This window comes from Vipera berus (assembly GCF_964194415.1).
Source record: "Vipera berus genome assembly, chromosome: 4".
Lineage (NCBI taxonomy): Eukaryota > Metazoa > Chordata > Lepidosauria > Squamata > Viperidae > Vipera > Vipera berus.
The window spans coordinates 60,692,711-60,981,068 of record NC_138206.1 but is presented as its reverse complement, the minus strand read 5'-3'; the positions used below and the strand labels follow the sequence as shown (position 1 = coordinate 60,981,068).

Here is a 288,358-nt window from a genome sequence, read left to right as displayed (position 1 = left end):
AACCTTTATAACGTCTTATCTTGTGGCGATAAGGACGGCGAAGTCTAACTACTTTGCCGCCCTTGTCGCGTCCGCAGATAATCGCCCGGCCGCCCTGTTTAGGGTGACTCGCTCCCTCCTTAACCAGGAGGTGAGAGAGGATCCCTTGCGGGGACGAGCCGAGGAGTTTAGTCATCATCTGGCGGACAAAATCGCTCAGATCCGGACCGGTCTGGACTCTGACTGGGCAGAGTCTGATGTGGAGGAATCGGGCGGTCTTGAGCACGTTATCTGGACTGAGTTCGACCCTGTTTCCCCTGATGATGTGGACAGGATCATGGGGAGACTGAGCACCACCACCTGTTTGTTGGATCCGTGCCCCTCCTGGCTAGCTTATGCGGCTCGGGAGGGAACACGAGGCTGGTTCCATGCAGTAATAACTGCTTCTTTGAAGGAGGGTGTCTTCCCTGCCGCCTTGAAGGAGGCGGTGGTGAGACCCCTCCTCAAGAAGCCTGCTTTGGACCCGGTTGTTTTAAATAACTATCGTCCAGTCTCCAACCTTCACTTTTTGGCGAAGGTTGTTGAGAGTGTGGTGGCGCATCAGCTTCCTCTGTTCCTGGAGGAAACTGATTATCTGGACCCGTACCAATCGGGTTTCAGACCCGGACACAGCACGGAGACGGCATTGGTCGCGCTGGTGAATGATCTCTGGAGGGCAAGGGACAGGGGTTGCTCCTCTGTCCTGGTCCTATTAGATCTCTCAGCGGCTTTCGATACCATCGACCATGGTATCCTGCTGCGGCATCTCAGGGGGTTGGGAGTGGGAGGCACCGTTTTACGGTGGTTCTCCTCCTACCTCCAGGGCCGCTCGCAGTCGGTGTTGACGGGAGGGCAGAGATCCGCCCCGAGGCCTCTCATTTGTGGAGTCCCTCAGGGGTCGGTTCTCTCGCCTCTCCTGTTCAACATCTACATGAAGCCGCTGGGCGAGATCATTCGTGGTTTCGGGGTGGGGTATCATCAGTACGCTGATGATACCCAACTTTTTCTTTCCACCCTGAACCAACCCAGTGATGCCCTCGCCGTGATGTCCCGGTGCCTGGAGGCGGTTCAGGTCTGGATGGGGAGCAACAGGCTTCGTCTCAATCCCGCCAAGACTGAGTGGCTGTGCATATCGGTATCTCGGGCTAACCAGACTATTCCACCTCTAACGATGGGGGGTGAGGTGTTACCCCCCATTGATAGGGCTCGCAACTTGGGCGTCCTCCTGGATTCACGACTCAATTTTGAAGACCACATAGGAGCCATGACCAGGGGGGCTTTTGCACAGGTTCACCTGGTGCGCCAGTTGCGTCCCTATCTGGACCGAGACGCCCTACGCACAGTTACTCATGCGCTCGTGACCTCCCGTTTGGACTACTGTAACGCTCTCTACATGGGGCTGCCCTTGAAGACCACTCGGAGGCTTCAACTGGTGCAGAATGCGGCCGCGCGAGTTGTAATGGGGGTCTCCCGATACTCCCATGTAACACCTCTACTCCGCGAGCTGCATTGGCTTCCGGTTGCCCTCCGGGTGAAATTCAAGGTGCTGGTTATCACCTATAAAGCCCTACATGGCCTGGGTCCGGGGTATTTGAGGGAACACCTGCTGCCGGCATCAAATGCCCTTCGCCCAGTGCGCTCCCACAGGGAGGGTCTGCTCAGGGTCCCACCGGTAAGAGATTGCCGGCGGGTGACACCCAGGGATAGGGCCTTCTCAGTGGGTGCGCCTGCCCTCTGGAACCAGCTGCCAGTGGAGCTGAGGACTGCCCCCGACCTCCGGTCATTCCGCCGGGGCCTGAAGACCTGGCTCTTCGAGCTCTCGGGCCCAGGCTGAGGAGTAATTTATTTTAATCGGGGTTTTAATTGCACAGGGTTAGTTTAATCTTTTTTAAATTGGTTTTAACTTTTGTATTGCTGGTTTTTAACTCCCTGTAAACCGCCCTGAGTCCTCAGGGAAAGGGCGGTATATAAATGTAATAAAATAAATAAATAAATTAATAACAAACATGATTTGCTTAATAACTGCAGTCAAAATGTAAAATTGGGTGCAGTCATGTGATGACTCAGTTAACAATTGCACTGCTTAGTGTCCAAAATTTGTACCACTTGTCATGACAGAAAGGCAAATTTGGAGGGAGGCTCCTGTTCTATTCAGCCAAAATCTTCTGTTTGCTTGGGAAAGGAAAAGGAGAAAGGGCTCAGGCAGGACAACTCTGCAGAAGACAGGGCAGGGATGCACAAAATAGTGACCATGGTGTTTTTCGTAGCAGCTGAGCCATTTTCCTGGCTAAACATTGTTGGGTTGCAAGGAACACAGTTAGAAGAACTCTGATTAGGAAAATTTATATGCCAGTGACATAGTCCCCTCAATGAGACAGATTGTGGTAAAGTTAGGGACGGATCAGTTGAATAATTATCTTTTGGATTTTTCAAAGGGAGACTTTGCCTTAAGTATCTTACTATAGCAGAGGCCAGGAAATATTACAGTTTTCAAGATTCTGTAATATTCTGGAAATATTACAGTTTTCAAGATTCTTAGACTAGTATAAAATGTACCTTCCTGAAATATATGTCATTCTTGCATCTTTGCTCTTGCCAGCTACATATCACTCGACTTTTCCAAACTTTGCAACTAAATTGTCATTTTTAGTGTGGCAGGAGGACAAGGTTAAGTACATGAAGAGCAATGGTATCAATTGTATTTAATTAATATAATGTAATTGTTTTTCATGTCAGAGCATCAGAATTAAAATAAGGCATACTATATAATGTAAAAGGGACACGGTGGTTCAGTGGGTTAGGACACTGAGCTTGTCGATCAGAAGGTTGGCAGTCTGCGGGTCGAATCCCGAGTGCCGCGTAACAGAGTGAGCGCCTGTTACTCGTCCCAGCTTCTGCCAACCTAGCAGTTTAAAAGCACGTAAAAATGCAAGTAGAAAAATAGGGACCACTACGGTGGGAAGGTAACAGCGCTCCATGTGCCTTTGGCGTCTAGTCATGCCGGCCACATGACCACGGAGACATCCTCGGACAAGCGTTGGCTCTTCGGCTTTGAAACAAAGATGAGCACTGGCCCCTAGAGTCGGAAATGACTAGCACGCATGTGCGGGGGAACCTTTACCTTTATATAATGTAAAATTTAAAATTTAAAATGTAAGGTTAAAATATGTGCAAATTAAACAGATCTAATGTAATTTAAATACACACTTAATGAACTTTAGAGTTTTTGACTTAACCCTAATGGTTAAAGGAATGTGCCTTAGCATATCTCTTCAGGAATACAGTAAGTATGGGCCTGGATACCCCAAAGTTCCACATTTCTTGTTTAAAATTAATTTAACTTTGGCTGTAGTTTGCCCTAACCAACTATATGCAGAATTAGAATTAGGAAATGAAACAATACAATTTTTTTAAAAAAAAACTGCATTCCAATTTTGCAAAAATTCATACACTGCTTGCGAATTGAACATGTGCCTTGGGTCCTTTCTACAAAGTGATAAGCTATTGTTTCACTTTTTTCCTGAGTATTATTTACTATTTTTGTTTATGGTAGGAATATGCTGGATTCTGTTGGCAAATAGTTTACAAACATGTTAAATAACTAGCTATTTAACTGATAAGGAATATTTGGCAAAAATGATGTGCTAGCTAGTGGATGACCTAAGTTGCAGAGTTCCTAACTCTAATGATAGCTTGCTTCAAACAGTGTTGCAATGATTACTTGAAATATTGTTTTCTTCTCTGAATGATCATGTTTTGCCATATGCTCCTCTGTCACTGCCAACTTGTATTAATTTCTAAAACGTGAAACTAAATCTTGTCAAATATATTGAAGTAAGTTGGCAAAGCTAGCTGGAATCTCAGGAGGCAGTCACTTTAATAGAAGTGCTTAATTTTTGCTCAGGACTTTACAGGTAGGCTGGGGAAGGATATGTGTGGAGTGGTATGGCACAGAAGCTTTGATTAATTTGCTTTTGGCTTTCCAAATCTGTGATCAGGGACCCAGATTTTTTTATTTATTATTAATTACATTTATATGCCACCCATCTTACTTATCAAGCAACTCTGGGCAGGTTTTTTAGAAAAAGGAGAAGAACTGAGCATATCATTAACTGCTTGTTTACATTTTCCTATTTAATGAGCATATAATACAGGCATGTGCACCACATGCCATCACTATTTACCCTTTCCAAACTCTTAGAAGCGGTTTGAAGGCAACTCATGATTGTCTTCACTTCTGCTAGTCTGAAATGCTGAAAAAGGTAGGAAAACAAGTACCCTGCCAAGAAATGCTGCAAATCAATTAGCAACAAAAATTTCATTTTCCTATCGCGGTGTACTTGAAAGATGGCAGCTTTAAGATGTGTGGACTTTTACTCCCAGGATTCCCCAGCCAGCATGCTGAGAGTTGAAGCCTACACATCTTAAAAGTTGGCAAGCTTGAAAAAGATTGCCCTTTGGGAAAGGAATAGGGAAAATTCATTTGTCATGGAGAACATCTATCTGTGTGGTCATAAGAGTCAAAAACAACTTGATGGCATGTAATCAATCAATCATAGGAAAGGAAGGAAGGAAAGAAAGAAAGTTGGCTGGTACTTTCTTCAGCATTCTTGTATATTTTGTAGCTTAAAGTGAAAGATACAAAAACTCCCTGGCCACATAGGCAATAGGAGAGGATACTCTGTGAACTCGATAGTCATGGGCAGAAGCCAAATTATAGGAAGCAGGGTGTGTATCAGTATTGCACCCACAATTCTATCCTTCAACTGTTAGGAATGGATGAGGGCATTGGGGGGGAATAATTGAGGAACTATTGAATTGGCTACTCATCACCGCCTGTTCAGTTTCTGCTTTCTGAGTTGGCCAACTCATCTACCCAAAAGAGAACTTGCACCAGCTCCAAAGCCACTCCCCTTGCAATTTCTAGTTTGACAGAAGGAAACGATTACGAAATGCAGGGAGAGTAGACGTTTATTAAAACATTTTGATAAAGTTTAAATCAATAACCAAGTTATTTTTTTTAATGACTCTGCTGGCTGCCCTTGTCTTCAAATTCCAAAGGTGTTTTTTCGAAAGCAACTGGACTTTGTTTTTCCTTGAGGACATTTCACTTCTCATCCAAGGAAAAACAAAGTCCAGTTGCCTTTTGAAAAAGCACCTTTGGGACAACCATGACCTAGATCAGGGGTAGGCAACCTCGGCTCTTTTATGACTCATGGACTTCAACTCCCAGAATTCCTGAGTCAGCTATCCTGACTCAGCTGACTCAGGAATTCTGGGAGTTGAAGTCCATGAGTCATAAAAGAGCCGAGGTTGCCTACCCCTGACCTAGACGATCGAGAATCTCCATAAACACTGCTCTTCAAGTGCAATTCTAGCACTTTGTTTAAAATACCAAGTGTACTTATTGATCACCCCCAAGCTGGACATCTACAATGGCAGAGCAGGACCTGGGAGAGTTTATTTATTTATGTTTCCTATCTCTAAACCTATCTCTTACTTTCAGCTGCCAAAGACCATTTGCTATATTTTAGTTTTATTTTTAAAAAGGTAAAGGTAAAGGTTCCCCCGCACATGCGTGCTAGTCGTTTCCGACTCTAGGGGCCGGTGCTCATCTCCGTTTCAAAGCCGAAGAGCCAGCGCTTGTCTGAGGACATCTCCGTGGTCATGTGGCCGGCATGACTAGACGCCAAAGGCACACGGAACGCTGTTACCTTCCCACCGGAGTGGTCCCTATTTTTCTACTTGCATTTTTACGTGCTTTCGAACTGCTAGGTTGGCAGAAGCTGGGACGAGTAACAGGCGCTCACTCTGTTACGCGGCACTCGGGATTCGACCCGCCAAACTGCCGACCTTCCGATCGACAAGCTCAGCGTCCTAACCCACTGAGCCACCGCGTCCCACTAGTTTTATTTTTACCTTCTTATAAATTAACCTAATAACAATTACTTCCTTCACAACAATTAAAGTGAAGAAATGAAATTTAGTGAAATGCTACAGACGATTCAGCATTGGAAGGCACCTTACTCTTTTATCAGTGCTAAAAGATACTAACTTCCTCTCACTCTTTTTTTTTCTTTCTTTTTGCCAAAGACAAGTAATAAGAAAAAGGAGCGCTATATGAGAACAGTTGAAGCTCTTTTCTATGACTGTGATGCTTCCTCTTGTTCACCTGTTTTTCTTACCCTGTGAGAAGTGGTCAAAAGATATCCTGGAGAAGTTGGATTAGAAAATAAACTGTGGTATCCTTATGGAATGGTCTTTCTCATCCTTTCCCCTGGCTGTGCAGGTATGTATTGTCTGTTTTCTCTTTTTTTTAGCATTTTGATTTAAAGAAGGATTTATAAAAGAATCCCTATTTCTAATAATAAACCATAACTTTAAGGTTCCACATAAATTGTGGATGCAATCCAATTCTTACTGAAATTTATGAATGCTTTCCACTGATGCAAAGCCAACTAGAATGCATTTCCTATTTTCGAGCCATAGCAAAAGAACTTTTGATTCCACAGTCACCACTGTCATCCTCGTGGGCAAACAAGGGGGATTCTCATAAGGAAGAATGTGGCTTAGTGATAATGGAGGCCTCTGCAGCATAGTCTTTGGTTTAATTTTGCGACAAAAATAATAACCTCTGTATAGCATTGATTCAAACAGCGCAAGCATTGCTTATATACTTGGACCTCACAAAATATACTGCACAGATCAACTTGGTCTTATGCTGCCACCGATAGTCCAGTTCAGTCCTCACGGTCAAGATGTATCCGGGTGTCAGTTGCACTTCAGATTACAAATTGTTGGTGGCTAAGATCGGAATCAAATTATGCAACATCAAAAAGACAGCACCACTAAAGAGGTTTGACGATACCAAAATCCCCTCCACATATGCAGTTGAGATGAAAAAGAGGTTTGAGATGCTGGACACTGCTGAAAAGATAGCCAATGTACTATGGCAAGGAATTTGATCAACCATTACTGAAACAGCAGTTGGAGACAGTCCATACGAGAAGCAAGAGAAAAAGTGTAAGCGATTCTCACATGAGAATATCAGGGTAGCTAAGCAAGGAAAAGCAGCCAAAGCAGCAGGCAAGTGGGAGGAAGCTAGGAAATTGAATGCAGATTTCCAGAGAGTAGCAAAGAAAGACCATGACATTTATTGTGACCAGCTTTGCAAGCAGCTAGAAGAGGACTGAATGAAGGGCCACACCAGGAAGGTATTTGCCCGTCAAAAGGATTCAAATTCCATTTACTGCTCATAAAACCATCATAAAAAACAAGCTGACCAACAAGGTGTCAAGAACAGATGGCGAGAATATATACAGAATGGCTGTGTGCCAGCAACAGTGAGGCCCAGCCTTCTCAGAATGATGAGGAAAGGGAAGCAGAAATAAAACCAGCCATCCTTCAGAAAGAAGTCATGTGGCCAATGAACCAACTGCCAAATAACCCCAGTATTTATACCCTTCCCACAGAATTGCTGAGGTCTGTACCACCTACAACCATCACAGCTTTCTGCCAGAAAGTTTGGGGAATGAACACACAGCCACAGTACTGGAAACAATCCCTTTTCGTTCCATTGCCAGAAAAGGATGATTCCTAGGATTACTCCAATTACTGCACAAATACCCTCATCCTTCATACTAGCAAGATTCTCCTTAAGATCATACAACAATGTCTGGCACCAACCATCAAAAGGGAATTACCAGATGTTCAAGCTGGCTTCAGAAGGGGTCATGACACGCATTACCATATTATAAATCTATGCTGGAATCATGGAAAAATCTCAAGAATATCAAAAGAACATCTGGATCTGCTTTATTGACTACAAAAAAGCCTTTGATTGTGTCAATCATAATAAGCTGTGAAGAACCCTAGAAGACCTGGGGCTGCTAACACATGTGGTCAAGTTGCTGCAATCACAGTACACAAATAGGAAGCCACTGTGCAAACACCATATGCAGACACTAGTTCAAGATAGAGGAAGGAGTGCGGCAAAGTTGCATTCTTTCACTTTTCTTATTCAAGCTGTATGCTGAATCATGGGGAGTATGCTATTTGAAAAATCATAACTCCGAGTAAAGAACAGAGGAAAGAACATAAGCAATTTTCAAATATGTAACAACACAACTGTCCTCTCAAAACCAAAGAAGGCCTGAAATATGTTCACATTCACAATCAGTATGAATACAAGTGGATTAAAGAAGAAAATGAGAAATTTGGCCTCTTCCTAAATATGAAAAAGGTGAAGGTCATGATGACTAGAAGGAATGGAAATGTTTGAACAACAATTGATGGTGAAGAGATTGAATGCACACAAAAATTCACTTTCCTAGGATCACAGATTGATCAGAAGAGTGATTACAGTCTAGAAATAAAGTGTCAAATCACATTAGGTCACACAGTAATTATGAGTACGAATAGAGTATGGAAAAGCAAGGACATCAGCCTGGCAATTAATTGCAGATTAGTCCGCACTATCATGTTTTCCATAGTTACATACCCGTGAAAGTTGAACCAAGAGAAAAACTAAACAGAAAGAAGATAAACTTGTTCAAGTTGTAGGGTTGGAGAAGGTTCCTGCCATTTCTTGCATAGCAAAGGTGACAAACAAACAATTATTGGAGTGTATAAAATCAAACAAATGGTTGGAAGGCAAAATCACAAAATTCCACCTTATTGTTTCAGCCATATCATGTGATCAAACTCACTGGAAAAGGCAATTATGCTCAGAATGGTCAGCAGTAAAAGGAAATGAGGCCACCAAAAACTATGGTGGCTGGACACCATCAAAGCTGACACTAGCCAGCACATAAAACAATTGAAAGAAGCTGTGTAAGATTGAAAAAAATGGAAAGACCTGGTCCATAGAACTGCCAAGAAATGGACACAATTCAGTATTATCTTTGATGAGGCCAATTGCTGCCCTGGCAGAGGATCCACCAGGTACCAAACACAAGATTCCATTGTAAAATGCCACTACTTTTTGCCTAGGCCCTAGCATAACCCATTGCTTTTGGGGTTTTTTGATTAGCATAACTGAGATCAGAAACTTGCTTCCTTGTTTAATGCATATGATGACAAGGGAGACAATTGCCCCAAATAATTTCTGCCATTCTGTTCTTCTTATGCAAGATAAGTTCAGTAGCCAAAGTAAAATAAGATCTGCAAAATGGCTGACCCCACACCTCTGGGGCAAGAAAACAAGGAGCTTGTCAAAAGCAGGTACCGTATGTAATTAGACTCTTGTCTGGTAGATTGACACTTGCTCCGGGCAGCTTTTTTTTTCTTTTTGCAGAAAATGTTCTGTGTTTGCCATTATATTATATTTTCTTGTCTAAAGTTATAGATTTACCACTGATTCTTGAAAATGGATAAAAGTGTACACGGCTTCTACCAGACCCTTCACCCATTCTATTTTCAATGCAGTATGATAATTTTTAAAAAAAGATATATTGTATTATTGAATTCAGTGTGTACTTCAAAAAGCCTAAACCTTTAATGAACTATATTTTGATAGGCTATGTTCACAATCAGTATGGATTCAATACAATCCACAGGGAGCTTCAAAACATGGTATGGTGACAAAGTCAGCTAACCTTGATTCAAGGAATGTGGTATTATAGTAGCATGCAGAAATATTTGTACTATCTTTTCCCTCCTTACATACACACACTCTCTAGACAACATGATGTGCCCCCTCAGTTTCTCTTTTTGAATTGGTCAGTGCTCCCTTCTACTGTCCCCACTTCTATTTCACAGTGAAGAAAATAGTAAACAAACAAATAAGAAACCTCACAATCTTTGTGCAGGAAAACCAACTCTTAGACAGCTAGAGAACACTGCTCTTTAATCACTGTTAGTGAAATATGGATTATCTCCTATTTCTGAGTGGTGCAAGCCAGAACTTAAAACCAGATAATTATTGCTTTAATTTCTGGTTAATGCTGACTGGTATTAATTGTTTCCATTTTACAAGCAATTAACTGGAAATGAGAGGGAAAATCATGGGCTTTTTTTAATCTTTGAAGTAGTTGACCAATCAACTATTTCCAAAATAAAAAACCATAATTTGTGACAAAGCTTCCAACCATTGACACATGTCCTCTGTTCATAATGACTCTTGATATCTACTTTCTAAAAACTAGCCAAATTATATCCAGTGTGCACCCAACTTTTTTAAAATACCAAGTGTAGCTATTGATCTCCCCTAAACTGGAAATCTTCAATAGCAGACCAGGATCAGGATTGCATGTTCATTATAAAGTAGACTTCATTGATACTCTTGCAAAAAAAACAACAACCCAGAATATTGTTTATGATTGATAAAGTCCAATGCAATTTAGGCTAATTTTCTTTCAAAGACAGAATTTCCCCCTGTGAATCCACTGGGCATTAAGAACTTTGGAAGAGGACGGGATGGGGCAGGACAGGACAGGACAGGAAAGGACAGGACAGGACAGGACAGGATAGGATAGGATAGGATAACCTTTATTGTCAATTACCTGTATATACAACTGCACATGTTAAAATGAAATTCTGATTCCCCACTCAAAAGAAGGAATGCCACCCACCAATGTCACCATCCCAAGGATAACAATAACAATATAGCAGCAGCGCCACCAAAAATGTCAATTTATACAAAAATGAAACCAAAACCTATATTAATCACAGTCCATTTTGAATACATAGCAGAAAAAAGGGTTTTGAGAGCTAACAAGGTTGATACTATATGGAACAAAGCTGTTACTGAATCTAGTTGTACTGCTTCATATACCATGAAGCCTCCACCCAGAAGGCAACAATGAAAACCGGTTATGGAGAGGATGTGTAAAGTCTACGGACTCTGATTAAACAGCTCTTATATGCCATATCCTGGATAGAAGGAAATGAACTTCCAATAAACTTTTCTGCTGTTGTCACCACTATTTGCACAGCCTTCCTGCCCAAAACAGCAATGCTTCCAAACCAAACAGTAATGCAATATGACAGGATACTTTCAATCATTCCTCTATAGAATGTGGTAAGGTCAGGGGAAAGAAGATGTGCTCTTCTCAAATGACGCAGAAAATGCAGCTGTTGCTGTGCCCACTACTTCAGTGGTTCACCATTGAGTGACCAAGCTAACCTACTCTATAGCTGCACTCCCAGAAAATTAATACTACTAATCACTTCCACAGTAATCACATTAATACACAGAGGTGTATATCTGTGCCTGCCTTTCCCGAAATTGAGGATGATCTCTTTTGTTTCTTCAACATTTACAACTAAGCTGTTCTTTTTTTTGTAAATATTTTATTAGAATTTTTTAACATAACATAAATCATTATAAAACAGAATGTTGTCTGGGTAGCATTTATAAGACAGTCCTTAACAATTAATTTCTATAATCTATATTCCATATGTTAATTATTTGATTTCCCCTTTCCCCAACATATCTTTCTTTGCAAAACATTACATTAAGACAGTTTTATTTGCTTAACAACAGTTCAATATATAGTTTCAATAATCCTGTATATCATTTTAGTTGCCTTATCATAAATCCTGTCACCATGTTTATTTCAGCTTATTTCTCCCCTTTTTAAACACTTAACTATATTTACCTTGGTGGATTTCATTCTGTTTTTCCCATACCCTCTCATATTTTTATATTTCCCGATCAATAAGTAAAAAAAAAGAAAAAGAAAAAGAAATTAAAAAAGAAAGAGCAGCTTATTTCTCCCTCCAAATTCTAAATGTTCTTACAAATAACAATCAGTTCAACATTCAACTATATTTACATTAGTGGATTTAACTACTAAACTACAAAAAATAACATATGAAAATATGTATTTCTCCTAATTTAATATATATTTATTCCCTCAATTTCTCATTCTTTTTAACCATAGCTAAGAATGTATTTATTTAAACTTTGAACATTCCATTCAATAGTTCTAATCATCTAATCCTTTAAATCTCATTCAAAACACATTTTTTATATTTTTCTTATCATGACATTTAAGTAGCTAAAACATTTGCTTTTGTTTAAATCAATTCAACTCAGAAGAATAGAAAAAAACAAAAAACCCAACAAAACACAATTATATTGATTTGGAGGAAGAAAAAGAAGAAAAAATTTCCCTCTAAGAGTAGTATATTTCAAAATTTTCCCATTTCTTAGCCATATTCAAACAAATGTTCCTTTTTGAAGTATTCTTTCTGAAATAGTCCATCTTTTTCCTGATGTTTCATCATCATTTGTTTCCCTAAAGGGAATTTTTTCTCATTCTTTTCCTTATCTTCAAAGTTGTTTAGACGTATTAAAATATTTCCCAATTGAATTAAATCATAATTTTTTATTTTATATGATTCCATCTTCAAGTCTCTATTCTCAAAATTATATTTAATCATCTCTGCTATATTTTCCTGAGAGAGTTCTTGAAGTGAAATTAAGTTGAGAATAAGTTGATTCATGCTCTCAAAGTTCTTCTGCATTTCCTTGTAATTTAAGGTCATTGTCCTTTGAAATTTTTGCTGCTTATCATATACTTCCTTTTTTGAAATGTGCGTTTTATAAGGTTCCTTCTTTGAGTCTCTGTCTTCAGAATCTTGTTCAGTCATCTCTACTGTATTTTCCTGAGGAATTTCTTGGAGTGAAATTAAGCTGAAAATGAGTTGATTCATACTCTCAAAGTTATTTTGGATTTCTATGTAGTTTAAAGTCATTGTCCTTTGAAATTGTTGTCGCTCATCACATGTTTCCTTTTGTAAAGTATCCATTGCTTCAGCTGTGTTATCTTTGTTTAAACAGGTGCATTAAATCTTAAAAGTTCAAAGGGAAAAAAATCCTCATCCACCAGCAGGTGTCAGCATTTGCTCATTTTTCATGTCTTTCTAGTTGTGACTCATGGACTTCAACTCCCAGAATTCTTGTTTTCTTTCTCTAAAGGGTAAATGTCACCACCCAACTGAAAGGGAGGGAGCAAAGTCCCCCTCCCCCTTTCCTTCTTCGGAGCTCTCTTATTTTGGGGGTTTTCTTCTTCAGGAAAGTAGGTAGGATAAAGAAAATCAGTATTCTTACCCAGATTCAAGCATGCTGTTTATTATTTCGCTTAGTTTAATCGCTTATGACTCCTGTTGCTTCAGCTATGACTGGACATGGTGTTAGCCAGCCTTTTCTTCCGTTGGTTTCTGGGAGGCTTCTCCTGGACTGTTCAGAGAGACCGCCATCTCTCCTAAGTCCCTGGGATTTCCTTCATTCATTCCACCCCTTCAGGGTGGATTCTGGCCCCCTAGGGTCCCCAACAAAAAGAAATTTCCGCCGGAGGATCCAACATTTTGAATTCTCCAACTGCTCCGCTGAGAAACAGGAACCAGAAACCCAACTAAGCTGTTCTTATTACATCAGTCCATCAAACCTCTACCCTCTCCCTGTTAGCACCATCATTATCATTCTGAATGAGGCTCATTGCTGTTGTATCATCTGCATACTTCACAATATGGTTGGTAGCAAACCTATCACAACAGTCATGGATCCACAAGGTGAACAACAGTGGATGTAAGACACAGCCCTGAGGAGAACCTGCATTCAAGAAAATGTTGTTAGAAATATTAGTCCCAACTTGCACATACTGGGGCCTATCAGTAAGAAAATCAAGAATCCAGTTACACAAAGGAGTATTAAAGCGTAAAAGGCCCAGTTTGTCTACTCAATGCTGAGGAATGATTGAATTAATGCCAAACAAACAGCATTCGCAATGAATATTTCTTTCCTCTAAATGTGCCAAGCTCAGATGGAGAACAGAAGAAATAGCATCCTCTATAGAGCAATTTGGACGTTAGTAAGCAAAGTGAAGTGGGTCACAGGAGGGAGGCTGGATACAATAAAATCCTTTATCAGCCTTTCAAAACATTTTGTCATGATGGAACATGCAACATTATCAATGGATAAAGTTCCTAACAATGGAGACACAGAAAGAGAAGAGGTTGGTTGCTCTACCACACTTACCATTCTCATAGCTGGTGAAGTGTGTAACTCTTTGGAAGGTAGAGGTAAAAGGTGAAAAGTGTTATTGACAGGAGAGGTGTGATAAAGGAACTGCAAATGGCCAAAGCCACTAGTTGAAATCAACATGGAAAGGTAGTGACAAATATAAATGCCTTGAGTGCCATGTTTTCAGCCTCACAGTATTGAAAGAAGCAAAACCGTGCCATATGCCATCACATGAAGCTAAAATACATTGACTGAGAATTTGCTGACCAATAGAGCAATTTCTTTAAAGAAGGAATCAAAGGCTTGTTTAAGATCAACAAACTAGGCAAAAGGAGGTGATTTAGTAGCTCTGTGTAATTTTAATCATATGAGAAAGTATCATTCCCTGATCGATCATAGTTGTAGCCTTACTTAGAAGACTTCATGCTTGGTTTACTGCAGTTCATTGTACAAGTGAATGCCTTTGAAGATCACCCTGAAACTTCAGCTGGAACAATATGCAGCAGTCTGTGTAATTAGCTAACATTCATGGTATCATCCTATGAATGTTTGCTAATTGTTGTTATAGAAGTTGTTAAAGAAGTTGCATTGGTAACCAGTTTATTCCAGAAGGAAATTCCAGATACTAGTTGTCAGTTATAAACTTTTGCATATACATATGGCTCAGAGTGTCAGTATTTAGAGACTGCCTACCCCAAGTAAATTCTACCTCCACAGACTGGGTGAATAAATAGCACCTACTGAAGATCCTCTGCTCAGAAGGTATGATAACAGAGGGAATGGAAATGGGCGTTCTCAGTGTCTACTGTCTTTCTTTGGAAGAACTTATTCCTGAGGCAAGATGGGCCCCACGTATATGGCCTTCTGGAGTTAAAATGTAACTTTGAGCTTTGGAGATACCCAAGAGTAAGTTCTGTCAATGCCTAGAGTAGGTTCTGAGCCAAATATGGAGATATTATTTTCTTATTGTTTATAATATTGTTTAATTACACAGTGTAATTTTATATTATCTGATTTATTTTATATATCAACTACAGCTTTTGGAGTGTTTTATGTATCTTTAAAAATCAAATCAAATATACTTCCCACTGCTTTCAATGCCATTCAGTGATTCAGTGATCCAGTTCACCTGTTTCACAAACACAAGCAAGACTTTCTCCTTTAAAGACCACCAAGACATGTCTGCCATCAAAATCACTTTTTATCTGTTTTCACTTAGACTCCACCTTGACAAAGTGGGCAACTGCATCAACGTTTTGCAAGTTTATCTGGATTTTTATTTATCTTGAGTACTTGAGGATATAAAGAGGGTTTTTCCCAGCACAAACTCTACCATCTTTTTTTGACTCATGCCAAATCTGGCTTCTTTAGGGGGCTGTGCATTGGATCTGAGAGGTAATAAAAACTTCTTGGAGAAGAAAGGATTGTATCTTCTGCCCTGAAGGAGGCAGTGGTATAATCCCATTTGAAAAAGTCACTTCTTGGTTCAACCATGTGGGAAAAATTTTGCTCTGTGTTCAACCTTGTGGTGGTGGTGGGATTGTGTGAGTGAAATGTTTTGGACAATTGGGTCCAAACCGCAAAGAGTTTTGGATGAAGCAATTGTCTAGAGTCCAGGGGTAGGCAACCTCGGCTCTTTTATGACTCATGGACTTCAACTCCCAGAATTCCTGAGTCAGCATAGAGAGCCGAGGTTGCCTACCCCTGGTCTAGACCCCTTTTAGCTGGATTTCAGACCCCTAGCACAGGACTGAAATTCCTTTGGTCACTTATGTGGATGACTTCCATTAGGTTTAGGATGCAGGGAGTACAAACCTTTGATGCTATAATACCTCTGAGCTATGTGCAATACCATTGACCATGGTAACCTTCTGGACCTCCTGTGAGGAGTGAGGGAAGTGGATATTATTACCTGAATAAGCAATTCCAATTGGTGGCAGTGGAGATGCCCTCAGCCATTTCTGTATGCGGTGGTACAGGACTTACTCCCCCCAGCTTTTTTTTAATGTACAAAAAAATTACCTGGAGTTGTCCTTTGCCAGTCTGAGCTGAGATATCATCACCATGCTGATAAAATCCAACTACCAGTATATTTCTCCACCTCTGATCTGATGTCTGCTGGTAGTAAGGGTATTAGAGTTTGTACACCTATAGGTATAAAAGGAAATTAAATCTTAGCAGACAGACTTGCTGAATGTCCAGAAACCACTTCATTTGTTGCCTCCAAATGATCTCCCCACCGGAAGGAGCAGTCAATAAAAATGGTCTAAATACAATATAATCTCTCTTGCAGACAGATCCCTTTTGATACCCTAGGAAGTAAAGAAGTGATAGAGCTCTTTAAAAGCAAAGGTTTTAATTTAATTGATATGAATATATCCTTTTCCTTTCTGAGCCTTAGATTTCAGAAAGTTGCACATTTTTGAATCTTTTGGCTTCCAGACATATGTATGCAATACTCTTTGTTGAATACAATAATCTAGCCTGTACTTAATCTTTTATCTATATTTTCTCTCTTAATAAGATTAATCGGCTTAGGTAAGAAGATCTGACATAAAAGCACAAATCTGTGAAAGTCTTAATGTCCAGTATACATTTACTTTCATTTATTTTGCACTGTTAACATTAACACTCTTGTTTATTGACTCTCCACTTTTATCTTGTTGAATATACAAATTGATACACACACACACACACACTTTCCAACATCAGAATTGTAAAATTACACAGGTCCAAAGCATTATTTTGAAACTAACTGCGTCACTGCTTCCAACTTTCACTTCATACAGGAGAAAGAAGTTTTACAACCTGAGGAAATTTTGATCCTGAAGATGGAAAACATGTGCCCAACGTAATCATCGTTCTTTACATATTAATTTGCCTTAGATGATCTTTCAAAGCAGAATGCAAAACAAACAAACAAACAAATCTTAATAAATACGGCAAAAATAATGCTAGTGGGGAACAAAAATGATGTTCATTGTCCATATAACTTAAATCTCAACTACTACAACAACTCAGATGGGTCTGAGAAAGAGAGACTGAACTAAGGTTATTCAGTGAATTCTACAGTCAGCTAAAGATTTTAACATCTTAAGTATTATATTAAATTGATATACACACACACAAAATATGTGTGACAATGTGAGGAAAAGGGCCAGTTTTTGAACTATAGGATAAATAGAAACATAGGGAATATTTCTTATGCATTGCCATACTGAGAACTACTTTGTATGTGTGGCTTCCAAATTCCTCACAATTACTTCTATAAATTTACTGTGTCTGCTTGACAATGCAGAATCAAGAAGAAGCACATGATAATCCTTATGGATACGGGGTGTGTTGTGTGTGGCTAGCCACTGATAAGGGTGGCATCTGAGCTCTCAATTCTTCCCAGTGATTTTCTCTAATATAACCAGTTTACCTTATTATTTTATAAAATATAAGGTAATTTAAGCAAGATGTTAAGGAAGGAGACTGTGCAAGGGAAAGGGGATGGCTGTATCACTTGAGACTAATGACTAGCAGAAGCTGATGGCCTGGGACGCAGCGGGATTCTATGAGTTCTAGTCATTAATCAATTTAATCTATTACTACATATTCCTTCTTTTACTTTTTAAAACCCTACCTTTTCTTTTAAGGGGAAATAAACCATTTTCACAGACTGTTGCTTTTTAATAGCACCATTAAATATATACACAGAGAGAATAATTGCTGATTGGCATCTGATGCAGAATTTGAAATTCAGATAATTTTAGCTTTCATTTGTACTATCAGTAAAAATGAAAATGGATAATATTATATCCTTGATTGATCTAGCTTAGGTTTCCTTAAGATCATGCAAGCTTGCTTTGAGTAAGTGGCAAAAAACAGAAAAATTCCAGATTTGAATAGGCCTGCAACAACTAACAAAGTTAAATTTTTGCACCATTAATCAAATACTTTTTGCAAAATTTAATTATATTAATTACATTTCATGTTATATAAGGCCTTCAGGATGACAATTTGCATCTTCATAACATTGTATTCTAACATATTTATAGGAAACTACTTTGGGAAAGGCTGTGAGAATCTACTACTGAACTTCTTTCAACATGTAAAAAAAACAAGAAAAAAATTAAAGAAATGATTGTGGCAAGAAGGTGACAAGCAACAGGGAGAAAGCAGAACTATTTAACTCATTTTTTTTGCATCTGTCTTTACACAAAGGGAGAGAGAAAAAAAACAGTCCAACCTATCAAAAACAAAACAATAAAAATAGATTAGAAACACAAATTAAGATAGGCAAGAAAATGGCAAGTGAGCCCCTATCTAGCCTAGACAAGTTCAAATTTACCAGGACCAGATGGATTACACCACAAGGTTTTCAAGGAACTGGCAGATATGATCTCAGAACCACTGAACTATATTTTTCAAAGATCTTGGAGCACTGAGGAGCTACCAGAGAACTGGAAAAGAGTTGATGTAGTTCCCCATCTTAAAAAAAAGGAAGAAAGAGAAGAAAGGAAAAAAAATAGATTCAGGAAACTACAGACCTATCAGCCTGACCTCAGTACCTGGGAAGATTCTGGAAAAGATAATCAAACAACAAATCAGCAAACACCTAGAGGCAAACAAAGTCATTACTAAAAGCCAAGATGGGTTTGTCAAAAACAGATCATGCTAAATGAATCTTATTGCATTCTTTGACCAAATGACAAAATTAGTGGACCAGAGGAATGCTGTGGATATAATTTACTTGGACTTCAGTAAGGCATTTGATAAAGTTGGTATAGGGTTTCCTGCCCGAGCAGGGGGCCAGATTAGATGACCTCCAAGGTCCCCTCCAACCTCATCATTATTATTAAATGCAAGAGTGAAACTTTTCCAGCTGATGAACTTAAAACATTCCCTCCTGCTAACTTTTGGGCTGTTCTTAAGAGTACAGAGAGAGAAAGGGAGAAGAAAAACAAACAAACACATTTTTCTTCACTCTGTTTGTTGGCCAAACAGAGTCAGGGTATTTTCCTTTTGGTAGCTTATTTTAAGCAGAATTTCTAGCAGAATTTTGGAATTCTTTTCTCTTTGGATTAGAAACAATTAACAGTCACATTTACCTCACACACAAAGACTTTGACACAGATATACACACAAATACAAGAAAAAGAGAACAGAAAAGGAAACAGAAGTCTTAGTTTCACACATCCTAGTCCACAGGTCTGCAACCCGCGGCTCCGGAGCCGCTTGCGGCTCTTTCAGCCATCTCCTGCAGCTCCCAGTCCTCTGCCATGTGCAGTCCAAAAAAAAAAGTGGGACTAAAAAAGTTCAACCAATCAATTCAAATATGCAGGGTAGGTGCATATCTCGCCTTGGCTCCACTCTTCAGTCAAACCCTGTTCTGCACATGTGCACATGTACGCGCATGTGCACACATTTTTTGCGGCTCCCAGTTTTTCCTTTTGTGAGGGAACTGGTTCCAAGTGGCTCTTTCACTGTTTCAGGTTCCTGACCCCTGTCCTAGTCATTCCCACCATAAATCTCACTTAAATCAAATTAGTGAAGGCACAAATCTTAAAACATACCATGTGGTTGCAGAGAGAGAGAGAGAGAGAGAGAGAATCACTATTTCTTATTCTTTAATTTCCCTTTGAGTACCTTTATTTAGCCAAATTGGTTTCCCAGCAAAGCCCCAAGTGAAGCTCATTTCTTACATATTTCTCTTGCTCTTCATCTCAAGCAAATCTCCTAGGGGAGTCCTAATTGTCACCTTTGAACTGCCGCTTTCCATGTTCCCTCTCAGATGTGGGGCTCACTTTGGCTCAGTCAGGTACAAAAGGAAAAAAAGGTCCGGTTTTCGGACAAAATAAAGCGTCCGGGGAGACTTCGGTTCCCTGATGAAGTACGCACCCCCCCTTTCCTGGGAACTACGTGTCACGGTTTTTGGACTCTTCATTAGTCTGGGAGGACCTGTGCCTTTTTGAAAGGTGATGACTGCTGACCCCTCCTCTTCTGTCACGGTTTTCAGACCCCTTGTGTGTCTGGGAGGACCTGCGCTTGCCCAAGCGATGAGTACTGACCCCTCCCCTTCTGCTACTGGTTTTCAGACTCCTCGCGAGTCTGGGAGGACCTGCGCTTTTTGAAAAGCAATGAGTACGAGCACCTCCTTTTCTGCCCCCTACGCAGTGAATACTGGCATCTTCTGAACTAGGCTTTGCTTACAGGGCCTTACCAGCTGGTTGCCCAAATCCAATCTCTCATTCATTCATTCCATTCCATTTTCACACAGCCTCTCCCTTTTCCCTAACAAAAGGCCCTGCGCTCTGGCCAAACCCCCATGCTTTCCAGGGTCTGCAACTTGAACAGATCCTTTCTGCGGCTAGGAAAGGCCAGAGGGAGCAAAATCCAACTGTGATTGGGGGAAAAAGGTCTTCTCACTCACACACACAGAGACATACACACATTTCTTTCACACACACACACACACACACACACACACACACGGGCTTTAAAGTTAAAATTTAAAGGTACTCATCTGCTTTCCGGTAGCTGTTGAGCACAAGACTCAAAATTCCCTTTACTACCTGGTGCCTCCTGGGCAGGGTACGTGAATCCTCCCCCTCAGACGAAAGAGGTCTGTGCCAGCTGGGTTTATGATCTCCGGGCCCTGTCTGGTATCTGGGTTAGCTGGGTCCCATCTGGGTCGCCAATTGTCAGAAGAATTTCCCAGTTCGTTTCCAGCTGGGGAAAGCCAAGGATGAAGAAATTTTAGGACAGCAGCTACCGCAAAGCAGGTCTTTATTTCAGGAAGGCAAAAAAGTGACAGAGAAGTGACTTCAGCATTCCTGCCTTGCAAGGTGGTCTCCCAGTCCTGAGTTGTGATTTTTATATACTTTCTCTGCCCTAGGGCTGTGGGTTTGCTGGTTCCTTCTTTTGTGTTTTAATGGTTGTCCAATGTTCCCTTTCTTAAGTGATATTTCTTTTGTCCAGTTTCTATTTTGGGAGTTAATCCCATCAGGGGCAGGGCAAGGAGTTCTTGGTGGCTTTGCTATTTGATTTTCCCAATTGCTGGCTTGCCTTAGGAAAGCGGGGTGGGGTGGGTGGGTTTGCAACATTTTATGAGGTGTCACAGAAGTTCAGCAAAAGGCTTTTACAGAAAAAAGTGTGTCTGCATGTTTTTCTAATGGGGATGAGAATACAGGAGTTTTAACAGGGTAAATCTTCCAACACCTTGTAAGATGTTATGACAAGTATCTCAATTTGAATGGCGATTATGTCAAAAAGTAATGTAGTTTTCAAATGTGTATAATAAAAGTTCTGCATCTGCGAGTGTCTGTCATTCATAATCAAACAGAGGTTTATTTCCGAATTGCTCTCCTATAACTGGCTTCCCCATCACAGGTGTGCATCTCAGGGTGTCTCCCAACCTGCATCATGGGCAAAAATGAGGTGAGGCCAGTTTGCTCAACCCTGTGATTCTCCCCCTTCACATACTCACACTCCCCCCCCCTTGAGATTAGAGAAGGAGAGGGAGGGAGGGAGGGAGGGAGAGACTGGCCAAAGATCATCCAGGTGGTTTCGTGCCTCTGTCGGGACGAACTCCCTGTTTCTAGCCTGATGCTTTAAACGACTAGCCCAAATTGGCTTTCACTCATATTTCTTTGCAAATATGCCAAAGGCCGGTTAAAAAAATCCTTTCATATGCGTTATCGCTGTGTGCAAACGTGTCAAATATCAGCTCCCCTGTCTATCACTCGACCTTCTCTTTATTCTCCTCCGACCCTCCAGTCAATAAGAAGGCTGCAGCGGCTTCTCCTGATTATTGGCCAGTTTCTTTGTCAATTTGACTCAAAAGATATTCCGGCTCTCTCAGCCTGTCCTTCGCAACAATTTAAGTCTGGGAGAGAGCCCGATCCTCCAGGTTGGCAGCTGCCCTCGTCACTAGATTGCATTGGTCCTGCTTTTCCTTCCTACTCCCAGATCCTCGCAGGATCCTTGCAGTATTTCCTGTCGATACACACGAAGTTCACGGTCCGTCTTATCGGAATTTATTTGAGCTTTCCTTAAAGACTCCTCCCTTCTTTATAGCGACTGGCCAAGCGGCCAATCACTCGAGCTAAATTTCCTCCCTCCTCCGCGCGATAGCCTGAAATCGCTCCGATGGGCGGGTTTTCATCGCCCCCCCCCCATAGTGGCAACACAGACTTGCAGTTCGGAAAGTGGCCACGCCTTCTTTCCGCTTGCCTTCACGAGATGAGATTTGTGAGTGGTTGATAGTGAGGTCAATTACGACGGAAGGCGGGACATTCTGCATCCGGAGGCCGGATGCTCTCTCTCTCTCTCTTTCTCGGCCCTGACTGGAGCGGGGGTCGGGCTAGGAGTCAGGGTGATGGCGCCGCGGAGGGGAGCGCTGTGGGTCGCTTCGGTGCTTCTGGCAGGTAAGGTTCCAAGCTTGTTTTCCTCGGAACTGGAAAGGTGGAGGCGGCGGGCCCGCGAAGCTCAGCCCGCCCAAGTCGCCCTCCGGGCAAGGGGGAAAGCTAAAAGGCGGAAAGGTCAGCCGCTGGAGGTGGATGGAAACGGGGGAGGGCGAGTGTGGTCGGAGAGCCTCCAGTCCAGAGGTCTTCAAACTCGGCCCTTTTATGACTCATGGACTTCAACTCCCAGAATTCCTCAGCCAGGCACACAGGCTGAGGAATTCTGGGAGTTGAAGTCCATGAGTCATAAAAGGGCCGAGTTTGAAGACCCCTGCTCCAGTCAATCATGGGAACCGGTGAGAAGGCGAGGCCGGGCTGCAGCAGTTCGAAGCGTCGCAGAGGCCGGGAGCCGAAGGAGATCGAAGGAGCTGTTGCCATCTCGGTGGCTGGAGATGATGGGAGTTGTGGCCCCTGCTTGTAGGGCCAGGCTGAGGAAGGGGGCTGCAGCAGGAATGTTACGGCGTCAAGGGATGTTATATAATAGCGGGATTGCTTTGCAGTGGTAATTATTGGTGGTCTACGTTGTGCAGTTGTGGTGCAGATTTAGCGTTGAATTGTAATTATTGTCAGTAAACTGATCTGTATGTCACTCTGGTGACTTCATTAACTTGTTTTGTTTCAGATGAAAATCAGATTCTGCTGCTTTGCCCTTAGCTGCTGCTGCTTCATGCATTTCTTTGAAACCATAGACCAGGGGTCTTCAAACTTGGCCCTTTTATGACTTGTGGACTTCAACTCCCAGAATTCCTCAGCCAGGCAAGCCTGGCTGAGGAATTCTGGGAGTTGAAGTCCACAAGTCATAAAAGGGCCAAGTTTGAAGACCCCTGCTATAGACTCTGCGTCTCTCTCCCAGCTTCTGTGGGTACAACTTGAGGGGAAAATTCCTGTGTTAATAATACCCACCCATTGAGAGAGGGCTCTCATTTTTAAAAGCTATCAAACTGATTCTGGTATAGAATAGCACTCTGAAATTATAAATACTGACAAAGTTTTAAATTGTAACTTTCCCCAAAAATCAAGTTTTGAAAAATCTGAATTAAAGCAAATACAGCTGTTTCTCTGTGTTGGATCAAGTTTGCCGGATCAGTTGTGTTTATACTAAACTAGAGGACCACAGTGTTTTAAGTTTACAGATTAAATATGCATAACCCATGATTACCTTTTCTGAACACTTAAACTAGTTTAATAAGCCGAAGTTTTTTTTAAGAGGGTAAGATGGGACTGGAACTTATGGTCTCCCAGTTTCTAGCTTAGTGCCTTAATCATTATAGCATATTCTCTAATTTTTTATGGACACTCTGAAATGGATCCTTTGTCCTACATTGCAAATTCAAATGACATACTAGTTAGCTAATATTTACTGATACTGTCCTGTTGGTGTAAATTAGTATTATAGAATCCCATGTGTTTATTGTCAATGCCTGTTCTGCTTAGATACAGCCTTGGATGTAATTTTGACCTCCTTCAAGGTTAACATGGTCAAAATAACAAGAACTACTGGTAAATTATATCAACTGCAGGTTTGTGTGTGGAGTAAACATGAGGATCCATTTTACCTTCACAGCATGTTAACAGGAACAAGAAAACTCAGGTTTGGGCCAAATCTTGCCCACTAAAGTATGTAAATTAGCCTTTAAATTGCCAACATAGATGTAAACTTCTTCTTGAGCAAATATTACAAGATTATATTAGGTAAAGGTAAAGGTACCCCCACACATGCGTGCTAGTCATTTCCGACTCTAGGGGCCGGTGCTCATCTCCGTTTCAAAGCTGAAGAGCCAGCGCTTGTCCGAGGACGTCTCCGTGGTCATGTGGCCGGCATGACTAGACGCCAAAGGCGCACGGAGCGCTGTTACCTTCCCACCGTAGTGGTCCCTATTTTTTTACTTGCATTTTTACGTGCTTTCGAACTGCTAGGTTAGCAGAAGCTGGGATGAGTAACGCACTCACTCTGTTACGCAGCACTCGGGATTCGACCTGCCAAACTGCCAACCTGATCGACAAGCTCAGCGTCCTAACCCACTGAGCCACCGCGTCCCCCCATTCTCTATATTAAAAAAGGTAAAGGTTCCCCCGCACATGCGTGCTAGTCGTTTCCGACTCTAGGGGCCGGTGCTCATCTCCGTTTCAAAGCCGAAGAGCCAGCGCTTGTCCGAGGACGTCTCCGTGGTCATGTGGCCGGCATGACTGGACGCCAAAGGCGCACGGAACGCTGTTACCTTCCCACCGGAGTGGTCCCTATTTTTCTACTTGCATTTTTACGTGCTTTCGAACTGCTAGGTTGACAGAAGCTGGGACGAGTAACAGGCGGTCACTCTGTTACGTGGCACTCGGGATTCGACCCGCCAAACTGCCGACCTTCTGATCGACAAGCTCAGCGTCCTAACCCACTGAGCCACCGCGTCCCTTTATTCTCTATATTATGTCTATCCTAACCCATTTGTACTCTTTGCAGAGGATTAAAAGGGTTGTGGTCAATGACATTTTCTAATGTACTCAATGGAAATGCTTCAGAGTAAATCTGAGATAAATTATACTACTTAGCGATGGATGCTTTTCTGAAGTGCCTGATGTAGAAACCACTTGATAACTGGTCATTCAGTACATTTACATATATGCTTGCATTGTGTTACTTTAGTACAGGTTTCAGGAACATCTTGTGTGTAGATTATTTAAAATCATAACATGTTTACTATAACCAGAAATCTTGTCTTTTCCTGTATCAGAATGCTGTAGTAGCACTTTGGAATCCAGGTGGGAATAGCAATTGTCATTGTCCTCTCAAACAGTTTACATGTACTCAGATATAAAATAAATACAATTTTTCCAGTAGGCATTATTCTTTTAATGGCACTGTATTCAAGTGCTATCTACCCCTGTAGCCTGAGTTGAATGAACCTATGTACAGGTAGTCCTTTACTTATGATCACAACTGAGCGTAAAATTTCTGTTGCTAAGTCAGACAATTGAGTTTTGCTCCATTTTGTGACCTTTATTGCCACAGTTATTAAATGAATCACTGTACCGTAGTTGTTAAGTTAGTAACACTCTTGCAAAGTGTACCTTGCTTCCCCATTGACTTTGTTTGTCAGAAGGTTGTGGAAGGTGATCAGATGACCTCAGGACACTGCAACCTTCATAAATATGAACCAGTTGCCAAGCAGCCAAATTTTGATCATGTGACCAAGGGGATGCTGCAATAGTTGTTAAGTGTGAAAAACAGTCATAAATCACTTGCAACTTCAGATGGTCACTAAACGAATGTTTGTAAGTTGAGGACTACCCGTACTGCCTTATATATTTGTGGAAATGACTTTATCATATTGCATTCTTATTTCAGTTGTTTCTGCCAATGAATTCAGTGTATTAAGAGCGCCTGAATCTGTTATATTTCGAGAAGGGAATTGGCCAATTCCTGGAGAACGGATCCCAGATGTGGCAGCCTTATCCATGGGCTTCTCTATTGAGGAAGTATGTGACTCATTACTGTACATCTCTTCGGCCACAGTATTCTTTACCGTTTAAAAAAAAGTGTCGCAGATCTATGTTCCGTCCGGGGGAATTCAAAATCGGGCAATACATTTATTTATAATTATGTCCAAAATCATGAATTGATGAATACTACTGCATCTGTTCTTTTCATTTAAATAGTGTCATGAATTCATTAATACATTTTCTAATGCCTCATATTAAGTTATACAGAAATTCACATAAAACATTTTTACAAAATATAAAACCTTTTATAAAAGAAAAAAATGTATTGTTTACAGGATCTCTCTTGGCCTGGGTTAGCAGTAGGTGATCTTTTTCGGCGTCCGCGAGCTACTGTTCTTGTTACTGTAACGGGGATAGACAAGCTAACAATGCCTAAGAATGGAGTATCTTACCCAGTTGAAAATGTAAGTATATTATAGGTTCCAATGTCTGTGCTAGTGGCAAAACTTCCATATAGCAGAGCAGGGAAATGTGGCTTTGAGACTGCGTGCTTTTGTTATGAGTTGGTGTACAGATACAGAATGAAAATTTTAGTAGTCTCACATAGAAGATATTGACTTTTTTTTCTTGGAACATTTGCAGTGTTTGTGTTTCAGTAAATTTATACAGCAGTTGTTTCTAGAAGCTCTGTATGGAAATGATGTTGAGAACTTCCCTTTCTTTTTATATCATCAGCTGTAGCAGAAAGGAATTTTTTTCTTGAACTTAACAACAAATATTTTTGCTTTCTTTTTCTTCCCAATTGAATTAACTATTTGTGTCCTGGGAGGAATATAGGAGATGTATGCCGTTTATATACTGAAGTAAAAAAAATCAAACCAGCACATGGAAATATAATAAATTCAGGTTAGACAACCTAGGGCCCTCCAGATGCTTTGCAGTTTTCAGGAACCTCAGCAAACTTAATCAGTGGTGGGAGATAAGAACTGTAGTTGAGAACATTTGGAAAGTTTTCTATTGTCCAACACAGCAATAAATCAAAAGAAAAAAGCTAGACAGGAGATTCATACAAGCTAAGGCCAATTTAAATAATAGATTTTTATTTGAGTAAAGTTTCACTTTCTTCCTTTAAAATTGGTATTTTTAAATTACAGAATAATAATTGCCTCTTAAATGGAAAGATCCATTTACAGTTAGAGAGTAAAGCTTCATAAAAACACTGGCTTATGTCATGTGGGCCCAATTTTTCTATAATTTGTATCCACTTTAATCTGAATGTTAGTACACCTTAATTCTTTTACCTTATTTGAATATGCATTATTTCTCATTATTAGTTGTTCAAAAAAAAAAGTTGCTTGAAGATTCTGAAATTTTCATTATGCAAGAAATGTTTGGCTAATCTTAATAAAAAGATCCTAAGATAACCCTAATGAAAATATAACTAATATTTACTTTCCTTACTTCAGATAATTACAACTTTATGCATTCTAGTGTTTAATGTAACCCATTATATTTTAGAACTACACGTTTCTTTATTTTGCAGAAAGCTAGTGCTTACATGCAATTAAAAGTCTTCATAAATATATTTCAGGTCAATTTTTGTTTTCCTTGGGACAATACAGAAGCAATAATATATGCTGAAACTTGTTATCTTCTTTTTTATAGATTTCAATTTCAATTTACTAGTTTTCCTTTTATTTTAGGCAGTTCCCTTCAGTCTGGATGGGGTTGCAAATGCAATACATACTTTATTTTCTGAGGAAACGCCAGTAGTTGTCCAACTAGCTCCTAGTGAAGAAGTAAGTTCCCGCATTTTATTTTACAAAAGCATCAAAAATTAAATTGTCCTGGGCATGCTTCTAAGTAGAGATTTTTCTTAGAGGTTTCAATATTGGGAAAGAGTTGAAGACTCATAACAATACAATATTATAATGCATAATGATGGTTCTTTCAGAGAGTTTATATGGTGGGAAAAGCAAATTCTGTATTCGAAGATCTTTCTGTCACACTGCGGCAGCTTCGGAATAGACTTTTCCAGGATAATTCCATTCTTGCTTCCCTTCCTCTCAACTCACTAAGCAGAAACAATGAGGTAAGGCAAGACTCGTTCAAATTGTTTTGCTTGACAATTATTTTAAATTGATGTTATGTATGTTATGCAGTCCTGTTTTGTCAAATCTATATTCTAGGTAAGATCTGTTTCAGGAAATGAAGTATTTATTACCAGTAGTTTATTTCAGTTTTACATTATGTGATTCGTTTGTTAAGAGAATGTATGGGTAATGTATGGATGGCATGTGCCACCCAATGTCACAATTGATTTTGAGTATTATAAATTGAAATGCTTTTTCAATTCCCCTTTTTGTATTTGTGTTTGTTTTTATGCATACATGCTTATTTCATAGGTTGATCTCCTCTTCCTATCAGAATTGCAAGTTTTGCTCGACATCACAAGCTTGGTAAGCAAATTCTGCAAACAAAATTCTGCTATGTAGTTGACAACTGGTAGATCTATTGTCAGAACCTAGATGTAAAAATTCTTTTTTGTTCATGGCACAGTGCTAGGACCACCATGTTGTTTTTCTGACTATGTAATTCTTCAGCTGGTTTAGAACATCTTAAATTAGAATGAACAGAGAAGATAGTTTACTGGCTAAACTGGACTTCTTGATAAATTCCTGGAGAAGCGGAATATGGGATTAAAAGTATCAACGTGTGCCAGCACTTTCAATAAAATGGAATGTCATGCTACCATGATTCTAGCTCTGCCCCTTTTGTATATAAAGGTATTTTTGACTTATGATCATTCCCTAAATGATGGTCTGAATGACCACCTGAGAAAGGGTGTTTTATGTCCTGTAAAGCACTTCTGACATGCCAAATGTATCCACCTCTCCCCCACAGTGATGTGACCTGAGTCAGCTGACTCAGGAATTCTGGGAGTTGAAGTCCATGAGTCATAAAAGAGCCGAGGTTGCCTACCCCTGATCTAGGTGTTTAGTAACCTGTACTTATGACCGGTTGCCAAGTGACCGGTTGTGAACATGTGATTCCATTTGCAATCTTCTTTACTGTGTTTCCCAGAAAGTCAGTGGTGAAGCCAGCAGAGAATGTTGCAAACTGCTTCCACCTGCTAAGAGGTCTCTCTCTTGTCTCTGGAAGCCATACAAAAACATCACAGCTTATGTTGTACCAGTGCACCTGTCATTAATACCAACCATTAACATTAAATTCCACCCCATGTAAATGCATCTATAGATTCTAGAAAAAAATCCCTAAAATAGTTGAAAAGAAAATGTTGCTTTCTAAAATTGAAATGTCTACTTTTTACTTTGGCATCCTGTTAATGATTTTTCCCCCCTATCGCTTCCCAAGCTTGCTAGACACAAACATCTGGCCAAGGACCATTCACCAGATCTATATTCTCTAGAACTTTCTGGGTTGGAAGAAATAGGTAAAAGGTACGGGGAAGATTCACAGCAGTTCAAGGACGCTTCTCAGATTCTTGCAGACTCTCTGCAAAAGGTTAGTAGAACAAAAATGCTGGTAAATGATGTAGCTTTTTCTTAACTTAGAATATAGAAACAGGTCTGAATAGATTATGCAGTGCTTTATTGCTGATAAAGATATAGTCTTAATTCATTCTTTAGTCATATATACAGGTACAACAGGCCATTTGTCAGAATCCATTTATATCACATTCATAAATGTATGTTTAAAACATTATCCACCCCCATATGGATTCTGCCATCTCCTGAGGAAGGAGGAGCATATGTGGATTCAGCCTGCCTTAGGTTATTTCAAAGACCAAGGAAACCTTTTGAACTGGGGGGATCAAAAGGGAGGAAGGTATCTGGCTTGTGTTTTCTTTTAATTCTGGAGAGGAAGAAGGCAATAACCATAAAGATTCGAAGTTCCTTTCCCCCCCCCCCACGGAAGGGATGAGCGAAGTAGAAGGATGGGGGCTGACCAAATGGGGTTGAGGGAAGGGAGGTTGAACCAGGTACCCTTTATAAAATTTCAATTTATAAAACAATACTAAGTCCTGTCTTGTATTCCCACAACCAAGCATGTTCTAGTAAAGATTCCTTTTGGACTAGAACTGACTCCAAGAGTTTTTGTCTTCCTAAGACGTGGTTTGGGGTGGGTCCTGACACCATTTAACAAACACTGAAATTATGAGACCCCCTCCTCCCCCCCACCAAAAAAGGCTACATTTCAAAGTTACTGCAGCAGACTTACGGTCGTTCGCCCTTATGATCTACCACAAGGTTGCTACAGGGCCCTCCCACCTCTCCCCCTCCCCCCCATTCCACACTTACCTTCTGGAGCTCTCTGAACTTCATGTTGTGGAAGGAGAGCAGGCCATGCGTCCCTGGGCTGTGCAGCAGCAATCCAAATGCACGCCCATTTGTGACCTTCAAGATCCCTTCCAATTCTGAATTCTGAATTTTGGGCTCTTTCAGTTTGCAGATGAGATGTACAACATCTATAGCGGGAATGCAGTGGTAGAAGTGGTGACTGTGAAGACTTTTGACACTCCCTTTGTGAGAAAATCCAGATCTATTCTACAATCCTCAGAGGTTATACAAACTTTTGCATTTCCTTTGGTAGTTGGATAGTAAATCTTTATTTGAAAATTTCACGCATTTCAGTGGAATAACTAAACAGAAAAATGCAGAGTATTCATGATAGCCTGTTTATTTTGTGTTTTATTCTTTTTTTTAGCCCCTCACTATATATAAGTCTTGGAATAAAAAACAGTAGTTGTAATGCAGTCGAGTATAGCCACTTGAGTCTTAGAGTAAAATAATGCAAGAGTTGAATAATTATTCAATTTGTCATTTCTATTTGGTATATTATATACCATTTTTGTGACTTAATGATTTGACATAATAATCTACAGCATTTTTCTTTGAACCTCAGAAATTAGGAAAACATCCATTTGATTTACTGAAATTCTTTGTCGCTAGATTTCCAAATAACTTCTGTAAAGTTTAAAGCAAATTTAAAAATAATGGAAAAATCACAGATTACTGATGAACCTATAAAGTATACAACTGTATCTGTTATTTTCAAACTTTTTGTTGGAATTTTTCATTAGGTGAAACATTCCCTTAATTTCATGAATTGCCCTGGCATGTCAAGATTGTTACGGGGTTTTTTTATGTTGAAATTAGGCCTGAGCACTGGGCTAAATCCAACAGATTGGTGTTCCACAGTGGTAAAATAACTGTATAAAGCCTGAATCTGGGTAGGAAAAACAAATCAGATGCCTTGGAACATCGTCATTTAGCAGTGCATGTGAGAAAGAGCTAGGAGTCCTAGTGAGTGTGAATAAGCAATGTGCTGCAATTGCTAAAAGGCCAATGCAGTTTCGGGCTGCATGTACAGAAACATTGCACCCAGATCACAGGAGGAAATAACATTTCTGTGCTGTTTAGACCAGACATTGTTCTGGGTCTATTGAGGCAGGCAGCTTGTTTTTTAAAAGGGCCTGAAAAAATTGGAGCAGGTTTAGGGGATATTGAGGGGTCTGGAAACAAGGCCATGTGAAGAAGTGGGTGGATTACACTTTCAAAAGGTAAGATTAAATGGAGATATGATTCTGATATGGCTATGAAGCTGTCCATTATATGAGTGGCCGACTGTTCTCTCTTAAAGAGGCAGGACAATGACCAAAAGGTTGACATTAAAAGAAATTAGATTAAGGCTGAACATTAGAATGAATTCTATAAGGGTAAAAGCTACTGTCCACTAGGAACAATCTACCTCCTCCTCCTCCTTGGAAATTTTCACATGGGTGCTAGATAGCTACTGGTCAGGGATTATTTAGTAGATTCCTAATTTGGATTAAGATGAAGATTCTTCCAACTGATACTAACTTAATAGGAACAAATTTACACTGTATAAATTGCACGTTGTTTTACAATTAATCTAATAGAATATTCCTTGTGTATATTTACTCATTCTTTTGTTCTCTCCTTGTTATAGAGCAAGCCTGAAAACCCATATAACCTAGGATATGCATACAACTTTAACTATGCTGTTGTCTTCAATATAATTTTATGGATCATGCTTGGACTGGCCATAGCTGTGATTGTTATCTCCTACAATCTGTGGAATATGGATCCAGGCTATGACAGCATCATTTATAGAATGACCAACCAGAAAATTAGAATGGATTAATCTTTAGATGCAAATCTAAGAGGAGAAATGCTTCTTCAGTATTCTGACAGCATTCAATATGGACTCTTCATAGTATGAATATTTTTATGAAGTATACATTTGTGTTTTGTGAGGATATATTAAAAGATAATAGTGGGTGTGGCCAATGTGCAGAGTTAAAAATGAGCAGTACTACACAACCATGAGCTAATTCTAATTGAAATATATGTTTATTCTACCTTGTGTCTGTGCAGTGTGCATTTTGCTTTAGGGATGCTTCTTTATATTGCTTATGATTAATAGTCTTATCAGTTTTCTTACACTGGAAGTTTAGGATGTTTTCTTGAACTATGTTATAGATGAATAAAGTAATTCATGATGTAAATATTTCAAATGTTAGGATTTTAATCCTATTAAGCTTGATTATCCAATGTAAAAGTTTTTTTAAGCAGAGGTACCTTTTTAAAATACAACTTTGCTGTACATGTACGTATATTCACCCTAAATGTTTATTCAAAGTCACTATGTTTCTTAAAGTAATGCAATTATCTGAAAAAAAGAGAAATACATATTGGAGCAGCATCAGTATTAATAATTGTAGTAAGTCACTGGATTGAATCAGTAGTCTCAACTTTATGAGTAGTGAATTCTGATGAAAAATTATATACCGTGTTCTTTTGTCACGTGATCAGTTAACAAATGGTACATAGTGGCCGGTGTTCTATATTTGACATATGTATTTCAGTTCTTGACGTATGCGGAAAAAAACAAAAAGGCTGATGTTTGAGTGGAATGTTTTATTGGGCATCAAATGCTAGGTATAACCATAGCACTGAAGATGGTATAGGCCTTGACATCAAATAGAATCTGCTTGCAGTGCAAAATTAATATTAAAACAAATGTAATGGCTTGATATGTTTGAAAGACTGTTGTTACGATAAGACTGCAGAGATTCTTTTGCTATGAGGAACTGAATAGATGTTCTACTACAGAGAGTATATGGTAGTTAGCACAGAGGGTCAACAAACATTCCATTTGTAAATGTACTTAATTAAATGTTATACTAGTGAATACATTAATATTCTTTAATTTATGAGGTTTAATGCATTGGTATATTCAACTGCTATAATAGGAATGTCTGGCTTCTAAATCTTGTAGCTGACACTATGAATATGCTAGGTCTTCGTTATTTATATTGTTCTAGTTAAACTATGACAGTTGTATTTTCAGTGAATGTAAACACATAGGTAAAAAAAAAATCCCCATACACACGACTGAAAACACTTGAATTCTAGTTCCAGCAGGGACAATCTTTCCCACTGTAAAAAGAGATTTTTGTTTTGTTTTGTTTAGCTATATGTTCAGAATGCTGAGTGATAATTTCTTTCTAATGAAGCTGACCTCTTTTTAAAAAAAACAATTTTCTCACAATAGTTATTGGAAGCATGAGGGAGTTAGTCTGCAGATTTGAAATTAATCTGAAGCTTGAGAAAATAAATATTTAATCTTAAACAGATGTGTTTAAACAAGTTCCAATTGGAAAACTGGTTAGTAATGGATTGATGTAATAGTACTACTGGTTTCTCTGTAGAAGTGTCAGTTTATAAATTGTTCAATACCGATATGAATAAAAAGATTTGTTAGAGGTGATGTCTGTAGGTTCTAATAATTCATATAGAGTGACAATGTAAAATTTTGAATGAGACTTGAATTAAAAGAAGTATATGTTGAAGCCACATGTTAAACGAGTAATTTCATTACTAATAGAATTGATCAATAATTTAATATTGGCTTTGGATATGACAAAACATCTGCCTTAAAGCTCTGAGCACAAAAAACGATTTAGTTGTATTATTGGAACTGAGAGAAGATTAGTTTGCTTTAATACTGTTGGCACATCTGACACCAAAATATTATCAACTTGGGCTAAATTGTAAAGCAATGTTTGAAAGAACAAAATGTACTCATTAATATTCAAGAACTTTAGTTTTGCAGTTGAAGTTTGAAGAACTTAATCAAATATTGCTCCTCCAAATCTTAATCCTTTATTGTAATAGAATCTTTTGAAATGTTTGCTTCTGCTTGCAACTTTCGAATAATCATGCATGCATTGTGGGATGTTTAATTTCTGAATTATTATGTGATCTTTTATAGCACATCTATTGGTAGCATAATGAACAAGATCTTTTTTTAAAAAAATTATGCTGTTCTATGTTCATACCAGGCAATCATAAAGTAAAGTTATGTCATTTATTTTCTGCTTAATTATTCAATACTAAAATCCTTTTTCTCAATCCTTTGGGAAAAAGTGCTGCTTAGTTCAAGAGGGTTTGTTCCTATATAAGTGTGGAGAGAACTACAACACTTTACCTACTAGATACTACTTTTAGTTTCAATAGATCGTTCGGAAAACAAAGAGAAATGTATGCAATTACTGAGCCTATTGTCAACTTGTTTGTTTAAGTTTATTGGCTGTCCAACTGCAACGGGCCCTTGGTTTCTTTGGGTTCAGAATAAATACTCTTCAGTCGTTAAATAAAAAAGCTGTGTTCTCTATACAAACAGACTGCCATCCTCTATGTGCTGGAAAGCAGCCCATTCAAACTTTGAGGCTTCCAAGATGTAGTGCTAGGAGAATAATACATCTTTCATTTGTTCCATAATGTAGACCAGACATGTCAAACACAAGGCCCGGGGACCGGATCTGGCCCGTAAAGTGGTTTCATGTGGCCCGCGAAGCCATCCTGGAAATAGTGAGGGAACGGCCCCCACTGCCTTGGCCCTGGCCCAGAGACCCTCCTCCTGCCAGAGAGCCTCAGATCTGTCCCACTCCTGCCCGGGCCCCCATAGGCACCCTTGATGCGAACGATGTAGAGCTGGCCACACCCACCCAGTAGGCCATACACACTCTAGCCACACCCACCCAGTAGGCCACGCCCATCCTGGCCATACCCACCCGGCCCCCTGAGGGCAACCGCAATGCTGATGCGGCCCTCAATGAAATTGAGTTTGACACCCCTGATGTAGACTATAAAATGTATCCAAAATGATTTTTTTTTAAAAAAGGTTTGTTTTCCCCCCCTTTATAATCAAATAATAAACTGTTCCATGTTGCTATAGTTCAACCAAAAACAGAAAAAATGAACTTTTTTTTTCTTCACACCTTCATTATGAGAAATATTATTTCAATGTTTTCTGCAGCCATTTTGTTACGGATACCTTTAACGTCTTTGACAGGAATTGTTTTCTTTGGTTGTATAAGCTCAGAGAAAGGAGAATCTGAAGTATATCAAAAATGCAAACAATGCACCAACTTAAAAGATAAATCCTTGTGAGAAGACATCCGGGAAAAATGCTTTAGTCTACAAGCTCAAATTGAAAACTTCAGTAAAAAGCTTGATTAAAATTACCAAATTTTCAAATCAACTTAATGATGCAAACAACAGCAGCTAAGTTGTTGCTGGCAGATTTGAAGAAGTAATAGTTTGGCTGGAAAACTGAAGTCCTGTTGCAGAAGTCTGAAGGAGATCTGCATTTTACAGACAATCTTAAGATTGATGGAGATGGGAGAATGGACTTACTATACCCAACTGGAAAATAATTTGGACTGGACTTTCCTGGGAAGATGGATCGATTTGGGAAAATGGATTTATTATATCTAACCAGATAACAACTTACAAGGGATTTTGAATTTTGATTGCACAGAGACTGTCTTAACAATGGATGTGGTGGAGATATTTACAGCAGAGATCTAGGATTTTGGAAGAAAGTTTTATTATTAAGAACCAAGGAAGATATTTGATCCTGGATGGATCAGAGATCATGGCTGTGGTGATTTGTGGCAGATAAGCTGTTGTAAACTTTCTATGAGTTAAATACAATAACAGATTGTTAACAGAGGGGTTTGAAGTTTAATTTTGCTGTTGACTTACCTGTTAACTACCTTGTTTTCTCATATAGTAGAGGATAGGCCAAGTTGATTGTAAATAGACGTAGAAGTTTATAAATTGTTGGCCTTTGCAAGGGGGAGAAACCAATATTGTTGCAATATATTTATCAGTAATCAACCGTGGGCGATAATATATGTATATGTTTGTCTTTTGTCCTTTCTAATGCAAATTTTTAATGTTTTGTCTATAGTACTGTGCAAAAGCGTTAGGCAGTTGTGCAAAAATGCTGTAAATTAAGAATGCTTTCAGAAATAGAAGTGTTAATAGGTTATTTTTATCAATTAACAAAATGAAAGGAAATGAACAGAAATCCAGATCAAGTCAATATTTGGTGTCACCACTCTTTACCTTCAAAACAGCATAAACTCTTACACTTGCACAAAGTCAGGGATTTTTTAGGATTAGAGTCAGGTGTATGATTAACCAATTATACCAAGCAGCTGCTAATGACCATCAATTTCATATGTGGGCTGTGTAGGAGGCTTAAACTAGGCGAGGAACAGCCAAACTGCTACCAAGGAGAGGTTGTGGAAGAGAGTTTTGTGTCACAGCCATACAGCATGGCAAAACAGCACAGGATTAAGACAAAATCTGCATCAGCCAGATGTCTCCCAGGCAAAGATTTAAAAGCAGATGGGTTTCAAGCTCTTTTGAAGAAGCATGAACAAACAGGCAATGTTCAACACTGTAGATGTAGTGGTCGGCCAAGGAAACATAATGCAGGAGATGAAAGACACATCATACTTACTTCCCTTTGACACTGGAAGGTATCCAGCAGTGCCATTAGCGCAAAACTAGTGGAAGTCAGTGGACCAGGTACACCCATCTACTGTCCAGAGAGGTCTGGCCAGAAATGGTCTTCATGGAAGAATTGCAGCCAAAAAGACACCTCCAAACATGGAAACAAGGCTTAAGCGGCTCAACTATGTACAAAAACGTAGAAACTGGGATGCAGAAAAATGGCAGCAGGTGCTCTGGACTAATGAATCAAAATTTGAAATATTTGGCTGTAGCAGGAGGCAGTCCAGATATGCTAATCCCAAATTATATTGTGAATAATACTATATGCAAACTTAATTTACGGTTTTGTGTTTAGTGTATGTACTAGGCCAGACAAGTCAAACTCGTGATGTCACGTGACATTGCGCAATGTACCGGGACAGTTTTGCCATTGCCAGCAATGGGGTGGATGCGGCTTCCGGATGATGCGCCTGGCCCACGGGCCGGCAGTTTGACACCCCTGTACTAGGCCAATTTAACTTATTCTATAAATCAGTTTTAAAAGATTTAACGCAGTATAAGAACCTAATCACTAAGCAGGGATCTGAAATGCAGGAATCTGAAGAAATTGTAGAGATGACATGCAATGTAACTGGACTGGTGCTCTCCTGGAAAATGGAAAAGGGCTTGCACAGGAAAGCACAAGCTATGGAAACCATGGGCCAGCCAAAGACAAGCTTGCGGAAGGTTTTCTGTCTTGAGATGTTACTTCTAAAAATAGCAAAGCATTTAGGGAGTTGTTAAGTTGTAGCTGTAGCTCTTGCTTTCATTCATTCACTGACACAGCATTCCTAAAGAAGGACACTTGAAAATAAGAAATGTACATTTATTTAAACCAATTTCCTCTGCTTTTCATTCTTAAAAATAGTATCTTGCCCTCCCTTCATGCATTTAAGCAAAAAGCCACCTTAAAGTTTTGATTTAGTTGTACAAGGATACTTTCTTCTAAAACTTTATAAAATGGGACAAATGTTACACATTGTACTGAAATAAAAAAAACAGACTATTTAAAGTGTGCATACTTGATTCATTGTTTGTTCATCAATTCACTTCTTGGATGTCTTCAGCCAATTCTTTTTCGCCATTGAGTTCTTTTACCAGGTCTTCTAGGTTCTGCATTTCTGTTTGCAAATTACTTTGAAGTTCGTGGTTGTCCAGTAAGAAATCTCTTACTATCTGTACTCTATTTAAATCCTAAGAGGAAAAATAGTTATGAAATACATTTCAATTGGTATAAATGTCATTCATTTCTATTCTTTTCTCAAAAGTCATAGAGAAGCCTTAGCACTTCATCAGTAGCTTCTGGAGCAGATTGGAATGGTAGCCTAAGCACATCCAGATAATTTCACAAAAGAACAAGGAGCTGATCTCTCCAAACTCGACCCAGTAATCTTTATGGTCACTCTTTCCATTAGACCAAAACTTTATTCTTTTTATGTCCAACATGTCTTTAAGCTATATTCCCAAGTTCAGGGGATTTTCAGACAAGTGGAAAACTTTGCATTTTCTGGATTGTATTTATCTTCTGTATATTTTTGGAGTCTCACCTTTTAAAAAATTAGGCTTGTGGGAAGAAAATCAAACTCTGCCACCATTTTGTCTTTCTCTGCCCATACAGTTTTTTCCCCACCCATTTAGCAGGGCAATAGGTTAAAAATTACAATTGAGAATAAAAGGTGAAAAATTGCAATGAGGTCAGCACAAAGATTAAAATGTAGCAGGAGGCAGGCTTCCGGTTTGCCAACGCCACCGTTATGGACGTTTGGAGGACGGCTCTCATCTTCCACGTCCAGTTTCGCATTGCTGGGGGGTCCTAAAAGGGCCGAAGAGTCACTCTGGAGAGGCCACCAGCAAGAAGGGATTTTTGCAGAAACGCGGGGGGGGGGGGTGCAACTCCCCCATTAGTGCCTGCATTCCCTTCAAACTGGCGGATGAAAGACCGGCAATACAGCCGGTCACCTCCAGGGGTGTTTTAAAAAGAAACGTTGAAAAAAACGAATTGGACCTCAACTAGAACCTTATTCCTTTAAAAAAAATTGTGGACTAAAAGCTTTTGACTATTCCTTGCTTCCTATTCTTATTTGAAAATTTGGCTCGGCTCTTTTGATACAGAAGAAACAATTGAAAAGAGATTAACAGGCAGTTCCCTAAAAGAAAAGAAAATTTTCTAAGCACTTGGGGGACACCATGTGGCTAAATCTGAAGTTGCAATCTGACACCCTAAAAAAAAAAAGAGAGAGAGAGAGAGAGACTTGGCTGACACTTTAGAAAACAAGATAAGACTAACCTTGAATACCAGATGTGAGAGTCCACCATGGAAGAAATACAAAAACAAATTTATGCTATGATGAAAATAACCTGCCAAACTTATCACTTCCTTTCCACAGCTGGTGATGAAATAAGAGCTTTTGGGGAAAAACTAGAAAGCATCTTGGATAAGCAAACTCATATTGTGACTAACTAATAATTTATTGGGACAGAACATAACAGAAGAAATTGAACAATTAAATACCCTGACAGAAGATTTAACTACTCAACAAGCACAGATAAGAGAAAATTTGGAGAATATCCTGACAAAATGGATGGAAGGAAAAATTTGCTACATAAAGCAGAAGGAATGTGAAGATCAAAATGAGAAACAGATGGAAGAAAAAATGGACAGTCCAGGACAATTACGCCGAGGAGGAAATAATGAGAAGATTTGGTATTTCTATCAAACCCCTCAACCCTTCAAAAATGGAGATTGGAGGGTCATTTCAATATGATACTACAACACAAGAACTCTTTGATGACCCTGAAGCAAAGAAACAGAGAATAACATGGCAAAGGAAGAAAGCCAGAATAAGACTGAAGAAGAATGGACATATTTAAGAGGCCTGAAACAGAAAATATCTAAATAGACAGGATTGTACTTGGATTATGAGAGATTGTTTTCATGTGCAGATAAAAATACTGGCTAATTAAAAACTTAATATGTATGAATATCAACAGTTAAATTGAAATATTGAATAGTTTAAATGAAATTGACTAAGATGCATTTACTGTAGATACACACACACACACACACACACACAGGTGAACCTCTTCCTATGGTAATTAATTTACAAAAGGTTGTTTCCTCCATGGGAGTGCCCCCTCTACCTCCAATTAAATAAAGGGAAACCACTGACTGCAGGGTGCCCTGATCACACAGCACTCCCTTTTGGAAGCCCATCTAACTGCACTTTCTTAGAACTCCTTTCATGCTCTTTTGAGGAAAAAAGACTAGGTTTTCCTAGAAAAAGGGATTGCAGGGGAGAGTTCAGGATGGCCATTTTCTGATTAGCTGATTGTGTCTTATGCTCTCGAAATAAATTTCACCTCTGATTCAAGCAACTACCTGCATACTAACACCCATTAGCTTCAGATTTTATACTTTATATCCTTATTAGATTACAACTTACAACAACAATGTTGTCAAGGGGGAGCAATGGGGAGGCGAAGGCAACAAAATACTCTTCAGCCAACCTAGTTTCACATTTTGAATACAAGTGACTTAAGCACGTGAAGTTGTTTGATACTCTTTTTCAAGTTGCTTTGTTTGATCAAGTGCCTTGGTTATTTTGTCTTCCTTTACACTAAAGCTAGTTCCTAAGCAGCAATGGTATTGGTGGGTATTGAGGAAGTAAGAGAGTCAGTTTTATATCATAGGAAATTATGCCTTTTCTTCGTAGCAGAATAGCAATTAAATAGCTCTGTGGTAAACAATGCTTCCAATACTTAATTCTCTGTTTCCAAATGAAGATTCAGAGCTTATTCGTGGAAACGTGAGTTAAAAGTGATAATTATAATCATCTCACCTAACTCTTACTCATGCAAGATTCATCATAAAAGATGGAGCTATGCGTCTGTGACATAGGCCTGTCCAACTCTGCTTAAATGTGTTTAACAAAGGAGAAATTACTACCTCCCAAGGCTGTCTACTTTTAACACAAGTCCTTCGGTTTTCAGTGTGACCTCTGAAGCAACAGAGAACAAAGCTGCTGCATCCTCTGCACAAGAGCCCTTGAGATATTTAAAGATTGATAACGTGTCTTTCCATAATTGTCCACCTACCTTTCAGCAATTTCACACAAAAAGACTTGGGTTACAAACCCTTTACCATCTTGCAGCTCTTTCAGTCTTTTCCAGAAGCTAAAAGCAAAACCTTTTGGTCTTCCATTCTTGCACAGACTAGCAATGTTTTTTTCTTTTCCCACTAAAATAAAGAGGTCTTTTTAAAAAACAGAAGTGAAATACTCCAGTACTGGGGATACAGCTGTACCAAGCTAATAAATTATAAAAAAAGGAATTCCAGGTTTTTTGTCTATATAGCTCTAAACGTAGGTATTTAAAATTATCTGTTTACCATTAAAAGTATGCCTCTGAAGAAGAGCTTCATGGATAGCCAGGGATAGGAAGCAGAACAATTTCTAAATGTCAGCAATATTTAGATGCAAGTTAACTAATTAGGTGCTGTGTGTGCTCCAATAAGTAGCCCTGCTTTCTAGTAAAGAACTAAAGAACAATAATATTCAGATTTACTGAATATGGTTTCTTAAAGTATGAATAGTAAACTGAAATGCCTTTTTCCAATATACTCCTATAGCAAATCAATGATCAACTTCAAAATCTAAATATGTTTAATACTATGTTATTTTTATGTTTTCAGCAATTAGGTCACCTCTTCTGATGTCATTCCACGTTCTTTTGCAAGAAAACAGATTTCCTCAAGTCTCTCTTTCATCAGTTCTAATTCTGTTTCTCTGATTAGGCTTGGGCTCATTTCACCTTCCAGTCCATCAAGCTGATCTTCTCCTGCTATGTGAACATTCCAGTCAGATTCCAAGAGCTATTGGGATAGTTAAAAACAACACAATAAAAAAAACTAGTGAGAAAATCAAGGATAGAAGCAGACATTCACCATCTTATGAAATCCAAATCTATTTGTTTGCAATTCTCATCATGCCAAGACAATGACTAATAACTGAATATTAAGGATCACACAGACTGGGAAGAACTGTCCTAAGAAACCAAAAGAAAAAGACCAATTCCCCCTGGTTGATGTTAGCACATTATTTAGTAATATGCTCACCTTGCTGTTCTGATAGCTGCCTCAAAGTATGCCCCTAATGAAAGAACATCTTATGCTTAAATAGTATGCAAATACCAAGTAAGTTCAGCATTGTTTGTCACTGGGCCACAAGTACTCAGATTTCCTGCTATAATATAAGCTATTCTCTGAAATTCCTTTCAGCTTCCAAGAGTAGCCAGAGAACATTGCTATGTGAACAATATACTCCTGGCATCCTGGACAGTTGTTTGTGCAATCAGCCACATATAGCATCATTTCTCCACACTCAAGTATATCACACGGTTTCTAAAATAGTCTGAGAAAAATCCTTTTAAATGGCAACTGAAATTAATTGGATCCAGTGCTTTTTTTGTAAAAGAAAAAGGTGCCGGAACTCACACATGTCATACAACCCGCCTTGCCTACTCTACAAGGTTCCATCCAAAAAAGGTGCCGGAACTCCATTCTGAGCGTTCTATGAGAAAAAAAGCCCTGATTGGATCTATATTAAAATCTATTTTTAAAAAAATCTTACATATACACCCACTCTTTGCTTAGACGAGGGCTTTTCTAACTCTGCTCCACAGAATAGGTTCTACGACCGACTATTTATTCATTAAGTTTATATGCCATTGATCTCACCATCGAACAACTCCATGCAACTGAGAGTCAAACAAATCACTTGAATACAGCTAGGGCATCCAAAGCATTTGTTTTTAGAAACACTGAAAACAGCAGTTGCTATTTTGAGGATCAGAGGTTGTAGGAATTTTTTAACTAATGGGTTTTATGGCCTGAAAAAAAACCCCCGATTTAAACCACAAACTACAGTGTCATTATGTCCAATATTTATTAGAGTGCCAAACTAAGAAATATTAATAATTGCAGCCATGTAACATGTTAGAAAACTTGCAAGTATTACCTTTTTTATCCTATGACAAGCTGTCTGAGCCTCTGGAACCTGGTAGAATTCAGTCAGCAAATTTCGGACATGATTTCCAAATTCTTTCAACCAGGAAAAAGAGACTTTCATATCTGCAGAATGCATTAGCTCATTGCGGCACTTTATCACCTAAAGATAAAAATGTATAGCAAAAAGCATATTGTAAATCTGCTATGAGCAATGGCAAGTGGGATCCAGTTCTCAAATTACAGCTCCAAGTCACACAAATTTTATGTCAGAACAACATAATGCTGTCAGTAGTACCAGCTCGTAAACATTCCACATGGAAAATACATTCAAAAGTTATAGTCCATGAAGGAATATACTATTTTTAGTGACCCTTCTCACATAATAATCAACCTTATGTCTATTACACTGTGTGGTATTTGACATCTATAAGCACATACAAACTATTGAAAAATGGGTTACATCTTTTTACAAAATATGAATTTGGGGAAAAAAGTTCAATTACATATAATTGTACAACAAGAAGAAGTAAAAACTTTCTAGATTCTATTTATAATGTTTGCCAAAAGAAATATGCATAGCACTCCACAGGAAACAGTCCCTTACTTTTCATTCCATACCATAGTATCACAAAAAGATGATTTTATTTCAAAAGGTTCAGTTCAGGATTGGATTATATAGTATTGTATTATTTTATTTATTTATACTAAAACATTAGGACTGGGCAGAAATACAGCTACTCCTCACTTAGTGGTTACTTCAGTTAGCAATTTTCTAATCAATGTGCACATTTAGGATCAAGTTTCCTGCCACTGACAATAAAAACCTTCAGTGTGAAACTGATTAAGATCTGGTCAGTTTCAGGCAACAGTGCCAGCAGGGGGAAGGTTCTAATCAACTAAGGTCACAGGGCTGAGTTTTTAACTGGTTAAAACTGTAGGTTCTCCTGAAAGACATCCTGAAATGTCCATGTAGTCAAAGCAGGGATAAGAAGTCACAACACTGATCCAATAACTAGGTCTTGGCAACTTTTTGAAGCTGAAATAAGTCTGTGGGAAGGGGGGGGGAAATCACCCAATCTCTGAGTTTTCTATGAATTGCAGAGAGTTAGACAAAAGGGGAATAGTTACTTTTCTCCCTAAGTTTTGCCATCTCCACATAAGTCCTCAATTCAAGTGCAGAGAACCAAAACAGAAAAAAGTGATGCTGTTGTTTTTTAGAGAGGGTGGCAGTCACCAGTTATGCCTCAGGGAATATATTTCTGATTGCCTGCTAAGAATTAATAAAAGAAATGTCATTCAAACACTCATTGTTGGATACCTCTCTGATTTTCTTTGGATCAATATTGTTGAAGTGATCACAGAAAATGAAAAGGTTTAAGAGTGCTGATGCATCACACTTGTCAGGACCATAAGTATCGGCTTTCCCACGAGGCATATAAGCCTGAACAATAAAGAAAAACATACATGGTCAATGCTGTTTGTTCCTGTCTTGGAAACCAAGAAAACATTATTTCATAACTGAGCTTTATATCAGAGAATAAGATTAATCAAATGAATGCAGGTAGCAATAACTGGTTGTAATCTTAGGTTTCTTGTGAACAAAGAAAAGTGGCTTTGGCTCAATTTATTTTTGCAGATGTCATTTTCCTATTTACAATTTTACTGACAGCCTTTGCAGGCCTGTCATATTGCTAGGAATTCTGGGAGGCTGAAATCCAACATAATTGTATTCCAAAGGTCAGTAGGCAGAGGCAGGCAGGCAGGCATATTTGTGCTCTTTCTCTCTCTGCACCTAAACACACAGGGTATCAATGTAGCAATATCCAGGAAGAAAGACTGAGGCCTTTCTGGTTTACCTATATTACTACCGTAAACTGTGCAAGCCCCTGAATTCAGTTCAAAGAGACACTTCAGAACAAATGGGCTGCTCTAATGAGGGGCACAGAGGTGTTACATTGCCCTCCTGCACATTCTGAAAATCCTTCTGTCCTAAATCTGGAGAACTGCATCAACCTATCTTTACTACAATTGTACTATATGACACTCAGATGCTGTTAGTATCTTCTAATGGAATGAAGCTCCAAAGCGCGAGGTGGCAATGCACATACTGTACTATCCACAGCAAGAAGGCATTTGTACAATTTTACACCAATGCCCATGTGTTTTAATCTCTCCTTGGGAGTATCAGAAGAGAATCACAGCCCACCCACCCACCCCATTGCTCTATTTTTGAAATTTATTTTATGTGGTGATAACGGTCTTGCATTACCTTTGCCAGCTCCCATGAATTAGAAGGCCAGAGCCAAGGTCTGCAGTTCCCCCAATAAATCTCCCCCATCTTGTGTGTATGGTGGCTCAAAATCTCCTTTTTCCATTCTTTACATAAGGAGCAGCTAGGTTGAAACTGCAAAGCAAAAGAAACACCAGTATAAACAACTCTCCAACCCCACATGCTACAATCCTTTAACCAAGGGAATCACAAAGATTATTTTAGACTTTTTTTCAATTTGAAAGGCCAAAAAAATATTATTTCCAAAAGAAAAAGAAAGGCATAGATGCTGAAGCAACAAAAATCTGTAATTTTAATGGGTTACTCAGAAGTGTTCCAGACTGGCATCCAATAGGATCCTCTATATCAGGGGTGTCAAACTCAATTTCATTGAGGGCTGCATCAGCATTGCGGTTGCCCTCAGGGGGCCAGGTGGGTATGGCCAGGATGGGTGTGGCCTACTGGGTGGGCGTGGCTAGAGTGTGTATGGCCTACTGGGTGGGCGTGGCCAGCTCTACATCATTCGCATCAAGGATGCCTATGGGGGCCTGGGCAGGAGTGGGACAGATCTGAGGGTCTCTGGGCCAGGGCCAAGGCAGTGGGGGCCGTTCCCTCACTGTTTCCAGGATGGCTTCGCGGGCCGCATGAAACCACTTCGCGGGCCGCATTCGGCCCCCGGGCCTTGTGTTTGACATGTCTGCTCTATATGAATAGCAAGAAGGACTGGGAACATTTCTGTGAAAAATGTTGTAAAGCTTTAGAAACCTAGAAATGGAGGTGGGGGGGGAATTCTAGCTTATAATTACCTCTGCCAGTTGAAAATTAAATGAGTTGGATTAAAAAATTGCCATTAAATGTCTGATGACCTTTCAACTTTAACTCAATGTATCCATTCTTGTGAATGTCTTAAAATGTCCATTGATTCATCACATTGTGAAAAAAATCTTCAGCAAATCTTATTTGATCTCTGCATACTTCAGTGCACTTGCAAATTCACGTTTGAATACAAATCATAATCTGCATCTGGATGTGTAAAAGAGCTTGTGTGATTCTGCCTAATAAAGGAGAGTAGATGTGAAGACTTTCATGCTGATTATAGTTTAAGAAAACTTTCAATATATGGAATATAAATTGGCACGTAGCGACTTACAAATCTTTCCAGTGGTCCTTAAAATGGACAACGGCTAAAAGAACAGTAACTATTCCTGCCGTGTTTTGTTGTGCCAATTCCGACTTTAAAAAAATACAAATATATTACATAATTATTTGCTTTGAGATTTTCAAAGAAGAGATGTCCCTCTAGTACAGACATGTCAAACACAAGGCCCGGGGGCTGGATCCGGCCCGCGAAGTGGTTTCATGTGACCCGCGAAGCCATCCTGGAAACAGTGAGGGAACGGCCCCTGCTGCCTTGGCCCTGGCCCAGAGACCCTCCTTCTGCCAGAGACCCTCAGATCTGTCCCACTCCTGCCCAGGCCCCCATAGGCACCCTTGATGCGAACGATGTGGAGCTGACCACGCCCACCCAGCAGTCCATACGCACTCTAGCCGCACCCACCCAGTAGGCCACGCCCACCCAGGCCATACCCACCCAGCCCCTTGAGGGCAACCGCAATGCTGATGCGGCCCTCAATGAAATTGAGTTTGACACCCCTGCTCTAGTACATCTTTTGAGCTGATTTGTGAATTGCTGAAATACAGTTTGCTAAGCTAGGTCTTTTATTCTGAGGCCTAGGAATTCAGCTTTGTAACATGGAAACCGTAGGGACGCAGTGGGTTAGGACGCTGAGCTTGTCGATCAGAAGGTCGGCAGTTTGGCAGGTTGAATCCCGAGTGCCACGTAGCAGAGTGAGCGCCTGTTACTCGTCCCAGCTTCTGCCAACCTAGCAGTTCAAAAGCACGTAAAAATGCAAGTAGAAAAATAGGGACCACTCCGGTGGGAAGGTAACAGCGTTCTGTGCGCCTTTGGCGTCTAGTCATGCCGGCCACATGACCACGGAGACATCCTCGGACAAGCGCTGGCTCTTCGGCTTTCAAACGGAGATGAGCACCGGCCCCTAGAGTCAGAAACAACTAGCCCGCATGTGCTGGGGAACCTTTACCTTTACCATGGAAACCACGTCCAGAAACTAGGGGCCAGTTAGAGAAATCCCCCCCCCACGTTCCAATCAATTATGGCGAATCTATCACACGCCATGCAAAAAGGGCAAATGCCGAGTGTTTAGCGGGAGGAAGCTTTTCTCTCCTTGCCTTCCCAAGAGGAGGCGCTGCCTGCCAGGCCGGATTCTTTGTTCTACCCAGATTTCCTCCGGCAAGTCCGCCCCTCTCCCAGATGTTTACCTGGGCGGCGCCACGAGGGGGGCGGTTAAAGAACCGGAGGAGGGGGGCGCGAGTGGCTCAAAATCCCCTTCTATTGGGGACAAGAATGTGTTCGTGCCCAGGAAAAAAAGACGGGGAGGGAAGCAGCCGGAACAGGAAGGAGGTGGGACTGCAATTAAAACGTTCAGCTAAGGCAGCCTCTCTTAAGGCTCCTCCATCTTCTCCTGGAGGTTGCCGGACAGGATTCGTATCCTTTCCCAAGCACCAGGTAGTAGAGGAAAGATGCACGTATTCTTCGGGAAGGGGATCGGAGAACGCGCGTCGATGGGTTTCCCAGAAGGGAATCCAACCCGGGCAAGTTCAGCGCAAACTGGGAGGCGATCGAGTCTGCAGAGGCCAGGCAGCGCGGCGTCCCCGGCTCCTGCGCCGGCTCCGGGGTGGGAAGCCTCACCTGCTTGCCTCGAGGGATGCAGCGCCCGCCACAACGAAAGCCTGACGGGGTTAAGCGAGCGGAGTCGCCCGCGATAAGCTGGCGATGGAAGGCGTGAATTTGCTCGCCGGCGAAGCGTTGCAGGGCAGCTTTCAAGAGGAGGAGGCTGTGCCCGGCCTTCAGCCAGTTCTTATATTCGGCGCAGTTCAGCCGCGCAGCCAGTTCCGCCATCGCCAGCCCCGTACCCGTGTTGCCTGGGAGTGGCCAGACTCGGCCGTGTGAAAAAGCGGGGCGGATATCTGTCGTCATTTCGCGAAGAAGGGCGGAAGCCTTCGACGACCTTTAGCAACCCACACTCAAGATTCCCTTTTCCCCCGTCGGGTAGTTACTTCATAGTGTTCCTCGATAAAATATCCACTACTCGATTCTCAAGATTTAGCAAAGTCTTCCCACCGCGATCCAATCTTTCCTCCGCATGAGACCTAATAGGGAACTGCATCCTACCGTTACGTTTCGGGAGAATTCCCCGTTCAAAGTAATTTCCTGGGAAATAGCGCCCCACAGAGGAACCGAACAACAGTTCCTGTCCTCCTTGGACGTTGAATTTTCCTAACCTTCCAAGCACGTTTCTAAACTCAAACGCTTAGCAGCATTTCGCCATTCTGAATATGACCTTCTATCTATATGTAAAAGCTGGCGTTTCCTTTTTTTTTGCATTCTGCACCAGCACTAACCCAGGCCGATAGTTAGGAGACCTCGTCCACCTCCATGCTTTAGGAAGTTACAATACTGTTTTAATTTAGTTCTTGAGTTCAACTAAGTTACCTGACATCTAGCAACAGGAGGGTATATCCTCTTTTTAGTCCTTAGGTCCTACATTAAAGTCAAATATTGTTCAGCTTGTTGAATATCTTAACACTTTTTATCTTTTTGTGAGCAGCTTTTGTTGGTGAGGCAAGCTTCCTTAGTAAACACAAACGGAAAGTTAACAAACTCAGCTCTCTGACTTTTATTGGTTGATTGGCAGCTTGTTGCCAGCTTAATCAGTTACCCACTGAAGGCTTTTGCCTCCAACTGGCTCTTGCATATATATTCCTGCAATTCAAAAACCAGTCTTTCTGATGCTGGGAAAAAAAATCACATATATGTAGACATAAATACATTTTGGTTTTGCAGTTTTTCATCATAATTTCTGTAACAGATGCCAAGAATGTGCCCTCCTCCCATCTGTCCATCTTTCCAATTGTCCCCATCTTCCTTTGCCTGTGTAGATATCAGGTAATCCTAAATCTAACACACAGCATCTTCATGCCATTAAGATGTCCCACAGTTGGACACAATAAATTAACTGACAAAATACAGCTGCAACATGGAATGGTCACCTTATGATGCTATTTCAAGCTGGTTTCTTGCTATACTCCCCTTGGATGAACAATTACCAATACAGAACATATTTTTAGTTCTGGCTTAGCTATACTGAATATGATTTTTACCTTTTCCCCTTGTGTCCCATCAAAATAAATCCTATTTAAAAAGGACCTGTTTCAAATTCATCTGTCATTTAGCGCATAAATTTAAAAAGCTGGACAGAAGGTACTACTAGAGTACTAGAACTCAAGGCAGCTGACAGCAAGGTACTGTCTTGAGAACCAATAAAGTTGAGGAACAGTCATCCTCATAGCTTCTGCCAGAGACCCTCAGATCTGTCCCACTCCTGCCCAGGCCCCCTTAGGCACTCTTGATGCGAACGATGTAGAGCTGGCCACGCCCATCCAGTAGGCCATACGCACTCTAGCCATGCCCACCCAGTAGGCCACGCCCACCCTGGCCATACCCACCCGGCCCCCTGAGGGCAACCACAATGTTGATGCGGCCCTCAATGAAATTGAGTTTGACACCCCTGTCCTAGCTGCTCTGGGCATTTCTGGAAATCATTAGCTTTACTAAAAGCATCTGGCAACATTCTACCACTTGATTTGATACAGAGATGATTGCCAACAATGATGATCTAATGAAAAGCGCAAAATAAAATTCTGAGTGAACCTTACAGGTTTTTTTTTACCCTATATAAATACACATTTTAAAAGTAACCCTTTATTTTAAAAAAATCTGGTTTATTAAATATTGTTTTGGGGACGTGTTTATAACAAGTCCATTTTTAACATTTTAAAGCAGTAATATTAAAATACAGTTTCAATATAAAGTTTGTCACAGTTTTACAGTATTCAAAAAAATGACAGCTCTGCTTTAAAAAAAGACTATTACACCAAGACATCAGAAAAAACATTTAAATAAACAAATTTGGCATTTTCATAATCTTCGAAGTATAAAACAGAATATTAACTCTATTTACTGCCAAGCGGAGAGATAAATTTATTATGAGTATGAAATGTCTTCTTAAAACATTTTAAGAGTGCTGTACCAAGAAGAAAAAAGAAAAAAGAAATTGATGAAAGTGCATCCCTGAAAGTAGGCCAATCCATTGTATCAGCTCTTTTAAAATTGTGACACGTGAAAATGTCTCTTCCATTCTAAGTAACCAAAGGCTTTATTTCAGAGCGTTTTTTCCATTTCATCTCATTTTTACCCTTTGTATAAAAGCCTATGGGCGCCCACCAGGGGGCAGTGTAAGGTTAGCCATTAAATCACGAACAGCTGCAAAGATTGTACACTCACCTAGAACAAGGGAAAGAAAAACAAATTAGAGAAGTGGGATTACGTGATGGCAGTGATAAATATCAAAATGTAAACAACTGTAACAGTTAACAAATACACAATTTATGCACCATAAACCAATTCCAATGGTCTGTATAACTTGCTTTTTTCTAGCCTACTAGAAAGTGTGTAGTTGGTACAGAAAATATAAGGCATGACTTTTAAATACCAAATACGACATAATATGCGCACATATTATCCTAGCCAAGCTAATGAGATTTTCCATATGCAGGAAAGATCATGCATTTAAAAGAGCCAACAGCCAAAATGTTGGTTGTGGGTTAGCAATCAAATTCTGTTTGGCTGTAAATATTTTTCTCAGTCTCCCATATATACTATCCTGTGCTCCGGTAAAGGAAATGTGAATGTTAAACTATATTGCCAAAGAGTGACCAATTCATGCTAATAATACTGAAGAACACTTTTGATGATTATTAGAAAATGCAAAATAATTGGACAGCTACTGCTGGCATTGCTGTTAACAGTTACATTAACTATGAAACTCTGTAATATTTTTCAATCTTCAAATGAAAAAGTTATTAAATCAGAATAAGAAGTCAATAGTATTAGGAATTAATTATATCAACACTATACAAACCATAAAACAACTCTAGGAGAATCCCAGCACTTTTCTTGACAAGAGACTCAAAAGACAAAAGAAAAGCCACAATTGCAAAAGTAATAGCTCAAGCAGAATGTTTTTTATTTTTAACTTGGCAAAAACTCCACAAACTATGCCTACAGCTTTTGAAAATGCTGCTGTATTTACCCTTTAAGGAATACAATCCGTGACGCCTCTGTAAGACAGGAAGATTTCTAGCAGAGAGTATATTTGTTACATACATGTATACTAGGCTTCAATTTACTATTTCAGAATGATAAAGTAGTGAAAAGTAGCCATGGAGTTGTCTCAAAACTTCCATTTAGAAGGCATGCATTAATTATTTTGACGCCATTATGTTTCACAGTGATGTGAGAAAAGATGTTGCAAGTTTAAAACCATAAATGCTAATTTTATTTCCCCCCCCAGTCTTGGTTAAGCCCCAGGTGTAGAGTCAGATGACCAATGCCCCACTGATTGTTCAATTACAATCTATACCTGCATTTCCCCTCCCACAAGCATCACTGCATAAGTAACTCACAGTTAAGCTGCTCTCTGAAGCATGAATGAATTACAGGTAGCCCATGTAATATTCCAAATGCTAGTGACTATTGCATGAACATTGGATAATTCACCTTGAACCATATACCTTGTTGGAAATATATGGCTAACCCTCTCAAAATCAGTTACCTCCATGACGATCAGAGGTTCAGATGGAGTATTACCAAAAGTAAAGGCAAGCATTTGAAGAGGCACCATCCATACCACCTCAATCCTATAAACTGCTTGCATATAGTCGTGGTGTATACAGTGCAACTTTAGACTCAGTGCTCATCAGTATGATCATACTACCCTACAAAGCCAATATAATTATTTGTAATTTCAAACCAAGCCAAAAAGCAGTTAACAAGAAAAGAAGAAATCTTCTGAGAGGTTAGTGTCTTGGGAAGAAATTGCAAACCCAAGAATAAAACTGTTGGAGAAAAAAAAAGTGCATTTCAAAAGTTTCTAACACTTTTATTAAGGGAAAAAGAGAAACTTGAATACAAAAGCATCTCACAGAAACAGAGAAGGCAGCACAGAAGAGAAGATACAGTCAAGGCAAGAGTTAGTTATGAAGTACAGAAAATAAAGCTAGTACTGCAATATGTTACTTTATAAATAATTTATAAATCGGTCCATTTTGCTGGCTCCCCAACTTTCCTTGAAAGAGTACAAATGAGAACAAGATAGGCAACCAGCCTTATAACAATTAAATTACAATAAATGGGAAGATATATTCCTGCAGTGCAGGATGACCAACAAGCACTATTTTTTTTACATAAGTATATACAGCAAGACACATGGTAATGCTTAAAATAATGTAACTATGACCACAGTGGTATAAGCAACTCATCAAGTGCATTACGCTTCCTTGGTCAGCGATATAAAGTCCATGTCACGTTGATAATACAACCCTTCTGACACCACAAAGGTATATTCAGACAGTTTATCACGTACATGCATTAACTGAAACCAGGTTTTCATAAAACCAATGAAGGCAAAGCAAGATTCATGATAAAGTGCAATATTTAAACTTTCATTGTTGAGACTCTGGCAACTCAAAAGCATGCACATGATTTGCCCTACTGCACATGTACAGTACCTGGCCGTGGTGAATTCAGTTCTGCAAACCTCTTTAGAATATTGCTAACCATCATGGGAGCAGCAACGGAAGAGTTCTGCTGCCGAGGAATGTCTGCCTGCTGTGTGGTACCTGAAGCCATGTCATAAATGATTGGAACGATTATGCTCATGGCTTCCTGTGGAACTGCAGATTTCTGTGTTAGCTGAAGCTGCCAAACAGAACAATATATATACATATATACAATGATTACCACAGTAATTCTGCATCTATACAGTATTTTAATATCATAAATTTAATTTTTAATATTTAATTGCTTCATAATTCTAGTAAAGCATTACTAGAGGTGTTCATGGAAAAGCAGGATGAGCAAATAATGATGCAAGCACCATAATCTCATACAAATGATGCAACTCATTTATGTAATTGTATCATTTGCACTTGTATCAATTATATCATGACACGTGTGCCATTTTACTATTGTTAGGGCTTGCTATGATTGCTGAAAATAGCTATACCTGGATGTATGAGGTTAAAAGGCTGTGTTTCGGAAGAAAGTACGTGCCTTTTAATTGATTTTCCCCCTGCTGCTTGGAATTCTGAAAGTTGCTGTTAAAAAACACGTTAGTTTAGGAAGGCTGAGCTATCTTAACAAATTAAATAGGAACTATTTTTTTAATCTAAGCAACTAGACTAGTTCCAAAAAGTTTGTTTCTTTTAAAACATGCTAATATAGGTTATACTAGTCATACTTAAGCTCAGTAAAAGCAGTGAATTAACTTTATTACATGTGTTCTTAAAGACCATGCTAAATAGACTTATCGGCATTCAGCACCCACTATTTTACTTACAAAGAACAACATTTTCGATTTCAGCACAACCGCAGGTGTTCCTGGAGGTGCAATTGGTGGAGCACTTGGAGGAATTGTCAAACAAAACTGTACATTCCATTTCAGCTGGCTTGCCTGATCGGGAAACTATTTAATAAAACAAGCCATTGAAACAGATAAATAATCCGCTTTCAGTTTAAGTAGAGAAAATATTAGCAACAATGATGAGAACAAAATGGACTTACCAGCTCCAGTTTCATGATGTGTACGCAATCCCGAAGAATATGTGTAGGGGCTCCTAATAGCTTGGTAAAGGCTATTAAAGTATTGGCTTTGAATGGTGGCCCTGCAACCTGCAATAAATGCAGTATTTTTGTAATTTTCACTTAGGTAAGTTTTACCTGGCTTTATCTCCAGAATAAATTGAGATTCAAGGTGCTGGTAATGACCTATAAAGCTCTGAATGGCTTGGGTCCGGATTATCTAAGGGAACACCTGCTGCCGGCATCAACTTCCCATCGTCCTGTGCGCTCCCACAGGGAGGGCCTTCTCAGGGTGCCGACGGTTAAGGAGTGCCGGCGGGTGATCCCCAGGGGGAGGGCATTCTCTGTGGGCGCGCCTGCCCTTTGGAATGATTTACCGGTGGAACTTCGGACCGCCCCCGATCTGCGTACATTTCGCCGGGATCTGAAAACTTGGTTTTTTGATCTATCAGGCCTGGAGTGAAGGGGTTTTAGCTTTTAATAGTGTTTTAATTGTTGGGCTTATGTAATTTAATCTATTTTAATTTATACTATTTTTATATCATATTTTATGTTGCCCTGTAAACCGCCCTGAGTCCTTCGGGAATAGGGCGGTATAAAAATTTAATTAAATAAATAAATAAATAAATAAATAAATAAATAAATAAATAAATAAATAAATAAATAGTTATTTCTCTAATTGGCAACATTGTGAAAGTTTTAGTTTAGTTCAAAGGACTATCACGAAACTGGGAAAAGCTGGGTCAGATGCCCATGGTTGGATACTGCTTTTAAAATCTTGTTTCAGTGTTTCTCTGCTCCTGATCGTGGAACAGTGGCTTCTGCTCTTTCCCTGAAAATCAGTTCAAAGACCTTTTATTTCTTACTGACTGCCCATGAAAAATCACAGCACCCTAACTACTCATTAAGCCCTCAGTTACATTACAACAGCATGGACAAATACATACCCTAGTTTCAAAAAATTTCTCCAAAACTTGCAATTCTTCTTGCTTCCACTGTCCTGCAGTTTCAGGTGCTACTTTTAGTTGCAAGGTCTGGTTAGTTTTGGGATTCAGGGCAACTCTGCACTTCAGAGCATCCGTTTTGAACATGATCACTCCAGGTTCATTGGAGTTGATTAGCTGCAGCTGTTTTAAAAGAAAGGCCAAGAAATCTGATTGAAATGAAAGCTCTCATCCATGCTTTATTGTAATCTGAACTGGAACAGGAAGTTTTATTTAAATGTAAATGAAAGGCATTAAAGGCCTTTGGCTGATGGAATTTTAACAGGTTCCTCTCTACTGTCAAGAATTAATAGCAAGTTGCTTAATGATTAGTACAGTAGCTTTACAAAAATAATTTATTTGAACATTTAAATTGTGAAGAACTGCATACTGCTTTATACTCCTACCACAAAAAAATACTTTATATCAACTCAGCAGGGAGCATTGTCTATTTGATATCTTAACAATCCAACACATATTTTTCTTGAACTCCCCAAATATGAAATATATCTTCCATAAGATTGTTATTTTGCTACTAATTGTAACAGATTTCTGATGACTTGAACAACAAGTTCATGGATGTGTCAGAATTTGGACCAAATGTTTCCAAATACAGGTAGTCCTCAATGTATGACCACAATTGAGCCCAAAATTTATGTTGCTAAGTGAGCAATTTGTTAAGTGAGTTTTGCCCCATTTTATGACTTTTTTTAAACCACTTTTGTTAAGTAAATCACTGCAGTTATTAAATTAGTAACATGGTTGTTAAGTAAATCTGGTTTTCCCATTGACTTTGCTTGCCCGAATGTCACCAAAGGGGATCACATGACCCCAGGACCAGAAATTTGAGTCAATTGTCAAGCGTCTGAATGTAAATCACGTGACCAAGGGAATGCTGCAACAGTCATAAGAGTGAAAAGTGGTCATAAGTCACTTTTTTCAATGTCGTCGTAACTTCGAACGGTCAGTAAGCGAACTGTTGTAAGTCAAGGAACACCTATATAAACACTAAAGTTGCTTTCCAGTTTGCTTTCCTAAGAACTTAGGAATCTTTCAATAAAAGGACTGGTAATATAGTAGTAGATGAGCCATATTTTGGATAAATATATATCATTTCACATGCTTACAAACAATTAAAAACATGGTTTGCAAAAAGTAGAATTTCTACTTCCACGCATTCTGAAGCTAGGAGAAAAGTTTTGCCTTTCAGCAACCGCTTACAGAATTTAAATTTTTAAAATCCTATTAGTACCGTTTCCTGCTGAATAATCCTTTGGAGATGCCTCCTCATAATAACCGATCCAAGAAAACGTTCAAGTGGTGAACAAAGATAACTTCCTGCAAGTCCTGGCATGAGTCCAGGGGTTGGTGAGGGCAGCAATAAAACATTCAAGGCACTGTGAGTGAGAATTGTCGGTATGGATGCAGCCCAGGAACGGTGAGGTAGTTTACGCGGTGGAGGCATATTGGTTGGCACTGCTTGAGAACCTAGTAAAAATAAAGAAGACCTTACTGCTCCTGCCCTTAGATAGAGGAATTGCAGACACATAGCGCTTGGTGAATTTCAACAAGATTTTGCCTAGGGTCCTATACCACAAACAATAATTCCTCAGTTTGATCCCAGTCTTGCCCGGAAATATTAAAAATCTGGATGACATTGTAATTATTATTACAATAACACTAAAAAGATTTCATACTTGTAAAGGTAAAGGTTCCCCCGCACATGCGTGCTAGTCGTTTCTGACTCTAGGGTCCGGTGCTCATCTCCGTTTCAAAGCCAAAGAGCCAACACTTGTCCGAGGACATCTCCGTGGTCATGTGGCCGGCATGACTAGACGCCAAAGGCGCACGGAACGCTGTTACCTTCCCACCGGAGTGGTCCCTATTTTCCTACTTGCATTTTTACGTGCTTTCGAACTGCTAGGTGGGCAGAAGCTGGGATGAGTAACAGGCGCTCACTCTGTTACGCGGCACTTGGGATTCGACCCGCCAAACTGCCGACTTTCTGATCGACAAACTCAGCGTCCTAACCCACTGAGCCACCGCGTCCCTTATTCATACTTGTAGCAGCCTATTATTTGGTATGTAAACTGAAATTATGAAAAACTTATCAACAAATTTTAAACTTTGGGGGCTGAACAGACTGTAAATGTACAATGAAATGCTATTTCTGTATGAGCACTTCATTTTTTAAAAAAAATCACACCATTTGTTACATTATTTCCTTTACTTATTGTTAGATGTTTTGATTATCACTGCTGTATTCCTTGTAAGCCGCTGAGAGCTTGTTGACGGTGGAAGATAAATCTAGGAACTAACTAAGTGAGTGAGTAGAAAGAGTTTGGCGTAGTGGCTAGAAACTGGGAAACTGTTAAGTTCTAGACACAAAGCCAGTTGGATGATCTTGGGCCAGTGATTCGCTCTTAGCTGAATTGGGCAATGTTAAACCAATTCTGAAATCTTGCCAAGAAAGCTGTAGGGACGTAGTTGGGCAATCACCAGGAGCAATACTAATTTGAAGAAGGCACACAAACAATAAGTCTTTCTGAAATTCTAAACTGCTTAGCCATTTTCTAGCTTCCAAAAGTATAAACATGAACATACAAATTCTCTACATTTGTGTACATTATTTGTTTCTAGGTGTTTGGAAATTGCATACTTGTTTCTGTCACTAGTCCCATTGTGCCTTCTAAGTTCATTCTTAACTCAGTTGCAAACTCACAGCCTATTATCCCATCAGAAAAAACAAACTGTTTAGTTTGTTAAGTTTGAGAAAACTCCAAATGCAGAGCATGCATTCATTCATTCATTTGTTCATTTATCAATCATCATAATCATCATCATCATAATCATCATAATCATCATCATTATTTGCCACCTATCTCACAATGGAGCTACACTAGGCAGCTTACAATCATAAAAAGCAAAGAAATGAAAATGAAGTTTAAACAAAGTGAATATAAAACAAAAGAACAATAAAATAAACAAGGAAAAATAAAACAAAGAATTACCACCAGAGAGTTGGTATGGTTGCTCTTATCATAAAGTGACACAATCCAACTAAATAATTATTGCTTGGAATTTATTTAGTGTCAGTAACAAACTTTATGTAAGTTATCTGTACCGAAAACTAACTGATTGAACTGAAGACAAATTAGCAGGAAAATAGCACAGTGCAAGCCAATCAGCTAGTTACCAATGTTTTCTTTTACAACATATACTTGAGAAATACCATGTTTCCCCAAAAATAAGACCCGGCCTTTTATGTTTTTTGCCTCCAAAAGGACACTAGGTCTTATTTTTGGGGGTGTCTTTTTTCTTGATATTAGCCTAGCTTTGCGCCAGTGGTACCACAGCCCTATCCACTAGGAGCCCGGTGCCGCTGCCGCTGCCACAAGGTGAGGCAGGTGGGGGAGATCTGCCCCACGGACTCCATACCCACTTACCGCAGAACTGCTGCAGTCAAGCCCCCCATGACCTGACACCTGTCATGCCGCCGCCCCACTTCTGCGGCCGCTCGTGGCAGGACGCCACATGGTGTGTTGCGCCGCTGCCGCCATGAGCAACAGCAAAATCCCCCTGGGACGGCCTTGCCAGTGCCAGCTGCACACTACTTAACTCTTAAGTGCCTAGACTGGAGCCTCAGTGAGCTTAAAGGAGACTGCCTTGCACTTGCAGCTCCGAGGGGAAACAGTGGCGGTGGCAGCGCTCCGCTCATCACCTGGCCTGCCACGTTGCCGCTTCCATCCCCGCCTGGAGCTTCCACCTCCTTACCAGCCTGAGGCTCCGGTCTTGGTGCTTTAAGTTTTAAATAGCGCGCAGCTGGTGCTGGCGGGGCCATCAAGGGGGGATTCTGCTGTTGCTGCTGGGCTTTCCCCCGCTGCTGCCTCCCAAGCCAGCTGATGCACATGAAAATCCTGGACAGTGGGCAAAGGTGGAGCTTGGGAAACAGCAGCGAGGTGTGCCCTAAGCCAGCCCAACAGCAGCAGCAGCAGCAACAGCACAATCCTCCTCTCAGGATTAAGTGCTCTGCTGCTGCCGCTGCTTCCCAAGCCAACCACTATGCATGAAAATCCTGGGTAGTGGGCGAAGGTGGAGCTTGGGAAGCAGCATCAGGGTGTGGCCCAGGCCAGCCCAGCAACAGCAGCAACAGTAGAATCCCACCCCAGGACGGAGCGCTCCACTGCCGCCCAGGACGGAGATCTGACAGAGACTGGAAGCTCTGTCTCCTTGAGAATGGAGCGCTTTGAAATGGAGCGATTGGCTCCATCTCCAAGCGTCCCATTCGCAAGCAAATGGAGCCTACAGGCAGTGGCATAGCGTGGGTTGTCAGCACCCGGGGCAAGGCAAGTAATTTGCGCCCCCTAACCCGTGAAAATACTGATGTAATTAAAGTAAAATGCATCTAATGCGCCCCCCCAGATGTTGCACCCGGTGCGGCCGGCCCCCCTTGCACCCCCCACGCTACGCCACTGCCTACAGTCTTTGTCGGATCTCCATTTGGGGGGGAGGGGGAAGTGTTTGGGTGCCTATGGGGCACTTCGGAACTGAGTGAATCACTTCGTTCTGATGCGCCACATAGGCGCTCAAACACCTCCCCCCACCTCTGCCTCCGCATGCGGACTTACCTATTCTGCGCCAAGGGGTCAGAGGGCTGCAGCTGCTGCTAAATATTGTCGGCCCCTGCACGCTCGCCGCTGCTTGTGCTTACCACTCCTGCCCCCCCCCCGGCTTATTTTTGAGATAAGTCTTATATTAGGCCTAACCCAAAAAATCAGGTTCAAGCTTATTTTCAAGGTGGGTCTTATTTTCAGGAAAACATGGTATATAGCTAAGGTGGAGAAAGCATTGTAGGTTGCTTTTAATGAAAATCTGCCTTTGATTTCATATTTATGAGGTAATGTATGAAAAAAAACTCTGAGGATTCTCATTTACAATGCTGTTTTACTCCTAATCCAGTGACTTCATTTAACTGCTCCGTATATGAAAGGTATTCCTTTATCTAATGTCCCTCCAACACCCAAGAGAATAAAACAAGGCTGCGTTCTAGTCCCGCTGTTATTTAAACGTTGCATTTTCCATAACGCAGGCAGGTACACAAAACTGGAGAAATGTTTTGTTTTGAACTCTGAGCAAACCCCTGGGTTTTAGAAGTTCTGCTGAACTGGTTTGGATCGTACACATTTGTCAGAACTAAAACTCAGAATGCTCTTGCTTTTCTTAGGTTTTCAATGAACCAGGCAACTGGGGAAACTCTTCTCCTCTCCTGTCTTTGCCAGTACTGCAAAGGCACTCTCCGCTTTCCTGGCCCCTTTGGTTCTTTAATAGCCTCACCTCAGCCACGGCCACTATTCTGAGGCTTGAATGGTGGAATAACTAGCAGCCTACCACTCTTCCAATTTCCCGGTTCCTTCCCTTCCCTTAGCCCCCGTTACCTTGGGATTTTCCCTGCTCCCTGCCCTTCAAAACCTAGAGGAAAACTGCAACAATATGGACCAAAACATTCAAAATGTTTTAAATCAAGTACCCGTATTTTCCGGCGTATAAGACGACTGGGCGTATAAGACGACCCCCTACATTTCCTGTTAAATTATAGGGTTTGGGCTATACTCGCCGTATAAGACTACCCCTCTTCCAACGCACACTAAATAAAAATTAAAAAACATCAGATTTGATTTTAATATGGTAATTTTAATTCAAATGCTTATGACATGCAGGTGCTTAGTAGGAAAACTGTCACTTATAAACATAAGGCTGTTTGTCATCAAACATGTAAACATAAAACAGTGCAAGTGGATTAAACAACAACAACAACAACAATAATAAGTTGGAGGGGACCTTGGAGGTCATCTAGTCCAACCCCCTGCTAAGGCAGGAAACCCTATAAACCCTGTAAAAAATCACAGACTGCAGCTTCTTCTCCAATTGGTCCTGCTTTCCCTGCGCAGACTAAATGGGAGATCCGCTCCAGGTTTTCCAGCCAGCCCTGTCCCTAAATTTTCAGCACCCGGCGTATAAGACGACCCCTGACTTTTGAGAAGATTTTCATGGGTTAAAAAGTAGTCTTATACACCAGAAAATACAGTATATAGTCCTCCCCTCCCCCAACATCTGTTCTATGCACAAAACTATTTGTGCATAAAATATTTTGGATCCTTAACACACAATGGCCTTCCCCACTGTGACTGTGCTATTACACAAGCTGATCAAGCACCCTGCCACCTTCAGTGATCTCACTGGCCACTGTGTTCTCAATTAACGCATAATAAAAGCTCTGGCTTTTTATGAGGTGATCTAAATTATTTAGCTGAAAAACATGGAAACTTGCAACAAATCAAACTTCTTAAATATTTGAGGAGTGTTTTTCAGACATTCCAAATGATGCAGTTTAGGATTTCAGCATTCCTTCACTTCATTTTACAGTGATTTATAAATGCTATGTTGAAAGGAGAAAAAAATAATGCTGTAAAAGGGCCTAAGAAAAACCTGATGAAAAGAAAGCCACAAATGCTATTTATAGAATATACTGAAAAATGATAGGCTGCAAGACGACAGAGAAGTAAACCCGGTGTGGTTTAACCAATGGAGCAGCTATGTAGTTGTAGGCATACCCTGCTATGTCCACATGAACCCTCTATTTCACAACTTGCACTGGTTGTCAGTGTGTTTCCAGGTTCAAATCAAAGATGACTATATAGTTATCATCTATAATTGACGTGGCCTAAGGCCAGGTTATTTGAAAATCACCTCTCTCTCATGATTTCTGCATATCTGGTGTATGCTATTAGAGTTGATGCACACCAGTCTCCTTTAATTAAACTCTCTGGACCTAATAAGTGTGCTTTTGCTGATTGTTGCAGCACCTGCCCTCTGAAATTCATGTAGCTTCCACTCTGTTGGCATTTCATAAAGCCCTAAAGTTCTGACTTTTCTCCCAGGTTGTGGGTTAGAATAGATGAAGCCTCTTGTTGAATGTGTTTTTGCATAAGTATTTATATTAAGTCAGCAATTCCCTTGTTTTTGTCATATTGTTTTAATTGCTTAATATATTGTAAGCCAGCCAGAGTCAGTTTAGAATTGGACAATTTCTAAATTGAAGTAAATAAGTGCAAAATTTTAATATATATTCAAAGACAGCATCTACACCTAACAACCGGAAGGATGTTACTATTTTCTAATATAATGGGAAAGGTAGGAAGACTGAATGCAAAAACTAACAAAAGAAATTAATTTATTAACAATGCCTGGGAATGTATTCGGCAGAATTTTAATTCAAAAGACAAGAGGTGATAATAAGCAAAATTTGGGAAAAGGAGTAAGGTTTTATATGAAGCAGGGAGTGTGCATATCAAATTTATGCTCTTTAGCAAGTTACTGAAAAATATACAAATGTGAAAATGGAAGTTCATTGTATACTTTTTGACATACAGAAAATGTAGGATAGTGTGAATGATTGTGGATTATTAAATGTTTTGCATTAATATGTAATTCAAGATTAGCTGCTGAATGTGCTAATATAATAATAATATGATGGAAATAAAACCTGAGTGAGAATAGATGGAAAGGTTTTGGGAATTATATGGTCTACTGCAATGAATCCATGTGTGTCAGAGGAAGTGAAAATGATTCTAAGAGCATGCTTCTGCCCATTGGAAGTGAGAGATGGGTACATCATGAGAAACACATACTTTGGAACTTACTTATATTTCAATAAGAAGACTGATGAATGTACTAGGCTAGGTTATTTGGAATTGGCTAACGAATCAATCAATCAATAAAGTTCCACCAGCCTTTTATTAATTACATTGCTATGGCACATCAGTAAGGGAGTTGATGTAGGTTGTAAAGAAGTACTGAGTACAATAATCTCTGTTAACGCAACAGATAGCTATTTATGTAACCAGCTATTGCTCATACTTACTTGTTCCTGCTCTTGGTGAATGAGAAGCATCTGGTATTGGAGAATGTAGGGAAGGATTGGCTGGTGACATCCCAGGCAGACGTGCTGCTGGAGAGGGACCAGAGACCTGAGGTGAACCTGGCCAATTCCCGGCACGTTGACTGGGTGACATCATTGTGTATGGTGAACTAGGGTCTATTGTGCCTGTGGAAATTCCAACATCTTGAAAACAGTTTTCTCAGTAATACGGTAAACGTATTAAGAAACTACAAGAATATCAGAAGGGTGCGGCCATGGTCTATCTGAACCTGGATATTTAAATAAAATAAAACCTCTACCTTGCCTGCTTTCGCTCTATCGTAATCAAGAGGAAGAAATCGAAAGTGCCCACTTAGTTCAATTAACTGCAATTTGTCACTCATTACATATGAATTAGGAATTGAGATTTATACTATGGTTTACTGAAACAAGCTAGGAAAAAAATAAGTTGCAAGTTACACGGGACAAAAAAGATACTGCTTCCTGAACACTTTTGGGTGTATCTTATAGATCAGTGGTGGCGAACCTTTTTGAGACCAAGTGCCCAAACTGCAACCCGAAACCCACTTATGCATCGCTGGGTGCCGGGGGCATGGCCACCAAGTGAGTGATGCTCCAGCGACTCGATCCAGGCGTCGTAGGCCTGCAAAATCAGCCGTGGGGGGGGGGGGAGCAAAATCACTCTGCAGCCCTAGATCTGGGCAGGAGAAGCATATTGCAGGCCTCCGATGCCTGGATCGGGACTCTAGAGCATTGTAAAATCGCTCCACGGCCATGGATGCAAACTCTAGAAGCTTTAAAAATGCTTCTGCTGCCCAGAATTTTGCATGTCTCCAATGCCTGGATCAGGCCACTGAAGCATCGTAAAATGATCGGCCAGGGGGGGGCACATGAAATTGCTCCGGAGCCTTACCTGGACTCGTGGTGCAGCTGCCTCCACCATCCAGCCTGGATCTGCCCAGTTCTTGCAGCTGCTCCCTGACTCTCAGTGCAGAAAGAGAGCAAGAGCGCAGGAACACGTGGAGAGGAGGCGGGGCAGCCTGGCCCCACCTCCCTCTTGGGTGATGGCGTGCGTGACCACAGGGATGGCTCCGCGTGACACCTGTGGCACGCTTGCCATAGGTTCGCCCCCCCCACCCGTTATAGATTTTTGGCTATTAATCACAAAAATATACCATAATGTAACTTATCATTTTGTAGAAATCTTCTGCTTTTACACATTGGCAATGTGCACCCTTAGGGTTGACAATCTGCATGCCCATATTCGAGACCTGAATGCTGCTGTGTGCAGAGCAAGTTCTTATCATTTGCTCTAGCTCCTGCTGGCCTGACAGTTTGAAAGCGTGCAAATGCGAATAGATAAATAGGTACCACTTCGGTAAGCTCAATAATGGGGATATAAAAAGAGCCCCCAACTGGGTGTCCCCTGGGTAATGGCAATGTCATCAGCTAATCCTTTCACCCAGGAAGCTCCTGGGTGCTTTCAACACAAGAACAACAGAGGGGACAAGTTTTGATAAGGCCTATTCCCATAAGAGGCAGGGGGCGTGATAGCTCAACGGTTAGACGCCGAGCTTGTCAGCTGGAAAGCTTGACAGCCTGGGTTCAAGACCTGATCTCTCATTACTTGCCCCAGCTTCTGCCCACCTAGAAGTTTGAAAGCAAGCAAATGTGAGTAGATAAAATAGGTACCACTTCAGTGGGAAGGTAACAACGTTCCATGTGCCTCAGCATATAGACATGCTGGTCACATGACCATGGAAGTGTCTTCAGACAACACTGGCTGCCTTGGCTAAAAAATGTAGATAAGTACCAGCCCCGAGAAAAGGACATGACTGGACAGGAGAAACCTTCACTTTTACCTTTATTCCTGTAAGAACCATAGGTGTTCTTTCATTACTGGAACAGCCTGTCCACTCCAGCAAATTGCTGTTCTATTCTGAGTAAGGGATAGTTCTCCTTTCAAAAGTATTCACACGCAACACATTCCAAGCAATATAATTTTGAGTAATACAAGTAGTTAAGTAAGTGTTCTATAGTTTGATAAAACACATATTGAATCAAGAGATTTGGAAACTAACTCCTTGAAAAGTCTACTTCTTGAATTTCTAGTTTGCTTATATTTACAGCTGGTTAAACCTTTTTCTATTCAGGGCAACCTGGGCAAGTGTGATGGTGAATACATTGGTATATTTTTAAGACTTGAATTCCAGCCAACACAGAATAATGTAGTTCATTTGGTGACATCTGAACTATCAACTTTTAATCAACATCTATCCAGGCTTACCATGGGGGCTGGCAAAGTTTGCATTTTGTCCCATTGTGATTCCAAGAGATGAAGGAGAAGGAGTTGGGCCAAACGATGCTGGTGATGGTGCTCTTAATGCTCCACTTGGAGAATTTGCAGCATGTAAAGTTCCTAAATATAACATACAAAATAACAAGCAATTATGTTTTATAAACTCTCCTTTTAAACTTGTGAGGATACAGATATGTGAAGGAATAATAATTTATATAAGCACAGAATATGGCATTTTTCATTAACTAAGCCTGAAAAAGGGAAAAAGCCATTCAATACTATTGCTAAAAGCTGTGATAGGATGATCCTAACTCTGTCTAATAAGCTACAATACTTAAAAAAAACCCTAAAACATTTCTAGTAACTACAATTTCTTTGTTCACTGATCCTGTGGCTTAATAAACAAAGCTGTGATTATAACCAATCCACCCAACCCAAAAAGCCACTTTACCTGGTGACTGGGTGAGCATCATTGAAGGTGAAGGAGTAACAGTGTTGTGATAGGATGTGGGAGGGGATGTCAAAGGATAAGCTGCTGGTGCTCCTGACTGTTTTGAAGACTGCTGAAATAAAAATATCATTAGATATAATAAAATACAGATTTCATGTTTACTTCCTCAACATCTAATATTTGAAACAATTAGTTCCTCAGCGATGATTCACTCTCGGGGATAGGCAATTTATTGTCAGTAATCCCGAAAGGAAACACAATTAGATGAGCTAAATCTACTTTACTGTACTATTAACAGAATCTTCCAAATCTGAAGGTACAAAACTCCCACTGAAAATGTTAACTATCTGATCAATTCGGGTGGGTTGTTCTCAAGTTTTTCCTCTCTCGTAAGCAACTGGGAGCCCCTCCCTCTCTTGTCTGATTGCTAAATAGACTGCATTTCTTTCCCTTGTCCCCCATGGTCATCCATACTTTCTGTTACAATTTATAGGCCAGTCTTTAATTAACATGTTTGGGTAAGGTGATTTCTTTCGATTTAATTTGTATTTGTTTTTAGTAGTGTAAACAACATCTTTAATAAAAATTATTCAAAAGAGAAAATGGGAGTTTTTCAACTGCTGTTAAGTCTCAAGGAAACAGATTATCTTGATTAATTTCAAAGTAGCTTAAGGGTGGACCATGATATTGGCTGGCCCCCAATGGATGATGTTTGGGGATTGATAGAGGAAGTGTGACTCCACTGTTATTTTTTTTTTTTACCTCTTGGCAGCTTTTAATACTATCAGCCGTGCTATCTTCCTGGATTGCTTGAGAGATTTGGGAAAAGGAAGAATGCTTTTGTAATCTTCTGTTTCTATTGCTTGGATAGTATGGCCTGTAGACAGGTACCCTTAAAATGGTAATTATTATACAGTGTCTTTCAGGATTTCATTCTATCTCCAGTGCTTTTATACGTAGGAAATGATTAGGAGATTTAAACCTGGGTGTTCACAGTAAGTTGACAATAATGGAGCTCCCCTGAAAGACTGTCTGCAGTTACTAATTGGCTAATCTTCACCCTAATAAACTTGAAACTGAATTTCAGATGAAATGATGGTGTTTATTATGAAGAACTGTAATTCCAGAAAGGTGGTAGATCTGCATAATCTGAATGGGATTGCACTGTTCTAGAAAGAAGGGTTTGCGGATGTTTCTGAACATAAATCTCACTCTGGTTGAGGAAAGAAACAGAATGCTTTTCCTCAGTTTTGGTTGATACGACAGACATTTTTGAACACAGTGACAAAACTGTTACGCATATGTTATGGCTTGATATGAAATTTGTTTTTACATAAACCACTGACAGACTCTGATAGCTGAACAAATAAAATATGTGTGTCTATTTCTATAGAGTACCATTTTCCTCCTTATTGTAATATCACGGATGATTTATCTTAGGTTGTACTTTATCGTATCTGCTGTTCTTGAAACCCCATCGGTTTTGCTTCTAAGAAGCTTTTGCTTCTTAGAGTGATTTTTTTTCTTTCAATGTCCTCTTCCATTTCAGCCAGCAGTATCCTGCTTGAACACTGAAAATTAACATCCATTCAAATTTGTTCTAAAAAGAACACTTTTTGGATACTATATATATATATATATATATATATATATATATATATATATATATATATATATATATATATATATATATATATATATATACACACACAGGTAAAGGTAAAGGTTCCCCCGCACATGTGTGCTAGTCGTTTCCGACTCTAGGGGCCGGTGCTCATCTCCGTTTCAAAGCCGAAGAGCCAGCGCTTGTCCGAGGACGTCTCCGTGGTCATGTGGCCGGCATGACTAGACGCCAAAGGCGCACGGAACGCTGTTACCTTCCCACCGTAGTGGTCCCTATTTTTCTACTTGCATTTTTACGTGCTTTCGAACTGCTAGGTTGGCAGAAGCTGGGACAAGTAACAGGCGCTCACTCTGTTACACGGCACTCGGGATTCGACCCGCCAAACTGCCGACCTTCTGATCGACAAGCTCAGCGTCCTAATATTTGTTTTCGTAGATTCTCGCGGGTGTCTGTATGTGTAGATCTAGAGTCTCGGGTTTCTTCCCGCGTTCCTTTCATCTTCAGAAAGTTGTGGCGACGTTTCGACGAAATCCCATCTGTCATCATCAGGCCGGAGTGTTCCTCCTGCTGCTTCCAGGAGCAATGCGTGGTCTGGCTGTTCCTTTCCTTCCAACTGCCGGTGGGGCTGTGTTCTGACTGGGTGGAGGCGTGGCTGCTTTCTGATTGGGTGGGGGTGTCCTCCGACTGGGTGGAGGCGTGGTTGTCTTCTGATTGAGTGGAGGCGTGGCTGTCTTCTGATTGGGTGGATGCGTGGTTGTCTTCTGATTGGTTGGAGGCGTGGCTGTCTTCTGATTGGGTGGGGTGTGTTCTGAATGGGTGGGGTTTTTTGTTGTGTTGTAATATCCTGAGTGTTGTGATTTGGTGTCCTGAGGAGTGGGCTGTGTAGTGGCCTCCAGAGCTTTGGTTTGGCTCCGAGTTCGAGGACCTGCTATGTATCTCTGGTATGGGTCAGTCAGGTTCGTGTGTGCGTTCTTCTGCTTGGGTGATGGCACTTTTGCTTGACTTGTTCTGTCTTCTCTGTGGGAGAGTTTTTGTTCTGGGTGTGGATGAGTCTTGCTGGGGCTGGTGGCATTTGGGGTTGTTTGTTGGTTTTTTAAATCCTTGTTTGCTGAAATTCGTTTCTCTATCAATGCTGGTTTCCAAATGGCATGTAGGCGGGAGGTGTCGTCTCGCTTGTTCATACTGTCTGGGTGCTTTCTATTTCAATGGCTTCTCTGATTATTCTGCTATTGAGATGTTCTATTTTGGCGATTGTTTTTGTACCTTCAAAATTGATGTTGTGTCCCGTAGTGTTTATGTGTTGTACTAGTGAAGATGTGTGATCTTTCTTCTGTACTGAGTTCTTATGTTCTTCTACACGTACCTCTATTCTTCTGTTAGTCTGTCCGATGTATGTTGCTGGACAGGAGGCGCATGGGATATGGTATATGCCCTGGTTTTCCAGTTCTATTTTGTCTTTGGGATTTCTCAGGATGGTTGATATCTTTCTGTCAGTGTTAAATGCGGTTTTGATGTTATGTTTGCGTAGTACTTTACTGATTTTGTCGGTTGTTCCTTTTATGTAGGGCAAGATGGCTCGTCCGTTGTTCTGTTCTTCTTCTTGGATGTTTTTCTGTTTCGGAGTCCCCTGCTGAATCATATTGGTGATTTTGTTTTTTTGGAACTTGTTTGCTGTCAATATGTCTGTCAGGGTGTGTAGTTCTGTTTGTATATGTGTTTCATCTGCAAGGCGTCTGGTTCTTGTTATTAGTGTTTTGGCTACTGAATTTATTTGTGCTGGGTGATGATGTGATTGCGCATTGAGGTAACGGTTGGTGTGTGTTTTCTTTCGGTAGACTGTGTGTCCTAGGGTGCCGTTTTGTTTTTTGTATATAAGTACATCCAGGAAAGGTAACTGGTTGTTTGTTTCAATCTCCATGGTGAATTTTATTTTGGGATGTAGGCTGTTCAGGTGTGTTAGGAAGTTTTCTAGCTCCTTTCTTCCGTGGGGCCAGATCACGAAGGTGTCATCCACATATCTGAGCCACAGTTTTGGTTTGTTTGTAGTCTTTTCCAGAGCGTTAGTTTCAAATTCTTCCATGAAAAGGTTGGCGATAACTGGTGATAGAGGGGATCCCATTGGTGCGCCTTCTATTTGTTTGTATCTCTGGCCTCTGTGTATGAAGTATGTGTTTGATAAGCAGTGTTCTGCTAGTTCTATAATATGGTTTGGTGGTTGGTATTTGCTTCTTATTGTTGATAGAGCTTCTTGGACTGGCACCTGGGTGAATAGTGATACCACATCGAAGCTGACTAGCAAGTCTTTTTGGTCTATCTGTAGATTTTTCACTAATTCTATAAAGTGGTATGAGTTTTGGACATATGAAGCTGCCATTTCTGCTTGAGGTTGTAATTGTTTTGCTAGGTATTTAGCTAAGTTTTGTAGTGGTGAGCCTATAGAACTTACTATGGGTCTTAGTGGGATTCCATCTTTGTGTATTTTGGGGAGGCCATATAGTTTTGGGCATCTGGATGACTTCTCCCTAGGAATGATTGTTTGTTGGATTTCTTGGCTTATAGAAGTTGATTTTATCTTTTTCTTGGTGGTCTTTTCTAGATAGGTTGTGGGATCTGTATATATAGGTTTGTATGTAGTTTCTTTGAGTAAGTTGGACATACATCGGACAGACTAACAGAAGAATAGAGGTACGTGTAGAAGAACATAAGAACTCAGTACAGAAGAAAGATCACACATCTTCACTAGTACAACACATAAACACTACGGGACACAACATCAATTTTGAAGGTACAAAAACAATCGCCAAAATAGAACATCTCAATAGCAGAATAATCAGAGAAGCCATTGAAATAGAAAAACACCCAGACAGTATGAACAAGCGAGATGACACCTCCCGCCTACATGCCATTTGGAAACCAGCATTGATAGAGAAACGAATTTCAGCAAACAAGGATTTAAAAAACCAACAAACAACCCCAAATGCCACCAGCCCCAGCAAGACTCATCCACACCCAGAACAAAAACTCTCCCACACAGAAGACAGAACAAGTCAAGCAAAAGTGCCATCACCCAAGCAGAAGAACGCACACACGAACCTGACTGACCCATACCAGAGATACATAGCAGGTCCTCGAACTCGGAGCCAAACCAAAGCTCTGGAGGCCACTACACAGCCCACTCCTCAGGACACCAAATCACAACACTCAGGATATTACAGCACAACAAAAAACCCCACCCATTCAGAACACACCCCACCCAATCAGAAGACAGCCACGCCTCCAACCAATCAGAAGACAACCACGCATCCACCCAATCAGAAGACAGCCACGCCTCCACTCAATCAAAAGACAACCACGCCTCCACCCAGTCGGAGGACACCCCCACCCAATCAGAAAGCAGCCACGCCTCCACCCAGTCAGAACACAGCCCCACCGGCAGTTGGAAGGAAAGGAACAGCCAGACCACGCATTGCTCCTGGAAGCAGCAGGAGGAACACTCCGGCCTGATGATGACGGATGGGATTTCGTCGAAACGTCGCCACAACTTTCTGAAGATAAAAGGAACGCGGGAAGAAACCCGAGACTCTAGATCTAGATCTACATATATATATACATATATACATATATACATATATACATATATACATATATACATATATATATATATATATATATATATATATATATATATATATATATATATATATATATATATATATATATATATATATATATATATATATATATATAATATATACATATATATTATATATATATATATATATATATATATATATATATATATATATATATATATATATATATATATATATATATATATATATATATATATATATATATATATATATATATGTGTGTGTGTGTGTGTGTGTGTGTGTGTGTGTGTGTGTATATGTAGTCCTGGTTAGACTACTGCAATGCTCTCTACATGGGGCTGCCCTTGAGGACCACTATATATATATATATATATATATATATATATATATATATATATATATGTGTGTGTGTGTGTGTGTGTGTGTGTGTGTGTGTGTGTGTGTGTGTGTGTGTGTGTGTGTGTGTGTGTGTGTGTATATATATGTAGTCCTGGTTGGACTACTGCAATGCTCTCTACATGGGGCTGCCCTTGAGGACCACTCGGAGGCTTCAGCTGGTGCAGAATGCAGCCGCGCGAGTAGTAATGGGAGTGTCCCAATACTCTCATGTAACACCTCTTCTCCGCGAGCTGCATTGGCTTCCAGTTGCCCTCCGGGTGAGATTCAAGGTGCTGGTGATGACCTATAAAGCCCTAAATGGCATGGGTCCGGATTACCTTAGGGAGCACCTGCTACCAGCATCAGTCTCCCATCGTCCTGTGCGCGCCCACAGGGAGGGCCTCCTTAGGGTTCCACTGGTTAGAGATTGCCGGCGGGTGATTCCCAGGGGGAGGGCGTTCTCTGTGAGTGCGCCCGCCCTTTGGAACAAACTGCCGATGGAGCTTCAGACTGCCCCTGACCTTCGCTCTTTTCGCCAGGACTTAAAAATCTGGTTGTTCGAATTGTCTGGCCTGGACTGAGGGATTTTAAATTTTAAAGTATTTAATTAAATTATATTAAATTAATTTTAAAATTTTAATTTTATTGTTATTAGGAATTGTGGGCCTTTACTAATTTAATTCCATTTTATTCTTTTTGTACTGTTTTAATTGCCCTGTGAACCGCTCTGAGCCCTTCGGGAATAGGGCGGTATATAAATTCAACTAATAAATAAATAAATAATAAATAAACTAATGTAACAGCTGAGACAGAATTTGCATCAACCTAGAGCAGGGGTAGGCAACCTAGGCTCTTTTATGACTCGTGGACTTCAACTCCCAGAATTCCTGAGCCAGCCATGCTGAGGGGAAAGGGAGAGGTTTCCAAGCCTGAGCCAAGCTGGCTCAGGAATTCTGGGAGTTGAAGTCTACGAGTCATAAAAGAGCCAAGGTTGCCTACTCCTGACCTAGAGCAACTTTTCCTCCTATCTCCTAAGGTCATTCCATATATACCATTGAGGCAATGGACCATCACCATTATCTAAACTGAATATCATCTCTCCAGGATTTTAGATAGAAATCTAATATGTCCTCTTCTTAAGAATGGTATCAAACCTCTGACCTTTTCTTTGAAAAGTATACCAAACTAGGATTTTCTCCTTGTTGTTTCTCCATTTGTATTATCTTACCAGACTAGAATAAGAATAGACATTTGCCCCAAATGATCAATTTAACAATATTTAGTCTGAAATACTAATTTTGTGCATGGATATATGCTACCTGCTGCTGGGGCTGAAGTTGTGATATCAATGAATCCATCATGTCCCCTCCAATAGGAGATGGTGGATTATCATCTTCATTGACAGATCGTCGTCGTGCATCTTGATTGCTGTCAACGAACATGTTCAGGAAGGTCTGTGAATTCAATATTTTCATTTTATGAGAAGACTTGTGTAAGAGGGCAGGCTAAAGTTACAAACATGGAAGGTGGAGACTCTGAGGTACCCCCAAAACAAAGAAAGATGTACGTTTTTTCCTGTGGTTGGCAGGAGGTTACCAACTGTTTATCCCCCCATTTCTCTACAATTGCCCAGCCCTTAACAGACCTAACCAGGAAAAACAGAGCCCTCCAAGAAAAAGGTGGACAGAAGAATGCCAGGAGGCATTTGAAAGGATAAAGGATGCTCTATGTAGAAAACTGGTGTAGAGAGGATTCGATTTCACACAACCACCTTTTGTACAAATAGACACGTCCAATGTCGGTTTAGGTGCAGCACTGATGCAAAATCATGAAGGGATAGACACCCTGTAATTTATTTATCAAAGAAACTCATTCCACAAGAACAGAACTATAATACTATAAAGAAAGAAGTGTATGCATTGAAATGGCTGATCGGTGCTCTGTGTGCGTACCTCTGGGTTTGAGAATTCATGGTGATCACCAACCGCCAGCCCCTCACATGGTTACAGAAGATGAGGGACACAAATGCATGCCTGATTTTTTTTTTTTTACATAAAAAGGCATGAGGTATGTGGGAGGACAGGGTGCCTGAGATTAGCTAGGATGGTGCCCTGCCCCTGTAAGACCTCTCCCCAGCCAGCCCAGCTGCTTAGCAGAGAGCAGTTATAAAAGGCCAACAGCAAAGCAGTTGTGGAGTAGTTGATGTTGAAGAGTTCTAAGAGTGAGAAGAGTTGTGGGTTTCACTATTCTATATAGGAAATTTCAGGTTACTCCTGATAGTAAAAAGCAACAGTAGACCGGAGAAGGGTATAAAAACAAACTGGGATTACTAGCTAAAGTTCTGCTGGTGTGTAAGTTGCCTAAAGGCCAGAGAGGCTGGAGTGGGCTTTCTGGGGTGTGTGAGCCCACTGAATTGGGTATAGATAAAAGGACCCTGTGATAATATGTATTGAATTATTTATTAAATTTCTATACTGCCCATCTCATGAGTGACTCTAATTTACAATAACATAATAAAACAATATACATTGTGTCATTACATCTTTCAAGACACTAATATCAATAGCAACATGCTACTGTTTTAAATTATTAATATTTCAGATATCTACAACAGTGTCTTGCTAGATCTCCAAAGGTTAATATGCAATACTGCAAATCCTATGTTACAAATGATCAGAAATGATATACAACTGTGACTGTTGATTTTCACCACCATGAGCATTAATAATCTTTTTCATTTATGAAGAGTCATTGAAATAAACCATTCTACCAATTTCAAAAATAGGATTTAGCCCAGGGTTCTGAAAATACTGTTGTCAATATTAGCTGCATTAACAGAAGTCATAATTGTTACAAGTTTTTAAAAATAAAGTTTTAAAATAGTAATAAAAAATTCTAATCACAGACTCATTTACATGTGCTGTGCCTAGAAACATTTCTTCGAAATCGCTGGCAGCTGTCTTGTCTAGGTCTGTTACCAGAATGTTGGAATTGTGAAGCCAGAATCAACTGAACTATAATCTACTCTGGCAAAGACAATTCTGAAGTGTCAAAGACCAACAGATAATAAATGAATATTATATTGTCCAATAGTCATCCAGTATATTGGATAAACTGAATGAATACATTCATACAATACAGTCTGTTCTACAAAGATAAAACAGAGTGACTGATTTCCTTACCACTGAATGTGTTGGAAGCTTCAATATTAAACATGTACTTGAAAGCAGCTTCCAAATAATTTCACCACTTACAGAAGATTTCAGAAACATTAATGAACCCAGCCAACATTCTAATTGTATTATAGAATAAAATACATAAAGAACAATCACCTTCAATCCTGGTGCAGGATAAAAGCCTTCCACAATTTTACTGTTGTCAAAAAGACTATATGCTCCATCACGAATTGCCACCACTCCGCGGCTCTGGCAATATATGTCTATGCAATACATATTCCTAAAGGCCAGTCGGATGTGTGTGGGCGACTGAGGCAGAATTGAAAAACACTGGTAAGCAGTGTTAGTTCGCTGTGTCAGTCCTAGCATTGGCACAGTGGGAAGTTTATTGATAGCATTTAATGGAGCCTGAGTATCGTACAAAACCTGCAAATAAAAGCAACAGTTGTTCAGTTATAACCATATAACAGCTAGGCAAGTGTATAGACTCTTCAGAAATAAAGAATGTGATCAGTTGCTTTTATGCGTCTATTCATAACAATCACATGAAGAAATGGCATTATTATAGTAGTAAGAACATAAGGACCAATCAGAAGTATAATTCCTTGTGAGATTCTTCCTGCTGCATTCCCATATAAAGTATTATGATCTCATGTGCAAAAGCATCACTCTTTCAATGCTTTCCCTATTTCAAATGCAAAACTTTCTTTTGAGAAAAAAGGTTACCTGTAATAGTTGGACAACAGTTGGTGATTTATTGAACATCTCTTGGAGTTGATGCAGAATAGTATTGTGACAATTACTGCAACCTGAGTTTGGTCCAACAGTTCCAAGAGATATGTGGAATTTTTGGTGCGCAGAGTTCCATTGAATGCTGATCTATAAATACAGAGAGCTTCATACAACTATGCAATGATAGCAAGAAACAGTTACTTTTAAGTAAGAGTGTGGGTATGTGTATGTGTTTATAGTATCTATCTATCTATCTGTCTGTCTGTCTGTCTGTCTGTCTGTCTGTCTGTCTGTCTATCTATCTATCTATGAGAAAGAGAGAGAAAAAGGGAGAGGGAGGGAGGGAGGGAGGGAGGGAGGGAGGGAGGGAGGAGAGAGAGAGAGAGAGAGAGAGAGAGAGAGAGAGAGAGAGAGAGAGAGAGAGAGAGAGAGAGAGAGAGAGAGAGAGAGAGAATAAAGATACAGAAACATATCTATTTTCTATATTCCAGGCAAATTATTTTCCATCTAGTAAATATTTAATTGTGTGGAATCAGTGTAAGAATCACAGCTCAGTGCAGGATTACAGATTTTATACAGAGATGATCCTGATATAAAAAGGATCTCACTTAATAAAGATCCTTACTAGGGGATCCTAGAGAACTATTATCAGTCAAAATGGGCAAGACTGCACTAGACAAAACAGTTTGAATCAATCAATACTGTGAGTTTCTGCTCAGGTGGTTGTTGATCCTAGACTTTACATGCTGCACACTCCACGAAAACCAGTTGCAGAAAGGAAAACCTATCTTCTTCCATTCAAGCTGAAGGAATTGCAGTTGGGAAAAATCTGGACACTACAGTTCTAATGTTTTTCTCTTTAAAGAGAGACAGAGACGTGATAGGAGACAAACAGTATCTTATAGAGACCATGTCATTCTCTAGCTTAAACTGGAGAATAAAAGAATGTTTCCATGTTAATTTAAAACTGAATATAACCAAGCCAATGAAATATCTGTATTTCTATTTTTTGCAAACCTACCTCTGATTTGTTACAATATTTGCTACCTGATTACTTAGAATTCACTGGGTACCCAGAATGTGTCAATGCCTAGCTCCTATATTTTAGTGAAAATTTAACTATTTTAACATAAAAAATATTTTAAGCAAATCATGCCATATTTTGGGGAAATGCTAGAAAGATGCAACTCCTAATGCATCAGAAACTCTTAGGTAGCACAGAAGTTATGGAAAGTCATTATACAACTACAGGGATGAGCTCTACAATCCTTTCCTTCCATGCTTTGCACGGTAAGCTATATCCTGGTCTGTTACAGACCAATTTTCTGATTTGATTAAAAGATAACCTGTGGCCTAAACTTAAATCAAGAAGAATATGTAAAATGAGATGGAAGTGTCTTCATAAACACACAAACGTATCCGCTTCTGTCCTTTCTTTTCTGGCTAGTCATGTTCGTAACTCACATCTTTTCTTTACAATCCCCTGACCTTAAGACTATTTTTAAGGAAAATACAGCAGAGAAAAAGATTCGAAGTTCTAATTGAACATACATAGCTAGCTTTCATCAAACGGTATTTTGAGAAAACATCTAACTATAAACTAAAGGAGAAAAAAGACAATTATCACTACAGTATAGACAAAACCATAATCCTGAACACGTACGTTAGCATGGATGGCAGCAGCTTAATAACTAGATAAGACTGTGCTTAAAATAAGGGACACTATACTTAAAGACAATAAGTATATAAACATGGCTTTGAAAGAAAGATCAAAGATACTTACAGAACTTCCCTTGGTAGTCCCATAACAAAGAATTAGCTTCTTATAATTATAGATCCGAACTTCTGAGAAAACATTTAGATGGCTTGGTATTTCTTAACAATATAAAGGGGGGAGGGAGAGAAAATATATTTTTAAAAAGAGAAAAAGTATTAAATTTAATAGTTTCTATCATTCCTGGAAAGTTAATGTTTCTACAAACACTTTCTTTGACACCTAGCAACTTCCTCACTTAAGACTTTAGCTGACATATCCTGTCTTTCTAATCTGGTAACCACTTAAGAATACTAACATTTTTAAAAAACCAAATAAAATAAAATAAAATAAAATAGATTTATAAAGGAGGGAGGGGGGCTTAAAAAGTTAGATTCTATGCCATTTATCGCTTTAAATCAATACCAACTTCTTAAATTGTGCTTGGTAAGCAATTTTAAAATGGAGATCTTTCACCTCAGTTCTGGCCGCTTCATTTTGCATCAATTACAACTCCAGGCACTTCTCATATAGAGCACACTGCAGTGAACACAGTGTGGGTAACCAGTACCCAAATCTGTAACCATTGTTAAATCTTGATCTAATCTGATCTAATCAAGTCAGGATGTGTTGCAGCTGGGATAGTTGTGCAAAGGTGTTCTTCACCAGGACTGCCACACATAATTTCACCAAGACCTGAAGGTCAAAAGTACTTCCAGGCTGTGTATCTGGCTTCTGAAATGTATAGTCCCATCTGAAACAGTGGACTCTCAATCTCTAAGCATGTAAAACAATGATCTGGGTTTTCAACAGTAGTGATCCAAACAGTTAACAACCTATCTGAAAGCCTGAATGGAATGAATCTTGAAAAATAATAAAATTTAGATGCCCTTTAAATGATATTTAGTTTCTTTTAATTTAAAACAGAACAGTAGTCTGTAAAGGTTATAATCCCCATCCACTTCAGTAAGATTCCCAATGACTTCAAAGGCACATTGATTTCGTTTTCTTGGCAGCATGACAATGAGATTTGCTTAGCTTTTCACTTTCTTAAGTCTATACCTCAGACATACTGTGTTACCCCGAAAGTAAGACCCACCCTGAAAATAAGCCCTAGCTTGATTTCTGGGGACGGGCCTAATATAAGCTCTACCCCCAAAATAAGCCCTAGTTTTGGGGTAAGGCACATGCCTAAAAATCAAGCTGAGGTATATATATATTATTTTAATTCCATTTATATCCCGCCCTTCTCCGAAGACTCAGGGCGGCTTACAAGCTTAGCAGTAGCCTTCATTCTATGTATATGCCTGCTTATTAGGGCTTTCATACACCCCCCAAGCGGCATTATTACAAAGTCAGCTTATTGCCCCCAACAATCTGGGTCCTCATTTTACCTACCTCGGAAGGATGGAAGGCTGAGTCAACCTTGAGCCTGGTGGGATGCGAACCTGCACTAATTGCAGACAGCTGGTGTTACTTAAGGAGGCATTAGCCCACTGCTCCACCAAGGCTCATATCTCCTATGGCAGTCATTTTGAGAATATATTAGTCACTTCAAGGCCAATCTGTGTGACTGCCCATAAGACATTCTCATTCTAAATATGCCAATAGGTTAAGAGAAAGTGGCCTGCTTCTTTTCTATATCAATACAAAAATAAAACTAATGTATACAAAACATTATATACCTGGTAAAGATCGAGCAAACTCCAACACACATTCATATAATTGTGCAATGCTATTCCAGTCATTTAGAAACATCTCAACTACTTTCCGGCCACCAACTGGTTCAGACAACTGGTTTTCATATGTTAGATAAACATGACGGGTTGGTCCTGCAAAATGAAAGGAGAGGCCAATTTGATACTCAAAAAGTATAAGAGGAATGGCAATATGCAGAACAATTGAGACATTAACCTTGTTCCCTGGAAGAGGTGCTGATAAGCGGGCAGTTTGCAAACACCAGTTCAGCCACCCATGTACGGTTATTTCTACCTTGCAATCGGAAAGTACAATCAAGAAGGGAACGATCCAGAGCCTTCTGGGTCTCCTCACAAATACCCTTACATGGAGGAATTCTGTGCAGAAAGTTCAAGATACAACAACATACTTAGATTTGTTCGATTCTTTCAAACTCTGAAAGAAAGCATACGATTTAAGAAATGCAAATATTCAAGTTAAGTTTTTTTCAATTTAAATAATGCATTTATGACTTTACTAAATAGCGCTAATATATAAGGTATGGCCAGAATTGGAAGATTTAATGCAAGCTGATTTTTTTTAATGTTTACAATATACAATAGAAGAAATATACACAGAATTTGCAGCCCATTAAACAAAGTTAGATTTTGGGAATATTTTGAAAAGCTTCAAATTAGCTTTCTTGTATAGTGTTTATTTAAGAATAAAAATTTGGTTAAAGTGGCCAGCTAAAATCTGAAAGTCACTAGGCTTAATAATACCTTTGAGTAATACCTATTCCTTAAGAACTATATGTTTTCCATGAAGATATACACCTAAGTGCCACGTTTGTACGCATATTCTGTTTTCCTCAGGAATAAAAAACCACATTCTTGTTCTTAAAATAGTTTCAAAGGGTCTTTTTACTGTACAATTATTGTAAGAACAAATTCACAATATAAATACTAATGTGTAAATAATGAAACAAAATTTGATTCTTTGAAATATTACATCATTTCCTTTTGATCCATATAGAATATTCTAAGCATTAGTAGAATTTTACATTATTTTCTTTACTTTAATAAACGAATAGCATGACTGAAACCATCTCCTTCAACTTGGACACCTTGATGTGGGATTTCCATACTGGATAGCTGAAATTAAAAAACCCAGTAAATTTAGGTTTATATTTTCACAGCAAATTAAAATTCAAGCTGTATAATATTACTTGTCACATTATATATGAATCTTCCAGCATGGTTACTAGTAACTACTGGAAGAAATAAAATCCAACAGAAAATGAGTGAAGCAATTGTTTCTGCTACAGTGCATTAATCAACCACATACTAAAAACACATAACACCAGAAACAAGACATATATGGGACAATAATGTTAAATTTTGTATTTAATCCTCTATAAGATAAAATAGCTAACATTTAACATCTAAAATATGTTAAATTTTAACATATTTCATATTAAACATTAAATATATAATATGAAACAATATATCAAAGAAGGCTAATGTGGTGTTGTGATTCAGGGTCAGCCTGTGGGTTCGGCAGTTGGGTCGGACGACTCAGAGGAGGAGGGGGGTGTTGAAGAGCTTGCTGAGGGGGTTGAAGATCTTGCTGATGAGAGCCCTCAGCCAGGCCCCTCCCACTTGGTCACCACGGAGACCCAGCTGTGTGAGCCTGACAGTGTGGATGAAGATGACCCACAGCTGGCCCTGTTCAAGGACGCCCAACGCAGGAGGCAGTCAATTAGGAGTAAACAGAGGAAGGCAATGGGGGTCCTCAGAAGGAGGCACAGAGAAGCCACGCCCTGAACTCTATATAAGGGGAATGTGTGGGAGGGCTGGTTTGCTGAAGGCAACCGCTTGGATAGTTCATGTTTCTTAAAGCTCCTGTTTCTTGGTTTGTCTTGTTCCGTTTGTTTTTGTGGTAATAAATTTGGCAGGCGTAATTCCAGCCTCTTGCCTTCTTGTAAAAGGGGTTGTCCCTGCCTTTTCTGCAGGGCCGGTAGCAGGCTGGTACAGAACATGTGGTCAGATGGGCATCTAAACAAAGGCACACTGAAAAGCAACAGCAGTTACTGAATTGTTATGGGTATATTCAATGTGTGGAGGGACAAACTACCAAGACAGAGTTAAAAAATAGGCCGCTAGGTCAGGCTGGGAGCTGAAAAGAAATCCCTCCCTCATTCTCCCAATAGTTTGCTACGGGAAAGGTAATTGGGCAATAGCTTGGAATGCTGGTGACTCCTCCTTTCTAAGCCCAAACTCCCAACCCTATGACCCAGGGTAGGCTTTCCTGTACACACACACACACACACACACACACACACACACAAACACACACACACACACACACAGAGCAAAAGGTAAGAACAAAAATACTATATATACAAATGCAACACGTTACTTTATTACACAGAAGAAAGCACCAACTGCTTCCAATGGCAACTGCTGGTAAAGGTTGGGCAGAAATTAGTTTCTCCATACTTTTTCAATCGTGTTGTAATCTATCTACTCTTTCTCTCACACACACACACAAAATCAGTCTGTGATTAAATGCTTCACATTCTGATCAAAACCTAGATCTTTGTTTACACCAACAGACAGCATATTTAAGAAATGCAGGTTAAGGGTCCCTCTCATCTTGTGTCATAACTGCTGTAACTTTGTAATATGTGTAATGCTGAACAAAGAACTGCTTTGTTTATCAAACCCCTGTGGCCTGATTTACTGTAAAATTTTGGTTTTATATTATACTACACGAAAAATATATGGGACACGGTGGCTCAGTGGGTTAGGACGCTGAGCTTGTCGATCAGAAGGTCGGCAGTTTGGCGGGTCAAATCCCGAGTGCCGCGTAACAGAGTGAGCGCCTGTTACTCGTCCCAGCTTCTGCCAACCTAGCAGTTCGAAAGCACGTAAAAATGCAAGTAGAAAAATAGGGACCACTACGGTGGGAAGGTAACAGCGTTCCGTGCGCCTTTGGCGTCTAGTCATGCCGGCCACATGACCACGGAGACGTCCTCGGACAAGTGCTGGCTCTTCGGCTTTGAAACGGAGATGAGCACCGGCCCCTAGAGTCGGAAACGACTAGCACGCATGTGCAGGGGAACCTTTACCTTACATGAAAAATAATAATAAATGAAACAGGCCAGTCTTATTTCTTCCTGTTTTTTAAGTTGGGTACTTCTTAGACAATCCCTTTTTTAACTGATCCAATTCAACAAATACAATTTGTTACCTACCTCCACACGGAGTCCTATAAAGGGCATATTTGTATCACACATTGCCACAATATGAGCTAAAACTTTATTGAATGCACACATTTCTCCAGACTGCTTTGGCTTTTTGGGTTCTGTGGGACACAGTTCATCAGACAGCTACAAAAGAGCAGAAAAATATTTTGAAAGATACATGTTCTTTCAATCACAAAGCTAGAACAAATTCTAAATCATAAGCAATAAAGATCATAGCAGGAAATTCACCTGTTTCATACAAACTATTCAGAATTCATGCTCACTATATTTAGTCTATACTGCTGTAAGTGCAGCTACTTGGAAACAAATATTAAACATTTAATATTTAAATGTGCATTCAATTGTGCTCATTTTGAGCTTGAGTATATTAAAAAAGAACATTACAAGTTAAGCTTACAGCACTTAAGAGTGTCTGTTCTAATCAATTATAACATTTTGTAGATGCAAATCGTGCTGAAAATTCACTTTTATAAAGAGAATATTAAATTCTGTTTAAAAGGTGCAAAATGGCAGACACCGGAAATATAGCCAACTTTATTATCACATGAGATATCTAAGATGCTACTTTAAACACATTTCTATTTTGTCTCAGAACAAGGGTAATATAGTTTAGCAGATTTATTCTTTGTTATCATAAGCTACTCATTTATCTGATTAAGCGAAATGTTGCAGTATTCAGCCTTTTATTTTCAGCTAAGAGAAATAAATTATCTCTTATCCACTGTAAAAGCTAGTGACCAAATCCATACCTTGCGTTTTGCGCCACTTTTTGCTTGTTTGCTACTTTTTGTGTCCAAAACCAATTCTTCAATATTTGGCTTAAATTGTTGGAGTAAAACTGCAGTGGCAGGGCTATCGTCTCCTTCAGCATAACTCACAGAAAGAAAGTAGTATTTGTATTCTAGTTGTGTGGGATTATTGGGAACATCAAACATTTCCACTACCTAGGATGTTGAAAAGTCACAACTAAGCTTGGAAGTATACTCCAAATTAATATATTACAATTAATACAAATGCCAAAGAGATCCAGATTTTCTAAACCAACTTCAGAGAAATTTGGATTTACGGTAACTTAGAGCAAATCTTACTGAAATAAGTGAGATTTAAGCTAGGTAAACTAATCTGAGTTTCACTGATATCCATGCATCCAAATAAAACTAAATTTCAATTTCAATATTTGAATACTATTATCACAAACACAGCAAACTACACACTACATCAAATGATATGTTTACAATGTAGTCAGCAATTATTCTTTTAAATCATTTTTAAACAGCTGACGAAAAAGCCAGTCAATTATTGAAACATGAAACAGATTATATTAAAAATGCTTGGGGTTAAGATTGTGAATTCTTCAAAAATAGTCAACATGTATTCTATTCCAATGTTTCATATTAATGCACTTTTGAAACCAACTTTTGAGCATTCTAAAATATAAGGTTTACTGCTAATTTTTAAAAATTACACATTTAAAAATCTACTATCATACACATAAAAACCAATATCATAAAAATAACCTTAACCCTCAGTCAATTAAGATATCATTCAAGTATCCTATTTACTTGGCCAGTTGATATCCTTGAAGCAAGTTCAACCTCTGTAAATCCTGGTCCCTAATGATGCTATCAAAAGTAATCAAAAGTACTGTAAGAATCATGAAAATTCTTACTGAAGTAGCTTTTTTAGTAGTAGAGAGATGGCGTATTCCACAACTGAATATATTTCCCTTTTTCAGTTTTGGCACAAGCATCTTTTAAAATGTCTATTTAATATTTAATTTGCATACACTTTCTCCTATAGTCAATATATATATATTTAGATTTTTAGGGAATCCTCCCCGTCATTCAACAAAAAACTGCTACAACTTTTTTTTTATTGTAGAAATCAGGACACATATAATGAAAAGCTGCAAGCATGTTTATATTAAAGCAGTAAGCATGATGGAACCCGAATTTAACTAAGCAACAGTTAAAAAATTTGGGATATAAATATCCTTCAAAATCTAATTTCCACTAAGGACTTATTATATTGAGATTCAACATTATATAACCTTTGTTATATATCTAAGACAGCTTAGTATCTTAGGTGTAGAAAAGGATTATAATATTCTGTCTCTCATTTATTTACAGAAAGCAATTATTGGCTATTAAGGTTTTGTCTAAAATAACACTGCATAAACAGAGAGCATAGGATGTAAGCTGGTTTCTGTCAGATATACCCTCAAAACATCTCATGGCTTTATTACAGAATGACTGTTTAACTCTTTAATGACTGTCGCAAAGGGTACCACACTGCTACCTTTCTTTTGCTTTATATTTACGAGTTACATTGATGCTTCTCAAACATTACCTTTCATTACGCACAACTGCTTAGCAGAAAATCCTTTTTATCCAATGTAGGTAAAATATTTAAGTCAATTTAAAGGATCCTGTTGTGATTGGATAATGGGTTTGTATGTCATTACTCAAAGAAAAATCATTTTTATCCAATTTTGAGTAATTTACCCAGGTTTGGGAAGCACTGGGTTACATATATTTTCTTTTCCTTTTTTACCATCTCCATTTATGGAATCTCTCTTTTCTCTTAACCTAAGTTCTCTTTGTTTCCTAGTTGTCTTCCTTCCAAGTAAGTGGCCAGTTAACTTTTTGTCTGCATTTTAATGGACCATCAAGATACTATTTCATCGTATTAAGCATGAGGACAGACATTACACTGATCCCATCTTAACGCATTCTTCTTCATATTACAAAAACTTAAAAAAAAATAATTCAGAGGACCACATTCTTATGATGAAAGCCCATTTACTTACAATGTAATACTGCGGAAGTCGGGTAAGCTTGATGAAGAGTTTGTGATTGGAAAGACTTCCCACAGGATGAGTAGCATGATTAACTAGCTGCAATGTTTCACTGCTTACTGTAGGCAAATGTTTTATTGATTGTTTGCAACGCTGCTGCCCAAGCCAAAACCTGAAGTGAACACAAGCAAACAGGACATGCACGAATAGTGGTATTCATTAGAACAAGGCTCACTTACTCTGTAGTCTTGGCTTTAGCTATGCAGATAAGAACTTCCAGCTAAAAAGCAACATTTTCAAAAACCATTTGAATTAGTATTAGTTCGTTTGTTAATGAAGTCGGGCTGCAACTTCTGAGGCGTGGTGAGCTAAACAATCTCCAGGACAGTGGAGATGGCAACTTGGGCGAAGACTGAAGAAGTAGATCAGTTCTTTGGAACCTCTCTGGACAAAGAGAAGAAAGGAGATCACTCACATGTGCTCCAGGTGGGAGCGCCTTGTGAGGATATTGCAGGACAATAGTCTTCTATAGGTCTGAACACGGGGAGATGAGAATCAATCATCAAGCTCACAACTGTTGTTGTTGTTAGCCGCGAAGTCGTGCCCGACCCATCGCGACCCCATGGACAACGTTCCTCCAGGCCTTCCTGTCCTCTACCATCTTCTGGAGTCCATTTAGGCTCACGCCTACTGCTTCAGTGACTCCATCCAGCCACCTCATTCTCTGTCGTGAAAAGGCAAAGCCATTTCAAGAATACTGAGTTCTCTAACCTTGCTTTCTGATCACCTTCAGAGGTAACTTATCTAAGTATATTAAAGCTACTAGAGCCTTTGAAACAGAAATTCTGAAAAGCCACCTGATGTGTCTATCTTTATTTCTGAACAAAAGAAAAATTAACTATAAGTTTAGGAACTTAAAAGAATTTGAAATAAATGGCAGAAAGCTAAATAAGATTTTGAATTAAGAAAGTTATATATATATATATAAAAGCTAAGGGACAGACAAATTTGGAATACTGAAAAAAATCTTTTTGGATTTTGGAACTAACTATAAAATATAGTAGGAAGCAAAATTATTTTGTGTAGGTAGGTCATAACAAAGATTAGAGACTTTGTCATTTCAATTGGATAATAGAGGGAACAAAACAAAGCAAAAAGAAAAAAGTGTAAGCATGCTTTTGATCAGTATTGGGATTTAAAAAATGATACAAAATGCTGTAATATTTGAAATATTAAAGTTCTTTAAAAAATGAGGCCAGAAATTAGCAGCCACAATATCAACAATATCAGTAATAATGATTGCTTGTATGGACAGACTCTGTCCAAAGATGTTAATGAAGGGATAACAGATGTGAAACTGTAGAATCAGAAATAATGGTTTTTTAAAAGTGTGGATTGATCATGGCATCCGGCCCTCTCAATTCCTGGCAAACAGATGTGGAAGAAATGGAGGTAGTGACAGATTTTATTTTCCTGGGCTCCAAGATCACCGCAGATGCGGACTGCAGCCAAGAAATTAAAAGACGCTTGCTCCTGGGGAGGAAAGCCATGGCAAATCTAGGCAGCACACTAAAAAGCAGAGACATCACCCTTTCAACAAAAGTGCATATAGTCAAGACCATGGTTTTCCCAGTTGCAATGTATGGCTGTGAAAGTTGGACCATAATAAAGGCTGAGCACCAAAGAATTGAGGCCTTTGAACTATGGTGCTGGAGAAGACTCCTGCGAGTCCCTTGGACTGCAAGGCGATCAAACCGGTCAGTCCTAGAGGAGATCAACCCTGACTGCTCTTTAGAAGGCCAGATCCTGAAGTTGAAACTCAAATACTTTGGCCACCTAATGAGAAGGAAGGACTCACTGGAGAAGAGCCTAATGCTGGGAAAGGTTGAGGGCAAGAGAAGAATGGGATGACAGAGAATGAGGTAGCTAGATGGAGTCACTGAAGCAGTAGGTGTGAGCCTAAATGGACTCCAGAAGATGGTAGAGGACAGGAAGGCCTGGAGGATCGTTGTCCATGGGGTCGCGATGGGTCAGACACGACTTCGCAACTAACAACAACAACAACAAAAAAGCATGGATTACAAGATAAAGAAGGCATTTAAAGTGCAATTACAAGTGGAAGGTTAAGAGAATGGTATGGATAAGGATTTCTTAATGGATATACAAAAAGAAGCTGGCTGAGGTTTTAAAAATAAAGACAAAATACAAATGATACCAAGGGAATGACCTGGATAATGTCTTTTTACTGGATTTACAAAAGAGACTTGAAGAAACTCTTGCAATGGATCAAATTCTACAATAATATTTGAATGAATTAAAGATTAAGATTTTCAGAAGTAACAGGAAAGAATATAAAGTTGGTTTATTTGATCAAGGTTAAAACAAACATGTTTTTGTAAAGTTCTGGCAATCCTTTATGGACTTTTTGCTGACACCAGGATTGGAAAGTCTCATCAATTTGCTTACAGATAAGTGGGTTATGAGAATAAGAGATATTTGTCTGTAACCTTATACGGGGTGAAAAGCTACCAAACTTGTTTACAGCTGTAATGAACATTAGAACTCGCTTCTCTACTGAGATCAGTTTATTTATTCTCAGCTTTTGTTTCTTAACCAGTTTTGATTCATAAGCAGAATTATTACTACACTAGTAATTACTAGACTAGGAGCTTGAAACAGGCAAATGAATGTGCATTGTTAAATACTCCACTCAAGAGCTCAGATACACATGACCATATTTTAAGTGATCCCAATACTGTTCAGAAATCAAGAAGGCTTTAACCACAATTCATGTTGACCAATCAAGATTATATTAAACAAAAGAAAAATGACTTTTCTAGATCTTTGCTATAAAATAATGTTAGAAGCTACAGATCTATTCCTTTCAAATAAACAACAGAGGTCTCTATTGCAGTTACCGTATTTTCCGGCATATAAGACGACTTTTGAACCCTTGAAAATCACCTCAAAAGTTGGGGGGTCGTCTTATACGCCCAGTCGCCTTATACGCCGGAAAAAAAACACCTTCGGATCTTTTTTCTGCTGGGCGGCGGGATCGCTGGGTGAATGGAGGCAGGCGATGGCGACCCGTGGTTAAGCGGCCAACGGCGAACGGGTGATAGAGGGCAAACCCGTCAGCTTCTGGGGCGGCTACTGCAGCTGCTGCCGTTGCTTGCTCAAGGACTGGCCGTGCTAGCACCTCCAATGCTGGCTGACAGGTCCCTGATGAGAGGAGCGGGACTAGCCCGCGCCCGTCATCTCGAGCAGCCGCTGCCCTGTTTCCCTCCGTTTCCCTGCTCCACCTGCTCTGTGATTGGCTCAGCTTTGCTCCTTTCCCGCCAAAGGGGTGCCTCGCCTTATTGTCTCTGAGCTCTCTCGCCTGCTGCGCTGCTGCTCTCAGTTCCGCACTCTGAGCAAGCAATTCTTGTGGTCAGCGCGAGTCAGGCGGTGCCTCGGCGGGAGCAAAGGCTCTCCCTTCCTACGGTCGAGCGGGGCGCCTCTGGGGACCGCCTGCCCGTCCTCTCGTCGGGGACCTGACAGCCAAGCATTGGAGGCGCTAGCACGGCCAGTCCTTGAGCGAGCAACGGCAGCAGCTGCAATAGCCGCCCCAGAAGCTGACGAGTTTGCCTTCCATCACCCGTTCGCCGTCGGCCGCTTAACCACGGGTCGCCATCGCCTGCCTCCATTCAGCCCAGGGCTCCAGCCGAGCGGGAGTCGTGTTTCTGCGAAGAGGCAGCGGCCGTGGCGGCGACAAGGGACTCGAGAAAACTTCCTGTTCGTCGTCCTTCCCCAGCGACAGGAAGTTTTCTCGAGTCCCTTGCCGCCGCCACGGCCACCGCCTCTTCGCAGAAACACGACTCCCGCTCGGCTGGAGCCCTGGGCTGAGTGGAGGCAGGCGATGGCGACCCGTGGTTAAGCGGCCGACGGCGAACGGGTGATGGAAGGCAAACTCGTCAGCTTCTGGGGCGGCTATTGCAGCTGCTGCCGTTGCTCGCTCAAGGACTGGCCGTGCTAGCGCCTCCAATGCTTGGCTGTCAGGTCCCCGACGAGAGGACGGGCAGGCGGTCCCCAGAGGCGCCCCGCTCGACCGTAAAAAGGGAGAGCCTTTGCTCCCGCCGAGGCACCGCCTGACTCGCGCTGACCACAAGAATTGCTTGCTCAGAGTGCGGAACTGAGAGCAGCAGCGCAGCAGGCGAGAGAGCTCAGAGACAATAAGGCGAGGCACCCCTTTGGCAGGAAAGGAGCAAAGCTGGGCCAATCACCAATCAATCAATAGGGAGGGCCTCGCGCCCGCCGGACTCGTCACCAGCACCGCTCTCTCCCCCCGCGGGGATGCGTTTCCGCCGGACGGTGCTGTCGGAGACAAGCCAGCAGGCAGCCGGGATCGGAGCTGCGCACCGGACTAAGAGGCCGTTTCGTGAGGCGAGAGGGCGGCGGGAGGGTGGAAGGAGGAGGAGTCCCCAGAAGAGGCAGGCAGGCGCGGCGTCCCAGGCGGGGCGTGGGTGTGGCAGTCGCTCTCCCGGTTTGGCAAGTTTCCCGGCGGGTGACCGAAGAGCAGCCTGCAACTAGGAGTGCGAGCCGCCGAGGACCCGGAGCCACGGCGGAGAGGCGCTTTTTCCCTTTCCCTTCATGGGGGTGTGTGTGCGCCTCTCCAGGGACTGCTGGGTGGGCCGCGTGAAGCCGAGCGGCGCTTCCCGCGCGAGTGGCTCGGCAGAGGTGCTGGGAGAGGCCGGGGAGCGAGGCGGGCTGGCGGACAAAGGCGAGAGGGGCGTGCCTGTGCTGAAGGTTCTCCTGGAGCCTGGCCTGGGCGGGGGCGGCGCCCCCTGGGCCTGCTTTCCCCCTCTGGCCCCGCTCTTCCCCCATGCCTGCTGCTCTTCTCGGCCTGGCTTGGGGCTGCGGCTGCCGGCCCCTTGTTCCGGGAAGCCCCGCGAGGAACCATGTGGCTTTTTGCAGTTCTGAAGGTATAGGCTTAGCTTCCTGTTTGGCGGGGCCTTCCAGCAGCTGCAACATTCCAGCAAACTCGCATGGGGCAAAGAGGGAAGGAAGGGGACTTGGGGAGCCTAACTTTTGGGGACCAGCAACTTGGGAAAGCTGTAGCCTCAGGCTTCCTTCCGGACTCACCTGTCACCAGCACCGCTCTTCCCCCCGCGGGGATGTGCTTCCGCCGGGCGGTGCTGGCCGAGATGAGCCAGCAGGCAGCTGCCGTGAGCGCGGTGCTGAGGGGCAGCGGCAGGACGTCCTGGCCCAGCGCCTGCAGGACGGCCAGCAGCCCCACGCGCATGCGCAGCAGCAGCCGCCGGCTCAGCAACAGGTCGGAGCGCAGGAGCCGCACCGCCAGGCTGCCCAGGAAAAGCAGCCACACCGAGAGGCTGCACACCCAGGCCAGCTGCATGAGGAGCAGGGCGGGAAGCCGGCTGGGAAGAGGGACCGGGAGCCCGGGCCGAGCGCGCCTCGGCCGACAGTGAGAGGGAAGCGGCACGTGAGTTCTAAAAAAGAGGCTGCGGGCGGAGCTGCCCCGCCCTGCGCCGAATGGGAGAAGTTCAAGGCCTGGGGGGGGAAGCAGGAGGGGCGCCGGCCGTGGCGGGGTGGCGGCTGCCCTCCGGCACTGCCTGCCGCCCGGGAAACGCTGTGCCTCGGGGGCTGGCAGAAGCGCGGGAGCAGCGGGAGGGCCGGCGGGTAAGTATTTTCCGGCGTATAAGACAAAACCTTCAAAATCTTCTTAAAAGTAGGGGGTCGTCTTATACGCCGGGTCGTCTTATACGCCGGAAAATACGGTAGTAAAAGGCAGCCAAAGTAGAGATCATAGAAAAATATTCTAAAGTGAAATTGTTTTTACAATGACAAAGAAGTGTATTTTCTGGTATTGCTTTTTTACTAACTTTAGCTGCTGAAGCCAAGGAATGATACGCTTCATATCATCATTGATGGACTTCTCTACATCATCCAGGGTCTGCTGATCTACAAATAAAAAGCATTAGTTATTACCTACAATATAATTATTTACATTTATTTGAATAAAATACAGAATTTAAGTCAAAATACCTTTGTGTTCTGTTATTTTAAACAACCCTTAAATCAATCTCCATAGAGTAATGCATATATTATAAAAAGCAAATAGTTTTAATCAAACAACAACAGTAGTAGTAGTATAACAACTATTCAAAGTAATTCAATTTATTGCATTCATTCATTACCGTATATTTGTGGCAATAATAGGAAATGTCACATAGAAAAGTCTTTCTTTGGTAAATTAATAGTGATTTTTCCCCCACTGGACTGTACATGAAGAAAGTTGTCTTATGAATATTTAATGAGTGCAGTGTAATGCAAGAATTGGGTATGTGTAGTTTAACGAAGAGAAGGGTGAGGGGTGACATGATAGCAGTGTTCCAATATCTCAGGGGCTGCCACAAAGAAGAGGGAGTCAAGCTATTCTCCAAAGCACCTGAAAGCAGGACAAGAAGCAATGGATGGAAACTAGACAAGGAGAGAAGCAACCTAGAACTAAGGAGAAATTTCCTGACAGTTAGAACAATTAATCAGTGGAACAACCTGCCTCCAGAACTGGTGAATGCTCCAACACTGGAAGTTTTTAAGAAGAGACTGGACAGCCATTTGCCTGAAATGGTATAGGGTTTCCTGCCTGAGCAGGGGGTTGGACTAGATGACCTCCAAGGTCCCTTCCAACTTACTATTATTATTATTATTATTATTATTATTATTATTATTATTATTATTATTATTATTATTATTATTATTATTATTATTATTATTATTATTATTATTATTATTATTATTATTATTATTATTATTATTATTATTATTATTATTATTATTATTATTATTATAACACTCCTTCAAATGTATTTAGGATGTTAAAATACAGAATTTTGCACTGGGCACGGGAGTTTGCCACAGAAATCAGTGAAGGCTATTCCTCTGTAAACTGTACTGGCATTCTGTAGCCTTAGGATTGCATGAACCTCCTTAATGCCACCCCATCCCACTAAAGAAGAGCTGTATGGGAGTAAAAATATTAATTGTCCTCCATTTTAATTAGGATCCAATTAAAACAAAATGATTCAGTTTCATTTGTGTTATATTCGGATTCCTGGAATACCACAAAATATAACGCAAAGATTTTATGTGGTTCTTAACCAAAAGTTTTGCATTCATCTGTTTTATAGGAAGTAAACTGATATTCAATTTTTTAGCCACCCATTTCAGTCTATGATTCTGGGTGGTTTACAATTCAAAAACTATATTACAATTACAGCTAAGGAAAAATTTCCTGACAGAATAATTAATCAGTGGAACAACCTGCTTCCAGAAGTTGTGAATGCCCCAACACTGGAAGTTTTTAAGAAGAGACGGGACACCCATTTGTCTGAAATGGTATAAGTTTTCCTCCCTGAGCAGGGTTGTACTAGATGACCTCCAAGGTCCCTTCCAACATTACTACTACTATTACTATTATTATTATTACTATTATATTACTACTACTACTACTACACTAAAAAAGTGATGGCAAACTTTTTATAGACCGAGTGCCCAAAAACCACCCCGACCCCCAGCCCGCCTGCTCTGCCCCCGCCCACCCGCAGGGCCACCCACCACCTCCATAGCCCGCCACAGATCTCCCAGGTGGCCCTGCAGCGCCATAGCGGCCATGCCTTCTGCCTGCACCCTGCAGCATCATCTGCGTGCACGAAGGGTGGAGTCTTCTCCCTGCTGCCTGGCTGCTATGTCCTTGGCTGCGCTGCTCTGTGTGGGCCATGCCCAGGGGCGACTCTCCTCCGGAGGGGGGCTGCTGGTGAGGAGGCTGCGAGGGGAGGCGGGGCTGGGGCAATGGGGCACGTGCTCACAGAGAGGTTGGCCACCACTGGACTAAACATTTTAAAACAAATAAATATGATTAAAAACATCCAAAATAAATACACATAGCAGCCGAGATATTTGGCTGGTTAGCAATATAGCCAGGAAACAGGGCCCTTGACACAATTCAGCACCCCAGGCTTGGGAATACAGCCATGTTTTTAGGGCCTTAGAAAAGGCTAACAGGTTTGGGATCATTCTGATCTCCAAAGGGAGGATGTTTAGAACAGGGGCCACTGTAGAAAAAGCCCGTCTTCTAGTCTCAGCCAAGCAAAATCTTTGGCTGATGGGATCAGCAGCATCCATATTCTGATAGATCAAGATGGACAGGAAGAGACTCTTGGAAAAAGGTAACCCCCTCAGGTAACCTACTCCCAAGCCATGTATTGTCAAAAGGTTAGAATTAGATATCATTATGTTTCAAATAGACCCATGGAAAATCAATTAGATCTACTTTAATTCTCATTAATGTCAGAAAAAGTAATCAGCATGGCTAATTCTGGACCTAATCCAATTCCAATGGGCACTGTTCAATGTCCAGTATAATTGACCTTTCACTTTTTTTAAATACAAATTTTATTGATTTTCTGATATTACATTCACATATTTGAAAAGCAACGTGGTGGCTGGGTAGTAGTAATTCAATTACATACAGATATCATTAGTACAGATTTCAAATTGTTACCATAAATATTTCCTCTTTTTTCCCTTCATATATACTGTCTATTTGTAAATTAAGACAAGTTTTATCCTATCCATCACATAGAAAATAACTTTCTTACATATATCCATAGTTTTTAGTTTACACATATTCTAATTGTTTTAACATACAATCTTTTAGACAATGACCTAATAGGTTTTTCAATTTTAATTTCCACTAACATTTAGATTTAACGTTTGATATTTATCATTCCCAAGATTTTTAGTATACTCCCAATTCATCTATCACCATTCCTCACAAAATCTAATATTCAAAATACACATCCCGTATACTTAACTTTTCACCCTCTATGTCAACAAGGATACAATATCCTTCCTTTTTGCTAATTTTCAGTTGTTTTTTTAAGTAGTAATCAAAATTTCTTTTTATTTCACTATTTAATGCTTCCTCTCTTCCTCTTTATATCTGCCATCCCTTGCTTAAACTGATAATTTTCATTTTTAACATTCCATATAGAGCTATTTATTACTTTCAACAAAAGGTTTTTAGCTTATCTACATTATTCACCTTTACAAGACCTTTATGCACAAATCAATATTCAAATTAGCTATTAGTATTTATACTGCTAAATTTTAATGACCAAAATTTTTTCTTTATCTCAGTTCATAACAATGTCTTGTGTTCAACATACACATCTTATCTAAGTACATTCTGTTTCAGATTTCAATAAGATGGTCGAAACTCCATTCTTCTTGAGTCTTATTCTAGCTTTTTTCCTTTGCCAAATCATCTTCCATGTCCTTGTTTTTGGGTCATCGAACCAATCTCCTTGTAGTATCATGTATATTAATTGATATTGGCAAAACCATCCGATCGCCATTTTTTTGAGAGGACTTGTAGGTCTAGTAGGTCGTCTCTTTATTCTTCCATATCGACATAGTTGTTCTGAATTGTTTGTCTTCTCATTGAACTATTCTTTTTCTAGATCCTCTAGTTCCTTCTGAGTTGTATAAGAAACCTTTTCCTTTTTCCAGGTTGTCAATGTCTTTTCTGGATTTTCAAATATCGGTATTTGTTTAATAGTAGATTCTTCTGTCATGGTACTTGAATGTTTCATTTCTTCTATTGTATTTTGTATAGATGGTTCTTTAATTGTGGTCAAAGTTTGGGCTTTCATATCTGGGCTGTCTTCTTGTTCCTTCACGTAGCCTTTTAGTATTTCATTGGTTGTGGTAAGAATTTGGATTAGTGTTTTTAACATAGCAAGAGTTTGTTGATCATCATCTATAAATAAATTTTGTTCCTGGTCTTCTTCCATGTTGGTATTTTAAACTAAAGGCTTTACACTTAGAAAATCCAAAAGAAAGAATTTTTTTTTCTAGATAGGGAACACAAAGCCTTTCATAGCTGTTGTTTCAAATTTCTCAAGGTTATGTATCTTATCTATTTCCCTGGGCAGTCAGCCAGACCCCTTTTAAAGTTTCCCTTTGAGTCCTAAAGTTGTCTTAATCTTTTCAGTTTTTCTCTTTTTTTCATAAGAAAGAATCCAAATTTCCAACAGACGTAGACAATGAACAATAGGAAATTAAAAATCTTTCAATCCACGTTTGAGAAATAAACTTCCAATTGGGATTCAGTTACTTTTTCAACGTTTAAAATGTCCCTGGGTATTTAGTCGCCACTCTTTCTGGAGGGAGGGCTGAAATCCCCCTTCCCTCACTGCAGGGGGGAAAATGCTTACCAGCTTAAGGGGTACAGAAAGTAATTAGGGCGTAAAAGAGATAGATCTCACCCAGTCTCTTCCATGCTGCTTTAAGAGTTGCCTGGTGGAAAATATGACTTCGGCTGTTCACAGCCTAGGGACGAGCCATAATGGCCGGTTCTTTCGTCTGCTGGTTTGGAGGGATCGCCAGGTCCAATGGGAGAGTTGCGGCTCTCCTGCGATCCAGCGAGCGCCCCTCCTTGCTGGTTGCCTCTTCAGGGTGACTTTCAGCCCTTTTCAGGGCCCCCCAGCAATGCGAAACCGGACGGGGGAAGAGAGAGCAAGTCTCCCAGCTGTCCATAGCGGCTGCGTGACAAACCGGAAGTCTGACCTTTCGCTTTTTACACTCTACACTTTACAGATTTTAAAACACTCATGGGAAGAAATAATTATTTTGCTAAGAATTCATGGTCCAGTATTTCAAAATTTAATAACTGCAAAAACTTCTCACTGACTGCTGTGCAGAACACAGTGTTCCCAGTTCTTCAACCTTCCATCTTTCTGCTTCAATAATTTTAAAAATAGGATTTAAAAACCCAATTAGTTACTATAATTTGTCTAAACCACCACTTGGCTAATGAAGATATTCTGTGAATGGGGACCTGCAAGAACAAAGTTTCTGTTTGGTTCAGATGCTTTATTAACCACTGAGGCTCCAGTAATGCTTTTATAGAGGCTAAATTAACAATATAAGAATAACAACCATTTTTAAAGAATTGCTAAAATAAATTTGGAAAATATGCAAAATTGTAAGAGAATTTAAGTACCCTGTACTGTATTACAAAATGGCAACTAGTATCTCTTAAATTTAGAATTAGCTTAGCAACTGATCAGTTACAACAGGGCCCCCAAAAGGCACTTATCATCTGGATTTGAAGTTCCAATGACTGCCCCCCCCCAGGTTATGTGATTGTATTTTGGGTTCTCTATAACTGGCCTGCATTTACAATCATTTGCAGCATCCTGCAGTCATGTAACAGTGATTTATGACATTTTTTTTCTTGAAATCAGGGTTCTCTTCCAGTTTCTGGCAAAAAAAATAGCCATTGTGGACAATGGATTCATTTTACAACCACTGCATTTAACCACCAAAAAAATATCATAAAATCAGGTTGTTCATGATGGAAATCCCAAGCTCCATTACAGTTGTAAGTCGAGGACTACCTATATCACAAAGAAGATAATTATGCGATCCTGGAAATTTGTGTGCCTGCTAAGTTCTAGAGGTTGGATTGTTAAAAGCTGATATATTTCATGATTTTAATGGGTTGTTTTTTTTTGGACAGACAGGAAAGACCAGGCAATATACTTCCAAATAACCAAGATTCAGTTTTTTGTTTAAGTTGTAGTAATTGTGCTGCCTAAGGTAAGACTACACTCCACCCTTCTACCCTTCTGGAAAAGTGTTAAGAAGAATATGCAATCCTTGGTGTAATAGATGGATGGCTTGTGGGCATTCCCTCCACCTTTTTAACTTGTTCTTCTAACCTTTTGTCTTTTGTATGAATTTTATAGTTTTTAATCTATAAACCATCCAGAGTCATTTGAATAGTGAGATGGGCTGTGTATAAATTAGATAGATAGATCTGCATAAAAATTTCATGCTAGTTGCTAATTTGTATTATTTAGGCTTTTACAGATAGATTTGTTCGAATTGTATTCATATGTTTTGCGTTTTTAATTTTGAGGCATCACTTTTAAGAAAATTATTTTAAATATTATTAGGAGGAAAGCCTTATATTAAGTTCAATGTATTATGCCAAACTATGATCATGACCAAGCCATTTCATTTGTAAAATATATTAAACAAAATTTCCCCATTCTTTTTGGCATTAATAACCATTATTCTCTCTGGCAAATAATTTTTCAATTTTCACTACATTGTGCTTGCAAGTTACTACATGCTAACCGACCAAATGACCTATAGATCTATATTTGATACCACCACTTTTTAATACACTAGCAAATTTTATGATTAAAAACCTTAGCTTTTAATTTCCAGTCCAAAGAAAAACAGCTGAATTGTGCAAGTTGTAATGTAATCATTAGAAGTGACTCTTAAATGATGATAGAGCTCTTATTTACTTACCAATTCCATAAAGCATTAACTGAAACATCCCAGAATGAAGGTCTACAAATATGTGTAAGCATTCCGATCGCCCACAAGGCTCCAGAATAGGAATAACAAGTGTAGGAAGAGCTGTTTCGATAAAAGCTAAAGAATTGAGAATTCGTAAGATGAGATGGAATTTTAACTAGGAAAATTTCAAGATTAACTTTGGACCTCTGCAGGCTTCAATCATAAGAAAAAATCAAAAGAAATCCTTTTTCAATAAAACTATTTCAGTAAAGTTACATTCAGCTTAATGAGCATCAATAAAATTGTATTTTCAAGGAATGTCATTTTGCTACCAACATTTTTTTCACTGTTTCTTTCTACATATGAGAACTGAATGGCAAGTAATGCCTCCATCCATAGCTTTAGTCCAAATGGGGGTATTTCAATAATCCAAACAGGAAAATAATCCTTAAAATGTTACCCATATTTATTTCTCCACATAACTGTAACCATTTGCTACATACTTCTGCCAAAGATAGACAAGCTTCTTAAAGCCATCATGAAAAGAACTCTACGTTCTATTCAATCAGGTCCTGACAGTCCTCTTGACTTTGTCATCTGAGTCAGATATAGCTGCAAAGGTATTATTTCATGTTGGGGAAAAAGCAATAATTGCATGATAGAAACAGCATGGCAGATGGGGTAAGATGATGACATCCAACTTTTCAATCGACTCTTGGGTGGCTTGATAGCTATGAGGCCTAGACAACTCTTCCATTGCAGCATAATTTTCTTTTTGTGCTTCTGCTGAATCATTGTTTAAAGTTTTGAGTATTACAATGGATAGTAGAATGGACAGTGGTGTCAGGTTCAAAGAAATCATGTGACTAACACTATCCCCATCCCCAAAAGTACAACCATGACTTTTCCTACCAAAGCTAGGAAACTGAAATTTTCCTCCCATAGGTAATTCCTGTAATTACATTCCAGGGGCTAACAATCCATTTTTGCATCATAATGATGACCCCATGTTTCACTGGCCATCCCAATGCTATGAAAAGAAAATCCTCGCCTTCATTTTTGTAGCGTATAACAACCAGTGCTGGCAAATATCAACTCCTGACATTTTCACCTTTGCCATTGCCATATGAGGAATCCACCTTGCATAAACATTCCTATGAAATGCCAAACTTGTCAGAAATTTCCCTGTAAGATCACCCAACTGTGGTTAATCATTTCACCAATTGTTCTCACATGAAAGTTGTTACTGTGTTACAAGTCACCCACTTTAGCCTTGATCACATAAACCAGCTCTTACTGGATCAGCATCTTTATATTTTTTGGCCTAGCAATGCATGATATACACTTCAATATAAACATCACCATATGCAACATGCATTCCACAGTGAATTTCAACTGCAGCAACTTCTTTGGCAATTGGAAATTCAAGCTGATGTGTTGTTTAAAGTGCACTGAGTTTTCATGGCAGGCTACCATTTCATAATCAATAACACAACACATCAGCTTCTAGTGCATCAACAGTGCCATCTGTTGGTTACTTGTAATATTGGAGGCATTACTTTTCATTCAATCATTATGCAATTATTTTTGTTCATTAACTTATAGAAACACTAATGATTAAAACAGCTTAAAGCTATATATTAAAGGACCATAAGTGAGTATTAGTGACCCAAACTATCTAGAGAACTAGAAGCAGGAAGGAGCAAAGAAACTCAGCTTGTTATGTGAAACAAGTAAGCACAAACCCTGATTCCAGTAACAGATTTTAATCAAAATACTTCATTTTAAAAAAATCGCTGCACATTTTATAATAATAAAGTAATCTCTCTTGTCTTCTATAATCCACCCCAAAACACCTCTCTAAGAGGTGTTTATGAGCATGAGGGGACCACCCAAGATCAGATTTAGATAAATTTTAGTACAACAATTTAGTGTATGCTCCTCTTGAATAAGCACATTAAAATAAATATAAAAATTGTTAAAAAAAAATTAATCCCTGAAAACGTGTGTCAGCTGATAAAAATTTGGAAAGTACTCAGAACCAATTCAAAAGCATATTAGAAATAATCTCTGGCGTAAGAATACTAAATAATATTCATACCCTTTCACTTTCCTCATAAAAGAAATGCTGACAACTTGTTAAAAACATCACAATCCAAATTTTAAAAAATCTTTAATTAATTTGCTATGTCATATTCAAGGCAATGATTGTCAAAAAAGCTTTCAGTTCAGTGAATTAAAATTATTATGGTTATTATTATGATTACTGTATTATTACATGAGGCAGAGGCAAGTTGGCAGAGTAATTTCATTTACTTCAGAATCAAGTCTTTTATCTTGGAGTAAGATAAGAAAGGATTATATGGATACTGTCACATACAATTGTCACTGGTGTTGTAGCTCTTAAGAATGGCCTTCAATTCCTGTAGTTTCTGATGTGCTCTTGCATGGACACTGTCTATTAGAAGCTTCTCTACTGACAAATGGTCTATCTACAAAAATCAAAGTAAAATCAGTTAATAAAAAACAAAACTTTCTGAGGAGTTTGCAGTTATAAGGGGATATTGTGCAGCAGTTCAAGCATTGTTATTATGATTTAGGTAAAGGTAAAGGTAAAGGTTCACCCGCACATGCGTGCTAGTCGTTTCCAACTCTAGGGGCCGGTGCTCATCTCCGTTTCAAAGCCGAAGAGCCAGCGCTTGTCCGAAGACGTCTCCGTGGTCATGTGGCCGGCATGACTAGACGCCAAAGGCGCACGGAACGCTGTTACCTTCCCACCATAGTGGTCCCTATTTTTCTACTTGCATTTTTACGTGCTTTCGAACTGCTAGGTTGGCAGAAGCTGGGACGAGTAACAGGCGCTCAACTCTGTTACGTGGCACTCGGGATTTGACCCGCCAAACTGCCGACCTTCTGATCGACAAGCTCAGCGTCCTAACCCACTGAGCCACCACGTCCCTTTATTATGATTTAGTTTCATCTAAATTAAGTAGCAAGCCCATTCTAGGTATCTTCTAAAATCTTAAATCAAGCAAGGTTTTTTTTTCAATATAAGATTTATTGATATAATGCAGGTAATGGAACAAAAGCATCTGTCCATTGCAGAACTCTTTTTGTATATTTTAGATTTTTTTATATTTCATGCTAATAATAAATTTTACAATACATAAATCTTTCCAGCCCTGGCAATCCATTTTGCAAAATAATTTTATACTTCTAAACTGCCATCATTTAAAAGCCTTTTAAACAATTGATATGGTAGGAATTTTTTTTGAAACATCTTTTTTTGTATTTCAATATTTGCTTTTTTGTATTTTCTTTATATCCCAATATTTTAACAATAAACATATGGGTTAAAAAAAGGAGTCTCTTTAAACTGAAACAACTTAAAACTGCTGAAGTTTACCTTCGTAGCTCTCTCAATTAGTTTGGAATCACATGCTGGAAGGGGAGGTTCGTGAGAAATTTGCAAAGGCTTTGATACGTCATTCTCATCAATCTTAATGGTAACTTTATGAAGCGATGCTGTTCCAGTTTTTCTCCCAACAATTTGTTGGCTAATAAAGAAACACTATGTTAAATAAAAATCTATTTTGGTAGAACACTCAGATAAATATTACAACCGTATTAAAAAAGAATGTAACTGTTTTCTCTATAAAGTTCAAGAAACACTTTTCTAACAGGCACACAATCCTAATCTTAAGAATTCTTTGTTCTTTCAATTTTTGGACAATTATGCCTAATATACCATTTTCAGCTTTGCTGTTCATGTTTGCTCTCCACTAAATAGACCCATTATAACAGTATATAAGGCACATTTAATCACCTCAGGGATCAGTATCACAAAAGCCTTGATTAAAAAAAAGAACTTATTAAAATAAGTTTTAAATGTCATTTGAAAACCTATGACTATGTGTTACTGTTTATAGCTGGTTAGGCTTGTGGACTAAAATTGTCATGTATTCCTACTGGCAAGCAAACAAGCAGCCTGAACTCCAAGATTATTCTCAAATCATGAGCTAGGTTACACGGGTTAAAAAAAATTGTTAGCTGTTCTTTAGGCCTAAATAAGGGACGAAGCTAATACCAACACTTTACATTCAACACAAAACACAAAGAACAAATATAATAGAGGGAAACTATTAATGTCTTCTTTAAATTAGGTTTCAGATATGTGTGCTGCCCTGGAAATACCATACCATATTCACACATGTCTAAAAAAGACAAAATGTTGCTTTCAGTTCTGATTGTATATGAAATAATACTATGAAATATTCACATTTATATATTCAAGTAGCTGTGATTAGTGGTCCTAACTTCTTAAATAAGAACCAGCCGTTAAATAAATTCACAGAAGGAACTGCATTTCCATTACACCCCAATACGGATATTCAACTTCTCATTACATTCTACACTGAATATACACACATATATACATACATACATATAGTGATATACCTCAAAGGCAAGAAATTTGACTCATAAAATTGCACAATTTCTGGATCAACTGCAAAGATTAGGAAGATTTTGTCAATTTCATGTGTGCCTATTTAATTAAATAAGCTGTGGATCTAGGTTTTCTAGTACATGCGTTTCCAAAAGCTGTAACACTGTACTATGAAATCTTTGCCTAGAGCAGTGTTTTTCAACCACTGTTCCGCGGCACACTAGTGTGCCGCGAGATGTTGCCTGGTGTGCCGTGGGAAAAATTGAAAAGTAATTATAAAATACTTTCTTTGTGTTTATTTGATTCCTATTCAAGAGAATTACTTTATATATAGTCAATATAGGCACAGAGTTAAATTTTTTAACATTTTCTAATGGTGGAGTGCCTCGTGATTTTTTTCATGAAACAGGTGTGCCTTTGCCCAAAAAAGGTTGAAAAACACTGGCCTAGAGAACAGAACTTGACTACTGTAACTACTCTTGCAGGTGTTCTGGAAATTGTGACTCTAAAATACCTCCCCTAATACAGGGCTTTTCAAACAGTGGTACGGGTACCACCTGTGGTACATTGGCACCTGGCAGGTGGTACGTGACCATCCTAGAAAAGTGGTAGCGGGGGAGGGGAATGAGCTGAACCGGTGGCAGCACCGCACAAGCCAGAGTGAGAGACAGCTGGAGCTGCAGGGCTGTCAGGGCCCAGTGGAAGCGCCAGGATCAGTGCCAGGCTCCAGCTGGAGCTCAGCACTGATCCCGGCACGTCTGCTGAGCCCAGAAGAAGAGCCAATCAGCTGGAATGTTGCAGCATCTCCAGGGTCTTGCGATTTACATTCAGATGCTTGGCAACTGATTCATATTTATGACGGTCACAGTGTCCCAGGCTCATGTGAAGTGACCAAAACCTGCTGCAACCACCCAGCAGGGGGGAGAATAAAAACCAAACACCATCCCCCCACCCCTGCTGCCAATCCTCAACAGAAATGCTCACAATAATGAAAACCTCGGACAGGAGGAAGAGCGCCACCGGGCGGGCAGGCAGGTCTCTTGCTCGGCTGTGGCTTGGGGGGAACTTTTTCAGTGCCATTGTAACTTCGAACAGTCACTAAGCAAACTGTTGTAAGTTGAGGACTACCTTTACTTCATCACTTTTTTCCTTTTTTTTTGGTCAGGTTTTTGACACCTTGCTAGGCGATTGGTGGTACTCGGATGTTGCCATATTCTGAAAGTGGTACAATGAGTGAAAAGGTTGAAAAGCCCTGCCCTCATATAACTTAATATATTATTTTCAGGTCAGAATATTTGCTCTCATTGTGTTAACTATTTGTCCTCATTCCAGAAATCAACTGTATATAACTTATTTAAGAAACAGAGTACTTTCCTTGAAATCCATACACTCTATAACTATATACTATATATCAAATTATCCTAATATAAGAGCTCCTGAGTTTTCATTATATCGGTTTCCAACGATATAATATTGTTACATGGAAAGATATAAATTGCTTAACAAATAATAATTATAAGTAGAATTGTGTTTGCATTGATTGTAAGAATATCTAAAGATAATAGTGATTTTATTTACTTCCAGACAGAGAGGGACAGGCATTTGCCTGCATGGTATCGTTCCACTTGTACAAGGTCACCCCAGCGTTCTCGGATCAGCATTAGAGTCTGTGAATGTAAAACTTCCAACTGCAGGGATAGGCAGAAGGAATCTAAAGTGGTTTGGTTAAGTAAGTATTTTGAGCTTGTTTAGAAAGAGCAACATCAAAGTAAAAATGCATAAATAAAATAAAGGTAAAGGTTCCCCCGCACATGCGTGCTAGTCGTTTCCGACTCTAGGGGCCGGTGCTCATCTCCGTTTCAAAGCCGAAGAGCCAGCGCTTGTCCGAGGACGTCTCCGTGGTCATGTGGCCGGCATGACTAGACGCCAAAGGCGCACGGAACGCTGTTACCTTCCCACCGTAGTGGTCCCTATTTTTCTACTTGCATTTTTACATGCTTTTGAACTGCTAGGTTGGCAGAAGCTGGGACGAGTAACAGGCGCTCACTCTGTTACGCGGCACTCGGGATTTGACCCGCCAAACTGCCAACCTTCTGATCGACAAGCTCAGTGTCCTAACCCACTGAGCCACCGCATCCCTGTATAAATAAAACAGTTACAAATTTAGTAAGAAATTCAATCTTACATTGCCACTAAAACGTGCTATCCCTTCTAAATCATAATACTATTCTTGATGAACAGAATAGAAAGTTGTTATTAAGAAGAATGTTATGGCGGAGACGGGGTCTGGAGAGCGGTTGGAGGTCCAGCAGATCCGAATCTGACCGATTGCAGCTAAGAACCTTTATAAGGTCTTACTTGCGGCGATGAGGACGGCGAAGGCTAATTACTTCGCTGCCCTCATCGCGTCTGCAGATAATCGCCTGGCCGCCCTATTTAGGGTGACTCACTCCCTTCTTAACCAGGAGGTGAGGGAGGATCCCTTACAGGGACGGGCCGAGGAGTTTAGTCATCATCTGACGGAAAAAATCGCTCAGATCTGGGCCAGCTTGGACTCTGACTGGGCGGAGTCTGACGTGGAGGAATCGGACGGTCTTGAGCATGCGATCTGGACTGAGTTCAATCCTGTTTCCCCTGATGATGTGGACAGGATTATGGGGAGGCTGAGCTCCACCACCTGTTTGTTGGACCCGTGCCCCTCCTGGCTGGTTTATGCGGCCCGGGAGGAGACACGAGGCTGGTTCCAGGCAGTTATAACTGCTTCTTTGAAGGAGGGTATCTTCCCCGCCGCCTTGAAGGAGGCGGTGGTGAGACCCCTCAAGAGGCCTGCCCTGGACCCAGCCATTTTGAACAACTATCGTCCGGTCTCCAACCTTCGCTTTTTGGCGAAAGTTGTTGAGAGTGTGGTAGCGCATCAGCTTCCTCTGTTCCTGGAGGAAACTGATTATCTGGACCCGTACCAATTGGGTTTCAGGCCCGGGCACAGCACGGAGACGGCATTAGTCGCGCTCGTGAATGATCTCTGGCGGGCTCGGGACAGGGGTTGTTCCTCTGTCCTAGTCCTATTAGATATCTCAGCGGCTTTTGATACCATCGACCATGGTATCCTACTGCGGCGTCTCAGGGGGTTGGGAGTGGGAGGCACCGTTTTACAGTGGTTCTCCTCCTATCTCCTGGGCCGCTCGCAGTCGGTGTTGGCAGGGGGGCAGAGGTCGACCCCAAGGGCTCTCGTTTGTGGAGTTCCTCAGGGATCGGTTCTCTCTCCCCTCCTGTTCAACATCTATATGAAGCCGCTGGGTGAGATCATTTCGGGGTGGGGTATCATAAGTATGCTGATGATACCCAACTTTTTTTCTCCACCCCGAACCAACCCAGTGATGCCCTTGCTGTGATGTCCCGTTGCCTGGAGGCAGTCCAGGTCTGGATGGGGAGAAACAGGCTTTGTCTCAATCCTCCCAAGACTGAGTGGCTGTGCATACCGGCATCTCGGGTTAACCAGATTATTCCATCTTTAACGATGGGGGGTGAGGTGTTACCCCCCGTTGATAGGGCTCGCAACCTGGGTGTCCTGCTGGATTCACGGCTCAATTTTGAAGATCACATAGGAGCCGTGACCAGAGGGGCTTTTGCCCAGGTTCGCCTGGTGCGCCAGTTGCGACCCTATCTGGACCGAGATGCCCTACGCACAGTCACCCATGCGCTCGTGACCTCCCGGTTAGACTACTGCAACGCTCTCTACACGGGGCTGCCCTTGAGGACCACTCGGAGGCTTCAGCTGGTGCAGAATGCGGTCACGCGAGTTGTGATGGGGGTTTCCCGATACTCCCATGTAACACCTCTACTCCGCGAGCTGCATTGGCTTCCGGTTGCCCTCCGGGTGAGATTCAAGGTGCTGGTGATGACCTTTGTTGTTGTTGTTAGCTGCGAAGTCGTGTCCGACCCATCGCGACCCTATGGACAACATTCCTCCAGGCCTTCCTGTCTTCTACCATCTTCTGGAGTCCATTTAAGCTCACGCCTACTGCTTCAGTGACTCCATCCAGCCACCTCATTCTCTGTCGTCCCCTTCTTCTCTTGCCCTCAATCTTTCCCAGCATTAGGCTCTTCTCCAGTGAGTCCTTCCTTCTCATTAGGTGGCCAAAGTATTTGAGTTTCAACTTCAGGATCTGGCCTTCTAAAGAGCAGTCAGGATTGATCTCCTCTAGGACTGACCGGTTTGATCGCCTTGCAGTCCAAGGGACTCGCAGGAGTCTTCTCCAGCACCATAGTTCAAAGGCCTCAATTCTTTGGCGCTCAGCCTTTTTTATGGTCCAACTTTCACTGCCATACATTGCAACTGGGAAGACCATAGCCTTGACTATACGCACTTTTGTTGACAGGGTGATGTCTCTGCTTTTTAGTGTGCTGTCTAGATTTGCCATGGCTTTCCTCCCCAGGAGCAAGCGTCTTTTAATTTCTTGGCTACAGTCCCCATCTGCAGTGATCTTGGAGCCCAGGAAAACAAAATCTGTCACTACCTCCATTTCTTCCCCATCTATTTGCCAGGAATTGAGAGGGCCAGTTGCCATGATCTTGGTTTTCTTAATGTTAAGTTTCAACCCAAGTTTTGCACTCTCCTTCTTCATCCGCAACAAGAGGCTCTTTAGTTCTTCTTCACTTTCTGCCATTAGAGTGGTATCATCTGCGTATCTTAGGTTGTTGATATTTCTTCCGGCAATCTTAATTCCAACTTTTGATTCATCTAGCCCTGCCTTTCTCATTATGTGCTCTGCATATAAGTTAAATAGGCAGGGCGACAGTATACAGCCTTGACGGACTCCTTTCCCAATTTTGAACCAATCAGTGGTTCCGTGTCCAGTTCTCACTGTTGCTTCTTGACCCGCATATAGGTTTCTCAAGAGACAAATAAGATGGTCTGGTACTCCCATCTCTTTAAGAACTTGCCACAGTTTGTTATGATCCACACAATCAAAGGCTTTAGCATAGTCAATGACGCAGAAGTAGATGTTTTTCTGGAACTCCCTAGCTTTCTCCATGATCCAGCGTATGTTGGCAATTTGATCTCTAGTTCCTCTGCCTCTTCGAAATCCTGCCTGTACTTCTGGTAGTTCTCGATCCACATACTGCTGAGGTCTAGCTTGTAGGATTTTAAGCATGACTTTACTAGCATGAGAAATGAGTGCAATGGTGCGATAGTTTGAACATTCTTTGGCACTGCCTTTCTTTGGAATTGGAATGTAAACTGATCTTTTCCAATCCTGTGGCCACTGTTGAGTTTTCCAAATTTGCTGGCACATTTAGGGCTTTATAGGTCATCACCAAATTCGCCAGCAAATTTGGTGATGACCTATAAAGCCCTAAATGGCTTGGGTCCGGGATATTTGAGGGAACACCTGCTGCCGGCATCAAGTTCCCTTCGTCCTGTGCGCTCCCACAGGGAGGGCCTTCTCAGGGTGCCTCCAGTAAAAGACTGCTGGCGGATAACACCCAGGGAGAGGGCCTTCTCAGTGGGTGCGCCTGCCCTTTGGAACCAGCTGCCCGTGGAGCTTAGGACTGCCCCCGACCTTCATTCATTCCGCCAGGACCTGAAGACCTGGCTCTTTGAGCTTTCCGGCCCAGGCTGAGAGTTTTTAATTGGGGGGGGTTATACTTTTCAGGGTTCAAATTTAATTATTTTTAATTGGTTTTAACTTTTGTATTGTATTGACATTTTTAAATACCTTGTAAACCGCCCTGAGTCCTACGGGAAAACGGCGGTATATAAATTCAATAAACTTGACTTAAACATATTAAAAAATTATGTAGAGGAAATAGGCTTCATAATAAATGGTTTGAAATATTTAGAGAATCCCAAATACAACTAAAATTCTGTGAAATAAACATCCTTTTCAGATTATCTTGATTTTTGCATGTCTTTGCCCATGTGGACTCAATATGTACTGAGTCTAAGCAAATGAATAACAACAAAGTTGTACTTCTTTCATTAATTTCAAAGAAATATATTTTCTTTTTACTGAACCATAATTCTGTATGCATGTCTTTAACTTTCATATAAAACACTGTAAATTGATTAAAAAATCTGAATCCCTCTTTTTTCGTTTAATTTTACCACCTGTTCTCTTAACCAATAGAGTTTTTGACTAGAATATAGACCATTCCCTCCATTTTACAGATCTTGATGTAGTAGATTCAGATGCCATTGGAAAAATCTGCCTATATATTAAGCACTTCTGGTCATTCAGTTTACACATATATAAAATTACATCCCCATTTTATGAATAATAAAATAAAAATATATAAAATCCCCTTTGGACTGAATGGCCATTTTGATTCTAATGGACACCTTTTTTTGTTACAACATTAAATTGTGTGTTTAAAATGTATTTTTTCCACTAAAAATATTTCAGGATCCATATCAGTTCGGAACAAGTCTCTTGAAAGGATACGTAGGCAGTTGTACATATCTTGTAGAGGTTTCTCATCAGCAAACAACCGGGACTGGACCAACTGATGGATGAAATTGATCTGCATACTATGAACCAAGGCACGTCCATCTATCATAAAATTAAAACAAAATTCTTAAAAGATGATCTAATAGTATTTAAAATGTTGGTTTAAGTTTTACATTTTACAGTAACATAAAACGATTTCATTAATGTTTGAAAAGAGGCTACCAGTACAGCACATACTTTAAGAAAAGCAAGAGTAAAATTTTAGAGACAGAAGCATTTGAGAGGATTGTGAAATGATCAAAATTTATTTTAATTGAATGCTTAACAAAGTGTACCTCTTGGGGACAAGTGTTCAAAAATAAGCTTTCAATCACATAATATCTTTTGGCATTACCTCCAGTTTCTTTATCCTCAACCAGAATTTCCAGTTTGAGAAGGCGCCATGGGACATCGGGATCATCTCCCATCACAGTTAAGGTAGCCTCAAATTCACCCTCCACACGAAACTTTACACGACCATTAGCTAAAAACGGAATTCAATAAAATAAATAACAAAAAAGGATACCAAGAAAAAGAAAAGAAAAACAGATTAGAAAGGCCCAAGAATAGTTTCCTTTAAATTGAGAAGGATCAGTAGAAAAGGCTGCTAAAAAGAAAGATTGGGGAAGAGGTATAGATGATTGCAGACATCAGACTGAGACTGGGGACAATGTAATTCTTTCATAATGCCTAAATAGATCTTCTTTTCCTGTTGAATTACCTTCTTTCTTTACCTAATTCTTATCTAATTTTGTTCCCTTTTAATTCCCTTACCACTGTAGATATCACTTCTCTTTAACCCACTTCCAACTTGTTTTGAAATTAAAATGAAAGCTAACCAAAACACAGGTCCTGATAATTAGAGTGGAATAATGTTGTTCTCCAAGATTATAGTTACTACTGAAGACACATATCCATATCCACTACTTGGTCAACTTAGACCAAGTTTGGATCCAAAAGCCTGCAGAGCCAATAAACAGATTCTGCTAGACGCATATATTGCTACTTTTCTAAGGCCATTAATCCTCAACCATTATTTATTATATCCAATCTGTCTATTTTTTATTTTCATAAAGATCATCAGCCGGCAATCAAGGAATTTAGGAACTTAACTTAGAAAGAAACAAATTATTTTTTGACATAAAATTTTAGAAAGAGAAAAGATATGAAAAAAGATTCCCATATCCTTCAGTCATGATTCATTCTCCTGAATCTTTGGATGTTTCAGAGATTAAGTCCTGTATAGGATTAAGCCCATTTAATCATAAATAAGTAATTTCAGTTCTTACCTACTGTAAGATTAGCCAGCTGTGGTGGAAGATCTGTGGTTACTAGTCGGTGACGGAGAATCTGATTTAACTGATGCAAGGTTGTTTGCTTTTCAATTTTTGTTATTGGATCAGGAGGAATTATTTTATCCTGTTGCAGATAAGTGAATTTTAAAATCATACCAATTTAACTTACTCTGCATTTCGTTAGGAAACACAGCTAAAACTTCAAGGACAAACCTTGGCATTCATATAATAGGCTACTATTAGCCATGAGTCTAATACTAGGCTTAGCTAAAACATTTACAATAATTTCATGCAATTTTGAAATGAACAAGTGAAATTCAGTAAACTGTTATTAGAACCAGTAAATACAGAAATTAGGATATTTTAAGCTTGAGAGATTACAGAAATGTAAACCCAACTAAACTCGTACAAAGTACATCATATGGCAAAACTGAATTATTTAATTAGAAATTAACTAATCACAGTCAACATGATTAACAACTAAATAATAATAATGATTATTTAATAGAAGAATACTAATACGCTCAAAGCAGTAATCTTATTCAAATGCTTTCATAATTAAAAATGAAGCTACTTTAAACTATTCATCAACAATAACCAGAGCATATTGTTAAATCTAGCCTTAAGCAAAGTTCTGGAGAAATTTACAAGCTACTATTTTATTTATTTAATAAACAATTTATATGGCTGCCCAACTTCTATACAGTAAATCTGGGCAGCTTACAACATTAAAATACTTCAAAAAAAATCAAAAGCTATCTTATTTCTAAGTTGGCCTAATAATAATATTAATGTATTTGATAGTGGATAATTATCATGTATTCCAGCAAGGTGTCTTAAGATCAATAGGAAATATTTGGCATAATTTATTCCAACTAACGTACATTTTAACAACTGAAAGTATTTCAAAAAGGCTATATTCAGAAATGACACAAAGCTATGAAGAAAACTGCACTTGAGATAATGTGGGAAGGGCATTTAAAACAATTTAAAATTGCAGAGTAATTTACCCGTATACATGTTGGCAATCGTGGATATGACCCAGTTGTCAGCACATCGATAGCATATGGGATAGCAAAATTTGGCAGACGGGCATGAACCAAAGCATCTCGGGCCAGTGAGGCTAACCGATCGGCAGTGTCCACAAACAGAATAGCTTGTTGATCTAAAAAGCTTGATATCATCTGTTAAAAAATAATAATACATAGAAATAAATCCTTCTCTAATTATTTACTGTTAACTTATCTCTAAAGGCTCCTATGAAGCACAACTACTTATAAGTCATCTATTCCAAAAGCCAGCATTTATGATGAAATAAATATTGGAGTCATTATAAAAAAATAAAAAGGTAAAGGTATAAAGGTTCCCCCGCACATGCGTGCTAGTCGTTTCCGACTCTAGGGGCCGGTGCTCATCTCCGTTTGAAAGCCGAAGAGCCAGCGCTTGTCCGAGGACGTCTCCGTGGTCATGTGGCCGGCATGACTAGACACCAAAGGCGCACGGAACGCTGTTACCTTCCCACCGTAGTGGTCCCTATTTTTCTACTTGCATTTTTACGTGCTTTCGAACTGCTAGGTTGGCAGAAGCTGGGACGAGTAACAGGCGCTCACTCTGCTACGCGGCACTCGGGATTCGACCCGCCAAACTGCCGACCTTCTGATCGACAAGCTCAGCGTCCTAACCCACTGAGCCACCGCGTCCGTTCTAAGAAAATACATTACAATTAATGTTAATCTTATGCATTATATTTCTTAAGTAAATACACAAATCATATTAAGAAAGTGCAAGTGGTTGGATGCACAAGATCATGCATTTGCGAGACAATTGGGGAATCAGTTACTGAAGAACCAAGGAAAAAGGAGGAGAAATAACAACCTATTAAAGAAATATCGGTATAGTTATCTGGCAGTATAGCTTGTCCAAGCAGCACTGCTACTATTCATGTATGGGTTGACTTGTCTAAGAAATCAAGGAAGCCATGGCACAGAATTGTGACAGGTGACAAGTGCTTCACTGCTTAAACTGAGAACGGTAGGGAGCCCCATCCCGAGAAAACCCCAACTTCGATCAAAATAGAACAGCCCAACCAGGGGTATATGAGAGTTTGCCGAAGAGTGGAAAGAAAGAAAAGTGTGTCTAGTGAGTGGGAGCTGAAGTTGAAATCAGAAACAAAAGCCTAGATAAATCGATACTATTGTGGTAACTTTAGAGCGCAGGTTATCCTTGACTTATGACCACAATTGAGTCTAGAGTTTCTGTTGCTCAGTGAAACATTTGTGAAGTGAGCTTTGCCCACAGGTTTACGATCTTTCTTGCCACAGTTGTTAAGTGAATCACTGCAGTTATTAAGTTGGCAACAGGGTAGTTAAGTGAATGTGGCTTCCCCACTGACTTTGTTTGTGAGATTATAAAAGGTGATGACATGAACCTGGGACACTGCAATTGTCATAAATATGAGTCAGTTGCCAAGCATCTGAATTTTGATCACATGACCACGGGGATGCTTCAACAGTCGCAAGTGTGAAAAATGGCCATGAGTCACTTTTTCAGTGGTGTTGTAATGGTCACTAAATAAACTATTGTTCAGTCAAGGACCACCTGTATATTTTCATTTTGCAGTTTTAATTATTGCACATTACCCTAGAATTTGTTTAAAGTGCAATTATAGACAAACATGTATATAATTTAAGAGTAGATACAAACTACGAAATGTCTGCAGAATCTGGTTATCAGGATAAAACAAACATCACTAAGTTTACATGCATGCATGAAAGCCTGTGACAAACATACACAAGAGGAGGAGTTTGCACCATGAGATTATAGTTTCTCAGTTCCTCACCTTTGACAATGCCTATTTTATTAATCTCAAACTAGGGGGGAAAACTCTAAGGAAAAAGCTCACTTGGGAACAATGATTGCATACTTTTTTTTACAGTCAAAGACCAGTAACTTAAAATAACTTCTACAATATCCAGATGATATAATAATATATAGCAGAAGAAAGAGTTATAAAAAAGCGATGGGAGATTAATTGCTACAAATGCTAAGGGGGGAGGGATAACCAATTTTGGCAACTGCTCCTTATTTGTTGGCACACTCTAGGCCAGACATGTCAAACACAAGGCCCGGGGGCCGGATGCGGCCCGCGAAGTGGTTTCATGCGGCCCGCGAAGCCATCCTGGAAACAGTGAGGGAACGGCCCCCACTGCCTTGGCCCTGGCCCAGAGACCCTCCTTCTGCCAGAGACCCTCAGATCTGTCCCACTCCTGCCCAGGCCCCCACTGCCATCCTTGATGCGAACGATGTAGAGCTGGCCATGCCCACCCAGTAGGCCACACACACACTCTAGCCACGCCCACCCAGTAGGCCACGCCCACCCTGGCCATACCCACCCGGCCCCCTGAGGGCAACCACAATGCTGATGTGGCCCTCAATGAAATTGAGTTTGACACCCCTGCTCTAGGCTATACAAAATTTTGCCACCTTACAGGTAATAGTAAAAACACGAGCAAGAATTCATCATTGAGTTTATTGTTCAGATCACTATCAAAGTCGCGGAACAGCAGGACATACTCCCATGTTTAAGCACAATTCTAGACACATTTCTTAGAAATCATCAAATCTGTCTTCCAGCAAAAAAAGATTGGAGGATAGTGGCAAGAAATGCCACTGCAATGATGTAAGCAATGCTAGGGTGGCAACATTTGGCTGGCCACATATTCAGACTAGAAGCTGACAGGAGCCAGATTCAACTCATTTCCCATGCAATAGCCAAGCATTCTATTTTAGTTATAACCTACAGAAAGCAAATAGTCTGAAGCAAAGCCAGAGATCTGCAATTAATCCCAATAGTCTAGTTACAGGCTAAATGAAATTTATCCAAGATGTCAGAAAAGCCAAACTTACTTGACATTTCCAGAAAGGATCCTTTATTTAAATAACTAACTTCCAACTTACTTTATTTCATTGGGCATTACTCATGACACTCAAACTTACCGCACATTTTTCAACCTTCCCAGCGTTATTTGCCCATTTTACCAAGGCTAATAATCGGACAAACAGCTGCCGTGTACGACTTGCAAACTGCACTATTTCTATTTTCCTGTAAAAAAACAAAAAACAAAAATTCATTGAGAAACTATGTGGGTAGTTTGAAAACAAGATCAAAATCAGTTACAATAGTTCTAGAAGGAGATACTAAAAATAATTATGACCAGATAAAATTAATGCTCATCACTGGACTGGGAATGTAGTTGCAATAAAATAAAATAAGCATTTTAAGTTAAGGCATTGCTGGATTAATTCACTTCAAAGACTGAATTATTAATAATATGTTAAAACTGTCTTATATATAGTTAAAAAGATTTCTTTTTTATTTTATCCTCCATCTATTTATCTACAACTGTATTGAAAAGTTGGGTTTAGCAAACTGCTTTCAAAAGTAGTATCAGTTTGTCATGTATTCTATAATAAATCAAACCAAGAATTATTGGCCACTAACACTAAAAGGTTAGCTGCATCGTATCAATTATTTAATTTAATTTAAATTAGGTTAAGTTTTAACCTAAATAATTCTCCTATAGAAAAGCACAAATATCAAGAAAATAAGCACATCAAATTCATTACCACTACTGTATTAGCTATGTCTGTTTCTCTGAACAGTTTCTGCGTGCAACTAGAATTGATATTTCTCTTTATGTAGAAAGTAAAATCTTCAGGCTTAAGACAAAGCTTTTTCCATAGTGACACCACATCTCTTAAACTAATTCCCCAGGAGAATTGATTAACGATTCATTATTAGTACTATGGTAGAAAACAAACATATTTACTTTTTTCTTTTGCCAAGATATAAGCAGTTAAACTTTAAGCTGCATTTTTTCCATTTTCTTGATAATGCTGTTGTAAAGTTTAAATCCTCCTGGTCTTGGTTTTAAATAGAAATAATGAATGTATAAGATTATATAATATTATATTTTAGAGACTTTCTGGCATAAGTGATTAATCAATGCTCCTACAGCATTGGGGACCAATGACATTTACTATTTAATTAAAACATGCCCTAAAGTGCTAAACTAAAATGTAGGAACAAACTTCAAAACCGAATTACATCAAGTATTCATAGTGACATGTCATAAACAACTTTATTTTAACATATACTGATATGGACAGTATAATTTCAGGACAACATAGATACTGTACATTGAAACTCCTGCTACTGATGTAAAAAAGCACATTCTAATTATTAGCACATTCTAATTATTAGCTATCAAAAATAAAAAATGCTACTAACATGCAATATACATTCAAAGTATATGGGTTGCTTAAACAAGGATTTCACATTAAATTATGAAAATGTAGTGTGGAATCACAGACATATCCAATTAGAACATGAAATATGAGAAGCATAAATAAAAGAGAACTTGAAATTGTCAAAAGCAGAAATATAGCTTATCTGATTGTTTTAGGAATGAGTAAGGTCAAATGGATTGGAATGAGCTACAATACTTTCTCAGATAATTAAATAAAATACTGTTCAAGACATGTGACCACAGAGGTAGACCTTGACTTATGATCGTAATGGAGCCCCAAATTATAAGTAAGGATGGTTATAAGTTGAGACACCTGCATGACTGAACCTAGTTTAATGACCTTTTTGCAGCAGACATTAAGCAAACACAAGGGACATTAAGTGGTTGTTAAGCAAATCAATGTCTTCCTGTAAATGTTTCTTTTTGCTGGAAACCAGTCGAAAAGGTCAGAAACCAGCAAAAACTGTTATAAATTTCCCCTCATGACCACAAATTGCTGCAACCAGCCATAAAGATGAGTCGGTTGCCAAGTGCCTGAAATGAGGCCATGTGACTGAGAGAGGTGTGCAGCCACTGGTACTCCAGGTCTGGATCATAAGTAGCTTCTGGAGAGGTCCATTGTAATTATGAATGGTTGCTAAGTGACTGGTCATAAGCCAAGGACAACTATATAAAGGAACCATGTAGCAAGGATACCCAAAAAGATCGTTATACAGTACATATTCGGCTATATTTACTGGATTCCTTCATTCAATAACTATTATTAAATGAATTAATCAGGGAATATATTTTATAGACATACAAACACACACAGAAAATGCAGTGGAGAAAGACAACCAGAATTCTATAATGCTAGATAAATACAATTCACTGGAGAATTAAATGGAAACCCAGTATTCTGTTAAGGAAGCTAAGTGGACATTGACAGCAATAAAAATGTCCACATAAGCTATATAAGCCAACCCATGTAAAAAGCTATCTGAACCAGGGCTTTTTTTCTCATAGAACGCTACAGAACGGCGTTCCGGGACCTTTAAAAAAAAAAAAAGCTCCCTCTATTGGCTTTTGAAAGCCTATTGGAGGGGTAAATCTTGGCTCTTTTTTATGACTCGTGGACTTCAACTCCCAGAAATCCTGAGCCAGCCACGCTGAGGGGAAAGAGAGATTTCCAAGCTGAGCCATGCTGGCTCAGGAATTCTGGGAGTTGGAAGTTCTTGAGTCATAAAAGAGCCAAGGATCCAGCTTTTACAATTAGCTGTAGGACACAGGAAGCAGACTTCTCTGTAATGGCACCTACTCTCTGGAATAGCATCCCCATGAAATTTGTATGACTCTCCCCCCTACCAACTTTTAAAAGAACACTATAAATATCACTCTTTATAATAATCTTGGCTCTTTTTTATGACTCATGGATTTCAACTCCCAGAAATCCTGAGCCAGCCACGCTGAGGGGAAAGAGAGAGGTTTCCAAGCTGAGCCATGCTGGCTCAGGAATTCTGGGAGTTGAAGTCCTTGAGTCATAAAAGAGCCAAGGTTGCCTACCCTGCACTAGAGGAGGACATTAAAATTATTTACAAGGTTACTTCTTTAGGAACTGAACTTTTAGAATCTAAAACAGCTAATTCAAAAAAGCCAACAGGAAAGAACCTCACATTTTTCATCTGCTTCTGTCTTTTGGAAGGTAAAATTAGATAACAAAATAATCTATTTCCTATGTTAACATCTCTGCAATAAAATCAATAAAGGTAACAGGAAAGAAATGAGAAACATTTTTCTCAATGTAATATGTCTAATTTAGCTGATGCTAGAAAAAATAGTATCTTTTGTAAATACTCTTGAAAACTATTTTGAATCTATAACCATCTATTACAACTAAAGCACTTTCAATTAAACAATTCTTAAGAATGAAATATTCTCAATTTGGACTTTACTTTTACTGTTTGGAGTGTTGTGTATTTAAAATATAGTTATGTTGCACTTCAGTCTTTAAATAATTAACCTAGTATATACATAACAATATATGATGTTTTTCATGGTGATCTTAACATCAATAACAACATTTATTTAAAAGGCTAAAATAATTTCTGGTGGTATTATCTATACATTAAAATTTTGTTTAGTCACAATCTTTCACTTTTCACATTCTGGACAAGCAGTGGTCATGTATCCTAGCAAAAGCTGTTACATATGTGCATAAGCGTAGTCAGTAGCATATGCCTTTTTAAAAATATCAAACATGCAAAGAAACAAAAATAAGTCCAAAATATCTGTATTACATCCAGAAATGCCAACTTTGCAACCAATATTTCTCATCCATAACTATGGCACCCTAAGGATACCTGCATACATGCAAATGCTTCTCTGGGATCAGTAACGCAGCAGGGATTGCTTTTTCCTTCCAGTAACAGATTGCTGGGAAATACCAAACATTGCCTTAAGAATTCCAATGTTTGTTACAAGACTAAGCACAAATCCCAAAATGTAAAGAACTTTAAAAATAGGCATCTTCCTATAGGTTGAATATAGTAAAAAAAAGCAGAGAACAAACGGCAACAAAGGAAAATTTACCAAACTAAATACTGTGTTCTAAAGAGGAGTAAGATAAGAAATTACATCTCAATAAGAACACCTTGACTCCCTCTTCTTTGTGGCAGCCCCTAAGATATTGGAACACTGCTATCATGTCACCCCTAGTCCTTCTCTTCGTTAACTACACATACCCAATTCCAGCAACCGTTCCCTATATGTTTTAGCCTCCAGTCCCCCAATCATCTTTGCTGCTCTTCTCTGTACTCTTTCTAGAGTCTCAACATCCTTTTTTACATCGTGGTGACCAAAACTGGATGCAGTATTCCAAGTGTGGCCTTACCAAGGCATTGTAAAGTGGTATTAATACTTCACGCGATCTTGATTCTATTGCTGTTAATGCAGCCTGCACTGTGTTGGCTTTTTTGGCAGCTGCAGCACACTGCTGGCTCATATTTAAGTGATTGTCCACTAGGACTCCAAAATCCCTCTCAAAGTTACTACTATTGAGCGAAGTACCACTTATACTATCTGTGCATTTGTTTTTTTCCAAAAGAAAACTTCAGTTAGCATATCTGGGGAAATCGTTTTATCTGCTGATGGGGGAGAAAATTTTGTTGATGTTTCCTATAGATTATGTTATCTTTGCATTTTATTTTGATTGTATGGTTTGTATATGTTAAACTCCTTAGAGTTGCTGAACATCAACACCCTAGAAATTTCATTAATAAAACAAATAAACCACTGTCTATAATCCGACTTAAAATCATAATTTGAAATTGTGCCTGGTTCTTAGTTAGAGTTTTCTATTTTCTTAGCTATAATTCACACAGGACTATAGACTCTAAAATAATATTTTTATCATGTGCTATCTTAAGTTGATGTAGTAGTCTGAGAAATTTCTGTTAGGAAGAAAAAAACAACAATACAGTTATGTGTGTGACAGCATAGCCATAGTTGCTGCCATCTTGTCACACAGTTGCCCAAACCTTTTAAAATGGAGAGCAGCAGAGTAGCAATTAAAGATAAAATAGAAGATAAAATGATAGGAGGTATTGCTGCTATCCTGACAAAAGGGAGGGAAGAATTGATAAAACTTGAAATAGTTAGATGGACACCTGGAAAGGAGAAAAGATGGCAGGCAACTTTGAGATGGTCTGTGCAAGTTATGCTGCTGAAGATTAGCCAGTTGCAGGCTGAGTTTTCAAAAGACAACTGAAACAAGCCAGATGGACCAAAAACCCTGATAAACAGAAGCTAAAAGATGCATTCCTAATATAGCTTCATGGGAAATGAAAGAGACAGAGGAGAAACACCTCATACTAGCTCAAGAGAGATTGCCAATCTGCAGAATTAGCCCCCTTATTTAATGGAATCTAGAAACAGCATTGCATGCACTTAGTCAACATTATAGACTGAACAAATATCCAGCACAGGTAGTCCTCGACTTAGAACAGTTCATTCGATCACCAAAGTTATAATGGCAGTGAAAATAATGACTTAGGAACATTTTTCACAACCAGTGCAGCACCCACACGATCAAAATTCGGATGCTTGGCAACTAGTTCATATTTCTGATGGTTGCAGTGTTCCAGGGTCATGTGATCACATTTTGTGACCTTCTGACAAGCAAAGTCAATGGGGAAGCCAGATTCACTTATCAGCCATGTTACTACCTTAACAACTGCAGTGATTCACTTAACAGCAGTGGCAAGAAAGGTCGTAAAGTGGGGCAAAACTCACTTAACTGCCTTGCTTAGCAACAGAAATTTTGGGCTCAAATGTGGTCGTAAGTTGAAGACTACCTATATAAGGAAATCATTAACTTTCAAATGTTCGGCTAGCCACATAAATAATTGTTTATGTTGTTTGTATATTGCTTATGAGAAAAATTGTAGAGAAGCAAAAGAGTGGGGGAAAGTCTTATCTTCTATAATGAAATGCAACTTAAACTGCCTGAAAATAAAACTAGAAACTGATTTTGCTATCAAAAAGTTATTTTGTGCCACCTATCAGATCAATTCTTATAAACCCACAAAGTCTTCATCAAATGTGATCCTTTTAAAATAATAATCTTTTATCAGTAGTTTACCTTGAAAGCTGCATAAACTTTTTAAACATAGTAATCTTTAGAGGATAGGTACAAACTAATGTTACGATCTACAGGCAATACGAAACTATAGTTTGGATTTTCTACTGTAAGCAAATAGATTGATCAGTTTATTTCCACAGAATCAAGCTGTCATATGTGTAAAGCAGTCAAATGTATTTTGATTTTCTAATTTTGCATTAAAATATTGCTCTATAGCAATATTTCTATAGTTCAACAAAGTTCAACTATCTCTCATTGACTTGTAGAACCATCAGAACAATCATTACTCACCTCTCCATATCAGTTTTTCTTGGTAATCTGGTTTTTAAAAGGAAAAAAAAATGCTATGTCATAAATGATTGCAAGAATATTACATTTTAGACTATAAAAAGTAGCCTCTAAGTATAGACATTGCCTTACATTCCAGAATATATGCAAATGTCAATGTATTATGAGCCCACATTTTGAAACTTGATATTTAATTTTTTTACAAAAGAAATCTCAATTACACAAATTAACAATACTTTGAGATAAGCATAACTGTTAAAGCTTCAACAATAAATAACTCATTTTCTTCTGATGGCAATCTATTTGCCATACAAACACTGCATCTCTATGCAGAATATATAAAACTTAGAGAAGATATACTGTGCATCTTCACCTGTTGAACACATACAGTATCTATCATGCATCCCATGTTAGAAAACACATGCATCCGCATGTCTTGAATCTAAAATGTTTACACCATACAAAAGAACATGGTTTCAAAGTTTATAGTAACTTAAACTGATGAAATACAACACCAGTATGGGACCAGCAATTTAAATGCTTCCAATTCCTACTCCTAGTCTCCCAATTTCTGCTTCACATAATATAAACCACATACTATAAACTTTTACTCTGACGCTGAAATTTACATCACAGCATGAGGGACTGGGTCTGTTAGGCAGAGAAACTCATTTCCTTTCTTTTGATTGTGAAAATCAGTTTTGTTACCAGACTCGGAAGCTTGGGCACTACTACTTAACTGCTCTTTTCTCCATAACTTTTAACTTAACACAGATTCCACCACCACCACCCCTCCTCTCCAAAAAGAATAAGAAGCGTCTAAGCGGCAAGGATGTTCCCGAGCAAAGCCGGAGAATGAGATACCGCTGGGACAGGGGTAGGCAACCTCGGCTCTTTTATGACTCATGGACTTCAACTCCCAGAATTCCTGAGCCAGCTTGGCTGGCTCAGGAATTCTGGGAGTTGAAGTCCATGAGTCATAAAAGAGCCGAGGTTGCCTACCCCTGCGCTGGGATTACAGGACTCACAGATCGGCCAGGACAGTCAGCTCCGCATACGTCCGATGCAACAGAAAATCGATGAGAGTGCTGAGTCGGTATCCAGGACTAGCTGCCGCGGTCGCAGTCCCTGGGGGCGGTGGGGCCGGAGCCGAAGCGGGCCCACCGCCCACCGGGACCAGCTGATGGCTCTCCAGCTGCACCGGCGCCATCGCTACAAAACAAGAAGAGAGCAGCCAATTCCCCAGCGCGCTGCCAGAGCCCTTTCGCACCCCAGCGATAGGCACCCGCCGGCAAAGCTTCAAATGTAGGCAAGTGCTCACAACGCACTTTCTTGCCCAGCCAACGCCATGGCTGGCGACGGCGATACCGCCATTGCTAAAAGGGGCGGGGTTGAACACTGCACCGGAAGTGATCCGGAGAAAGTGTCGGACAGGAAGGAAACGGTCCCGTCTGGGATATTATAGGCATCATAAATCGTTTCTCTCTCTCTCCTCTCTCTCTCTCTCTCTCTCTCTTTTTTTCCCTTTTGTTTTGTTTCACTAATAGTTCCAAGCTTCCGGGTTCAAAATCTTTGGTTTTGAACCAAAAGGGGCAAGAAGTGGGGAGCAACTAAAATCCAAGAACAAATCCATTTTAAGGTAGCAACGAAAACGTAATGTTGTATTATCATAAGACCGAGGGAGATGTCATCATTCAATTTTAACTTCTTGCGTTATGTAAGCCGTATAGACCCCCCCCCCTTCCAGACTTCACGAAGACATCCTCCGTATGACTAGCAGACACGGCTTGCAAAACTCCAAACGTTCATTAGAGGGCAGCAAAGAACTAGAGTGCGCTATCACTTTGGGTCAGCTGGTGGTCGTTTGGAATTTTGCGAGCCAATAGGTGGCGTTTTCTGCTGTGACTACAGTAAATTACTAGACATTAGGAGAAGCAATATATTGTGTCGGTATCAAATTAATTTACTGTAAGAAAGAGAGTAGGCTGGGGGTTTGTTTTAAAAATGTAGTCTCAACCGAAATAAAGTTAAGGTAAGATCTTTCAGAAATTAATTTTGCTTCAGGCTGCTAAACCTGGTCTACCAATAAATAATAGCAGAGATACAGAAAATTCTAACACTGCTTTACATATTGGTCATTTCAATGTCTGCTAGCCTGATGTAGTAGCCTTAAGCAAAAGTAATTTCTTGATGGCAAAAATTTCTCTCGTTTCATTTACAATAAACTCAGTCTAACTAAACTTATTTGTTTTTTAATTTTATGTTTTTAACTGAATTATTTGCTTACTTATTAGTTTAATATCCAACCTTTCATCTAGAACCGAAGATGGCGTTCATAATGTTCCTTCCTATAATTACTCTCCAAAGCAATTAAACTGTAAGTAGTAATAACCTATAAGTTATTGACTTAGTTTACATATCACCCTACATTATGGTTTGTAAAACAAGCTATCACGGTGGCCTACTTTATATAGCATACTAAGTGAAGGAAATGACTTCCTTAGCTTGATCACAGCTAATACTAGTACAGTATTGGAAGACTTGAGGCATTCCACACTGGCAATTTTTCACTCACCTTATTTATTTGATTGATTGATGGAAAGCTGCATTAGTCCAAAACAACAGCATACAACAATTTAAAAATAATATATATAAAAAGAAATGCATGAATGCCCATACACTCTCTGCTCTCCTCAATCATAAGATCAGACTCAGAATATCCTAGTTGTTCCACACAGGAATCTTAAAAACTCAAGTTTGAGCCAGCAAACACTTCCTTCCCATAAATAACATGAAGAAATGCAAAAAAGATATTACTACCGGTTAGCAGCATGCTGTCTCCCTGTCTTTACCTTGCCACTTTGATGTTTGCTGATGAAAGAACAACCAAGCAACTGACTATTGCTTGCTAAAGTGCTTGAAAGAGGACATTGATGAGACATAACAGTAATGGGCAAACTGCCTATTCCTGAAAACTCCATAGATCAAGCAAAATTCAGAGTAGAACTTTTGCAACCTGGGAATTTGGGTCAGTATTATTCGAGCAGAAGAATCTGAAAGAATGCATGAAAGGCAGTATATAATAACTGGGTAGGAAAGGTCATGCCAACCACAATCTAAGTAACTAATAATAGCAAGGCTGATTCCAGCCCCTGGTTGTTTCATCAGCATCATCAGCAGTGATGCATTACAGATCATTTATATGGCACAACCTGTATAAGAATAGCAGAACCTCTACAAGTTAAATCTCAAATAGCTGTCTATTCTTTTGAGTTGTCTCCACCATGCTGGGGATGCATTGAAGCTAAAATTAAGTGTCTTCTAAAAATAGTTAGAGGAGGATTGCACCATGATTAGCAGGATATGCAGATGAATCTCATTAAACTTCATCTTAAAGTCTCAAACTGATCACAGCCATGACAATGTTAGAAAGTACCACAAAACACCGTGGACGTGCATTAATAGGAAGTATAAAAAGATGCATGGTGGTATAACAAAGAAGTGGAAAAGGGTGTTTGACAAGCTCCTGAAGCTGCTCACAATGAAGAAAGCTTAATTCTCACTGTGTTGATCAGATTTATTAAAAAGAAAAGAGGTTAGATTGCAGAATCTTGAAAACTGATTATGGGTATTTTAGCACCCCTTTATCAAGTAAGCTGCAAAGGTAGGGCCTCTTTGGTCCTTCTGACCCAGTTTATACCTGGGTCTTGACTCAGAGAAGATTCTGCTACTCATTTGTCTGATAAGGAACTTAACAAATGTTCTGACCCTGAAATATTTTGCAAACTGCCATTCCCATTCCCAGCATAGAAAATTCCATTGCACTGTGGGGGAGACAAAAAATGCATAGCTGTGAATGATTTCTGCAAAAAAATTGGATAAGGAAGCTATTGTTTAATGCACGTAGAGAATAAAATATAGTTAAAAGAATTGTAACTATATTTTAGATATTTCTTTGTGATAGAGATATATTGGAAGAGTGGAATTCAATCCTATCAATTATAATATGCAAGAAAAATAATGAAAAGGAAGTAATGTATTTTGCGAGAATGGTAAGACTGCAATTGTACATAATGTAAATGTTAAAATATGTAAGTGGCTTACTTTGCAACTGTATAAAGACGTGTGCTTCATAATTGGAAAAGTGCCATGTGAAATCACTGGTGCCTCAGTGGATTTGGTTTATTATTTGTTAATAAGATTGTATTGTTGTGGTTTTTATTGTTTATGCCACCTAGAATACTGTGAGTTAAGGAGAAGGTGGGTAAAGGAGCACAGTAGCTAAGCCCTTGCTGATTGGACCCTCTTTGCTTTTAAACTGCCAGAGGCTGCTGGGAAAAGCTACAATACTGTGAGTTAAGGAGAAGGTGGGTGGAGGAGCACAGTAGCGGCCCGCGCGCCTAATGGTGCGAGAATCATATAACAAAATCAAAAATAGTGGTGGTACATTCAGGGCAAGTGCATCTGAGATTCCTTTCATCTCAGCATGTCTGGCTTAGTTCAGTGCAACACTTGTTTTGCAGCTGTCTTTCGCAGCACTCTTTTCAAACTGGAAAACTCTGCTATCTGTACACAAATCACTAGTCTACAAGGACAGATTATTTATCTAGGGTCTGTAATCTGTGCTCTTCAGGCAGAAATCAAGTGTTCAGTTCAGCCCTCCTACTCTACTGAGCCTCTGCGCTATCAGCCCCCTCTACCGCAAAGATCCTTCAGGAGAAGGGCAGTGTGGACAACCGTGGGATCTAGCAGGGTGAGAGCTGTGAACCATAAACCCAAAGCGTTAGCTGTGTCCCTGCATAACAGATACAGTGCCCTTGCTGACCTTAACAGGGACATTAAGGAAACAGGTCAAGGTAATTGTGATGATAACTCAAATAAGCAGGGGACCATGGTCCGAGATGAACTTGTTTTTGACAGGGAGAAGTGCGAATCAGGTATTACACACCAGTCATGCAAGGAAAGAAAGGTACCCAAAAAGAGAAGCCACCTTCTGGTTGGTGATTCAATTATAAGGGATGTAAATTTAGGAAAGGATACAGAGGTATATAAATATAACTAAAAAAAAAAAAAAAGGTCAGATGTCTTCCAGGTGCTACTGCCAGTAGGGACAAGAAGTGTATTTTCAAAATAGTCAACAATGCCAGCAAAGACTGTGATGTGGATGCTATTGTACATCTTGGCACTAACGATCTGTCCCAAAAGGATGTACTCTCTGTGCAGAATGATTTCCAGAGCTTGGGGCAGGAATTCAGCAGAATAGGCTGTAGGCTCACTTTTTCAGAGGTCTTACCAGTGTATAAGGAGCAAAATGGAAAAGGACAGCGTATAGCAGAATTTAATATGTGGCTAAAGGAGTGGTGTAAAGGAGAAGGCTTTGTTTATATTAGTCACGATGTCTGTAGCTGGTCCAATGAAAAAATGTACAAAAAAGATGGTCTGCATCCATCCAAGAAAGGGACTGAGTTACTTGACAATAAATTCACAGCTTTTCTGGAGGAATATTTAAACTAAACGAGGACAGTGAGTTAATTGATACAGAACATCACTGTCCCCGGCAATCTAAGAAAATAGGGGAACTCAGGCACCACACAAGTTATGTAGTAAGTAAACACAGGGTCAGTCATAAAGGACTCAAATGTCTATACACCAATGTGCAGAGTATGAACAGTAAGCAGGGTGAACTAGAAATTCAGGTAAATGAGGGCGGATATGATATTGTTGCCATTACAGAAACATGGTGGGACGAAACCCACAAATGGAACACACAGCTAGAGGGATTTAAATTATTTAAAAGAAACAGACTAAACAAAACAGGTGGAGTTGCTCTCTATATAAGAAATAACTTTATCTCTACAGAAATAGAGCACAACAATGATGAAAACTGTAAACTTGAATGCATTTGGGTCAATATAAAAGGGGGGAAAATGACATTGCCATAGGTGTCTACTATAGGCCACCCAACCAAGCAGAGGAAATAGTCAGCTAACCAAAGTATGTAGGAAGCACATCACAATAGTAATGGGGGACTTTACCCTGATATCAACTGGGAGACAAACTCTGCACCAAGTGGAATATCTAATAGATTCCTGACAAACCTAGCAGACAACTTTCTCTCCCAAAAGATAGAGAAGGGAACTAGGGGATTAGCCATATTGGATTTAATTCTCACTAACAGAGATGAAATGATAGAAAGTATCGAAGCCACAGGAACCTTGGGGGGAAGTGATCATGCAAAATTGGAATTCAACATTCTGGAGGCACAAGCAATAGAACAAGCCAAACTAGAGTCTTGGACTTTGAGAGCTAATTTCAATAAACCTAGAGAGACCTTGGGAAGAATTCCATGGATGAGAATCCTAAAGGGGAAAACAACTCAAGAAGCTTGGGAAATTTTGAAAAGTGAGATAATAAAGGCCCAGTCTAGCACAATACCAACAAAGAAGAAAAATAACAGCTCTCAAAAGAAACCAGTATGGTTGCATAAAGAACTCTCTGATAAACTGAAAGATAAAAAGGACAAGTATAAGAAGTGGAAAGAGGGGCACTTAACTAAGGCAGAATATCAGCAAACAGCCCGTGCCTGCAAAGATGAAGTGAGGGAAGCTAAGGCTCAAAATGAACTAAGGCTTGCGACCAAAGACAAAAATAACAAAAAAAGCTTCTTTCAACATATAAGAAACAAGAAAAAAGTTAAGGAAATGATTGGTCCATTAGTGGGGGAAAGTGGCAAGAAGATGACAAGCAATAGGGAGAAAGCAGAACTATTTAACTCGTTTTTTGCATCTGTCTTTACACAAAGGGAAAAAACAGTCCAACCTACCAAAACCAGTGCCATAAAAAACAGAAACGCAAGTTAAGATAGGCAAGAAAATGGTAAGTGAGCACCTGTCCAGCCTAGACGAGTTCAAATCACCAGGACCAGATGGATTACACCCCAAGGTTCTCAAGGAACTGGCAGACGTGATCTCAGAACCACTGAAGTATATTTTTCAAAGATCCTGGAGCACTGGGGAACTACCAGAGGACTGGAAGAGAGCTGATGTAGTTCCCATCTTCAAAAAAGGGGAAAAAATACTGTAGATTCAGGAAACTACAGACCTATCAGCCTGACCTCAATACCTGGGAAGATTCTGGAAAAGATAAACAACAAATCAGCGAACACCTTGATGCAAACAAAGTTATCACTAAAAGCCAACATGGGTTTGTCTAAAACAGATCATGTCAGACAAATCTTATTGCATTCTTTGGCCAAGTGACAAAATTAGTGGACCAGAGGAATGCTGTAGATATAATTTACTTGGACTTCAGTAAGGCATTTGACAAAGTAGATCACAACCTACTACTTGATAAGATAGAAAAATGTTGGTGACATAGCATCACCACCAGATGGATTCGTAGCTGGCTGACAGGCCATACTCAGCGTGTGGTCCTCAATGGAACTGTATCTACATGGAAGGAAGTGTGTAGTGGGGTGCTCCAGGGCTCTGTTCTGGGTCCAGTGCTCTTCAACATCTTCATCAATGATTTGGATGAGGGGATAGATGGGGAACTCATCAAATTTGCAGATGACACCAAGCTGGCAGGAATAGCCAAGATAGGCTTAAGATACAGGAGGATCTGGACAGACTCGAACACTGGGCGCTATCTAACAAAATGAAATTCAATGGTGAAAAAAGTAAGGTTCTACATTTAGGCAGGAAAAATCAAATGCACAGGTATAGTATAGGTGGTACCTTGCTCAATAGTAGTAACTGTGAGAGAGATCCTGGAGTCCTAGTGGACAGTCACTTAAATATGAGCCAGCAGTGTGCTGCAGCTTCCAAAAAAGCCAACACAGTGCTAGGCTGCATTAACAGAGGGATAGAATCAAGATCACGTGAAGTACTAATACCACTTTACAATGCCTTGGTAAGGCCACACCTGGAATACTGCATCCAGTTTTGGTCATCACGATGTAAAAAAGATGTTGAGACTCTAGAAAGAGTACAGAGAAGAGCAACAAAGATGATTGGGGGACTGGAGGCTAAAACATATAGGGAACGGTTGCTGGAATTGGGTATGTGTAGTTAACGAAGAGAAGGGTGAGGGGTGACATGATAGCAGTGTTCCAATATCTTAGGGGCTGCCACAAAGAAGAGGGAGTCAAGCTATTCCCCAAAGCACCTGAAAGCAGGACAAGAAGCAATGGATGGAAACTAGTCAAGGAGAGAAACAACCTAGAACTAAGGAGAAACTTCCTGACAGTTAGAACAATTAACCAGTGGAACAACCTGCCTCCAGAGGTGGTGAATGCTCCAACACTGGAGGTTTTTAAGAAGAGACTGGCCAGCCATTTGTCTGAAATGGTATAGGGTTTCCTGCCTGAGCAGGGGGTTGGACTAGATGACCTCCAAGGTCCCTTCTAACTACTACTACTACTACTACTACTTTATTATTATTATTATTATTATTATTATTATTATTATTATTATTATTATTATTATTATTATTATTATTATTATTATTGGATTGCATTGGTAAATAAAACTCAATAAAGTTCAGTAATTGATCTATACAAAAAAAGCCAAGAATGCATTTGAAGCTAAGGGAGATTAATTTAATAAGTATATCTGTGAAAGTGTTTGACAGAATTCTGATTATGATGGATATCAAGGACAAAATTTGGGAAGAGCAGTGTAGGAAGATGTATGCAGCTTATATTTTTCTTTTTATTGGCAGGTCACTGAGAAATGCATGAATGTCAAGTTCATGTGATTTAGAGAATGTGTCTGATGGTGAATAGACTATTATTGAATTATGGAAAATTTGCATCAGTATGGAGTTTAAAGTTGGATTTGAGTGTGATAAGAATGATATATGATAGAAAACATTATGCATGAATATAAATGGAATCCTTAGTAAATAGTTCAACATCACTAAAGAGTAAGATTATGTGATTTCCTTGATTTACTTAATGAATTTACAAATATAAAAAATGGTGCAAGAAATGTTTCTGATGACATTCTGGGTCAAGAATATAATTAATATGCACATGATGCTATCTTATTGGTTATTGCTAGAGGAAGATATTTGCAAATGTCACAGAGTATAAGGGTTAAATCAGTCTACGTCAGAAGCAAAGACCCTGAGACCAATCATTTTTATTGATAATACACTGGTATTATTGCGTCAACCTAAATGTCATGTATGCTCAGCCCATTATGCTTGAGAATGAAGTATAAATTTTGGAGTTAGATTCTGAGAGAGAGATTAGATTGCATCTTGCAGTCTTCAGTTGTCAGATTTCTTCATTAACTGTTTTCTGCTCTTTGCTATAAACCTAACTTGCCAAAAAGCTTTGCCCTTAAATTACTGCCTGTAAGGCTTTTAGTTCCAGAATCAATCAGAGAAAACCTTTGCAGATAAATTGTATGATATAGCAAGGAAAGTGGACATGAAAACGAACATAGCGGTGTTTTGTAGAGAATAGCTATTCCCCACTGATACTACTATAATAAATCCTGCAGGCAACAATTCAGGGATACCGCTTTATATGTATTTTATTGCAGGCTCTAGAAAAAAGCCAATTAAATTCCAATAGTTCTGTAGTGTTCCCTCTGGATCCACAGCACAGGTGAATTCCCACCAAATCCACCTCCTCTCCCTAAGTCAAGTAGCAGTTCCTATCTGCTAGGCAAGGAGTTTCATTTGCGTACTATCTTCCCTGCTATATATACTGCTCAAAGAAATAAAGGGAACACAAGATAAGACATCCTACTATTAAATACAGTACGTTGTGTTGTTTAAGTGTTCCCTTTATTTTATTTTTTTGAGCAGTATATGTCTCCTCCTAAAGTAGTTGGGAGTAATCTCTTGCATGACAGAACCTTATGCAAAATTTCGTATCCTGGGGATTTAACATTCATGCTGTGGTTGCCTAATCAGGAATGGCTGAGGGTTTCATATTTGCTATGACAACCTACACTAAGTGTTATCTGGCCTCATTTATGTAGCAGGCCATGCATTGGACTTGGTATTCTCTTTGGCTGGAGCTGGGGTTCAAAAAATGGAGGAATTGTTTGTAACTCTGTTTTCATTTTCTGAAGATGCTTGGAGAATTTCCTGTCTTTTAATAATTCAATAATCTGTTGAAGCCCTGACCAATATATAGAATACAGAGTTCACAATATTATTTGAAAATGCCCTTTCTTTCTAGTTAAGTCCCTTGATTTAATAGAGAGCCAAGGATAATGGAATGTATGATAAGAGAGTACAGAGTCTCATGTTGATTCAATTTAAACACGGAATAGTACTTTTTGGGGGGCCCATTCTCTTTATGATACTGGAAATAAAGAGCAGACATGGGCATTTTAAAGCCTCCACACATACACATCTGACCCTTTGGCTATCCCTGTCTGGCCTGTGAGAGGTCAGTCAGATATTAGAATTCAAATGTAAATAAGATATAACATGTATTCTTACCAGTAGCAGCTAATCAAAACCATATAATTTACTGCTTCTTATATAAAGTGATAATATATTGAGCAGGATTAGCTTCAGCCTATTAGTTCTGCCTTCCACAGCAATCTATTTCTCATGTGGCTCTTTGGGAAAATTAATTGTCCACTTCTAGTTAAAGAGACCAGGCTGGTAATATTGTAATGCCTAGCATTTCTTTCATTGAGCTGTTAAAACATTAATTTTAATATTTGTAATTTATTTATCTTTTGATCGTATTGCTTGGTCTACATTGTGTATTATACCTACTGTAAGCTGCTAGTACTGCCAACCGTATATAAAAGGTGAAGTATATAGCCCATAAAGAAATACTCTCTCATTTTTAACTCTTTTGCTAATATTCTATGTTGGAAGTATGAAAAAAAATTAAATGCATAAATATTATGAGACTATTTCCTGCTGTGTGTTAAGATTGTAGGGAAAAGAAAAAAGATAACTATTTCAAAACACGTTGTGGTGGATATTTGAGACACTTTCCTTTGGAAAAAGGGTGGAAAGGGTTGTGATAAGAATTAAAAACTTTGGTTCTTCATAAAAGTTAAGAACAGTTAGTACATAAGCAGCGTTAGGGGGGAAAATAAAAAAAAAAGTTATTTCCTCTGTCATAATTCCAGATTATGGATCCAATTAAATGATCAGAGGTATGCAAAATACTTTTTCATATATTGAATGCAGTAGTTAAAACAGGGCATTCATTGTATGCAATGTTATGCTGGTCAATTGGGATATTCATTTTCATGTTTGGTGGCCTTAATCATTATTTATTTAATGTAACTAGAATCATTGTTCTTCTCCATACCAGTGGGTTCTTATTATCTCTGGTTAGATATCTTGAAAATACAATAAGTCTCTGGATTAAGTAGGACTTTAGTCTGATCTAGCAGAATTCTTATTGTATAGATCAGTGGCTCCCAACCTTTTCTATATTCCGCACCCCTAGAATGCTTCTGATATATTCTCGCACCCCTTACAAAAGATCGGCAATGAATTATGCATATACACTATAATTTTGGAAACCCAAGTTTTTGCATCCCCTGATATACTGTCTCTTACCCCCAGGGGGTGCGAGCACCCCCTGTTGGGAACCCCTGGGTATAGATGGATAGAAATAAAGTTAAATGTAAAAGAAATGCAAACATTGAATATTTCAAGGCATTTTCATGAGAACTTGAACTGCAGTAGTTCCACTATTAAGTGATTTGCTATGTACCAGCATCCTTCATTTTGAAATGTTTTAAATTTTTGTAAAACATCTAAATCAAATAAATACATTCTTAAGAAAGTATATGGAATATTCATACATACAAAGTACTTTTTTACCTATAGAGGCTTTAGATACAGACTCTTCATTTGAAAAATATTAGCATTAGTTTAAGTTTGCATCTTTCTAGATTTATAGAAATGTTTTACAGTTTGCAGTAATGCAAACTAGATTTCCTGGCATCCACACATTTCATATTGTTTACTGTTCCATGTAACTATCTCTGTGTTTTTCCACTCCATTCAGACTAAGTAAGACTTTGTTTTAAATAGATAGCAGAAATCTTAAAAAGAAAAGCTGTCTGGTTATTTTAAATATTTTAAAGAAAGCAAACATATACTTTTTATCTAAAATGAACTTAGGATACAGATAAGGAAAGAAGCATTCGATAACACTGGACAACAAAGACTGTTTCCTGAACACTTTTGGGTGTAGTTTATAGATATTTGGCTCCTTATCACAAAAACGTGTAATTTAACCTAACGTGTACCATTTTACAGAAATCTTCTGTTTTTACACAATGGCAATGTACACCTTTCAATACCTTTTGGCTATGCTGCACACATTACAGAAACATACAAAAACATAGAACTGTTATTGAAGTACATCCAGTACATCAAATACAACTGGAATATCTGTGGAGCTAAAAAGAGTTTGGTTTTGTATGTGTTTCCCTAATAACTTTTCTAACCAAGTATGTATTTTTGTCCAAAATTCTTTTGCTTTAACACATGGCCACCACAAGTGATAATATGTACCAGGGTTTTAGTTACATTTCCAACATTTGCTATAAATATTTTTAAACATTTTTGCTAACCTAATGGGTGGTAAATGCCATCTATAAAACATTTTATATAAGTTTTCTTTATACGAGGTTGCATTTGCAGTCGGGGCCACCATGCTAGAGCAATACCATGATCTTCTCATTCTTGTTTGGATTTTAAGTTACCATCTGTATACAGAATATCTTTGTATGTTAGAATTTTCTTAAATTTAATTAAGTTTGGTTGAAGTGATGCTTCCATCATTGATAGCCATCCTGGGATTTTTGTATAAATTTTGTTTTATCTTTTCCCATGCATATAATAATGCATTTCTTATATAATGGTTTTGGAAGTATCTATGAGTTTTACTCTTTTCATACCATAAAAATGTGTGCCATCCAAGTTGCAAGTCATGTCCTTCTAGATATAGCAATCTTTTATTCCTAAGGGTTATCCATTCTTTTAACCATGTTAAAATGCATGCTTGGTAGTATAAGGTCCAATCCAGTAATCCAAATCCTCCATTTTCTTTAGCTTCTTGGAACATTTTCAGTTTGATTCTGGCTTTCCTTCCTTGCCAAATAAATTTCAAAATCAATGTATTCAAATCATCAAAGAATTTTTTCTCTGTTTTTATAGATATTACTTGAAATAAGAAAAGGAATTTTGGTAAAATGTTCATTTTCACTGTAGCTATTCTTCCTAGCACTGATAGTTGTAGATTCTTTCATTTTTCCAGATCCAATTTTGTTTGATTTAGTAATTTTATATAATTATCTTATCATTGTGCATCTTGCTGTTAAATATATTCCCAAGTTTTTAACTTTCTAACTATTTGAAAGTCTATTTTTTCTGAAAGTTGTTTTTGTTTGTAAGATTTTTTTACTATAACTTTAGTTTTTTTTCTGTTTATTTTCAATCTTGCTAGTTCTCCAAATTCTTCTACCCTTTTTCTTTAGTTTAGAGGTTGCCTCCAGAGGTTCTTCTAAAATGAATACCAGATCATCCGCAAATGCTTGTAATTTGTAGCTTTCCCCTTTTATCTCCGTTCATTTAATTTCTAGATCCTGTCTAATATTTCTATTAGGAACTTCCAAAGTTAGCATAAATAACAATGGGGATAATGGACATCCTTGTCTAGTGCCTTTCTTTATATTAAAGTTCTCTGTATAATCCCCATTTACAACTACTTTTGCTGTTTATTGTATACTGTGTTAATAATCTTTATGAACTTTTCTCCAAAGTCCATGTAATTTAATTATTGTATCATTCATTGCCAATTGACATTGTCAAAAGCTTTTTGGGGGTCTAGGAAAATTAGTGCCATTTGTTTTCCTGGTTGCATTTCATAGTATTCCAATGTACATAAAATAATCCTTGTTTTTTATTTCTTTTGTAATCCACATTTAATGATACTGGTCTATAATTTTTTATCTGTGTAACGTCTGAGTCCTCTTTTGGTATTAAAGTAATATTTTTTTTCTTTCACGTGTTTCTTTTGGGATATATTTTTAATTCTAGTTCCAATTCCTTAAATTCTTCCCTTAAAGTTAGTTTTTTTCTTTGCTCTTTTTAGACGTATATGTTATAGCTAAACCTCTGAAATTATGATTTGTATTTTTTCATGGTTTTGAAGTGAAACTGGGATAAAATTACTGACTATAAAAACCTTAGGCTTTGTGCATGTTTGCTAAGTTACCATTATGAAACAATGAGAAAAACAACAGAATAGATATAAGTTGAAACTAGTCCTCCTAATGCTACCGGTAGTACTGAAGAGCTGGCTATTCATGCATCCTTTTGAATCATACAAGGGACGCGGTGGCTCAGTGGGTTAGGACGCTGAGCTTGTCGATCAGAAGGTCGGCAGTTTGGCGGGTCGAATCCCGAGTGCTGCGTAACAGAATGAGCGCCTGTTACTCGTCCCAGCTTCTGCCCACCTAGCAGTTCGAAAGCACGTAAAAATGCAAGTAGAAAAATAGGGACCACTATGGTGGGAAGGTAACAGCGTTCCGTGCACCTTTGGTGTCTAGTCATGCCGGCCACATGACCACGGAGACGTCCTCGGACAAACGCTGGCTCTTCGGCTATGAAACGGAGATGAGCACCGGCCCCTAGAGTCGGAAACGACTAGCACGCATGTGCGGGGGAACCTTTACCTTTACCTTTGAATCATACATCAATAATTGTGTTCTTGGAGTACACCAAATCAAAACATCATTGTATAAACTAACATGAATGTCTGGTTTTGGCTTGGTCATAATGGTTTGCAAATCATAGACGATAGATGAAGTGTTTTGCCTGATTACAGCCAGTGTATAGCAGATTTTGTCTTGAAATTTCAGAAACTATGCAATAAATCATGCTTGACTCCAAGTAATTGACTCCTAAAGACCACATATTTAACGGACAGAAAAACAGTGTGAGAGTTGTAATATGTAAAATGTGCTAAGCACATTTGATTTGTGCTTAGATTGTAAGCCGCCCTGAGTCTTCGGAGAAGGGTGGGATATAAATGGGATTAAAATAAAAAAAATAAAATAAAATATTTCTGCATTTATGCCAGTTTCACCCAAATGGTTAATTTTCCCAACCCAGTAGCAAATACGTCTTCTCAATCTTCCCAAGTACTTGAGAAAGACGCCAAACTCTTCTCACTTTTGTAGCATTTGTTTAGTCGTCTTCAATTACCCTTCCCCAGGTTTTATTCCCAAGATGACAGTAACAACGCACGATGCACAACGCGTGCTTCTCAAACTGACACAGAGCTAAAGTTTCAAGGGAAAACAGGCCTAAGGCCTTTTCTACGAAACCCTGGAAGCCAATGCTTATCCGCCTTTCTTCCTTCAGCAGCTTGGCAGCCGAGCCTTCGTTCCCGCCCCACCCACGCGTCAGCCTTTGGCTGGCCCCTGGGACGGAGGGAAAAGGAAAGGGAGGTCCAATTCCGCCCCTCTCTTCTTCTTCTTCCCCTCCCGAAGGCGAAAGGTGACGTCATTATCCGGGCTCTTCTCACCGCGGGTCACAATGGAGTCGAAACCGAGCTCAACCGAAACGAAACGGCCGGGCAGCCAGCCGCTTCAGTGATCGCGGCCTGGCCTGGTCAACGCGGGCCCCGCTCGGCCGCCGTCGACATCCAGCCCAGCCGCCAACGCTGTCAGGCCCTCGGCCCCTCCCCCACCGGCTACACACGGCACACCAAGCAGACCCTGCCACTGTACGGCGGCGACCCGGGCCTCACATTAAAGCAAAGCCGGCGAGCGGGCGCTGCAGCCGCCGGTCCCCTGCTCTGCTTTGGGCACGGCACGGGGCTGTGGGAGTGATTGACTTGACTGACAATCAGGAAAGGGAGGGAGTCACGCTGGCCGCCGCGAACGCTGTTTGGGTGGCGGGGCCGGCGCCGCTGCGTTGACTCGGAGTCTGCGCTGCATATGCTGTGAGCCGAGCCCTCCTAAGAGCCGCCATATTGCCCGGGACTCAGACGCTCCGTCTTTGCTGGTGCTGCCGTGTCCGTCGCCGCTTTGCTCCCAGGCGCAGCACGGATTTCTTTTTCCTCTTCTAGAGGCGGCTTCGTAGGTTTCTCGCTGCTGGCTTTGCCGGCGCAGCTCCCTTTCCTATCTCTTATTCTTGTCCCCTTTCTCCAGGGATTGAAGGTATCCGATTTCCCCGGATGAGGTAGAACAGCCCGGAGGCCTACCTCAGCCTAACGGAGCTTACAGGAGGAGAAAGAGCGTCAGCCCGCTTGGGCCTCGCAACGCAAGGCCGGCTCTACGGGCGGTCGGCGAGAAGCTAGCGACGCAAAACTAAAAAGGAGAGAGAGTACAAGAAAAGGTCGCCCGGAAAGGAGGTTCGGTCAGGAAAGCGACACGGGACAGCTTCCTGCAAAGCGCGGCATAGGAAAGCCGGCTTCTCTAGCAGCCACCGCCGCTCGGATTTTCCTGGGAATGAGACGCAGCCCCGTTGGTTGCGGCGGCGGCGGCTTCTGCCGCCTGGGATGAGAAACTCTTCGGCCACACCCGCCGCAGCCTCCTCCTCCTCCTCCTCCTTGCATCGCCAGCGGCAGCGGCGCCCGGGAGCAGAGCGGGCCTCGGCGTTAGAACCGAGAGTAGCAGCAGGAAAAGGCGACGCTGTCTGGGGGTAAGCGAGTCGGGGGGGGGGGAGGGAAGGGAAAGGAAGGGTCGTTCCGTGGGTAAGCAGGGGCCTAAATTCCTGGTGGGGAGTCTTTCGCTTGGTATCTTATCTCTCTTCGTTCGGGAGTTAGCATGTATCTTGGAGTGAGTAATGTCTGTTCGTGCGTGTGTGTGTCGGGTGTCGTGGAGTATGGAGGGAAAATGGCTGACGACTCAGTCCTCATTCTTTTCTGCCCGGCCTGAACTGGGCCTTGCAGGAGAATGGGGCGCGCACACCCCACATCCGCAGTCCCGGGAAGAGAGAGAGAGAGAGACAACCTGCAGAGCTGGCCGGCTGTTGGCCTGGCCCCTCCTTAAATAGCGAAGAAAACTGGCGAAGAAGAGAGACTTAAACAAGGAGTACCCGGTAGATCTTCCCGGCGTTTAGTTCCTTTTGATTCTCGTTCCACTTCAGAGCAAACGCCATTATTGAGGTGGAGTGATTGGGATCGTGTGGGCCTAGTCCAACGCCAGGAAATAAGGCTCTGCACAGGCTCTCTTTCTTTCTTTCTTTCTAAATCCGGTCTCGGATGTTGCGGCCCAGCGGTTTCGTCTTGGTTGTAAACATTATTGTCATGGGTGCAGGTGGGCTGTGTCATGGCTGCGCTCTCTTGTTTCCAGTAAAGCTGTGATATTGTAGGGTTTACTTTAGATATCAGCATCTGAAGTTTAAATTGAGTCTAGTTTGCTTCTTTGAATGTATTGGAGCTTTTATCATTTTTATTGGACAGAATCTACATTGTAAATATTGTCTGGAATTTTTATATATATATGAGACTGATGAATCTACGTACAAGATACAGTAAGAGACTAAACTGAGAAATTCAGAATCTTGTAAGATATCTTTCAAGCGTATTTTGGCTTTCCAGAGCACGCAGAGTTCTTTTGTAAGATACTTGAAATTTTTAAGGTGGGATCTAATCTTTTAAAGAATTGGTGGAAGAACTCCCATTGATTTTAATACAATCTGCTTGTGGCTATAGCAAACTAATAATAATAAAGTTGGAAGGGATCTTGGAGGTCATCTAGTCCAACCCCCTGCTCAGGCAGGAAAGCTATAACATTGCAGACATAATATTAACAAACTAATACTACGTTTGCTACACAGTCCAGAATAGGTATTAAGTATGAATAGAACAAAATATAGTTGTAATTTTGTGAGGACTGCTAAGTCAAGCCTAATGAAACTCAGTGAACCTCTAATAAATAAGTATGTGGTAAATTATAGTACTGGTAGATTATTCTCATACTGAACTTTCGAAGGTACTTTACAATCTTCCCAGTGCTGTGGTTTTCTGTCAGTATCCTAATTTTGCACAAGGTATTTTAAACTATGCTTCTGGTACAGATTGGTTGGATGGACTTATAAGTTGATAGAAATGTGAAATCAGGGGGTGTGGTTTCTGTTATTTAGTGCATAATCAGCCATGTCCTAGTTACATTTTATGTCTGTTTAGTTTTTTATGTACCTATAACTAGTTTCTGCAATGTATGCTAGCATTTATGTATTGGTTTTCTGTTTTCTCATTTATATTATACTGAGTTGTGTTGCTACGAAAAACCTTTTGTCAGAATTGAATTCATCAGTACTATAAAAGTTGTAGGGCTATTAAAACCTGTTTCATTTCAGAAAATGAAAAATTTGGAAATGGGTTGTGACAGTTTTGATAATTCCTTACATTGTTGAGGTATGTGTGTTATTTTTTTAATAATGGAAAGGAGAATTGGGCAAATGCAAATACCCTTTTACCAAAGTATTTCTGCCATATCTGGAGCTAAGAATGGCAAAGCACTGAAATTTATGAATTGCTTTTAATACAATTTATACAATCTGGAATAAGTTGCCATCCTATTTTTTCATATATTTATAAAACAAATTACTAGCAAGTTTCTGTTTAAACATGGAAAAACCACATTGATCCACAACTAGTGTTTTTTCCCCAAGTTAAAATGCTATGCATATTTGCTTAGATATATATTTCATTGAAATCAAGGGCAGTTGCTTATAATATTGCATAGGATGTACTGTAAAAGTAATGTCATAGTGTCTTTTGGTTTACTTAATTTTCTTCCCTACGCCTTTCAAAAATATAGGCCATAAAGCAATCACTTTTTGTAATTGGTTCACTTTTAGCTTGCTCACATTCAGCGTATTTGAATATTTCTTAATGAATATAATTTACTTTTTGAAATATTAAAGTTTTAAAATATGTTTGTTGAAATACTTTTACAAAAACAATTATGTTACAGTAATGCTCATTATGAAAAGGAAGGATGAGATAGAAACCCTAGGGGGGAAAATATAGAAGATTTTCACTGTATTTAACTGTAAGAAAACTAGTTTTTCCAAAACTAATTTACCTTTAAAATAGGATCATCTTAGATTCACCCAAGAACAAACAAAAAATGTGGAGGGAGATTCTCATCTTTGGGGATAAGAGATATCTTAAATTCAGGGTCATGATTCTTTTAGCTAAATGTGTTAATCACTTTATTCATTTAAAAACACCAGAGATATAACAAGGCTATTATACCAAACATAATTGGGGAACTAAATTGTGTCAGGTGATTATCATGGTATTTATAGTCAAGAGTATAGCAATTGTTCTTTTGTGAGAGCTGGGAGCTAGCATTTAAAGTTTAAAAAATGTAGTAGATTTTGTTTCAAAAAAGTAACACTAAATTAAAATTATTTGAACTAAAAGCATTCCACCCGTAACGAAATATATTGAATAAAGATATTTTAAAATCTGTTCTTAGAATAATCTATTGTGTTTGAAGTGCCTTAATAAAAAATTATATAGGATTTTCAAGCGTAATACTTCATAGTAACGGATGTTTTCTTCTGTATTTTATATCTTTTGAGTGCTTGTCAAATTCATATGATTAGTTCATATGATATAGGTTTAGATGTGAAAATCTGGAGTCCATGTATTTTTAGTATTTTCTTAAAAAAAACCTCTATAAAAATAGCATGTCTTTCTTTACTGTGTATCAATTTGATTTTTCTTACTGTTTTTGTCTGTTTTGTTCTATTATTGCAGTTGTGTATATGTATTCAGTTTTTACAATTACCATTTCTCTAGTTGAGACCAGTGGGACTTAAGCTAATTGAGACGTGGATCCAAAACACCACTAGCTGGAAGTAAGTTTTTTAATGTTATCATATATTAAGTTTAGATTGTGGCAATATAAACTTTGAATTAAACGATTCTTTGGTAATGGAGCAACATCAAACCCATCAATATTTTTCCTTTTTCCACTCTGCACTTGAATAAATTTCATTGATTTGGGCAAAGAACTCTTTATTATTTCAGATCTGCATGAAATCATAGTAACTACTTAGTAAACAGTTACCTAATACAGGTAGTCCTTAACCTAGTCCCAGACGTACGACCACAATTAAGCCCAAAATTTCTTATGCTAAGTGAGACATTTGTTAATTGAGTTTTGCCCCATTTTACGACCTACTTGCTATATTTGTTAAGTGAATCACTGCAGATATTAAGTTAGTAATACGTTGTTAAATAAATCTGGCTTCCTCATTGACTTTGCTTGTCAGAACATTGACTGCAGGGCACTGCAACCGTCATAAATATGAATCAGCCGTCAAGCATCTGAATTCTGATTATGTGAACGTGAGGATGCTACAACAATGAAAAATGGTCAGAAGTCATTTTTTTCAGTGCAGTTGTAACTGAACAGTCACTAAGTGAACTGTTGTAAATCAAGGACTATCTGTATTTCTAAAATGAGGTACCTACTACTTCATGCAGATTTGAAATAATAAAGAATGGAAGTTATATGTAAGTACCTATCTTTAACAATATTAATCATATTCTGACATGTTACATACTTTGCTCTATAACATTGAAAGTCGTACTGATTATGTTGTTTTTTATATTTAATGATAAATGGTAGCAGATAAAAACTGCTGAACTATATGGTGTGGTGTTCTGTCTGTACATTTGTTTTGGAATTATCTTCATGGTGATCCATAGTTAAATAAATGTAAATGACTTCATATTGTGTGTGTTCTACACTACAGGAACTTGTACCTAAATTTTGAAATATCCACATTTTGGTTGCATTGTTTTATCATTGTAAGGGTAACAGTGTTGCTATTGATGTACATAGGGTAGTGCAAAATATTTTTCCTCTTCTGCCATGGCCTTTCTTTCTTAGCTTTTGACTTCTGTACCACCTTTCATAGGTGATATAGAAGTATAATATATCTAGCGATGTAGGTAGTCCTCAACTTATGATCACAGTTGGGGCTGGAACTTCTGTTGCTAAGTATAGGAACCAGATTTATTTTTTGGCATAATTGTTTTTGCTGTACACCCGACTTGGGTTTTTATACCATTTCCACCCATTATCTAACAATACTGGGAATGGCCTGTGTTTAAAAAGTTATCTCCAAATAAATACCTCCTGTGATAGTGGAAAAATTGAGAGATCTTATTTTTTTCATGCTGTGACTACTTGAGAAGTTATTAGATATATATCCCATTTTGGCAAAGATTTATCTGCTTGAGTAATGTTTACTTAACCTTTTCTATGAGCAGTTCTATTTTTTTAAAGTTTCACACATTGTACTAAGTTATTGCTTACCTTAAAAATTGTTTCTAGGACACATTGTGGCTAGTTTTGTACATATCACACACTATAATCATAGGATTCCTAAAATACGTTAAGCCAAAACGCAACAAAATGCCATTGTTCTATTGTTGCAGTGTTACTGGTAGTATGGGTACCTACTACCTGCAACATTGCAGATTACAACCATTTGTTTAGTGGCTGTTAAAGTTGCAGTGGCACTGAAAAAAGTGACTTGTAACTATTTTTCACACTTATGGTTATTGCAGCATTCCCCTTATCATGTGATCAAAATTCAGACGCTTGGTAACTGGCATATATTTATGACAGTTTCAATGTCATGGGATTATATGATTACCTTTTGCAACCTGACAAGCGAAGTTAATAGCCAAATTCACTTAACCATGTTGCTATCTTAAAAACTGCAGTGATTCACTTAACAATTGTGCCAAGAAAGGTCATAAAATGGGGCAAAATTCACTTGACAACTCTCTTGCTTATTAACAGAAAATTTGGGCTTAATTGTGATCATAAATCAAGGACTATCTGTACAGACAGTTGTTGAAAAAGTCCTGTAATAGCATTGACGTTATATTTATCTTTCAAATCTAGTGGGGGTTTTTCTGTGGTTCCAAATCTTGTTTTGGTCTGTACTCAAAATATTTTAGATAATTTTCATGAAATATTTAATTATTAATTTTATCTGCCTTTAGTAATGCAGGTATTCCTTTGTGTTTAGATTTTTTTCAAATATTTACATGCCTTGTTAACTTTATTGTTAGGTGTCTGCAGAAGTCCAAGCCTATATGCAAAGTTCATAAACATAGTGTAGATATCTTATGAACTGATACTAAGATATATTCTTTGCCTCTATTAAACAGATCTAAACAGGTCTAAGTCGGGGTTCCCAACTTCCGGTTGCAGCCCACTACCAGGCCATGGCCTATTCAGAACCAGACCCCACGAATGGCGGGCCAGTGTGCACATGCGTGTGTAGCTTGAGTTGCATGAGTAATGGACCGGTGTACGTGCACAGCTCAAAATATGCAAGTCGAGCTACACATTTGTGCCAATCCGCTGCTCACGCAAGTCAGGCTGTGCATATGTGCCAGCCCACCACAAAGTTGTAACTTTTGCACTACTGTTTTAGATGGTGTTATATTTTATTCTTATGCTGGAAGAGATGCAAAATGGTTGGGAAAAAAAACCCTTGCATGTTATTTTGGGCCAAATACTCCTGCTCTTCAATTGACCTGCCCTGAAAATAGCACCACTCTACTCAAATATAAAGAGTTATGAGTAGTATTGGTTCATGTGCACATACTTTTGTTACATTTTATGGTAACATATTCTAGATACCAGTGAATGCTATACTACTGCTTTACGTTTCAATCCTGATAGAGGTTTTTAAAATATTTTTTAAACTTAAAAAAAATATTTTCAAATTTTTAGGCAAAACATACAGGCTGTTACTGTTAGGTAAAGGTAAAGGTTCCCCCGCACATGCGTGCTAGTCGTTTCCGACTCTAGGGGCCGGTGCTCATCTCCGTTTCAAAGCCGAAGAGCCAGCGCTTGTCCAAGGACGTCTCCGTGGTCATGTGGCCGGCATGACTAGACGCCAAAGGCGCACGGAACGCTGTTACCTTCCCACCGGAGTGGTCCCTATTTTTCTACTTGCATTTTTACGCGCTTTCGAACTGCTAGGTTGGCAGAAGCTGGGACGAGTAACAGGCGCTCACTCTGCTACGCGGCACTCGGGATTCGACCCGCCAAACTGCCGACCTTCTGATCGACAAGCTCAGCGTCCTAACCCACTGAGCCACCGCGTCCCACTCTGTTACTGTTACCAGGGGTTAAATTGCCATTCAGTTTTAAAACTATATTATATTCCCTCTTTCTTCCAGGAGCTCTAGATAGCTCTCCTCCTTTTCCCCATAATAACTTTGTGAAGTGAGTGTTTGGTCCTTTATTGTATAGTGAGCTTCCCTGGCTGAGGGTATACTTGAACCTGGGTATTCTGCTTGTAGTCTCACACTTTAACCACTACTTAATGCAAATGATTAATTGTTGTTCTTACTTTCCTGATTATAATTTTGATATGATGGTTCATTTTCTTTCTCCCTTCCTGATACAGGAATGTTACTATGAATTGATTGTGTCATTTACTTGAGAGAATTATTCAGATTGAAAGACCCTTTATAATTTTGTACTGCCACAGTGCTACATTATCTTCCAAACTGGTAATCAAGCCCAACTCTACAACTCTTATTTTCTCAGTGATCTTATGTATTTGTTATGAGAAAATTAATTTCTTTTTAGTTAGAGGTCAACCTTGACAACAAATGGAATGTTTTCCATTCTGTTCTTGAAATTTTTGAGATGTGATATTTTGATTCTGTTGGAAGTCTTTAGCTTTTGTCTAGTAAATGGAAAAAGGAGATGTGTTTACTGTTTGGCATCCTAGTGCTAACAGATAATTTTTAAATAATGATCAGGGCTATCTTCCACATGGGAGGAAGAGTAGTAGTGATGGCTGAGAATTTGCTTATTTGAATTTGAATCTTATGGAGGCTTCCTGTAATTCCTGTGAATAATGCAATTTGTTATGCAAAATTTCCTACTGTTTATGCATAAAAATGTAGGAAATGTTGAATATTAAAAATGCAATGTTTAAAATAAGTAAAAATATTATAGCTAATCATACATCCACTCTGAATGACAGTGTGTTTTCCTAGGTGCCAGCATAAATTAATGTAAAACCAGATTAAATATACAAAATGCTGTTTCAATGGCATGAAAAGTCATCAGTTTCTGGTACTATAATGTGTAACATACTATAGTTTTGTATTGTTTAAAGCAAAATTCCAAAACCAGTGTTTCATCCTGATTTATTCTTTTAAAATCTATTGCTAACTTTTTTTTAAGATTGGTAAATATTTCTGATTCTTAGTAGTTTATGGTGGCGAGAACTTGAAAGTAACAAAATAGGTAATTCTTTCCCAGTTTCTATATTTCTTTTAGAATATATGTATTCATACAGGTGGTCCTTGGTTAATGACAGTAATTGGGATGGGGATTTGTGTTGTTAATCAGCACAGTTGTAAAGCTCACTGTCACATGAATACATATCACTTTGTGATGTCAATCCTGGCACTCTTATTTCTTTTTTTACAAATGAACTGTTGTCTGTCACATTATTGTAATATTTTTTTAACATTTTGTTATTTAGTAATATTTTTATGACATTTTTATTTTATCAAAATTGGAGATTTTTTAATAAAACATTAAGTTATTTTAATAAAATGTTTAAAAGCACATTTTAACTTTAACTAAAACTCAATGGATCGTTAGACAAAGTCCCACTCGGATCCAAATCATTGATGGCTTGGTCCCTCCCAGCCCTGAATCTTGGTAAGGTAAGAGACTGCCTTCTCTTCAATTCTCTCCACTACTTGTCTCCCCCTTCCCTCCATCTCTGCCCTTTGGCCACCATGCGTTCTGCCCCTTCTGTTCCAGCTGATCTTTGCTGTCATCTTCCTCCCACTGCTGACAAGGTATGCCTGATCTGGCCCTTCACAAGGCAGCTGCTGGCTGCACCAGGCCATTTTCCTGATGCTGCATGCAGCCTTGTTCAAATGGTGTGTGGCCTTTTTCACAAGGCTTTGGAAGGTTTCAGAACCTCATGAGAAAGCTGCATAAGATTGCTTTTTGTCCAAATCACATGCATCCTCAGCAAGAAGGCTTGGTGTGGCCAGCAGCTGCCTTGCAAAGGGCTAGTAGGCTGGGCATGCCTGGTCAGCAGCAAGAAGAAGAAGATGACACAGGTTAGCTGGAGGTGGCAGACGCAGTGGAGTGCAGGACAGTCAAAAGGGCAAAAATGGAGAACAGATAAAGGGGTGAGAGGAATTAAAGTGTCCCTATGGTCATGAGTGCAGGCAGTCTTGCAAGCACTTGGATTTTGATCATGTGGCTGCAGGGGTGCTGCAGTGGCTTTAACTTTGTGCGCCAAACTTAAATATCATTCATTTAAGCACCACAATAACTGAGTGATCATTAGACTTGTAATTGCCTTTAACCAGATCTTTTTTGTCTGGCTTTTCTTGTTAGGTGTAGATTATAAGAATACTGCTCTTAAGTTCTGTGCAACTATTGACATCCTCTATGTCTTAATACATGAATAATTGCTTGCAAAAGGACAGAAAGTACCTGTACCTTTTCCACATCAGAATGCCATAAAATTGTAGCAGAGATCTGGGTCAGTGGCTGCTGTTTAAACATGAGAGACTAATAAAAAGAATGTAAGAACCTTGGTGGATTGGAACAGGTCTATACAGTCCAGCATTGTTTCCACATTGGCCATCTGATGCCAACAGGATACTCACAAGATATATACATTAGTGCAGTATATAATCAAGGGGTGACTGAATATCTGAAGCTCAGTTTTTCCACTTTTCCACTTTTTATAATCATAGCTTACTCTATTCCATATTCCATCAGTTGCAATTTTTCAAAAGCCCGAACAGAGATTTGCTTGAATGCTCTTGCATGTTTCTGTAATATACATTATTGTGCATATTTGCTTTAACATGCACATTTTAGTTTAGTAATGTTTGATTTGTGAATTGCATAATTGAGAAGATGAATTAACAGCAATGTGAGTCTGGTGATGTAAAAGAAAATATATAATCATGTTAGCCATAATTAAATAACTATATTATGGCTGAACCTAGCTTTTGTGGCTTGTAACTCCTATCATATAGAAACCCCTGATATTATTATAAATAATAATAATAATTATTAATTTATAATAATTATAAATAATTATTATTTTATAATAAGTATTATAAAATTAAGAGACAAGATTCTTCCTGTCTTTTTTACGCTATGGAAAGCTTTATACAATCACCCGTCTCCCATACATTCCTCTCTTCTAAGATAAAACTGCAAATATTAGCATTTTTTTCTTACAGTATAGCTTTAGCTGCCCTTTTACACATTTTCAATTCTTGAGTTTTTGAGACTCAGAATAAATGGTGTATAAGTTAAGATGAATTTTAAATTCTAAAAAAATGTTATATTTAAGAATTTGAAAATTAATTTGGAGTGATTCAGAAATAAATGAATATGGCAGGTTTGCTCATTTAAAGTTGCTGAAACTGTAATTTTTTAAGTTATAATTGCAGACTTATAAAATTAAACTAGATGCTATAGTGTTACAATAAAAAACAATTCTGTAATTCAAATACATTGTAGATATTACAGCAATGAAACTACAGGGATTAAGCTTTTCTGTTAAAAGAAAAATTGTTATAAAACATTTTTTCTATACAGTAAATTGCTACAATGTTTTGTGAACAGCAACATTGATTCTTTTTAGTTGCATATTTGTTAAGCCCAGTTTTATATTAAGTTTATTAGAGACTGCCACTGAAGAGAGCAAACTACTGTGAAGGCCTTTACTTTTTTGATTATTAAAAAAGATGTTCAAATGGCATTTTTCTGGTCGTAGAATATTAGATGTTATACAATTATATATATGTGCTAAATTGCATCTGTTTCTAATACAGGTAGTCTTCAACTTACAACAGTTCATTTAATGACTGTTGAAAGTTACAACAGCACTGAAAAAGTGACTTATGACCATTTTTCACTTAAGACTGTTGTAGCATCTCCATGATCACGTGATCAAAATTCAGATGCTTGGCAACTGAGTCATATTTATAATGGTTGTAGTGTCCCCGGGTCATACAATCACATTTTGCGACCTTCTGACAAGCAAAGTCAGTGGGAAGCCAGATTCACTTAACCGTGTTATTAATTTAACAACTGCGGTGATTCCCTTAACAACTGTAGTAAGAAAGGTCATAAAACAGCAAAATTCACTTAACAAATGTTTCACTTAGCAACATAAATTTTGGGCTCAATTGTGATCATAAATCGAGGACCACTTGTATAGTAATGTAAAAGTTTTGTTTCAAAGTTACCTAACTATCAATTTATCTATTTATGAATGTTGGTATAGGAATAATGTCTTAATACATGTAAAGTTGTAACTTAATTTTCATTCCGTTAAAGTGTAGAAAAACATCAGATAAAATATATTGATTAGTAAGATTTCTACAAATGCGATTTTCAATATTTTCATAGCACTCATTCATGTAACATATCAGTGGCCATTATAGTTCATTTTCTTGTTGTTTCCTTCCATGGACTTATTTTCCTTTATATATCTGCTGTTGCTCCTGATTTTAATTCAAAATTAAGATGGCAGAGCATGCACCGTCTTATTGTGCAAGATAACCCAGGAGTAAACACAGTAAACAGTGGTCTATATTAAATGGTGGTTTATTTATTTATTTATTTATTAATGGGACTTTTATCTTACACTGTCTACATCATCATACACCAGGAACAATATATGTGTTAATACAGCAGTAGCCAACAAACCACAATTAGAGCAGGAAATGGAAGCGAGAGAACACATCAGCAGAGCCTTCACTTTATACAAAGACTCTTAAAGAGACACAAACCCTGCTGAATCATTCCATTCCATCTTAAATCTTATATTACATAAGCTGGTTAGCTGTTAAATCAATACCTTGACATAGGATAATGAAATCATTTGAAATGTGCTGTGTTATGCATTAGTATACGATGAGCAGTGAGAACTGTTTCTAGAAAACATTTTAGCTGTTTTTCTCAAACACAAAGTATACTTAAAGTGATTTAAATGTAACAATAGAATGAATATTAAAGTTGAAAAGTTTTTGTTCCTATATTGGAATTCTGTATATATCATTCATGCATTCTATTTAAATTTAAAGGGAAAACATGATTTCATTTTTAAGTTCTAAATTTACATCCTGAGTATGCCTAAAGTTATAAACATTTTAAAGAACTATGAAATTATCAAATTTGATGAGTGTAATATCAGTGACATTGTAATTTGCAGTTATATAAAGTCTGAAATTTTGATAACTTTTTTTTTAAAAAATAGCAGTGGAAAATTGTTTATGCTGTGTTACACTGACAATATCATAGCCTAAAACTGTATGTGTATGTGGGTGTGGGTGTGTGTGTACACACACACACACGCTTGTAAATAACTGGTGGGATGGCAAATAACATATTTTGCTCCTTAAATTTTTATCTGGGTGCAGTTTCATTTTACATCACTTGATAGACAACAGATATCCAGCAAATACTAATTATGTATAAAGTAAAATTTGAAGAAATAGTATACAGTATACAGAAGTACTATTAAAAAGTACTTAGTGCTCATCGTGTGCCAATAACGTTTGATGACTTGGCTACTAAAATTTTAAATATAACCAACCAATGCAGCTTGCATAGTAATGATGATACATGGATATAATATGAAGAGCCTGTCCTTGTTTGTGCTGATGTGTTTTGGGCCAGTTGTAGCTTTCAGTTGGTCTTCAAAGAGAGCCCCATACAGAGTGCATTGCAGTATTCCAGTCACATGCTAACCATGGCATGAGAGACTGTCTAAAGGCCTCCTGGTGAAGGAAAGTAAGAACATACAACCTGTGGAAAAGTCCTCCTGGTCATTGCTGCTGCTTACTCATTGAGCAGAAGCTACACGTCTAGGAGGACGCTTAAATAGTGCACCAGTCTGAAATGAGGAAGTGTGGCCAATCCAGAAGAATATCATGGATGATGGTAATGAAACCACTGAAATATCAAGGAACAATATATATGCACCACTCCATCCTGCTCCACCAAATGTCATTGACAAGTTTAACTAACTCTGTCCCTCTACTGTGTCCCAGTTTGAAATAAAACTGATATCGTCTAGATAATTTATTTTACAGAACAAGCACTCTGGTTGCCATCTTAGCATCTTCTCCACAACCTTTCCTGCAAAGGGAAGTGTGAAAATGGATAAGACTTGTAAAAAAGTTCCTAATTTGGTGACTGCTACATATTAGTTCTGGTGAACATGATAATAAAAGAACTAGATAATAGTTTGAGGAATAATTGTTCACCTTTCTGAATTAATGCAGTCTAGGGCGAAATTACTTTGCTATTGGAGCGAATGAATCAGAACAAACAAAACTAAATGAGTGCAATGATTGGTGAGTATCTGAATAGAAAAGGAGATAAGTGTTTCAAATACATGGTTTAAACAAAAGTCTGAGCACACAGCAAAGGGATAAAAAAATCTAAATCTAAAACTAATATGATTATGATCAAAGATTGAGAGAATTAGTGAATTATATAGGAGTGATAAGAGGTTTTAAATGTGATATTAACCTTTTTTTCTTAGTGTCATAAGTGAAAAAGAAAAGTGCTCACTGAAGAGAAAGAAGTGATTAAAACCTAAAGTAACTGGATTGCTATAGGAAGAGAAATTTTAAGTCTTATGAAAAAGCATTAGAGATTGATTTCCTAACAGAGTGAGCGAAAAAGAATGTAAGGGTATGTGCTTTGTATATATTGAAACTGCTAGAAATAGAGCAGAAGCAGCATCTTGGATGAGAAGCGAAACGTCTTCAAAGAAAAATAAGAAAAATCCAGTTGCCTTGTGAAAAAACATCTTTGGGATAACTATGACCTGGATGACTGAGAATCTCCATAGACATTGCTAGAAATAGAGTTAAAATATATGGTACAATAAGATAATGATTGCTGCAAAAAATCAGGATAAAAGATATAATTATGGAGAGAAAAGATTATTGCAAAGAATGAAATTAAAGAATATTAAAGGAGTCCAAGAAAATGATACATTTAATACATTTGTAGAATAATGGTGCCAAGTTGAAGAGCAGAATTGTATTGAATGCTGTAAATAATGATCTCCAAGAAAAAACATGTTGGAAAGGAAATAATAAATGGAGTGAATAAAATATTGTAAGATTGCAGATCTAGATGAAGTTATTGAAGAAATGTTAAAATGGTGCTTCTCAACCTTATTTTTCATTATTGTACTGTATGTGTATCTGCTTTATGCATAAAGATCCTAAGTTTTATTCAGGTTTTTTTGCAATGCAGAGTTAAGATAACCAACATTTTAAAGTTAAAAGTTTAAAAGCTATTAACATTTAATTTAATGTTATAATTGCATCTGTTAAGTAACTTGTAACAGTGTGTTACACAGACATTTTTTAATTATGTATGCAAATTAGTAATTCCTATGACTATATCATAGTGATGTAATTGCAATTGCTGGTAATCCAGCTTTTTAAAAATTATTTAAAATGTTAGAAAACAAAGATGTACTTTTGCCATTTGAGTTCACAGTAGACATTACCCTCAAGGCAGACAGCGGTAGTCAATATATACAGGCAGTCTACTTTTCACCATAATGATTTTGAGATCAACAATCAATCAAACGTTTTCCAGTCACAGTCATCCACAGTCATGTATTGTAGAATTGATCTTACGTACATTTTGAGTTTCTTCCATGAATATAATGCTACTTGTGTGATATCCAAGAAAACCAAACAAGATAAATACTTAGGAATATTTTGTTGGTCGGGTTGAGTTTTGATGTGTCACAAATTATTGTAATATTTAGGATGTTTTTCACCCCTACCCTAGGAACCAATTTTTGTTTCCTTGGGGGTATTATTGCCCCGTGACAATTTGTATGTTAAAATAGGTGCAAACGCATTAAAAATGTCTTAAAGATTGTGATTTGCTTATGAAATGAGGATAATTACGATCAATGTAGTATTGGCATATTGTGGGAAGAATTTGTTTAATGCCTTCGTGAAGACGGCATTAGAAGAATGTCTTTATCTTTCCATTATAGAAAGTGAAAGAGCAAGACTAGATGTGAATTACAGGAGAATTAGTTTGTTAAATAGTGAAAGAGCAAGACTAGATGTGAATTACAGGAGAATTAGTTTGTTAAATATGTTAGGTTTTTGGTTGAATTTTGATTGACAGGGTACAAGAAATTACAATGGTCATATACATGACTAAAGCTTGTCCTAAAATTAGACAAACTAAAAAAAACAACTTTCAGTCAGTGCTAGCTTTATAGTCATAATAAGTAAAGATTGCTGGGTCCGCAAAGGAGACAGATAAGTAGTGAAAAGGAGGCTGCAGAGGGAGTGATACTTCTGCTTCAGCCACTGCCTGCTGGCTGCAAGAGGTTGTGCAGAACTGGGAGAGAAGGACACTGGGCTAGCTGTGCACTTTCGGGTTTGCTTGCCATCCCACAAGGCAGGGTGGCTGGACCCAAAAACATGTACGCGGAAGGGATAGCAGGGGACAGTTGCAGCCCTCTCTGAAGTCGTAAGTACGGGCAATCTACAAAGCACCCAAATGTTGGTCATGTGACCATGGGACACTATAACATGTATAATATTGGGGATTGGTCATAAGTCCGCTCAGTGCTGTTGTAATTTTGAACAGTTGCTGAACAAGTCATAATTTGACGATTGCCTTGATTTATATTTCTTGACTAAACCAGTACCTTTATTTCCTTATACGTTTTCTTCAACTTGACAAAATCAGACTATTTTTGAGTGCCTAGGTATGCAGCTTTTATTAAATGTTCAATAACAATTATGGTCTACTTTGGATAAAGATGAGCAATGATTTCTATAAAAAAAAGTTCTTAAAATTCTAGGCCAAATAGCTGGATTCAAAATGATGAGTTTTCCAAAATTGATCAACTTGTTTCAAACTTTTCTAGTAAATATTTTAAGTAAGAGCATTCCAAAAGATTGAATTGTAGAAATATTGTATGTATTTTTCAGAAGAGGGAAATCTGGGTACAATTTTTTGAATGTGGGTTTTCAAGCCTTTGTTTTAGTTCACATTTTTCTTTTTATTTTGGAATATTGAACTAAACATTGAAAATGTCCAAAATTCATATCTATATATGCATGGATTCTAGAAAATAAATGGAACTACTAATAGTAGCTATGATATAAATTAATAATATAACTAATAGTAATAGATATAATTAACGGTACTATAATAGTAACAGATATAACTAATAGATATAACTAATGGTACTATAATATAAGTTTGAAGCAAAAGGATTCAAGGTTTTAGTTGCCATGGTGGCATAGTGGTTAAAATGTAGTATTGCAGGCTAACTGCCCACAGTCAGGGGTGCAAGCCTGACTGGTTCAATTCAGCTTCCATCCTTTCAAGGTAAGTAAACTGAGGACCCTGATAGTTGGGGGCAATATGCCGATATTTGTAAACCATTTAGAGCAGAGGTCCCCAATCTTTTGGACACCAGGGACCAGTTCCAGGGAGAGAAATTTTTCCACGGACCGGAAAGTGCAGGGTTTTGTGTGCTGCCTGCATCCCGTGGATGGGGCTTGTTCGTGTGGCCCGGTTGCTGGCATGTTGCAGCCCAGTACTGGTCCATGGACCGGGGGTTGGGAACCCCTGATTTAGAGTATGTGGTAAGTGTTTAGGGGCAGAATAGAAGTCTAAGTGCTATTGCTATTAAAGATTAATTCTGGGTGTTTTTTCTCTTACACCTTCTAATGGAAGATATTTGATTTACCAAAAATCAAAATGAAACTGATTTTTATGGACAAAAGTGATTGTACAAAATAAGAGGTTTCTATAAAATTTATTTTCCTAATTTGCAAAGAAACAATTAATTTGTAAAATATAATCCTCACAATGGTATCAATTCAATTTGTCTTTACAAAGCCAGAAAGTGTTAGATTTGTCTATTTTCTCTCTTAAAATTTTGAAAAGTTAATTGTTACTTTCTAGTTGGAATCTTAAAGCATGATTTCTAAAGCCTCTTAAGACCTTGTTAGAAACAGGTAAGTATCATTGTGGTTTGAAAGAAGGATGAGAAACAAATTAGATAAACACCTGCATAATAATATATAATATAATATATATATATATAATGATATAATATATATAATTATATTTAATTATATATAATTATACTTACACTTACCAAGGACAATTCTTTTAGTTCCATTATAAGAGTTCCATGTAAAATTTTATGTATTTGGTATTTAATCATGATTTAGAGGAGAGGTCCCCAACTTTTTGGGCACCAGGGACCAGTTTTGTGGAGAGAGGTTTTTCCGTGGACTGGAGAGGGTACATGGTTTTGTGTGCTGCTTGCATCTCACAGATGGGGCTTTGCTTGTTTTGTGTGGACTGGTTACTGGCATGCTGTGGGGACCCCTGTTTTACAGAACAGTGTTGTTGAGAATATATGTTACAATTTTCTTTTGTTTTCTAAAAGAATCGGTTCATAGCATCTTTGCTATGAAAGGTTCAGATATATCTGCTCTTTTATTCTACTTCAGGATCCTCTAGAAGAATGAAGGTCTTTCTGACGTCATTTCATGATGTTTATAGCAGAGAGTAATTTTGACTTATATTACTGGTTGGTTTATTGGTTGACTTATATTACTTCATTTTAAAAGGAAATTCCTCCCATATTCTTCATTATAAATGAATTGTGTGGACTTATGGAATAATGCAAGAACAATATAATGAATTAAAGCACTTGATCATCAATTTCCAAAGTATAATAAAATCATGTGAATGATTTTAGAATTGCAGAATTGCAGTTCTGTTGCTTTTGATTTTTTTTAATTTTCTTATGTGTCTTTAAAATTGCAGACTTAATGTGGAATCTGTATAAGAATTCTTAAACTTTCTTCATTTTAAAATTAAAATGATAAAAATACTATTTTGTTTATGATAAATAAGTAGTAATAGATACTTTGAATAAGAGCCAAATTCCTAACACAGTATGTTTTAAGGATTATTTAATATGAATGCATCCTCTAGTAATGCCCTTTTGACTGAGAATTTAAAGGGATGCTGAGAGAGAGTAGGAGCTGCTTTATGGTCAACTAATGACAACCAATTTTCTATCACTAGTTTTGCCTCTTGATTACAGCTTTGTTAATGGTATCTTTTAAATTAGAAAATACAGGTAGTCCTTGACTTACAACAGTTCATATAGTGACTGTTCAAAGTTACAACAGCATTGAAAAATGTGACTTATGACTGTTTTTCACAGTGCAGACCTTTGCGGTATCTCCATGATCATGTGATCAAAATTCAGATGTTTGACAACTGATAAATATTTATGACCATGCGGTGTCCCAGGGTTATGTGATCACGTTTTGTGACCTTCCAACAGGCAAAGTTAATGTGGAAGCCAGGTTCACTTATCAGCCGTGTTACTAACTTAACAATTGCAGTGATTCACTTAACAAATGTGGCAAGAAAAGTTGTAAAATGGGGCAAAACTCACTTAACATACGTTTTAAGTGCTTTTATAATTCTTCTTCAATATGTAAACAAACTCTTATTACATTTTGGTGATTGAGTTCCCCAAACTTATAGTTTTGGGTGACTTCAATCTACCATCCCTGGGAGGATCATCTGAGTTATCTCGGGAGTTCATGGCTTCCATGACGTCCATGGACCTGACACAAGTAATTCATGGACCGACTCATGTGGGAGGCCACACCCTTGACTTGGTTTTTTTATCTGGACGGTGGTTAGATGATCTTGGTGGGGGCTCCCCAATTGTTATGCCCCTGTCATGGACCGATCATCATCTCCTGCGGCTGGTCTTCCGTTTTGCCGCGCCCCCCCCCCGCCGTGGGTGTGTGGAACCAATTAGATGGTTTCGCCCCAGGCGCTTAATGGACCCTGATAGGTTCCAGGCAGCGCTGGGGTCCCCACCTGCCTCCGTTGTTCACAACTCGGCAGATGCCTTATTGGAAGCCTGGGAAAGGGCAGCCACAGAGGCACTTGACCGAGTTGTACCCTTGCGGCCCCTGACCCGGTGCAGATCCCAGCGGGCTCCATGGTTTTCCGCGGAGCTCCGGGAGATGAAGCGTCGGAGACGGGGCCTAGAGAGCTGTTGGAGATCCAGCCGATCCGAATCCAACCGTTTGCGACTAAGAACCTATATTAGGTCTTATCTCGCAGCAATAAGGGTGGCGAGGTCTAATCACTTCGCTACCCTTATCGCGTCCGCAGGGTGACCCGCTCCCTCCTTAATCAGGAGGTGAGGGAGGAACCCTTGCAGGGTCGTGCCGAGGAGTTTAGTCAACATCTGTCGGACAAAATCGCTCGGATTCGGACCGGTTTGGACTCCGACTGGGCAGAGTCTGACGATCAGGACACGGGTGGTCTTGTCGATGTTATCTGGGAGGAGTTTGATCCTGTGACTCCAGAGGAAGTGGACAGGATTATGGGGAGGTTGAGCTCCACCACATGTTTATTGGACCCATGCCCTTCCTGGCTGGTTTATGCGGCTCGGGAGGGGACACGAGGCTGGTTCCAGGCGGTTATATCTGCCTCTTTGAGTGAGGGCAGTTTCCCCGCCGTCTTGAAGGAGGCGGTGGTGAGACCTCTCCTCAAGAAGCTTGCCTTGGACCCAGCTGTGTTAAATAACTTTCGTCCGGTCTCCAACCTTCGCTTTCTTGCGAAGGTTGTTGAGAGTGTGGTGGCGCATCAGCTCCCTCTGGTTCTGGATGAAGTGGATTATCTAGACCCGTACCAATCAGGTTTCAGGCCCGGGTACAGCACGGAGACGGCATTGGTCGCTCTGGTGAATGATCTCTGGCGGGCTCGGGACAGGGGATATTCCTCTGTCCTAGTCCTATTAGACCTCTCAGCGGCTTTCGATACCATCGACCATGGTATCCTGCTGCGGTGTCTCAGGGGATTGGGAGTGGGAGGCACGGTTTTTCAGTGGTTCTCCTCCTATCTCCTGGGACGTTCGCAGTCGGTGTTGGCAGGGGGGCAGAGGTCGACCTCGAGGCCTCTCGCTTGTGGAGTTCCTCAGGGGTCGGTCCTCTCGCTTCTCTTGTTCAACATCTACATGAAACCACTGGGTGAGATCATTCGTGGTTTTGGAGTTGGGTATCATCAGTATGCTGATGATACCCAGCTTTTTATTTCGACCCCAAACCACCCCAGTGATGCTCTCGACGTGATGTCCCGTTGCCTGGAAGCGGTTCGGGTCTGGATGGGGAGAAACAGGCTTCAACTCAACCCCGACAAGACTGAGTGGCTGTACGTACCGGCATCTCGGGATATTCAGAATACTCCATCTCTTTCTATGGGGGGTGAGCTATTACCCCCCGTAGATAGGGCTCGCAACTTGGGAGTCCTCCTAGATTCACAGCTATCTTTGGAAGACCACATAATGGCTGTGACTAGGGGGGCCTTCGCCCAGGTTCGCCTGGTGTGCCAGTTGCAGCCCTATCTAGACCGGGATGCCTTGTGTACGGTCACTCATGCGCTCGTGACCTCTTGTTTAGACTACTGCAACGCTCTCTACATGGGGCTGCCCTTGAGGACCACTCGAGGCTCCAACTGGTACAGAATGCAGCCGCGAGAGTTGTGTTGGGAGTCTCCCGATACTCCCATGTTACACCTCTGCTCCTTGAGCTGCATTGGCTCCCAGTTGTCTTCCGGGTGAGATTCAAGGTTCTGGTAATGGTTTTCAAGGCCCTACATGGCATGGGTCCGGAGTACCTTAGGGATCACCTGCTGCCGGCGTCAACCTCCCTCCGCCCTGTGCGTTCCCACAGAGAGGGTCTCCTCAGGGTGCCACCGGTCAGAGAATGTCGTCTGGTGGCCCCCAGGGGGAGGTCCTTCTCTGTGGGCGCCCCGGATTTATGGAATCGGTTGCCGGTTGAGCTCCGGATGGCGCCCGACCTTCGCTCCTTCCGATGCGATCTGAAGACTTATTTGTTCGAACAAGCCAGCCTAGCCTGATGGGGGATGGGTTGGGATTTTATTGTGGTTTTAAATGTATTTAACCTATTGTTTTAGCTTGGGCATTTTGTTTAATTCTTTTTTAACTTTTGTATTTTTGTACTTTTATATGTTTGCCCTGTTCACCGCCCTGAGTCCTTCGGGAGAAGGGCGGTATACAAATAAAATTATTATTATTATTATTATTATTATTATTATTATTATTATTATTATTATTATTATTATTATTATTATTATTATTATTATTATTTTAGGTCACTGTATTTGAAGTTTATGTATAGTTCTATTAGCCTTCTTACATTGTAGTTTTTCCAACAAAGCCAGCCAAAATATCATGCTTATTGCATTCAGATAAGCCACAAATAGGTAATACATTAACTATTTTGCGTAGAAAGAATATCCAGTTTCATTAAGAGAAAATTTATAGCTCACTATTTTCTGCAAAACTATTGCTACAGCTACAATAGATTGATGCAAACCTTTACCTTTAATCTCTTAGCCCCGATCAGGCTGATTTTATTGAGTAGTTGAAAAATATTTTTTATACCTTGCCTTTAAAAGTTGCCTGCTTAAACCTATTGAGCCATGTTGGCATTTTTGTTATTTCAACAAAAGCACCGTGCTTTGTATTTTAAAAAAAAAAGATAGATAATATAATGTGAAACAACCAATTTTGTTTATTTATCCATTCAGTGGTGATTAGAATTCTAGTAATCGTTTTGAATTTGCAATGTTTCTGCAGAAATATGAGTTAAAACCTGATCTGTTCTCCAAGTATAGGGTTTTTAATTCATCTATTTTAATTGGGTTCTCTAGATTTAGGACATGTTCAAATCAAATATCTTTATTATGTTCTTTGATTATCCTTTACAACTTAAAAAATACAGTAAAGAAAGGTTTAATGTAACAATTAGGGAAGGGGGAAAATAATGGGACAATAAAACAGCATGTCTTATTTTAAAAAAAATTAACACAGTTGTGTGACTTGGGGGGGGAAATGGCCACTTAACAAGTTAGTGTCCCTTAAAAAATATAAATATATATACAATTTATCTGTAGGGCCCACATAGCTGTAAATGATTGGTGCAATCAAAGCAAATATTTAGGCACTGTACAAGGGGCACCGTATGAGAAAGTAGCTGGGAGTTTCGGCTTCCCGAGAACCACAAGGACAAAGTCTCTGTGAATAAGGGTTCCATGAAATCCTCCCTCCAGTAGGGCTCATGGGAGGGTCTCAAAATGGGCATGTGTTTAAAAAGGTACATCTGTATTTGCTTACTGCTAAATTGAATAAGTTACCTTCCCACCGGAGTGGTCCCTATTTTTCTACTTGCATTTTTTACGTGCTTTCGAACTGCTAGGTTGGCAGAAGCATGTGGCCGGCATGACTAGGCGCCTTTGGCGTCTAGTCATGCCGGCCACATGACCACGGAGACGTCCTCGGACAAGCGCTGGCTCCTCGGCTTTGAAACGGAGATGAGCACCGGCCCCTAGAGTCAGAAATGACTAGCACGCATGTGCGGGGGAACCTTTACCTTAAATTGAATAAGTACCCCGCAACTGAAGGCTTATAACTGTCTTGTGATACCATTTTACTGATGTGTCTCTGATTTTCTCTTTTACTATTGATTTGGCCTTCTCTAGGGTTAATTGGCCTACATATTCAGGAGAGATGTATGCAGGTACAGTGTCAATGGAACTGGTCATTGTCTGACAGCAAAGGTATCGGGCCTGTAGGCTCAAACATGATTCTAAGACCTGAGATTGGTATCCTAGTCCAGACGTGAGCCTTAATACTTGGCACGTTGGCTTCAAGCTCAGTACTTCATTGGGGGTGCATTTTTGAGGTGCCAAACAAGATCTTGAGAAAATTTGATTGGATGGCTTCATGTATGGCCTGAATTGTATGCCATATAATACTTGGGAAACTGTTTTAGCTGTAAAGAGTTTAACTGCTGTTGGGATATAATTTGCCCCTTGTTGCCTATGAAATGTAATTATTGCTTGTATGCTCTTCTGGGTAGTAGAAGAGATATAATTTACCTGGACAGTTAACTTTCTTGAGGCCCAAAATACTATGTTCAAGAATTTAAAGTATTTCACCTGTTCTAATTCATGGGAATCAATTGTTCATATGTACTTTTGACTTTTGTTAGAAAAGATAGTGCTTTAGATTTGTCATAATTATTAATTGTTCCTCATTACAGCAGGATGCCAGTGTTCTCAGTCATGCCTATAAAAGACAAGAGAGAACTACATCATCAGCATAAAGTAAAATTGGAGTTGTCTGTTAGTTTAGGAGTGCAGATAATCCACTGGGGGGGGGGTTGATCAGAGAATTGATCTATATGTTAAAAAGTGATGGTGCAAGAATGCATCCTTGTTTTACCCTCTTAAGAGTTTGAAAGTTGGAAAGGTCCCCTACTGGTGACATCTTACTTTAAGCCCCGTTTTATCGTATAATTTATGAATTAGGAGCAAGAATCTTTTATTTGGCGGATCTGTTCAGGGTCTTAGCCTTGAAATGTTGTCAAAAGCCGCCTTGAATTAGTTCATGCAGAAATGCTCATGCAGAAATGTTGAAAATTCAAACAGGCTCACAAACTTAAGTACCGTTGTGGGTTGGGTTGAGAAACAGTAAGTGGCTCCAAAATCACCCAGTGAGCTGCTGCGTGTGAATCCTGAGTTTCTCTGGTGCCAGTCCAAAACTTGATATAAGTAGTCCTCGACTTACAACCATTAATTTAATGACTATTCAGAGTTACAACAGCACTGGAAAAAGTGACTTTCTGACCAGTTTTAACACTCATGACCATTGTGGCATCCCCATGGTTGCATGATCAGAATTCGGATGCTTGGCAGTTGGCATGTATTTATGACAGTTGCACTGTCCCAGGTTCATGTGATCACCTTCTGTGGGCTTCTGACAAGCAAAGTCAATGGGGAAGCCAAATTGATGTTACAACTGTATTATTAATTTAACAACTGTTGTGATTCACTTAAATGTCGCAAGAAAGGTCATAAAATGCAGCAAAACTCATTTAACAACTGTCTTGCTTATAGCAACATAAATTTTGAACTCAATTGTGGTTGTAAGTCAAGGACCACCTTTATTGCATGTACAAAGGAAAACAAATATCTTTTTAATTTAATCTCAAATCTCCAAAATTACTAATATTTGTAACAATAGAATGGTCTGATGTAATTTTGGGGAGAAAGTTTATCTTAGAAAATACAGATAGTCCACAATTAATGATTGTAAGATGGACTGAAACTGCCCTTGCTAAATGATATGATCATAAAGTATAATGTCACATGATTACACTGCTTAGTGATGCTAGGTCCCACAGTCTCCATTACACTGTTAATTGAGGATTTCACATGATTATGGCTTCCAGCTAGCTTCCATATTGCCTTTGCTTGTGGAAAATTGCGATTGTGCCAGCAGGGGAAGGTTGCATATATCATTCAGGTGACTGTGAGATGCTGTGACAGTCAGAAACCCAAACCATCTGCTGAGCGCTTGGATTGCAGTCATGTGACCGCGGGGGCACTGTTCTGGCCAGAACTTTGAACACCAGTCATAACTACCTCTCATTCAGAACTGTTACAGGTTCAGGCAGTTGTTGAATTGTTAACAAGAACCACTTGTATAAGCAAGCAATTTATTTTCAGTTTTGTCTTTCTGATTTAAATGTTGGTTACAGTTTGTCTTTAGACTATTTTAGATTGGTCGTATTAGTAGATACTGTAATCATCTATAGATAGTCTTTTGAGCTCCAGCCAGCCAGCCCAACATTGTCGTAACTTGTGATGGTCATAAATTGGGTCACCTATGTGACCAACCTGATTTTACCACTTTTTTTTTGCAGCCATAAACAAATGCAGTAGATGGTTCGGTATGGACACAGTTTTGCCCAAAATGGGACATACATGCCAGTTTGGGCAAAACCATCCTAAAATGTAATCACATGTCTGCAGGAAGCTACAAATGGCTCTAAATGCAGTCTGGTTTCTGAGCCCTCTAAATGCAGTTATGTGATCATGGGGTAAACAGCTGTCAGAACCTTGAATCCAGGCTGTAAGTAAGTACCCTCAGAAATGTCTATAACTTTGAATGGTCACAAAGTAACCAGTCGTAAATAGAAGACTACTTGTCTATATCCCTAAATTTGTTCTGTAGCCTTCATTAAAATGCTCTGACATGGTAGGATGAGTAAATAGGGCTCAAAAAATGTTGTAAACATCAGGATGTTTAGTTTTCACCATACTGTGGATTAGGGTGTACCAGTTCAAATAAAATTATAATAATACTAATGTGCCATAATACTAATGCGCCATACTCTATCTTATGATAATGATACCTTGCAGCATATATAGGAAGAGGATTGTGTCATTGGAGAGAATTTGAATACGCTTTAGCACAGTCTAGTGTCTATTTTAAATGTTTCTAGTAAACTTAAACTATTTGGTTTAATAGTTGAATATGGATTGCTCAAATTTTGGCAGTTGACTTATGTACAGTTGCCAAATGCCTGAATTGCGATCACATGACCAGGGGGCAGTTGTTGGAACTTTGAATCTGGATCGTAAGTAGTCCTGGGGAGATTCATCATAATTTGAGGATTACCTGTATTCTAAATGGGAGCGTCGTCTTCAGGTTAAGGTAGTCTCCTGTGATTTCTTGGACACATCTGTGGAATTGTCTTGGCAACAGTATGTGAGGGATTTGCTATTGCTTGCTTCTGAAGTTTTTTTGGTTTTGTTTTTTTGACTTCCTAGTCTAGCATAGAGTCCTAATATTTTCTGACGGTCTTGCATCCATGTATTTACCTGATTTGGTCATCATTAACATTTTAGATCAGCAGCATGTATATTTTACTTACATATTATTTGAAATAGAGCCTTATCAGGAGACTCAATAAGGAACCACTAATTAAAATTAACCCAGTATTGGCCATGGATTAACATTTCTAAGTGAGTTCTGTGATGGCACAGTGTTGTTTTTACAATGCCAAATAATGTTTTCCTAAAATATGAAACAGACACCAGAGAAAAGAAAGATGGTTGGCCATGGAATTGAACTTTATGGAGTAAATTCATTTATTCTAATTGTTTGGTTATAGAGAAATATGATATTTCTTTATTTGGGACTCTTGTTGGATTTTTAAGAAATAGAGAATGTTTTTCCTTGAATGACATTTTTATATCTCCAGGATAAGATTTAAAATAACATGATATATTAAATTAACTTTCAGGTTATGCAATGGTCTCTGCAAGATGGCTTGTTCTTGAGTTGGAGCTTTTTAAAACAGATCTACGCTGGTACTTCAACTTTATTAAGCGGACTATAATTTTTTCTCTCTCAACAACTACATAAGCAGACAAAATTGCAAAAATCTGCCCTGTTTCGAGTATGACAGCCACGACTCGTGGCTCTCCAGTAGGAGGGAATGACAGTCAGGGACAGGCTCCTGATGGACAGTCCCAGCCTCCTCTCCAGCAGAATCAGGTATGTTAAATATGGCTTTGCAAAGTACATACATTCATTTGACTATAACAGTAGAGAGTTCTAATTTAGAATTAATAATAGGGAGCCACTGTTGGCTGCAAATCTATGTCCACTCAGCGACTGTTCTAAATTACCCTAGTGGTAACTGAGTGGGACTCAACAACGGTTCCTAATCACTATCTATAATGTGATTGATTTTTTAGAAATATTCACAAATTAAGGTGCCTAATAAACAAGGCTCCAGAAATTCTGATCGGATTTGCTAATCAAATGTTTCTGTTTTCCATGACTGTGCTTTGTTCAATGCCAAAGTGAGAATAGATGTGCAATTTAGCTGTTTAGTATAATCTAATCCAGACATGTCAAACACAAGGCCCGGGGGCCAGATCCGGCCCGCGAAGTGGTTTCATGTGGCCCGCGAAGCCATCCTGGAAACAGTGAGGGAATGGCCCCCACTGCCTTGGCCCTGGCCCAGAGACCCTCCTCCTGCCAGAGACCCTCAGATCTGTCCCACTCCTGCCCAGGCCCCCATAGGCACCCTTGATGTGAATGATGTACAGCTGGCCATGCCCACCCAGTAGGCCATACGCACTCTAGCCACGCCCATCCAGTAGGCCACGCCCACCCTGGCCATACCCACCCGGCCCCCTGAGGGCAACCGCAGTGCTGATGCGGCCCTCAATGAAATTGAGTTTGACACCCCTGATCTAATCAGTCTTACTCTTTATGAAGAGTAACTGTATTAATGTTTTGATGAGCCTATAGTAAAAGTCATGCATTTAGTGCACTGGGAAGATTGTTAGTATTCCTTGCAAAATGGGTGCTTCTATGCTAACAGAAATAATTGATATAAGGTAAAGAGTATATATCATACAAGAAACAGTGAGGAAATCAGCAGGACTTAAGAGAGAAACACAGTTGTAGATAGTGTATTTTTTGCTTACCCTGCGGCTTTCTTGCATGCAAAGTATTTAGGTACATGAGACTCTGACCCTAAGCTTTTATCAAAGAGTTCTTTTGTGTACATAGCACAAGTGCTATTTCATATGTTAGCTAATACAGAGGCCCTAAAATGATCGCACTTTTCAGCAATCAATATTAGAAAAGGGTAATCATATTAAAATTTCATTGATTTTGGAAAGAAATAATGTTTTAAATAACAATTAAATTTAGCATCCTGTCAAAAAGATAAAATTGATATCTATCTGTAGATACCATTACGGTAGCAGTCTGTGGAGATTCTCAGTCATCCAGGTCATAGTTATCCCAAATATGTTTTTTCACGAGGCAACTGGACTTTGTAGTTTTTCTTTGAAGACGTTTCGCTTCTCATCCAAGAAGCTTCTTCAGCTCTGACTGGATGATGGAGAATGGAAGGATTTATAATCCTTGCAGAGAGCTGGTCATTTGCATTCTTTTAGAAAGTCGTTGAGGCTACCTGGAGCTTTATCTGTGTTGTCAGGTTCACCTGAGTAGTGCAAATGGCTGTGGAACCCTTCATGGAACTGTTGAAAGGACTCTGCTGTAGACTGAAGATAGATAAATGTCATATCCCAAAGCCCTAAACTAGGGTGTCAAACTGCTGGCCCACAGGCCGGACGCGTCATCCGGAAGCCGTGCCCACCCCATTGCCGGCAATGGCAAAACTCTCCCGATAGTTGCGTGACATCACGTGATGGTGTGAGTTTGACATGTCTGCCCTAAACCCTTTCACAGGAATTCCACCCACTCGCTGGATGGGTGGAATTCCTGTGAAGGAATTTAGGGCTTTGGTTTCTACCTTTTCCATGTAGAGATTGGCCACAATGGGGGACACAGGTGAACACTATGGTAGTCAGAGGTTATAAACATGCAAGCTTGGAATAAAGTGAAAATAAAGACTGTATTGTATTTGTATGGTTGTAGGAAGAACAAGGGACGTGGTGGCTCAGTGGGTTGGGACGCTGAGCTTGTCGATCAGAAGATCGGCAGTTTGGCGGGTCGAATCCCGAGTGCCGCGTAACAGAGTGAGCGCCTGTTACTCGTCCCAGCTTCTGCCAACCTAGCAGTTCGAAAGCACGTAAAAATGCAAGTAGAAAAATAGGGACCACTACGGTGGGAAGGTAACAGCGTTCCGTGCGCCTTTGGCGTCTAGTCATGCCGGCCACATGACCACGGAGACGTCCTCGGACAAGCGCTGGCTCTTCGGCTTTGAAACGGAGATGAGCACCGGCCCCTAGAGTCGGAAACGACTAGCACGCATGTGCGGGGGAACCTTTACCTTTTTACCTTTTAGGAAGAACAAGCAGGTCTGTCTTAGACCACAGTTGGAAATATTAGCACATGGTTAAGTTTTAACGCAGTTTTGGTTATAAAACCTAAATAAGCAGAAAACAGTAATCAACCTTCCTAACCTTTCTAGAATCTCAATTTTAGTCATGTTTAAATGCTCATATGAATCTATGAACAAAAATGATGGAATTTGAATAGTTCATGGAAATCCACTGTTTCCATTTCAGACTTCTTCACCTGATTCTTCAAATGAGAATTCCCCAGCTACTCCCCCTGATGAACAGGGTCAAGGTGATGCCCCACCGCAACTTGAAGATGAAGAACCTGCATTTCCACACACTGATTTGGCAAAATTGGATGACATGATCAACAGGTTATTTTTTTTTAATACTTTTGTAATTTTCAAAATTTCCAACAGTTGTGTGGTTAACTTCTGTTGGCATTTTGGGTGTATTTCAGTAGCTTTTAAGCAAATACACCCACTTCTTGTTTACCAACTACCTTTGTTATTGATTATTTGCAATATGACAAAAAGTAAAAAAAATACTTTCCAACAATGTGTGCACTTATGACCAAATTTTATATTCTTGACAACAATGCATGCTGGAATAAGAGTAACGCTGGTATAGCTATAGGAGAACTTGATTTAAATGAAATGGCAGAAACCCAGTGATCTTCAAAGCATCTATCTTCTCTCAGTATGTATTCATTTAACAACCTGCTCGTTAGAACAGAACTCAGTTGCTAAACAAAAATGCACATAAAATCTTGACTTATTTACAAAGAACACCATTGAATTATGGCAGATTTTTCCTAAGTGCTTCCGAATGTGTGACCCAGGTATTCGGGATACATGAGTGGGAAAAACCTAGATGTAATGTAAAATTAATTATATTCTTACGTTTTCCTAGACCTCGATGGGTTGTTCCTGTATTGCCCAAGGGAGAATTAGAAGTTCTTCTAGAAGCTGCTATTGAGCTTAGTAAAAAGGGTAAGCTGAAAAATAAAACATTAAGAAAAATGGATATTCTTGGCTACATTTTAAAATGGTTTATTTGTGTGAATTGTGAATTCTCTTAAACAGACACTGCCTTAGTACCTTTTCATTCCTATTTCTTTTGTAACAATTCAAAAACATTTAGTTTTTGTAGGTCTGCCATCCATCCTCAGCCTTTTGTGTTCTGATTATTTTTTTCTTCCAGCTTTTCAGATTTTTCACATTAAAAATCCTGTGGTATTAAATATTTTAAATTTACTAAAGAAACTAGTATTTTTACGCAATTTTGATGCAGTACAATAGATACCTAATGCTACAAAGGGCTTTAAATGGCTTTTGAAATTTTTTTTGAATGATCTGTTGTCATTGGTGTTTTGAGGACTGAATTTCCATTGAAATAATTTTATTTTTATTTTTTTTACATAGGTCTTGATGTTAAAAGTGAGGCATGTCAACGATTTTTCCGAGATGGGTTAACAATTTCTTTCACAAAAATACTTACAGATGAGGCAGTGAGTGGCTGGAAATTTGAAATTCATGTAAGTTGGGGTTAGCTACTCAGAAATATATGATAATAAGCTAATTAAGTGTGCTAAAAAAGTGATTTGATTTAATTTCCTTCCATTGCACATAGTGCTTTCTGGGTCCTGGTGATTGTTGAGTGGACTAGCCTCATGTCTTTAAAGCTTCCACATGCTGAAATCCACTCAGCAGGCTCCTCTTGAGTCAGAGCTGACCATGACATGCAGGACAGTGTCACTAATGAGAAAAATCACACATGTACTGTCTGTGCTGGATGGTAAAGAAGTGTCATTGCTGGCCAGGAGGAAAAAAAGTGTTGCCCTGGGTCCGCTGGTATTTTTCTTTTCAACTTTCTGCCTAGTGCTGTGGTGGCGGCGAACCTATGGCATGGGTGCCACAGGTGACACGCAGAGCCCTCTCTGTGAGCACGGGCGCCGTCGCCCCACTTTTAGGCCTTCAGCTGGGTTTTATAAAAAAATTTCGCTTTAGACCTTTGCTGCTGTGTGCATAAAAAAAAAGTTCAATCAATTTCAACTTCTCGCGGGGGAAAAAAATCTCGCAAAGTTGGAATTGATTGATTGAACTTTTTAGTCCCACCCCGTCTGCCGTTACCACCGCAGCCACGCCCACCCAGCACCCAACGATACATGTGGGTTTTGGATTGCAGTTTGGGCACTCGGTCTCTAAAAGGTTTGCCATAGTGCACCCTAGGCATCTTTTGGTCAGTGGCTGTTAATAGAAGAGCAGTGTGGCTGCATTTTGTTTTATTTGCCACGTTTGATGTGTGTCACAGACCCCTTGTAAAAATTATGCAGTTCGACAGGGATCCATAGCCTGCAGTTTGGTAACTGTTAGTCTAAATGTAAAACAGACTGCAGTGTAGCATTATGTTTATTGCAATAAGTTGAGTGGCAGAATTTGAATAAAAGACAGCGTATCTAAAGTCATTTTCTTTTAAATAGAGATGTATCATTAACAACACCCATCGCCTTGTTGAACTGTGTGTGGCAAAGCTGGCCCAAGATTGGTTTCCTCTTCTTGAACTTCTTGCAATGGCCTTAAATCCTCATTGCAAATTCCATCTTTATAATGGTACACGTCCCTCAGAAACTGTTCCTGCTGGAGCTCAGCTAGCTGAAGATGAACTTTATGCTCGTCCTCCAGACCCACGGTCACCAAAGGTATGCCGATTGAAATTGGAACTAGAGGTGAATCTTTATTCCGACTTGTATAAAACCTCTGAAAAGTAATTTCCTGAGATAAGGGAGAACTACAGAAGCTGCATTATGGAACCTAACATAAATAAGATTTTTAAAGATGATAATCCTGCCTTTGTTTCTGACAAAATAAAATACTTATTCTGCCTTTAAAATGTCATAATTAAGACTGAATTTCAGGTGATATAATTTTTCAAATTTCAATGAAGTGATAGTACTACGTAAAGGTAAAAGACCAATAATTTTAAGAATATTGGCAATTAATTTTAATCAGATATGTTGAGCAACATCTTTGCGACATAAATATATGTTTTGGTGGTAGAAATTACTTGGAGAAAACATTGTTTTGCAGGGTTGGCTAGTAGATCTCATCAACAAGTTTGGCACGTTAAATGGGTTTCAAATCCTACACGATCGTTTTATGAGTGGATCAGCATTGAATGTTCAGATTATTGCAGCTCTCATCAAGTAAGTTCTAAGGAAGTGTTTGGAATTTGTCACCTGAACAAGAATAACTCATTTTAATTCAAATATCTTTCTGTATACTGGATGATAAAGTTACTATTATATGCACATATTTCCACACTCCTCAAAATACAAAGAAGATTATGCAGTTCTGAAATATAAGAACATGAAAATACGTAGTATTAATAACTAAACTCGGTGGGCGGTTTATATTCCATACTGGATTTGACCCTATAGAAAACATTTTTTCTCTTAACAGATCAGAATAACAGGGTTGTGTTTTTTTTCAATTATTCCCATTTGCTGTCAAAAATAATTTTTTGACTGTGAAACAGGTAATAAGAGATAGATTCTATAATCTGGTTCCCATTAAAGTCATTGATGGCTACAATTCAGATTGCTAAACTGTTGTAAACCATACCCCCCAAAAATTCTATCCTATTTGTTACCCTCATTGTTACATTTCAAAATTTCAAAATCTTTTAAAGTTTTTGATAGCATATGAAAAGCTTTGTGTTGCAATTGTTACTACTTAAAACAAAAACTACATTTATTGCACTGCAAAATGAAAAGAACCTTATTTTGTAATTCTGATTTAAATGCACTGTGTTTAGTTTGCTTAACAAAATTAATCAATTTCTTATTGGATTTGAACTTGTATAATGTGTTGTAACCCAAGGGTCCCCAATCCCCCATCCGTGGACCAGTACCGGGCCGTGGTATGCCAGCAACCGGTCCACACAAACAAGCAAAAGTCCCATCTGCAGGATGCAGGCAACACACAAAACCACACACCCTCCGATCCATGGAAAAACCTCTCTCCACGGAACTGGTCTCTGGTGCCCAAAAGGTTGAGGATCTCTGCTGTAACCAACTGATTTCAGATTTCATTCAGTGTTGAATGCCCTGACATACCCTAAAGTGAAGCTCACAGTTCAAAACTCCCAAGTTAACTTGGAATTATTATCTGAGTTATTATAAAAGTTCTATTGCCACTAACTCCAAGCAGGTGACTTACATCAGCACCAAAGTTGTAGTAACAAGATAGGGACAAAGTTAGTATAAATATTATAAGAACTAACATTTAAAAACCCATTGCTCCATAGATGCAGTAAATGGCTCCAGCATAGAATTCTATCCTACTTCACCTCATGGAATGTGCCCCTTCAGAGATTATACATTATACACATATTATCTCAGTTTAGCCTCTATCTTTTCTATTTTCTTTCCACATTTCATCATTACCTAGCAAAAACATTGTGGATTATTTCTGCAGAAGAGATCAGAGACAGCTTCCCAGCTGTTTCCTAACTTCAGTCCTTATGCTCTCTCCAATACTTGCCACTGGATCCAAAGCTTCTAGCTGTTCTACTTTTTAAAACTTGGATTGACAAACAGTAATTGTTACCTATATTAAGACTGTAATCAGTCAGATTTACCCTGAAGTTTTAAATTCAGTTCTTGTTTCATACACAGCAAAAGGGTTTAGATAGCTTATTTGCTTTGATTAATTTTTGTGAAATAAATTATAAATGTGGCTGCTTAACTTGCTACTTCAAACTAGTTTTTCCTTTACATTGATATTTTTTTTCCAGACCATTTGGACAGTGCTATGAGTTTTTAACACTGCATACAGTGAAGAAATACTTCCTTCCAATTATAGAAATGGTTCCACAGTTTTTAGAGAACTTAACTGATGATGAACTGAAGAAAGAAGCTAAGAATGAAGCCAAAAATGATGCTTTGTCGATGATAATAAAATCTCTGAAGAACTTAGCGTCAAGAGTTCCAGGACAAGAGGAAACAGTAAAAAATTTAGAAATATTTAGATTGAAAATGATACTTAGGTAAGATCTCTTCAGTTGTGTTAATGCTTTTTAGGAGTTGAGTTATCTTGTTCTGCTCCCCTTAAAATGTTACTTTAACATTTCTTCATAGGTTATTACAAATTTCATCTTTCAATGGAAAAATGAATGCACTAAATGAAGTTAACAAAGTGATATCTAGTGTGTCATATTATACCCATCGACATGGCAATCCTGAAGAGGAGGAATGGCTTACAGCAGAAAGAATGGCGGTAAACTTCTTTTCTTTAATTTAGTGGGAAAGTGTTTAAAGAATATGCATCAGTTTATTTATTTTATTTATCAAATTTATATAGCCACCCATCTCATGAAAAGTGACTCTGGGCAGTATACAATAATTATGAACATTACTTATATAAAAGCAAACATATAAAATATAAAAGTAAACATAAAAAAAATTAATTAAGACCAAACATGTAGAAACCTAAGTAGAGAGAGAGAGTGAATGTACCTCAGTAATGGAGCCATCTAAACATATCTCCAGTTCCCTGGACCCCCAGACTTGGTGACATCACCAGATCTCCAGGGGCTTCCAGAATATCAAGGATAGAGTTAACCTAATTCACATTATATCTTGCTACATGCTTACTACATAGCAAAACTGTACTGTCCTTAGTCATTGTGAAATTTGGGCTAGCCAGTTGAGTGTGCTTGTTCTAGGAAGAAAAAGCTGATGAATATTATTAGTATTCCTTTTTTTCAAATTATGGTTCCCATCCCCAAGAGTTTTATAATGCATTACTTCACTTATCTAAAGAAAAAAAGGGAAATGCGTATATATTCTAATTGTATCCAATACATTCATGTTCTGCTTAGGAATGGATCCAGCAAAACAATATTTTATCAATTGTGTTGCGAGATAGTCTACATCAACCTCAATATGTAGAAAAGTTAGAGAAAATTCTTCGTTTTGTCATCAAAGAAAAGGCCCTAACTTTGCAAGACCTTGACAACATTTGGGCTGCCCAGGTAAGAGTTAAATACTATTATCTTGCGTGAGACCATCTCTGTTTTGTATGGCCATATTTTGTCTGTCTGTTTTACTACAATATTAAATATTTAATGCTTTCGTCTCTGAATCATTGTCCTATCCCTTTACAAGGGGGCAAAAAAAATTAACTCTTTTCAAGTTACAAATAAACGACAAGTATTTTTAGAAATAGCTCTAGTTTAAATTGTTCAGTACAGATAGTCCATAAAATTGTAGTTTACTTGTAACTTGAAAAGAGTTAAAAAAAATTGCCCCCTTGTAAAGGGACAAAAGAGCCTGTGGAAGATGCTGTGCTTAGATTATGTTTCTTATTGTTGGGATAGTTACAGTAGGGAACTGGTACGTAGGGAAGTATATCCACAATGCCTGAGGGGAAGGATGGAAGGGAAGTTCTGGCAAAATTAAGGGATTGAGAAGGCAAGAGGGGTATGAATTTCTGGGAGCTACTGAAGGGAAGGCAGGAAGCAGCCTTTCTTTATTCATCCCCCACCCACCCCCACAAATCACCCTGAGATTCCTCCAGAATTTTTTTTTAGCCTAAATGTTTTGTTTTTACTGAAATGGGACTGCTTTGAAGCTGTTCATAAAAATTTGAAGGAGGGGGGAAGGGGAGGGGGGAGGGCTGGGTTGGGTTGGGAAGGGAGGGTGGGGGTGGAGAGGGGTTGTTTTGTTAAAGATAAAATGTATTGAAAAACTTTTCAATAAAGAAAAATTGAAGCAATAATGTGTATATTGTATCATGCACACCCCTACTCTGATCTTAAGCATTGCAGTCTTTTCATTTATGTTTAAACTTTTTCCTATCTTTTCTGATCTCATTTTCCTTTCTTTGCATATATTCATGGAATATACAGGTAGTCCTCGACTTACAACAATTCATTTAGTGACTGTTCAAAGTTTCAACGGCACTGAAAAAAGTGACTTATGATCATTTTTCACACTTACAATCTTTGTAGCATCCTCATGACCATGTGATCAAAATTCAGATGCTTGGCAACTGGTTCATACTTTTGACCATTGCTGTGTCCCAAGGTCATGTGATCATCTTTTGCAACCTTTTGACAAGCAAAATCAATGGGGAAGCTATATTCACTTAACAACCATGTTACTAACTTATCAACTGCAGCGATTCACTTAACTGTGGCAAGAAAGGTTGTAAAATGGGGCAAAACTCACTTAACAAATGTCACTTGACAGAAATTTTGGGCTCAATTGTGGTCATAAGTTGAGGACTACCTAATAACCTTCACCCTTTCAGCTTCATCATTCCCAATCAAAGGTCTCATGAAGCTTGAGCAATTTTCACTTCCTTTATCTCATATTTTATCCTGAACTACTTCCAAAGTACTTTCCAGGGGAAATTCAAGCATCTCTCTGATGTTATGTAGTGAAGCAATTTTACTTTTCTGTCATCACATTGCATGTTCTAGCTTTCTTCCAGAAGTTAGGTTGCAGTTCTTCAAAGGTTGCTTGTTTCTGTTTTGTTCAAGCTGAGATACATATAATGGAAGGAACCATGCATTATTAAGCATGTTTGGTTTTTCCCCTTTTCATTTATTTTGAGCTTTTTGATGATAGCTTTGTAAAGCAGCAGGTACATCATAAGTTACCACACCAGTCCTTGAATTTTAATCAGTTTACCTTAAAATGGTGCTTTGTGATAGTAATGTTGCAACATGTACCTTTTCCTACAAATAACAGAGAAACAACATTAATAATATTGCTTTTCAAGGCAGGAAAACATGAAGCCATTGTGAAAAATGTACATGATCTTCTTGCAAAATTGGCCTGGGATTTCTCTCCTGAACAGCTTGACCATTTGTTTGATTGCTTTAAGGTAATTAGTCTATTAATTTGTTATTCATTGAGCTCCTTTAAGTAGGATATAATAAAATTTAAATTTATATTGATGTTAATAGGTGGTACCTGGCTCAATAGAATAGAATAGGTGTATCTGGCTCAATAGTAGTAACTGCGAAAGGGATCTTGTAGTCCTTAAATATGAGCCAGCAATGTGCTACAGCTGCTAAAAAAGCCAATCCAGTCCTAGGTTGCATTAACAGGAATAGAGTCAAGATCACATAAAGTGTTAGTACTTCTTTATAATGCCTTGGTAAGACTACACTTGGAATACTGCATCCAGTTTTGTTCGCCACAATATAAAAAGATGTTGAGATTAGAAAGAGTGCAGAGAAGACCAACAAATATGATCAGGGAACTGGAGGTTAAAACATATAAGAAATGACTGCAGGAATTGGGTATGACTAGTTTAATGAAAAGAAGGATTAGGGGTAACCTGATAGCAGTGTTCCAATATCTAAGGGGCTACCACAAAGAAGAGGGATCAACCTATTCTCCAAAGCACCTGAAGCCAGGACAAAAAGCAATGGATGGAAACCAATCAAGGAGAGAATCAACCTAAACTAAGGACAAATTTCTTGATGAAAGAATTCGTAGAACGACTTGCCTCCAAAAGTTTGGGTGCTCCAATACTGGACGTTTTTAAGAAGAGATTGGATAACGTTTGTCTGAAATGGTATAGGGTTCCTGCCTGAGCAGGAGGTTGGACTAGAAGACCTCCAAGGTCCCTTCCAACTCTGTTATTTGTTTACTATAGTAAATAACCTTCAGATTCAGCTTTCTGAAATTTCTTTTACCAAGTCAAATCCCCTTTGTTGTTTATAGTATTTGAAATTGTATATTAAAATGTAGCAATTATATTTCATTGATATTTTACTACAGGTATAAGAGACAGGTTGACATTTCTTTTCAAATGATAGAGTCAGATAATTTGCAGTGGAATCCAATTTTCTTTTAAGAAGAACTTTGTTCTCCTGTTACTTAAGTATAGTATAAATTTGTTGAAGTTTTTATGGGTAAAAACCAATGGATTTCTTGCGTTTTCTTGAAGAGTTGTAAAAATAATTGTGCAGCCGGATATGTTTTGACTAATATTTTGCATTAAATTTGATTGGTATTGGAAAATACCTTAAAATGATATTAAAAATTGGTATTCTATTTGTAAAACCATGGATTTGCTTTCATTTAGAAGAACTGGAAAAGAGGCTTTCAGTCAAATGAAGTCTTTGAAAATGATTTTAAAGTAATTGCAGTCTTACTATTAATTGCTCAGTATGGTTGAAGAAAACAAGAAAATTAAGACCGGGTCGTGTGTGTGTGTGCGTGCGTGCGTGTACACTGGTTGCCGGCCCACTCCATCCCACCGTCTGGTTGCTTATGGTCACACCGGAGCAGGAGAGCATATGTTGCATCAGTGCCACTGCCGCTTGCCGGACTGCCATGCTACGGAGGATGGGCGGGGGAGCCTCGGTCATCTCACCCGTTCCCCTTCCGCCGTTTTGGAGCCAGGGGGGAATGATGGCAAAAGGCCGCCACTACACATCCGCCACTAGAAGGGCTTTCTTCGGTCCCTTACCACCGGCCTCCAGAGCTGCCACAATTGAAACCATACAGCCATACCAGTGGCGAACGGGGAGCAGACAGTGCGACACAGTGATGCAGGACTCAAGTTGTAGGAGGAGGAGGCTGTCAGCACCAGCAGGTGATCTGCGAGGTGGGATGGTGCCAGCAAGGACCAAAGAAACCACCTTCAGCAGCGAATGCGGCTGATGTGCAGCAGTGGCAGAGGCCTTTCACTATCACTCTCCCCTGGCTTTGAAATGGGGGAGAGGGACTGGGTAATGCGACTGAGCCTCCCCCACCTATCCTCCATAGCATGGCAGTCTGGCTCAGGAGGGGAGTGAAAGGGAAAAGGCGGGTGGGCAGCAGGGTCATTGAACAGGTGAGGGGAGGTCGCCGAGTGGCCTGGCTGCAGGGGCTCTGAGGTAAGTAGGTGTGGGCAACGTGTGGCAGCTCCACTCCCCCCCATTTCACCTTATCTCTTGGTAGTGGGACCAGTGCACCATGCGCTCTTCTGCCCCCATTGCGGTAGCGAGCATTGGGATGGAGTGGGCGGTCTCTTTAAGTAGGGCTTATTTTTGGGGTAGGGCTTATATTAGGCTCAAGCCAAAAATATCAAGCTAGGGCTTATTTTTGGGGTGGGTCTTATTTTGGGGGAAACACAGTATATGTTATTTAAAATAGTTGTGTGTGAATTCTAAATGTTAATTTGTATTTTAATATTACAGTTTCTTAAAGTTTTCTTAGTATTATAGGACTGTATTTTTAACTTTCCATGGATTTCCCTTTGGTTTTTAGGCAAGTTGGACAAATGCAAGTAAAAAACAACGTGAAAAGCTACTTGAGCTAATCCGACGTCTTGCAGAAGATGATAAAGATGGTGTGATGGCACACAAAGTACTAAATCTTCTATGGAATTTAGCACATAGTGATGATGTTCCAGTTGATATCATGGATCAAGCTCTCAGTGCCCACATTAAAATTTTAGATTACAGTTGTTCACAGGTAAGGATGAATTGTTAGTTAGCCACTAACAATCAACTTGCCAATATTTCATTAAAAATATGTTTCCTCCCCCCCAATCCTCTAAAGCAGGATTTTTCAAATTGTAGGTGGGTAAATTCAAGGGAAATTTGCACTTAGTGGGTGGTTCCACACACAAAGCTGGAATGCTATAACAACTTGGTCCCAATCTGTCTGGGTGTCCTCATAGGACGATGGCTTTGTGTGCACAAGCTGAGTAACCAGGGAACACTGACAAGTGTATGTGCTCTCTCCTCACTGCCTGTTTATGAAGAATAGCACATAGCAAGTTGTTTAGGTCAGCCAGGAAGGAAGGGTTGCTTCACCATTTACAGCACAGGGTAGCTCTGGTTTTACCACTGCAGTTTTGGCAGTAGCTGTAAAGTGCTTGCAGATTGTTCATGCCCAATTGAAGAGAGGATGTGGAACCTAAAGACCAAAGGGCCCTGCCAAGAGTAAAGCAACCAGCCACTAATAATTCCACTTCACCATGCAGCAGAGCAGCCTGGCATTTCTTAGATTTCCTCTTAGGGATTAGCATCCAGGACTCTTACCTGCCCCACCCCACACCCCGCCAGCAAGCCATGGACTTGCTTCATAGGTTTTTGAGTCACGGTTCTATCTTGCACTTTAGGCAGCTTGTCTGTGTAGGTTGCTCAAGGTAAACTGCTGAACTCTGCAGATAACTTAGATGTGCATGTGTGCACCCATCCCACTAGCAGGTGAAGCAGGCAGGCAGGCTGCAGAAGAAGCTAGAATGTGTCTGAGCTGTATACAAGTGGCTGTGCAGAGGGAATCAGCTTATATGGAGGGCATATATAGTATTTATTTATTTTATTTAATTAGATTTTTATACCGCCCTATTCCCGAAGGACTCAGGGCGGTTTACAGGGCAGCATAAAATACAATATAAAAGATAATATAAAATTAAAATAAATTAAATTAATTAAGCCCAACAATTAAAACAATATTTAAAAAGCTAAAACCCCTTCAGTCCAGGCCTGATAAATCGAAAAGCCAGGTTTTCAGGTCCTGGTGAAATGAACGCAGATCGGGGGCAGTCCGGAGTTCCACAGGTAAATCATTCCAAAGGGCAGGCACGCCCAGAGAATGCCCTCCCTCTGGGGATCACCCGCCGGCACTCCCTAACTGGCAGCACCCTAAGGAGGGCCTCTCTATGGGAGTGCACAGGACGATGGGAAGTTGATGTTGGCAGCAGGTGCTTCCTAAGATAATCCGGACCCATGCCATGTAGGGCTTTATAGGTCATCATGCTAGATTGGTCTGCAAAATTGGCAGGTAGAGGGGAAAATAATACGTGAGAGTATTTGGAAGCAAGAAAGAACATTTGAGAGCTATAGAAACACAGGCAGTGACATATGTTGATTTTTAGAGAATATTCAGAAACCTCTGCCCTTTCCTCATCCCCTTCCTTGCAGGACTTGTGATTATAAGGGCAGTTCTTGCAAGGGATGTAACATCAGTTAGTGTGGGCAATATGAGATATAAAATAGTACGTGATGGTTCTTTGTGGCTAATGACTCCTATTGCTCCTTTGTGTCTGTTGTGGAAGATTGCTCTTGAATTGGGTCTAATTTAGTTTTGATTTAATCCTTTGGAGTGCTATAGTTTCAGCGGCAACCTAGCTTTGAGCTTGCCAGTCTTATCCAACTAGTGCTGATTATGGGAAATGCATCCCTCTATATCAGCGGTTCCCAACCTTTTCTATACCCCACACCCCTAGAACACTTCCGATATATTCTTGCACCCCTTACAAAAATAATACCTGGTTATGCATATACACTATAAATAAATGATACATTGTTATAAAATTTCAGTCTTGCTCCTTTGGGGCAGGAATAATAGCTGGCCCAAATTCTGACAAAACTTTAGCTTTCCATGTACAAGCAGGATAAGAAAGCAACTTGATTTTATACTTATAGTTGGCATCTGTTATTTAGAAGTAGGTTCTCTCTGCTTTTGCCCAGGTTGATCTTACATTTCTAGTTCATTTTTGGCCAATGTTTATCCTCATTCCTTCATGTTTATGCTTCCTTTTCTTTTCCTGAAGGATCGAGATACACAAAAAATACAGTGGATAGATCGTTTTATAGAAGAACTTCGCACAAATGACAAATGGGTCATTCCAGCTTTGAAACAAATTAGGGAAATTTGTAGTTTGTTTGGAGAAGCGCCACAAAACTTAAGGTGAGATGTTAAGATAATTTTCTAGTAAATTGTAATAAAATCTAGTACAATGTATGTGTCAAGGTTCCAACTAATGGACCCAAACAAATCAGAACTCTGAAGCTTGAAGTTCCTCAAAGAACATGTTTATTGGATACATAATATCAGCATGGTCAAAAGTGAAACCAACTCTAAACTTTCCCCCTAGGAATTCAATGTAATTAAATGTAACACTTTCCTTCCCCTATTATGATATTGATCACACTACCCAGTGGTGAGATTCAGCCGGTTATCACCACTTTTGCAGAACCAGTAGCTAATTTTAAGTTGCTCAGGCCCAGAACAGACTTCTGGAAGCGGCATCCACACAGAAAACTGGTGGTTCACATATTTGAATCCCACCACTGACGCTACCCAATGAGTGCAATTGGCAGGCTCTGTGACACTTCTTCTCTTCACCTTCCAGCACCTGTGGGAATGACCTTGGTTCCCATGGGATCATTCCATATTTAGTCTAGCAATCCTTTCAGTTTCTTTTCTTCCGTCCTCCCAATTTGTGTGGCAACTGAGAACGACAGATGGCTTCAGCCAGGTTCGTTCCAAAAGTATGAATAGATTATGTATTTAATTTTTTTTATTGAAAAGTTTTAGAATACATTTTTAAATACAAAACCCCTCCCCTCCCCTCTCCCCAACTCTCCCCTCCCCTCCCCGACTTCCCAGAGCTAAATACAGGGTATAAAAATACAAACAAACATAATCTAAAATATGCAAACAACAATAAAATATTAAATTCTATCGCACTTTAACTCTCAGTAAAATAACTACAAGCTAGTTATACATCATATATATCCACTACTTATTCAAATGCTAAGTGAAACATTTTAGTCCCATATTTATTCTGAATATAATCTATCCATCTCTTCCACTCCACAATGTATCTCTGTTGCGATTGATCTTTCAAATACGCTGAGATCTTTGCTATCTCCGTCAAGTTAGAAACTTTTAAAGTCCATTCTTCTATAGTCGGCAGTTCTTCCTTCTTCCAATATTGCGCCACTAAAAGTCTCGCTGCCGTAATTAAATTCAACATCAATTTAATATCTACAACAGTGGTATCTGTGATAATACCCAATAAAAACAATTGCGGAGAAAACTTTATCCTTTTCTTAAATATTTTTTGCATATTCCACCAAATTTTAATCCAGAAAGCTTTAACCTTTTTACAAGTCCACCATATATGAAAATACGTTGCATCCTCACAACCACACCTCCAACATTTGGGCTGGCAGTTCGGATACATACTTGCTAATTTTTTAGGATCTAAATGCCACCTATAAAACATTTTGTTAAATTTCTTTAGTTATGTGGTAATAGGAAGTATTCCTGTAGAATGCATATAATTCCATGCAACAAACTTAAATAGCCAAATTTAATTATTTTTTGTGAGCTGCCCACTCCTGCTTAAGATGAGCAGCCATATAAATCTTTTAAATAAAATAAATCAGTAAGTAATTAGTTTAGAAATATCACAGAATTATCAAATTATTAGCCTCCTTCAAATGGTGACAAGAATGTGACCTTTGAGAATGGATAGGGGCAAAAGAAAGTCTTATGAAGGAGTCCCCAATCTCTTCAGCTCATTAGCCTTTTCATGAAGTTTCAGATTGCTCATTGACACACACACCCCAAACTTTTATTGTATGAAAATAATAATACTTTAATATAATATAAATAATACTGAAACAATAATGGATAACCTCATTGACTTGTGGGAGTTGATGTTGACCATTTTGGAGAACTCTGGTTTAAGGAATTTGAAATAAGACTGTATTGGTCAGTTAAATCTTTGGATATTGTTAAGGTGCAAATTGTTAGAGTATAAATTTTGTGTGGTGGGGGATAAGAGAAATATTGAAGCTGAGTTGCCATTAATATTCATGTCAGTTATTTCAATTTTAAAAGAGCAATTGAGAAAGTCATAATTAACATATTTATCTTCATTGCATGGTTGGCAGTGTTTCAAGAATTAGGGTTACAATTCAGTCCTTTGACCATCAGAGCACAAAGAACATATAGATAGTTCTCACTTAATAATAGGAATTGGAGCAGGAATTTTCATTGCTAAGCAGCACAATATGATGTCTAATGACCACACCACTTAATAATGGAAATTTTGCATTTCTGGTTTCCATTGTTAAGCAAAGCCTATGCAGTCATCAAGTGCAATGTCATATGGTCAGTATTCATGACCACCTGCTGGCTTCCCCATTGACTTTGTTGGAAGCCAGCAAAGAAAGTTACAAATGATGATCGTAGGACATTGTGACATGGTAAGTACGAGGACTTACATAAGTAGCACTTGTTCAGTGCCACCATAAGTTTGAATGGTCACTGAATGAGTGATCATTAAGCAAGAACCATCTGTTCTCACCAGAAGAGAGGAATGGTCAAGATGTTTGACCTATAAAATTATCCCAAACAGCTAAAAATGGATTGAAATCACCCTGTTCATATTGTGCCACTGAATTTTTTTGATGCGATTGTAGGGTTTTAAGGACCTATCAACTATATTGGACTTAACATCTTTCTTCTGTCAGAAAACAGCATTCATCTTCATATTGGATTTTAAATTTGTCAATAATTTTTGCTAGATGGCAAACTATGGTTCAGACATTTTTCAGAAGAGATTGTATTATGGTATAGAGCAGGGGTCTCCTGTGGACCAGCACCAGTCCGCAGCATGCCAGAAACCATCTGCGCAAACAAGCAAAACCCATCCACAGGATGCAGGCAGTACATGAAACCACGCCCCCTCTGGTCCATGAAAAATCTCTCCTCACGGAACCAGTCCCTGGTACCCAAAAGGTTGGGGACCTCTGGTATAGAGAACAGGTTGAACAATTCAATAAGCTATGAAAACAGTTCCATGACAGATTTTATGAAGAGAGTGCCTTTGATATAAAGCTGTAGTTCCTGATGTTTATTCTGTTACATATTGAATTTTAAATTGACTTGGTTTATGATTACCGTATATACTTGAGTATAAGCCGAATTTTTCAGCCCACTTTTTGGGCTGAAAAATTCCGCTTCGGCTTATACTCCAGTCAACAAAAAAACTTACCGAGGACTTGTGCGCGGCCGAGGCTTTGGTGCTTCCGGGATCGCGCGCACCTCTCCCAAGCCACCGCCGTCCGAGACCTGCCGAAGTTTGGGGAGGTTTGGGGAGGTGCGCGCGCACCTCCCCAAACCTCCCCAAACGGCAGGTCTCCGTTCCTCCGCGCCCTGCCTGCCTGCTTCTTTCCGCAGCGGAAAGAAGCAGGCAGGCAGGGCGCGGAGGAACGGAGACCTGCCGACGTTTGGGGAGGTTTGGGCGCCTCCCCAAACGTCGGCAGGTCTCCGTTCCTCCTGCCGACGTTTGGGGAGGTTTGGGCGCCTCCCCAAACCTCCCCAGGTCTCCGTTCCTCCGCGCAGACCTGCCGACGTTTGGGGAGGTTTGGGCGCCTCCCCAAACCTCCCCAGGTCTCCGTTCCTCCGCGCAGACCTGCCGACGTTTGGGGAGGTTTGGGCGCCTCCCCAAACCTCCCCAGGTCTCCGTTCCTCCTGCCGACGTTTGGGGAGGTTTGGGCACCTCCCCAAACCTCCCCAGGTCTCCGTTCCTCCGCGCAGACCTGCCGACGTTTGGGGAGGTTTGGGCGCCTCCCCAAACCTCCCCAGGTCTCCGTTCCTCCGCGCAGACCTGCCGACGTTTGGGGAGGTTTGGGCGCCTCCCCAAACCTCCCCAGGTCTCCGTTCCTCCGCACAGACCTGCCGACGTTTGGGAAGGTTTGGGCACCTCCCCAAACCTCCCCAAACGTCGCGCAGACCTGCCGATGTTTGGGGAGGCGCCCAAACCCTCCCAAACGTCGGCAGGTCTGCGCGGAGGAACGGAGACCTGGGGAGGTTTGGGGAGGCGCCCAAACCTCCCCAAACGTCGGCAGGAGGAACGGAGACCTGCCGACGTTTGGGGAGGCGCCCAAACCTCCCCAAACGTCGGCAGGTCTGCGCGGAGGAACGGAGACCTGGGGAGGTTTGGGGAGGTGCCCAAACCTCCCCAAACGTCGGTAGGAGGAACGGAGACCTGGGGAGGTTTGGGGAGGCGCCCAAACCTCCCCAAACGTCGGCAGGTCTGCGCGGAGGAACGGAGACCTGGGGAGGTTTGGGGAGGCGCCCAAACCTCCCCAAACGTCGGCAGGTCTGCGCGGAGGAACGGAGACCTGGGGAGGTTTGGGGAGGCGCCCAAACCTCCCCAAACGTCGGCAGGAGGAACGGAGACCTGCCGACGTTTGGGGAGGCGCCCAAACCTCCCCAAACGTCGGCAGGTCTGCGCGGAGGAGCGGAGACCTGGGGAGGTTTGGGGAGGCGCCCAAACCTCCCCAAACGTCGGCAGGAGGAACGGAGACCTGCCGACGTTTGGGGAGGTTTGGGGAGGCGCCGAAACCTCCCCAAACGTCGGCAGGTCTGCGCGGAGGAACGGAGACCTGGGGAGGTTTGGGGAGGTGCCCAAACCTCCCCAAACGTCGGCAGGAGGAACGGAGACCTGGGGAGGTTTGGGGAGGCGCCCAAACCTCCCCAAACGTCGGCAGGTCTGCGCAGAGGAACGGAGACCTGGGGAGGTTTGGGGAGGCGCCCAAACCTCCCCAAATGTCGGCAGGAGGAACGGAGACCTGCCGACGTTTGCGGAGGTTTGGGGAGGCGCCCAAACCTCCCCAAACGTCGGCAGGTCTGCGCGGAGGAACGGAGACCTAGGGAGGTTTGGGGAGGTGCCCAAACCTCCCCAAACGTCGGCAGGAGGAACGGAGACCTGCCGACGTTTGGGGAGGTTTGGGGAGGCGCCCAAACCTCCCCAAACGTCGGCAGGTCTGCGCGGAGGAACGGAGACCTAGGGAGGTTTGGGGAGGTGCCCAAACCTCCCCAAACGTCGGCAGGAGGAACGGAGACCTGCCGACGTTTGGGGAGGTTTGGGGAGGCGCCCAAACCTCCCCAAACGTCGGCAGGTCTGCGCGGAGGAACGGAGACCTGCCGACGTTTGGGGAGGTTTGGGGAGGTGCGCGCGCACCTCCCCAAACGTCGGCAGGTCTCCGGACGGCGGCGGCTTGGGAGAGGTGCGCGCGATCCTGGAAGCACCGAAGCCTCGGCCGCGCGCAAGTCCTCGGTAAGCTCCGGGCGGTCACTTGCTTCGCGTCTCCTGAGGGAAGGGGGGGCGACTGGAGGCGCCCAAACCTCCCCAAACGTCGGCAGGAGGAACGGAGACCTGCCGACGTTTGGGGAGGTTTGGGGAGGCGCCCAAACCTCCCCAAACGTCGGCAGGTCTGCGCGGAGGAACGGAGACCTGGGGAGGTTTGGGGAGGTGCCCAAACCTCCCCAAACGTCGGTAGGAGGAACGGAGACCTGGGGAGGTTTGGGGAGGCGCCCAAACCTCCCCAAACGTCGGCAGGTCTGCGCGGAGGAACGGAGACCTGGGGAGGTTTGGGGAGGCGCCCAAACCTCCCCAAACGTCGGCAGGTCTGCGCGGAGGAACGGAGACCTGGGGAGGTTTGGGGAGGCGCCCAAACCTCCCCAAACGTCGGCAGGAGGAACGGAGACCTGCCGACGTTTGGGGAGGCGCCCAAACCTCCCCAAACGTCGGCAGGTCTGCGCGGAGGAGCGGAGACCTGGGGAGGTTTGGGGAGGCGCCCAAACCTCCCCAAACGTCGGCAGGAGGAACGGAGACCTGCCGACGTTTGGGGAGGTTTGGGGAGGCGCCGAAACCTCCCCAAACGTCGGCAGGTCTGCGCGGAGGAACGGAGACCTGGGGAGGTTTGGGGAGGTGCCCAAACCTCCCCAAACGTCGGCAGGAGGAACGGAGACCTGGGGAGGTTTGGGGAGGCGCCCAAACCTCCCCAAACGTCGGCAGGTCTGCGCAGAGGAACGGAGACCTGGAGAGGTTTGGGGAGGCGCCCAAACCTCCCCAAATGTCGGCAGGAGGAACGGAGACCTGCCGACGTTTGCAGAGGTTTGGGGAGGCGCCCAAACCTCCCCAAACGTCGGCAGGTCTGCGCGGAGGAACGGAGACCTAGGGAGGTTTGGGGAGGTGCCCAAACCTCCCCAAACGTCGGCAGGAGGAACGGAGACCTGCCGACGTTTGGGGAGGTTTGGGGAGGCGCCCAAACCTCCCCAAACGTCGGCAGGTCTGCGCGGAGGAACGGAGACCTAGGGAGGTTTGGGGAGGTGCCCAAACCTCCCCAAACGTCGGCAGGAGGAACGGAGACCTGCCGACGTTTGGGGAGGTTTGGGGAGGCGCCCAAACCTCCCCAAACGTCGGCAGGTCTGCGCGGAGGAACGGAGACCTGCCGACGTTTGGGGAGGTTTGGGGAGGTGCGCGCGCACCTCCCCAAACGTCGGCAGGTCTCCGGACGGCGGCGGCTTGGGAGAGGTGCGCGCGATCCTGGAAGCACCGAAGCCTCGGCCGCGCGCAAGTCCTCGGTAAGCTCCGGGCGGTCACTTGCTTCGCGTCTCCTGAGGGAAGGGGGGGCGACTGGAGCGGGCGTGTTTCCTCGCCTGCTGGGCGCCGCGATTTGCCCGGGGAACGCGCGGGCCCCGAATGGCAGCGTGGAGCGAGGAAGCGGACAGCCAGGGCTTCCCCGAGAGCCACGGCCACACAGGGTATTCCTGTGTATTCAGGCTTGCAAAATGGCGGATCGAGCCTCTGCTGGCGGCAGAGGCTTGCAGAACGGCGGATCGGCTTATACTCGAGTCAACAACTTTTCCCAGTTTTTGGGGGTGAAATTGGGGGTCTCGGCTTATACTCGAGTCGGCTTATACTCAAGTATATACGGTATTCCATTTTGAATGGGATTTTAGTTTAAAAATGTAATACAATTTTTTTTATTATTATTTTAATTCCATTTATATCCCGCCCTTCTCTGAAGACTCAGGGCGGCTTACAAACCTAGCAGTAGCCTTCATTCTATGTATATGCCTGCTTATTAGGGCTTTCACACACACCCCAAGCGGCATTATTTTATTTATTTATTTATTTTAATTCCATTTATATCCCGCCCTTCTCCGAAGACTCAGGGCGGCTTACAAGCTTAGCAGTAGCCTTCATTCTATGTATATGCCTGCTTATTAGGGCTTTCATACACCCCCCAAGCGGCATTATTACAAAGTCAGCTTAATTGCCCCCAACAATCTGGGTCCTCATTTTACCTACCTCGGAAGGATGGAAGGCTGAGTCAACCTTTGGACTGTCATTTACTTTCTATTAATAGTATTCAATGGAAATATATTAAATATTCACCTATAAGTTTTATGTTTTTAATTGCAGTCAAACTCAGCGAGCCCCCCATGTATTTTATCGTCATGACTTAATCAATCAGCTTCAGCACAATCATGCTCTAGTAACTTTAGTTGCAGAAAATCTTTCAGCATATATGGAAAGCATGCGACAGTATGCTAAAGGTGAGTAAAATTTTAAAGTTGTTTAGCTTATTAAAATGTAAGCGTTTTCTCTCCTAAGCGTTGTTAGCTACTGAAAGCTAGTATTTTAATCTGAGAAATGTGAGATCAGCAACTTATTGAGGAACCTGTAAAATCCATTCATAAACAAAAAGTGTTCAGGACATGGATTTGTTTTGCAAAAGTAAAATATTTTTCACAGTCTATTTCTATGCAGTTTATGAAACATTTTTAAATTGTAAATAAATTTTGGCTAAGAATTTTTGACTAAAGTGTAAAAGAATCATAAAGGACATTGGTATGGCTATCTCAGTTGTTGCATATCTGAAAGATAAATGGTTCAGCAATATTAAAATGTTGGCAATTCTAAATGGATTTCCTTGGGTACATTGGGACTTACTAATAATTAAACTTATATAACATCTGTTTCTTTAAAAATTGCAGAGCATGGAGAATATGATCCACAAACTGTAAGGCCAGGAAGTAGATACAGTCATGTTCAAGAAGTCCAAGAGCGGTTGAACTTTTTACGGTTGGTTTAAGCACAGCTTGTGTTTTTGTTTTTTGTTTTTTTTAGGGGGGGGAGGCAGAGTAAAAATAAATGTTTTTTAAGCAGAGAAAATATATTTGTTTACTTAGGTGAAGAACTGTATATTCCTATTGCAATATTTGTAGCATAAGCTGATTCCAATTTTTAAAGATTATTACAGAAATATCCTTAGCAAGAGATTACATTTCTTACATCTTAATTTTGATCCTGTCAGCCTGATTCCATTCATTTACATTAAATATTGATACACCTACCTTTAACCTCTTTCAGATGGACCCATTTCAGGTATATTGTTTTCCCTAGAATTCCTGCAGTCAGAACAATTCATAGCCAAGCTGCTCCAGAAGGATGGAAAAGGAAGTAGTTCCTTTTTGAATAAATGGATCTGTATATTTCTTGATTCATCAAAGCAAATTTGAATAGCTAGTTGAATCCAGCAATTAGTAATTAAAGAGAAACTTGGCCTGTCAGGATTTGGAAGGAAATATCTTGAATGAAACTCACAGAGATACAGTTTATGTGCCTGTCCAGATTTTCTTGTATTTATCCCCTTAATATTTTACAGTAGTCAAAGAATAGTAAATACAGTAACTTCCTTTTATGAACATTAAGAATAGTAATGTAAAAGTATGTAATGGTCTACATTATGTAATACTGCAAAATTATCTTTTTTTTCTCTTGGAAATTTCAAAATTTTGGAATTTAGGTACATGGTAAACTTTATTTTTAAAGTATTCATGGGATTAATACATATTTCTAATGATTTGTTTCTTTGTTTTCTGCAAGATTTTTACTGAAGGATGGTCAATTGTGGCTCTGTGCTCCTCAGGCAAAACAAATATGGAAATGTTTAGCAGAAAATGCAGTCTATCTGTGTGATCGTGAAGCCTGTTTTAAATGGTATTCTAAACTAATGGGAGATGAACCGGACTTAGACCCTGACATTAATAAAGACTTTTTTGAAAACAATGTTCTTCAATTGGACCCTTCACTCTTAACAGAAAATGGCATGAAATGTTTTGAACGTTTCTTCAAAGCTGTGAACTGTCGGGAAGGAAAGCTAGTAGCAAAGAGACGGGCCTACATGATGGATGACTTGGAATTAATAGGACTAGATTATCTTTGGAGAGTAAGTGTAAAAATATGCATCTATTCAAATTGAGACAGTCATTTACTTTTTGTTAATATTAATGGTACTGAAAAACACTATTTTTTCAAAGTAGGTAAATCAATAATTACATATAAGTGGAATAAAGAATCAACTCTGTTATTCTATTCTCAACAAATTTATCAACTATATAGCAGAACCTTGTCTGACATAATGGACTTTGTAGGCAATTTTCTTAAGTAATTTACTTAATTTATGTCATATAATTGAGGAGTTGATGTAAATATCATTAACCGATTGCGACAAATTATTTCATATATGATGTCATCACACAGGTGAAATAATTTGTCAGAATGATACAAATTCTTTAAAAACATTTGAGAATAATGGTCAACCCCTTCTTCAGAGTACTCCATTACAGCCCACAGAAAGATTTTATTATTTCCAAATTATAGGGAAAAGATGCAATGACTACATCTTTTTTAATAGGAAAAGTGAAGTGTGCCCATTGTTCTTAACTATTCTCCCACTGTTATTTAAGGTAATAGTAAATTCATACCAGTACTGCCTGGGAAATGGCAACATAACCAAAATGTAAACAAAAATAGTATTCCATTAACAAATCTAGGAGATTTAACCATGTTTACAGTATTTACTTGGTATTCGCTTTTTAAGTAGTGAGTTGGCTTTCTAGGAAGTTTTTGTGTAGCTTCTTATGAGAACACTGGATGTAATCTACCGTATTTTCCGGCGTATAAGACGACTTTTTAACCCATGAAAATCACCTCAAAAGTTGGGGGGTCGTCTTATACGCCCAGTCGTCTTATACGCCGGAAAATCAGCGTCTGGCGGGAGCCGGCAGGGCAGTCCTGCGCACGCGCGCACTCCCCGGCTGCTCCTTAGCAGCTGGGGAGTGCGCATGTGTGCAGGACTGCCCTGCCGGCTCCCGCCCAACGCTCTTCCCTCTTGAGGCAGCATCGCTCCCCGGCTCCTAAGGAGTCCTCGGGGATGCTGCCTCAAGAGGGAAGAGCGTCGGACGGGAGCCGGCTCTTCCCTCTTGAGGGAAGAGCGTCGGACGGGAGCCAGCAGGGAAGTCCTGCGCGCGCGTGTGTGTGCAGGACTTCCCTGCCGGCTCCCATCCGACGCTCTTCCCTCTTGAGGCAGCATCCCCGAGAACTCCTTAGGAGCTGGGGAGCGATGCTGCCTCAAGAGGGAAGAGCGTCGGGCGGGAGCCGGCAGGGCAGTCCTGCACACGCGCGCACTCCCCGGCTGCTAAGGAGCAGCCGGGGAGTGCGGGCGTGCGCAGGACTGCCCTGCGGGCTCCCGCCAGACATCAGCCTGCCCTGCTTCCTCCACAGTGAGAGGGGAGGGCATGCCTTCCCGGGCTCGCTGATTTTCCGGCGTATAAGACGAAAAATCTTGAAAATCATCTCAAAAGTTGGGGGGTCGTCTTATACGCCCAGTCGTCTTATACGCCGGAAAATACGGTAGATTGCCATACAATAGCATATTCTGGGGGAAAAACCACAGTACTTTCTGTATCATGCTATTCTAGCCACTTGGTATATGGTCTGCCAATTTCTAGAAGTTAAAAACCAGAAGTGCTTTGTCATATTTGTCATATTTTGGATGATGTAGCCTGTAATAGAACCAGAATACTCCTAGAATAACAGAAACTGCTATTGTTTGGAGTATTTAGAAAAATGGCATAAAACTTCAAGAATGAGCAGAGTAGTATGGATATTCCAAAGTTTTTAAGAACATTCCATTTCCAAAACAATAGGTTGGGCTTATGCTATTTTAGATCATTTTAAATAGAATTAGTATACAAAGTTTTGTTGTACAATTTTAGCTTATGCTTTATGCTGCTGTTTAGGTTGTGATTCAAGGGAATGATGATATTGGCAGTCGAGCGATAGATCTGTTGAAGGAGATTTATACCAACCTTGGTCCAAGATTACAGGTTAATCAGGTAAAATATTACAGTAATTTCTTTCTATAGAAAGTTTTGTTGCAATTTCAGAAGAATAAAACCATTTTTTGTAAATAGTCATCCAAAGAGCCTAGCTCAGAAATAGTCATTTCAAATTTCACATGGAATATTGCTTAATATAGACCTGTTTAATAATATGTTATCAACCTCCCCAAATGTGCTCTGACATAAGCAGATATATTTACCTAATTTGGGTGGTTCATAATTTTAATTATTTTATAATAATGTAATGTTCTGTGGCAGGAAGGGTTGGACTAGTGAAGGCTGCTATTTTGACATTAATCTTTGTTAACTGGGCTAAAGTATTGATGTTCTGTCAGACTACATGACAGTTATGATTAATATTCTTTGTATTTGGGACAGTGCTTATACTGCTACAGTAAATATGTTTGGCTTGTTAATGAACTTTTAAAACAGTTTTTGGAATTATAAAACTGGGAAACCTGTACTTCTTCATGTAATATATTTATACAGTGGGACAAAAAAGTATTTAGTCAGCCACCAATTGTGCAAGTTCTCCCACTTAAAAAGATGAGAGAGGCCTGTAATTTTCATCATAGGTATACCTCAACTATGAGAGACAAAATGGGGGGAAAGAATCCAGGAAATCACATTGTAGGATTTCTAATGAATTAATTTGTACATTCCTCAGTAAAATAAGTATTTCGTCACCTACAAACAAGCAAGATTTCTGGCTCTCACAGACCTGTAACTTCTTCTTTAAGAGGCTCCTCTGTCCTCCACTTGTTACCTGTATGAATGGCACCTGGTTGAACTTTTTATCAGTATAAAAGACACCAGTCCACAACCTCAAACAGTCACACTCCAAACTCCACTATGACCAAGACCAAAGAGCTGTCGAAGGACACCAGAAACAAAATTGTAGACCTGCACCATGCTGGGAAGACTGAATTTGCAATAGGCAAGCAGCTTGATGTGAAGAAATCAACTGTGGGAGCAATTATTAGAAAATGGAAGACATACAAGACCACTGATAATCTCCCTCATTCTGGGGCTCCACGCAAGATCTCACCCCGTGGGGTCAAAATGATCACAAGAACGGTGAGCAAAAATCCCAGAACCACACAGGGGGGCCTAGAGAATGACCTGCAGAGAGCTGGGACCAAAGTAACAAAGGCTACCATCAGTAACACACTACACCGCCAGGGACTCAAATCCTGCAGTGCCAGATGTGTCCCCCTGCTTAAGCCAGTACATGTCTGGGCCCGTCTGAAGTTTGCTAGAGAGCATCTGGATGATCCAGAACAGGATTGGGAGAATGTCATGTGGTCAGATGAAACCAAAGTAGAACTTTTTGGTAAAAACCCAACTCGTTGTGTTTGGAAGAGAAAGAATGCTGAGTTTCATCCAAAAGACACCATACCTACTGTGAAGCATGGGGGTGGAAACACCATGCTTTGGAGCTGTTTTTCTGCAAAGGGACCAGGACGACTGATCCGTGTAGAGGAAAGAATGAATGGGGCCATGTATCATGAGATTTTGAGTGAAAACCTCCTTCCATCAGCAAGGGCATTGAAGATGAAACGTGGCTGGGTCTTTCAGCATGACAATGATCCCAAACACACCGCCCGGGCAACGAAGGAGTGGCTTCGTAAGAAGCATTTCAAGGTCCTGGAGTGGCCTAGCCAGTCTCCAGATTTCAACCCCATAGAAAACCTTTGGAGGGAGTTGAAAGTCCGTGTTGCCCAGCGACAGCCTCAAAACATCACTGCTCTAGAGGAGATCTGCATGGAGGAATGGGCCAAAATACCAGCAACAGTGTGTGCAAACCTTGTGAAGACTTACAGAAAACGTTTGACCTCTGTCATTGCCAACAAAGAGTATATAACAAAGTATTGAGATGAACTTTTGTTATTGACCAAATATTTATTTTCCACCATAATTTGCAAATAAATTCATTAGAAATCCTACAATGTGATTTCCTAGATTCTATCCCCCCCCATTTTGTCTCTCATAGTTGAGGTATACCTATGATGAAAATTATAGGCCTCTCTCATCTTTTTAAGTGGGAGAACTTGCACAATTGGTGGCTGACTAAATACTTGTTTGTCCCATTCTGTGTGTGTGTGTGTGTGTGTGTGTGTACACATACACATACATACACACACACACACACACACACACACACACATATATATATGTGTGTGTAAATTTTAAAGGGAGACTTATATGCATTTCAAACTTATTTGTTTTCATCAGTCAGCCATACCCTTTAATTTAATTACAACCCTTTAATTCTTTGTTAGCAATCTAAAATTTACACAAATATGAGCTGTCACTGTTGTGACTACTGCCTGTCGATGGCCTTCGGTTAGGCTGAAACAGGAAATAAAGATTTGTCCCATGTTTGGGGCCTAGCAAGGTAATCTAAATAGTTAAGCATTTAACACACACACACACACACACACACACACACACACACACACACACACATAAAATTGATAAATTTTGGCTCTTTTGATATTTGTACAGGTAGTTATCCATGAGGACTTTATTCAGTCCTGTTTTGATCGTTTGAAGGCATCCTATGATACTTTATGCGTTTTGGATGGAGATAAAGACAGTATTAATTGTGCAAGACAAGAAGCAATAAGAATGGTGCGAGTGTTGACTGTTTTAAGAGAGTATATAAATGAATGTGATAGTGATTACCATGAAGAACGAACAATTCTACCAATGTCAAGGTTTGTGGAAAAGTTTCCTAGGGTGCAATGATTGAATTATTAATTAGATATGGTTCAAATTACTAGTTATTATATAGGTATTACAATAAGATACATACGTCTGAGTGCATATGCTTAGGATTTTGCTACTCAACTTATTTTCTCAATTGTCTGAAGTCTTATCTAAATATAATAGTTTGTATGTGCAGTTCAACAGAATTATAAATGTTATGTTTATTATACTTCACACGTGCAAGGAAAATATTTAAATCCCATTTATATCCCGCCCTTCTCCGAAGACTCAGGGCGGCTTACAATCTAAAGCACAATGTGCTTAGCAATAGCCTTCATTCTATGTATATACCTGCTTATTAGGGCTTTTGCCCCCCCCAGCGGCATTTTTACAAAGTCAGCTTATTGCCCCCAACAATCTGGGTCCTCATTTTACCTACCTCGGAAGGATGGAAGGCTGAGTCAACCTTGAGCCTGGTGGGATGCGAACCTGCACTAATTGCAGGCAGCTGGTATTACTTAAGGAGGCATTAGCCCACTGCTCCACCAAGGCTATTATTTTTATCTGACTTACAAAATAAATAGCCATCCCTGTCGGAAGCATTTAGAAGTAAACATTTTCTTATTAGCAAATTGTCAATGTTTTAAAAATAAGTAAACATATTTATTAATTGTGTTTTACCATATTAACATTCTTAAATATCCAGAATAACTTTAACTAGAATTTCATTTCCCTGTATTTTCAGAGCTTTTCGTGGTAAGCACATCTCTCTGGTAGTTCGTTTTCCAAACCAAGGTCGTCAGGTGGAAGATTTGGATGTTTGGTCTCATACAAATGATACCATTGGTTCAGTCAGACGTTACATACTCAACCGTATTAAAGCCAACAGTGCGCATACCAAAGTCGAATTATTTATTGGAGGTGAACTAGTAGATCCTGTAGATGATAGGAAATTAATTGGACAATTAAATCTAAAAGATAAAACAGTAAGTACTACGAAAAATTATATATCAATAAAATGTATGTCCATAACAATATAAATATAATGTGTAATGATAGAATTATGCATTAGTAAACTTACGCACTTGTAGTTTAATACCTGCAGAAGCTGTTAAAAATAGTTATGCTTCACTACTTCATGCAGTTTATCAATTTACATCTGCATTTTACTCTGTCTGCAGTTAATTACAGCAAAGCTTACACAGATAAGTTCCAATATGCCTTCAAGCCCTGATAGTTCTTCTGATTCTTCTACGGGTTCTCCTGGTAACCATGGCAATCATTATAGTGATGGTCCAAATCCAGAAGTTGAAAGTTGCTTGCCTGGAGTTGTAAGTAAAACAACATCTAAATTTATAATGCTAGGCAAACATTTAAAATTTGCGTCTTGTGACAAGTTTTTATTTTTATTGTAGATTATGTCACTGCATCCTAGATACATCTCATTTCTTTGGCAAGTTGCAGACCTAGGCAGTAGTCTAAATATGCCATCCCTTAGAGATGGTGCACGTATCCTTATGAAATTAATGCCACCAGGTAATTTTTTTTTATTCTATAATTTTCAATTGAAATATATATTTGCTAATGCAAAGACCATAAAGGGTATATATATAAAGTCTACACACCCCTGTTAAAATGCAAGGTTTTTGAGATGTAAAAAAATCAATATAAATCACTTCAGAATTTTTTTTCCATCTTTAACACAACATATAAACTCTACAATTCAGTTGAAAAAAATTGAAATCTTTTGGAGGGAAAAAATAAAAATATGTACAAAAATGTAGTTGCATAAGTGTGCGTACCCTTAAACTAATATTTTGTTAAAGCACACTTTGATTTTGTGACAGCATTCAGTCTTGCGGTAGGAACCTATCAGCATGGCACATCTGGTCTTGGGAAACTTTACCTACTCTTCCTTATAGATGCACTCCATGCATTTGTTGACGTATTTATTTATTATTTAAATTTATATGGCTGCCCACTCACTCTCAGTGGCTGTGGACAGCTTATGAAAATTGAAACCCAATATACAAACAATAAAAATAATCACCCACTCCCCTGGCAACAACAATCAATCAGATAAGCCACTTGATGGGCTCCATCCCACTTTGGGATCCCCCGGCCTGTTGGTAAAACAAGGTCTTCAGGGCTTTATGAAAGGCTGTCAAAGTGTGTGTGGGGGGGCAATCTAATCTCTGCAGGGATGATGCTCCAAAGGGGAGTGAGTAACGGAAAAGGTCCTTCTTCTGGGTCCTGCCAGTTGCACCTTCTTAGGAGAAGGGACCTGCAACATTCCCTGCCTCCCTGCTCTAGTGAGTTGGATAGATATGAAGGGATGGGAAAAGACAGTCCTTTAAATAACCTGGTCCCAAGCCACGTAGGGCTTTAAAAAGGTGACAGCCAGCAACTTGAATTGTACCCAGAAGCAAATCGGCAGCCAGTGCAGCTCCTGCATAGGGGATAACACCTGTGCACATCTAGGTATTCACAAACCACGTGGGCTGCTGCATTTTGAACCAATTGGAGCTTCTGGATACTTTTTAAGGGCATCCCACTGTAGAGCACATTGCAATAGTCAAGGTGGGAGGTGACTAGGGTGTGAGTGACAGTGAAAGGTTGGTCCAGGAAAGAGTGTAACTGATGCACAACCCGCATTTGCACAAAGGCCCGCTTGGCCACAACTGCCACTTTCTTGAGCAGGAGTCGTGAGTCCCTGAGAACCCCCAGATTACGCACTGGGTCTGTCTGGGGCAGTGTCACCCCACCAGTGATGGCATCTCTGTGGACCAAAGAACCCCAAACCCACAGCCATTCAGTCCTAATCAGGTTCACTTTCAGCCTTTTACTCCCCATCCAGCCCTTAATAGCCTCCAAGTACTGCAAGATGGAGTAACAGCATTGCTTAACTCGCCATGGTCTGAGACATACAGCTGGTTGTCCTCAGCATATTGATGATATCTTGGTCCATGGTGGTGGATGATCTCACCTAGGGGCTTCATGTAGCTGTTAATTAGACAGAAGCAAAGAGAGTACCGAGCCCTGCCGGATTCCACAAAGCAAGGGACAAAGGCTGGACCTCTTGCTTCCCATGAAAACCAACTCAGAGGAACCATAAAGGAAGGAATTGAACCAAGACAACACAGATCCCCCTCACACCCAGCCCCTGAAACCGCTTCAAAAGGATAACATGGTTAATGGTATCGAAGGGCTCCTTAAAATGCTGGGGCATCATCCCTTCTCATAGGGAAGCATTAAATCACCACCAGAATACACCCACATGTCCCTTCCTCGGAATCTTTCACAAGCCAGAAGGGACATGGATCTGAAATACAGGTGCTTGCACTCATACTGCCTAGGATTTTGTCCACTTCCTCAGGAGCAATGGGATGAAACTATTCCCAGATAACTGGGCAAAAACCAGGTGCCTCCACGTTGCCATCTAACTGGGAACAAAGCTAAGCAATTTTGTCTTCCGGAAAATCAGCAGATTCCTCACTGCACCCCTTCAGGTAGACCTTGGTATCCTCCTTTCCCAGGAGGAGATGGCTCACCTTAAAGAGGGTCGCTGGCCAATATATGCACATACAGTTAGTGCAGAGAAGTACTTAATGCTTCACCACCTGAATTGCCATGAGGTAGGCCTTAATAGCAGCTCTTACCTGTGTTCGATTGTTCGTCCTCGTCTTCCATCAGTGGTGCTCTAGATGTCTCTTGGTCCGTTTCATCCCTCTCAATTCCTTGAGGGCATTCCCGTGCACAGCCTTCATCAGATCATCCCTGTTAGGCATATGATGATAGCCTACATATTGGGTTGGAAATATATAAGCCATAATGATGATGTAACTTTAAGAAGGTAATTGATCCATGGGCGTGTGAGGTTGCTCATGGCCATAAGAGGGAGCTAGAAACGTAGATTCTCTCACTGGATCTCTCTGAATATCTGAATTTGCTGATCGCTCTATCTGCATAACTGTTTTTGACCTCTGGACCGGTAAGAAGACTTTGTATTTTGGATTACTCCTTGGACTGTTGCTATTGTGTATGACCTGCACTGTTTATTTTTGACCGTGCATTTTTGTTCTTACACTACCTCAAAGTATAATAATTTTTGCTTTTACAACTCAGTGTATTCTTGTGGTTACTGTGTGACTCTTACTGCTCTCGGTACCCTTCCTTGTCTGTGCAACTCTTTGGTAGCACAAGGAGACCTCTGCACAACAATACCTAACAATCCCACAGATTTTCAGTTGTATTCAGGTTTGGGCTCTGGCTGGTCCATTCCAAAACTTTGATCATCTTCTGGTGAAGCCACTATTTTGCTGATTTGAAAGTATGCTTTGGGTTACTGTAATATTGAAAGGTGAAATTCATCTTCAGCATTTTAGCAGAGGCCTGAAAGTTCTGTGCCAAAATTCACTGATATTTGAAATTGTTCATAATTCCCACCACTTTAAATCCCCAGTTCCAGCTGAAGAAAAGCAAATCCAAAGCATAATGCTGCTATCACCGTGCTCTACTGGGCACGTTGTACTTTCGGTATGCAGTGTTGTTTTTGCGCCAAACATACTTTTTGAAATTATGAACAAAAAGTTCAACCTTGGTCTCATCAGACCATAACACATTTGATGTAGGTTTTGGAAAATGTAGCTGGGCATGGATGTTTTTTATTGTAAGAAAAGGCTTCTGTCTTGCCAACCTATCCCACAGTCCAGTCATTTAAAGAATATAGGAGATTGTTGTCACATGTAGTACACAATCAGTACTTGTCAGAAATTCCTGCAGTTCCTTTAATGTTGCTGTAAGCTTCTTGGTAGCCTCTCAGATCAGTTCTCTTCTTGTTCATTTCATGAATTTTTGAGGGACATCCAGTTCTTGGTAATGTCACTGTTGTGCTATATTTTCTCCACTTGTTGATGACTGTCTTCATTGCGTTCCATGGTATAGCCAATACTTTAGAAATTTTTTGTCCTCGTCTCCTGACTGATACCTTCCAACTATGAGAGATCTCTTTGATGCTTTGTAAGCTCTTTGCAAACCATGGATTTTCTGTAAGAGGCAACTGAGTAAATGTCTGAAAAATCCTACTAGAACAGCTGGATTTGATATGGGCTTGATCATAGACACTTTAATTGATGGCAGGTGTGTGTATTAACTACTGTTTAATATGTTTGAATACGATTGGTTAATTCTGAACACCCTATATCCCAATTTATAAGAAGGCGTGCACATTTATTGTAACCATGATATTGTAAGATTTTTATTTTTATTGCCCTGAAAGATTTATTTTTCCATTGAATTGTGCAGCTTATATGTTGTATTAAAGGTAGTAAAAATTCTGAAGTGATTTGTCTTGTCTGATTTCTTTTTATATCTCCCAAACCTGACATTTTAACAGGAGTGTGCAGACATTTTATATCCACTGTATACTTCCAAATTTACCACTACACAATAATGTTACTTAATTCTCATTAAAATTCAAAATCAGCACAGTACATAGTAGAAGTTTGCACTTAGATTCAAAATGGGAAAAGTACCTTCTGAATGAGCATAGTTGTTATATCTGACAGCAACACCTTTAAAAAGCTGGTTTACTTGGGCCAGCACTGAAGTCATGTAGTCCTGAAAAATGTCCAAATATGTTTCAGAAATGTTTTGATGTTTGATTTCTGATGTAACTTCAATGTATTTCAGTTTTAAAGATGTTTTGAGAAATCAATGTTTTTCATAATATTTGGGGGAAGAAATACTTTTAAATTTTGTTTTATGTATTTCAGATAATACTACTATAGAGAAATTAAGAGCTATCTGTTTAGACCATGCAAAACTTGGTGACAGCAGCCTTAGTCCATCCCTTGATTCTCTGTTCTTTGGACCTTCTGCTTCACAAGTGCTATATCTTACGGAGGTTTGTGTAGAGTTAATATTTTAGCTAAGTGTAGAGCCAGCTTGGCGTAGTAGTTCAATCATCAAACTAGAAACCAGAAGACCCATTAGTCCTAGACCCTCTTTGGACATAAAACTGGCTGGGGTGACCTTGAACTAGTCACTTTCTCTCAACCTTAGGAAGGAGGCAATGGGAAACCACTTCTTGAAAAACCTTGCCAAGAAAACTGCAGACTTGTCCAGGCAGTTTCTGAGAATTGAACACATTTGAAAGAAGAAGAAAAAAGTCACGTATCAATCCAGTCTTATTTAAAAAAAAAAAAAAAGCTTGTGGTGGTCAGTCATTTTTTTAATGGCTGAAATAAAGAGGCTTGTAGTTATTTTGAGATACATTTTCCAGAAATGTACTATTTTTATACCACAGCTTTCCAAAAGTTTTTTTTCTTAAATTACTTGAATCTAAGAAATGTCACTGGGTTCTCGTTTTGGAGAATTGTACATACCATTTGAGAGGGGGGAAGATAGTATTCCTTATATTATTAATTTTGAGATTTTTAGACATGGAACATAGGGAAAACCTTCTGGGGTTTCTGGGAGTTGGGTGGCCTAAGCATATGATAAATTTATTATTATATTGCTATGTATAAAAAATGTGTAATCACAACTGGCAGTTCTTTAGCTAATGTTGACCATGCAATTCTTTCCAATAAACTAGTATGTTGTAGTGTATCAGTGCAGTATATGTGCAGATCAAGCAGTGTTGCCTTTTGCAATTGACAGATGGAAATTTTGTCAATTATGTATTTAATAAGTGCTGTCCAAGATTTTTTTTGGTATGGTACCCAATGTGTCGATAACCACTGGGACCATCACCAGCAGTTTATGCCACAACCTTCATTTTTTTGTACCTTGATATCATCATCATCATCATCATATTAATGAATTATCACATTATTCTGATAAATATTAATAATTCTATATATCGTACCGATCCTGCAGTCCAATGACTGACTTTTGAAAGCAGTTTTACTAAAATGACATTTTTGTATCTTTTCTCTATATTTTCCAGGTAGTTTATGCCTTGTTAATGCCTGCCAATTTGCCTCTGGGAGAAGAAGCTACTGACTTTCAGTTCAACTTCTTAAAAAGTGGTGGCTTACCTTTGGTGTTGAGTATGCTGACTAGAAATAATTTCCTGCCAAATGCAGATATGGAAACAAGAAGAGGGGCCTACCTAAATGCTTTAAAAATAGCAAAACTACTGCTGACTGCAATTGGTTATGGCCACGTGAGAGCTGTCGCAGAAGCTTGTCAACCAGTTGTAGAGGGAACGAGCCCAATGTCACCGGTAACCATAATTATTTTGGTATAATTTTTATTAGGAAGTTTTTACAGAGCCGAACAAGAAAGGGTATATAAAAAATAGAAAAATAAAAAGTGTTAGAAACAATACAAATAAAGAAAAAAAAGTTGACACAGCTTCCAATCATTAAAAACAAAATCTATTATTTACTTCTCGCATTGGCATTTGAACCAAATAAATCCTATTATTTCCTTCTCACATTGGCCAAATAAATTTATCTAAGGCTTCTGGAAACTGTGGGCTTCCATTTTCTCTCCTTTGTCATTTTGTTAGCATTGGTTATTTTCTGCATGAATACTTCCTGCTGTTATCTTAAGTTTGAAGTCATTGCTTGGACGTTTTCATCACATAAAGTCCATTTGTCCATCAGGAGCCATTTAATGATCACAATTGGTAAGGTGCCAGTTGAAGGATAGTAAATAAGTACATAGAGAATAGCATAAATTAGAAGTGAACATTTATATAGCTTAATCTGACCTGCATTCAAATCATCAATAACTATGCTGGCATTTAGGAAAATCATTAAGATCTGTTTGTTTAAAAGCTGTTAGGGACTGGTGAAATGATAGATTCCTACCCTTGTATCCAGTGATTGGCTATTTGCTAGTAGTGTGATTTCTCCTTGTGATGATGAATACGAAAGGTTTTCTTAATACTGTTTGGTTTATGCTACAAATTTTATATTTGTTTTATTCCAGTTTGCACTATTTTGAAAGCTGCTTAATGTCTTGTTTGCATTGAGCATCATAGACTTGTAAATAGACAGACAGACAACTCAGGATTGATGGAGGAAAAGAAAGTACAGGTAGTCCTCGTCTTACAACAGTTCATTTAGTGACCGTTCAAAGTTACAACGGCACTGAAAATAGTGACTTATTCAAACGTATTAAGATTTATAATAAAATATGGTATTAAAAGTTTGTATGAGATGAAGTCTCTGATGTAGGAATTACCAGTACAGTTCTGTTTTAATAAACTTCATATCATAAGGAACATTCATATTAATATTTTTGGTTGTGTTTCCATAAAAGCAATGGGAAAAATGTTCTCAACATACTCTTACTGTTGGACAGAATATGTTCTCCATTTAATAATACTGAAAATAAATCATTGCAGATCAACCAGGCGACTCATGACCAGGCAGTGGTATTGCAAACTGCTCTGCAGAACATTCCCAATCCAACTTCAGAGTGCATGTTAAGAAATGTAGCAATACGCCTTGCACAGCAAATATCCGACGAGGTTAGTATGGTTAAATATTGAGCACTTCCAAACTCTTTGGCTTAAATTTATAGCCTTCTTTCTGAACTACAGTTGCAAGAAAAAGTATGTGAACCCTTTGGGATTACGTGGAGTTTTGCATGAATTGGCCATAGTTCCTCTGTCCTAGTCCTATTAGATCTCTCAGCGGCTTTTGATACCATCGACCATGGTATCCTGCTGCGATGTCTCAGGGGGTTGGGAGTGGGGGGCACCGTTTTACGGTGGTTCTCCTCCTACCTCTTGGGCCGTTCGCAGTCGGTGTTGACGGGAGGGCAGAGGTCCGCCCCGAGGTCTCTCGTTTGTGGAGTTCCTCGGGTCAGTCCTCTCTCCCCTCCTGTTCAATATCTATATGAAGCCGCTGGGTGAGATCATTTGTGGTTTTGGGGTGGGGTATCATCAGTATGCCGATGATACCCAACTTTTGCTTTCCACCCCAAACCAACTCAGTGATGCCCTCGACGTGATGTCCCGTTGCCTGGAGGCGGTTCGGGTTTGGATGGGGAGAAACAGGATCCGACTCAATCCTGCCAAGACCGAGTGGCTGTGCGTACAGGCATCTCGAGTGAACCATTCTATTCCATCTTTAATGATGGGGGGTGAGGTGTTACCCCCCGTTGATTGGGCTCGCAACTTGGGTGTCCTCCTGGACTCGCGGCTCAGTTTTGAAGATCATATAGGAGCCGTGACCAGGGGGGCTTTTGCCCAGGTCCGCCTGGTGCACCAGTTGCGGCCCTATCTGGACCGAGATGCCCTTGCGCACAGTCACTCATGCACTCGTGACCTCCCGATTAGACTACTGCAACGCTCTCTACATGGGGCTGCCCTTGAGGACCACTCGGAGGCTTCAGCTGGTGCAGAATGCAGCCGCGCGAGATGTGATGGGGGCTTTCCGATACTCCCATGTAACACTTCTGCTCCGCGAGCTGCATTGGCTTCCGGTTGCCCTCCGGGTGAGATTCAAGGTGCTGGTGATGACCTATAAAGCCCTAAATGGCCTGGGTCCAGGATATTTGAGGGAACACCTGCTGCCGGCATCAAGTTCCCTTCATCCTGTGCGCTCCCACAGGGAGGGCCTTCTCAGGGTGCCGCCGGCAAAGGATTGCCGGTGGGCAACACCCAGGGGGAGGGCCTTCTCTGTGGGCGCGCCTGCCCTTTGGAACCAGTTACCCGTAGAGCTCAGGACTGCCCCTGATTTTCATTCGTTTTGCCGGGACCTGAAGACCTGGCTCTTTGAGCTTTCCAGCCAGGACTGAGAATTTTTAATTTTTAACATTGTAATTGGGTTTTTTAATTATAGTTATAGGGGTTTTAAGATTTTAATCAAGGATAATTTAATCTATTTTAATTATTAACTTTTTGTATTGTAATGTTTTAATTGCCTTGTGAACCGCCCTGGGTCCTACGGGAGAAGGGCGGTATATAAGTTCAATCAATCAATCAATCAATCAAATAAATAAAATGCGCTCTAAACATCATGTAAGTCACAACAATAGAAAAACACTGCTTAAAATAATACTACACAAACATTAGCTGTTGTCATGTTTTAATTGAACATAACATGTAAACATTCACAGTGCAGGGTGGAAAAAGTATGTGAACCCCTAGCCTAATGACTTCTCCAAGAGCTAATTGGAACCAGGAGTGAGCCAACCTTGACTCCAATCAGTGTGATGATATTGGATGTGTTGCTGACAGCTGTCCTGCCCTTTAAAAACACACACCTGTTTTGGGTTTACTGGTCTCAAGAAGCACTGTCTGATGTGAACCATGCCTCGCAGAAAAGAGCTGTCAGAAGACCTACGATCAAGAATTGTTGACTTGCATGAAGCTGGAAAGGGTTACAAAAGTATCTCCAAAAGCCTTGATGTTCATGTGTCCACGGTAAGACAGACTGTCTACAAATGGAGAAAGTTTAGCACTGTTGCTACTCTCCCTAGGCATGGTCGTCCTGTAAAAATGACTGCAAGAGCACAGCGCATAATGCTTAATGAGGTAAAGAAGAATCCTAGAGTGTCAGCTAAAGACCTACAGAAACCTCTGTCACATGCTAACATTTTTGTTGACACATCTACAATAAGGAAAACATTAAACAAGAATGGAGTACATGGGAGGACACCACGGAGGAAGCCATTGCTGTCCAAAAAAAATATTGCAGCACGTTTGAAGTTTGTAAAAGAGCACCTGGATGTTCCACAGCACTACTGGCAAAATATACTGTGGACAGATGAAACCAAAATTGAGTTGTTTGGGAAAAACACACAACACTATGTGTAGAGAAAAAAAGGCACAGCACACCAACATCAAAACCTCATCCCCACTGTAAAACATGGTGGAGGGAGCATCATGGTTTGGGGCTGCTTTACTGCCTCAGGGCCTGGACGGATTGTTGTCATTGATGGGAAAATGAATTCCAGAGTTTATCAGGACATTTTGCAGGAAAACGTACGACCATCTGTCCGCCAACTGAAGCTCCGCAGAGGATGGGTGATGCAACAGGACAATGGCCCAAAGCATACAAGTAATTCAACAAAACAGTGGCTTCAACAGAACAGAATACGCCTTCTGGAGTGGCCCAGTCAGAGTCCTGACCTCAACCCGATTAAAATGCTGTGGCATGACCTTAAGAGAGCGATTGACACCAGACATCCCAAGAATATTGCTGCACTGAAACAGATTTGTGCAGAGGAGTGGTCCAAAATTACTCCAGATCGTTGTGCAGGTCTGATCTGCAACTACAGGAAACGTTTGGTTGAGGTTATTGCTGCCAAAGGAGGGTCAAGGTGCTGGTGCTGGATTCAAGGTGCTGGTGATGACCTATAAAGCCCTAAATGGCATGGGCCCGGATTATCTTAGGGAGCACCTGCTGCCAGCATCAACTTCCCATCGTCCTGTGCGCTCCCATAGGGTGGGCCTCCTTAGGGTGCCGCCGGTCAGGGAGTGCCGGCGGGTGATCCCCAGAGGGAGGGCGTTCTCTGTGGGCGCACCTGCCCTATGGAATGACTTACCTGTGGAACTCCGGACTGCCCCCGACCTTCGTTCGTTTCGTCGGGACCTGAAAACCTGGCTCTTTGATCTGTCTGGCCTGGACTGAGGGGTTTTAAGTTTTAAACTTTGTTTTAATTTGTTGGGCTAGTAATTTAATTTAATTTATTTTAATTCTATTTCTATTTTAACTTTTATATTGGGTTTTTTAAAAAAACTGCCCTGTAAACTGCCCTGAGTCCTTCGGGAATAGGGCGGTATATAAAACTTAATTAATTAATCAATTAATTAATTAAGTCCAAAGGTTGACATACTTTTTCCACCCTGCACTGTGAATGTTTCCATCTTATGTTCAATTAAAACATGACAACAGCTAATGTTTGTGTAGTATTATTTTAAGCAGACTGTGTTTTTCTATTGTTGTGACTTACATGACGTTTAGAGCGCATTTTATGGCCAATTCATGCAAAACTCCACGTAATCCCAAAGGGTTCACATACTTTTTCTTGCAACTGTATTTTTTGGGGGGAAAAAAACATCGGGCACATACATGACAGACTATAAGTAAATGGAGGCTCTTTGAATCCCATTTGCAGTCACCTGATTCAAGGCATTTCTAGTGGGCACTGTGCGGTACAAATGTAAGCTGTACATTCTTTCAGTTATATTTACTGTGAATTAATTTGTTGCAAATCATGAATATATAATGTGGTTTGCAAGAAGCACATTTATTGTCGTCCTCAGTTTGAATTGTACCTAAGGAATTTTGTAAATCTCAGAGGGTGCTTATGGGAAGAGACAGCTGCAGATAGGATTTGCATTTCTAACTTGTGTAATTGTAAAGAAAATGCAAATGATGAGAAAGCTCTCTTTGAAGACTCTGGACGTGGCTGTAGTAGATGACTGAGCTAGGTGACTAAATTGTGTTTCTATGAGTCTGATGCAAGACTGTGGATTACTATGGTATGGATTCACTTTTAAACACATAATGTGTGAAATGGTAGTTTACTTATTATATTTGTTTTTCTGTTTTTAGGCTTCAAAGTTTATTCCTGATATTTGTGTTATTAGAGCAGTGCAAAAAATAGTATGGGCTTCGGGATGTGGATCAGTACAACTGGTATTCAGCTCAAATGAAGATATTAGTAAAATTTATGAAAAGGTAAGAAAGCTGAATCAGCATTCAGTTCTAACGGTTTTAATAGGGAGAACTAAACTAAGAAACTTCACGTGGTCTATTTACAAATAATAGACATTGTTATGGTTGTTTAGATTTTTTTGTAGCTCTTCTAATTTTATTGGCATACTGTTAGAACTATAATGTCTTAGTAGAAAAAATGTTTTATTTAAGATTATTCAGAAAATATTTAATTTTGCAATGTGATACCTCTGTATATAAAATTAAGGCTTATTGCTTTTGCCACAAAATTGCTTAATTCATTATTTCTTTGTGCTTAACTAAATCTGTAGATGCACATAAAATCTGTATTTATATGCATATTTCACATGACATTCATGTATTCCAGTGGGATTTCTTTTGGGCTGTAAAATATTTGCAAGAAATACTTTTGTAAAATATTATATGTAGAATAATTTTAATTAAAACAGATATTTACCTGTTGTTGTATAATCTGTGCCCTATGCTACATCTGAAAATAAATATAATCTGCCCAAACAGATGCCTTAAATTTTTATTATTTTTAGTAAAACTAAAGTAATACTTTGATTATAATTGTATAACTTCAGAAAAGAAGTATGGCTGCTGCTTGTGGTGGATCTAGGCTATATTCTGTGGCCTGAATTTTTGTAGTATAGCTTAAGGATAGAGTGCTGTTAATTTCTCTTCTGAATGTGAAAGATTGTGGGGGGAAAGTATTCCTTTGAGAAACAGTTTTATCTAATGAACACATACTCCAATAATTAATTAAAACCTCTTGTCTTAAAATGTTTGACTCTTGACAAAGTGCTAAAATTAGATTCAGATAATCACAAGCAGGCAGTCAGGACCAAGTGTTGTATTTACTTCCCTTCCTTGTGCAATTTTCATCAGCACCAATCCCTTGTGTGTAATTTGAATTCCTGTGAAATCTATTTCAATTCAGCATAGTTAGATTATTTTCTCAGTGTACACTTTTATCAGCTCTTCAAATCTTTAATTCCATTTTCAGATTTGATTTTAGTACACCATTAATGTTTGTTATGTTAAGTAGTATGTGTATTAAGTAGTATCCTTGGGCTTGAAGGAACAATTAAGAAAGTAATTGATCCCACTTTATCATATATATGTTAGGCTGCTTATTTCTGTTTTATTTTACAGACAAATGCAGGCAATGAGCCAGATTCAGAAGATGAACAAGTTTGCTGTGAAGCACTTGAAGCGATGACCCTTTGCTTTGCTTTGATTCCAACAGCACTGGATGCACTAAGTAAAGAAAAAGCATGGCAGACATTTATCATTGATTTGTTATTGCATTGTCACAGCAAGTAAGTGATGTTAATATTTTATTTGTTTTATCAACTGCTCCCCAGTCAGTAGTATCCTTGAGGGCAGGCAGAATGACAAAAATCACATGGTGCCAATTCAGTTCCTTGTGACATCACATACACATGCAAAAGAGTGCTGTGGCGTAATGGTGATGAAAGCAAGCTCATTGGACTCTCATGCCTCTAGAAGCAATTGCAGATGATCATAGGTGATCAGTATAGTAAGTAACGTACAACTATTGGACTGTAATTTGCATTTTATTTTACTTTATTTTTGTTTTATTACTGGGTCCTAATTCTAAAGTGTTACGATATAATTTTATTTATATGCTGCTTAGGTGGACAATCTTCCTTTCCTCTGACATTTATTGGAGTGCTATGACCTGAAACTTGATTTCCCTATCCTGATCACAAGTATTTATTACTATCTAGTAATAAAAATCATCACATAAACTTCTTAAGAGTAGTCTGCAAATTCAGACAGTTCTGGAGTTATGACCATAATGGAACCTAACCCTCACGGTCATAATTTGTGATAAGTCATAAAGCAGGTTGGTCACTTGACTAATCTGATTTTTACATCCTTCTTTGTGGTGGCCATTAAAGAAATCACGGTAGTTGATAAATGAATCCATGATCACTAAAGGAACTACTGGTTTGCTATGGGCATGGTTTTGCCGAAAACTGAAATAATGCAGATTTTCAACAAAACCATTGTAAGAATTGGACATGTGACTGTGGTATGCTGCAAATGGCTGCCAAAGTGCAGTCGGAGTGGGTGGGTGGGGGCCGACCATAGGAACTTGGAATCTGGGTCATAATTTCACCCAAGTAGGTCCATCGGAACTTTGAAAGTCGCTAAGCGACTGGTCATAAGTCTTATATTAAAAGTAGATTGATAAAATTATAGGAAGCTAAATATGCATAATTTAATTTAATAATATTTATATACCGCCCTTCTCCCTGAGGACTCAGGGCGGTTCACAGGGCAAAAGTCAAATACAAAGTACAAACATTAAAAAGAGATTAAATAATTGCCCAAGTTAAAACAATTAATACAATAATAAAACCCCAAAAATAAAATTAAGAGTACAAAAAAAATAAAAACCCCACCAATCCCCATCAGGCTAGGCCGGCTTGAACAAACAAAAACGTCTTGAGATCGCGACGAAAGGAGCGAAGATCGGGCGCCATCCGGAGCTCTACCGGCAACTGATTCCACAGCTCCGGAGCGCCCACAGAGAAGGATCTCCCCCTGGGCGCCACCAATCGACATTCTCTGATCGGTGGCACCCTGAGGAGGCCCTCTCTGTGGGAACGCACAGGGCGCAGGGAGCTTGATGCCGACCGCAGATGTTCCCTAAGGTACTCCGGCCCCATGCCATGAAGGGCTTTGAACACCATTACCAGTACCTTGAATCTCACCCGGAAGGCAACTGGCAACCAATGCAGCTCACGGAGCAAAGGTGTAACGTGGGAGTATCGGGAAACTCCCAACACAACTCTCGCGGCTGCATTCTGTACCAGTTGGAGCTTCCGGGTGGTCCTCAAGGGCAGCCCCATGTAGAGAGCGTTGCAGTAGTCCAGACGAGAGGCCACGAGCGCATGAGTGACCGTGCATAAATCATCCCGGCTAAGATAGGGCCGCAACTGGCGCACCAGGCGAACCTGGGCGAAAGCCCCCCTAGTCACAGCTCCTATATGGTCTTCCAAGGTGAGCCATGAATCTAGGAGGACTCCCAAGTTGCGAGCCCTATCTACGGGGGGTAATAGTTCACCCCCCATAGCAAGAGGTGGAATGTCCGAATAGACCCGGGATGAAGATATGCAAAGCCACTCAGTCTTGTCGGGGTTGAGTTGAAGTCTGTTCCTCCCCATCCAGACCCGAACCGCCTCCAGGCAACGGGACATCACGTTGAGGGCATCACTGGGGTGGTTTGGGGTCGAAAAGAAAAGTTGGGTATCATCCGCGTACTGATGATACCCAACTCCAAAACCACGAATGATCTCACCCAGCGGTTTCATGTAGATGTTGAACAGGAGAGGCGAGAGGACCGACCCCTGAGGAACTCCACAAACGAGAGACCTCGCGGTCGACCTCTGCCCTCCTGCCAACACCGACTGCGAACGTCCCTGGAGATAGGAGGAGAACCACTGTAAGACTGTGCCTCCCACTCCCAGTCCCCTGAGACGCCGCAGCAGGATACCATGGTCGATGGTATCGAAAGCCGCCGAGAGGTCTAATAGGACTAGAACAGAGGAATATCCCCTGTCCCGAGCCCTCCAGAGATCATTCACCAGCGCGACCAATGCCGTCTCCGTGCTGTGCCCGGGCCTGAAACCCGATTGGTACGGGTCTAGATAATCCGCTTCATCCAGGACCAGAGGGAGCTGATGCGCCACCACACTCTCAACAACCTTCGCAAGAAAGCGAAGGTTGGAGACAGGACGAAAGTTGTTCAATACAGCTGGGTCCAAGGCAGGCTTCTTGAGGAGAGGCCTCACCACCGCCTCTTTCAAGACGGCGGGGAAGCTACCCTCACCCAAAGAAGCCGATATAACTGCCTGGAACCAGCTGCGTGTCCTCTCCCGGGCTGCATAGACCAGCCAGGAAGGGCACGGGTCCAGTAAACATGTGGTGCTCAGCCTCCCCATGATCCTGTCCACTTCCTCCGGAGTCACAGAATCAAACTCATCCCAGGTGGTATCGACAAGACCGCCCGTGTCCTGATCGCCAGACTCTGCCCAGTCAGAGTCCAGACCGGTCCGAATCCGAGCGATTTTGTCCGACAGATGCTGGTTAAACTCCTCGGCACGACCCTGCAAGGGATCCTCCCTCACCTCCTGATTTAGGAGGGAGCGAGTCACCCTGAACAGGGCGGCGATTATCTGCGGACGCGATAAGGGTGGCGAAGTGGTTAGACCTCGCCTCCCCTATCGCAGCGAGATAAGACCTAATGTGGGCTCTTAGTCGCAATCGGTCGGATTCGGATCGGCTGGATCTCCAACCGCTCTCTAGGCCCCGTCTCCGACGCTCCATCTCCTGGAGCTCCGCAGAAAACCATGGAGCTGGACGGGATCTGCACCGGGTCAGGGGCCGCAGGGGTACAACTCGGTCAAGAGCCTCAGTGGCCGTCCTTTCCCAGGCTTCCACTAAGGCATCTGCCGAGCTGTGAGCAAGGGAGGCAGGTGGGGACCCCAGCGCCGCCTGGAACCTCTGGGGATCCATTAAGCGTCTGGGGCGGTACCATTTAATTGGTTCCATACACCCACGGCGGGGCGGTGGCAAAACGGAAGACCAGGCGCAGGAGATGATGATCGGTCCATGACAGGGGCATAATAATTGGAGAGCCCCCACCAAGATCATCTAACCACCGTCCAGATAAGAAAACTAAGTCAAGGGTGTGGCCTCCCTCATGAGCCGGTCCCAAAATTACTTGCGTCAGGTCCATGGCCGTCATGGAAGCCATGAACTCCCGAGCCAACTCAGATGATCCTCCCAGCGATGGTAGATTGAAGTCCCCCAAAACTATAAGTTTCGGGAACTCAATCACCAGCCCAGAGAGGACATCGAGCAGCTCAGGCAGGGCTGCTGCTGCGTGACTAGGCGAAAGGTACACCAGCAGCAGGCCCAACTGCGCACCAGGGCCGCATCTCAGAAAGAGAGACTCACACCCGACTATCTGGGGAACGGTGGCCTCCCGCGGACATAAGGTCTCCCTCATAACAACAGCCACACCCCCACCCCTACCCTGAGCCCGAGGCCGGTGCAGCACCCGGAAACCTGGTGGGCAAAGGTCAACCAGAGGAATCCCGCCCTCTGGGCCCAACCAAGTCTCCGTGATGCAAGCTAGGTCCACCTGCTCACCCTCGACCAAGTCACGGACGAGAGGAGCCTTATTAGAGACAGACCTGGCATTCAAATACACCAGCCGGAGCTCGGGAGGCTGCACACCCTCACTCCCGGGACCTTGGGGGAGAGCCAGAGGGTTGGAGTGCCCCACCGCTTGTAAACAGCGGAGAGGCCTTCCCTGCGATCGATACGGCCCTCTGCTCCTACATCTGCTGCCATTCCCTGATGTCGTGGGGATAGGTAGCCCCACGACCAGCCCTGGAGCCCCGGAGGTAACCGACCCCCGCTCCTCCCCCCTGCGATCTGCATCGGCACTAGCCAGAACAGAGGTTGTTGGATCGCCCCCCTTATCCAAACAACCAAAAGAACCCTCCCGCCTCCCTAACCCCCTAAAAAATTTAGACAGAAAAATAATCAGGGGCCTCTTATTAGGTCTACGTCGAAGGCCCCTACCCGTGCCCAGCCAACTCTCAGGGTCCCAATAAATGGGCCCTTCCTTGAGGTTATAATCGGCTAAAGAGGCGGGTCACACCCAGGAAGGGGGAGCACCCCTGAGGGCGAACAAGTCCGTGGAAGAATATTTAAAGGAAGGCATATAAGAGCCTTGGTGGAGCAGTGGGCTAATGCCTCCTTAAGTAACACCAGCTGCCTGCAATTAGTGCAGGTTCGCATCCCACCAGGCTCAAGGTTGACTCAGCCTTCCATCCTTCCGAGGTAGGTAAAATGAGGACCCAGATTGTTGGGGGCAATTAAGCTGACTTTGTAATAATGCCGCTTGGGGGGTGTATGAAAGCCCTAATAAGCAGGCATATACATAGAATGAAGGCTACTGCTAAGCTTGTAAGCCGCCCTGAGTCTTCGGAGAAGGGCGGGATATAAATGGAATTAAAATAAATAAATAAATAAATAAAAAGCAGTCCGGATCGCAGGCAGTCCATAGATAATAGTCCTTGAGGAGGATCTGTTCAGAAGATAGATAGGTGTCCCAGGCCTCCGTCCAGCCGCTGCCACTCAGCTGGATAAACCCCCCGGACAGGCCTACCACCGTCCTCTCACGACGGCCGCAGAGCCAGTTCTCAGGGGGATGGTAGTCTGGAACAACCGCTCTGGGTATAGCATGCCCCATAGAGCTCTCACCTCTAGGGGCAGCAGATGTAAGTTCAAGCCATCCTCTCACGATGGCTAATACCCAGAGTTCTCTGAGTCCTTTGGGGGTATAGTGTGAAGGGCAATGCACAGTCAATTGTAAAGGCAGCAATAAAACCAGATAACAAACCATCATAATCAAGTCTGCTAACAGCCAAGTCCCCCCATTGTTCCGCCATTCCCAGAGGTAGTGACTGACCACCACTCCATGGGCCCTCAGTTCATAATTATTAGGGCCTTCCAGACTGTGGTCGACAAAAATTGACTCCCCCAGGTCCATTAAGTTCCCCGGAGCTCCCTCGAAATCCCAAGACACCAACCAGATCACAACAAGTGTATTGGGGAGCGCCGGTCTTCCAGGGTCCTTCGGAATGACCCAGGTCACAAGGCTCCACTGGGCTCCACCGGGGTCCACCGGCTAGCCCAGGAACCTTCGGGGCCATCAGGAACAATGGGGGTGCCAACCCATCTGGGACATGCAGAACCAATCGGGGAACCGGTGAGCCGGCCATAACGCCATCGCTGAGTCATCGGAGCCGCTGCCGCTGGGCCGCTATGGACGCCGCCGCCGCCATCACCGTTACCACCGGAACACCGCCAAAGCCGCAAACAATCCGGGGAAAGCCACCGCCACCGCCGATGGAAAACGAGCTCAAAAGGCCCAGGCGGTAGCGGGGCAAACGGTCCGGCAGAAGCAGGCCAAACCACAGCAGTCGGTGATGAAATGGCCCGAAAACGGCCCAAAAACAACGCCGATGCCGCCACCGTCGTCGTCGCCATTAAGATGAAACAAAAGCGTCGCCGATACAGGCAAAGGCAGAGGCAGACCGATCGAAAGAAACGGGCCAAAGCAGCTCGCAAACAGCTCCGTCGTCGCCGCCGAAACACCGCCAGCCGCCGGGAACTCCAAACGCCGGCGAAGAAGCCGAGAGGACCGCCCGACATAGCAGGAAACTCCGCACAACCAGCTCGGCAGGCAGCAAACAGACAGCCCAGCGGAACGCCGGCCAAGCTAGCAGACGACCTAACCAACTGCCAAACTCATCGCTGCCACACTTCCCCCAACCCAGGGCATAAAAGAAAAAACCCTGAGGGGCTCCTAAGACGCCTATCTTCTCGGACCTGCAGAGCTCAACCTCACACGACCGCCCGCACGTCCGCCATCTTCTTAAAGACTAGAATCAAAAGTCTGTAGAAATAAGTCTCAAATGTTAGGACAATTATAGCATTTCCTTCTTTCCTGAACTAAGATTATTACTCTTTGTGCAATTTCATTTGTGAACAGTAATGTAGCCCTTTGTACAGATTAATTTGGATTTTACTTTAAAAAGGAAAAAAAACAGGGTGTTATTTTTATGCTGATTTGCACTTAATTCCAGATTGGCACTGTGCAGTTACATTAAGATAGCACAGAGAACAAATCTGAATATTATGAAATGCCATAGTAGTGTTGTCCTCTCGGAATAATTGTCTTCTCTCCATCAAAAGGAAAAAAAATAGCTGGAATGACTTATCCTTCTGCCCTGAATAACTAATCTGGATAGGCAAAATATCGAACATCATCAAAAGAAAATCAACACAACTGCACTAGGTTTTTTAATAGAAAGTTGTGAAATGGATTTTGATAATTGAGTGATTCATGAGTGTTGCTAGCAGTTCCTGTTTGATGTTAAGTGCTTGGATTTATTAGAAACTACTATAGTCAAAAGTTGGGAGTATTTTCTAAGAGTTCAGGTTTGGGATTACTAGGATGAAGAATTAAATTGATGTCCCAAGTTTCAAAAAAAAATGCTAATGTAAAACATTTGAATATTTTACATTACTATTACGTTTTATTCTGTCTTTATATAAACATGACAGTGAAAATTATTTTCATTTCTAAAAGAGAGTCCTCCAAAATTTATGAGAAAGCCTTTTCACGTATGTATGACAAACATGAGACAAATAAAACACACATTTAATCAATTTTTATATTGGTTGCACAGCCAGCCAAATATTTAGATTGCATTTGGCATTTTTATCCTTCCCGAGGTCCTGAGATAGGCAGGTGGTGGTAGTGCTGCTGCTGCTGATGGTGAAAAAGAAGAAATGGGGCTCCTGAGTATAAATAGGTATAAACATTTGTGATAGACTTGCTTTGAACGCTTCCGTCGGTAGAAGCAGTTTTCTTTTGCCAGAAGGGAGAGGATGATTGCAGCCCCCCAAGCTCTCTTAAAAGTCTGCTCCAGAGGTTTCTCTGATGATCTAGATTGGATTTGCTGAGTATATAATGGATATAATGGATTGCACCAAGGACAAAAAAAAGAGGGAGTACCAGTGGATTATTCTTTTTTATAATGTTAACATTATTTTTATTTAAAATACCTGTATTAATCTCTTTTTTCTGGTTTAAATTTTTAGAATTGTTCGGCAAATGGCACAGGAGCAGTTCTTCTTAATGGCCACCCGATGTTGTATGGGACAACGACCTCTTCTTTTTTTTATAACTTTGTTATTTACTGTATTAGGGGTAAGACATTTTAAACTTTATCATTTGGATATATATATATGTCTATAGGAAATAATACATATTTAACTTTAGTTACCATACTTCCATATTTTTTCTCAATATACTGTACATTAACAAATCAATATATAAAAAGTTTATTCAAAAAAGGCAGATTTACGGGTATTTTGTAATCTGTAAATTGCCTTTTCTTCTGGAAGATGTACACAGAATGATAAACCTGTAAATGGACAGTTCTTCCATGCAAATTGTATTATGATTGTATATTAGACATACATAGGTAATTTGCTATGATACTGGTACAGTTTTACCTAAAGCAGCCCTTCAGTCATTTTCTCTTTAATATTAAACTTACGTTTTGAGTATGATTCAAATGTTCAGTATGTTAGAAATTTGTCAATTTCACTAGCTTCAATATGTTGATGCTAACAAATGTTCATTGAATGAAATATGCTTATAATTTTTAATTACTATATTGTTTAAAGATGTAATATTAGTAGAACATAAGTAGAATATAAAATGCAACTGCTGAAAATAAAATCCTAAAATTACTGTATTATTACTGGTGAGCATTTTGACTGCTTCGTTACGTACATGTGTATTAAAAGCTGAGGTTGTGATTTTGAGAACTGATTTACATAAATCATAGTGCTAGCTATTCTAACATTAAGTTTTCCAAGTAATTATAAACTGCCATCATCTTTTGCTCTGTTGTATTTTTAAATTTAATTCTGCTTTCCTAACACTGAACAAGCTCTGTCTAGAGCCCACAGTAGAGCAGAGCATTTCTTGTACTCCAAACCTTGGTAAACTCCACCATATTTCATATGTGGTGAATGATGGCTGGGACTCAAGGAATCATAAGATATAAGGCTTGGGGAAACCTCGGAGTTACACTACCACATCCTGTCTAGTGCAGGAATCTGTTCCAGCACACCTATCAGATGATGACCTCCTCAGATAGTTTGCTCCATCACTGAACAGCTCTCACCCCCTAGGACATTTTCCTTGTGTCCAGGTGAAATCTTCATTTAATTAATATCCATTTTTTCTTGTCCTGTTCCGTAAAAGAACTCTGAACAATTCTGCCCTACCTTCTACATGATGGTTGACATCATGTAATTACAGAATTTTCATGTGAACCCACTTTTCTATAGATTAAATGTATTGAAAGACCTCAAACTCCTACAGATTGTCCTCATTTAGTGGCCAAATTGGGATCAGCAACTTGGTCATTAAGAGAAGTGATTGCTAAGTGAAACTTATGGCTTGTGATCTTCAGCTTTCCTCTGCTTTCCAGATATGCAAAAGTTGTAAATGCAAGGAATTGATCATAAAGTTACTTTTTCATCACTGTTGTACAATAGCTAAATGAGGCAGTCACTAAGCAAGAATTACTTGTACATTTTTCCCCTCCGGGCCTCTTTTGACCTTGATTGCTCTTTTCTGGACATGCTGCAATTTGTAAATGGCCTTCATAAAATGTGATAATGTGACTTAATATTGCATAGGTCATCTGACCTAAGCAAAATAGAGAGAAACAATAGCCTAGAAGTATGATTTATTAACAATGCTACTTTTATCAGTGGTTATTTTACTAGTAAGTACTGCCAAAGAAGCTTGTGATCTGTTTTTCAAATAATGGTTTTACTGAGCTCTGGTTGATTGCACAGTCATAAGGAAATGGTTCCATTATTTAAAGCAATAAATCAAGATATTTCTAAGAGCATGAAATATGCTTTGAATTGGAACCTTAGGTCACATTTAGAAATTATACAACTATTTTTTTTATGCATCAAGATATTCCTGAATTACATGCTAAGGAATATTTCCAAAGAGTTAGGATACATTTGAAAACTATCTAGGATATGATGGAAAGAATGTGGTAGTAGAGGGAAAATTTTGAAAATATAATATTTCTAACAGTGCAAACTGTTTCACAAGTACTTTAGAATGCAGATGCTTGTTAAGTTATTCGTCTCTAAATCTTATGTGAAAGTTTTCTGAATTAATTGATGCATTTGGATTTAAGATTTGATGTGGAAACTCATACAAGAATTATGCTAATACATGCTACTTTATCATTGCTGCTTAGTTTCTCTTGATGGCAACAGCTACCCAGTGTTTGTTTAGCTTAAAATGAACCAGGAACTCTGGCTTGTTAACTTTTATAAGCTAGACATAAATCAAGTGTGATTCATCATAATTATGTCTTATTAGGAAAAGAATAAGATTTCTATTAAGTGCTTCAGAAGTAACCATAAATGTTCATGCTGATTTAATGGAATCTTGTTTATGAGGATGTCTGAACTGAACATAGACTTTAAGAAATGTTCTGTGTTGTGACTATTAATGAAAGTATATTTTCAACTATGTTGATATTTTCTTTCAGAGTACTGCAAGAGAACGTGCTAAACGTTCAGGAGATTACTTTACTCTGTTAAGACATCTTCTAAATTATGCTTTCAATAGTAATATTAATGTGCCCAATGCTGAAGTTCTGCTTAATAATGAAATTGACTGGCTTAAAAGGATCAGGGTAAGTTTATTTTTTTCTTGTTGTTTTGTCACCACTTGTTATTTGTTTTAAATTTAAGTGTTAATTGCCCTGGATCTAAATATGTAAAATAAAATGGGATAATAATTATAATACATTAATTGATATGTGCTTCCTTAAAAATGTTGTTTGAAAATTCATGTGTCTGAGTATTCTCCTTCCTTAGGATGAAGTGAAAAGGACAGGAGAAACAGGTGTAGAAGAAACTATTCTAGAAGGTCATCTTGGAGTTACCAAAGAATTACTGGCATTTCAAACTCCTGAAAAAAAATATCACATTGGTTGTGAAAAAGGTGGTGCTAATCTCATCAAAGTAAGTTACTGCTGTACAAAACGTTCTAAAATTATAAAGTAGCAAAGTGAAAAATACACGAATTATAATTTATAATAAATGCCAGCATATTTACAAAAACAACGATAATTTAAATTGATTGAATTTTGGAATCTTCAAAATATGTAGAAGATCTATATTTAAATCACAGCAAAGTTTCTCTTGAGAGAACGAAGGGAAAAACTTTTATCCTTGCACAAATTTTATAAAGTTCTAAATAAAGTAAGTCATTGAATAGAGTCATTTATGTAACTCAGATAAATGTAACATGATGCACCATACATTTTAAAAAAAACTTCATTTCATTTTGAGCTTGCTAAAATCCTAACTGAAATATGAGTGGCACAGAAAATCTGTATCAAATTAAGGGCAAGTAAGTCCTTGCTCTGTGAAAATTAGGGCAAATCTCCCTGCCTGGAAATCCTTTATTCAAGTAACTTATTATCAGGCCTCTCAGCTGTGGCTAAATAGATTTGATAAACTGTTTATTAACACACACCCCTCTGGCATTTTTCATATATTTTTAAAAAATAATCTACAGCAGACGTGTCAAACTCGCGACGTCATGCGACGTATTGGCACTGTTTTGCCATTGCCGGCAATGGGGTGGGCGCGTCTTCCGCGTGACGCGTCTGGCCTGCAGGCCGGCAGTTTGAACCCTGATTTACCGTCTTCTGAATGATTCATTATCGTTACATAATGTAGTCATAGAATTTATGTTTTCTCGTGCTCTTGCAGGTAAATAATCCTCTCTTTTAAAAATCTAAGGCAGCGTGACACTTAAGTGATGTTTCATCTGATCTGGATAGTTCCTAAATTAATAACAGATCTTTTATTTACTATTTTTCAGGAATTAATAGATGATTTCATCTTTCCTGCATCAAATGTTTACTTGCAATACATGCGAAATGGAGAATTACCCGCTGAGCAGGCAATACCTGTCTGTAGTTCCCCAGCTACCATTAATGCTGGATTCGAGCTGTTGGTAGCCTTAGCAGTGGGCTGTGTCCGTAACCTCAAACAAATAGTAGATACTTTGACTGAAATGTATTATATAGGCACTGCGATAACTAGTACGTACTAATTCACATTTTAACATTTTTCTATGAATTTTATATTCATATACTTTCATATATTTTCATAATTTATTTGGGAAAAATGCTGGGTTGGTAGATTATTAGGCCTGTTTCTCTGAATTGTAGCCTTTGAGCATTTTAAAAATTTAGAAGATTGCTGGTGTTGAATGAGAAAGAATATATTCTGCTTCTTGCTTAAATCCAGAACCTTTTTCTTTGAGATGATTGCTAGGTGGTATAATTATATTTCTAAAAGGAGTAGATAAAGATTAAATGTGGTTAGGACTGGGCAGGTACTACATTCTTAGAGGCTTCAGTTCCAAATTGTTATTAGAGCTTCTCCAAAGACTCAGTGACTGTAGTGAATTTTGAATAATTGCAGTTGGAAAAGGAAACATCCAAGTATTGTTAGTCCCCCTGTGCTTGAGGAACCTAGAAACATTTATTTTTGGATCCTGTCCCAAGTCTTTGTTCAGTTTTGGCAAACTAACGCCTTTTTTTTTACAGATCTAGCAATTTCGCAAGTCATCTTAAAATAAGTTGTATATAAATTATTTAAAGGGGGCCTTACTATATAGTTTTGTGCTTTCTTTGTGGATTTTATTTTGTCTATTTGTACTTAGGAAATAAGATGCTGAGGGATGTCATTTGTAACGTACACATTTTCATGTAAAATCCATTTCTTAAGGGAATTGTATTTGAAATAAACTTGTTTTGTGAATACAGTTTTAAGAAATAGCAATTCGCCTACTAGTATATTTCAAGTTATAAGCTGTTAATGGTCTAATATATTTAATTTGTCCTAGCGTGTGAAGCACTAACAGAATGGGAATATTTGCCACCTGTTGGACCACGACCACCAAAGGGATTTGTAGGGCTTAAAAATGCTGGAGCCACTTGTTACATGAATTCTGTCATTCAGCAACTATATATGATTCCTGCCATCAGGAATGGAATTCTTGCAATTGATGGAACAGGGAGTGATGTAGATGATGACATGTCTGGAGATGAGAAACAAGATGAGGTAATAACTGCGTTTTGCTTAATATATGATACTGCATCCAATTGTGCTTAAGTTTTTAACTACCAACAATTTTAAAAAGCATAGAAGCCACATTCTGTGCTTTTATGCTAGTTCTTAGTAATATCAGCAATTTCAAAAGCAAATATCCTTCTATGTTACACAAGTTTGATGTTTTCTCGCTTTCTCAAATGCATTAAATGTGGCCTACCTTTTAAAACTCTTAATTCATTACGCTCAAATCATTTATCTGCTCTTTAAAATACTTTCAATATTCTTTCTTTACCAAATAGTGACTTAAAATTTGACATCTTGAATGATATATAAATTTCCTGAATTGCAAACTACATTAGTGTTTCAAAATACAATGTAAGATATTGAAGTGGCACTCAATATAGTAAGGATACAACACACTTATGGATGTAAATCTGATTATAAAAAAGATAAAAGGAACGATATTGAAGATGATGGAGGAGCATGATTTTGGTCATGGAAAAATATAATGACATAATTAAGAGAATGTACAGTGATGAGCTATGAACCTTCACCATCCCCCTCCCACGTTTTTGCTTGAAAGGAGAAGAGAAGTTTAATTACAGTTTGTGGCAAACTCTCCTTACCTTTCTAGCCAGTCAACTGTTTGATCTTGATTTCAGGGATCAATATTTTAACAAACAATACATTAGTGAATGAGTCTGAAGTACTTCTCACTGTATTCTGATCTGTCATTCTGTCTGAGATGGTTATGGTTAAGCATATGTTGCCTATGTGCAAATTGCAGTAGTAGGACAATTTAAGTAAAGTGCTAACGTAGTTGGATTATGGTCCAACAAGTTTAGAAACCAGGAAACTGCGGCTTTCCTTAGACGTGAAAACTGAGCTGGATGACTTTGGGGCATTCACTCACTCTCAACACAACCCACTACACAGGATTATCATTGTGGGGGAAATAGGAGAGAGGCGTACTAGTTATATTCCCGATCCTGAATTGACCAAATGTATATTTAAAAAATATAGGGACGCGGTGGCTCAGTGGGTTAGGACGCTGAGCTTGTTGATTAGAAGGTCAGCAGTTTGGCAGGTCGAATCCCGAGTGCCGTGTAACAGAGTGAGCGCCTGTTACTCGTCCCAGCTTCTGCCAACCTAGCAGTTCGAAAGCATGCAAAAAATGCAAGTAGAAAAATAGGGACCACTACGGTGGGAAGGTAACAGCGTTCCATGCGCCTTTGGCATCTAGTCATGCCGGCCACATGACCACAGAGACATCCTTGGACAAGCGCTGGCTCTTCGGCTTTGAAACAGAGATGAGCACCGGCCCCTAGAGTCGGAAACAACTAGCACGCATGTGCGGGGGAACCTTTACCTTTTATATTTAAAAAATGGGGTTAGGGTCCATTCATGTGATTGACAAGCAAACACCTCTGCAAGGAATGCAAAAATTGTTTTGGCAGTCCCTTCATACCAGAAGAGGCAGTTATCCCTAAAGCATCAGCTCCATCATCCTGTGACAAAAGGGTAGTTCATTATAAGTCCAGCTACCAAACTCTACTTTGCAATTGTCTTCATGTATACGTGTATGATTCTTTTTTTAAAGAGCAATGTTGACCCACGAGATGAAGTATTTGGCTATCCCCATCCATATGAAGATAAACCAACTTCAAGTAAAACAGAAGACAGAAAAGAGTACAACATAGGTGTATTAAGACATCTGCAGGTCATATTTGGCCACTTAGCAGCTTCTAGATTACAGTACTACGTGCCAAGAGGATTTTGGAAACAGTTCAGGTAAATGGGAAATTAATTTTTGTTAAAATGTCTTCTGTAATATGTTATAAGCAGCATGCACCCATTAAGAGAATTTAATTATATTTCTGAATTGATAATAGTTTTATGTGAACCTTCTATGTAGAAAGCAAGCTAAAATTGCTCAAAGAAAAAAATTGCTGGGTAGTTTAGAGAAAATCTTGGTGTGTAGGTTGTTGATACAACCAAATGCAAACTAAAGCTTTAAATTCATGCGGGCTCCATCATAGTAGGAAGATCCTTGAGTGTGAAGTGAAGTTTTTGCATATAAGTTTAATGGAAAGCACAAAACATGAATGTTAACAATATTTTTGCCCCTTGAACTTCCTAACTGTGGCTGAATTCCTGTCTTTTTTACCTGTTCATGGGGAAACAAATAGCCAAGCGGGGAGTCTATACAGGCTAACAGACATGGAGTTTTTACTGTTAATTCTGGCAGTTACCTTGGTGTTAGCAATTTTTCAGATTGAATTTAGAATACAAGGAATTCATTGTTTCCATTTAATCCAGGTTTTTATTTTACAGTTAAATCAGTCTTGTCAAATATACAATAAAGAAAATAGGTTGCAAATAAAAATAAAAATGAGAGCAATGTAGATCAAACCAATAATAATTGATTTACCTAAAACTACTGTTTGAAATATCACAGGTATTATTCTCAATTATAATTTCCTTGAAAAGATTCAATCTTACATTCAAGGATAAAAGATACCTGAGCTGTATATTTATTTGTCTGTCTGTCTGTCTGTCTGTCTGTCTGTCTGTCTGTCTATCTATCTATCTATCTATCTATCTATCTATCTATCTATATATCTATCTATCTATCTATCTATCCAATTTATATGGCTGCCCATCTCAGTGAATGACCCTTGGTGGCAAACAGAATTAAAATAGAATAGAAACAATAACAAACATTATAAAAATTCAGAATTCAAGAAACAACAAACCAAATCACTAACAAAACCAAGAAACATATCCCCTGCCTGGGGATATAACCACATCTGTAGGGCCTTACAAAAGGCCAGCAGGGCTGGGGTTGTCCTAGTCCACAGAGGGAGAATGGTCCACTGCACTAACAGCAGAAAAGGCATGTCTTTTAGGCCCTGCCGACTGCCATTTTGGGGGCAATTTGAGACATGCCTATCCTGCCTGACTGGGTCAGATGAGTAGAAACAACTGGCGAGAGATGGCCCCTGAAGTAACCTGGCCTTAAGCCGTGAAGACTTTAAAGGTGACAACCAGCACCTTGAATTGTACCCAGAAGCACGCTGGCAACCAATGCAGCTCACAGAATAGCGATGTCACGTGCAGAGTCACCAGCATCATTTACTACATGGACGTAATCCAGATGAGAAGTCACTTTACCTATTTGAACATAATTACCTCACTAGATACACTCTTCTAAGGGTATCAAATAAGAAATGAGCAAATTCATGCCAGGCATTATAGTGAAAGACACCACCGTTTTTTAGCTGATCATAATTTTCCTCTTTTGAAATATTTAAAAACAGGTAGCTATAGAAATAGGAATGGAGTTCTCACAATATCCATCTCCTGTTCTGGAGATATTTTTTTTTAAATTTTAATCCCATTTATATCCCGCCCTTCTCCGAAGACTCAGAGCGGCTTACAATCTAAGCACAAATCAAATGTGCTTAGCAATAGCCTTCATTCTATGTATATGCCTGCTTATTAGGGCTTTCGCCCCCCCCAAGCGGCATTATTACAAAGTCAGCTTATTGCCCCCAACAATCTGGGTCCTCATTTTACCTACCTCAGAAGGATGGAAGGCTGAGTCAACCTTGAGCCTGGTGGGATGCGAACCTGCGCTAATTGCAGGCAGCTGGTGTTACTTAAGGAGGCATTAGCCCACTGCTCCACCAAGGCTAGACATGTCTAGAAATATTAGCCTTTGACATCTAGGGTGGACACAATGGCATTTTTCTTGGGGGGGAAAAAGGATGAAGTCAAGGAGCGCCACTGAGTCCTATCTCATTAATTATTTTAAGGACCACATAATCCTATAAATGAAGAGGTTGATTTGGGTGGTGACAGTAATTTAGTTCTCTTTGAAAATAAATCAGTATATAATTTGAAGATTGTTGTATACTTATAACATGCATCTTTTAACTTTTAAAGTTGAGATAAACAATTATATTTACTTCTATGTAATGTTATTTGCCCCAAATCTGATTTTATTAAAAAAAATCTCTTATTCTAGACTCTGGGGTGAACCTGTAAATCTGCGAGAACAACATGATGCTTTAGAATTTTTTAACTCTCTGGTGGATAGTCTAGATGAAGCTTTAAAAGCCTTAGGTCATCCAGCAATGTTAAGTAAAGTTTTGGGAGGATCCTTTGCCGATCAGAAAATCTGTCAAGGTTGCCCTCATAGGTATGTGTTTAGTTATCTAACAGGACATTGTATATTATTGTGTAAAATATGTGCACTTCTTGTAATTAGCATGCTAAATTATTTGAAAACTGGTGATGTACAAATATTTCACACTGTAGCTTTAATAAAAATAATAGAATCTTTTAATTCCTTGAATTTACTTTTTCATGTGAGTTCTATATTGCTAAACAATTGAGGGTTAGTCCAGATCCAGTGGTTGATTTTTGTTGATACTTGTTCATGCATCTTATGCTGCAATATAGACAGGAAGCCTTTACAGCTATCCTTGTTTGCCAGTGATAAACCATATTGAAAAGCCACATGTACAGTAATAGTTTGAGCTTCCTGTTTCTAATTAAAAATCAAAATGGAAGCTTATTGTTGTCCTATTTTGTATCAGCTTGGGTTTATTTGTTCTTTCATATTCATTTGTTAGTAAATGTTACCTTTTTTCAACTTTTATTAATCTTTCCATATAAAGAAAATAACTATGCAATGTTGCCATTTATCCAGTGGGCAGCTTTTGATTTATAATTGCAGTTGTCAAGTCTAAATTATTCTACCTAGGTTTATATTTTAAGTTTTCAGTATATGTTTTACTATATTCATAAAATTACTTATTCAATAATTCATTTAGCAAAATTAAATTATTTTGCTATCTTTACAGGTACGAATGTGAAGAATCTTTTACAACACTGAATGTAGATATTAGAAATCATCAAAATCTACTTGACTCTTTGGAACAATATGTCAAAGGAGACTTACTGGAAGGTGCAAATGCATATCACTGTGAAAAATGCAACAAGAAGGTAATTTCGGCATGTCTTGAGAATAATGCTCTAAATCTGTTTTAATTCAGCAGCAGCTGACAATTTAGATGTTTATTTTGTAAGAGAATTGAGAGCTCCTATTCATCATATTTTAGTCAAAATTTAAGAATATTTCTTAGAACAATGATGCCAAGATCCCCAGGGCCACCACTTCCTTAATCATGTTGTTTAAAATGTGTTTATGTGAGCAGAGGGTTGTTTATAGCAGTTTGGTCAAGAAAAATGACTATAATTTTACTTAGAATATGTTGTTTTTGGTAATTCACAGAAATAACTGTTTTATTTCCTAGGTTGATACAGTGAAACGTTTGCTAATTAAAAAACTGCCTCCAGTTCTTGCCATCCAGCTAAAACGATTTGACTATGACTGGGAAAGGGAATGTGCAATCAAGTTCAATGATTATTTTGAGTTTCCACGTGAGTTGGATATGGAACCTTATACTGTGGCAGGAGTAGCTAAGTTAGAAGGGGATGATGTAAATCCTGAAAACCAACTAATACAGAATGAACAGTCAGAAAATGAACATTCTGGAAGTACAAAATACAGACTAGTGGGTGTATTGGTGCACAGTGGTCAAGCCAGTGGTGGACATTATTACTCTTACATTATTCAAAGAAATGGAGGAGACGGTGAGAAAAACAGATGGTATAAATTTGATGATGGCGATGTAACTGAATGCAAAATGGATGATGATGAAGAAATGAAAAATCAGTGTTTTGGTGGAGAATACATGGGAGAAGTATTTGATCATATGATGAAACGGATGTCCTACAGACGTCAGAAGAGGTGGTGGAATGCTTACATTCTTTTTTATGAACGTATGGACACAGTAGAAAAAGACAATGAACTTATAAAATATATTTCAGAACTTGCAATGACCACTAAACCCCATCAAATTAAAATGCCATCTGCAATTGAGCGGAGTGTACGAAAGCAAAATGTACAGTTCATGCATAACCGAATGCAGTACAGCCTGGAATATTTCCAGTTTGTAAAAAAATTACTGACATGTAACAGTGTCTACCTAAATCCCCCTCCAGGTAAGTTTTTGGATATTCCTAATGAAAATTAATTACATAGTTATATAAAAATAGAAAGTATTTAACATTTTTCAGATCCCTGGATTTCATTTATAATATTTTCAGTATATCTTACCATTTCCTTGAGATTAATGTTAAAATGTTTACTAAATTTATGTTCAACACACTGTTGACATCTTTCTTTTGATCATTATCTTCCATGTTCATCTTGGAAGACAAAAAGCTAAATAAGATGCTTTAATTGTTCTTAGAGAGCCGGTTAAGTATAGTAGTTGAGGCATCAAACTAGAAGCCAGAAAACTGAGTTCTAGTCACATTTTATGCACAAAGCCAGTGTGGTGACCTTGGGCCAATCACTCTCATCCTAGGAATGAACCAGTGGCAAACCACTTCTGAAAAACCTTGCCAGGAAAACTGCAGGGACTAATTTGGTAGTGATCAGGAGTCAAAACTGACTCAAATACATGCACAAAGTATATATAGATATCAGGCAGTATTGCTGAAAAAAATCTTGAAGTTGGATTGATTTAAGAAGAATTTTGAGTCAGGCTGACTTTTTAGATTTCAATACTTAAGAACTCAGTTACAACATTCTAAATTTTCTTTTTAGGACAAGATCATCTACTTCCTGAAGCAGAAGAAATTACAATGATAAGTGTTCAGCTTGCTGCTAGATTTCTGTTTACCACAGGATTTCACACAAAGAAAATAGTTCGTGGGCCTGCCAGTGACTGGTAAATTTTGACTTTTTAAGAGCATTCATTGGTCGTTGTTGTTAGCTGCGAAGTTGTGTCCGACCCATCGCGACCCTATGGACTACATTCCTCCAGGCCTTCCTGTCCTCTACCATCTTCTGGAGTCCATTTAAGCTCACGCCTACGGCTTCAGTGACTCCATCCAGACACCTTATTCTGTCGTCCCCTTCTTCTATTGCCCTCAACCTTTCCCAGCATTAGGCTCTTCTCTAGTGAGTCCTTCCTTCTCATTAGGTGGCCAAAGTATTTGAGTTTTAGCTTCAGGATCTGGCCTTCTAAAGAGCAGTCAGGGTTGATCTCTAGGATTGACCAGTTTGATCGCCTTGCAGTCCAAGGGACTCGCAGGAGTCTTCTCCAGCACCATAGTTCAAAGGCCAATAGTTCATTGGTCATACCTTCAGTGTTTTAATGTAGTTCTCGTATGACAGTATTTTAATCCCTTATCAGTTAATACCATTTCAGTGCAAGGAAGAAGACAATGACAAATCACTTCTGGAAAACTTTATCAGGAAAACTGCAGGGACTTCTTGTGTCCAGAATCAGACGTGATTGAAAAGAAGGGAAAAAATGGAGAGTAAAATAAAAAAAACTTATAGGGTTAATATATATTTTTTCTAATAGTACATAATAAGGATTTTTTTTCTATCCTTCTTTCCAGAACCTTAGTATTCAACTTTGTTTTCCCATTAGCCCTGTCGCTCAGATCAGACTGAGATACACTGATAGGCTTTGAATTACCTAGTAGCTTTTATGGCTAATTGCAATAAGAGCATGAATATTTTTGTTCATCTGTCAGGTGTGTGTTCCGCAACATAGACCAACAGTTTCTAGAGATAGAGCATGTGCTTGAGATGCCTCTTCCTGAGTGGCTAGAACATGTGCTATTTACATATGTCTAGTCATGAGATAAATGCTCTTCTTCTCTTTAATTTGAACTACTGGCTAGTCAGTTGCATATACTAACTCAGGTTCCCTTGTTAAAGGGCATGTTTCTCAGCATTTGCAGAGAGCTAAAATCATAGCACGTAACTGAATAACAACTGCCATTCAAAAAGAAAAATATTCATAATATAGTTTCCTTGGATGCACAGTATAATTGCACCCATCTGTCACCAAACACGAATACATTTTCATTACATTTGAAGTAAAAGATAGAGAAATAGAATGAGGCTTTTCTTTTCTATAAATTATATCTTGAGAAGAGAGGATTTCCCTTGTCACTTTACACATAGAAATTCATTATGGTAATAGGGCAGGTGAGAAACGGATACTTCCACAGTTTGTAAAGAACTTTTGTATATATCTCTCACCATTTGCCTTAATGGGTAAAAGGCTCATAAATACAGAATGATGAAGCAGTCTCCAATATCCCTTAAAGCAGGGGCCACGAATCCCCGATCCACAGTCCGGTATTGGGCCGTGGCCCATTGGGAACTGGGCAGCACAAGTGGCAAACGCGTGAGCGAACGCGTGAGCACATGAAGCTCCATTTGTGCACGGGCACACAAAACCATCCCCTCCTCCCTCCCCCCTCCCCACCGCTGGTCCGCAGAGCCGGAAAGGTTGGGGACTGCTGCCTTGGAAGCATCTGGCACTGATCTCAGGATGATGGCTTTATCAGCACATTATATCTCATTTGTTCTGTGGCACACACTGACAAGTCCTTGTACATCTGCATAGCGCCATTTGGTGTCAATATACTTTACTCTTGAATTAATCTTTTTTGTTTTCATGAAGGCTATCCAGTGTATTTTTCTCAAGCGTTTCTAGACATTTGGGTTCAGTAATAACAAAATCGTCTAGCAATTTGTAAACAATGTGCTTTGGCAATTAGTTTTACTACCTGAAATGTACTCAGTCTTGGTGAAGGACAGTGACACAATGCTTTACTCGTTGCTGGCCCACCCGACTACTTCACCACCATAGAGGAAAAAATATTTTGTAGTCAACTCTATCATTAGCCCAGTCCTTGTGCATGTATACAATTAATTTAACGTTGTATGCATATATATAATTAGTTCAGCAGTGCCCTTGAGATATATATGTCCAGACTCTAGAGTCATTTCCCATGGCATGGCATATCTGTCTGTCGGCCTGTCTTGCCTGCCCGTCCGTCCATCCTTCCATCCATCCATCCATCCATTATCATGTGAAAAAGGAAGTACATCTCTGAGTTGTATGGTTTTATGTATTAGGAGATAATAAAAATCATCTGGGCCTTAGTGCTTCTTAAAAGTAGGTAAATATAACCTTATATGAACAATAACACATGACATATTACACAATGTCATCACTTGTTTTTCAAAAAGAAACCAAAATGGAAAAGCCATATGTGAAAAACTAAGTACATAGGGAATAAGGAGACTAAGTAGCAGCCAGGTGCTGCTAATCTAGTGTCTTTGATCAATTGATCATCAGCAAATGTGACTAAAAGCCGAAGTTTTAGGAGTTTGGTGGTCTGCAGCTTTGAAGTGTGTTAACACAATGCCAAAGAGGAAAGACAACAGCAATGATCTTAGAGAAGCAATTGTTGCTATCCATCAATTGGGGGAGGGTTATAAGACCATTTCTAAACAATTGCTATCCATCATTCTACCATGAGAAAGATTATTGACAAGTGGAAAACACTCAATACAGTTGCCAATCTTCCCAGGAATGCATATCCCAACCTCAGTTAGCATATTAAACGTTGAAGTTCATGAGAGTACAATTAGAAAAAGACCGAACAAGTATGGTTCGTTGGAAGGATGGCCAGGAGCAAGCCTCTTATCTCTAAAACAAACATCGCAGCATGGCTTAAATTTGCAAAGTTGCATCTGAACAAATCACAAAACTTCTGGAATTTTGTCCTTTGGACAGACGAGACCAACTTGGAAATGTTTGGCTCTCATGCTGAATGCCATGTTTGGCAAAAACCAAATACAGCTTATCAGCATAGACATCTCGTATCAACCATCTACAACAGAATTTATTTATTTTATTGATGGGATTTATATCCCGCCCTATCTCCCGAAGGACTCAGGGCGGCTAACAACAAAACATACAGGGAGTGCAGAATTAGTAGGCAAGTTGTATTTGTGAGGATTAATTTTATTATTGAACAACAACCATGTTCTCAATGAACCCAAAAAACTCATTAATATCAAAGCTGAATATTTTTGGAAGTAGTTTTTAGTTTGTTTTTAGTTATAGCTATTTTAGGGGGATATCTGTGTGTGCAGGTGACTATTACTGTGCATAATTATTAGGCAACTTAACAAAAAACAAATATATACCCATTTCAATTATTTATTTTTACCAGTGAAACCAATATAACATCTCAACATTCACAAATATACATTTCTGACATTCAAAAACATAACAAAAACAAATCAGTGACCAATATAGCCACCTTTCTTTGCAAGGACACTCAAAAGCCTGCCATCCATGGATTCTGTCAGTGTTTTGATCTGTTCACCATCAACATTGCGTGCAGCAGCAACCACAGCCTCCCAGACACTGTTCAGAGAGGTGTACTGTTTTCCCTCCTTGTAAATCTCACATTTGATGATGGACCACAGGTTCTCAATGGGGTTCAGATCAGGTGAACAAGGAGGCCATGTCATTAGATTTCCTTCTTTTATACCCTTTCTTGCCAGCCACGCTGTGGAGTACTTGGACGCGTGTGATGGAGCATTGTCCTGCATGAAAATCATGTTTTTCTTGAAGGATGCAGACTTCTTCCTGTACCACTGCTTGAAGAAGGTGTCTTCCAGAAACTGGCAGTAGGACTGGGAGTTGAGCTTGACTCCATCCTCAACCCGAAAAGGCCCCACAAGCTCATCTTTGATGATACCAGCCCAAACCAGTACTCCACCTCCACCTTGCTGGCGTCTGAGTCGGACTGGAGCTCTCTGCCCTTTACCAATCCAGCCACGGGCCCATCCATCTGGCCCATCAAGACTCACTCTCATTTCATCAGTCCATAAAACCTTAGAAAAATCAGTCTTGAGATATTTCTTGGCCCAGTCTTGACGTTTCAGCTTGTGTGTCTTGTTCAGTGGTGGTCGTCTTTCAGCCTTTCTTACCTTGGCCATGTCTGAGTATTGCACACCTTGTGCTTTTGGGCACTCCAGTGATGTTGCAGCTCTGAAATATGGCCAAACTGGTGGCAAGTGGCATCTTGGCAGCTGCACGCTTGACTTTTCTCAGTTCATGGGCAGTTATTTTGCGCCTTGGTTTCTCCACACGCTTCTTGCGACCCTGTTGACTATTTTGAATGAAACGCTTGATTGTTCGATGATCACGCTTCAGAAGCTTTGCAATTTTAAGAGTGCTGCATCCCTCTGCAAGATATCTCACTATTTTTGACTTTTCTGAGCCTGTCAAGTCCTTCTTTTGACCCATTTTGCCAAAGGAAAGGAAGTTGCCTAATAATTATGCACACCTGATACAGGGTGTTGATGTCATTAGACCACACCCCTTCTCATTACAGAGATGCACATCACCTAATATGCTTAATTGGTAGTAGGCTTTCGAGCCTATACAGCTTGGAGTAAGACAACATGCATAAAGAGGATGATGTGGTCAAAATACTCATTTGCCTAATAATTCTGCACTCCCTGTATAATAAGTACAAAAATCAAGATAAAAATGAAATTGAGAACATCAGTGCAATAAATTAAAATTAGAGAATTTAAAAAATGAATTAAAAATACTAAATATAAATTAATTAAAATGCCTGTCAGTCTAGGTCAGCCTGGTGGAACAGGTGTGTTTTGAGGCCGCGGCGAAAGGATTGGAGGTTTTGGGCCATCCGAAGCTCAGGGGGGAGCTGATTCCATAGGGTTGGCGCTCCCACAGAGAAGGCCCTCCCCCTGGGGGTCGCCAGCCGACATTGCCGAGCTGACGGTACCCTGAGGAGGCCTTCTCTGTGTGAGCGTACTGGACGATGGGAATTCGTTCCCGGCAGCAGATGGTCCTGCAAGTATCCCGGACCTAAGCCATGTAGGGCTTTAAAGGTAAGTACCAGCACCTTAAATCTCACCCGGAGGGCAACTGGTAGCCAATGCAGCTCCCGCAGGAGGGGTGTAATATGGGAGTATCGGGGAGCTCCCATCACAACCCGTGCAGCTGCATTCTGCACCAGCTGAAGCCTCCGGGTGGTCTTCAAGGGCAGCCCCATGTAGAGAGCATTACAGTAATCAATACGGGAGGTAACGAGTGCGTGGGTGACTGTACGTAGGGCATCTCGGTCCAAAAAGGGGCGCAATTGGTATATAAGACGAATCTGTGCAAATGCCCCCCTAGCCACGGCTCCAATGTGATCTTCAAAACTGAGTCGTGAATCTAGGAGGACGCCCAGATTGCGTGCTCTATCAATGGGAGGTAACATCTCTCCTCCTATAGTCAGAGATGGAACCTCTTGGACTAAACGAGATGACGGTATGTACAGCCACTCAGTCTTGGCCGGGTTGAGTCGAAGCCTGTTTTCTCCCATCCAAATCTGTACCGCTTCCAGACAACGGGACATCACATCGAGGGCATCACTGGGTTGGTTCGGGGTGGAGATGAATAGCTGGGTATCATCAGCATATTGATGATATTTCACCCCGAAGCTACGGATGATCTCTCCCAGCGGCTTCATATAGATGTTGAACAGGAGGGGGCGAGAGCACCGAACCCTGAGGCACTCCACAATTAAGAGGCCTAGGGCTTGACCTCTGCCCTCCTGCCAACACCGTCTGCGAACGGTCCGAGAGGTAGGAGGAGAACCACCGCAGAACGGTGCCTCCCACTCCCAGCCCCTCAAGACGACGCAGTAAGATACCATGGTCGATGGTATCAAAAGCCGCTGATAGATCTAATAGGACCAAGACAGAGGAATAACCTCTGAATGGCTGAAAAAGAAAAGAATCAAGGCGTTGCAATGGCCCAGTCAAAGTCCAGACCTCAACCTAATTGAAATGCTATGATGGGACCTCAGGAGAGCTGTGCATCAACAAAAACGCACAATCCTTAATGAACTGAAGCAATATTGTAACGAAGTCTGGGCCAAAATTCCTCCACAACAATGTGAGAGACTGATAAAGTCACTCAGGAAACTATTACTTCAAGTTGTTGCTGCTAAAGGTGATTCTACAAGCTTTTGAGTCATAAGGTGTACTTAGTTTTTCACACATTGCTTCTCTATTTTGGCTTTCTTTTACAAAGTAAATGATGACATGGTGTAATATGTCATGAGTTGTTGTTCATTGAAGTTGTATTTACCTATTCCATCTTGCCTAAGTGACTCTGGGTGGTTTACAATAAAAACAATTTCTGCATTGATTCCCACAGCTTTGTCAAATCTTTAACACAAGTTGTTAGGTGTCAGAATCTATCTCTTCTTTTCCTACTGCATTTCATTTCTGGGCTTCGTGAATTGGCAGCTTTGGAGCATTCTCCCTCTGTCAGTTTCACCCATTTCCTCTTGGCCATGAATGAAAGCTTGCTTCTCTGTGAGTGCTTTTAACAGTGGGAATGCCATATTACTTTTATCTGCCATAACCTGAATAAATTGGAAAAGAACATGATTTCTATTTGTCAGTTCTCCTATCTGACCATTGTTCAATTATATATTTCTAAATTATCTAGTTCTATGTCTCTATATGTACTTCTCCCTGCATCTGAAAAATTGTAGTATTCTTTTTAATTTTAACCCTATTTCTATTACTATCTGTTTTATTTGTATTTGACTGATTTAAAATTGGCTGTGAAATAGCTCCCCTACATATTTTTCATGCAGCCTGTATCAACCAGTATATACACATCCAGCAAAGAAAATTCTTTTTGTTAATCCACTTGTAAAGGAACAGGTTTCTCATTAATAATCCCATTTATGTTTAAATAATCCAATATCTGTCTATTCATAAATTCTCATCCATTATCATTTATATGAAATCTGTGCTTTGTTCCAAATTTGTTTTCTACATAAACCACAAATAGTTTGAGTCTGCTGAACTTGTTACATTTGTGGCTTATCAGATATAAACAATAAGATGATTCATTAAAATACTATGTTTTATTTTTTAAAAAAAATCTGGATCATAATTATAATGAAAGTTGACTGCAGAGTATAGACTTAGCCCACCTGTCAGTGAATGCTGAGAGACATTTATTACATTTGAAGTAAAAGATAAATTAAGCAATATATTGAATAAGGAAGCTGTACTTCCATCTAAACAACATTGAGAGAAAGCATACAAAGAATTTCCTTTATCACTTAAACCAGGGGTGTTAAACTGCCAGCCCAGGGGCCAGATGCATCACGCCAAAACCGCGCCCACCCCATTGCTGGCAATGGGGAAAAAGTCACGATACATCGTGACACGTCACATGATGTCGCAAGTTTGACACCTGTGACTTAAACCTAGAGACTCATTTTATTAACAAGCCAGATGAGACTGACACTGAATGACAGTGTATAAAGAATCTTTCCCTTATCTGTCTCTTGCCATTTGCTGTAGTGGTTCATAGATGTAAAAAAAAACCAAAATAAACCCCAACCTAATATTTTAATTGCCATATGTTTCCAGCAGTATGTAGCCAAAGCTTTGTAACAATTAACAAAGTTAGTAAGAAGAATTTGCCATCAACAATTGACATGATCAGCAACTTGAATTTTATCTGCTTCAAAATAAACTGCCTCTCGTTTGAACAGCTGTAACTGGTGATAACCAGCTTTTTTAACTATAAAAAATTGTAATGTGGCTCTTTTGAATTTGGTTCTAACCAGGCCATCAGAGGTTCTGGTTTTGATTTCTTAAACAGAACAATAACCACAATTAATGCAAGCAAGAGTTTGAAGATGCTTAAGAAAATTCATTAAGTAGGAATTCTGGTTATTGTTAAACATACTTAGCAAAGTGAATGTAACAAGGAAACAGGAAAGGAGCAGAGCAGACATGTCAAACACAAGGCCCGGGGGCCGGATCTGGCCCGCGAAGTGGTTTCATGTGGCCCCTGAAGCCATCCTGGAAACAGTGAGGGAACGGCCCCCGCTGCCTTGGCCCTGGCCCAGAGACCCTCCTTCTGCCAGAGACCCTCAGATCTGTCCCACTCCTGCCCAGGACCCCATAGGCACCCTTGATGCCAACGATGTAGAGCTGGCCACGCCCACCCAGTAGGCCATACGCACTCTAGCCATGCCCACCCAGTAGGCCACGCCCACCCTGGCCACACCCACCCGGCCCCCTGAGGGCAACCGCAATGCTGATGCGGCCCTCAATGAAATTGAGTTTGACACCTCTGGAGCAGAGGAAGTTTGAAGGATTTTAGGAAAAGAAGCAGAAAATCTCTGATGGTTCAATCTTTCTATAATATTAATGCTATATCCTTGTATATTTAGTATTCCTTAATAATGTTGACTACTTTTTACTATTAGCAACTGTATTTCATATGTATAGTTCAATATTCTGGAAATGTGATACCTTTTAAATATTTTTTCAGGTATGATGCTTTGTGCATTCTTCTTCGTCACAGCAAGAATGTTCGTTTTTGGTTTGCACACAATGTACTTTTCAATGTTTCAAATCGCTTCTCTGAATATCTCTTGGAATGCCCCAGTGCTGAAGTAAGAGGAGCATTTGCAAAATTGATAGTATTTATTGCACACTTTTCATTACAAGATGGACCATGTCCTTCTCCTTTTGCTTCACCTGGACCTTCTAGTCAGGTATGCAACCGAAATGCAATATGGAAAAACTAGTTTGTATACCATAGTATAATAATAACCTGCTTTTATATAAGCCATCCTCGTTGGTTAACTGTTTATGAATTCATGTTGCACTCTGCGCAGTGCCTTATATAGGTGGTCCTCGACTTACAACTGTTCATTTAGTGACCAAAGTTACAGTGGCACTGAAAAAAGTGACTTATGGCCGCTTTTCACACTTAACAACTGTTGTAGCATCCATGATCAAAATTCAGATGCTTGGCAACTAACTCATATTTGACGGTTGAAGTGTCCCGGGGCTCACATGATCCCCTTTTGCGACCTTGTGATGAGCAAAGTCAATGGGGAAGCCAGATTCACTTAACCTTATTACTAACTTACCAGCTGCAGGGATTCACTTATCAACTGTGACAAGAAAGGTTGTGAAGTGGGGCAAAATTCACTTAAAAAAATGTCTTGCTTAGCAACAGAAATTTTGGGCTCAATTGTGGTTGTAAGTCAAGGATTACCTGTATTACCTTCCTGAATATTACTGGCGAGGGACACCTGCTTCATGTCTAGTTCGTTTAGCTTGGAGAGGAAGGGATAATCACTTGCGTTGTGGGGAAAACAAGGCAGGACTATTACAGATAGTCTTCGACTTGCAACCAATCATTTAGTGACTGTCCAAAGTTACAAAGGCACTGAAAAAAACAACTTTATATTTTTCACATTTATGACCGTTGCATTATCTCCATGGTCACATGATCAGAATTTGGGCACTTGGCATTGGAATGTATTTATCACACTTGCACTGTCCCGGGTCATGTGATCACCTTTTGTAACCTTCCCAGCCAAGCTCCCAACAAGCAAAGTCAATGTGGGGGGCAGGAAGCGAAATATATTTAATGAACACACAATTTACTTAATAACTGCAGTGATTTGCTTAACAACTTGGCCAAAAGGTCATAAAATGGAGCAAAACTCACTTAACAGCTCTGTTTAGCATGGAAATTTTGGGCTCAATTGTGATCGTACATCAAGGACTATAGGTAGGTTGACTGCCTTGAGTTGACCAAATATACAAATATATATTTGATTTGTATTTATCTTCTGTTCATTTACTTTCCATTCTGTTAAATGATAAAACTATTAACACTTCAATTTCTGAAAGCATTCTTAATTTATAATATTTTTGCACAACTGCCTAACACCTTTGTACAGTACGATAGATAGATAGATAAATAGATAGATTTAAAGGTGAGATGTTATTATCATTATTGTGGTTAGTTGCGCAGTTAGCCAGATGTTTAGACTGAATTTGGCATTTTCTCCAACTATCAAAACTTTGCTAAGGACCAGGGATAATCAGAAGTTGTTTGATTATGGTTCGTCAGACAATTATTATTTCTCTACATTAACTGCATACAGTGCACACATTACACTAGATATTCACAGCAGTATAAAATAGTTAATATTCACTTTCATTTCATTCTGATTTGAGATTTGTTCCTAGTCCAGTTGGTTCCTTAAAAAGATTTAATAAGACTGTAATTTATGTTCTAGTACTATTAGCCTATAAATAAAAAATTGCCTCATTTTTATAGGCATATGACAATTTAAGTTTGAGTGACCATTTGTTAAGAGCTGTGCTGAATCTTCTTAGAAGGGAAGTGTCTGAGCATGGACGTCATTTGCAGCAATATTTCAACTTGTTCGTGATGTATGCCAACTTAGGTAATTTTCTGTTTCTTTCTAAAAGAAATTAAACTAAATGTTCAGACAATTTCATTTGATTATGCCATATTATTCCCTGTTTCCTTTCCCTCTAAAACAACCTAATCTCATCTAAATGTTCATGCCAGTTTTTATATAGCCCATTGGGTATTGCAGACACACTTTTTTACAGTGAAAACTGTGGGTTTTAAGTTATCTTAACAAAGAGTCTCCCTTTAATTCTTTGTTAACAAACCAAAAAATTTACACAAATATGAGCTGTCACCGGTGTGACTACTGCCTGTCGATGGCCTTCGTTAGGCTGAAACAGGAGATAAAGATTTGTCCCATGTTTGGGGCCTAGCAAGGTAATCTAAAATAGTTAACAAGCATTTGACACATATCCCCCCTTGCTTCTCAATTGACAAAGTGAGAGAGAGCCTTGTGGCCTAGAGGTGAAAACAACTGCCTAATGTGCAATCAGCCCAGGTTCGAATCTCAGAAGGGTATGGCTGACTGACGAAAACAAATAAGTTTGAAATGCATATCAGTCTCCCTTTAATTCTTTGTTAACAAACCAAAAAATTTACATATATATATATATATTTGAATCCAAGGCTAGAGGGAGTACTAATATTTTCTGAACTTTAAAGGTGGGGTAAAAAGATCTGTCAGAGCTGGAACGCTCCAAGTTGCATTGATTAAACAATGTCACCTATTGGGATCCTGGAAGCCTACCTTTTCTGTAACAATGCCTGCCTTCTGGAATGAGGTTCTCCCCCCCCCCCCGAAATTTAGATGGCACCCACTCTTCTGGAATTTCAAAGGGCTTTTAAAGCCCTGGCTCTTCACTCAAGCCTTCGGAGAGGGCAATAGGTGCTCCTTTCTGTTCCCTTCTGCCATCGTTGTATCTTTTGTCTCAAGCTGTTTTTATGACTTCTGTCTTCTTTATTTTTTATGTTTTAAGAATTGTAAATCGCACAGTCGCTGTAAGTTGAGTGGGGTGGAGTATAAATGTAATTGTGTGGGGTTAATCTGCAGTTAGATGTACAGTCTTAAGACTGATGGAAACTTGATTCAAGTCCTAACCAAGGACCTAATAATATTATTCAATTTTTATGCAAACACATTTGGTAAAAGGCAAATAAACTCTTAACTGGATACTCTTTTTTAATGAAGGCAAAGCAGAAAAGTCAGGGTACTTGGAGAGAAAGGAATAAAGAACCTTGAACCTTCACAGGTGGACCTGGTCTTTTGCACTTGACACTCTATTATATCTTACTGAATGAGAAAGATTTGTTTGCTGATTTGAATGACTTACTGGTGGTGATGGATAACTAAAAACTCTCTGGAAAGGTTGAGTTTTGGTTGATGTATCTAATTTCTTGACATATGTATGGATATAATTTGCAATTGATTTCTTCTGGGATGTCTTCTTGACATGGTACTCTAATTGATAGTTTTCAGATTTCCATATAGTCCTCATTCAAATGCTAATTAGATCTGATCATGCTTTTTTGGAATCTGCTAGAGTCAACTAGGTGTTGCTGCCTGGTTATATTCACACTTCTATTTTTTCCCCCAGACATGATCCAGTGATTGAATTATGATATATATAGGGGGGGTTTTGTACATAATATTTTGATAAAATATAATTAGGTTTTTCTAACGATTTTTCCCTTTTATCATCTTTCCATTTAGGTGTAGCAGAGAAAACACAACTTTTAAAATTAAATGTCCCTGCAACGTTTATGCTTGTGGCACTGGATGAAGGCCCAGGTCCTCCAATTAAATACCAGTATGCTGAATTGGGAAAACTATACACTGTGGTGTCCCAACTAATCCGCTGTTGTAATGTGGCATCACGAATGCAGTCTTCTATTAATGGTACTATTTTTCAGTTTATAAAAGAATGTATTTAGTATGAAACCTGTGTGATGGAACTTGGATAAACTGCTATATAATAATGAAAAAATTAAATAAATGAAAAATTTAAATCAGCTGTTAAGCATAAGAAATTTCATTACTCTGTTACATCTTACTGAATATGTTATATATCAATATTTTTATAGATTGATGTATATTCTGTACTGATAAAGAGGTGAGAGGGATCAGGCTCTGCGATGCTTTCTTCGGAATCAGCATGAATCAATTTGAAGTAGGAAATGGAACTTTTAGTTCCTAGATTTGATTGCATTGTACAACAGGGCTTTTGATGAAGGCTCCCATGGGGCGCGTTCTATCTTTAGAAGAAGTACTAACTTTTACTTTAACATCAGCTTCCTTGTGTTAATTTCAGTGCCATAATTTGAATTATACTTTTAAAGAAAACTCCTATTATTAAATTTGCTATTAGAATAGAAATCAATGCCAGTGGTAGATAAAACTTCCGTTTACTGTTGTTTTAACAAAGTTCTCAAGTAGCATAACCAAATACAAGGTAGTTCCCCAGGTGCAAACATTTATTTAGTGAGTTTTCACAAAAAACTAATTAATTCAGAAAGGGCACCTACATTAGAAATTCAAAATTGCGACCAAAAAGAGGCTTCTGTAGTCATGTGACTTAGATTAAGGCTCTGCTGCAATCTGACTTGCCTGGGCCGTTTGGGCCTACGAGCAGCCGGAAAGGCTGGGGCTGCTTTGTTTTTGCTTTTGCTGCAATCTGCTACCGCCTGGGCTGGAGTGCTACCGTAGAATTACTTCTGTAAGTATTTTTTTTAAAAAAGAATTGTTAATCTATAGTGCTTGCAAACAAACAGCTTGCAAGCTCTTTGGGAACCGTTCTGCTTTTTAAGTGCTGTATTTTGCAAACTATTGTTATTTGCAAACTATTCAGCTTTTATTTTGGAGATTAGCGTATGTTACCGTAGTTTGTGGGTTTTAAGTTTAAATCGCTTCCAGAAGTTGTGGGTGCCCCATCACTGGAAGCTTTTAAGAAGAGACTGGGTAGGCATTTATCAGAAATACTGTACTCTCTTGTGAGAGCAGCGGGTTAGACTAGATGACCTCAAAGTCCATTCGATCTCTGTTACTATTGCAAGCTGAGAGTTCTGCAGATCCCTCCCCCATCTCCCTCTGGGTGCCTGACTGGAGGCTCTTAAGCTGGCAAGTGGTTTTTTGTTTTTGTTTTTGTTTTTTTAAAAAGCAATGGCTCCACCTACCCCCTCTGGGCAGCTGAAGATGCTTGAGCTGGCTAGCAGCAGTTGGTTGTTTTTTTTTTTTAAAAAAAATAACTTTAATGGCTGGACATCAACTCCCAGAATTCATAAAAGAACCAAGGTTGCCTACCCCAGGTCTACATCAATCTTGGGATAACAACAACAACAAGAACATCATCATCATCATCATAATATAACAACAACAATAACGTTGGAAGGGATCTTGGAGGTCATCTAGTCCAACCACCTGCTCAGGCAGGAAACCCTATAGGCCTATACCATTTCAGAAAAATGGCTGTCCAGTCTCTTCTTAAAAACTTCCAGTGTTGGAGCACTCACAACTTCTGGAGACAGCTTGTTCCACTGATTAATTGTTCTAACTGTCAGGAAATTTCTCCCTAGTTCTAGGTTGCTTCTCTCTCTGGTTGGTTTCCATCCATTTTATGGTCTGCAGGCCACACCCGGTCCACATCTGGCCCTTTGGCTGTGTCTGTCTGACCAGCAGTGATGTGTGTCTGTCTGTGTGTCTGTCTGACCAGCAGTAGGGAGGCAGCAGGGGAGGAATGGCAGCCTTCCACAACTATCCCAGTTTCTCATGTGGCCCCTCGGGAAAATAAATTCCCCACCCATGATCTAGGTGAACACCTATACAAGAGTTTTCTGTTAATCAGGAAATAAGTATGTTTGTGTGTTGGCATGGCTTTTAAAATTTAACGTTATTAATATATTTCAGGAATTTATATCATTAAGAGCAAAAAATAAATGTACTACATACTTTTCTTTTTTTAGGTAATCCTCCACTTAGCAATCCATATGGTGACCCTAATTTATCACAGCCAATAATGGCACTGCAGCAAAATGTGGCAGACATTTTGTTTGTGCGGACCAGTTATGTGAAAAAAATTATAGAAGATTGTAGTAATTCAGAAGAGACTATCAAACTATTTCGTTTCTGCTGTTGGGAAAATCCTCAGTTTTCATCTACAGTTCTCAGCGAATTACTTTGGCAGGTAAAAACAAAAAAAAAAGCAAAAAAATGCATCCTATGGAAATGGCTTTGTCATATCGTTGTTACTGATACATATACGATTTGATTCATATCCATTTATATTTGCATAAATATAAATATATATAAATATAAATATTTGCATCACATATCTCAAATATATTTCCAAGACAAAATGGCTCCAGCATATTAAAGCAAGTAATTAATAGCAGAATTGAAGTTTCTGAAGCAGCTCACAGGAATTGGTTTGTTTTATGTCTTTTGTTGCATTGAACTGTAAGAACCAAGTTTTACTCTTGAAGAAACAACTTCAGTGCATGGGAAGCAATTCATAAATAGTTTTCAGGCAGTTTAATTCACACTATATAGCAAAACTCAACAGACAAAAGGATTTTACATGAGATAACCATATTTCCACAGTGCTTTACTTAATTTGTATAATGAAATTATTACATATATGTTATGCATTAAAATGATACTTTTCATTGTATCTTCATGCACATGAGCTAAATTGCTGTAATAATGAATCTTTATATCTAATGTAATAATGTAAATAATGGAGACCTTCTCTTTTCAGTCAATCATTTAAACCAAGGTTTCACTGTACTGTCAAAACAAAAACCATAGTTTCAATGTAGCTACAGTTTTTGGTTTGATATTGCAGTATGGTAGACTCACAAGTTGGTTCTTCTATATTTTATTTTAATTGTTTTCTAAAATCAGAAGCTATCGTCATATATTAGTAGAACTAAAATATGAATGTGAGGGAAACAGAATTCCCCAAATTTTTGATAATGGTTTCAATATTAATACGAACTAATCTAGTGGGAAAGCATAAAACTTTGGAAAATGCTTGTGTATTTTTTGGTATTTTTGTTCTAATAAAGAACGCTCCTGGAATTCAGTGATTGTTACATACATACACACACACAAATATAAATGTTTACACATGGACATATACATACCTAGACTCACATAGAGGCATATGCAGATGAAGAGTAATTAATCATTTAATTATAAAAGCCTATTTAAAAGCATTTTCCCAACAGTTTATGTTATGACCTAAAAAGGTTCATAATACTAATTCATGATACATACCATTGGTGATATATGCTTGAATTATCAGAAGTTGTATGTAAATATTTTCCTTTCAAGGTTGCATATTCTTACACATACGAACTTCGACCTTATTTGGATCTACTTCTCCAAATCTTACTAATTGAGGATTCTTGGCAGACTCACAGGTTAGCATTGGAGATTGTTGGTCTTTTCTTCTATTTGAAAATCTACTAGAAGCCTAAAACTAATTATTAACTTGCCTAACAAATGCAGATTCTACTTCTGTAACAATGTAAATTATGTATTTAGCAAGAGATATTCAGCTGATGATGGGGCACACTATTGACCCCCCCCCCAAAAAAAAGGACCAGTTAATAATTGGATGGGCTTTATTCAAAGTCAGACCAATTTTGTTCATTTATAATTGAATGACAGATTTGAAATTTATGCATTTGTGCTGTGGGGGATGTAATGGATAATATATTTTTAAGAGAAAATCGGTTTCTTCTTCCACCATGACATTTAAATATTTTATTGGTAAAGGATAACAACTAGAAGATGTGACAAAGTGAAACTGAAAATATAACATTGCTAATAAAGAACATACAAAAGAGTAATTAAACTAAAGATGCATCCATAAAGTAGTAGCATAGAGCTAGCTCAACCCTTTAACGCAGGGGTGTCAAACTCACCGCATCATGTGATGTGTTGCAACATATTGCGATTTCCCCTTGCCAGAGCTGTAGTGAGTGCACCTTCTGCATGACGCATTTGGCCCGCAGGCCAGCAGTTTGACACCCCTGCTTTAATGTATCATTAAATCTAGCTATATAGATCATGTATTGCGCCATCTTCTCATTTTTAATAGTGTACTGTTTCAGTACAATGATATTTATATAATAGGTATTTAATACTCTGCTATTTAGATGCCTTAATGAATATAGATATTCTATCAATATTAATTACACTTTTAGATATTAATGTTATAAGCATTATGATTTTTGTTGCTGCTTAAGTTTGCCCTCTGCAATTATCTTCCAAGATATTCTGTGTTCTCTTTATTTATTATATAACAGAAGTTTCTAGTAATATTAAGAACGTGATACTCATCCACTGTGTTCAATTACAAAGCTGTTTGCTATTTTTTAAAACAAATTACAGAAGAGTGAAGAAAGATGATTTTGATGAATCTTTCCTCCTTTTGTAGCTCAGAATATTCAAAATTGTTACGAAGAGGAAGTTACATAAATTTGCCTTTGCTGAATATCAGTTCTTTCTTTGTGAAAGAACAACACTGGGTCTAGTTCAAAGGAGAAGTTGGAAAGGAATAAAACTACCTTTTTATAACAGAGATAGTTATATAGATTTTCAGTCTTTGTGAAATTCTGATCTTTTGATTTTTGTTTGGGTTCCCTAAGGATTCACAATGCACTTAAAGGAATTCCAGATGACCGTGATGGGCTATTTGATACCATTCAACGATCCAAGAACCATTATCAAAAAAGGGCTTACCAGTGTATAAAGTGTATGGTGGCTCTCTTCAGCAACTGTCCTGTGGCATATCAAATTTTACAGGTAATTGCTTTGACATTTTTGGTTGTGTGGTGCTGATTGAAAAAAAAATATGGATTGATGGAGATCTTTTTTGAGTCACAACTGAATTCTTAAGACTTAGAGAATAAACTAGCTAAATCAGGTTATTATTTTAGTGAAATACAGTATCAATCCTACCTCCACACAGAAAGACCATTTTTAGTATTTTTTTTAAATTCTCACTCATGAGCAAGAAGCAATATATTAAAAGCTGTATGGAATAGAAGGGTTGGAATGATTCTTCATATCTAGAATGACTTCATTTTATCTCTACAGAGTAATGGAGATTTGAAGAGAAAATGGACCTGGGCAATAGAATGGCTTGGAGATGAGCTAGAACGTAGGCCTTACACTGGCAACCCCCAGTATACATACAATAACTGGTCTCCACCAGTACAAAGTAATGAAACATCAAATGGTTACTTTCTGGAGAGATCTCACAGTGCAAGAATGACTCTTGCAAAGGCTTGTGAACTGTGCCCTGAAGAGGTGAGAAATCTAATGTTATTTTGAAATTAATTTATACACAGATAATCTTATCACAAAATAGAATTACAGCTTATGTATAATAGAAAGGCAGTGCCAAAGAATGTTCAAACTATCGCACCATTGCACTCATTTCTCATGCTAGTAAAGTTATGCTTCAAATCCTACAAGCTAGACTTCAGCAGTATGTGGATCGAGAACTACCAGAAGTACAGGCAGGATTTCGAAGAGGCAGAGGAACTAGAGATCAAATTGCCAACATACGCTGGATCATGGAGAAAGCTAGAGAGTTCCAGAAAAACATCTACTTCTGCTTCATTGACTATGCTAAAGCCTTTGATTGTGTGGATCACAACAAACTGTAGCAAGTACTTAAAGAGATGGGTGTACCAGACCATCTTATTTGTCTCGTGAGAAACCTATATGCGGTCCAAGAAGCAACAGTGAGAACTGGACATGGAACCACTGATTGGTTCAAAATTGGGAAAGGAGTCCAGCAAGGCTGTATACTGTCGCCTTGCCTATTTAACTTATATGCAGAGCACATCATGAGAAAGGCAGGGCTAGATGAATCAAAAGTTGGAATTAAGATTGCTGGAAGAAATATCAACAACCTAAGATATGCAGATGATACCACTCTAATGGCAGAAAGTGAAGAGGAACTGAAGAGCCTCTTGTTGCGCGTGAAGAAGGAGAGTGCAAAACTTGGGTTGAAACTAAACATTAAGAAAACCAAGATCATGGCATCCGGCCCTCTCAATTCCTGGCAAATAGATGGGGAAGAAATGGAGGTAGTGACAGATTTTATTTTCCTGGGCTCCAAGATCACTGCAGATGGGGACTGTAGCCAAGAAATTAAAAGACGCTTGCTCCTCGGGAGGAAAGCCATGGCAAATCTAGACAGCACACTAAAAAGCAGAGACATCACCCTGTCAACAAAGGTGCGTATAGTCAATGCTATGGTCTTCCCAGTTGCAATGTATGGCAGTGAAAGTTGGACCATAAAAAAGGCTAAGTGCCAAAGAATTGAGGCCTTTGAACTCTGGTGCTGGAGAAGACTCCTGCGAGTCCCTTGGACTGCAAGGCGATCAAACCGGTCAGTCCTAGAGGAGATCAACCCTGACTGCTCTTTAGAAGGCCAGATCCTGAAGCTAAAACTCAAATACTTTGGCCACCTAATGAGAAGGAAGGACTCACTGGAGAAGAGCCTAATGCTGGGAAAGATTGAGGGCAATAGAAGAAGGGGACGACAGAGAATGAGGTGGCTGGATGGAGTTACTGAAGCAGTAGGCGTGAGCTTAAATGGACTCCAGAAGATGGTAGAGGACAGGAAAGCCTGGAGGAACATTGTCCATAGGGTCGCGATGGGTCGGACACGACTTCACAACTAACAACAACAACAACATAATAGATACATGGATTGATATTTTGATATGACACTTTTAATAGGAGCTTTTAAACCAAAATTTTATAGTTTATTCTTGCAGTAAGTTAATGAAGTAAATTTTGATTGGGTTAAATCTTGAAAAATAGCTGATGACTTACATGTTAACATTGGATAGAAAATAGTGATAATAAAGGCTATATTATACCAAGCTGTTATTTTCCCTTCGTATAACATATTGAGGAAAAAGTAAAGAGAAGTCACACTTAATCTTATATTTCCATTATTTTCCAAGTTCTACTCTTAACTTTAAGCATCAGTTGTTCTCTAAATTTGCAATTTTGATTTCTTTGATTTCATCAAGATTTCTCCAAACTATAAATTAAGCCATAGTGGAGTTCAAAGTTTGAACTTCTATAAATCATAATATCAAACATATTGAGAATGCAATAGGAAAAGAAAAGGCATAAGAGAGCTTGTGACATTCAACCAGTGAGTTTCAGTTATTATCAAGCCCAGTTTTTATGTTCATGATTATTTTCTTTTCAGAATAAAAACCCAGTTTACCATTGAGTTGTCCTGTATCACACACTTTTTATTTAAAACATAAACTGAGAGCCAAAATCAGTGCATTGGACTTAATATTCCATTGAAGGACTAACTCAGCAACCATTAGAAGTTCTGACCTGGCCCTTTGTTACTCCAGTGCTGCATATGCATAGTCGAGTGTGAAAATAATCAATTTAAGCAAACATTTTACTTGTCAGTAATCAATAAATATTGAATTATACCTAGTTGTCTGAAGCTCACTAAAACAAGTAAATTGTATATTCTTGCTAGAATAGATGATAGGGCAAAAGTCAGCATAGTCAGACAGGTGTGACTCCAGTAGAACAGAGCCTTGCAAATATAGTGAGAGGCAGAATTTTCTATTTTCTCCTTTATTAGCAATAAACTACAGAACCTCACAGTAAAGAAAATGTAGACGGCAAAAACATAAAACTAGTGGAATGATGTTTCTATGGGTCTTAGATTAGTGGCAAGTGGACTGCAGATGTTAATATACCAGAATGTTAAATACATACATATAAAATTTCCTTTGAGAGTGATACATACACAAAAATGGAATGACTTCATTCTGCATTTGGTAATTTAAAAATTACTAGATCTATGAGTTAAAATGTCTGTACTGTGTAAGCTTAACAAATGTGTAGGAAAATAATCATTTTTAAATAAAAAAGAAACATAAAGATTTTGCCAGTGTATTAATGGAGTGAATTTCATTTCTAGGAACCAGATGATCCAGATGCTCCTGATGAGCATGAATCTTCTCCACCAGAAGATGCTCCATTGTACCCCCATTCACCTGGCTCCCAATACCAACAGGTGAGCAGAGATAAATCTTAAAAGAGAATTTGTTACTTCAATATAGCATTGGTGAATGGCAGCTCCATTCTTTCTAACCACAGGCAGCCAAAAAAAATGACTTTGCATATAACAGACTTTTGGATACTGTGCAAACATTTGTTGATGCTTGCAGGACAATTTTACAAAGCAAATCTAAATGCCTCAAAATATCTAAAACTATACATTTTGCATGAAATGACTGCTAATAATAGTAGACAATTAGCACACTCCAAGTGTTTTAGTCTATAATTCTCAAATCATTGATTATGTAAATTGTAGCTTACAGAAATTGCTGCTAAACATATGTTAGGACCTGATTGCCAAACATAGTGCTGGTGTCAAGTCCAGCTCTAGATAGTTTGGTGCCTTAGGCCAGGGCTTTTCAACCAGTGGTACGGGTACCACCTGTGGTACATTGGCCCCTGGCAGATGGTACGCAACCATCCTAGAAAAGTAGTGGGGGAGGGGAATGAGCTGAACCGGTAGCAGCACCGCACCACCCTGAGCGAGAGATGGCTGGAACTGCAGGGCTGTCAGGCCTCATCGGAAGCGCCAGGATCAGCGCTTCTTCAGGGTTAGGGTTAGACAGGAGTGTCACTGCGTGTTTTTTTTAGTTTTGCCAGCTTCTCTCATTTCTGTCTGTACATTTTCCCCTGCTCTCTGCACCTGTGTTACTACCACTGGGTGGACAGGCAGGTGTCTGGCTCGGCTGTGGCTTGGGGGGGCACTTTTTTCAGTGCCATTGTAACTTCAAAACAGTCACTAACCGAACTATTGTAAGTCGAGGACTACCTGTACTTCATCACTTTTTTTTGTCATCAAGTTTTTGACACCTTGCTAGGCGACTGGTGGTACTCAGAAGTTGACATATCCTAAAAGTGGTACAATGGGTGAAAAGGTTGAAAAGCCCTGCCCTAGGCACCCAGCCCCTGGTCCATGGACCAGCACCAGGCTACAGCATGCCAGAAACTGGTCCACACAAACAAGCAAAGCCCCACCCATGGGATGCAGGCAATACATGAAACCACATACCCTCCAGTCCACAGAAAAACCTCTCTCCACGGAACCGGTCCCTGGTGCCCAAAACATTGGGGACCTCTGCCCTAAGCAAATAATCTGGTGCCTCCTAGTTTGACTCATCTTCCAATTTCCTTAGGAATTTCAAAAAGGCACATTTTTCTTCTCTTCAAGTTTTTGAGATTTACATTTATGATTTTTAGCCCTAGACATTTTTTTCCTTTTCTCCAACATTTCATCTTATTACACTAGGAAATTATACTAAACGTTCAAGTATGTGTACAAGCTCACATAGTGTGCCTTTACTTCTTTTTGCCTTTTTACTGCGTTTTTCAATTTGGTATCTGTAGGCTTGTACTTTCTTAGCCTTGTTCTCAAGCTAATGGTTATGCTTCAGTCAACACTTATCTGATTCACAGTTCATTTGCAATGCTATCTAAAATAGTTCAAGAATAATTTGTGTGGTGGATTTTGAATTATCAGATTTTTTAACAGGCATGAAGAAAAGAAATTACATTAAATGCAAGCATATAAAATTAATCTCTTGAACTTTATATGCTGCTAAAATACCATGCTATCTCTGCAAAATGAAAATCATGTTATTTGATATGAATTATGTTATAATAATTGCATTATTAGTTTTAATTTTTATTAACCCACTTGTTAAATTGATTAATATTGGTTTTTATTTGCCTTCATTTTGCTTTCTTTACTGATGTCTTTAGATGTAGACTCTGTTGTCACAAAATTAACAGTATTTTTTTTATTCATCACCTCCCTTATCTGTAAATACATGATTTATTCTCAAGAGATTGTTTTCTCTCTTCCAGACTTGCACATTGACTAATTTTTATTTCAATTTTAGGTTATAATTAATCCCAGTTTATAGTATGATATACAAATTCTTTAAATTAATTTAGTTAATGCATATGATGTAAATTATTTTACTATGCTTAACTCAAAGACTACTGTGCCTTAGGGGCAAAAAATTAATCACAGTTTTCTTTAATAGATAATGCTACTACTTCCTCACCATTTCAATCCTGAATATTCTTCTTCCTTCTTTCCCAAGCTGTTTGTTTGATAGCATCTTTATTTTCCTTCAGATCTTGCCTGTAGTTAGACAGTGAATCAACATTTTGGTTTCATTACAAATTATATTTTTGTTAACAGATAATTTTTTCTCTAGACTGTTACAAACTAATCTACCCAGCAGCTATTTAAGTAAAGAAATTGAAATAATTCTTCTTAAACTGTATTTTCCTTCTTACAGAATAACCATGTGCATGGACAGCCATATACAGGCCCTGCAGCACACCATATGAACAATCCTCAGCGAACTGGCCAACGAGCACAAGAAAATTTTGAAGGCAGTGAAGAAGTTTCACCACCTCAGACAAAAGAATAGTGAAAATGCACACAATTAACTTGCTCCATCAAGACTGTGCACCCAGGCCTTACAGTCCAACTTTTCTCTGTGTCTGGCTGATATTTAGAAAAACTATTCCTAATCAACATGGAGTGAAGAGTCTATTCACTGTCTTATCTGCAGAAAATTGCTGTCAATATATAACCTGCCTGCAGTGGAAAGTGTATAGTGTTTTGTAATAAATGGCCTGATGCTAATGTGTAAATGGCAAAGGTGTATATAGTATATTAATGTTTGACTGTTAATTCTTAAAACAAGAAACTTTTTTTGTCTTGAATGAGACTCACAGATCTACAACAATTAATTTCTTGATATATCTGCTGCGCTCTACAACCAGTGTTGCCTGCCTAATGGCAGTTAGATCAACTCAACTCCTTACCCTTGTCCCACCCAAAAAGTAAGCCTCTTCATGTCAACCAGAAAAATACTTTCATATAATTCTTTGCCACTGGAGTCCATTTTACTATGAGCATCATAATGACTGGTAACCTTTTAATTCTTTGGTTGATGTGGAAAATTGGTGATATACCTTGTTTCTAGGTCTTTTTCCATTGCCTTTTCCATTCTGGTATTAAGTTAATCACTTGAAGCTATAGTTAAGCTGTAACATTTAGCATGGCTTCATACCAAGTTAGAATAGCCAGTGAGGAAAGAAAAATTCAGTTGTCCAAAATGACAACTGTTATTTGAACCCTTTTCTTCAGACACCTGAGTTATAAAACAGGAAGGGAGGGTTGGGCAAAGTGGCCGATGGTTTTCAGTTGCACATATGTTCCTCACATCTGATGTTTGACAGTTCTGTCTCTGGATGGGGTAAAAGAACACTTAGTTTTCAGTAATAGGAAATTAAAAGATTTAAAACAAATATGCAAATTTTGCTATGCCAGGATGCCTGGAGCATAACAGACTGTATTTGGTGTGCTTGTTTTGTTTCTTCAGTAGAGCTTATTTGATAAAACTTCTAATACTTTCCTTTATACTGCACCGCAGTGAAGTGGAAGTCAACAAAATCACACAATACTTGTGAGTGCCATTGCACCAAGTTAACTTGCTGATTTTCTGCTCATGCACAATTCTACTTGGAAGGAAGAATTGTCTTAGCTCTATATCCATTATAAGAGAAATCTTAACGTAGGAGCAGGGTTTGATTATTAAAGTAAATAAACTACTGGTTAGTCAAATATAAACCCGAGGTATCTCTGTTCCAGAGTAAACATTTGTTTAAAGACTTCAAGGAACTCATCAGTAAATACTGTATTTAAATTAAAAATTGGTAACTTGAATGTGTGTAATTATTTTGGAACCTGTCAAAAAACCAAATACCCCTGCAAACAGATACAGCCCACCCTATACTATTTAAATATTTGCTGTTTTATTTTATAGAAATTATTTTGCTGAATTCACAAATAGAATTTGATTTAAGAAGACCATTTTTGTCCTGTGGTATGTGTGTGTGGTTTTTTTAAAAAACAGAATGCACAGGTAGTTGAATTCTGAGCACTATACTGAATTCTGGAACAAAAGTCACAGTGAGATTTGGTGGACATAAATTTGACCCTTGACAAAGAATAAAAAAAGAAACCTGTCATAGTTTCTTAATGTGACTATCTTGTACTTTTTGTATGTTTTATATATACATATATATTTAATGAGCACAAGCTTCCTGGTATTTTTATTAAGTTAATACAAACAATACTGCTTATCAAACTTAGGATTTATAGTTGAAATAAGTAAATTGAGGAAATCGCAGATTTCTTTTGCATTTAGTGTAACTAGAGTCTTAACACATTTTTATTCTAGGTAAAATGTTCACATTACCCTTCCAGGTTTGCTCTAATATACTTGTTATGTTTTAATAGCATTTTCTTGGATTGGTTAACAACATTTGACTGAAGCTTTACCCACCTATTTGGGTAAATTTAGTACTAGCTTAAACAAAATAATACTCTTGATTTTGTATGAGAACCTCAAGCATTCCCTTGCTCCAGCACTGATGTTATTTCAAAAAACTATTTTTGCCTTCCAAAACAAAGCAGTTATTATTTCAGCCTTTGGGGGGGGGGGGAAGCAAGTGTGACACAATTGTGGAACTTATGTTCACAATGCTATATGTTTTTACCCTCCATGGGGGAACATGTTTTAAAATGGGGTAGCAGAAACATGAGAATTCTTTTTTTAGGCAAAATGTCAGATTTATTCCTTTTTAAATATTCTACATAGCAATTTATGCTTCTGTCAGTTATGGCAACAGCTTCAAAACTGTAATTTTATTACCTCAGTATTGATGGCACACAAGTCCTCAAAGTGCCTAAATGTTTAATTTTACTTTTCCCCTTACTATTGAATTCTGCTTTTTTTATGGAAACTGCTGTCTTCCATAAAAGTTATTCACCTATTGTTAATCTTACCTTTTTAAAAAATAATTTTAAGATTCAAACAAAAATAAGTTGAACAGCTATAGAGAAAAAAATAGCAATTTTCTTACAAGAATGTATTTATAAAAATAGCTTTCATTTTTATAGGACCAATTCTGTATGTGTGTAACTCTTTATCACTGAGCTCAGTGAATACTAAATGTTTTGTTTTAGTATTCTCACTGCTAAACTCTTAACCTAATCAAGTATGCATGGCTGCCAGCTTGCTGTTTTTTTAATGTATTTTTCACTTTGAAAGATCTTTTGAATGCCAAAAGTCACAGGAGCCTCATTCATTAAAAAAAAAACCTAGTTTCTAGTCTTTAGCAGTTTGGGGGAAATAACGGTAAGCATGAATGCTATGTTCTCTGAAAACCAAACAAGTAAAAAATATCCAAAATAAAATTTTAAATCTCATAATCCTTAAATTGCATAATGTAGTTTCAGTTTTGAGAATTAGCTTTAGAAATGCATGTATTGGTTTGATTTGCTTTTCAAACAGAATTAACTAGAAATAAACAATTATAAAGAATGTATATGTAGAGATAACTTTCTGAATGTCCTTTGTTCATTAGTGAATTAAAAAGAGTAAGTATTTGAAATAATTTAGTCAGTTTAGAGTTAAGAATAAAATAGTTTTTCTTCCCTCTTTTGGCACACTTTCTTATAGAAGCATACATGATCTTGCCACTGCCATACAGGCATTCTTAAATAAAGTTGCACTTTAAAAACAAGCTGCAAAATCTTTGTGTTAGGTTTCATGTTTCATGAAAAGCATATTCCCTAGGGCAGGGGTAGGCAACCTTGGCTCTTTTACGACTCATGGACTTCTTCAACTCCCAGAATTCCTGAGCCAGCTGGCTCAGGAATTCTGGGAGTTGAAGTCCATGAGTCGTAAAAGAGCCAAGGTTGCCTACCCCTGCCCTAGGTGGAATAATCTGAAGAATTATCCCAATAACACTCCTGTGTGTCCCATTGAAGCTTGATTAAAATACTGTTTTGTTTTTCCGACAGTCTTAATGTTCACTGATCTCCGTGTACTGTTTATAAAAAAAATGGCAATATTACCAAATGTTATATGGCTAAATGTTTGTGCTATATAAAGTAGATTGTTATGGATATTGTTAACACAAATTGTGCTAGGGTTCACATTCTTAAAAACGTATTTTACCGAAAAGAAAAAAAACCCAAGAAACTTCTGCAAGAAATAAATACTTAAGAAAAGTACAAACATTTTTCTCTCAATGGAGATTATGGCAATTTGAAGAAAAACATGACAGGACAGGTTCACACTTGTATGTGTACCATTTCATGATACTCATGTCAGGTGGTGATTTGTATGTTGTTGAGTCATAAATCAAATGTTTTGACTGAAACATTTGCAGTTTTGCAATGATTTCTTTCCTAGGAATGAACAAAGTTGACAGAAGAGGTATTCTGTCTCTTCCTGTTTCTTCTAATAGTCTATCCTGAACTCGAGAAGAGTCCTCTATCTGAATTGGAACAGTTTTCTCCTCTGTGTGATACTGTTCACCTTGAAGTTATCTTCTACCTCTAAGGAACTATTTGGGGGGAATGGGGAGGAGGTAGCTGAAATTTACTTGTTTTCCATTTTCTTTCCCAATTAGTTTTATCAGATCAAGGGAATCTATCCCAATACAGTCAATAGAAGCAAGTTGCTACATGTTGAACTTGTGTAGATTTAGCCATACATTTTTGGCTATAGGCTCTATCAGCTTTCTTTGGCTAGTTGGAACCATTTAAAGAGAAGAAAAGCTTCCTTATTTCAAATTTTGAAACGAAATGGATGAAATCTACACATTCTTATTAGTTTCTCAGCTTGCTTTCTATTTTTGAAATTAACTAGGCTTATTTATATCCCTGATTTGTCTAATTAAACATGGCTACAGCATTAATATTGTTCATTACATTAATCTATTTCTGGTACTTCCTATTTTTCAAGGAATTTTACACTGAATTTCACTTTTTTCCAAATCAAAATATTACATAAATTATGTATTGAAGTAGATTTGAATCACAATGGCTTCCAGGTGCCTAAAAATAAATTCTTTTAGGTTAACTTAAAGTTATTGGTGACTTGCTCTACTACAAAACATGTACTTTGTAGTTAGGACAAGCCTAACTACAAATCAGGAAGTTACCTGTTTGAATTTCATTTGCTTAGAGCTCATTAGATAGCCTTGGGCAAGTTACTCTTTCAGCATCAGACTCTCTTATTATTGTACTATAGTCGTATGCAAAAGTGTGTGCGTGTTTGGTCAAATCATAGTAAAGATGAAGAGAGATTGAATTTTCAGCAAGACAGTGATCCAGAACATACCTCTTGATTCAGATTTGTTTAAAATAGGTAAAAAAATTTGAAATGGTCTTCAAGGTCAATCAAATGGTCTTCAAACAATTTTGAAGATTGTTTCTGATTTAGAAATGTTATGCGAGGGAGAGAGAGGGAGACAAGAATCAAGCAAAATAAGATCCATTAACAACTGAAAGCTGCTAACTTCAGGCAAAGGACGTGTTAATGAGCACTGATGAAGGGAATATTCACCATTTTCTCATTCTGATTCTGGTAAGCAACCACATAAAGAATAAATAGGCATTCAAACTTTAGAGTGGTGTATTGAACTGTTACACTTAGAGCTATCAACTTCTGTTCATTTATAATGATCCAATCTACATTTTGACCAAGGGTACATAAACTTGTAAATAACTTACTTTCTGTCAGTGTAGTTATCACCTGCATGCAGTTGGGTTTCCTCTGTTTTTACTTTCTGATTTTTAATCTTTCTGTCACAAGTGCTTTTTTGGGACTAATTGCCTTCATCTATGTTCTACCCAATATCCCCTGGAAATACACGACCAAGGGCCGAGTCATTGATGGGTAGCAATTCCAATTGCTATAATGAAAACGAGTCTCAGTCAAGGAGATGGCTGTTGACTGACCTAAGCACAAATGTCAGATTGTGTGACAAGCAAATTATCTATGTTTTATTTTCTATAGATCTTTAACTCATTTTGCTTTTTCTTGACATCGTAATTCTAAAATTTATTAAAATAGCTTTTGTTCCCCTCTCCTGCCAATCAGAATGATACCAAAAATATTTGCTTTGTTTTATTTTATATGGCTTAATTTTCTGTCCTCTTTAAAAAGAAAAATAATGTATTTTCAGGATTTTAGTATATTAATTTTTGGGACAAATTGGATGAATTTTTTTACTGTTGTTTTGCTTTTCTAAAATGCTATCTTTGGGTAGTTCACCCTTTTGTTCTTTTTAAAAATGCATCAGTTGCTCTTAGTGTAAACATCTGTACCTTCAAGTTTCTTTTCTTTTTTTTAATTTGAATGCTAAAGGATTCTGATTGTTCTTGCACATGTGCTTCCTGTATGCCTCTTTTTTTTCTATACTGGCTTTCCTTTAACAATAATGCAATGTTGGTTAATTTACTTTTTTTTTCTAATTTCATGTCTGTTTTTTAATTTTAGAAAAATAATGTGTCGCTTTCAGTACAGTATTATGGTTTGGCTGACTTAAGTAACTTGAACAATAACAATAACTTACCTCAGTAAAGTGCTTTCTATTGTAAGGCTAGCTTGAAAAAATGGTAAAAGATCATGGCTTCAGACTCTTACAAAAAGGCTAGGCAAAACTAATCATTGCAGATTAATTATAGATGTGAAAAGGAAGTGGCAGAACAAGAAAAGCTTTTACTGTTCTAAATCTTTTAGAAAAGATTTAGCATCTCTTTATACATATTGGAATGCTTTGCATACAGAAATGTGGTAACTATTGGCTTTGTCATCAATATAGAGCTGCTCTGATGCCAGAAGGGCTAGTAGTCCAGTGGGTGTAAACTTGGATTCTCCTGCTACAAGTGTTTCTATGATTACTTACAAAGAACATAGGGGGGAATTAAGTAAAGAGCTGGAACTAAAATCCAATGAACGTGGCTATGATTTCAGTACAAATATGATATCCTTTTCTTTCTTTGGGTCTAATTATTCCAAATATATTGCAATATTTTTATTTTTAAATATTGAAACGTTATGTTTTCTGTTTTACCCTGGGAACCAAATGATGGAAAGCTAAATGCTTTTCCAGTAGTTCTTTTTTTAAAAAACCTTTTTACCTGACGAATGATTTAAGCTCTGATATTTTGTTTTTGTATTTAAATACATTTTAAATACATTGGAGCTAGATTTTATTAGTGTCTTCATAAATATTAATAGATATTCTGTTTTCCTAACAGGCATAGGTTCTTGCAGTTATAGTTGATTGTTCAGAGAATGCCGTCAATATTATTGACCAATAATTCTAAAAAGTCTGAAACTCTGCTGTTTTGAGCATTGTAACTTCTAATTTAGGGACGCGGTGGCTCAGTGGGTTAGGACGCTGAGCTTGTCGATCAGAAGGTCAGCAGTTTGGCGGGTCGAATCCCAAGTGCCGCGTAACAGAGTGAGCGTCTGTTACTCGTCCCAGCTTCTGCCAACCTAGCAGTTTGAAAGCACGTTAAAATGCAAGTAGAAAAATAGGGACCACTACGGTGGGAAGGTAACAGCGTTCCGTGTGCCTTTGGCGTCTAGTTATGCCGGCCACATGACCACGGAGACGTCCTCAGACAAGCGCTGGCTCTTCGGCTTTGAAACGGAGATGAGCACCGGCCCCTAGAGTCAGAAACGACTAGCACGCATGCGCGGGGGAAACTTTACCTTAACTTCTAATTTGCAAGTAGCAAGTAATTTAATCCTCCAGATGTTATTCAATGGCAATTTTGGGACAGGACCAGCTCTGAAGAATGCCAAGAGAAACATCTGGAGGGCCAGAGGGTCTGCAACGTATCTGGTATACTACTTTGGTTCCCATGGGATGCAATTTCCCATTCCCCACCCTAACCCTTCCTGCCCTTCCAGATACTGCCCTTCCGGATTCCACTTGGGAGCAGGAACTTACATTGAGAAGGGAACTGCATTATCTCAGCACTGGGAGATGCTCTTTGGTTAAGGAAGGGACTAAAACGTTATTTCTCACCAGCTAGTTAACAATTTTGTGCCCATTCTTTTCATTAGCCCTGATGGTGCAGTGGTTAGAATGCAGAACTGCAGGCTATTTCTGCTGACTCCTGGCTGCCAGCAGTTGACTCAGCCTTCCATCCTTCCGAGGTCAGTAAAATGACCCAGATTGTTGGGGGGCAATATGCTGACTCTAAACTGCTTAGAGAGGGCTGCAAATTGTGAAGTGGTATATAAGTCTTAAGTGCTATTGCTATTAGCAGACTAATATAAATACTTCGTGTAAGACATTGGGGCTATATATTTCATTGTAAACAAAAGATAGCTTGGGTTTTAAATTGTATGTTCCCTCTGCGGTAAGTGCAACAAAAGCATATGAATTTCATTTGCACTTTTGAACAGTTTGCTGCTCTAGAATATTTTCTGCTTCATTATATTACTTATAATTTTAAATTTCCAGTAAAAGGGCTAAAGCACTGTAGTGTATCTGCAAATATGTTATTGCAGGATACCTCTGCCTCATACATGCACATATATACGTAAGTCATAACGACATGAAATTAGTGTAACTTTATAAGCGCAAAGTAGTTAAAATTTTGCTAGCTGGGATAACACCACTTGAATTAGTTAAGCGATACCAAATCTATAACTGAAATATGTCTTATTAATCCCCAAATGAGTCATCTTCTAAATTGATGAGGATCATAAAACTAGTCTAGATGATATTTGGTCTTTTGTAATTCTACAGCAAATTGGATTGGATAAGATTGTCCTGAATTTTTTGAAGTGGACTTGGCAAGTTAAAGAGCTGAATGTTAGCTCTTGTGACTCCTTAGACACCAGGGGCATGAAGAGATAGAAAATAATGAACTCTTCTTCAGATTGAAGGCAAGTCCAAGTTCTAAAAAGGTTTACATCTGCCGAAACTGAACAATTAATGGTAAGACCAATCTTCTATTATCAAATAAAATAGGTATTTGAAATGCTTGTAATTCATTTACATCATTCTTAAGTTTGAATATATATTATTACAGTACATTAATATATTACATATTACATTAACTTCTAGGGGAGAAAATTGAGGGTGGCCTTTAGAGAAATCCTGAGCAACAAAAAAGGGGTTGGATAGAGAAGAGATACAACCTTTCTCTCCCCATTAGATCTTTATCCAAATCAGGGTCTGGAGTTTAAAGATTGTGCAGATTAATATCATCCATGCTCCTCTACAGAAAGGGGATATTAAAAAAAGCCCAAGCATTCATCCATCTTCATCATTAATGAAAGTTAACTGTTTCTGAAGTTGTTAATTTCAGAATGTTGACTTCAACTTTTTTATGTATTATAATTGGCACTTAGTGTTGCTGGAATTTATGCTTTGATAACTCTTATCATTATGAAGCTAGGTTCTAAATGTGCCTTACAAATAGTTGCATCTTTTTTTTATTTTGCAGTATTGCTGTTTGCAACATTAGAGGTGCAAAAACTAAAAACCATGAAACATATGCTTTGATTTGATGGATGCTATTAGGGACTGCAAACTGTTGCATGTGGATAACAACCATTTTCAATAGAGTATTTGAATATGGACAACTTGAATTCTAGGATGGCTGGAAAAGCAGGCATGGAAAGAAGGCACCAAGAATACTGGAAATCCAAGCCATGCAAAGGAAGAGAGGGATAAGGTGCATCAGTCTTTTTCTACATGCCCTATAAGATTACTCTAGGTGTTCTTTTCTTCAATCAAATTTCTGACCCACCTTGTGTTTGCTTAAGGTCCAAATACATTTCCCAGCAGCAACATAAGCTAGAAGTTACAGTGGAAGAAGGGGAAGATGATGAATAAAATGGATGGATGAGATTTTAAAAATTATAAGTAGTCTTCATTTACAACAGTTCATTTAGTGATTGTTTGAAGTTACAACAGCACTGAACAAGTGACATGACTGTTTTTCACATGACCATTATAGCATCCCCAATTCAGACGCTTGTCAGCTGACTCATGTTTATGGCAGTTGCAGAGTCCCGGGGTCATGTGATCACCCTTTACAACCTTCTGACAAGCAAAGTCAATGAGAAAGCCAGATTTGCTTAACAACCATGTTACTAACTTTATTTCTGCAATGTGTTTCACTTAACAACTGAAGCAAGAAAAGTCATAAAATGGGGGAAAATTCACTTAACTATTTCACTTAGCAACAGAAATGTGCTCAATTATGGCCGTAAGTCAAGGACTACCTGTATAGCATTGAAATCTTTGGAATAGTACAGGTCAATCTGGTGAGCTTTTGTCCATAAATTCAAAATCTCATTCAGTGGTGTCTTACTACTGTATGTCAGTCATGCAATACAAGAATTGCAGACTTCATGGCATCCACTAACTCCATCTTCAGGGAAATATTTTTAAGATTGATGTCTACACAATTGCCTTTTAGTGCTTGCCTCAAATTTAGTGCCTTAAAATAAAAAATCTATTTCTATTTCTGTCAAGATAATAACACCCAATTAATCCCTGCCTCTTCCTTACAAGAGCCTATGTTGGACTTAGGTTTTGGAAATCTCAGACTTACAGCTTGGACTTGGAAATCTTTTTAAAAATATTCTAGAAAGGCAATGATGAAATGCATATGCATTTTTGCCCAGAAAATAATTTGGTACAAGGAGTCAGGTACATGCAAAAGAATCTTTTTTTAAGCTATACGTAATTATTGCAGCTTTTTTGTTAACTTTAAATTATACAAAAGATTTAAAATTTCAAATGTTGATCTCAAAACTACAAATATTCTGAAATGTCCTCAGCTGAAATACTACTAACAGTTATTAGTATTTACTTATTGTGGACTCAAAGTGCTTCAGATTTGAAACACACTGCTAAATAATAGTTCTACTCCTAAGGGTGTGTGTGTGTGTGTGTGTGTGTGTGTGTGTGAAAGAAGCTAGAAAGCATGTGGCTTTCTTATGGGAGAAAAATTGGGTTTCTCTTGTTTTAAAAATGGGAAATAAGGAAATATTATGGAAATAAGCCTGTGCAGATTACGTTGGAATTGTTGCCAAGGAAAGAGCGTCGATATGTCTATGAACTTGAGGGAATCCTTACCTTTATATTAAATGAAATTGCTACTTGAGATAACGTAGTAACAAACCAGACTTTTCTTGTTTTATGTGACTGATTTATAATATATTTCTTCCTTGTTCTTGGGTAGATTTATTTGTATTTTGGTCTTTTGATTTCAAAATGGAGTCAAGAGGAAAAGGCCTTTGTCATAATGATGATGATGATGATGATGATGATGATGATGATGATGATGATAGCAGGTCATCTAGTCCAACCCACTGCTCAGGCAGGAAACCCTATACCATTTCAGACAAATGGCTGTCCAATCTCTTCTTAAAGACTTCCAGCATTGGAGCATTCACAGCTTCTGGAGGCAGGTTGTTCCACTGATTAATTGTTCTAACTGTCAGGAAGTTTCTTCTTAGTTCTAGGTTGCTTCTCTCTTTGGTTAGTTCATGAAGTAGAACTAAGACATGGGAAGGAGTTGGTGTTTATACAGGTTAGGTCTCCTCTTAAGCAGAAGAAATTGTGTTCTTATCAGTTCCATGTTTATGTATCTTTGAATTTATAATGTCTGTCTGCACCAAGAATTATTCCATTCTGTATGACATCCCTTGGACCTTGTGTTGTTCCTTGGTTCCCAAAATAACTGTTTCCTTAGGAGATGAAAAATAAGCTAGTCTCCATCCTAAGAGTTCTTATTTTCAGGAGAAATTTACCAACTGTAGAATATGGATAGCTATTATACTAGAATAAATTTTAAAGGTCACTTGATGCCCCAATGTACCCTAAAAGATACTTCTGGATACCCCAAAAGTAAATTAGACATTCTTATGTGCAGTCAATTAGTACCGTAATGAATGCAAAATGCTGATACAATAAGCAGCTGGAATTCACAAAATGTATCCATTATTTATTGTATATTACAAAGCTATACTATGGCAAGCTTTTGAGTTTGGTATTTACAAGTATAGAGGACCACTCTTCTTACCAACCTTTGCCCTTTAACAAAAAAAAACTTTAAAAATTGCATTATAACAAGGATCTACTCTCGTAGCAGGGTTTTTCCCAGCAACGTCTTGTTTACTTTCTTTAACAGCTGTTAAATGCTTCTTGTACAATATAATACAATCTAGGCCTAGGCTCTCCTACAGCATTTGTGAGCTGAGATTGACATCTATCTACCTATAGCTGTCAATCTCCCTCTCTCATCCAATTTCAGAATGTAGGATGGCTTACTGTGATTTTGTATTTTCCATAGAACATTTTGATGCATATATTAATTTCTTTTTTAAAAAATTATACTGCCCAGGATCACTACTTAGTATAATCAAATTACTCCCAAATGGCAGGGAATGAAGCTCAGCAGTTTTTACTGACTACCCATTCAGCCCAGAAGTAATCTTATCTCACTCACTGGCAGGGTGCTGGATTATAGGCTTCTGCACTGAAAGGCAAACCAGGCAGTCTTCTAGACTAGTTTCTAGCTTGGGGTCCCTTTCCCAAATTACCTAGAAAGTTGCTGAGTTTGGTGGGTCAAATCCCGAGTGCCGCGTAGCAGAGTGAGTGCCTGTTACTCGTCCCAGCTTCTGCCAACCTAGCAGTTCGAAAGCATATAAAAATGCAAGTAGAAAAATAGGGACCACTACAGTGGGAAGGTAACAGCGTTCCGTGCGCCCTTGGCGTCTAGTCATGCCGGCCACATGACCACAGAGACGTCCTCGGACAAGCGCTGGCTCTTTGGCTTTGAAACGGAGATGAGCACCGGCCCCTAGAGTCGGAAACGACTAGCACGCATGTGCAGGGGAACCTTTACCTTTACCTTATACACACACACACACACACACACACACACACACACATCTCCTCCCTGCATTTAGACCCAAATTAAAGCACAGTTGGGCTGTATAAAATCTAGTGTACATATAGAATTGATCCTCTTCTTTAATCTCCTCTTCTTCTTTACTAATCGTGGACTGGAAGAGATTTTAATGCAGTTTAGGTGCAACTGAATCTGTCCCTTTTTCATCCATAGAAACACATTTGCTGGGTGAATCAGCAAAACCCCATTTTCCAAGGTAGGGAGACAAAAGATACAATTTTTTAATATCCCAGGTCTTGGTACAAAGCAAATGGCAAATGTGTTGGAAAATGACAAAATGGCTGAATTATGGGGAAGTAGTAAGCTTGAACTATGGATTTTTGGTTGGTATCCCATAATGCGAGTTTTCTGGCTAACCTAGTGGTAGAACTGTGGTCAGCCTAAGGATCCAACCAGACTGAAAAGAGCTAAAACAAAATTTGTCTTGGTCTTAAGAAAATGTAGATATTTTGTTTGAAACGGAATGAAATAACAACAGTATATTTAACTACAAGATTTAGTTCTATATCTACATTAGAAACCCAACAGCACATTACTGAGACCTGACAAGCTATCATTGAGTAATATGAACAACTTGGCACCTCCTTTTCCATGTTAGATCCTTAGCTACTTCTCTTCCTTAGCTAAAAATATAAAATTTCTTAAGCTAGGAAAAGCCACAGGCTGATTGCATCTCAACCCGAGTGCACCAAGATGCATTGTGACTGGTGGGTGCATAATCTTTATTTACATACATTGATCAAACTGGAAATATCTCAAGGACCAGAAAAAGGAGACAGCCTATTAACCAGAAATTCAATAGGAAGATGCATCTATTAGCCCTTTGAATGTAATAGGCAAAGTTTATGCTAGACAGCTGAATCAAAAATTACTGGACCGGCTGGATTCTGAGGAAATCGTTGGACTGAAACAAGCAGGATTTCAATTTGTATACAAATACATTGTTCCAAGTGAGATTTTGGAGCACTTACTTAAGTTTACCAACTACAAAGAGACCGCAGCAGGACTTTATTCTGGCACAGGCCTTGTTCCATTATTAAGACACATTATTGATGCCACGGGGCCATGGAATGCTCACTACAAATAAATCAAGCAAATAGTATCTAAATCTTCAGTGCTTCCATTATTTTTTTAACCAGAGTAGTTCATATCTCTGTCTTTAATCTTTCTGAGGCAAAAGCCCTGGCCCAAATTTTATGTGCAAGTTGGGCTTGATCTCTTAGTTAGGACCCCTTAGAAGTAAAGCTACATTTCTCAGGTCCGTCTTCCGTTTCTAAAAGCATCCCCAACATAGCTCTCAGACCAGGATGCCACAAATTGGATAAATAACATGACAGGATAGTAGTGTCATACTGGCTGAAGCAAGATTTTTCTTGTAATTTTTGTTGTTAGTTGCAAAGTCGTGTCCAACCCATCGCGACTCAATGGACAACGTTCCTCCAGGCCTTCCTGTCCTCTACCATCTTCTGGAGTCCATTTAAGCTCACACCTACTGCTTCAGTGACTCCATCTAGCCACCTCATCTCTATCGTCACCCTCTTCTTCTCTTGCCCTCAATCTTTCCCAACATTATTATATAAATTCAATTGGATTAACCAAAGATTAACTCTCTGCTGGCTAAAATTAAACCAAAATATTTTATTTATTGAAGAGTAGGTGACACAGAACTTCAAACCACATTTAGTTCTTAAACATGGCACTTTATTTAAAAAAGAAGGAAACCTCCAAACTATCTGAACGTACAATCCTCTTTTGGTTTAAGTAAATAATTTTTTTCAGGCCAAGCATAACATCTCACCATTACCCCCTTTTAAGAGATAAGCATATCACTGAAATTTTTATTAGAGATGTTGTAGATTTTAGCGAGCATTCCAGTGATTTCCAAAAGGAACATACAAGTTTTACACTGAACTTATCAGATACCAACCAAGATATAACAAGAAACATACTCAAGTACAGTTGTCTGCAGTGAAAACACAGCGCTTGATTACCTCACTGAATTAATATTATCTCACCTTTTAGGTGATATTTTAGTACTATACAGTTTCCTGGGTGGATTGTGACCTACTGTGTCTTGTTTTCTTTGGATGCTTCTCTGATCATAAATAAAATCTAGTTTTTAGAACATTTTAAATATAAGATGGTTGGTAGAAGCTATTTCTAAAATAATTCTCACACTCCATTTTTTTAATCAGATGGCATTTATTTATGAGTATAGTAAAGTGAAAAATTTAATTCTCCTTCTCTTGCACGGTCTTTGTCCCACGCAGTCTACCAGTACGTCGGGCTGCAATAAGACCAACTTTGCGACCAGCAGGAGCATCCCTCCTAATCGTAGAAGGTTTACCGATGTGTTGATGGTTACCACCACCGAAGGGATGTTCAACAGGCTGGGAAAGAAAAGCAATCAAAGTCAAGGGCAGGTGTTTCAAATATTAAAGGAACTTAATTAAAACTCCCATTAGGCAAATGGCATCATTGCTAGTGTTACCAAACTGAAAGCAAAAGAATCTGAGGACATCTTGTCCACTGCAAGCAAGAACCAGCATTAACGATTTTTAGGAAATGGTCCAAACTGCCGAGAAGAGAATGTAATATCTCTTGCTCCCTGCTTTTAAAATATTGATATGTATTAGCTTTGATCTAAATGTTGTATTATCATTTTGTATTATACATTTTATTGTATTATAGTACAATTTGGGAGTTTAAAATCTTGCAAATAATATAGCAGGCATTATAGTGTAAGTATGGAAATCAATATAAAATACTAGCTACGAGTAAAGATTTAAAATAAAATATGAACATCTACCTCACCATTAGGTTTGAGGGAGGAGACACATAACTAGGGTCAAAAACCAATCTTGCCTAGAATTATATTATGAAAAATTCTTTTCTATTTTCCTCTTCCCTCGTTTAATTTTTTAAAAATCTTCTTTACCAAATAACCTAATTTAGAACTAGGGATGTGCATCAAAAGGGGCACCATCTTTAAAAAGCGGTATCTTTTCTTGACTCAAATAGTAATGGAGGAATCCCAAGAAAATATGCATTTGAGATGAGGTGCGGTGAATATGAGGATAAAACCAGGAACTTGGGGGGGGGGGGGTTAATGGGGGAAAATGGAACTTTGATGTTATATGTTGATGGCAGCAAGATTATTTTTACGCATAAAAATGGAAGGACTCAATCCCCACAATGGATGGATGGTTGCAAAGGCTGATGGAAGTTAGCAGAGAGGGCTAAATTGACTGCTTTGATAAAAGGAAAAAAAACCACAATTACTTTTGTTTCTACTTGGAAACGGCTTCTGGACTTTGAGCTCGAGATGGAAAAAGAAAAAAGAAACTTTGATTTTGGGTTTTACCGATTAGATAGATCTGTTGCTATAGAAATGGCCAGTTTATGCCATTATGTAAAAATAAAAAGTTGAGCTTTGATGTTACTATCTTATTCTATTGCACCAAAGGAAGTCGGAAGCCAATGCCTTTTCCTTCTTTTTCCCTTCTTTTCTACACTTTTCTCTTCCCTTTTCTCTCTCCTATTTTCCCTATTATTTGCTTTTGCATTTTTGTCTTTTATATTATAAACTATGGTAATAAAAAGGATAAAATTGAAAAGTGGAAAAAAAAAAGATGAGACGTTCTTAGTATGCAGGCAGGTACTTAGGAAAGTTCTGACCAAAGATCATTCCTCCCCACCCCCAGCAATTGTCAATAAGAGAGCTTTTGGGGAGCAGCAGCATACGTAGATCAAATTTTGTGCTGGAGACTAAGCTCAGATCATCTGCAAAGATATCACTAATTTTAATTGAAAAGCACGTTTCTTCCTTTAGGACCAGCACAAAATTATGTATAGGAAGACTGAATGATTTCTGCAGTATATGGGTCAAGGCTGCTAACATCGGATGTTCTTGCTTTGACAACAGATGGAAATGCAGCCATTTTCTCTATTGCTTTTAGAATTAGTTGCTGCTAGGAGGAGGAATAGGGATGAGAGTCCAGCTAGTCATAACAATAATAACTTAATCGTGGGAACCCAAGGTCATGGGGCCGGGAGCGTTTTGGCGGCTGGAGAGCTGGGGAGAAAGCCTGCGCTTCAAGCTAATTGGGGAATGTGATTTATGACTGCTTATTGGAGGAGGGAATTACACTTGGTTACTTTGTATCCAGGGGAGGGGAATTTAGTTTCTGGTTTCAATTATGTAGTGCCATATTTGTTTCTCAAATAAAAGATTCTTTAAGGTAAACAATGCCTCAAAGTTCGTTTGAAGAGTTTCATCTATCGGAACCGTGATAATGTGAATATCTTCCGAGGGTTGCTAACATGCAAACTCAAGAAAAGATGCAGCTTCATTAAAGAGATGTTGACAGGTAGTATACAGACCCATCCCCCGCCCGAGACACCTTTTCTTTTTAGGCAGCATTATCAATGTAGTAAATAGAAATAAAATTGTATTAGCATGATAAATACAAAAACCACTTACGTTCATAGCCACACCACGGACTCGTGGCCAGCAATTTCTCTTTGCTTTGTATTTGTGGTAGGCCCGCCCAGCCTTCAAGATGGGTTTATCAATACGACCACCGCCAGCAACAATACCTACAAGAATATGAACAGCACAATTACTACAAAAGGTCATCCCTAATGACATTTTTTTGCAAATACTAAATTCAAAACCTACTTAATTTGCCGTATTAAATATCAGCATACTAAAATAACTTTCTGGAAAAAAATAACCATTACATTTTCATAACCTTTACAGCGCCAGGGCCATGCCACGCTGATCTAGTCTAAACTTCAGATATTACAGATTGCAACCGTTTTATTTAGGTTCAGAAATCTTAGGGATAATATTTACCAACAACGGCACGATTTGCAGAAGAGATCACCTTCTTTGATCCAGAAGGCAGCTTCACCCTGGTTTTCTTTGTTTCCGGATTGTGGGAAATAACGGTGGCATAATTTCCAGAAGCACGAGCTAGTTTCCCACGATCTCCAGGTTTCTCTTCAAGACAGCAGACAATGGTGCCTTCTGGCATTGTTCCAACAGGGAGGACATTGCCAATGTTGAGCTGAGCTGAAAGGGATGCATTTGCATGAATGAAAATGCTCTTTATAATAAAAGTGACCTCTGGGTTACACTGGGGGGGGGGAGGAAGGCCCATGCTAATCTACAGCAATAAAATAGTTGGCAAGTTTGGTAGCATCTTCAAGGCTAAGGGTGGAACCTTTTGACCACAGCAGACGTTCCTGACACCTGATCCCTAACAAAGATATTTGGCCTTGAAGGTCTGCCAGACTTTGGGTCTCTTTTCTATTTCATGGTATTTTTCTCCAATGCCAACTTTTCAAAAGGATGCAGAGGTTACAACAAATCATAAATGGTCACCAATTGTCTTTACTTACCTTTCTTGCCACAATAAACAAACTGTCCTGTGTGAATGCCCTCAGCTGCAATGAACAACTCTGTTCGTTTTTTGAACCTATAGGGGTCGCGAAAAACAACTTTGGCAAGGGGAGCTCCTCGACCAGGATCGTGAATGATGTCCTAGAAAAATATTAGAACTTGAGAAGTTTGAGAAGCCCAATGGCTTCAAAAATGCAACGAACACAAAATACAATTTTTTTAAATGCAGAAGTATTTACGTGCTCTTGCAGCTCAAAACGACATTGCTTTATACCCACCAAATAATATTGCAAGGCCACAGAACCAAGTATGTACTTCAAGGGCCATGTATTTCATACCCACACTGCAACGATTATTTTAGAAAAGATGGATATGTGTGCGTGTGAGAAGTTTAGATGCATTTTTATATTCCTCACCCAGAGGTTGTTTGCTATATTCAAATAAGAACTTTAAATTCATATTTTAGTTCTCGTATGAGACTCAAAACCTTTCAGCCATCCCTTTAAAAAGCCCGAAGCCTCTGTTCACTTTGATTTTAAACAAACTATTTGTAAGTCTGTTCTCTTGGCGCTGTTAGCTTTCATGAGCAAAAACTGTTTTTAAACTTTAATAAACTATCATTGGCTGCACAGCATTTCCACAACCTGATACTTGCCTTTACAATGCCCTTGATGTAGCCGTGTCTTTCAGCAAAATCAACAGCCCTCAGCTTTGCTGCCCCCTTTCTGTGTTTCACATGAGCCCTGAAAACGGAACCTGCACCTTTTCTTTGACCTCGTATTACACGGCCCATTGTGCACTGAAAAATAATTGGAATCCCAGTTATTTAGATTTTTTTAAAAGAATAAACCCCATTATTTAACACATACTGTAACGTCAGATATCATTAAAATAAAAACGGTTAACCTCCTGACAAGATCATGAATAAATGAATCCACCTGTAGCCCCTGGAAACTCAATGCAAAATATTAAGCCAGCTCTTTCAGTCCTATTTACCTTGTAGGGTTGTGGGGATAAAATTAAAGATTTAATCTGTAATAATATAAGCTACCTTGAGTTCCTGGGGGAAAATTAGAATATACATTGAGTAAACAAATGAATATGAAAATGGTTAAACTAATTCTTTCAAGGCTATTTTTTTGCTTTCCAATCAAGTTCTATGTAGTGCCTGGGCTTTCCTAAGTACCAAGTGGTTCTAATTTTTTTTGAGATCAGCCAAATTCTGATCTTGCAGTGACAATATACCAATTATTAGCTGCAGTGCTATCCATAACTCAATTTAAATGTCCCCTCTTTCCATTTTTTAAAAACAAATTTCAACAAATACAATATATAAGCGTTTATTTTTCTGTATCTTCATTTACAGTGATTAAATCGAACCTGAAATAAGTATGGTGCTTTTTAATCTGATCCGCTTATCATTTAGGCATCCACTAAACCTCTATTTAAAAACATTCAGGGGGTTAAATCATCATTGGGGTTTGGGGTTTTTTTGGTAAGCCTGATTCTAAGTAAGAAATGGGTAATTTTTGAGAGCACAAATGAAAAGGCACTGGGGACAAATCAGCTAAAGCTTAAACTCTGGGGTTCTTTTTCAATTTTAACTTTAAAAAGTTCTTCGTACGCAGTAGCAATGTGAAAATAACCTTAGAAGGGAAGGTAAACGCTGTTCAAAAGGTAAAAGCGATTTCATGAGCAGTGGATCAATTGTGAATTATCGTGTAAGAGCAGGGGTCTTCAAACTTGGCCCTTTTATGACTTGTGGACTTCAACTCCCAGAATTCCTCAGCCAGCCATGCTGGCTGAGGAATTCTGGGAGTTGAAGTCCACAAGTCATAAAAGGGCCAAGTTTGAAGATCCCTGTGTAAGAGCTTTAAAAGCTGACAGGTTGTAAAAATTAAGGGCTTCGAAGAATAAAAAAGACGAGAAGATAAAACAATTAAAGGCGTCAGAAACAGAAAAGCTCTTCGCCATATTTCTCCAATTTTGCTCGGGGCCCAAGAGGACCGGCGCTCGCTTGCCGCGGAAACCAAGTACTAGCTAGAGAGCGCCCCAAAATGCCCGCCCTCCGCTCGGAAAGGCTCGGCCAGGTGGCAAGCCGGTCAATAACCCTGAGAGGCGGCCAGGGAGGGGTCAGGGAGACCCGATGCCGATGGATCCCCTTGGGCCGCTTTTCTACACCGGAGAGACTCTTACCTCCGCCGGAGCCTGCCCCAGGAAAAAGAAAGCTACGGCGATGACGTCACTACAAACTCCTTCCGGCCAAGGCGGAAAGCGGAGTGGCCAAGCCATCTCCGCGCCTGCTGGGTAATGTAGTTCTGACAGGCGGGAATCTGAATTCCTTCTTGCTTGGTCGCTAATGTCTTCCGAGGTGCGCTGCGTTGCGTCCCGCTTGGGTTCCGCGCGGAATGCTTTGTCCCGTTTCCCTTTATTTCCCGCTGCACGGCTTCCCTTATTTGTGTATTTATTTATTTAGTTTGCTCCTTCAGTTTCGAGGCCGCCCGATTCCACAAGTGCTCTGGGCGGCTTACGGGTACAAATTAAAATAAAAGAAAATATATCAAGAAAAAAAAGGCAACTGCCCGGACCCCGAAACCCCGAGGCCAAAAGCAAAGGGGCTCGACCCCTATCCTAAACTGAGGCCCCCAGGATTACATACAACAGGTCATCATATAATTATCGATGCGCAGAAAAAACACTCTTGAATTCACGGTTATAGCATAATCAGATTGACTAATTGTATAATTAATAAAATGAAATCAAATTTACGGCCTTTTCAATGTACTTATTGGGTGCATCCATTTCAATATTTTTCAATAACAAACACAAACGTACTTTGGAAGCCAGAAGGAAAGAATTGGAGAACGAAATTAGGGAAAAAGAAAAGGCCTTGATCTTGAACCCATTGGATGTGAAGGCTAAGGAGGTTATTAAGCTATTAAGAGGACAATTTGACAAATTAATGGCTGACCAAGTGGCAACCAATTTGCGGTTTGCTAGGCATAATACTTTTTGCAATGCTAATAAGCCAGGTAGATGGCTAGCTTATAGACTTAGGAAAAAGCAAAGGGCTTCTAATATAGACAAAATTGAACATAAGGGAAAGGTGGTGTTTCAACAGGATCTCATTAAGGAAGCCTTTCTGGACTTTTATTCTAAGTTATATGCTAAGGAGAAGATTAATGAAAAGGATATTGATGTATATTTGGAGAATGCTAGCATCCCGGTTCTTACGCAGGCACAAAAAGAGGAGATTAACCAATTAATAACAGAAGAAGAAATTCTTACAGCAATTAAGGAATTGAAGTTGGATAAAGCACCAGGTACGGATGGTTTGACTGCGGTTTATTACAGAAATTTACAAATGGAGTTGATAAAGCCATTAAAGGAACTGTTTCAGACAATTCAGAGAGGGGGAAAGGTGCCTCCGTCTTGGAGAACTGCTTTTATTTCTTTGATTCCGAAGGAAGATCAAGATGTTACTCAAGTAAAAAATTATAGACTGATATCACTTTTAAATACAGATTATAAGATATTTGCTAAGGTGTTGGCTAATAGACTGATGAGGGTTCTGCAACAGGTGATTCATGGGGATCAAACTGGGTTTATCAGTGGTAGGCAAATGAAAAATAATGTGAGGCATATAGTTGATGTGTTAGAGTTTTTGGAAAGGAATAACCAGATCCCTGCGGCGCTAATTTTTTTAGATGCGGAAAAAGCTTTTGATCAATTGAATTGGCAATTTTTGATGAAAGTTTTAGATAAAATGAATTTTGGGGATAAATTTTTGCAACCAATTAGGGCATTATATCAAAAACAAAGGGGACGCGGTGGCTCAGTGGGTTAGGACGCTGAGCTTGTCGATCAGAAGGTCGGCAGTTTGGCGGGTCGAATCCCGAGTGCCGCGTAACAGAGTGAGCGCCTGTTACTCGTCCCAGCTTCTGCCCACCTAGCAGTTCGAAAGCACGTAAAAATGCAAGTAGAAAAATAGGGACCACTACGGTGGGAAGGTAACAGCGTTCCGTGCGCCTTTGGCGTCTAGTCATGCCGGCCACATGACCACGGAGACGTCCTCGGACAAGCGCTGGCTCTTCGGCTATGAAACGGAGATGAGCACCGGCCCCTAGAGTCGGAAACGACTAGCACACATGTGCGGGGGAACCTTTACCTTTACCTTTATCAAAAACAAACTGCCCGAATAATAGTTAACAGTAGTTTGACTGAAGCTTGTAATATTGAGAAGGGCACAAGGCAAGGGTGTCCGTTATCGCCTTTGTTATTTGTGTTAACATTGGAGATATTATTGGTAAAAATACGGAGTTCGGAAAGAATTAAGGGGATACAAATTAGAGATCAGGATTATAGATTGAGAGCGTTCGCAGATGATCTGGTTGTTACAGTGACCCAGCCAGAGAACTCTGTTGTGGACCTGATGGAGATAATAATGCAATATGGGAAGGTTTCTGGATTTAAAGTTAATGTACAAAAAACTAAAATTCTGGCCAAAAATATGACAGTATCGCAAAAGGCCCTTTTAGAAGGACTAACTGGATTTGAGATTGTTAAAAGGGTCAAATATTTGGGGGTGTTTTTGTCACCCTCTAATACAAAGTTATATAAAAATAACTATGAAAGATTGTGGGGAAAAATCCAAAAAGAAATGGAGAGCTGGGAAAAATTGCAATTGTCTTTGTTGGGGCGAATCGCAGCAGTGAAAATGAATGTCCTACCTAAATTTTTATTCTTATTTCAAATGATACCGGTTCTTAAGAAAGATTCTAATCTGGAGGAATGGCAGCGAGGTATCAATAAATTTGTTTGGGCAGGGAAAAAGCCACGAATTAAGCTTAAGATTATGCAGGATACTCGTGAAAGAGGTGGTCTTAAAATGCCCAATCTTAAATTATATTATGAAGCTGCTGCGTTAGCAGGAATAAGTGATTGGATTAATTTGACACAAGAGAGATTATTAAATCTTGAGGGCCATGACTTGTTGTTTGGCTGGCATGCATATTTGTTGTATGATAAAAAGGTAGATAATGTGTTTAAAGCGCATATTTTAAGACAAGCATTGTTGAGAGTTTGGAAGAAGTACAGACATAAGTTAGGTTGTAAGATACCATTGTGGGCAATCCCAAAACACGCAATAGAAAATATAAATGTTGGTTTCAAACATGATGTGACTACGTATAAGGAGATTCTAAGTTTGGAAAGAAATGTTTGGTGTCTGAAACCGTATAGTCTCTTGCGAGATGAGAAGATTGTTCAAACTTGGTTCCAATATATTCAGCTACGGGCCAGGTGGAAAGAAGATCAGAAAACTGGTTTTACAATGACTGATGAAAATCTGATAAAGCAAATTAGAAAGCAGGGTCCAGCACATATCAAACGGATATATCTTGCATTGATAGAAATTGACTCAGAAACAGAACTTGTTAAAGATTGTATGATAAAATGGGCCCAAAACATTCAAGAAGTTATTACAATGGACACGTGGGAAAAGATCTGGGTGAGGAACGTAAAATTTACACAAGCTCAAAACTTAAGAGAGAACTTTTATAAAATGTTTTATAGATGGCATCTAGATCCTAAAAAGCTTGCAAGTATGTATCCGAATTATCAGCCCAAGTGCTGGAGGTGTGGCGATGAAGATGCAACATATTTTCACATATGGTGGACTTGTAAAAAGGTTAAGGCCTTTTGGATAAAAATTTGGTGGAACATGCAGAAGATCTTCAAGCAAAGGATAAAGTTTTGTCCGCAATTTTTTTTGTTAGGTATAATTACAGATGCTGCGGTTGTGGACACTAAGTTGATGTTGAATTTAACTACGGCAGCAAGACTCTTAATAGGTCAATATTGGAAGAAGGAGGAACTGCCGACTATAGAAGAATGGACTTTAAAGGTTTCTGACCTGGCAGAGATGGCAAAGATTTCGGCTTATTTGAAAGATCACTTGCAAGAACGTTACATTATGGAGTGGAGAAAATGGATTGAGTATATCCAGAACAAATATGGGACTAAAAAGTTTCATGTAGCATTTGAATAAGTCTTCCTTTCTTTTCTTTTTTCTTTTTTTATATTTAGTAGTAATAGTGTTTGTAGTTATCCTATATGAGCTAGAGAGTGATAGATTTTAGAGTTTATGGTTGTTAGCATTTGGATGTTTATGAGTGTCTTTTTTTCTTTTTTATACCCTGTACTTAGCTCTGGGAAGTCGGGGGGGGGGGTAGGGGGGGTAGGGAGGGATGGGTATGGGAGGGGGAGGGGGGACTGTTAAAGATAAAATGTATGTTAAAACTTTTTAATAAAAAAAAATATTTGGGGAGAAAACAGGTGGAATTGTTGGACTTCAATCTCATGTCAGCGATACGCTTAAGGTCCGTAATGGCTGTTAATGTTCCGAAGCAAGGTGGCTGTAAAGAAATCAAGAGAATAAAAATAGTATTTATTGGGTAATAAAGCCTTGGCAATTCCAAATTGAATAAAGTTGCTGATCTATGTTGGCAACTATCAATTTTATCTACACATTATGTCAGATGACTTGTTCTTTAAACTCTTTTTTTAGGCTTTTAGTACTGAATTATTGTATTTTGGGAAGATTTCGTCCTGAAAGAGAACATTAAAAAAAAATTGCTTCATTGATTGGACAGTTGTCCCTTCATTAAAATCCCCCTTTCCAAAGCAATGCCTATAAATCCCTATACGAGAATGCATGTTCTCTATGTGGTGTGCTTCCTATAGGAAAATGCTCAGTGCTTGAGCTAATTTGGAATTCTATTCTTTTACCACCATTTATAAAATTTGCCCAGTTCCCCACCATTATTGACCAGAGTCCCACAAACATTACTGTTGCTTTTTATATCATAAGGTAGATATATTACTATTCCAATCTAATTATTTTCTGTATGGCATTAATCCTATGTTGAAATTACAAAGTGATCTTATCCCAACTCAAGTACGCTAATGCTTTATAACATTCTAAAATATTACTGTTAGCGAGAGGGTTATGCCTGATGGATAATTTAACTAGATTTGCTATACAGGTCACATAATTTTCTGTATACATATCCTGATCTCCAATAACATGAGAGGTGAGTGTGTGTGTGTGTGTTTATTTACAATGATCCGGCGCAGATCCCGATGGGCTCCATGGTTTTCTGTGGAGCTACGGGACATGAAGCGTCGGAGACGGAGTCTGGAGAGCTGTTGGAGATCCAGCCGCTCTGAATCTGACCGATTGCAAATAAGATCTTTCACTAGGTCTTATCTTGCGGCGATGAGGATGGCGAAGTCTAATTACTTCGCCACCCTCATCGCGTCCACAGATAATCGCCCAGCCACCCTGTTTAGGGTAACTCGCTCCCTCCTCTCCCAGGAGGTGAGGGAGGAGCCCTTGCAGGGGCAGGCCGAGGAGTTTAGCCAGCATCTGGCGGACAAAATCGCTCAGATTCGGACTGGTTTGGACTCTGACTGGGCAGAGTCTGATGGGGAGGAATCGAGCGGTCTTGAGAGTATTATCTGGACTGAGTTTGATCCTGTGACTCCCGAGGAGGTGGACAGGATTATGGGGAGGCTGAGCTCTACCACCTGTTTATTGGACCTGTGCCCTTCCTGGCTGGTTTATTCAGCTCGGGAGGAGACACAAGGCTGGTTCCAGGCAGTGATATCTGCTTCTTTGAGTGAGGGTGTCTTTCCCACCACCTTGAAGGAAGCGGTGGTGAGACCCCTTCTCAAGAAGCCTGCCCTGGATCCAGCTATTTTGATCCGGTCTCCAACCTTCGCTTTTTAGCGAAGGTTGTTGAGAGTGTGGTGGTGCATCAGCTTCCTCTGTTCCTGGAGGAAACCGATTATCTTGACCCGTACCAATCGGGTTTCAGGCCCAGGTACAGCACGGAGATGGCATTGGTTGCGCTGATGAATGATCTCTGGCGGGCTTGGGACAGGGGTTGTTCCTCTGTCCTAGTCCTATTAGATCTCTCAGCGGCTTTTGATACTATCGACCATGGTATCCTACTGCGACGTCTCAGGGGGTTGGGAGTGGGGGGCACTGTTCTACGGTGGTTCTCCTCCTACCTCTTGGGCCGTTCGCAGTCAGTGTTGACGGGAGGGCAGAGGTCCGCCCCGAGGTCTCTCATTTGTGGAGTTCCTCAGGGGTCGGTCCTCTCTCCCCTCCTGTTCAATATCTATATGAAGCCGCTGGGTGAGATCATTCGTGGTTTTGGGGTGGGGCATCATCAGTACACCGATGATACCCAACTTTTTCTTTCCACCCCAAACCAGCTCAGTGATGCCCTCGACGTGATGTCCCGTTGCCTGGAGGCGGTTCGGGTTTGGATGGGGAGAAACAGGCTCCGACTCAATCCTGCCAAGACTGAGTGGCTGTGCGTACAGGCATCTCGAGTGAATCATCCTATTCCACCTTTAATGATGGGGGGGTGAGGTGTTACCCCCCGTCGATAGGGCTCGCAACTTGGGTGTCCTCCTGGATTCGCGGCTCAGTTTTGAAGATCATATAGGAGCCGTGACCAGGGGGGCTTTTGCCCAGGTTCGCCTGGTGCGCCAGTTGCGGCCCTATCTGGACCGGGATGCCTTGCGCACAGTCACTCATGCCCTCGTGACCTCCCGGTTAGACTACTGTAATGGTCTCTACATGGGGCTGCCCTTGAGGACCACTCAGAGGCTTCAACTGGTGCAGAATGTGGCTGCGCGAGTTGTGATGGGGGCTCCCCGATACTCCCATGTAACAACTCTGCTCCGCGAGCTGCATTGGCTTCTGGTTGCCCTCCGGGTGAGATTCAAGGTGCTGGTGATGACCTATAAAGCCCTAAATGGCTTGGGTCCGGGATGCTGCCGGCATCAAGTTCCCTTCGTCCTGTGTGCTCCCACAAGGAAGGCCTTCTCAGGGTGTCGCCGGCAAAGGATTGCCGGAGGGCGACACCCAGGGGGAGGGCCTTCTCTGTGGGCGCGCCTGCTCTTTGGAACCAGTTACCTGTAGAGCTCAGGACTGCCCCAGATTTTCGTTCGTTCCGCCGCGACCTGAAGACCTGGCTCTTTGAGCTTTCTGGCCAGGACTGAGAACTTTTAATTTTTAACCTATTGCAATTGGGTTTTTAATTAGAGTTAAAGGTTTTAGATTTTAATTAAGGATAATTTAATTTATTTTAATTTGTTATTAACTTTTGTATTGTTATATTGTTTTAATCGCCTTGTGAACCGCCCTGGGTCCTACGGGAGAAGGGCGGTATGTAAGTTTAAATAATAAATAAATAAATAAATAAATAAATAAATAAATAAATAAATAAATAAATAAATAAATAACCTCAAACAGTAAAAGTTGAAGTAAACAACAAAGCAAGATTAGGAAAAATAAACAGACTAATAAGAACTAATTCATATTAAAGAGGAACACCCATAATCAGTTTGATCGAAAAGAATGGTGGATAATTTTTTTTACTACTAAATGATCTAGGTATAGTATGTTCAAAAGTGTGGACCACCACAGAAAAGGCCTGGTGCCTACTGGGATCTCACAATCTACGTCTTTCCAGTGGCAAGAGAAGATTCTCAGCAGGCTCTGTCAAGATTTATATCGTAGACTAGGTGGGCAGATTCATCTTGTAAAGCAGCCACTAATGTAGTCGATGATTAGTCCTCTCTTGCATAGTTACAGTAGAAGGCAGTAGTAGCTGATCTCATCAATCTCTCAAAAATTAAGTATTGGACCTAGCTAGTACAAGTGGGAGACTGCCAGGAAATATCCGCAATACAATAGGGTACACCGGGAAATGGAAAAACCATTGCAGAAGAAAATGTTCAGTATATTTTTTTCCCATTAAGACAACATGGATGTGTCTCAGAGAGATCTGAAGGTTCAGAGGGATGGGTTTATCTCAATAGCTGCATGTATTCAGACTGCTAGAATCACTTATCACTTTTTCATTAGATTTATGTGATTTGTCAATTGCTGCAACATCCATTCAGCGATTGCAGTGATTCTGTGATGACTTTGACACTTTCTTAAAGCTGCCTAGAGTTGTAATTATGATTTAGACAATTGTAAGTTGATAAAATAAAGTTCCAAAATCTAATTCAAAAGGCTAAAAACAGTAAAGAAAGAATGTAGCTATCAAAATACTATGGCACTTGATGGGGCCTTCTTGCATAGGCAAGTGAAATGATTACTTATGATGCTTCCAATTTTTAAAATCACACAACAGGAAATCAATAAATATTGTCATAATTACACTGATTTTTTTATTTTTCTGAGCTTTCTAAATGTGCTAAAATAACATTTTGAATAGGAATACTTTTTGCAAGGTTATCTGTGGAAGTCAAAAGGTTCATTTCAGCTGGCTGAAGGCATTTTGGGAGAATGAAAAAGTATTAGGTATGTTCACCCCCTTGAGGTACATAGTAAAGGAAGGATAAAAACCTAATAAATATTTTTTTCTTAAAATACACTACTTGTGCAATTTGTACCACTGCACTCAAAAGCACCACTGAATGTAATAAAACTTTTTCAATAATAATGCATAAAAATGAAACTACATCCCATAAATTTAATTCTGATTAAATTAGAAAAATTGCAAATAGTTGGTTTATCTATTCAATTATTTATTTATTTCATTTATTGTAGCCATTCACTCCAAATGATTCTGAGAGGCTTACAAAATCTTAAGGTAAAACAATTAAAAACATAGCTAAAACTGCCCAAACTAAAATCAGCCATTAAAATACAGAGAGAGAACCGACCAACACACATACATATTAAACCAGAGCAGAGACCAAAGATAAGTTTCTAGGGCTCTTTGGAACCTCACGAGAGTATGTGCCAACTGTATGTCTGGGGAGATGCTTATAGAGGTAGGGGCCATGACAAAGAAAGCAGCTTCTTTGATTCCCAAAATGGTAACATTTAATAGAAGTGACAGGAAATGCATCCTTTTCCCAAACACAGTAGACAGCCAGAAAGAGTGGGAAAGAGGTCCCTCAGATAAGCAGGCCTTTATGAAGGACTTTAAAGGTAACAACTAGCATTTTGAATTACCAGAAGACAACTGATAGCAATGTAGCCCATATAGCTATATGGTAATGGACACAATAAATGACCATTACTGTTCATGCCGCAGCATTTTGAACCAGCTGTAAACTTTGAAAGATCTTCAAAGACAGCCACATGTAGAGCTCATTTCAATGATCCAGCTGCTAAGTGACAAGGATATGAATGACAGTCTGCAGGGCCTGGTTGAGGAAAGATCTCAACTGTCAAGACAAGGTAGACCTGTGGAAAGGTGGGTAGCCACATCTGCCCCATGGTCTTTTATTTGGATCTCTGTGTTTTACAACAGGATGTTTAATTATTTCCTGAGTATAAACAATAAAAAAGTAATACAATACAATATATTATTATTTCCATACAAGATTCTTGAGGGCAGGGACAGGATGACTGTTATAAGGCACTCAATAAGGTTAAGTTTATCTAATTATTTTTTTAAAACCAAAGTAGAAATATACATACAATATACTTACCACAATCCCTAACTTAGATCATTGCAATTACTTTTATCAGATACTGCATTTTGCAAAAAAAGTAGCAATCCATTGGCCTTCATAGTTTTATTTGTTCACTGTATCATGCTGTGGATATATTTTATTTATTTATATCCCGCCTTTATTATTTTTATAAATAGCCTCAAGGCGGTGAACATGCTCCTTTGTCCTCTTACCTTCCCCACAATATGGGGAGGTAGGTTGGGCTAAGAGAGAATGACTTGACAAAAGATCACCCAGCTGGCTTTCATGAAAAGTTAGGACTGGAATTTACTTTCCTTGGTTTCTAGGCCAGCACTGCTGACTAATTTTGCTTTTTTAAAAAAATATTTTCATTATTATTTTTACTTAAGAGAAATAATAATAATATATCAGAAGTATCTACAACCCTGGAAAACATGCAGTGAGAATCAGTTTTAGAAATCTTTTTTTTTAAATAATTATTAAACTTAAAGTGTAAAATACAAATGAAAATGAAAATAGTGGAGGGGGGGGTAGGAAAAGGGGAAAGAAGGAAATGTAGGGTAAAGGGGGGGAAGAAAGAAAAGCATCAAATGATACAGCCTCAACTTTTTACTTTTACATACTTAATATGTACTAGCCATTTTTATAACAAACTTATCTAATCAGCAAAACCCAAAGTCAACATTTCATTTTTCCCCCACAAAATCCGCAAGCAATTTTCAAATAGGAACAAAGGTTGATATATTCTTTTCTTTGATTAAAGCAGTTAATTTAACCATCTATTTTCCATCAGTTTTTCCAAACATTCATCCATTTTGGGACTTAAAGTATCTTTCCATTTTTGTGCATAAAGCATTCTTGCTGTTATCAACATGTATAGCAGCAAAGTTCCAGATTTTTTTTCAAGTTCTTTGCCCATTAAGTCTACAATAAAAGTTTAGACTTCTGGTTTGCCAACACACCCAGCATGGACGTTTGAAGGACGGCTCTCATCTTCCATGTCCAGTTTTGCATCGCTGGGGGGCCCTTAAAGGGCCAAAGAGTCACCCTGAAGGGGTGACCAGCAAGAAGGGGTTTTTGCTGAAATGCGGGGGAGCCGCAACCCCCCCCCCCGTTAGTGCCTGCATTCTTTTCGAACCGGCGGACGAAAGACCGGCCATAGCAACATGGCCAGTTACTAGGCTGCAGACAGCCGAAGTCACACTTACCACCAGGCAACATTAAAGCAGCGTGGAAGAGACTGGTAAGATTCCTCTCTGATATTCCAATTTTCTTCCTTTCACCTAAATAAGCTGCTAAGTACTTTCCCCCCTGTGGAGAGGGAGGGGGGAGTTTCAACCCTCCCTTCAAGAGAGCGGTGATCGGTTTGGTTCTCAATTTACAAAGGCAGTTCAAGCTATTTATGCTAAGCAGTCGGCAAGGTTGCTGCTCAACGGATTAATATCAGTGGAGATACAGATTTGTAAGGGTACCAGACAAGGATGCCCTCTTTCACCGCTGCTTTTTATTTTAACTCTGGAACCATTTCTTCAGACGATTAGACAGAATTCAGAAATTAAGGGCTTAAAAGTAAAAGGGGAGGAATATAAACTTCAAGCATTTGCTGACGATTTGGTTTTTATATTAGAAGACCCTCTGTCTACAGGGCCAAAATTACTTGTAAAACTGGATAACTATGGAGAGTTAGCGGGATTAAAAATTAATAAGAATAAAACTAAAATGCTAACAAAATAATTGTCGTATATTCAAAGGGAACAGATCCAAAATATTATGGGGATTAATTGTGTTAAAAAAATAAATATTTGGGTGTTTGGTTGACAAACAAGTGCTCCACCATCAAAGAGCTTAATTATTCAAAACTGTTAGTAGATACAGTGAAGGACTTGGATTGATGGCGGCATATACAGATTTCGCTCTTGGGTAGAATTGCCGCGATAAAAGCTCATATCCTACCGAAATGGATCTTTTTATTCCAAATGGCTCCTGCAAGATTGGGGAAAATTCTTTTTAGGAAATTAGATCAAATTTTGGGTAAATTTATTTGGCGAGGGAAAAAACCTCGTATAAAAAGGAAAATATTGCAGGAGCATAAATCAAAAGGTGGCTTGGGGCTCCCTATGTGGGAGCTTTATTACCAAGCCTCTTCCTTGGTTTGGATAAAAGATTGGGTGACCCTTTGAAGGAAACGTATTTTGATACTTGAAGGGTATGATTTGTAGCATGGTTGGCATTTCTTTTTATGGCCACAGAAGGATAAGCAATCTACGGTAAGTATTTTACCACTCATTACATTAGAGGAAATTTGCAAAGGGTTTGGGAGGCAGTTAAAAAACAAGTGTATACCCAGATCCCCAAATGGGTATCTCCGTTAGAAACGGTGACCCTCCTGACTGTACACAGCATAGAGAGAAATTGGACTTATGGTGACTTGTTGGATGAAGGTGGGAGACTTAGATCCAGAGCTGATCTTCAAATTAGAGGATGCAATATAGATTGGAGGTCTTATGCCCAAATACAAACTAGAACTGCCAGAGACAAACAAGAGTATGTTATCGCTCTTCAACCACAAACAATCGATTAAGTCCTTTTGGGTAGTCAAAGGAAATTTATCTCTAACGCATACAATCTTCTGCTGTCCAGCTTTATGGCAGAAGAGATTGTAAAAGACAATTTGATTGCCTGGGGGAGAAATATTGGGAGGACAATACAGCTTGATATGTGGCAAAACTTATGGAATAAGACTATGAAACTGACTCTATCCTTTAAGGAAAATTTCTATAAAATGATCTACCGTTGGTATCTCCCCCCTGTTAGAATCGCTAAAATGTTTCCAGGATCTTCTGATAGATGCTGAAAATGTTGCTCAGCCAAGGGTACCTTCTTTCACCAATGGTGGAACTGTTTATATGCCAGACGATATTGGAGAAAAATTCAACAGTGGATATTGGAAATAACAGACGTGAGTTTCCCTATGCAGCCAGACCTCTACTTATTGGGTATAAGACCGGACAATATCGACAAAAGAGATTGGTATATATTTGTTCATGTCTCAACAGCGGTGAGGATGGCATTTGCCCAATTGTGGAAGGACCCAGATATACCCCCTGACCATTTGATAATAAACAAGATTCTCCGTTGTGCCAAGATGGACAGGTTAACGTACATTTTAAAAGATAAACGTGAATCACTATATAAGTTGGAACAAATGTTTTGTATGGCTTAAAAGAAGGTTCAATTTAGGAGACGAGTGATGAGATCGCCCACTTAATTGATCTGTGTAATTTATTAGGCTTACAAGGTTGACAAGATATGACGAATGGTAGTTTTGTTTTTCTTTTAATGATAAGGATATTCTATGTATTGGCAAGTTTAGATGGGATGATATATTTTTTGTTAATAAGAGAGTAGATATAACTCTCGGTCTGTTTTGTTTTGTCTTCCATGGTTTGTGTTACGTGATTATATGGTTTGTGTCTTTAAACCCCTTGTCCCTTTCCCTATGTATTATTCTGTTGTCATTCTTATTGTAAATAATTAATAAAGATTATATATATATATATATATATATATAAAAGAGAGAGCGACAATCTAGCCTCCAGGGGCGTTTAAAAAAAACATTGAAAAAAAATTGACTTTATAATTAGAATTAGAACTTTATAACTTGTGGACTAAAAGCTTTTGACTACCTACTTCTTACTTCCTACTCTTATTTGAAAATTTGGCTCTGTTCTTCCAAAATAGAAGAAATAATTAAAAGAGATTTACAGATACCTCCCTAAAAGAAACAGAAAAGAAACTCTCTAAGCGCTTGGGGGACACTCAGTGGCCAAACTTGAAATTGAAATTGCAATTGCAATCTGACACTCTTTAAAAAAAGAGAGAGAGAGAGAAGAGATTTGGCTGACTCCTTAGAAAAATAAGATAAGACTAGCCTTCAACACCTGATGTGAAACTCCACCATGGAAGAAATACAAAAACAAATCTAGACTATGATAAAAATATCCTGTCAAACTTATCAGTTCCTGTCTACACCCGGTGATGAAATAAGAGCTTTTGGGGGGGGGGGGGGAAACAGAAAGCGTCTTGGAGAAGCAAACTCAAATTTTGACTACAACTAATAATTTATTGGGACAGAACACAACAGAAGAAATTGAACAATTAAATACATTGATGGAATAATTGACTACTCAACAAGCACAGACATTTGACGATAAAAATGAGAAACGAATGGAAGAAAAATTATATAGTCCAGGACAACTATACCAAGAGATGAAAATAATGAGAGGATTTGGTGTTTTCATCAGACCCCTCAACCTTTCAAAAAGGAAGATTGGAGGATCACTTCAATACGATATAACAATACAAGAATTCTTTGATGACCCTGAAGCAAAGAAGTGAAAAATCATATGGCAAAGGAAAAAAGCAAGAATAAAACTGAAGAAGGACATATTATTTCTAAACCAATCAACTTTAACTTTAAAGTTCTTTGTTGTAATTATAAAGGTAAATGTGAGCCATTTTTCCAGGTTCTCTCCTTTCATAGAGAGAATTCTCTTTATCAGAGTACTCTAATAAATTGCTATTAAATGATCTTCCACCTCAGTTGTTTATTGGACAGAGAGTACAACGCAGAACCTAAGGCCAGATTTGGCTATCAATAGATTTACCATGATTAAAAAAATATTATTTGACTATAGGTCCACCAGTTTGTCTTGGCCTTCATTTCTTTTCTACAAAAGACTTCCAGAGGTAACATACAAAGAGGTACTTTCACAGAGACCTTTTTTTTATATTTCTTCCAAACCCTTAGGATGGTACATCTAACAAGGTGATTCTTAAAATCAACATTTTAACCTTGTCATACCATAAATAGGTGTGCCATCTAAATCTTAGTTTGTGGCCCTCTAATTCAAGCAATCTCTTATTTTGGAGAGTCACACATACCAAACAGCAAGCATCAAAGTACAATTTCAAACCTGATAAAGCCTAACTTCCTCTTTCTTCAGCATATTGCAATACTTTATATCTAATTCTCAGTTTTTTCCTTGACATATAAATTTAAAAATGTCCTTTTCCTATTGTTTAAATTGAGTGCAAGTTGTCAAAAACTTGGTTTTTTAAAATATTCTCACAAGATCCAGCTAAGTAAGGGGAAAACAGAGCTTATTGATCAGTTGCAAAATGCTTGCATATAGAGTTAGGTCAGGGTGAAATGAATGAATGAACCTTTTATTGTCAAACTACAACCATGTATACATTGAGATCGGCTGAGCCTCCCTTCGTGCCCCCTCCCAACAACTCACACTGACAACAAACCCTCCATCTTATTACATCATGTGAGCTAATTGCACAACACACCGGCCTCACAAGTCAATCATACATAAAATTTATAAAATTATTTCCCGTTCAAGAGCCTAACAGACCATGGATAAAAGCTGTTCTTCAGCCTGTTGGTACAGCTGGCTATACTCCTATATCTCCTACCCAATGGTAGGAGAGTAAAGAGATACCGACCAGGGTATGAGTCGTCCCTGAGAATTTTCCTCACTCTTCCAAGGCAGTGAGCCTTGGCAATGTCATCCAGTGGTGTCAGGGTACAGCCCACAATGTCTTGTGCTGTGCTCACCACCCTCTGTAATACTTTCCTATCCACGGCTGTCAGACCAGCATACCAAACCACAATACAGTATGAGAGGACGCTCTCTATAGTAAGCTGACTTTGTAATAATGCCGCTTGGGGGCCCCCGAAAGCCCTAATAAGCAGCAATATACATAGAATGAAGGCTATTGCTAAGCACATTGATTTGTACTTAGATTGTAAGCCGCCCTGAGTCTTCGGAGAAGGGTGGAATATAAATGGGATTTTAAAAAAAAGAGGGTCATTAGCCGTTGTTCTACCCTGTTCTTCCGCAAGACCCTGAGGAAGTGGAGTCTCTGTTGGGCCTTTCTGGCCACCTGGGTTGTATTAACTTTCCAGGTAAGATCTTCAGAGGTAGATTCCCAGAAATTTAAAGGAGTAAACTTTCTCCACACAGCCCCCCCCCCCCGATGTAAAGTGGGGCAGGTTCCTCTTTTTTCCTCTGGAAGTCTAGCACCATCTCTTTCGTCTTGCCAATGTTCAGGTGCAAGTTATTTTTGAAACACCATATGGATAGTTTTTGTACTTCCCCCCTGTATGCTGTCTCATCTCCACCTGTAATAAGACCCACTACGGTGGTATCATCTGCGAACTTAATTATCACAGTAGATGGGTCAGACGATACAGAATCATATGTGTACAACGAGTACAGGTAGGGGCTAAGCACGCAGCCCTGTGGCGAGCTGGTGCAAAGCTTCAGGGGGGTGGATAAAACAGACCCGACCCTCACTGTTTGTAACCGGTCCCTGAGAAAGTCTTTAATCCAATCACAGATGGAGGGGGAAAATTTCAAGTCAGTCAGCTTTTCAATGAGAGTGCTTGTCAAAATGGTGTTGAAAGCCAAGCTGTAATCAACAAAAAGCATCCTGACATAGCTTCCAGGTTTCTCCAGATGGCTTGCTACAGAGTGTAGAACAGTGGCATCGTCTGTCGACCTGTAGGCAAATTGATGTTTATGTTTATAAAAAAAATTATAAACAAATTATAAAGTATTAATATAATACATGTTTCTAAAATTTGAAAATGCGGTTAGTGGTCCAAATAGTTTTAAGAGAATCCAGAGAGTTAGATTTTAAATTGTCTTGTTTTTCCCTTTCTCATTTCCTTCTAGAATTCTTAAATTTTTAATAGTAAGATTTAGCAAGCATAAAATAATCGAATATCCATAGAAATATGGTAAGCAACAGAAGTAAAATCAGTAAACATTCTAACTAAACTCTGCCAGCAAATCTGGAGAACAATGAACAATGATATTATTTTTGATGTATGCTAGATAACAGAAAAAGCCAAAATACCAAAAAATGGCAAATGTGCTTCATTGATTATAGAACTTTGTGTTACCCATGTCAAACCAATATCCTTAGGAAAACATATTGTTTTCACTGAGAAAACTACAGTTTACACAGCATAGTAACCCATAGTCTGGATGGCAATCATGAAACAGATTAGTTCTCAATTGACAATACAGTGACAATACAGTAAGAGAAGACTGTATACTCTTTTCTTATTAAATGTGTTTGTTAGAAAAACATTGAGATACCATGAAGTAACTAAACCTACAAAAATCAGAATACAATGGTCTTCCCTTTAGCACCACATGGAAGCAAAAGTTGGATTTTGAAAAAATGGGGTAGAAACAGGTAGATGCTTTTGAACTTTGGTGTTAAAGAAGATTCCTAAGAATATCCTGAATAGCTAAGAAAAGAAATGGATCATAGAATAAATAAATCTAAATGCTCATTCAAGGCACAAGTGACCAGGCTCAAATTATCCTATTTTGGACACTTTACATAAAGACCCAGCTCCTTTGAGAATTCTATAATACTGGGGAAATTGACAGCAAAGAGGATGACCAACAGCAAGATAGACAGGTTTTATTAGAGTGGCAATGGGTCCACCACTAGAAGATCTGAATGGCCAGATTAGGGACAGTAGTTCTGTGTGTGCACCAAGAGTCAACTTGATAGTCACATTCAATTGATGTCTTACAATACATTACATTTTTCTTAGACATTACTAGGGGACATCCTAAAAATGCAAAGTAGTGGTGCAGGGACTGTCAGGACCCACCTCAATCCACATCTTAGGAAATAAGAACTCTTGGATGCAAGTTTAGTCCAAAAGGAAAATGTTTACTAGGATGGAATCGATTGTGGGAATACAAGACGGGATCTGAGAAAAGTTACATTTCAATCCTATATAAACCATTCCCATTCCAGCCCCTCCCCTCATCCATTTGGTCAGGCTGTCGTCAGTTGCTAGGTGTCAGGTCCTTCCATGGGAAAGGGAACTCTCCTTGGTTTTATGGTTATTGCTTTCCTTTTCAGTTGTAAATGAAGATACAATCCAGACCTGTCTGTCCCCCCTCCCTTCCCCAGTAAAACATCCCCTGTTGTTTGAAAATTGCTTTAGTAACCATCCTCTCCCCCCCCCCTCGGAGAGATGGCAGAATCCCCAGAAATAGCACGTTGTTCTACCTATACAATTATGAAATGTGATATAAATGGATTCTGACATTCGGCTCTCCTTTCAGAAAAAAGATGAGTCCATCTGTGGGGAAAGAAAACATAAAAATGTTAGCCTGGTTTGTTTGGATATTCTGTATGAAACCTCTTAAGCAACTTAGGTGCTTTAACATGGAGTTTGTTAACCCACTCATTTTCTGAGGAGGGGAGGTGTTTCCATGCCACTAAATATTGTATCGTTCCATGGTTTTTTCTGGAATCTAAGATTTCTTTCACTTCAAAATGTTGTTCTCCTTCCACCATGATGGGGGGTGGTGGTGGTGGGATTTTTTCTCGTAGTGGTGATTGTTGTTCTCTCTTTAATAGACTGCAGTGGAAGGTTGGGTGTATTCGTCTAAGATTTTTGGGTAGTTCTAATTCAACTGTTACTGGGTTTATGATTCTTTTAATTGGAAAAGGTCCACTATATTTTGGTCCTAGTTTTTTATAGGGTTGGAGTGATTTCAGGTATTTTGTGGATAAATATACCATCTCTCCTACCCTAAATGGTGTGGGATCGGTTCTTTTTTTGTCTGCCTGTGTCTTGTATGCTTTTCTGGCATCTTCCAACGCTTTCCTAACGATTGGCCATGTATTTTGTAATTGAGCAATCCATTCCTTCAGATCAGGGATAACCGGTTCTTTTGGGGTTAGTTCTGGTATTGGGTTGAAACTCTGGCCTGTAGCTACTTGAAAAGGAGTGTAACCTGTGCTTGAGTGGACTGCATTATTATATGCTACTTCTGCAAAAGGCAGTAGGTCCGTCCAGTCGGACTGCTGAAAATTAATATAGCATCTCAGATATTGTTCAAGTATATTATTAAGTCTTTCAGAAGCTCCGTCTGTCTGAGGATGGTGACTAGATGACAGTCCTTGGGTGGTTCCTAAGAGGGATAAAAATTCTTTCCAAAATGCCGACGTAAATTGCACCCCTCTGTCAGATATGATGCGTTGTGGTACCCCGTGCAATCTGTAAATATGCTGTACAAAAAGTTTTGCTAATGCTTTTGCAGTCGGGATTTTTTGGCAAGGTATGAAATGTACTTGCTTAGAGAACAGATCTGTGACAGTCCAGACTACGGTGTTTCCATTACTTTCTGGCAGTTCTACGATAAAATCCATGGCTATTTCTTTCCTTGGGGCTGAGGGGTTTGCCACCGGTTGTAACAGACCTGGCGGTTTCCCTTGCAGTCTTTTGGCCATCGTGCAAATTTGACAGCTACCCACATAGCTTTCTATGTCCTTTTTCATAGATGGCCACCAAAATTGCCTTTTAGTTAAGTGTAAGGTTTTTACAAAGCCAAAGTGTCCTGCTGATTTTGTATCATGGCACAGTTGCATGAAATTGATTCTCTGTGTGGCAGGTATATATAGCTTCTCCCCCACCCACGGCAGTCCATCTTTAATTGTGCACACATGTTTATTTTTCTGGAACCATTCATCACTTTCCAAAGATTTCCTGAATTCTATTCCAGTTTGGCTATCTACCTTCGGCTTCATTTTTTCTTGTGCCCTGGTGGTGACTGGTGCTGCCAGTTGTTGTTCCGGTACAAGTGGTTTAAAGTCAGTAACTCTTGTGCTGTTATATTGGGGCATGCGGGATAATGCATCTGCCAGGAAGTTCTTTCCCCCCGGTAAGTGTTTGAGAGTGAAATTGAATCGGTGAAAATGTTGGGACCAGCGGGCTTGCTTAGGAGTGAGCTTCCTGGGCGTTTTTAGTGCTTCCAAATTTTTGTGGTCTGTCCAGACCTGGAAAGGTATTTTATTTCCTTCTAAAAATTGGCGCCATGTTAGTAATGGCCACCTCAACGAGAATGCCTCTTTTTTCCATATTGGCCAGCGTTGTTCTGTTTCTGTGAGTTTTCTGGATGTGTATGCACATGGTTGCAATGTCCCCCCATCATTTTCTTGTAATAGTACGGCTCCTACCGCTACATCACTCGCATCTGCCTGTATTACAAAAGGTTTGTCGGGATCTGGGTGTTTTAGGACAGGTTCAGCAGAAAAAAGTCTCTTTAGCCTCTCAAATGCTGCTTGACATTCCATTGACCATTTCAGAGGCTGGCTGGGTTTCACGGGTGACCCCCCCTTCGTTTTCAACAAATTTGTGAGGGGCATGGCTATTTGGCCAAATGCGGGGATGAATTGGCGGTAGAAGTTTGCAAACCCCAGGAAACTTTGCAATTGCTTCCGTGTGCGGGGGGGTGCCCACTCTAGTACTGCCCTGACCTTCTCAGGGTCCATTTCGATGCCCTCTGGAGATATGCGATATCCCAGGTAGTCAATTTTTTCCTGATGGAATTCACACTTCGATAATTTAGCATATAAGTGGGCAGCTCGCAACTTCTTCAGGACTGCTCTGACTAGTTTGATATGTTCCTCTTTGGTTTCTGTGAAGATAAGGATGTCATCGAGGTAAACCAGGACCCCCTTATATAGGTGCTCTCTCAGCACGTCATTAATTAATTGCATAAAGACTGCGGGGGCCCCTTGCAGTCCGAATGGCAATACTTTGAATTGATAGCACCCCATTGGGCAGTTGAATGCAGTCTTCCATTCGTCTCCTTCCTTAATCCTAATACGGTAGTATGCTTCCCTCAGGTCTAGTTTGGTAAAAATCTTTCCTTTCGATAGGTGGGATAACATATCCTTCATTAGGGGAAGGGGGTACAGATTACATTCACTAATTGTGTTCAAATTTCTATAGTCCACAACCAAACGAAAGGACCCATCCTTCTTCTCCCTGAACAGAACCGGGGCGGCCACTTTGGGTTTGGCAGGCTCAATAAATCCTCTTTCTAAGTTTTTCTTTATGAATCTCTCCATTTCTGCCATTTCCCTTGGGCTCATGGCATACATCCTGGGTTTTGGGAGTTTTGCCCCAGGTTTGAATTCTATGGTGCAGTCTGTGGGGCGGTGGGGGGGGAAGCTCATCTGCTCTTTCCTCACTGAAAACCTCAGTCAGGTCCCTGTATTCCTCCGGTATCTCTGGTAATCCCTTCTCTTTCCCCACTGCTGCTGTCTCCTCCCTCTGGGTTGGGGGGGTGCTTTTGGAGTCTAAGTTCTTCTGCCCCCCCTTTGGGAAATTGAGTTCTGCTGTCCTCCAGTTTATCCCGGGGTTCCATTTCTTCAGCCATTCCAGTCCTAGGATCATTGGGCATTCCATGCCTGGGGCCACTATAAACGTTATGTCCTCCTCATGGGGCCCCAGTGATAGGTGGATTGGTAAAGTGGCTAGGGTGGCTGGTCCTCCCCCTGCTATTGTCCCATCTAATTGACTAAAAGAGATTGGTTGTTTTAGCCTCCTCACTGGGATGCTCAATCTCTCCACCAGCGTTGGGCTGATAAGGCAGCGGATGCACCGAGTCTATCAGAGCTTTTATTTTGGCTGCTTCAGGCATAGGGGAAGCTAATATAGTCACTGTCTTAAGTATGGGTGGAAGGGGTCCACTTACCAATGGTTCTCCCTCTGAGCTGTCTTCCGAGTTGTCCACCGTCCCTGCGGTGCAGGCCGGAGTCCAGTCCCAGTTCCTGGCAGGAATTGTGGACTCTACAGCCTCTGTCCCCTTCATGGAAGATTCTTTTGTGTTGCCTTGGGGCTTCCCCGGCTTCTTGGAGGATGATGCCTCTGGTTTTCGTGGGGGGGGATTTTGAACGACATTCTGCAGCACAGTGGCCCTCTCTCCCGCAGTTGAAGCAACTTGTTGATTTTTTGGCTGTGGCTGGTGGTTTTTCCCCCTCGCGTGTTTGCTCGGGTGGCAGGCGGCCCCACGGTTTTCCTCTGCGGTGTCTCTTCAGTAGGTCTATTTCCACTTCCTCCGCCAGGATGTACCAGTCGTCGAGGTGGGGTGGGTCTCCTCGAGGCAGGCAAGCATCATACAGGTCGTAGTTCAGACCGTCTTTGAAGTGGCTAAGGAGGATGTCTTCTGGCCAGTTCAGCTTGCTGGCAATGGCTCGGAATTCTTGGGTATAATCAGCCACTGCTCGCCTGCCCTGCCTCACCGTTTTGATTCTCTCCCGGGCCTTACGGTCAGCCAAAGGATCC

At 39.6% G+C, this 288,358-nt stretch overlaps 5 protein-coding genes across 11 annotated transcripts; 2 read left to right on the top strand and 3 right to left on the bottom strand.

Moving 5' to 3' along the window:
- Nucleotides 1-22,212: 22,212 nt before the first annotated feature.
- Nucleotides 22,213-33,778, top strand: ATP6AP2 (ATPase H+ transporting accessory protein 2). The gene is made up of 9 exons (XM_081327943.1): nucleotides 22,213-22,401; nucleotides 25,778-25,908; nucleotides 26,208-26,336; nucleotides 27,576-27,671; nucleotides 27,827-27,964; nucleotides 28,278-28,331; nucleotides 29,248-29,397; nucleotides 30,339-30,455; nucleotides 31,867-33,778. The coding sequence occupies exons 1-9, from the start codon at nucleotides 22,353-22,355 to the stop codon at nucleotides 32,059-32,061; spliced, it is 1,059 nt and encodes a 352-aa protein (XP_081184069.1). The 5' UTR covers nucleotides 22,213-22,352; the 3' UTR covers nucleotides 32,062-33,778.
- LOC308668212 (uncharacterized protein CXorf38) lies at nucleotides 30,450-48,245 on the bottom strand. 3 transcript variants are annotated; one of them, XM_081327945.1, is made up of 7 exons: nucleotides 47,814-48,245; nucleotides 45,044-45,178; nucleotides 44,093-44,215; nucleotides 42,785-42,934; nucleotides 41,473-41,640; nucleotides 37,793-37,964; nucleotides 30,450-30,535 (listed from the first exon to the last, which is right to left on the bottom strand). In XM_081327945.1, exons 1-6 carry the CDS (start codon nucleotides 48,099-48,101, stop codon nucleotides 37,812-37,814), a joined length of 1,017 nt encoding a protein of 338 aa, XP_081184071.1. In that variant the 5' UTR covers nucleotides 48,102-48,245; the 3' UTR covers nucleotides 30,450-30,535; nucleotides 37,793-37,811. The 3 variants fall into 3 exon arrangements, with proteins under 3 accessions (XP_081184071.1, XP_081184070.1, XP_081184072.1); XM_081327944.1 differs by lacking the exon at nucleotides 30,450-30,535 and having other exon boundaries at nucleotides 37,583-37,964; nucleotides 47,814-48,244; XM_081327946.1 differs by lacking the exons at nucleotides 30,450-30,535; nucleotides 44,093-44,215 and having other exon boundaries at nucleotides 37,583-37,964.
- A 1,631-nt stretch (nucleotides 48,246-49,876) lies between these two features.
- On the bottom strand, nucleotides 49,877-120,703 carry MED14 (mediator complex subunit 14). Of its 4 annotated transcripts, XR_014026402.1 has the most exons (32): nucleotides 120,374-120,703; nucleotides 119,349-119,375; nucleotides 113,127-113,232; nucleotides 110,141-110,314; nucleotides 109,125-109,254; nucleotides 108,191-108,319; nucleotides 107,791-107,898; nucleotides 102,923-103,055; nucleotides 100,304-100,454; nucleotides 99,278-99,389; nucleotides 96,907-97,032; nucleotides 90,399-90,477; nucleotides 84,532-84,691; nucleotides 82,472-82,666; nucleotides 81,711-81,845; nucleotides 79,529-79,605; nucleotides 78,689-78,849; nucleotides 78,460-78,606; nucleotides 76,805-76,896; nucleotides 75,016-75,168; nucleotides 74,446-74,715; nucleotides 72,433-72,567; nucleotides 65,498-65,609; nucleotides 65,035-65,166; nucleotides 62,730-62,912; nucleotides 56,061-56,296; nucleotides 54,773-54,952; nucleotides 53,808-53,915; nucleotides 53,584-53,709; nucleotides 53,251-53,341; nucleotides 52,754-52,943; nucleotides 49,877-50,468 (listed from the first exon to the last, which is right to left on the bottom strand). XR_014026402.1 is itself a non-coding variant. In XM_081327434.1 (31 exons), the coding sequence occupies exons 1-31, from the start codon at nucleotides 120,553-120,555 to the stop codon at nucleotides 50,395-50,397; spliced, it is 4,323 nt and encodes a 1,440-aa protein (XP_081183560.1). In that variant the 5' UTR covers nucleotides 120,556-120,703; the 3' UTR covers nucleotides 49,877-50,394. The 4 variants fall into 4 exon arrangements, 3 of the variants coding, with proteins under 3 accessions (XP_081183560.1, XP_081183561.1, XP_081183562.1); XM_081327434.1 differs by lacking the exon at nucleotides 53,251-53,341; XM_081327435.1 differs by lacking the exon at nucleotides 53,251-53,341 and having other exon boundaries at nucleotides 65,498-65,606.
- Nucleotides 120,704-120,881: 178 nt separating this feature from the next.
- On the top strand, nucleotides 120,882-248,523 carry USP9X (ubiquitin specific peptidase 9 X-linked). 2 transcript variants are annotated; one of them, XM_081327628.1, is made up of 47 exons: nucleotides 120,882-120,984; nucleotides 121,664-121,722; nucleotides 139,123-139,181; nucleotides 161,617-161,870; nucleotides 164,369-164,514; nucleotides 165,053-165,132; nucleotides 165,565-165,677; nucleotides 166,623-166,841; nucleotides 167,230-167,345; nucleotides 168,938-169,189; nucleotides 169,281-169,419; nucleotides 170,024-170,176; nucleotides 171,931-172,035; nucleotides 174,417-174,623; nucleotides 176,713-176,849; nucleotides 184,177-184,310; nucleotides 184,752-184,839; nucleotides 185,644-185,986; nucleotides 187,842-187,937; nucleotides 190,452-190,663; nucleotides 191,401-191,641; nucleotides 191,837-191,986; nucleotides 192,071-192,191; nucleotides 196,430-196,560; nucleotides 197,608-197,886; nucleotides 199,018-199,143; nucleotides 203,183-203,308; nucleotides 204,464-204,630; nucleotides 212,030-212,138; nucleotides 214,528-214,674; nucleotides 214,859-215,005; nucleotides 215,874-216,096; nucleotides 216,906-217,123; nucleotides 218,715-218,905; nucleotides 221,145-221,318; nucleotides 221,986-222,127; nucleotides 222,439-223,189; nucleotides 223,800-223,923; nucleotides 232,414-232,639; nucleotides 234,226-234,355; nucleotides 236,036-236,221; nucleotides 238,282-238,502; nucleotides 239,654-239,742; nucleotides 240,976-241,132; nucleotides 241,427-241,639; nucleotides 244,311-244,406; nucleotides 246,718-248,523. In XM_081327628.1, exons 4-47 carry the CDS (start codon nucleotides 161,775-161,777, stop codon nucleotides 246,850-246,852), a joined length of 7,656 nt encoding a protein of 2,551 aa, XP_081183754.1. In that variant the 5' UTR covers nucleotides 120,882-120,984; nucleotides 121,664-121,722; nucleotides 139,123-139,181; nucleotides 161,617-161,774; the 3' UTR covers nucleotides 246,853-248,523. The 2 variants fall into 2 exon arrangements, with proteins under 2 accessions (XP_081183754.1, XP_081183753.1); XM_081327627.1 differs by lacking the exons at nucleotides 120,882-120,984; nucleotides 121,664-121,722; nucleotides 139,123-139,181 and adding an exon at nucleotides 135,187-136,004.
- A 12,403-nt stretch (nucleotides 248,524-260,926) lies between these two features.
- On the bottom strand, nucleotides 260,927-266,991 carry RPL8 (ribosomal protein L8). The gene is made up of 6 exons (XM_081327131.1): nucleotides 266,851-266,991; nucleotides 265,310-265,453; nucleotides 264,654-264,795; nucleotides 264,106-264,324; nucleotides 263,731-263,846; nucleotides 260,927-261,637 (listed from the first exon to the last, which is right to left on the bottom strand). Exons 1-6 carry the CDS (start codon nucleotides 266,944-266,946, stop codon nucleotides 261,479-261,481), a joined length of 876 nt encoding a protein of 291 aa, XP_081183257.1. The 5' UTR covers nucleotides 266,947-266,991; the 3' UTR covers nucleotides 260,927-261,478.
- Between the last annotated feature and the right edge of the window lie 21,367 nt (nucleotides 266,992-288,358).

Excerpts from the sequence above, each read along its gene's own strand:
- RPL8 (XM_081327131.1), bottom strand. The coding sequence starts at position 266,946 with ATGGCTTGGCCACTCCGCTTTCCGCCTTGGCCGGAAGGAGTTTGTAGT. Across the intron at positions 265,454-266,850 it reads TGGGGCAGGCTCCGGCGGAG|TGCACAATGGGCCGTGTAAT; the intron begins GTAAGAGTCTCT and ends ATTATTTTTCAG. Across the intron at positions 264,325-264,653 it reads TGTTTATTGTGGCAAGAAAG|CTCAGCTCAACATTGGCAAT; the intron begins GTAAGTAAAGAC and ends CATCCCTTTCAG.
- ATP6AP2 (XM_081327943.1), top strand. The coding sequence starts at position 22,353 with ATGGCGCCGCGGAGGGGAGCGCTGTGGGTCGCTTCGGTGCTTCTGGCA. Across the intron at positions 22,402-25,777 it reads CGCTTCGGTGCTTCTGGCAG|TTGTTTCTGCCAATGAATTC; the intron begins GTAAGGTTCCAA and ends TTCTTATTTCAG. Across the intron at positions 27,672-27,826 it reads AACTAGCTCCTAGTGAAGAA|AGAGTTTATATGGTGGGAAA; the intron begins GTAAGTTCCCGC and ends TGGTTCTTTCAG.
- MED14 (XM_081327434.1), bottom strand. The coding sequence starts at position 120,555 with ATGGCGCCGGTGCAGCTGGAGAGCCATCAGCTGGTCCCGGTGGGCGGT. Across the intron at positions 100,455-102,922 it reads CTGTCCCTCTCTGTCTGGAA|CCAACAAATTGTTGGGAGAA; the intron begins GTAAATAAAATC and ends TTTCTTTATTAG. Across the intron at positions 74,716-75,015 it reads CTGTTGTCCAACTATTACAG|GTTTTGTACGATACTCAGGC; the intron begins GTAACCTTTTTT and ends TTTTATTTGCAG.
- LOC308668212 (XM_081327945.1), bottom strand. The coding sequence starts at position 48,101 with ATGACGACAGATATCCGCCCCGCTTTTTCACACGGCCGAGTCTGGCCA. Across the intron at positions 42,935-44,092 it reads ATCCAAAGAAAATCAGAGAG|GTGATAAAGTGCCGCAATGA; the intron begins GTATCCAACAAT and ends TTTTATCTTTAG. Across the intron at positions 41,641-42,784 it reads CTTGTCATAGGATAAAAAAG|CTCTTGGAATCTGACTGGAA; the intron begins GTAATACTTGCA and ends CTATCCCAATAG.
- USP9X (XM_081327628.1), top strand. The coding sequence starts at position 161,775 with ATGACAGCCACGACTCGTGGCTCTCCAGTAGGAGGGAATGACAGTCAG. Across the intron at positions 214,675-214,858 it reads ACTGGCTTAAAAGGATCAGG|GATGAAGTGAAAAGGACAGG; the intron begins GTAAGTTTATTT and ends CTCCTTCCTTAG. Across the intron at positions 215,006-215,873 it reads GTGGTGCTAATCTCATCAAA|GAATTAATAGATGATTTCAT; the intron begins GTAAGTTACTGC and ends ACTATTTTTCAG.